This window comes from Toxorhynchites rutilus, chromosome 2 (genome assembly GCF_029784135.1).
Source record: "Toxorhynchites rutilus septentrionalis strain SRP chromosome 2, ASM2978413v1, whole genome shotgun sequence".
NCBI lineage: Eukaryota > Metazoa > Arthropoda > Insecta > Diptera > Culicidae > Toxorhynchites > Toxorhynchites rutilus.
This window is the reverse complement of record NC_073745.1, coordinates 21,115,384-21,342,251: the sequence shown is the minus strand read 5'-3', so window position 1 is coordinate 21,342,251 and position 226,868 is coordinate 21,115,384. Positions and strand designations below refer to the sequence as shown.

Here is a 226,868-nt window from a genome sequence, read left to right as displayed (position 1 = left end):
ATATTTACCCAAGGCCGATAGAATAACAGCGAGCAATTGTATGAGCAAAACGATCGACACTTTCATCTCTGGATCACTTTACAATCCAACAGGAATGCACTAGACAATGAATGAAATGCTGGTACACGCAAACATCACGGGTAATCAATTTCTATCGAGAGATATTGTTACGAGTAAACAACAGTGATGTCGCACATATATAATATTGTTATGACTATTTCACAAAACCAGTAAACTTGCCATCATGGCATAATGCTCTGAATAAAAAGAAAATATGCTACCAGTGCGATCCCGTATTATTTGAGATATGTCACACAATCCAACGATCTACTCTCACAAACAAAATGTATAGTAACGTTCTTGCAATTATTATCCATCCACGTCCATCGCAGTTCCTTCGATGGGATGTACACGAAGTGCAGACAATCTTCTCCTTCGTTTGCATTATTTGGTTCACCGGGGGAAAAATTCACGAAAGTCAACAGCTGTGCGGTGGCCATCCACGAAAAATACACCCTCTTCGGCCAGATCAGTTGCGCCAATCCACAAGAATGTTGCGTGCTCATTGAACTTATCGGTTCCTTCGATGAACTTCGCCAAAGCATCGTTTCCTCCCGAGAACGGATCGTCACCAGCTGCATTCCGATCGAGTTACAAAACTCATACCAGGGGTTCTCAAAGTGGTCATCTTTCGAGACTTTCGAAATACGCATTATGCTCGCACCCTGTTCATTGTCAGTGATTTAGTCGTCTTGTCTTCTACTATTATCACTACAGTAGAAGCTGTGTGCTTAGGTTAACGAAGATTTGTGTCGTTCAATACACATCGTTTACGTATTCCAAGGGAAGATAGCTCATGAGTTTTGGTTTTGATGTCGGACTACGTCTAACCGGAATATATGGCAGGTAAAATGAAAACCTAAACACAGAACATGCAGAAAAAAATTAAAGATTTCGAATACTTATAACTCGAACATTTCTTAACACGCTATCCATTCAGCTCGCACCAAGAGCGTTTGCACAATATCAGTGTCGGTGCCAGCTGCCAAAGATACTCATTGTATAAATATGAACTGACCAGACGTCGTTACGCGGGACAGTCTCACATTTCAACAAAATGTCCCGCGTAAGATTCCGTCTCGCGAAACATCCCGCATTTGGCGAAAGTAACGAAAATGTCCCGCGATATCAATATATTTCAATATCACAATTTGATTATGTTGATTTTCTTAAATGGATGAACCAAAAAAAACTTTTATCTGGCAGACTGTTCAAGAGCGCTTCTAATGCATCCAAAGATTAATACGTTGGGCTGGTTTCATCGCACCGACATTAGGCTTTTGTTTAGAGAGTGTCAACTGGAAGCGACAGCTACAAAATTGGAAAATGATTTTTATAAGAGTCCCCTATTGATCCGCAGGGACTAACGTGAGTCAGACGAAAAGTTCATCTTTGGTCCCCTTGCTCGGTCAGGGCTTAACGTTTTAAATAAGCCGAAAAAACTAGTGTATACTCGACAGGAAGAGGCAGAGTTGTTTGTTGAAATATCGTAAATGAATGGTCTTACGGAAGTTAGCCGGTACCTGAACCATGGCCGATGAAAAGATGTATATCGGCGTGTTATTTTACCTCTTCGTGGCTTTGGTGGTCGTCTGTCTCTCTATTTTGGCCATTCGCCCAAAAACTTCTGTCGGGCGCAACTGGGGAATGTTGGGAAGGTTGGTGGTCTTCGCGACAATGTTTATCTCCAGCCGATCCATCCTCCAGTGAACTTTTGGCATAATGGGTTGATCCCAGGTTCGGCACAAAAACCACATCACCTTCCCAAGTCCGGCAAGCACTTCGTACTATATATTTCCCCGTTCATCATATGACTCGAAAGAAAAGCGACTTGGTCTTTCATTATGAGTACGAAAAGAAGTTTTTCACTTCTTTTGCCGGAAAGAAGTTTTTCACCAGCACCTCAAGCTACTCCTTCCGGGTGATTGCCTGCTGCTCAGATACGGCCGGTCTCGTCTGATGCTTCCGCATAAAAATGTCCATTTTGGCCAGATTCTTCTCCACCGTTTCACCGGTTGCTTCGATCTCCCGGCTTAATGAGCGGCGAAGAGATGATATTGTAAATACCAGATCGGCTATATCTGGCGGACACAAAGTGCCTCAGGTTGTCCAACTCCTTCGCTGTGGGTTGGCGCTTGCAGTATGGAAAAATCATCAAGTTGCTTGACAGTGCTACTGCTGCGAATCAACAGCGAATTAACACTAAAACCGATGAAAAATGAATTGGAATTCTCGAGCATTCCCTTCGGTAATTTGATGAAAATTGTAGAATTTGAGTCGTGCTTGTCAGGCGTAAATGCTCTGATTGTGCGAGTGATTTTCGGGCGTGAACAAAATTTAAACCACCGAAAAATCACAACTGAGTGCCGATACTCAGAAAGAAATAATACTGATCAGTTTAGACTCGCTAAACTATGGTTTACGTTCACATAACGTAAATACGTAACGTTTTGTGTTTTGTGTCCCGCGTTAGACCTCTGACCATCTGGTCACTTTATATAAATAGAAAATATTCAATAAGTCGTCTAGAAAGTAATCGCATTTTGTAACACATCCGTAAACAAAACAATTTTTTTAAATTTTTTTGTTTTGTAACTGACAGTTCCAGTCAGTCAACGCATTCCTACCAAATTGCTCAATATCGGCCGCTAGAAACCGACGCGGGGCTCAACGTGTTAAGGGGGGACCCCTGTGTGGAAGGTCGAACAGTAATGATTTTTTTTTTTCAGATGTTGGGAACAGAGTGAAGTGTTTGTGTATTTTGGTTATTGTTTAAGGCAAGGCGCCTAGAAGTATATCCTAAGGTGAGGCCGTTTCGTCACTAAGTTGGTTAGGGGAGCGATATATGAAAACAGTACGGAAGAAAGCAGAAGGGAAATTATTTTCTTGAAGCGTGAAAAAGACAGACTGATCACGAGCGAGCTTGGACACAAGCGTATTGTGTTTTGTTTACGAACAAAACACAGTAGGCTTCCAAGACGGCTGAGGAATGGTTATAGCAAATTGGCCCACCTTAGGATATACTTCTAGGCGCCATGGTTTAAGGTATATTTGAAGATGTATTCTCCATTTTTTGAGTGTTCGAAGAATGGTTATTACGCTGTTGACAGCTAGATGTGTAGATTCTGTCTCAAAATCGGCACCTTGTTGGTGGTATCGGTTCTGAAGCATCGGGGTGTAGCAGAACAAATTCCAATGAATATTTTGAAACTTTAGGGCAATACCTAAGGCATTACATAGGGGTTTTTTGAAAACTCGAAAAATTGCCAAAATGACGACCATTTTTGTTAAAAATGAGTTATTTTATGAAAATCGCTGTTCAGAAGCCCATAAAAAATCTAAAAAAATGAGATATCGAAAAACGGCTATGTAACTCTTTAGATAAGTGGCCCCCATGGCCTAGTAGTAAGCGTTGCGCTTGCCAAGATGTGGGTTTCGGGTTCGATTCCCGTTCGGGTCAGAAATTCTAGCGTCATAGATCGTTTTTCTGGCTTGCACTGGTAAAGGGGAACTGTCTAGGGTGTGCTGGGATGAGCATTGGGCATTGCCAGTCCCCCAAGAAAAGCCGTAAAAACCCGGAAACAGCTCTGTAGCCGTTTAGTATAAATTAAACACAAGAATATGCACAACACAACACTTCCATGCGTGTAATACGCAACACTTACATGCATTGAATTAAAACTTAAATCTAGAATTAGATAAGTAAAATTTATAACTGTTCTACATACAACGGTACACAAAATTGAGTATCTCTTGTCACTACACTACCACAAATAATAGTCATAACATAGATAACACAAACGAAAAGGAAACACTTAGAAAGGCATGCAGGAACAGACTGAAATGAAACATTGCTACTAATATACACCAATAAAATTGCCGGCCAAGCTAGTAGCCAACCGATCTTGGACAAATATAGAACTGTTGAAACTTTGTACCACAGTCGTAAAATAAATTAAAAGCAATATTTTTTATACGAGAAAGGAAGTTTTTTCGGTAATTTACGGAATCTGGATTTTGTGATTCCGTACGTGAAATTAAGTGCAAAAGTTCTACGTATCAGATTTGGAGTTAGAAAGAAAACGGAGTGTTGTGAACGCGATAATTGGAGCGTGTAATTACTGGATTGTGGATTCCTGCTTTCTCCCAGCCAACGAACCAAGGAGAAGGTCTACAAGCTCCTATATGACGCCGCTATAAGCGTCTTCGCCCAGTCCTGGTGGTACTCGGAACGTAAAGCAGCAGTATCACGATGGTCCTCCTGCGAGATAGTGGGGTTGGTTGCAGATCTTGCAAGCCGCACCACTAAAACACCAAGCAACGAACGATACACAAGAAAAATTGTGAATCAGGCCATGTTGTAAAGACGTTAAGCCAAAATAAATAAAATAAACGCTTCAGATAATTCATTTTTACATGCCAACGAAAAATTTCAGCCATATCGTTCGAGTAGATCCTGAGATATCAATACCACCAGTTGAAAAGAACATGGTTTCGAGAAAAACGCGATTAAAAATACGTACAGCTGAGTGCCTGAAGTTCATCAAATCATGCAAATTCGCGGTTCGAGAAGTATGTACACATGAGAGATGCAATAATTTCAGAAGGAAAGGTAAAATACAATGATCGTTTGACAATTCTTCCGTTCACATTTTTTGATAATCCTAGGCATCATACCAAACGTGAAAGAACGGTCATCAAATTTAAACTAAATACATAGAAGAACATAATCTTTTACAATACATGTATTGATCTTCCATGGCATTTGTTCAAATACTGTACTAACAAAGCAAATATGTTGGATTTAATTGAATTAGAAAATTGTTTCATTCAATCAATAATTTAATCAATACAAACAAATGATTACTAAGTCAACGGTAGTTCCACGTCAACCTTGCGGTTATACCATAGATATATCACACCCATTTTCTTTTAGTTTTTTAGTTGAGTTGCCCAATTGAAATGAATTCACGTTGGTCTTCTTTTACAAAAACTATGGATGGGTTGTACCTATGATATAACCGCAAGTTTGGCGTAGGACTTCCGTTGATTTAGTAATCAATTGTATTTCTTCAATTAGAATTAAACTCACCTCGGATTTTCCTCTTTAAGCACGATATCATCGCTGCGCATAGCTATCTTTTGTGTGTATTGATTAAATTATTGATTAAACCAGTGAATGATTGAAACTATTTACGAATTCAATTGCAAACAAATCCCAATTTAAGTCAATTCAAATGCCATAATCGAGCCAAAGCGTACCCGTTTTTGTAGACCGTGTTAGCAAAACAAATTCCGTAGCGTAAAAATGCATTGGGGTATAAAAAAATTGCCAACTTGAATGTATCTGCAATGCCGATTTTCCCAACTTCTTGGTTCTGAATTGGGAAAACAAATTCCGGTTTGCAAAAATGCAAGCGAGTACAAATGTGCCCGTAGTTTGCATCTATTTTGCAATGCCAATTTCCCCAGACTCCATGTTTCAGAAATCTGTGATAGGGAAACATTCCGATTTGCAGAAACGCAAGCAAGTACAAATGTACCCGCTGCTGTGTTAGGAAAACATTCAAATTTGCAGAAACGCAAACGAGTACAAATGTGCCCACTGCTTGCATCTAATTTGCTATGCCAATTTCCCCTCCATGGTTTTGCAGTCTGTGTTAGGTAAACATTCCGATTTGCAGAAACGCAAGCGAGTACAAAAGTACCCACAGCTTGCATCTATTTTGCAATTTTCCCAGGCTTCAAGATTTTGAAGCCTGTGTTAGGGAAACATTCCAATTTGCAAACGAGTACAAAAGTACCCTCAGCTTGAATCTATTTTGCAATACCGATTTCCGCAGGCTCCATGTTTTAGAAGTCTGCTTTAGGGAAACATCCATCCATTCCAGCGATCGTACTTCAATCGTTGTGCAATCGTAACTGAGTGGATTTCCGAGCGGCACTCACTTATATACCGATTGGTGTGATTTCAATAGCCTGTTTTGAAAGCAGTTTTAGGGCTATTGAAACAAGTTTTTGGATCAAAAAGTAACAAGCATATAACGCGTAGACATTTTATCTTTCGAATGAAGTGTTTATCATACCATTTCGTTCAGTTGTTTAGGAGCTATTAACGCTCAAAACCTCGTTCTCCGGCGTAACGCTTTTGTTATCGAAACTTACACCCCAGTATAGAAATTAAAGACGTAGTCCTACGTCAATATATTGAACGTAAAACTTCACAACAATTAGGCTTCTATGCGATGTATTTATTTCTACATATTTCGTATCATTTTCAAGCTCTACAAAGCAATAACAAGCAAATCAAAGTTGCACACATATCGTTTAAAAAAATGTCACACAATCCAACGATGTATTCTCGCAGACAAAATGTAGAGAATTGTTTTTGCAATTATTATCGTTCCACTTCCATCGCAATTCCATCGAAGGGAGGTACACAAGATGCAGGCAATCTTCTCCTCCGTTCGCATTGCTTGGCTCCCCGGAATAAAAATTAGTGAAGGTCAGTAGCTGTGCGGTGGCCATCCACGAGAATACACCTTCCTCGGCCAGATCACTTCCGCCAATCCAAAGAAAGGAAGCGATGGGATTAAACTTATCGGTTCCTTCGATGAAACTCCCTACAGCATCATTTTCCTCCCGAGAACGGATCGTCACCAGCTGCATCCCGATCGAGTTGCAGAATTCATAAGCTTTAAACCAATTGGCCTGTCAAAATCAAAATCACGCGTTGAAGATGTCGGTTTCAAACGGTTGATTCTCATACTTACACGTATGCTAGGGATGTGGTACTTTTTAGCCGGAATTTGAGGCCCATTTTGAACAAACGGGATAACCAAGATGAGCAAAATCAAATATTGTGTGAAGAATACCTCCGAAATGCGCATTGTGAATGGCGCTGTCCGTTAGTCGACTTATCTCTTGCTATTATCAATACAGTAGGAGCTGTCTGCAGCGGTTAACGAAGATTTGAGTCATGAAACATAATCATTTAGGGGAAGGGTGGTAAAGACGGACACTTTAAGTGAACGTTGATTTTAGCTAGACTAAAATCACCTAGAAAGGGTTGTTATTTTTCTCATGTTTTCATGTCTAAAATAGCTTCCGGCATTGGGAATGACACATTCGGATTACGTTTTAAAAATCGCTCTGCTGAATCGTCCATGATAACTGGTTGCACTTGGAAACGTAGTTAGTGAGCATCCGTTGAAAAAAGAAAGAGGAGATAATCAAACTGTTTACGAAACGAAATGTTTGTCTATTGTCGTTGAAGTTCTGTCTTTCCCGTCCTGATTAATATTTTTTTCATCAATATATCTGGAGTAAAAAAGAGAAAACTTCACCGCTGAATCGATAAACAGGAAGAGAAGTGATGGTGAAACACTCACGCAACGAAAAATACCTTAAAAAATACTCGAGAACAATGAAAACCTTAAACCTTCTGCAGACGAAAATTTACATCAATGTACTCTTTGTAGATTACTTTTTTTGTTTTCAATTACAACTAACTGACCCGACTTGATTTGCTGATTTTTTGATTTGAATACTTTCAAACATCCACGTTTTCTTACAAAATGAACGTTATTGAGTTCAATCACTGAACTCTTCATTGATTAATTACCCTTTGACCCTTTACAATTTCCTTTTACTATAAATTCGTCCTCATAATACAAAATTATCTTTAGACACAATTCTCATTTAAGATTCTTCAAGCACTTGGAAATAACATGTTTCTCCGTTGCATGGAATACATGTTTGATACAGAGATTATTACAAAATAAAGACAGCTCAAATCGGACCATTCCTTCCTCGGGTTTAGGGCACACCAGCACATTTGGCCTTCCTTTTTTGTTTATATAGATAGAAGATATAGGAATGCATTATTCCGTCTGAAAATCCTTTTCCACTTTCGAACAAAAATCAATTTCGTTAGCGCCAACATCAAATGGACTAACAACGCTTAGCTAATTGTAGAACATATGGGAATTCAGTTTTAAGAATTTTCCGATTTTTCTCTCCGCTATATTGATTACGGGAAGAGACGAATACAACGAAATATAGACGAATACTACGAAATATATTTTGAACCATTCCTTCCTTGGGTTGCCCTTACCAACACATTGGCTTTCCATTTTTATTTATATAGGTATAAGATATGGAAATGCGTTATTTCGCCTGAAAATCCATTTCCACCTACGAACAAAGATCAATTTCGATAGCGCAAATATCGGATGAACTGACAACGCTTATTATGATGTAATTTTCCATCCCTTCATCCAATTTACCATCGCTTCTTCGGGTTTTCCGCTTACCAACAGATTTTGCCTGACATTTTTATTAAATATAGATTTTTACAGAACTAGGTGTACACAGTAAGCGTCGAACACTGTATTGCAAGTTTGTACATCATTGAAATTTAGAATAAAAATGTAATTTATCAATCATTCATAGGTGTCCGTTTTTCCCGACTTCCCCCTATATTCCCCCTATATGGAGTCAATGTATTATTGTTTGAGATGACATCATATTTTTTTGGTCAGATTAATAAATTCAAAAAAAACAATTGAACAATTTTATTCTGGGATCTCCCATTACACTATAGGAGGAAATGTGAGAAATGCGGACATGTTGAGAAGAACTTCGATTTTATCTTTGGGAACCAAAAAAAAATATCCTAAAATATAGATGCAGTTCGATAGCATTTGACCGGTTCAGTCGAAAAATAAAAATTATGAATCGGTCTAACAAATCTTTAATAGAAAAAGATTTTTCCGAAGATTATTCCGTGAAATCAAAACAGACAGAAACGTTGAATTATTTTGGGATGTGAGCATATGGACATATGGTCGATGATCAGTCAGACCGGAGTAAATAACATAATTATGATCTCAAGTAAATTGAACCCAAAGTTTGAAGCGGTGTAGTTTTAGTAGCTTCCAATCATTTTCCCTAATTGTTTTTCTACAGCTCTTTATTACTGGTCGAATAATGGTATTATTACAAAAAAAAATCTTTTTTAAGTCACTCAATAAGGTTTTACGAATGGCTATATGTACTTGGTCCTGATTGGTCTGAATGAACAAAAACATATTTTTCAGAAATTTGTTCACCTATGACTGAACATTTTGATGGGAAAATCATATCATTTATTCAGTAAGAATTCCTCCACTAAGCTTACACAATAAAACAAACCGATTTCATGGCTAGAAACAGTATTTTACTCACCAAAAATAATCGATTAGTGTGTATTTTCAAGTACAATTCTTGATTTTCTATTAAGTATGTTTCAACGACAAACGGGATAGCGTGATTATGAAAAATAGTACTTGCAGTCAATGAAAGACCATGGTTGGATCTGAAAAACATCATGAAAAGTATAGTAATTACAATTTTTTAATCTCTGACACTTGGTCCACTCTGTTTGAACAAAACATAATAATATATTCAATCAACTTCTCAATAACTATGAATTGTCCGAAAAGAATATACAGTGTACTATCCCTAACTCGATGTTCTGTAACTCGATATTTTCCCTAACTTGATGGATTTCATGGCACCTTTGGTTTATTTTACAAGCATTCCTCTCTCCATAACTCGAAACCTCCCTAACTCGATGGGTCCCTGGATATCGAGTTAGAGAGAGTTGCCTATACATTGGGCTTCAGTATGAGATACTTTTTCGTGTTCATTGATGGACAAAGAGAAGAATCTTCTGATCTTCGGAGAAATCCAACATTACATTAAAAATTCCAAAACGTTCAAAAACACAAGCGATATTTCTCTTCCTGTTGTTATAGCTATGGCAGATATCGTGGCGGTATTTCCCAGTTAACATTTACCCTGTTACAGGCAATTAGATGTTTGTTCCAACACCACCATTATTTCACATTTCTAATATACAAAACATTAAAATGTGACATACATTTGGCAACGATTAAAAATAACAACAATGTATGCGTGCGATGCCGAAATACACAAGCACTCTTCACCATACAGTATCAAATCATCGAGCTCCACCATGAATTTGAAGTCGTTAATTTGCTATCGGGCGGAGCTCAATCTGCAATATTTCCCCTCTCTCCCCACAGTGTTCATTCGCATGCGGCAGTGTTCGATCTCTGCATTTCAAGCGACTGATTCACAGTTGCTCTTCATTTACGGTGCGGGTAGGTAAACACACAAAGGTATGGTAAAATGACCGGGCCGGGTGACGTGGTGGCTTGGTAGACGGTAGAACAAAACACGTTGCGACAGGACAAAGCTTCGAGGCAGCTATTCTTATGCATACTGGCTGCCAGGAGATACACACAGGGGTTGGGCTTGCGTAGCATTAGAGAAGTCTATTGTGTGCCCACTGGCTGGAGCAAGATTATGATTTAAGCGAGTGAGTGAGTGTTATGATTATAGAGACTTTCAACTTTTGCGGCTCATGCATCTCTAGCTTTGAAAAGAGCAATTCAGAAAAGTTATTCTAAACTCACTGTTTTGAGCCATTGGGCCATTTTGGACACCCTCGAGGCCGCCGCCGTCTGTTATCATGATGGCTGCCGAAATCATGTGTGATTTGAAATTGTGAGCGACTTATTTATATGTAGGGGAGGTGGGGGTAAAACGGACATGTTAAGAAGACCTTCAATTATACAGGGTTTTCCATTTCGGGCTTCCGAGAGTATACAGCACTGCGCTGACAACCGTTTGACATAGATGTCAACCAAAGCGGCATATCGTTAGTTGAATGTCTGCCATTTTACAATATGGCTCGTTTTAGCATCGCACAACGTGTTAATTTTGTTAAATTATACTATAAAAATGATAAAGAACCGGCAAATGTTTTTCGAGCATTGCGGACGGATTTTGGTCGTCATGGACGGCCTACAGAGCACACAATCGCTGATGTAGTGCGTAAATTCGAACAAACTGGATCCGTAGCGGATATTGTGAAACCTGTGCATCATCGTAATGTGCGTTCGGCCGAAAATATTGCTGCTGTTGCTGCCAGTGTGGAGGATGACCCGAATGTTTCGATTCCACGGCGTGCTCAGCAATTGGGCTTGTCAAACACATCATTGTGGCGAATTTTGCATTTGGACTTGCACCTACATCCATATAAAGCCCAACTGGTACAAAAATTAGAGCGTGGTGACCATGGAATGCGTCGGGCATACGTCGATTGGGTGAACGAACAACAGCAGCAAAATGCTGAATTTTCGCATCAAATTTTCTTCAGCGATGAGGCACATTTCGAGCTCCGTGGCTATGTGAACACCCAAAATTTCCGTATATGGGGCTCAGAAAATCCACACGTGATTGTTGAGAGGCCATTGCATCCGCCAAAAGTCACTGTTTGGTGCGCATTATGGTCTGGTGGAGTCATCGGGCCGTATTTCTTTGAATATGAGGACGGCGAGACGGTAACTGTGAATGGTGAGCGCTATGGCCGCATGTTAACCGATTTTTTTTGCCACAAATTGAAGATATGGATACGGATAACATGTGGTTTCAGCAGGACGGCGCCACGTGCCACACAACACGACCGAACTTGGCCATATTGCGAACGAAATTTGAGGAACGCATAATTTCGCGTTTTGGTGATGCCAATTGGCCGTCCAGATCATGCGATTTGAACCCGCTAGACTTTTTTTTGTGGGGTTATGCGAAAGACCGTGTCTATGCCAACTCTCCGCAAACTCTTGAACATTTGAAAGACAACATTCGTGAAGTTATGACCGAGATACCGCCCCATATGTGCCGAAAGTCACCGAAAATTACCTGTTCCGGATCAAGGTGTGCGAGGAAGCCCTAGGTGGACATTTGAATGATGTTGTATTTCACACATAATGGCATAAACCAAACTTTAATTTGAAATAAAAGTTTCATCGAAATTCGAATTCTAAGTGTGTTTTATTTCAATTTACTTTCGGAATTTGAAGTTGGAAAACCCTGTATCTTTAGAGTCTCATGTTTCCCAAAACATTGATGCAGTTTCTTACAATTCAATATACTGTGTTTCTACCTAATTGATCAAATATTTTACAAAAAAGTGTTTTTCAATGTTTTTTACTAAAATTAAAACAGACCGAGTACAATATTTTTTTCGATTCGAATGTCCGTTAAATGATGAAAAAATCGAATTGATCTACCTAGAAGTGATATCATGCTTTTCAGAAGTATAAACGGAGATACCCTCAACTATTTTGCTTTTGGTTCCAGTCAGTTTCTAAACAGTCCCTATGTGGCGATTTAATTTCCATTTATAGACGCAGGGCATTCCTTAGGAGGCTTTTCACAGTCCATCTCACTCCCACTGGCAACTGTCCATTTTACCCACCAGTACAATTATTTCAATAATTTAAATTTTCCACTTAAAATCGAATTTACTTTTCCGTATATACCTAATATCGCTTCTCTGTTAACTCACAAACCGAAATATAACCATTAGCGAATTGAATTTTGATATTAAACCACTCAAAATGCTTAATATCGAAGCAGCTGAAATCACTTCATTTGATTTTCGGTTTTTGTTTCCCTTTTCCACTTTTGATCAGTATTCATTGCCATAAAGTGACTTAAATATCATAGAATAACATGTAGAAGGTGTTCTCATTAACAGAAATCTGAAATTCAAAATGTAACTATACAAACCAATCACCTGCCCATATTACCCCCACTGTTCGTATTACTCACAGTTCCCCTACCCAATAAGTTGAAAGCGCACGTAGCATAACTGCAAGCTTTCCTTTCTCAAGATTGTTGGTAAAACAAACGCTTTATTTACCTTTGATTCGCACTAGCATTTAAATATTGTACCTCGCTGATACATTTGTTGTTTGTTATTGAAAGTTGGTTGGTGAACGAATGAACGAAGCGTTCCATCGGTACTTCTTGTACTTAGCTTTTTGTCCAGTAACTCCTATCCCCACATCACCGCGGTGCCAGGTTGGCCAAGAGTAGGAGTTCAGACCGCTGATTGGTAGTTTCAGGCCTAAGACTTATAGACTTCGCCCGCTCGTAGAATATGGCCATACGTAGCACCTCCTTCAATATCGTTACACCTGAAGATCACCATAGCAAACGGAAACACAAATTGATCACGTTTTGATCGATGGTCGGCAACTATGGGCCGGTTTTATTAGCGAAACAATGTTGTGAGAAAGATACAATCTATAGGATGTCATTGTAAATCAATAAAAAGGTGAGCACAGAAATAAAAATGTATAGTAATCGGAAAAGTTTTCGATTTCCGTTAATCTAAGCCATTAATGGATTAGGGAGTCGTAATGTACAGCATACCAAACAAATCTAAAAAAACATTCCGATTCTATTGGTGTACAAATCATCAATATCCGTTTGTACCAAAAATTGTTACTAACGTTAAAACTATTTCATAAAAACTAAATCTGTTTTCTGATTACTGTAAGACGTAATTCTACATTCTGTTATTTTTTTTTTAAACAATGCATCATATATCATCTAAATCTATATCATCGCCTTCAGTATAGGTAAGATAGGCTTTTGAAGCAATACATTTTTTTCCAAAAAACAATCCAGTAATCGAAACACTTTTTTAAAGCTGTATTATGGAATTTCAGTTCATGCAGCGAATTCGTTTTTATGCCTTCAACGTTGTCAAAATGGGTCCCACGAAGCTGTAATTTGAGATTCAGCAAGAGGAAAAAGTTACATGGGCTATATCTGGAGAGTGCGGTACTTATTCAATTCGTGCCATTTTTGGTCAAAAATTCGTTCTCAGTAATCGATCGATGAACTGGTGCATTATCGTAGTCCAAAATACAAGTGTTATCCTTCCACAAATCTGGCCGTATTGAAAGTTTGACCTTCTGAAAGTAATTCAGAATAGACAATACATTTCAAAAATCGCCGAGCTAACAAAAAGATCACGCTCAAAATTAACATTGAGACCAATGAAAAAAAACATTGAATGGACAATACATTTCAAAAATCGCCGAGCTAACAAAAAGATCACGCTCAAAATTAACATTGAGACCAATGAAAAAAAACATTGAAATTTTTTTAGTTTAAAGACTTAAGAAAAATCATGAAATAATAATGATGCGTACAACCAAATCAAACACGTTTGACATGTTGACAGCTACAGAATAGCGCCTTCCGGTGACGACTACGTCACTGATTTAGGATAACGCATAAGCAAGGACTACAACCTGCTTGTTTAAAGCAAGCCTTGACCGATTTGGTTAGAAAACCACATTGCGGTTCACAAAAACCAAAATTATCAAAAACGCAATCTCTTACAATGAAACACTTGAGTTTCACTTAATAATGGTGTCTGATCACTGTTCTTAATAATGGAGATTGTAAAAGATTTTCCAGTTTCTTCTTATACATCTTCCAACAGAAAATGCGCCTTCAAATCTATATATATATATATATATATATATATATATATATATATATATATATATAATGTTCGTTGACACATTCAATGCGACTGGATATGGGTACTGTGCGTGCGAGATGGAAAATGAAAGGTGGGAATATTTTTGAAATCTGTGACGTCACAGATTTTGTTTATGTATGTTACTTTTCTTATAATAGTCCATTACATATGAAAAGTTTTGTAAATAAAGTAAAAATAAGCAAATGAAATAAACGAACTAGTTTTTTCCCTAAATCAATGCTAGCGTTCAAAATTATAAGGGCCCGACATTTTAACAGAAACTGAAATTACAGTATTTTTGAAGTGTTCTAAACTTAATTTCAATTCAATTTTACTTCTCGTTACGTCGACCAAAAACGTAAACGAACAAAGTCAGAGTCACACAATCTTTTGTTCCTTTTACGGATAAACATTTGACAGTGCATGGGAGAAAAGGTTGCAATTATTTTTCATATAAAATAAACTTGAAAAATAAATTTAATTGACTCCGTGTGACTTAGATTGAAACGAAAAGTTTTTCGCTTGCGTCTTCGTTTCAGACGACTGAAGTTTTCCGCACCCTAACTGTGGAAAAAGTAATTACAATTTCTGACAAAAGTCAAACTTCCATGAAGTTACTCTAGAGTCCAAACACATAAAAATACTAGTCCTGAAATCAAAGAAAATAATAAACATTTTAGTTCGTGATATGTTCTGCTTTTTCCATAATGCGAAAAATATGATTTGGAAATCTGTAATTAGCTTCTGTATATCCTCTTTCAACGTTATTCGTTGACACATTCAATTTTGTACCATTTGAGTAACTGACTGGTATGTCTGGTATGTGAACTTCCTATCTTCCTGGCTACTAATACAATCAAAGTTCAACACAACCAAAACCCGTGAATCTTCCCACCTTCTATTCTTCATCTCGCTGTGCGTGTGTATGTGCATCAAGTATATGCATACAAGGTTATTATTATAGCTTATGGTGCCACACAGTTTTGAATTAACTTTTTAAACGAAGATATGGAATATATCCTCATCCGGGTTATTGCCGGGGCTCGTCTTCTTGGGAACCACTGTAACGCCATTTTAACAGCACCACTGTTTGGTGGAACTTGAGTAGTGGCAGCTTGTCATGTCCGGCCAGAATAAATAATAATAATCCTCATGCTTCTCCTGGAAAGGCAGTAATCTCCGTAGGCAATTTGAAGCTCCATGACTCCAGAAGTAATGGATAGTTTCGCTTTTCAGTCAACTATTGCAGATTGTTTGCCAGACAAGGATCTTTTTGGGAAACTCGATTTTATCAATTTACATTCTTCCGGGGCACTCTTCCGGTCAACTGATGTTTGAATTTCCTGCCCAGGAAATTGTTCGAAATCTGCCAGGCTGTACCTTTCGCCGTCCATAACCACGTAATCATATTCTGTCAACAAGTTTTCGTACAGTTTCCTCGAGAGCTTCTTTGCTGCCAAATTCTGTTTTGCCCGGCATAATCTGGGCCTTAAAACTTCTTAACCCGTATCGTATCAAGAGTTCGAAAAATCGAGCAGCAACTTCGATAATTTTCCATGGCTTTGGAAAGCAACCATATAGTAACGTTTGGGTATCAAATGGTAGCTTAGTTTACTAGTATTGATATTTATTACCATCAATTTGATTTCATTTTGTTATACTTTATTGCGCAATAAATTCGGTTTAAAGCAATTGTGTGCGAAATGTGCATAACCTAACAAATAACAACATCTATAAAAGTACAAAAATATTTCAAAAAATATATATTTAAAAATGCAAGTAATCTAGAAAGATCTCTCGAGTTTCTCTCAGAAAATGGAAAATTGGAAAACAAAAATGCTTGTATACTGGGGTTTCTTCAATTCCAGTGATCAATATTACACCAATGGATTGCATAGAAAAGAAAATATAGCTCGGTCGTTGATGGGTTTATACAGCTCTCTTTTTTGATTTTCAGACGTAGCTGACAACTCCGAGCTTGAAAAGACCCATCAATGTTTTAAATTCCGCTGGCTGACCGGCAAAGCCACTTCTGAGCTTTTGGTCGCTGGTCATACTTTCACTGAACTGTTTTAGAATTTAGAACAAAAATACTGTTCAACCTATTGAAAGTAATTAACCCAATAATGACCGAGCTGTAAAATTTATTTTTTTAACGAAAGCCACTGATGTAATTTTTATTATTTGCGTTACACAAATTTTCAATTTTTTTCCGTTCTTCCGCTTTCCGGAAAATGACAAAAAATCGTCAAACAAAAGCAATGGCCAAAACCTACATTTTGTTTCTGTAGGAGGTTCAATCCAATGGTTTTCCCTACATCACAATGTTTGTCCTCTTATCAAAGTAATACTGTAGAAAAAGTTTACATATTTTTGCATTTTATTAGGTTTTGTTCTTTATTAGTTTATGGTAGGTTATGTATTTTCAGCACGCAGTTGCTTTAAACAGAATTTATTGCTCAATAAAGTTATACGAAATTGAATAAATCTCGATACTAAGTTTTCTTTTGATATGAGAAATTTGGTGATGATTTGTCGAAAAGTATAAATTATAAATGCCAAAAAAGTGATAGCAATTATGACACAGACTGTGATTTTTTGATTCTCTGTTATTTCACTAAAAACTTTGTAAAGGTTCTGTTATTCCATGCTTTCGATGCATGTAAACATTCATCACACAATATATTAGGCTGTCAAAAAAGTCCTGCGGTATTTTTTTTTAATTTTCATTTGTTCATAAAATTAGTTGCAATCATCTGTTTTAAGTCAAATATGCGCCGTTTTGTTCGATGACTTGTTCCCAACGAGATGCCAACTTCATAATACCCCTGTTATAGAAGCTCGCTTCCTTATTGGCAAAAAACTCGGATAGTCAATTTTCACAGGCCTCTTTTGTGGCTAATTTCTGACTACCTAGCTCGTTCGCCATGGACAAAAACAGGTGGTAGTCACTTGGTGCAAGGTCCGGACTATACGGCGGAAGGAAAAGAACCTCCCCTCCGAGCTCCCGGAGCTTCTGGCGCGTCACCAAAGAAGTGTGTGGCCTGGCGTTGTCCTGATGGTAGACAATGCGGCCTCTGTTTATCAAAGATGGCCTCTTCTTTATGAGTGCTACCTTCAAGCGGTCCAGTTGTTTGCAGTACAGGTCCGAATTGAGCGTTTGGCCATAGGGAAGCAGCTCATAATAGATTATTCCTTGACAATCCCACCAAACACACAGCAGAACCTTCCTGGCCGTTAATGAGGGCTTGGCCACCGTCTGAGCCGCTTCAGCGGGCTTCGACCACGACCGTTTGCGCTTCACGTTGTCGTAAAGGCTGATTTAGACGATGTCAGTCAGCGCTCTAGTTGAAGTATCCAGTGAATAGAGAACAGACACTCTGTTCAAGTTAGAGGCCAATTACTTGTTCGATACTGGTACAAGTAACTTGGACAGAGTGTCTGTTCTCTGTTCACTGGATACCTCAACTAGAGCGCTGACTGGCATCGTCTAAATCAACCTTAAGTGACCCACTTTTCATCGCCAGTCACCATCCGCTTCAGAAACGGGTCGATTTTGTTGCGATTCAGCAGCGATTCACATGCGTCGATACGGTCAAAGATGTTTTTTGCGTCAACGTGTGTGGCACCCATACATCGAGCTTCTTTGTGAATCCAAGCTTCTTCAAATGGTTAATAACGGTTTGATGACTTATCCCCAGCTCTTGGCCGATGCTACGGCTGCTACTATGCCGGTCTTTCTCGGCTAATTCAGCGATTTTGTCGCAATTTTCGACGACAGGCCTTCCGGAGCGTGGCGCATCTTCGACGACCTCTACACCAGAACGAAAACGTTGAAACCATCGTTGTACGGTGGAAATGGAAACTGTATCGGGTCCATAAACTGCACAAATTTTATTGGCAGCTTGAGATGCATTTTTGCCTTTGTCATAGTAGTACTGTAAAATATGTCGGATTTTCTCTTTATTTTGCTCCATATTTGCGACACTATAACTCACGAACGACTTAACCAAACAAAACACTGTCAAGGACTATATTATAGCGCGCAAAAATACCTTTCCAACAAGCTACAGTATGACTCGATACAATGAATACAACTAGAACTACGCGCTTACGACACCTCGCGGAAATACCGCAGGACTTTTTTGACAGCCTAATATATGAAATAGTTGTCCTCCATCAATGCTCATGATGCTGATAAAGCGTTTGTGTGGATTTTGATTGACCTAAGCAGAAAACTTTGGCATCATTAAAACAAACATTTCATTCCTGAAAGAAAAATTATCATCCTATCGAAATTAAATACCAGTTTGGGAGGAGAGAAAGTTTTCGTCGGGTAACAGATCCTATTGCTAGAGCTAGCGAACTATTAGTAACCAAATAGGATTATATGCTCGTTAAAAAGTTTAACGTTTTATGTCTGAGAGATCACACAAATAAGGATACCTTTTATGAAGCACTAGGTTACTACTACGAGAAAAATCGCCAAACTGGTCCGGTTTGGTTATGTGATAAAACGTCTATGAGTGGTTCTCACGTGATAACATCAGGTACCCCCGACAGAATTGTACATTTAGAATGTATTGTTATATTTCCGTTTCTAGTGGTCGTGTATGCTGGCTTATCGAATTTCATTTAGAAACCAGTTCTTCTATACAAATTAGCAGGTTGTTTCGTTCATTATTTTGATTTGGGCTCTGTGTCGGTTAATAGCGTGAAATCAAAACGTCATCGTCATTTTTCGGAGAGTTTGTACTATGTTAGTCTGATATTGAACTATGGAGCAAGCGGACCTGGTTCGCAAACTGGTTTACTGGAACATCCCAAGGAGAGTTAGTTAGGTATTTCCCATCTTAGTGGTGGAGTGATGTTCTGTAGCAGTGTCGGTTGCGGTGGCAGATTCAATCATCGTAAAACAGATCGATAACAATGTTGTACTGCAGTTCGGAGAAATCAGCTATAGTACTGTTATTCGTATTGCTGTCTCAAAATGTGCTTCAAGTTTCATTGAAACAATATCAAATACCTAGTTTGAGGGTAAGTTAAACATCGTTGTCATTACGAACGTAGTTAACGTTTGCTATCACTCTCCCAGGGTAACTGGTTCAAAGCCTTTGAGTTTTGCAGATCGATCGGAATGCAACTCGCCACAATTCGATCCAGAGATGAGAACGACGCCATAGCCAGATATATTCAGGATACAGACAAGTACAACGACGTGTCCAGTACCTTCTGGATAGGAGGGAGCGATTTGGCTGAGGAGGGTACTTTCTCGTGGATGCCAACGGGACGGCTGGTAACGTTTTCCAACTGGTCTCCTGGGGAACCGAACAATGCTTTCGGTTCTGAGCATTGCACCCAGCTGGTTTACATTCCTCGCTTTGAGCAAAGGTGGACATGGAACGATAACAACTGCACAGATTTGTACATATATTTTGTTTGTGAGACTGCGTCGCAAGATTGTATAAAGGAGTTCTAGCGTTGTTCGTCCTTGAAACGGCGATCTCTGTCGAATAAAAGTCGTATGCTTGTTGTCGAGCTTCTCAGAAGTGATTATAATACACGAAATGCTCTAAATAATTTGTGTTTGAGCCACTGTGTTTCATCTGTGTCTGTACTAGTTCAACTGTGACCGAAAAAGTGTATCAATTTAAAGTGAAATTAAAGCTTTATAACCAAACTAGCTGTGCTCCCTTGGCCGAGTGGTTAGCGTCATAACTAACATGCCGGGTGTTCGGGTTCGATTCCCGTTCTGGTCGGGGGAATTTTTCGTCAAAGAAATTTCCTCCGACTTGCACTGTGTTCACGCGTATTCTAGAGCTTGCCAATCAGAATGCATTCAAGGCGTGTTATTTGGCATAGAAATCTCAACTAAGTACTAATAAAAATGACGCAAGTAATACTACGTTGAGACGGCAAAGTTCCTCTAGGAACGTTAGTGCCATTGAAGAAGAAGAAGAGAACCAAACTAGCTGACCCGGCAAACTTCGTCCAGCCCAAAATTTGTGTTTTGTTATCAATGCCTTCAAACATCCATGTTTTCTTACTATAAGCAAGTTCATGGGTCCAATCGCAGAACTGTTCATTGATTGATCTTTAATCGACCCTGTTGAATTTACTTTTTACTATAAAATTCCTAGTATTTATAACGAAACTCATCATCATAATATCAGATCATTTTCAGACACAATACTCATTCAAGATTTTTCAAACACTTGCAAATAACATGTTTCTCCGTTACATGGAATATGATAGAATAAAGACAGCCCTAGATCGTTAAATTCCTTCCTCGAGTTCTGCTCTTATCAACACATCCGGCGATCCTTTTTTTTTTGTATAGATAGAAGATATAGGAATGCGTTTCATCACATTTAAATCCATTTCCAGTTTCGAACAAAAATCAATTTCGCTAGCTCAAACATCAAATGGACTAACAGCCGTTGTCACTATGTAATTGTAGAACATATGGGAATTAAATTTTCCGAATTTTGCCTTTTTCCTTCAAAGTTTTCCGAAAATTTTGAATTGTCATGTTTGGTTGAAATATGTATAATATTTTTATGGGACCCTTTATGGGACCATTCCAGAGGAGGGAAGGGTGTTGTTCCTTCCGATTTAAAGTGGACTGTATTTTAATTTTTCGGAAATAGAATTTTTCGGACGAGTAAAAAATAACGCGACCGAATCATACTATTGTTAACTTGTATATGGTTTTATTCGTGTTCGTGTAGAGAAAAATACAAAGCGAGTGTAGAGTTTATTTGTATAGAGATGCGCAGGTTGTTCTCAGATGTGTTGATTATAATAGGGGTGCTCAAGTAGTCGAACATCCTCCCGGAGTTGAAATGTAGATTTCAATTCTCCTGATCCAGCGGCAGCAAGCACACCTCCGTTACTGCCCGCTTGAACTCTGCTCCATTAGCAGAGCGTACTGTAACGACGCGCGTCACGTCGTCATCTCCAGAATGAGTTGTTATGATTCGACCTAATACCCACTGCAGAGGAGGTGTGTTTTCATCTACAAGCAATACTAGGGCCCCCTCGGATATCTTCTTCTTTTTCAGCCATTTAACTCGACTCTGAAGCTCCGGCAAATATTCCGCTGTCCACCGTCTCCAAAAATGTTGTACCATGGTTTGCACTAACTGCCATCTAGACAACATATTCTGCTTCAAATTCAAGTAGGACGGTTCGGCTACAGTTTGTAATTCATGCCCAATCAAAAAGTGCGCTGGTGTTATGGCGGTGTAATCGTTCGGGTCATCCGAACAGGATGCCAAGGGCCTCGAATTGAGCACAGCTTCTATTTGCGTCAGCGTCGTGTATAGTTCCTCGTATGTTAACTTCCGGTTTCCTACAATCCGTGTCAGGTGGTACCTTACTTGTTTTACACCGGCCTCCCAAATGCCTCCAAAGTGAGGGCTTCGTGGTGGTATAAATGACCAATTGATTCCTTTATCGGTGCAGTAGTTTATTATTTTTCCGGTGGCATATTGATTACGGAACATCAGCCACAGTTCGTGTAGTTCGGTTTTGGCCCCGACAAAATTGGTCGCATTGTCGGAGCGCATCGTTTTTGGGTATCCACGTCGACTCGTGAATCGTCTCAGGGCTGCAAGAAACGCATCTGTCGTAAGATCAGAAACTAATTCAAGGTGTATCGCACGTGTCTGCATACACACGAACAAGCTCACATAAGCCTTCGTGATAATCGGTTTACGCGCAGTGGATGACGACTTAACCCAGAATGGTCCGGCATAATCGACTCCGGTATTCGAAAAAGCAGGAGCAGGTCGGATACGATAGGCTGGCAAATCACCCATCATCTGTGTCGTCTTGAAGGGATTCGCTTTGAAACACGTAATACAATTACGAATCACCTTACGAATCGTAGTCTTCACATTTAGCGGCCAGTATCGTTGCCTAACTATAGCAAGCAAACCCTTCTGCCCGATGTGCAAGTTATCCAAATGCAAATGCCGCACAAGTGCTTCGGTGATCGGATGTTTCGCAGGGAGCAGCATTTGATGACGGCTGTCATACGGAATAAAGGCTCGTTTGATACGTCCTCCAACTCGTAAAATGCCGTCCTCAGGATCGAAGAACGCCTTCAATCCGTTGAGTCTATGTTTCGTTTCAACACCGCTCATCAATGCCTCAATTTCTGGTCGAAACGATTCGCGTTGAACCAGTCGTACTACTAAAAGTATCGACTTCGTTTTCTCTTCTGCAGTAAGTGGCCCCTTCACCACTTCCTTCTTCCTGGACTTGATGTACATTACGAAGCGCATCAAGTAGATCATGTAACGTACCACCTTCGTAAAACTGCTCACCTTGTCGAAAATCGGCATTCGTTCAATTGGTGTACATAAAGCCAGTACAACACCGGTCCGCATTTCTGGTAGTTCTTCATTTGGGAATTCGTCTTCCTCTATCGTCTCGACGACAGCATGGTTGAACGTAGGTGGACCGTTCCACCAAATATTCGCATTGATAAGTTTTTTCGGTTGTTCTTCTCGAGATATCAAGTCGGCGGGATTTTCGTGTGAAGGAATGTAGCGCCAGCTGCAATTCGAGGTTAATTTTTGAATTTCACTTACCCGATTCGAAACATAAGTATGCAGTTCTTGAGGCCCTTTTTTGATCCATGCCAACACAATTTTAGAATCACTCCATAGATTAATTGTCACGAATTCCAATTCCGTAGCATCTAGAAACTTCTCTACAAGTCTGGACAACAACGCAGCCGCCAACAGCTCAGCACGGGGTGTGGTAATAGCTTTATCCTTAGCTTTCTTCTTCGGCAATATTCGTGATTTGCTACAAATCAGCGTCATTCGGACGGTACCATCGGATGAAACGCTACGTGAGTATAAGCATGCCCCATATGCTAGGTCAGAGGCATCCGAGAATCCGTGGAGTTCTAGGGTTGAAAACCCGTTCGAGGAAATCCATCTTGGCAGATGTACCGCATTCAGCATCGTCATTTCATTACGAACTCCACTTGGAGCAAATATCGTAGGGGACTGGGTCGTCCCATTCAATCTGTAACATACTAACTTCCCGCAGTATCAGCTTTGCAATCGTAATCACCGGACCGAAAAGGCCCAGCGGGTCGAAAATCCTAGCCAGTTGGCTTAACAGCCTTCTTCGGGTCATGTCATCCGAGACGTCGTCGTTGTCCAAAACAGACACAGAAAACCAATCCTCAATTGAATTCCACATCACGCCCAAAGTCTTCACAGTATTCTTCGTGTTGTCATCCGTAACCTCGAACGAGTTCCCTCGTAACGACTCAGGAACGTCTTGCAGAATCTCGGAGTGGTTTGCGCACCACTTGTGAGCGCCAAAGCATCCTTTCGCTAACAAGCTGGTCACATCTCGTTGCAATTGGCACGTTTTTGCTAAAGAATCAGCTCCCGTCAGGATGTCGTCCATGTACGTTCCTTTCTCGATGACCTTGGCAGCTTCTGGAAATTCGTTCCCGTGATCAATGGCTGTTTGCTTCAGTGCCATGGTAGCTTGGAATGGTGATGACGCAAGGCCATACGTTATCGTTAATAACTCGTAGACAGCCAGTGAATCGTTTCTATTATCACGCCAAAAGATCCGTAGGTACGGCTGGAGACTCACTTGTCGAAACATCTTGGGAATATCCAGCGTGAAGACGTACTGAAATCCTCGGAATCGTAGCAAAATGGAGACTAGATCTTTCTGGATCGTTGGTCCCGTCATCAAAACATCATTTATCGAAACGCCCGTGGATGTTCTAGCGGATCCATCATATACGACCCTTAGTTTAGTTGTCGTACTGGTGGGCCTCAGCACGCAGTGGTGTGGCAAATAATACACCGAATCTGATACTTCGTTGGAATCTTCCTGTATATTTCTCATATGCCCGAGCTGCTCATAATCTCGAATAAATTGAGAGTATTGCTCCTTAAGTTCCGGCTGCTTTTCTAGCTTTCGCTCCAGGTTCAGAAAACGCTTCAGGGCCATCTGTCGTGAACCGCCCAATTCGTGATTGCGTTCGTTGAAAGGAAGTTGTAAAACGTATCTTCCTTCTTCATTTCGTCGATGAGTGCGCTTGAAATGATCAAGGCATCTTTCGTCGTCCGCCACAGAGGACAAACGCGTTTCGTCACAGGCTTCCACCTTGTAGAAGCTCTTCAGCAGTTCGGTGAGTGATTCATCGTCGTCAGCGGTCTGGCAGAGAGTGCGTGCAACGACAGGTGCATCGATCGCGATCACTCCTCCTGCAATCCACCCAAACTTGGTGTTCATCAGCGCTGGGAGATTCGGGCCGAGTTCGATTCGGTCATTCTCCAGCAGATTCCAGAAGTATTCGGCGCCGATAAGCATATCGACACGTCCTCTTTTATAGAATGTCGGATCAGCCAATTCTTGCTTAGTTGAGATAGGCCAGTCCGAAACATCAAACGATTTCACCGGCAAGTCACCAGTGATCCTCGGCGTCACCAACAAGTCCATGTCAACAGTGTAGTTTCCATGACAGGATCTGATGGTAGTGCGCAGCATACGGCGAATTCGTGTATTATTGCCGTTCAAGCCACTAACTGTGTAGTCAGCAGGTTCCAGTTTCAACGAGAGAAAATTCGCGAATCTCTCCGTGACGAAGTTCATCTGTGATGCCGAGTCCAAAAGAACTCGGCAAGGATACGGAATATTGCACAAGCCATAGGCCCATACCACGGCAGTCGAAAGTAGAGTCTGCTTCTTGACATCGCTGACACGCGTCGTTGTTCCCACTTGATTGCTGACGTTCGGTTTTCCATCGGGCTGTACAGTCACTGTCGTTGTATCTTCTCCCGGCTTCGTAGCGGTGGACATTTTTCTCGAAGTATCATCAATGTGTAGCGAAGTGTGATGCCTTTTACCACACTCACGACAGGAATGCGACGAAGAACACGCACTGGTACGATGGCCTTTCATTAGCCAATTGAAGCAGGATCCGCACTTTTTCAGTATATCATATTTCTCACTGACACTTTTGTTTCTAAATGTTTCGCATTTCCAGAGTTCTTGATGCGCCTTGCACACTTGACACTTATGTTCATTTTTCAGTTCACTCGTTGAAACTAGCGTGTGGCTCTTGGCCACCGCCTTTGGTTTAACACTCTCCGTCATTGGTTTCGTGTCGATTTTCTCGTATATTTGACACTGTTCTTGTAAAAACTCCAGCGTAGCAACGTAGGTCGGCAAAACATCTTTCTTTTGTCGAGCCTCCCAGGCGACACGTAGTTTTTTGTCCATTTTCTCCGTGATGAGATTAACCAGCATTTGTTCCCCGAGCCCAGCAATCGGTAGATCAAGATTTCTCAAAGCCTCAACTTTCTTGGTGCACGTATCGATCATTTTCCTCATGTTAGTAGCATTTTCTTGTCCAACCCTTGGTAGATTGAATAGCTTCTCGACATGCTTGTCTATGATGATTCGTTTGTCCTCGAATCTCTGCTTCAATACCATCCACGCAGCTTCGTAATCATTGTTGTTGACTAGATCCTGGTCGATGATACCAGCCGCTTGTCCAACAAGGCAATTTCTCAGATGATACAATTTCAATGCTGGGTCTTCCTGCTGGTACCGGTCCATGACAGTGGTGAACATAGACTTGAATGAATACCACTTTTCATACGACCCGTCGAAGGTCGGCAAAGGCACTTGTAACGGTGGGAGATATGGTTGGGCCGGAACAACAAATTGCTGGATAGGTTTCTGGTATACGTCCGCGGAAGTGGACGCTAGTAAGGGAGCTTCCGTTGTAACCGCAGTTTTTGTCGCTTGCCCCATCAACATGCTCAGTTGTATCACCATGTCGTTGTAGAGCGACTCAAATTCTACGTATTTTTCGATTTGCTCCGCACGACGTTCATCAGAGAGGGGTAGCTCGTAAATTTTATTTTGAAAGTCATTGTACTCGCGGTAACAATGCTCCACCGTCTTTTGATGAAGTTGTAAGAAATGGATGTTCATAATATTTGGATTCGGTTCTTCAAAACTATGCCGCAATGCACTTTTCACTCGGGTTAACTTCCCTTTCACTGCCCCTCTCTGATGAACCAACACTTTCATTTGCTCTTCCATTTTATTCACTTCTATTGACGTAGGACTACGTCTAACCGGAAGATATAGGGGGTGAAATGGAAATCTAGGCACTGAACAAGTAGGAAAAAATGCAAGATTTGGAACGCTTATAACTCGAGCATTTCTCAATAGATCGCGAAGGTTTTTGCATCAATCGATAGGAAATATATCTACGCATCTATCATAACGAATAACATTTCATTTTTCTTGAGATAAATAATTGAATAATTGTTAAATATCAAGCATTGTCCAAATGCCCTATGTGCCCATTTTTGATTGGTCCATTTTGTGCTCCTCAAATCGTACCGACCAAAACGGGCAACCAGAGCAGCAGCGAAATAGAATGAAGCACGATTGGAAAGGAAAAAGAAAAAAAATGAACGAAACATTAGTCGCAGTATCACACATGCGTAATTCTCGAGCCAGCCAGTCAGCTTAAAAATCCCCGCTCCGCTGCAGTAACGATCATTCTTTGTGTGGACACCGACTGGACAACATCGTTGCTGGACGAGCTGGACGGCGAGGGATCGACACATACACGCGCAGAACTCTTTCCGTTAGGATGCCATTCAGCATCGAGAAAGTTCCGGAAAGATCTAATCATTGCTGGAAAATAATCTGCCAGTTCCTTTGGGAATTTTCAAAATATATTCATGTGAAAGAGTTTAATTGAATGTTTTCTATCCATGTAACACTGTGACCAAATACATTTGGTTTTGTGGTTTTTCAATCAATCGCAATCAACAGGATAGCTTCTGAAGATTATTCTTCCCCATCAGTAGGATATTTCCGTATCCAATATTGGATGCATAAAACCTTGTGCCTCCAACGTAACGCTCTCGTTTTCGAAGTTCTCCAAATATTCATTCATTCAGAATGAATTCAGATTCAACTTCATACAAATGATCTCTAAATCAACGATAGTCCTACGTCACCCTTGCGGTTATACCATAGATATAACCCACTTCCTGTTTTTCTGTTCGATTCACCCGGTGTATTATCTTTTTTTTTAGACGGCGGTGTTGTAAACTTATTCCTCACTCACACCACTAAAGCAACCAGCCATTTTCAGAAAAACAAAACGCCGCACCGAGTGACTCTTATAGAAAATTCTAGAATGTTCACTTTCCTTCCAGGAAATAAAATGCAACGGCGCTTTATCGATGGCTACGATATCGTATCGTCGGAATTTTCGAGAATCTTTTTCGTTTTCACAGAGACGGCTTAGCGTCATATCCAGCAACGGATATTCAGTTTTTCTTCGAAGCGACCGCCGTGTGCAAAATGCAGCTAACGCGTCACTACACTCGCCTACAACAGCAGACGAATGCTCAATAATTATTTGCTCTAAAAGCCACTAATTTTCACATCACCGGTTTTTCCTTATCCGGTTCGAAGGACCACAATGTTCCTTCCGATTTAAAGTGGACTGTATTTTAATTTTTCGGAAATAGAATTTTTCGGACGAGTAAAAAATAACGCGACCGAATCATACTATTGTTAACTTGTATATGGTTTTATTCGTGTTCGTGTAGAGAAAAATACAAAGCGAGTGTAGAGTTTATTTGTATAGAGATGCGCAGGTTGTTCTCAGATGTGTTGATTATAATAGGGGTGCTCAAGTAGTCGAACAGGTGTCATACCATTATAGAAACATTTATTGCACCCTAAAACCTCTAGATGCCAAATTTGGTTTAATTAATTCTCGATTAATGCAGAAATTTGTGTTTCATTTGTATGGTAGCCCCCCCTTAGAGAGGGGGGGGAGGGGTTGGAGAGCCTAACCATCACAGAAACATTTATTGCACCCTAAAACCGCCACATGCCAAATTTGGTTTCATTTGCTTGATTAATTCTCGAGTTATGCAGAAATTTGTGTTTCATTTGTATGGTAGCCCCCCCTTAGAGAGGGGGGGGAGGGGTTGGAGAGCCTAACCATCACAGAAACATTTATTGCACCCTAAAACCGCCACATGCCAAATTTGGTTTCATTTGCTTGATTAATTCTCGAGTTATGCAGAAATTTGTGTTTCATTTGTATGGTAGCCCCCCCTTAGAGAGGGGGGGAGGGGTTGGAGAGCCTAACCATCACAGAAACATTTATTGCACCCTAAAACCGCCACATGCCAAATTTGGTTTCATTTGCTTGATTAATTCTCGAGTTATGCAGAAATTTGTGTTTCATTTTTATGGTAGCCTCACTTATGAGAGAAGGGGAGGAGTATCGAACCACCTTAGAACCATTTATTGCACCCTAAAACCTCCACATGCAAAATTTGGTTCCATTTGCTTGATTGATTCTCGAGTAATGTAGAAATTTTAGTTTCATTTGTATGGCAGGCCCCCCTTAGAGAGAGGGTGGAGAGTCTAACCACCGTAAAAACATTTATTGCACCCTAAAACCTCCACATGCCAAATTTGGTTTCATTTGCTTGATTAATTCTCGAGTAATGCAAAAATTTGTGTTTCATCTGTATGGCAGCCCCCCCCCCACAGAGAGATGATGAAACGCATTCCTATATCTTCTATCTATACAAAAAAAAGGATCGCCGGATGTGTTGATAAGAGCAGAACTCGAGGAAGGAATTTAACGATCTAGGGCTGCTCGATTTTTCGAACTCTTGATACGATACGGGTTAAGAAGTTTTAAGGCCCAGATTATGCCGGGCAAAACAGAATTTGGCAGCAAAGAAGCTCTCGAGGAAACTGTACGAAAACTTGTTGACAGAATATGATTACGTGGTTATGGACGGCGAAAGGTACAGCCTGGCAGATTTCGAACAATTTCCTGGGCAGGAAATTCAAACATCAGTTGACCGGAAGAGTGCCCCGGAAGAATGTAAATTGATAAAATCGAGTTTCCCAAAAAGATCCTTGTCTGGCAAACAATCTGCAATAGTTGACTGAAAAGCGAAACTATCCATTACTTCTGGAGTCATGGAGCTTCAAATTGCCTACGGAGATTACTGCCTTTCCAGGAGAAGCATGAGGATTATTATTATTTATTCTGGCCGGACATGACAAGCTGCCACTACTCAAGTTCCATCAAACAGTGGTGCTGTTAAAATGGCGTTACAGTGGTTCCCAAGAAGACGAGCCCCGGCAATAACCCGGATGAGGATATATTCCCTATCTTCGTTTAAAAAGTTAATTCAAAACTGTGTGGCACCATAAGCTATAATAATAACCTTGTATGCATATACTTGATGCACATACACACGCACAGCGAGATGAAGAATAGAAGGTGGGAAGATTCACGGGTTTTGGTTGTGTTGAACTTTGATTGTATTAGTAGCCAGGAAGATAGGAAGTTCACATACCAGACATACCGGTCAGTTACTCAAATGGTACAAAATTGAATGTGTCAACGAATAACGTTGAAAGAGGATATACAGAAGCTAATTACAGATTTCCAAATCATATTTTTCGCATTATGGAAAAAGCAGAACATATCACGAACTAAAATGTTTATTATTTTCTTTGATTTCAGGAATAGTATTCTTATGTGTTTGGACTCTAGAGTAACTTCATGGAAGTTTGACTTTTGTCAGAAATTGTAATTACTTTTTCCACAGTTAGGGTGCTGAAAACTTCAGTCGTCTGAAACGAAGACGCAAGCGAAAAACTTTTCGTTTCAATCTAAGTCACACGGAGTCAATTAAATTTATTTTTCAAGTTTATTTTATATGAAAAATAATTGCAACCTTTTCTCCCATGCACTGTCAAATGTTTATCCGTAAAAGGAACAAAAGATTGTGTGACTCTGACTTTGTTCGTTTACGTTTTTGGTCGACGTAACGAGAAGTAAAATTGAATTGAAATTAAGTTTAGAACACTTCAAAAATACTGTAATTTCAGTTTCTGTTAAAATGTCGGGCCCTTATAATTTTGAACGCTAGCATTGATTTAGGGAAAAAACTAGTTCGTTTATTTAATTTGCTTATTTTTACTTTATTTACAAAACTTTTCATATGTAGTGGACTATTATAAGAAAAGTAACATACATAAACAAAATCTGTGACGTCACAGATTTCAAAAATATTCCCACCTTTCATTTTCCATCTCGCACGCACAGTACCCATATCCAGTCGCGAGATGGAAAATGAAAGGTGGGAAGATTTTTTAAATCTGTGACGTCACAGATTTTGTTTATGTATGTTACTTTTCTTATAATAGTCCACTACATAGGAAAAGTGTCGTTATTAAAAGTAAAAATAAGCAAATGAAATGAACTACTTTTTTTCCTAAATCAATCCTAGCGTTCAAAATCGTAAGGGCCCGACATTTTAACAGAAACTGAAATTTCAGTGTTTTTGAAGCGTTCTAAAAATAATTTCAATTCAATTTTACTTCTCGTTACGTCGACCAAAAACGTAAACGAACAAAGTCAGAGTCACACAATCTTTTGTTCCTTTGACGGATAAACATTTGACAGTGCATGGGAAAAAAGGTTGCAATTTTTTGTATGGAAAATCAACTTGAAAAATAAATTTAATTGACTCCGTATGACTTAGATTGAGACGAAAAATTTTCCGCTTGCGTCTTAGTTTTGGACGACTGAAATTTTCAGCACCCTAATTGTTAAAAAGTAGTTACAATTGCTGACAAAAGTCAAACTTCCATGAAGTTGCTCTAGAATCCAAACATAGTAGACATTAGAATACTATTTCTGAAATCAAAGAAATAATTAAACATTATAGTTCGTGATATGTTCTGTTTTTTTTCATGATGCGAAAAATATGATTTGGAAATCTGTAATTAGCTTCTGTATATCCTCTTTCAACGTTATTCGTTGACACAATCAATTTTGTACCATTTGCGTATCTGACTGGTATGTGAACTTCCTATCTTCCTGGCTACTAACACAATCAAAGTTCAACACAACCAAAACCCGTGAATCTTCCCACCTTCTATTCTTCATCTCGATCCAGTCGTACAGCAACAAGCATCGCCCCTTTGGCATACCAACAGTGACGAAGGAGTGATTCGGTTTCGCAGAGCGCGTTGGGTGATTCCTCGGTAATAGAGGACGCACAAAAACCTGTATTGTTTTGGTCACGAGACATTCAAAAACATGAAGAAGGTTATTTCATTACTATAAAAGCAGTTGAGAAGTTTTAATATAGTATTTATAGTATGATAATGAGTCACAAACGAACCCGGACTCCAATGACGTTATCAATGAATGACATCAATAGTTCATGGATAGTTCAAATCAGCGATTCAATTCCAAAAAAAAGAATTCATTATTGAAATTAAGCATCTAAAACTGATAACACTATAGTTATCAAGAAGTAAACCATTGATCAATTTAGGCCGTACGAACACTTTTTCCAATTTCTAACAACATTTGTAACATTTTATTGCCAAATGTTTATAAGCGCGGTTGGATTTTCAACCCTTTACCCCACCTACATTATATACACCTTGATACATCAGTAATGAAATATTAATGAACTCTCACATTCCTCGCTACTCACCACTCCCCTCGCTAAATTACTGAAGATACGGACTCACCTTAGTAATACTTCTATACATCTTGGGTTCACCGTGACTGGTTCGCCCTGACACAAGGGTGATCACAACAAACGCAAGCTGGCTCCTCTCTCTCAGGTCTTGACGAATCCGGAAAACATCCAAGTGATCGAACCATCGATCACAATCGTCGGCAAATCGTTTATGAAGTTGCCCTTGATCGAACCCGACAGCATAGCGGTGGAGCTAAGACTCGGTGGGTCTCGTCTTGGTGTCTTGAAGTACCCAGACTCCTCATTATTGAAGTAATGTCTTTGCATTCTCCCGCAGCAAACGGGCACGGCTCATTGATTGGCTGTCCAAAATGTTTCAATATTGATTAAAGAACATAAATTGAATTGATTTTCAAGGATGTCTCTTACCTGTACTGAATCTGGGTTGATTCGACCATTTTCTGTGATGAAATCAAGATCGACATTTAGGTTAATAATGTTATGCTCACATTTTCTTCGCTTACCGATACTACATAGTAAAATGTACCAATCGTTGGTAGGGATGTGTTTTGCATCTGACATTCATTTTACACACAATTGGTAATACTTACGGAAAATAATAACCCATTTTCTGGGTGTAACTATTATAAAATTTTGAATATATTTGGCAACACTGTAAAACTGTTGGAAATCCGAAAATTTTGTATATTTATCATTGTTATTTATTTTCCTCATCAACCTATCAGGAGCCGAGTGGCGAGTCGTACGAGTTTGACAGAAAAAAATGGTCCGGAATCGCCCCTCTATTGTCTTGTCTCGTCTCAGGATGCAACAAGTAGAAGCAGGCTGGCTAGGCTGCATAACTCGAGAACTTATCAAGCAAATGGAGCCACATTTTGCATGTGGGCTGGAAGGGGGATGGGGGTCCCATGAAAATATCACACATTTGTCAATCAAGATAATTTTCCAACTAAACATGAGAATTAAAAATTTCCGGAATAACCTGAAAATCTTATAACAATATAAATAGAAACGGATCGTCAAATGTGTTGGTAAGCGCAAAACTCGAGAAAGGAATCGATTTGAGATGTCTTCATTTTATTATATGTTATTCGCAAGTGATTGAAAAATCTTGAACCGGAATTGTGTTTGAAATAATTTGATATTATAATGACAAGTTGTGGTAGAAGTACTAGCAAATTTATAGTAAAAGGAAATTGTAAAGGGTCAATTAGAAGATTAATCAATGAACAGTTCTGCGATTAGTCCCACGAACGTTCGCTTAGTAAGAAAACGTGAATTGAAAGTATTGATAACAAAAAAATCAATTTTGGGCGAAATAAAGTTTACCGGGTCAGCTAGTATCATATAAAGTCAAACATTTCCATGGGTTCCATGCTACTGAGTTTCATAGAATAACAGTTCTGAAACCTATTTTCCATATTTTGAATGAAGGGTTTTAGAAAAAGTTCAATGAATGTAAAAAAAGCGGACAATGATCCTCAGTTGAATAGAAAAAAAACTGTTAAAATAGTAGAGTAAATAAAACTACAAGCAAAAGAAAATATTGGATAACTTTTTCAAGTTTATTGTTGAGGCTTTATCATAGTTTAGTTTATTGATGAAGGGTGACAAATTTCAGCCAAATATTAGAAGTCTACTGATATTTAAAGTTACTAATATTTGAGAAAAAAATGTCGTTCCGAATCGAAAGACCCAAACCGGCAACCGATTGCAAATTTGCAGTGACTTAGCTCAGCTATTTGGTGATAAATTTCAAAACTGTTTGTACCTTTCAAAAGTTATTCCAAATCGTTTTAAGTACTCTTAAAAATAAGGATAAAGTCCTAATAAATGCTTTATTAACTATTGTACCTAATAATCCCAAATTTGGCAAAATATCTTTTGTATAATTCACACTAGTATTTGCTGGCCAGTAAATGGTAAAGATTTCATGTGACGATTTATTCGAATTCCTGTGTTTTTCTGCATACTAGTTTATGATGAACCGAACGGAGAGTATTGAGAGGCATGTTCATAATCTCAGCTTGATCTAGTAAACAAATTAGATAGTTGATCAACTACATGCTCCTTGTTTATTTTTCGATCGCTCAAATAATCCCACTATGTGATTATTAATCGTTACCGCTGGTATTTTCAGGGTCTTTCCAGAGAAAAAACATTAGTTTAAAACTCCTTTATACAATCTTGCGAGGCGGTCTCACAAATGAAGTACATGTATGACGTTGTACAGTTGTTATCGTTCCATGTCCACCTTTGCTCAAAGCGTGGAATGTAGACCAGCTGTATGCAATGTTCCGTCTGGAACGCGTTATTTGGTTCCCCCGGCGACCAGTTGGAGAACGTTACCAGCTGGCCCGTTGGCATCCACGAGAAAGTTCCCTCTTCGGCCAGATCACTTCCTCCTAGCCAGAATGAACTAGATACGTCATTGTACTTATCTGTGCTTTGTATGTACTTAGCCACGGCGTCATTCTCGGCTCGGGATCGAATTGTGACGAGTTGCATCCCGATCGATCTGCAGAACTCGAACGCTTTGAACCAGTTGCCCTGGAGAATGTGAATAACAAACAGCTGAACGGTTGTTCCGATGGCGTGCAGTTTCTACTTACCCTCAAATTAGGAATTTGATATTGTTTCGATGAAGATTGAAGCGAATTTTGGAACAACGATATCGTCGATATAACTAATATCACTGGCATTAAGCGGCAATAAAACATCGTTGCTGATCTGTTGCTGACAAATTAATTCGATCGTAGCAGATACTGAGAGAGAAATACTCAACTAGGATGATAGGAAATACCGATCGCCTCACAATCATTTGTTGCTGTTTTAACAGCTGGGAATATATAATAAATTAATTGCTCTGTGTATAAGTGCATTATTACCGCAGTGAATGAGATGAAGCCAATTACCTGATAACGTGTGAGATGATGCCATGGTCTGCAGATTACTTTTGACGTGGAACTACGGTTAACCGGAATGTATGGGGGGTAAAATGAGAACCTAAACACAGAACATGTAGGAAGAAATGAAAGATTTCGAATGCTTATAACTCGAACATTTCTCGATAGATCGGAAAGATGTTTGCATCAATTGGTGAGAAATATTTCTACGCATCTATCACATTTAATAAAATGTTAGTTTTCCTGAGATAAGCAATTGAATAACTGTGAAACGTCAAGCGCTATCTAAATGCCCTAACTACCATTTTGATTGGCCCAATTTACGGTTTCCCTAACACACACTTCAAAATAAAGTTGCGTGGGGGAAATTGGCATTGCAAATACCAGCAAGTCGGGGGAACTTTTACTCCACCTGACGTGTGTTCCCTAACACAGCCATCAAAACCAAGGTTAACAAGTCGAAGCACTATAGAAAAGCAAATTCCAACGAAAATAAAACACACCAATCCTAATGTCGAGATTTGATGAGGTTCGTAGTAGAAAGGCGAAGTCCGCTGAACAATTTAAGCATATGTACTAACATTTATAACAATTGAGGAATTTAGTACGAAAAAATTGAGGGGAAATTTGTGAATCAGTAATACAAAACCGTGCAACTAACATTTGCGTGTGCTTTCTGGGTACTTTACCCCACACGCCATAATCATAGTTAATATGGGTTATTTGTGACCACAAGAATTTCGAAACCCCTAGATCATATCCGATTGAGCTAAAATTTGCACAGGTCATTTTTTGGACCAATAAACAAAATATACATGGTCGGTACTACAAATTCGATAATTATTTTTTTCCCTACCTTTATTGCCACTCAAACTAAGTCCCAGAAGGACGATTTTAGGCCAAAATTTTTTTTCGATCAGATCTCGACTTTTTAGGAATTTGGAATCGAAAAAAAATCGATTTTCCAAATTCAGCGGTGAAGTTTTCTCATTTTTATTCTAGAATTATTGATGAAAATAAAATACTAATCAAGTCGGGCAAGACGGATACTCCACCGACAAAAGATAAACATTTTGTTTTTAAAACAATTTCATTATCTCTTCCTTCTTTTTTTAACAGATGCCCACTAACTACGTTTGCAAGTGTAACCATATATCATGGACGAATCAGCAGAGCGATTTTTAAAACATAATCTGAATTCGTCGTTACGAATGCCGGAAGCTATTTTAGACATGAAAAAATGGAAAAAATAAAAAAAAAATTCTTGGTGATTTTTGTCTAGCCTTTTTGTTCGATCATTTTTTAGGCCTATTTGAAGACCTCCAAAACTTATCGAGTGAATAAACTGGAATTTTCAGTTGGTGTCCATCTTTCCCACCAAATGTCCGCCTTTCTCGACTCAATGTTATTTTTACAAAAATGCCACATTCACACATTCATTTTGCAAAATTTCTGCCTCAAAGACAAATTTTATCATAAAAAGAGACCTAGACTATCAATTTGTGGTGCTATACATTTCCCATGAAATTATAGGAAACTTATACACCCTGCTATCTTTTTCTGGTGAGATTCGCTTACTTTACACCCACAATAGCTCAAATATTGCGTTGTATTGGCATATTTAGTCTTGGACATCTTATGGTCCTGTGAGGGTTAAAAAACATTAAAATGGAATCATTCAAGCGTTATATTTTAAAAATCTCTTGATTTTGAAAGTATTTCAATTTCAAAACCATATTTACTGTACTTGTTGGAATTCTGAGAAATGTGTTGCATTTTTTGATAACTTTTTTCGGATATATTTATACCGGAAAACAATATTTTCTACTATGAATACAATTGAAAACAAAACATCGCTCTCCTTTGACAGATTACTATTTGGCAGCCTGTTTGCAAATAAATTTGAGTACATTCGAACAAAAATATGAGAAACATTACGAAAATATACAACCTAATGTTTTATCAGATATCAGTTTTATCAGATGCTTTATCAGATACAAAACAAAAATTCAGGATTGAATATGTTTAAAATAGAATCGCAGTAAAAATAAAAATTATAGGAGGTTGTGTCCAAGATGCGACCGCATTGTTGACGTAGAACTACGCTGTTATATTATAAAAGTCGTTTGTTTAAAGCTTCGGATATTATTCTATAATGCTGTGAAATTTTAGAAACAACTGCTTAATAGAACAATCTCTGAAATGTTTTTTTCATTGTAGAATCAGTTGACGATAATTGACTGATGATTCATTCTTGCTTTCACAGAACAATACACTAGCTGATCGTATGTCGCAATTTATTTCATGTCAATGCATTAAAAATTTACCTCGAACGCTTTTCCGGTGGCCTTTTTCGCAATTAATATAGACTCGGTTACAGTCGATTATATCAATATATCTTTGGCACCGCGAGAAAACAACAACAATGACAACACTTGCAAGTATCAAATATCATGCTACATGTTATTTAGTATTGCCTCAGTGAAATTGCACCTCCAGGCGTCGTTCGTACAACGTAAACCAAGCGCCAAACAAGCGTTCGCCATAGCATGCATACAGAGCCATACATTGGTGGCTTGAAACTACTAGGAATATAAACACTTCTCATCATTTTGCGCTATTCTTAAAAGAAACACTTCTGTTTATATTACTGGCCTCGAAAAAAGTTGCATTACTTTCTCATACTCGAGATAAGCGCAGCTGTCACCCTTAGTGGAGGAAGTTTTGCTACTGGAAAGCGAAACCTAATCACATACAAAATTCCAGAACGACATTCACTTTCTTGGTGATTAAACAAGCGAAATAAACTCTTTTTTTAATATCAACAACCTCGAAAACAGTAGCATTGCTTCATTATGATCAAGACTAGTGCAAATGCAATCCTAGTTGTAGGCAGTTTTGCGACTGGCACGCGGACCCAAATAACTTGTAACATTCCAGTACGACATTCAAGATGCTTGGTACAATCTTAACGCCTGCTTCGCCATAACGTCAGCTTAATACATTCATGCAATGTCAAAAACACCATCGAAGCCCTTATGATGACGGAAAACAAACAAAGTTCACTGCTTGGAAAAAGACTGAATTATGCCACACAGCTTGTACTCTGCTGTAACACCCATCGATGCGAATTCGCTGATGAGTTTGCCAAGAGCAACCGCCTTCACCACCAGCGGGGGGAGCTTATTGCTGCCTGTGTAACGGTGTTTACATTTTCGGCCGACGCGCCGAAGTCGCCTACTTCGCTGTTGTTTGATGCGAAGGCTCGGTTCAATGCGAGCGCTTTTCACTGCACCAACATCGCGTGCATCATCTGATGACGCTTGCCTCGAAATGTTATTGCCCCTGGCAATGCGTTCGTTTTTTGCAGGGCTCGAGCCAGCCTTCCTCTTCTTTTTGCTCATCACACACTGTGCGAAGCGTCCAATTTATGACGCGGAAAAAACACACGATACGAATAACGCGAAAAACGAACTGGAAAAACCACACGACGATATCCAAGTTGAATTACCACTGGTGGGGTCCAATCTTAGATCGAAGCGCAGCAAAAGCAAAGTGAACTGGATTGCTTAACAGTCCGATGCCGAATGAAAGTTTGCCTCAGCGAGATCCACTGTTTATACTCTAGGCAAGTATACTTCTTCATTCTTATTCTTTTCCTTTGTTCACGGTGACTTTATATCCTACGATATCCCCTCCGTTGCGTCGATAAGTTGCTCGTTATTGACAGCTCTGTTCGGGAAATCACACAAATGGACAAATCAAATGTATGGGAAAATGGAAACGCTTAAAGTTTTCATGAATTTTAACCATTTACAAACCAAGGGATTCTAATGTATAGCATATTAAACAAATCTTAGATAATTTCCGATTCGTTTAGTATGTAAATCGCCAAAATCCGTTCGCGGCAAAAATAGTTATTAACGTTAACTTTATTTCATAAAAACGTGACCTGTTTTCTGATTTGGCACCCTTAATGAAAGACGTTGTTCTACGTCAAAAAAGGCTATTGTTATAATAACTAATTAGTTTTTGAGAAGAAATCATTATTCTCGCTACCTAAAACTATATTTTACATAACATTTTACAATCAAACTACTACTTATTAACGGTCACTTGAAAAAAACATATTGTATTGGTAGTCCGCCGTCTATTTTGACAAAAAAAGACGCACGTGGTGGTGAGAAGTTTGACCAACTCTGCTAAAGCGGATATAACATCAGATTTTTCATTTATAACGAAGGACTGACTAATACAGTGATAGACATTCGTTTAGCCACACTTGAAAAAAAACTTGAAACACTTACAAAACAACTAGGAATGTTCTTTTTATCGGGATACTTATTTGCTGTAGTGATAGTATATTTAAGTCACCTTTATTGAAAGGACGTGCGTCACATTCACATACACACAAGGCGGCATCGGTGGATATAAACATTCAAACGTCGTTTTTTCCCGAGACATACGTTTAGCCACAGGGCATAAAAGTTGAGTTTTCGCATAATCACCAAGCCTTTATCTGTGTTTTTTGAAAAAAATACTTGGGAATGTTCAATTTACAAGATAAATATTAGATGTGCAACGTAAGAAGTTGGTCAGATTATTGATTTACGTAGAATTTAAAGGAATGGCGGAAGGTATTCTATTGACGGAAGAGGGGCGGAAAATAGTAAAGATATTCAGTGAACAAAAGTTTTCTAATCGCTCGATCGTAACCAAAATTGGTCTATCTGCGAAAGTGGTACGGAATTTCTTGAAATAGTGCCAGAAATATGGGATATAACGACCAACAAATGGGAACACCAAAGTTACTTTGCGTCTTAAAGGTCGAATAAGACACGAAGCAACCAGGAAACGATGCTCATACATTAAGGCAGAATCGGAGGTTCCAGTAACGAAGAAGCATATTGCGCGCATCTTGAATGAGTCACCAAACATCATGTGGAAGAAACCTCGATGGAAGCCGAAACTGACCGCCATCCATAAGCAGAACCATCTCATTTTCGCCAGGTAATACATGGAATGGAAACCATAATGGAGAAATGTTGTATTTTCCGGCGAAAAAAGTTCAATTTGGATGGTCCGGACTGTTACAGTTTCTATTGGTACACTTTAAGTCAACGGCATGTCGTGAGATCGAAGCGAAACTTTTGGGGCGGAAGTTTAACAGTCTGGGGAGCCGTTTCCTATCACAGCAAGTTTCTCAGTTGTTTCATTTCCACCCGAATGAACTCCGAAAAGTATCTTCAATTACTGGAGGACGTTTTGATTGGCCATATTGAGAATAACACTACCGAGGATGTCGTTTTCTCAGCAGGATTATGCAAAGATCCACGTTTCCAAGCAATCGAAGGCATGGTTTGCCGAGAAGGACATTCCGCTTCTTGAATGACCTGCTGGCAGTCGATTGCAATCCCATAGAGAACCCATGGAGAATCTTGGCCGAGATGGTCTATGCAAACGGATGACAATTTGACAACATATCGAGTCTCAAGGCAGTAATTCAGGAATGTTGGGCTATAATCAATATGGCAACACTTTAGACGCTGTCTGACTCGATGCCAAATCAAGTTTTCAAAGTGATCCGAAATGGAGGTGGACACACTAAATATTAGCTACCGATTGGACTCGAAATTTGCGGCACAAATTTTCTTTTATTGAAATTTTAGGATGCGGCTAAACGAATGTCTACCACTGTATCTATGGGCATGGATCAATTGAAGCAGGTTGCGTTAAATTTCTGGCGGAAGTAATCTTCAGATGTTGAACAGAGGAACTTGTATCAGAGGTGCAAGTATTCAAGACGCAGACGAAGGACCTATTCTTTGACCTGAACTCGTCGATGCCTTCAATATTATTCTCGAAGCATTTTATCCTAACAATTAAACGGCGCAACGAATTCTACTGACGCTTCCAGTCACAATGACATCGTGCCAACGCAGTTTCAGCATGTTCGAATTGATTAAAAATTTTCTGCGTTCTAAAATAAGCCAAGGCCGACCCAATGGTTTGGCAATTCATTGGAAAAAATCGCTAAAAAATCGCTAAGACAATTGTGGATCATTTTGTTTCAGCTAAGGTACGCAAGGAAAAATATTTGACAAGAGAATAAGCGAAGCTGGTATTGATAATATTTTAAACCTTCTAAAAACAAATGAACTGCTCAAAGTGAACATTGGTATAAGTGAGTAGTATTGAGTATAAGTTTTTCACAAAATATCACAATCTCAAAACTAGTGAAAAAAAATCGAAAAAGGTGGTACTTTTTGGAGGCGCCATTTTCATAGTTTGCCGGGAGCGCTGTCTACCCTCACTACGCCGCTGCTTGCAGTAATTGATTTCTCGCGTCACTTTTTAAAAGGTCCTATGTAACAAATGTAAACATGCCAAGTTAATGGATGCACACCACTAGTTTTGAATCATTGAATGCCATACAAAAACAATCGTTCAAGAATCAATCCTCTTCGTCTTCTTATCGCTGATACGAAGAATGTCCAATGTACAAATTCGAATTTTGAGCACTTGACTGTTACTTCGGACGCCACTTTCCTTCAACGCTCGAAACGTCCGAAGTACGAAGCAGTCAAAGCGACACAAAGTCGTACATCGGTCGTTTTGAGTTTTTATTTCTTTCAGGTGTTGCTATCGATTTCAGTGCAATTCGACGATTGATAGCAATAATAAACTATCTTTAGAACGAAATGCTGTTATTTGGATTGTTGTTTAGTAGTTAGTTTCAAATTCTTATCGTGCAACGTAATTTGTCCAATGTGCTAACGCGGCCAGTCAAAACGTCCAATGTAACATTTCTCGCTTCTAGGCTTCAACTTCAAGCTAAAATCATGGAGCAACAGTTACAATTGGTTTTTCGTAGTTATTATTGACTGCTAATGGTGATAAATATCGATACCTTTCAAGATAATTCGCGGGATAATGTTCCGGTCTACTGTTTCGTTTTTCTCGAGTTGGCGAAAATGTTACATTGGACCTTTTCAAAAGTTACGCGAGAGCAATTCTCGCGTAACTTTTGAAAAGGTCCTAAGTAACAAATGTAAACAAATCGAGTTAATGGATACACACCATTAGTTCTTAATCATTGTATGCATTGCAAAAACAGTCGTTCAAGTATCAATATACTGATTCGAATATTAAGCACTCGGCTGTTACTTCGGACGCCACTTTCCTCTGACACTCGATACGTCTAAAGTAACAAATCAATCAAAACAACACAAAGTCGCACTTCGGTCAGTTTGAGTTTTTGTTATTTTCGGGTGTTGATATTGTTTTTAGTGCAATTCAACGGGTAATACCGACAATGATATGCCTTTAGCACGAAGTGCAAGCATATGGATCGTTGTTCAGTAGTTATTTTCAAATTCTCATCGTGCAACGTAATTTGTCCAATGTATAAAGCGGTCAGTCAAAACGTCCAATGTAACATTTTTCACTCGGAGACTTCAATTTCAAACTAAAATCACATAACAACAGTCACGATTGGGTTTTCAGAGTTATTATTGACTGCTAGTGGTAAAAGTAGCGATAAAGATCATTTCCTTTTGAAACAATTCGCGATACAATATTCCGATTTTCAACTTCGTTTTTCTCGAGTTGATGTGAATGTTACATAGGACCTTTTCAAAAGTTACGCGATAATTCTTCTTTCGGGACGGAATCCACAAATTATCCGGAAGGTGGAAAAAAGTATAATCGAGTCAAAAAAAAATTTTTTTTATTTGTTTTTTTTTTGCATATATTTTTCGTTTTTTGAAAATAGAAGAGGAATTTCATTTTTGATTCATCCCCTTAAAGTCAGAAAACACCTTTCTCACATGAAAAAAAAACAAATTTATCCAGATTATCTCAGGAAGTGATAGTCGATCATATTTGATGAAAAAAATCCTCCTACGCATATGTTCGAATTTCAACAATGACAGAGTTATAGAACTTTTTTTTTGTTTCAGACTCTGTTGCCTCAAACTGGCTCTACATTAAAAATTACGCTACGGAAGTGAATTCTGATGCTTTCATTTGAAAGATGAGAAAATTTAGTACAGGATATAGTAGTGGAACAACTACATTAGTGGATTTTAATAACATTTTGGAAGTGAAAAACTTAAAAAATTATAATTTTTAATGTGTTATTATTAATTTTATCCTAAAAAAAAATATTAAACTAGATTGTTTTTATCAATCAAATTGAAGGTCTTCAACCGCTCTACAATTTTTTTCTTTGACACCCAATTACTATCTTTCTTAATTTGGCTGCAATATCGGTATAAACAATTCTTCAAAATTCATGCAAGATGTTCTTAAATCACGATTTTTACCCCACTGTACATGTAATAGCCACTTAAACTTCACCTTAACCTTGAAAAGTTACAATTATCATGAAATGAGCCATATTTGAAATATTAAAAAAAAAATCCAAACTGTATATAATCGAGTCCAAAAATGTATATAATCGAATCACATATAATCGAGTCTGTATATAAGGTTCCATAAAAATATTATATTTCAATCAAACATGATAATTGAAAATTTTCAGAGAACTCTGAAGAGAAATGGGAAATTTCGGAAAATTTAATTCTCATATGAAGCAATTTCACGCCAAAACAGGCAACATTTTGTGGTTTTTGTAGAGTACTATAAAAATCCTGTTTTTTGCACTTTTTTGAAATCGATACACAAAATTTAAATAATTTTTTTTCGTCAAAGTAACAAATTATTATTGTGCAGAATTTATTAGAGTTTTCAAAACTGCCTTTCGATTTGCGGTGCGATGGTTGTTCATTGAATAATTCATCATCAAAGACGAAGGGGTAATTTTCCATTCGAACTGAATTATCCATGTGTGAAAAGGTCCTACAGGAGCGTTCTAGAAACCACATGAAAGCTGGATGATATGGTTAATTGGTTTTGCTGTTGAGTTGGGTAGCAAAAAATTGTGTTAGTCCAAAAAATCTTTGAAAAAACAGAGAAAAATCGCTACACACACCAGGAAAATAAGTACGTAAAATATTCTAATACCTAAAAGTTGTAGCTTTATAATGATGTCCCATCCCATTGATATGCATTGATTTTTCACGAAGTTACAGCAAGTCAAAAACCACTTAAAAATTCCGACTTCGCATTCTGTTCCTCTAATTCTTCTGTCGAGTGTATATCGAAAATGGTCAGTCATAGGACAACATACTTTTCAGAATTGCGTATAGAATCGGTTTATTGCGAGAAGGTCGGGTCAGCGGCCGGCTGATTTGGCGTGGAATTGCTCTATGTTCTACAATCACATAGTGACAAGCGTTGTTAGTCCATTTGACGTTTGCACTAACGAAATTGATCTTTGTTCGAAAGTGGAAATGGATTTCAATGTGATAAAACGCACTCCTATATCTTCTTCTATCTATATAAATAAAAATGGATCGCCGAATATGTTGAAAAGAGCAAAACTCGAGAATGTAATTGTCCGATTTAGGGCTGTCTTTTTTCTACCATATTTTCTGTATCAAACATTTATTCCATGTAACGGAGAAACATGTTATTTGCAAGTGGAGGGAATTGTGTTTGAAAATACTCGGATATTATAATGACGAGTTTTAGTAGAAGTACTAGGAATTCTATAGTAGAAGGTAATTTTAAAAGGCAGATTAGAAGATCAATCGATGAGCAGTTCTGCGATTCCACCCATGAACGTTCGCTTAGTAAACGTGAATGTTTGAAGGTATTTTTAGTGGCGAATGAACTGAATAGTTTAAGGTGAAGGTGGAACGAAGCCATTGTAGTATTATAGGATGAACCACGTGTTCATTTGTGGTAATAGTGTTTGTGAGAGAAGAGCTGTTTGTTTTGATTTTTGTACGTAAATAGATCAATTCAGACTGTTTGGCGCTTAACTGACACGAGTCTTATGGCGGGTTTACATCAGGGAGATCTATAGCTATAGATGGATTTATTCACGTGAAAATAGGTGTAAACGGGTGAGAATAAATATGATTCACTTATTCGAGGTATATATAACTTGAATAAATTCAGCATATGTAAACGCTTGTGAATTTCTCACTGGTGAGAAATCACTAAAGTTGGATGCAGTTCTACTTTAGGTGAATAAATTCACCGAAAATATGAATATATTCATTATAGAAGTTCACGCTAGTGTAAACGGTTGATGCGATTTCTATAAATCTCATCATATTTCTTCACATGAATATATCACTAGTCTAAACCCACCCTTAGAATAAATTTGAAAAAAACAGGAAGTGGGTTATATCTATGGTATAACCGCAAGGGTGACGTAGGACTATCGTTGATTTAGAGATCATTTGTTTGAAGTTGAATCTAAATCTATTCTGAATGAATGAATAAATGGATATTTGGGAGACTTCGAAAACGAGAGCGTTACGTTGGAGGCACAAGGTTTTATGCATCCAATATAGGATACGAAAAACCTTGTTCTGAAGAATAATCTTCAGAAGCTAACCTGCTAACTGTACTTGATTGACAAATCACAAACCCAAATGTATTATATGGATATTTTATGGATAGAAAACATTAAAATAAACTCTTTCGCTTGAATGTAATTTTCAATTCCAAGGGGAACTGGCAGATTATTTTCCAGCAACGATTAGATATTTCCACATTTCCCTCGATACTGGAAGCCCACCAGTGGTTAATACTAACTCGATAACCACCTGTTAATAGCACTTGATTGAAACATATTTGGTCACAGTGTTACATGGATAGAAAACATTCAAATAAACTCTTTCACATGAATGTATTTTTAAATTCCCAAAGGAACTGGCAGATTATTTTCAGTAACGATTAGATCTTTCCGGAATATTCTCGATGCTGAATGGCATCCAAACGGAAAGAATTCTGCGCGTGTATGTGTCGCCATCCACCTCCTCCAGCACGACAGGCAACGATGTTGTCTTGTCAATGTCCTCACGAAAAATGAATGTGTCTCACCACCAGAATATCGCTTAAGTATGCTTTTTGTGTGTGATTGAATCGAGAGAAGGTGTGCTTTACGATGGCAATTTGGAAGGCAAACTAAAGGGGAATGAACTCTCTGAGCTCGGACTTTCGGCGACTGAGCAATAATCGATTGCGGGCGCATACAATATTGGATACGGAAATATCCTACTGATGGGGAAGAATAATCTTCAGAAGCTATCCTGTTAATTGCGATCGATTGAAAAATCACAAAACCAAATGTATTTGGTCACAGTGTTACATGAATAGAAAACATTCAAATAAACTCATTCACATGAATGTAAATATAAATTCCCAGAGGAACTGGCAGATTATTTTCAGTAACGATTAGATATTTCCACATTTTCCTCGATACTGGAAGCCCACCAGTGGTTTATGCTAACTCGATAACCATCTGTTAATAGCACTTGATAGAAACATATTTGGTCACAGTGTTACATGGATAGAAAACATTCAAATAAACTCTTTCACATGAATGTATTTTTAAATTCCCAGAGGAACTGGCAGATTATTTTCCGGATCTTTCTCGATGCTGAATGGCATCCAAACGGAAAGAATTCCGCGCGTGTATGTGTGTGTGTGTGTGTGTGTGTGTAGCGGCTGCTTCGAGATCTTCCCGGGGAACCGTTTGTGGCATTACTCTCCTCCTGATGGATTCCCTTCTGGCCTAAGGTGCACAAACAGGCTCTTGGTGGCACCGTTCATCCGCGCTTTCATGATAAACGAAGAGCTTCACCACAATAGCGACAACATGCTCCAATCGCTGTTCAATTATAAATGAGTGGATTTTCGAGCGGCGCTCGCTTATGTACCGATTGGTGATTTCAATAGCCTGTTTTCAAAGCAATTTTTAGACTATTGAAACAAGTTTTTGGATCAAAAAGTAACAAGTATAGAACGCGTAGACATTTTATCTTTCGAATGAAGTGTTTATCATACCATTTCGTTCAGTTGTTTAGGAGCTATTAACGCTCAAAATCTCGGTCTCCGGCGTAACGCTTCCGTTTTCGAAACTTTGATTTTACACCCCGGTATAGAAATGAAAGACGTAGTCCTACGTCAAAAATTTCTAAACAAAATTTTCTGCCGGCGCTCTAAAATCGTGGTTTTGTTACATAAAAATGACTCCCAAATTAATATCGTACATTTTAGCAGCCCAAAAAAATGGAGTATTGCTAAATAGCTTCAGAAGGTTATGGCTAAGTAAAATATTGAAATAATATTCCAAGTGCAACGAAAAGACTATTTTTTGTTGGTGGCAATATAGTTGCCAGTACCCGTTAAAGGGTTTGAACCAGTGTCTTAGAATATCAACAAACATTCACGCGCAACGAATATGATTTTATCTCAGTGACTTTTTTTCAGCTTGAAACACACTGCCCTCATTATATTGATGACAATAACAAATGAGTTCTTTTTGTTCATATCGCTGATGCATGAACAAATTTGCTATAATGAATGAATTGAGTGGGGTTCATAACTTTGCTGTTACTTATACATTGAATATCAAAAGCAACAAATTGATATTCATCACATTCGAAACGATATTCGTTCTGGCATTGATTTTGAGTCAAAATTCAAAAATTTAAAAAAAATAGGCTGGATTATTTAGAGAACAAAAACGCAAGATGAAACGAACTTTGCAAGAAATCGCGCAGGATTTTGTTTGGCGAGCCGGTAACAACGGCATAAATAAAAACCAACCGTACACAGCTGCCTCAGCTGATATTCATTTGGCTAAAATGAAATTCAATTCTGGCATCTTGACTAATCAAGATGAAAACGACACTGGGTGGAAAAATAATCTTCAAAACATATTGAAGAACAAAAGTTTATTTGCTCATATTCACTAATTGTCTGGATTTGTCATTTCGATTTTCGTTTGGAATATATAGGTTTCCGATGCAACCTAGCCCGAAAATCTATGCATTTGAGCTTAGCGAAAATAATTTTTTTCAACACTGGTTTAAACAAAGAATGGAATTGAAGGTATTGATAACAAAAAATCAATTTTGGGCGGGACGAACTTTGCCTAGTTGCATAGATTTAAGCGTTTCTAGAATGTCTTCCGAAGGGAAAAAAAGTCGGAACGCAAACCAAAACAAACTAATTCTCTGTGGAGGCGATCTGGAGTAGGGTAAAAGTGACGAACCAGCCAAATGAGTTGAAAGTCACTATAATACAGATAAAAAAACTAGTTCTCTAAAGGTATGCAACAAGCAAACCAAATAATTCGACAAATTATGAGAATTGCACTAATAGCTTTCTCTCGGTCGATGCTATCGACTTTTCTCGGTATCTATTCGCATTGACGGCGGAATGGTGTCGAAATCTGGATACGATATTAGTTTGTATGAGGCCAACTCTTCTCTATCAGACTAGTCGGCCTAGTAAGGCAGTTTTGAATTACTAAAATTTATATGAAATTTTTTTCTTGGCGTTATTTACTTACTAAAAGTACGTTAGTTCTGATTCTAATTTAAACTATTTTCTATGAATGTATGATATTCTCACCAAAAACTCACCATCATACTATAAAATTATCTTTAGACACAATTTTTGCATGATATTTTTTCACTACTTGCAAGCAAAAGTGATTTTCATTTTCAAAGAGTACTAATTTGATTTGGAAAAAATAATTTTCATTCATAATTTTTATTTTAAAAGTGTGTTCATTTCTTCTGCAAACCCATATTGTCATGCCTACTCCCCCATTTCGTAATACGAAGCTCAATGCCGTCAACGCGGATCGACTTTTCTCGGTATCTATAATAGCAACATAGAGCTCACGAGCAAAATTTTTATCGACACGATTTTTATAATAGGGCCCAATATATTCATTCCAGCATCACAATTTTTTATGGTTTTAGAAACAGTTTTGAAACAATTAACAAAAGGATTGATACAACGTATAATTTAACATTTATTTCATACTGATCTAGAAATAGTCTCCAAATTAGAGTTGTGGTCACTATGAGCTACGACACCAGTAATCGATGTTGCAGGAAATCCTGTTCTCCATATTTGGTTAAGTTTACAAACGAAATAATTACATTAACTCTCTAGCAGATATTGCTTGTACAACCTCTCATCGGCATCCGATTCGAATTTCGGCACGAAATTGACTTTCACAATCTCCTGGAAACCTTCTCCCACTGAAGGTTCCTGATACTTTGATCTAGAACAAATAGGAAATGTTATTAAATGCCATGCGGCAGCTACTCAAATCACCACACTTACTTATACATATTGAAAACCATGTCGCTAATGGAAGAATGTGAACGGTCGGTCATTTCCCGGAAAACATTATTGTGTTTGGCCTGCTTATAGCTAGCACCCATCACGAAGCATCTGCAGGGCACCTTCATTTTCTTCGCAATATCCACAAACCTCTTCCTGCTCTCCACATCGGGGCTCGTATTATCCACCACTGCTCGCTTCCCACTGCGAAGAGTGCTTTCCATCAGTGAGACACATTTTTGCCAAGAGCCCAGCGTGTCCCGATTGATCGATACATAACCCTTAGCTTCGAGATGCACCCGAGCGAAGTGACTTTTCCCAGATCCAGGGAATCCTACCAAGACAATGACTTCCGGCTCGGATGATATTAATTCAGCTCCGACCGGGGTGAGCAGTTCACGCCTCTCCAGCGCTGCTTTTGGATCAAATTCGGGCCGCGTCCACTCTACATCTTTAGCATTCTGAAAATGTACCTCCGGTGTAAGGAACGGAATCCCAACGTTCAATGCCATCAAGCGATCCGCACAAGAGTGGTCCTTTTTTCGCTTGTTTGGCTTCTTTTGTTCCGGCCGACCCGCGGCATCACCAACATAGAAGGATCGGGCTTTGTCTATTTGGACGTTGTCATTTTTCTAAAAATGAACAAATCTTGTTCAGCAAAAATAAAAGATTTGAATTTTCTGAGAGCTTACCAATTGACACAGCGTGTCCCACATTCCAGTCAATGGTTTGCGATATTTTCCTTTTCCTGTCGAAATAAACACTTGCATCGGTATGTTCAACTTCAGTTGGAGGGCCTCAATTTTCTTCTTGAAATCTTCGATTTTCAGCTTTCCTTTAGAAATTCCAGCCTGGTTAGTGAATATCACCATCTTATATCCGCTTTTGTACAGGGACTTTAATTTGCCAGGAACCTCCGCGAAGGCTATCTGCCAATCGTCAATAGATTTGGGGAACACGTTTCCTGATTTGGTCTTTATGAGGGTTCCGTCCATATCGTATGCTGCGATCTTCTCCGAAGATACGACGTTTTTACTCGTGAATATGTACAGCAACTTCGAATCCATGTCCTCCCATTTATTGTCCGGAGATGGAACCGGGATTACTTTCCCATTTTTTCGTCGATCCACGCTGTCCGATCTACTAGAGCTCCCGGAACTTTCGTTCCGTTCGTGATTATTCTTTTTCTTCTTTCGGCTCTCATCTTCATCCTTTTTATCCTCTTTCGATAAACTCCGTTTATTCGATTCTCTTCTGTCCTTTTGCTTCGCCTCTTTGCTCTTCTCTGTAACTTCCTCCTTATTTTTCGAGGCACTCTTTGTTTCCTTTATTTCGTCGAATTCAAGCACGAATGTGTACTGATGATTACCCGGCAGCAGCTCCAGGATATCTCCATCGTGTGCTTCGTAGCCCATATTCTTCTCAAGCTGCTTCCCGTTCAGAACCGATGGATTCGAGCCGAGAGATTTCACCAGCACGAAACCCTCCTTGAAGTTGGCCTTCAGACAGACTGTGGAAATGTGAATCATTTTTGAGATTCCGTATTCAAACTGAAACTGAGCATCCCTACATACCTTGCTGCCGAGAGCAACATGGATCCTGTATTTGCGTCTCCGGACTGCGGCCCACAAACTTCCGCTCATCTGCAATCGGGATCGGTGGATGCCGATCGGTTAGTGGCTTTATGAAGCAAGCTTTCAAAAGTTTGCTCATCGTTCGGCAGCTTGAACTACGAAACAGGACCACGGAACCCCTCACTTTCCCGCACTAACGGCGAAAGGTAAACAAAAACATTCAAGCACCACAAAGTACGTAGAATAGAAGGTATGGGAAATTTCCTGTGTATACACACAGAGAGAGCATGTGTTATCGAGATGGAAAATGAAAGGTGGGAAGATTTTTAAATCAGTGACGTCACAGATTTTGTTTATGTATATTACTTTTCTTATAATAGTCCACTACATAGGAAAAGTGTTGTTATTAAAAGTAAAAATAAGCAGATGAAATGAACAAATTTATTTATTTTTTCTTAAATCAATGCTAGCGTTCAAAATCACAGAGGCCCAACTGAAATTTTAGCAGAAACTGAAATTTCAGTATTGTTGAGGTGTTCTAAACTTTATTTCAATCTTATTTTACTTCTCGTTACATCGACCAAAAACGTAAATGAACAAAGTCAGAGTAACAAAATCGTTTTTCCTTTGGCGGAAAACATTTTACAGCGCATGAGAAAAAAGTAGCAAGTTTTTTTTCCGTGTAAAATGCACTTGAAAAATAAATTGAATAGACTCCATATGACCCAAATTGAGACGAAAAGTTTTCTGCTTCCGTCCTAGTTTTAGACGAATTAAGTGTTCAACACCCTAATTGTGAAAAAAGGAATTACAATTGCTGACAAGAGATAAACTACCATGAAGATGCTCTAAAATCCAAACATAGTAAAAATTAGAATACTAATTCTGATATAAGAAGAAATAACAAAAATGAAACCTTTTGGTTCGTGACATGTTCTGTTTATTTTTCAAATAATGAATGTAACGCGAAAAATATTTTTTGGAAATATGTATATATTTTCTGTATATCCTCCTTCAACGTTATTCGTTGACACATTCAATTTTGTACCATTTGAGTAACTGACTCTTATGCCTGGTATGTGCTTCTTATCTTCCTGGCTACTAATACAATCAAAGTTTAACACAAGCAAAACCCGTGAATCTTCCCACCTTCTATTTTTCATCTCGATACAAATGTAATAGCGTTGTACTTCGAAAATTGTATGTCTGTCACCATGTACAGCGCTAGAACCATGCAAGCATACGTTTGATAGTTTAGACGCTAAATAAAAACCTTTTTCATTGAAATATTTGGTGAAAATTGGAAAAATTCTGATTGTCAGTTTGACATACGGTACAATGTACAACCAAAGTATGTCTGTCACGGTACGATAGTACCTGTACAACGCTGTACTCTTACAACGCAAGTACAGCTGTATGTCTGTCCCTGGTACAAGCAACTCGGTACAATCGTTGTATCTGTACCGACCTGTTTCACCATTGTACATAGCTACAGTTGTACTGTGCTCAGCGCCATAGACGGTTAGTGGTGGATAGCATGAACAAACTGAATGAAAACAATTGGAAAACATTCTTTTCCTTGACTTTCTCTTTAGGCTATAACTTAAATTGTAAACTTGTTTGTTGTGTTTGTTTAGACGCTAAATAAACACCCTTTTCATTGAAATATTTGGTGAAAAATGGTCAAACTTCTGATTGTCAGTTTGACATGCGGAACAATGTACATTCAAAGTATGTGTGTCATGCTATCGTGGTACCTGTACAACGCTGTACACGTACAACGCTAGTACAGCTGTATGTCTGTCCCTGGCATTACATACACAACGAAGTTAGTAATAAAAAATCCTCAATTTGTTCGAAGTTATGAAATTTATTCAATATTTCTTGATTTTAAAAGTTCTAAAAATCACAAAAAGTGACAAAATCGCAAGTCGACGATAAACACAATAGTGTACCGCATTTTCACTGCAAGTAAGGTTTTATGTGATTTTTTATCGATTTCATATTGAACAGTTTTTGTTTACTTCAGCAAAATGTCGAAGTGTCACGTCCCACGATGCAGCAGCAGAATAATTTTTAATGGGATAAACTAATCGGAAATGTTTTCAGCTATCTCATGCATTCGCTCCTTGGAATGAGAACGGGAACGACACTGCTTCGATATAAACTCTCCACATTTGTTCATCGATTTTTGCATTATTTTTATAATGCAGTTGCGATAATTTTACTGTTTTCAATTTTTAAATGATTGAGTAAACTGCTATTTCATCATTTCGAAACATATTTTGAGATAGTTCTTGTGCTACAATTTAAAAAAATTAAAAATGTTGGAATTTATATGGATTTGATGGATGGTTTATTACAATTTTTTGTTTTATTTTTGCCTACCACTAAGACAAGATGAGACAACTGGCTTCTTACTCTTCTTCGTCGTACAAAAAAACGAAGCCATGACATGAAGATGCTAGAGTTGCCAAATATTATAAAATATCGAAATCTTTTAATTTCTGTTTTTATGCATCGAAACATTTGGTTGGTGTGAATTTAATGATTCTTCATATTTTCTCAAAAATGCTATCTCAAAAATATGTTCTTAAAAGGATAAAATAAGTCTTTTAAATACCCATATCTATAATATAATGATATCCATAACAACTCGTCCAAGAAATCTGGAAAATCTTCTATCGTTGATTCGTGCAAAACAACGGCGCACAACTCCAACTCCAACTTGAAAATCGTAACTCTTTCGCAATACATGACCCAAGTACCGAATCCTTCGCATACAGCTGATCTTGTTGGATTGATGGACTTGCTATCAAAACGGCGAGAAGAATGTTTAGCCCAGAAATTAATGGATAGTGAAGCAGCATCGACATCATATCAAATTTCAGCTTCATCTAATTTTAGTGATAATGTGAATGATATGAATATTGAATTCGACTATGAGTACATCGTCGATGAAGCGAAAACTTTCCTCGACAGAACAGAACAAAATTCGTTGTTCCATATAGGTCTTTACATCATCAAAATAAGTCAGCGGGAAAGAACATGTCAGTAGCGTAACAATTGGTTGTCAGCAAAACACAACCTGGATGGTATCCACCATCTCTTTCTTGATATTAGGCTGTCAAAAAAGTCCTGCGGTATTTTTTTTAAATTTTCATTTGTTCATAAAATTAGTTACAATCATCTGTTTTAAGTCAAATATGCGCCGTTTCGTTCGATGACTTGTTCCCAACGAGATGCCAACTTCATAATACCCCTGTTATAGAAGCTCGCTTCCTTATTGGCAAAAAACTCGGATAGCCAAAGAACCTCCCATCCGAGCTCCCGGAGCTTCTGGCGCGTCACCAAAGAAGTGTGTGGCCTGGCGTTGTTCTGATGGAAGACAATGCGGCCTTTGTTTATCAGAGATGGCCTCTTATTCATGAGTGCTACCTTCAAGCGGTCCAGTTGTTGGCAGTACAGGTCCGAATTGAGCGTTTGGCCATAGGGAAGCAACTTATAATAGATTATTCCTTGACAATCCCACCAAACACACAGCAGAACCTTCCTGGCCGTTAATGAGGGCTTGGCCACCGTCTGAGCCGCTTCAGCGGGCTTCGACCACGACAGTTTGCGCTTCGCGTTGTCGGAAGTGATCCACTTTTCATCGCCAGTCACCATCCGCTTCAGAAACGGGTCGATTTTGTTGCGTTTCAGCAGCGATTCACATGCGTCGATACGGTCAAAGATGTTTTTTTGCGTCAACGTGTGTGGCACCCATACATCGAGCTTCTTTGTAAATCCAAGCTTCTTCAAATGGTTAATAACGGTTTGATGACTTATCCCCAGCTCTTGGCCGCTGCTACGGCTGCTACTATGCCGGTCTTTCTCGGCTAATTCAGCGATTTTGTCGCAATTTTCGACGACAGGCCTTCCGGAGCGTGGCGCATCTTCGACAACCTCTACACCAGAACGAAAACGTTGAAACCATCTTTGTGCGGTGGAAATGGAAACTGTATCGGGTCCATAAACTGCACAAATTTTATTGGCAGCTTGAGATGCATTTTTGCCTTTGTCATAGTAGTACTGTAATATGTCGGATTTTCTCTTTATTTTACTCCATATTTGCGACACTATAACTCACGAACGACTTAACCAAACAAAACAATGTCAGGGACTATATTATAGCGCGCAAAATACCTTTCCAACAAGCTATAGTATGACTTGATACAATGAATAGAACTAGAACTACGCGCTTACAACAACACCTCGCGGAAATACCGCAGGACTTTTTTGACAGCCTAATATTTACGAGCTAGAGCTAACAACGAGAATGACGAGACTTTCCATTTCTTCTTAGCAATGGAAATTATATTCCGAAATATGCATTTGGGACCTAACGAAGCCAAATTGAAAAATGAGTGTTTTGCCGTTCACTTTACTCACATACACATACATAAACTTGCATATAATTCCTTCACATTTTCTTTAAACTAAATATCTTAATATTCATTGAATTCACCATTTTTAAATTCAATACAAATCCAACGCTATTTATTTTTATTAGCAACACTGAAAAGATCGACATTGTTTACAAAATTTATCGAAATCAGCCAATCAGAAATCAGAACGACTGACAGAAATTTGGTCCGTATCTGACTGTGTGAGGATACGTATTGAAAACTCGATTTACTAATTCAATTCTTTTATTTCGAATCACTCCTTTAACTGAACTTCTCACTGTTTTAATGCTTCACCATCTATCCGACATATCTCGCCTCCCGTCATCGATGCCCCTTCTTCTGGATCATGGTTGCTCTATCCAAGTTGTCTCATACCTGAAATGAGAGACCCTACATCCCTGCTCTTCCTTAAAATAAAAACAACGAAACAAAATAATAAATTACGTTCTTAATATGTCACGAACTCCCTTAGTCGAGTGGATTCCATTCGAGTTCTTTTCGGCACCGGATCCTCATGATGAAGAATCCTTGATTGTCCTGGTTTAGGATCCACCATTTCAAGTGAGTCTTGTTGACAACTTGGGTCAATCGCATCCTTATTCAACTGGCTTTCCTGAATTGGTGGCGTTGGAAGTTGTTTCAGATGAGCAGCACTTCTTCGGAATTCTTTCCCAGTTAATGATGATCTTATAGTGACATCTGTTCCATGTTTACCGATCACACTAAATTCTTCGGGTGAAAAATTTGACTGTAATTTGTGGTTCTTTCTTATTCGCTTTGCTACAACTTTATCTCCCACTTCTATAGTACTAGGCTCCGCTTTGCGTCTCTTATCAGCGTATACTCTTCCCTTCTCCTTCTCAATTTTGTCCTTCTCCCTCATTTCCTCATCGTCATATATGTTGATAGGGACACTTGGTAACTTCGTTCGCATTTTACGACCAAACATTAATTCTGCAGGCGCTTTTCCAGTGGTTGAATGATTTGAAGAGTGATACACTAACAAATACTGTCGCAGATCTTTCCGCCAATCTTTTCCAAGTTCCTGTGCTATACGCAATCGCTTCAAAATTGACCGGTTCTGCCGTTCAACTTCTCCGTTCATTTGTGGCCAATATGGTATAGTCGTCTCTAGATGTATACCATATTCATCACAAAATGCTTGAAACTCGTCTGAAGAAAACTGAGGACCGTTATCCGCACGTATTGATTCTGGAACTCCATACCGTGAGAAAATTATTAATAGTTCTTTAATAGTTGACGCTGATGTGATAAAATTCATTTCAATAACTTCCATAAATCTGCTGTAGTAGTCGATACACACTAGCAAATTTTCGCCATCCGGCAATGGACCTAAGAAATCTATCGCAATTTGCTCCCACGGCCGAGATGGAAGTGTTTTTCTGATCATTGGCTCGGGTTGATTGGGGGCAGAGACCAAGACACACCCACGGCATGCCTTCACATATCTTTCGACATCCTGGTCCATCTTTGGCCACCACGAGTTAGTACGTAAATGGCTTTTCATAATCCGTATACCCGGATGCCCTTCATGTGCAATCTGTAAAACCCGTTGTCGAAGACTTTGTGGAATAACAATTCGGTCTACTCTCAGTAAAACATCATCTAGCCGGCAAAGCTCTGTGGATATCATTTTGAATGGTAAAGGAATATCTCCCTCTCCCCCGGAGTCTAATGCCTCAATAACTTGTTGTATTTCAGGGTCATCTCTACTAGCGCGTTCAATTTCTTGCCACTTCAAAGCCATTGTTGCTGCAGAAGAAGATACTATTTCTCTCACCATCAGCTCTTCCGATTCATCGAATGGTTGAGGAAGAAGTGTGGAAAGCCGAGACAGGACATCGGCTATGTTAGATTGTCCTGAAATATGAACAATCCGGTACTGAAAACTCTGTAGCCTCAGTACCCATCGCTCAATACGAGCACATGGCCGAGATGTCGGAGCAAATAAGTAAGTCAATGCTTTGCAGTCTGTCAAAAGGTTAAATTTTCGACCGATCAAATATACCTGGAACTTCTCAACGCTCCAGACTAGAGCCAAAGCCTCCTTCTCCGTTTGGCAATATCTTTTCTCCGTGTCTGTCAGAGACTTAGATGAAAAACTTATCACTCTAGACAATCCTTCTTCATTCGTCTGGATAAGAACTGCTCCTAAAGCAAACGGGCTTGCATCTGCCAAGACAGACGTTTCTTCTCCCATTTTGTAGAACCCTAGGCTTCTTGCATTCGCGATACTATCTTTAATAGCTAGAAAAGCAGCCTCCTCTGGTTCATTCCAGTGAAACTGAACTCCTTTCTGTGTTAACTTTCTCAAAGGTGCATCCATTGCAGCTAGGTTAGGAATAAATTTTCCCATATAGTTAGCGAGTCCCAAGAAACTACGCACCTCGCTTTCATTATTTGGACGACGAAAAGATATTACCGCATTTTGTTTTTCATTGGAAGGCTTAATACCATCAGCGTTGATTTTGTAACCGAGAAAATCAAATTCCGTTACGCGTATCCTGCACTTTTCCCAATTAAGAACTACTCCCCGCTCTTTGAACTTCGTTAAAACCTACGATCACAATAAAAATAATTTCGCCAAACAAGGAAAATGATTCGATGGAGAAAAAAAAAAGAAAAAAATATATATAAGAAATTTATTCATTATTTATTCATTATTTGATAAGATACCTTATTCAATCGTTCGTCGTGTTCATCTACTGTCTTGCCTTCAACTCCAACGTCATCTAGGTACCAGTATGCTCCGTCACAATCCATTAGAATCTCATCCATAGTACGTTGAAATATTTCTGGAGCCGATACCAAACCAAACGGGAGACGTTTGAACCTGTATAGTCCTCGATGGGTGATAAAAACTGTAGCATCCCCAGATTCTTCTTTTAATTCCAGTTGAAAGAAAGCATCCTTTATGTCAAGTACACTCCATACGTTTCCTTTTCCAATTTTGGTGAGCACATCGTCGATTACAGGCATTGGATGGCGTTCGCGTATTACCGCTTGATTAACTCGTCTGAGATCTACACACAATCGAATTTGACCATTAGCCTTGTTTGCAACTACAAGCGGAGAAACCCATGACACCGGTCCATGTTTGACTTCAATTATCTCACGTGCTAGCAACTCATCTAATTTTCTGTTCACTGTTGTCTCAAGTGGAATCGGGATACGTCGTAACGGCTGATAAATGGGCGTAATCTTTGGATCTAACTGGATACGCACTTCAACACCCGATATTTTTGGAAACGGTAGCAGTTTCGCATCGCTTTTAACCTGGTTAATCGCAAGACCTATTTTGAGAATTCCCAGTTTCTTCGAAGTACAATCTCCCAGCAGGTTACGTTGCCCTTGCTCAGTCACAATAAATTCAGCATTCGTCGAACGATTCTCAATTTCCACTAATGCATCGAATGTGCCCAAAATACGTAAAGGTTCATTGCATCCGTATGCTTTGAGAATTTTGCTACTGCCTTTCTTACAATTCGACACGATTATTTGCTGTGCTTTCAGCATCTGCCACGTTTTTTCTGTGAGTAAATTTACGTCAGAGCCAGAATCGATAAAAACCTCTGTCGGGATTCCTCCTATCTTACAGTTGAACACATTAGTGTCGTTTCCAGTATGGAACGTGTAGTAAACCTTTTTTTCTACTTCGCTCAATGATGCTGGAGGCTGTACCTCTGGGGCGGAATCTTTATTTTCAACCGAATGTACTTTCCTGGTATACGGAGTGAATCGTGCTTTAGAACCGAATGGCCGTTTGCGACAAACTTTTTCCAAGTGACCAGACATATGACATCTACGGCAAATTTTTCCTCTCGCTGGACAGGATGGAGCCTTTGACATGTGACCATATTCTCCACAAGCAAAGCATATAATTTTGATACCCGATTCATTCTTCTCCGAATATTTTCTGTCAGAGAACCGCCCAACGACTTTATCTTGCTTACGTTCACTTCGCGATTTATATCCTAGTCGGTCATCTTTTTTTTGAATTTTACAGATCTCAGAGAAACCGCTTTCATTACTTCCTTTGAACTCTTTTTCTTGAAAATGAACGCTCTCTAAAGATTCTCCAAGAGATTCGATATTCGATAAAGACTGATCTTTTTCCAAAATTTTCCTTCGCAGTTCTTGAGAATTGCACCCTTCTACAATAACATCAATAAGCATTATTTCCTCGATCACGTTTTTAACTTCTTTTGAATATTTATCAAATCCGCAATCTGCTAACTGTTGACGCAACCGTAGCACAAAATGTGAGAATCTTTCATTGGACCCCTGCTTCATGTTACGCAACTTATGCCTCTCTAGGACATCTTGATTACGAGGTTTAAAATACAAGTCCAAACGTTCAATGGCAGTGTCATAAAATGGCTTCTCTAGCAGTACTAATGGAAAATTATCTATCCCGTCCAAACTTTTGAAGACTTTTTGCAATTGTGGACCACCCAAATGCAGCATCTTGGAACGTTTAATCTTTTGATCCGTTATTTCATAAGAATCAAAATAGCATTCAAGTGTTCCTCTCCACTCTTTCCATTCCTTTGCAAGGTGACCACTTTCAATCTGCTCGCATTTAAACATTGGTATGGGACGACTTTCATCCATCTGAAACCACATTTGAAAAAAAAACTGATTACTACATAATTATTACTTCCTTTTGCTTCGAGAAACAGCTATTATAGACACAGTCATTAATAATTGATAGTATTATTTCAACCCAGGTGGCAAAGAGTCGCCTCAATATTGAGACAAAAAAAAATTGGTTCCACTCAAAAAAAAAATACAAAATATTCACACTATTATACATTTTCAAAAAAAAAACTCAACATATTAGCGAACGCTTGGTTTTTTTCTTTTTTTTTTTCTTTTTTTCCATACCGGGTTCCCCACCTCGGTTCAATCAGACACCCTGTCTGAATTCATCTACCTAGGCCCCCAGGCACTAGTCAATACACATTTGGGCTCCCTGCCTCAATTCAACCAGACAACCTATCTGGATTCATTTAGCTAGGCCCCCTGGCACTAGTCAATACACATTTGGGCTCCCTGCCTCAATTCAACCAGACAACCTATCTGGATTCATTTAGCTAGGCCCCCTGGCACTAGTTAATACACATTTGGGCTATTCAACCAGACACCCTGTCTGGATTCTACAACCTAGCCACCCTAGCACTAGTGTTTACATCGGGCGCTCTGCCGCGATTCCGATATATTGAGCACACTCCATCTGATATCGTCATCCTAGGCCCCCTGGCACCAGGCGGCTATCAATGCAAGACACTTTTCATGATACACCTTGCCTGCATAGATGTACTTAGGCTCTAGCACTAGGATACCTTAGCCATTCTAAAAACATCCAATCATACTATCTATCATATAACAGTTTTCACATTTTTTGTCACTTAAAGAAAAAAAAAATGCTGAATTACGAAAACCGCTCCGATTGCCGCTCAGCAATCCACCTGTTTTCCTGTTCTCTTTTTTTATATTTTTTTATAAAAACGGGTAGCCATCTTGTAAAAGATCTTCGATTTTCATTTGGGGTCCGGGCTCTGCCCTTTACCAATTTTCATCGCTCAAATAATTCCACTTTATAACAAAAAAAAAATCATTTATCATATTAATTCGATATTAATTACCTTGTTCGTCACTCCAATCTCGTCGCCAGATGTGAGGATACGTATTGAAAACTCGATTTACTAATTCAATTCTTTTATTTCGAATCACTCCTTTAACTGAACTTCTCACTGTTTTAATGCTTCACCATCTATCCGACATATCTCGCCTCCCGTCATCGATGCCCCTTCTTCTGGATCATGGTTGCTCTATCCAAGTTGTCTCATACCTGAAATGAGAGACCCTACAGACTGAAATTTGGTCCGTAAAAGACCCCCTATTGTCTGATCTTATCTTAGGCCTACCATTACTTGACTAAAGCAGGGAGGAGACTACCTTCTTATTCTACAAACTTTGCCGGTGGACCGCAGCTTGATAGGTACACACAAAACGAATTGTAGGGTGAAAGTTTGTTTTCATAGATCCAAACCAAGGCGTTATACTATAGGTGGACCGCAATGTCAAAATTGCTGTTCGGCCATTGCTCGTGAAAAAACAAATTTGTTTACAAAGCAAATCATATCTTTTGGTGACAAATGCATTCGTTGGCAAAATAGCTGCTCGCGCTTCACTGTAGGCAGTAATTTTCTGAATTTTGACGTAGGACTACGTCTAACCGGAAGATATAGGGGGTGAAATGGAAATCTAGGCACTGAACAAGTAGGAAAAAATGCAAGATTTGGAACGCTTATAACTCGAGCATTTCTCAATAGATCGCAAAGGTTTTTGCATCAATTGATAGGAAATATATCTACGCATCTATCATAACGAATAACATTTCATTTTTCTTGAGATAAATAATTGAATAATTGTGAAATATCAAGCATTGTTCAAATGCACTATGTGCCCATTTTTGATTGGTCCATTTTGTGCTCCTCAAATCGTACCGACCAAAACGGGCAACCAGAGCAGCAGCGAAATAGAATGAAGCACGATTGAAAAGAAAAAGAAAAAAATTAACGAAACATTGGTCGCAGTCTCACACATGCGTTATTCTCGAGCCAGCCAGTCAGCTTAAAAATCCCCGCTCCGCTGCCGTAACGATCATTCTCATTCAAACCGTACACCACATCGGTTCGCATCACAACACATCAACAAACCAACCCAAGCAGCCATGTCTGGACATGTTAAAGGAGGAAAAGTGAAGGGAAAGGCAAAATCCCGCTCGAACCGTGTTGATCTGGAGCTCCCCGCAAGGGTAGCTAGGCCGAGCGCGTTAGTACCAGTGCACCAGTCCACCTAGCAGGCGACATATAGTTTCGGCCGCCGATGTTATCGAATTAGCTGGCAAAGCTGCTCGCGACAATAAGAAAACCCGCATTCGGAACAGAACACATTCGGTTCGGTGGACATCAAGACAACAGGCAGTTGCAGCGAGTGGCGAGTGGCAAACGCAATCGCAAAACGGCAGCAGGTAGCAGAAGAAAAAAGTTTGTTCTTTACACAATCTGCTTTGGTGGCAAATCCAGAACAAGGCGGCATCGAGGGCGTTCGAAATGGTTTTTTTCAAAACCACGAGTACTAAGTTTTCTAAATTGGAGCCATTCCATAAAACAAGGCGCTTTTCATGGCCATTAAACCTTCCAAAAAAGAGTTTAGGAAATACAGTTCAATGCTTTCTAAAACATTATCCAAAATTCCTGATTATTCAATTTTCATCAATTCTTAAATTGTTTCCAGATTGAAAGTACAGTTATTTACAATTAGTTCGACATTAAGCTAATTGGACGGACATGTAATGCGACTTATTTAGTTGGACATTTTTGTAAACATAGAGATCCAAATTATGACCCCACATTGAAAGTCGACACTGTACCACTGTCATCGCAAATGTTCAATTACAGGTTAAAATCGCCTCCAATGCAACACTGAGTGGCGCTTCGGCACGTCGCATTGAATGTAATTTACTGTACAACATGTCACAAAGCTGGATGGGAAGAACTTTTCCAACTGTGAAAGCTGTGGCAAGTGGCAACAAATCGCTAAACAGGAAGGTTTAGCCGAACAAGATGGGAATATCGAGTGATAACAAAACAATAAACTCTTTAGATTGAAGATAATTTTGTGATCCTGAAAAGGACCCTTTTTAGCCTTCATGTGAATCCAACGAGCGAACAAATCGTAATGAATGTATTTTTTTTGCCATCGCTCCCTTTTAACGCTCATTCGTTCGCCTCGTTGGACTCGCCCCTCTGGCTGAGTCTGCCGATTTGTCTCTATCCTGTGAGTGTGTACCGCTAGAGTATAAAACACGCGGACCCCAAAAAATTATTTTATTTTCTTTCAAACCGTAAACCCGTGTGGTGGTACGGCATCGGCATCGTGGACGTAACAAAGGAGGACAAGTTAAGGGAAAGGCAAAGTCTCACTCGAACCGTGCAGTTCTCCAGTTCCCTGTTGGTCGCATTCACTGATTGCTCCGCAAGGGTAACTAGGCCGAACGGATTGGTGCCGGAGCACCAGTATACCTAACAGCGATTATAGAGTTTCGGCCGTCGGAGTGCTCGAGTTGGCTTGCAAAGCTGCTCACGCACGACAATCAGAAAACCCGCATCAAGAACAGAGCAGCTTCGGTTCGGCGCTCATCAAGTCAACAATTAGTTTCAGTGAGTGGCAAAGTGTTTCTCCGGCACGTCGCATTAAATGTAATTTACTGAACAACATGTCACAAGCTGGATGGGAAGAAGTTTTCCAACTGTGAAAGCTGTGGCGAGTGGTAAACGCAATAGCTAAACAGGAAGGTTTAACCGAACAAGATGGGAATATCGAGTGATAACAAAAACACAACACCAAAGGTTCTTTTCAGAACCATCAACATATTCATAAAGAGTAAACAGTAAACTAATCCATTTTTCAGGTAGATAGGTAGGTATTCACGTAGGAGAAGAAAATAAAACAATATATTTAAAATATATATTTAACAAAAGCTGTCCCCTTTGTATAGTCCTACGTCACTCCGGTTATGTCCCCGACATTACCCACCCGTCTTTTTTTGTATAACAATTTCTCATAATTGCTTCTACTTTTTCAGATATCTACAATCAGCGGTCGAATTAAAAACAGTGCAGAAGGATGTTTTGAGTATATTTTACCTTCTAGCCGCGCAATCAATGCTTTTCTTTCCAAGCAAGCAGCGTTTTTCGTATGTGGTTTTATTGAGCATTTAAAAGAAAGTGTTATTTTTTTTTGTTTTATCACCAGGGCAAAAGCATGAAATAGAATCGTACGTGGTACGAATTTATCGGCACAATCTGATCAAGGACGGAGGCATCATCAAACGGAAACTACGCGAAAAACTTTTCGAAGAGATAAAATTGCGCCGCAACACTCGTGTGAAAATGGACGAGTTGGGCTGGGTGCTGATGAACCACAATTTGATAACACGTAATGAGCCAATCCAACAGCATGCCAATGGTAATCGACCAAATAATTTTAAATTGAACATGGAGCGGTTGCGAAACCTACTGGAGCAGCAAGAACAGAACAATCACGCTGGTAGGTCGGTTTGATATATTTATTCCGCTAAAGAATGATTATATTTGTTGATTTTTCAGAGTTGACTTCCAAAAAGCAAAACAAATCCCTGCGTATGCTGGATGCAATTTTACAAAACGACAAAGTTTTGAAGGAAATTAAAGAGATGGTAGCGGCGAATCGACTTCTATCGGAAATTCGTTATGTGACTACGGTGGAACGTATGCTGAAACACAATTTGGACCCCTCTTTGCGCTGCTGCTTTGTATGCCGAGAGTATTTCCGCACTGCCGATGAGTGTACCAGTCATTTCGAAAAATTGCACGGTGAGAAATTTCTTATTGTTGCGGCGGTGGATCGATTTCAGACTAGTCAAAAGTTCAACGTTCTACATCACTACAATGCCCTTAATCCGGTGACAATATTCATGATTTGCAACGTATACCACACAGCCCTAATAAAAAAAAAAACAAGAAAAGACGGGTCTAATATTTTACAATAAAGTCTACAATCTACCACTTTCCACGAAAATCGTAGAACCACTATATCGGTTAGACATGGAATGGCTGATACATATAAGGCAGAAAAAATGTTTAACTTTGGAATTCAACATCCTATATTTCCTCGTACCATTAAGTTCATGGCGCATTTGATGTCGGTCATCGTAACTGCTTCTATGGAAATGACGTGAGCAGAAAAGTGTGGTAAACAATGTCCGGGTTATTTTTCGTTATGAGAACCTTGTTTCCACATCCTTTTACTGCACAATAATACGGCATCTGAAGTAAATAAAATATTCACAATATAATTTTGGCATGATAGAGAACCGCGAGATGAACGATTATCTGTGGAGGAGTTGGACAACAGATTTCTTAGACTTATAGCACTTTTATCACACTCACAAGCTAATCAATTCCTCACTGTCCCCCAAAAATATTGAATAATATATAATTTTTTTTTCCCAAAATATATATTTTATTAAGGCACGTAGCTTGACGGGGCCGGGAGTCCAATATTTTAACAATTTTTGTCTTACAACTATGTTAGTAATATGTAACCGATTACTCGCGGTTGGCTCGAGGTTAGTATTACAAAGATCTCATAATTGGGATGTTGCAGTCTCCAGAACTATGTATGTGTGGCCGACACGGGATACTTCCTATTGGAGTATAACTGACCATTGATCAGCGACGCCCCCTAGTCTGTACCTCATATCAATCGTGGTGCGTCTCTCTTGACTCGAGGAATCCAGGGTAGAATGGTCACTGGACGGTACAATCTTCAGCTCGTGTAGAGTTGCCATGAGCGGTACAATCTTTGGCTCTTGTTGAATGATCAGTGGCCTTCGACCTGTGTATCTGTAAAGAGTATGTGTATGTTTAATTACATTACATGGAGCGGTTATAATATATAATATAAATACCTTATTGCAGCTATAGTACACTATTTTTCACGAATATATATTTGTTTATTTCTTCCTTCAGTTGTTTTCCTCAGCGAGTTGATATGAAACCATAACCACCCAACCAAACAAAAAGTAAATAATTCAGAAAGCTACGTCTCGCTACTCGTCTCAGGTATTGTCATGAAAGTGTCAAGAACGAAACACCTATAGTTTAGCATCTTGATCCAAACTACACAAACGAGGGGCTCGAATATTTTCAACAAAGTAATCAAATTATTTAAACCTGAAGAATATAACCTAAATTAGAGATGGACAAATCAGCTCATCATGGTGAGCGGCTCAGAGCCGTTCAGCTCATACAAGTGAGCTGCTCATTTAGAACAGCTCTTCAGCTCAGCTGTCCACACAATTGCATATGAAACGTAACTACCATGGGACATTTTATAGTGTGCATTTTCTTAATAGATTGAAAGCAAAAAAAACGAATTATTCATCAGCATTTGGGTGGTTTTCTGAATTGTTTTGATTCAGCACGCGGAAATAAATTTATGTGTTTCCACAGTCATGTTTAAATAACAATATAATATAGTAATTTTATTTACAAGCATATAATAATGTTTATTATTTTGTTTGGCGATGTAAGAAAAATTTAATGAAGTAACAAACGATCTTCAAAACAAAAACCTTTTTCCTATCTGGTATCTCTGCTAAAGCTAAAGAACGAAGAATGACACACGAAAACAAACTGACGTCATATCATAAAGCGCGGGAAACGAAAAATTCTTTGGCGTCTCTCAATTCACACCTTCTACAGCTATTGCGATTCACAGCTATGCAGCTCTCCAACTCAACAGCTCAGCAGCTCATCAGCTCATCAGCTCTCCAGCTCCGTAATGAGCTGATAAGCTGCGTTGTTTTGATTGCGAGCCGATCCGAATCCGCTCACTATGATGAAGCGATTCGAATGAACAGCTCATGAGTGGATGGCACATCTTCTTCTTCTTCAATGGCACTAACGTTCCTAGAGGAACTTCGCCGTCTCAACGTAGTATTACTTGCGTCATTTTGACGTAGGACTACGTCTAACCGGAAGATATAGGGGGTGAAATGAAAATCTAGGCACTGAACAAGTAGGTAAAAATGCAAGATTTGGAACGCTTATAACTCGAGCATTTCTCAATAGATCGCAAAGGTTTTTGCATCAATTGATAGGAAATATATCTACGCATCTATCATAACGAATAACATTTCATTTTTCTTGAGATAAATAATTGAATAATTGTGAAATATCAAGCATTGTCCAAATGCACTATGTGCCCATTTTTGATTGGTCCATTTTGTGCTCCTCATATTGTACCGACCAAAACGGGCAACCAGAGCAGCAGCGAAATACAATGAACGCGATTGGAAAGGAAAAAGAAAAAATATGAACGAAACATTGGTCGCAGTCTCACACATGCGTAATTCTCGAGCCAGCCAGTCAGCTTAAAAATCCCCGCTCCGCTGTCGTAACGATCATTCTCATTCAAACCGTACACCACATCGTTTCGCATCACAACACATCAACAAACCAACCCAAGCAGCCATGTCTGGACATGATAAAGGAGGAAAAGTGAAGGGAAAGGCAAAATCCCTATGCCGAGCGCGTTAGTACCAGTGCTCCAGTCCACCTAGTCGGCGTTATATAGTTTCGGCCGCCGAAGTGATCGAGTTGGCTGGCAAAGCTGTTCGCGACGATAAGAAAATCCGCATTCAGAACAGACCACATTCGGTTCGGTGGACATCTAGACAAGAATAGGCAGTTTCAGCGAGTGACGAGCAGAAGATAAAAGTTTGTTCTTCATACAAACTGCTTTGGTGGCAAATCCAGAACAAGGCATCGATGGCGTTCGAAATGGTTTTGACGTAGGACTACGTCTAACCGGAAGATATAGGGGGTGAAATGGAAATCTAGGCACTGAACAAGTAGGAAAAAATGCAAGATTTGGAACGCTTATAACTCGAGCATTTCTCAATAGATCGCAAAGGTTTTTGCATCAATTGATAGGAAATATATCTACGCAACTATCATAACGAATAACATTTCATTTTTCTTGAGATAAATAATTGAATAATTGTGAAATATCAAGCATTGTCAAAATGCACTATGTGCCCATTTTTGATTGGTCCATTTTGTGCTCCTCAAATCGTACCGACCAAAACGGGCAACCAGAGCAGCAGCGAAATAGAATGAAGCACGATTGGAAAGGAAAAAGAAAAAAATTAACGAAACATTGGTCGCAGTCTCACACATGCGTAATTCTCGAGCCAGCCAGTCAGCTTAAAAATCCCCGCTCCGCTGCCGTAACGATCATTCTCATTCAAACCGTACACCGCATCGGTTCGCATCACAACACATCAACAAACCAACCCAAGCAGCCATGTCTGGACATGGTAAAGGAGGAAAAGTGAAGGGAAAGGCAAAATCCCGCTCGAACCGTGTTGATCTGGAGTTCTCCGCAAGGGTAGCTAGGCCGAGCGCGTTAGTACCAGTGCAGCAGTCCACCTAGCCGGCGTTATATAGTTTCAGCCGCCGAAGTGATCGAGTTAGCTGGTAAAGCTGCTCACGACGATAAGAAAACCTGCATTCAGAACAGAACACATTCAGTTCGGTGGACATCAAGACAACAGGCAGTTGCAGCGAATGGCGAGTGGCAAACGCAATCGCAAAACGGCATCAGGTAGCAGAAGGCAAATCCAGAACAAGGCGGCATCAAGGGCATTCGAAATGGTTTTTTTCAAAACCACGAGTAATAAGTTTTCTAAATTGGAACCATTCCATAAAACAAGGCGCTTTTCAGGGCCATTAAACCTTCCAAAAAGAGTTTAGGAAATACAGTTCAATGCTTTCTAAAACATTATCCAAAATAATAATAAAACACAAATTGATTTTTTCATAATTTGTTTGCCAGGATCTGATGAGTATGTGAATTTGGCAGTTGTTCTGAGCTTATTGATAGTTGGGAACATTCCAGATTATTCAATTTTCACCAATTTTTAAATTGTTTCCAGATTGAAAGTACAGTAATTTACAATTAGTTCGACATTTAGCTAATTGGACGGACATGTAATGCGACTTATTTAGTTGGACATTTTTGTAATAGAGATCCAAATTATGACCCCACATTGAAAGTCGACACTGTACCACTGTCATCGCAAATGTTCAATTACAGGTTTAAATCGCCTCCAATGCGACACTGAGTGGTGCTTCGGCACGTCGCATTAAATGTAGTTTACTGAACAACATGTCACAAGCTGGATGGGAAGAAATTTTCCAACTGTGAAAGCTGTGGCGAGTGGCAAACGCAATAGCTAAACAGGAAGGTTTAACCGAACAAGATGGGAATATCGAGTGATAACAAAAACACAACACCAAAGGTTCTTTTCAGAACCATCAACATATTCATAAAGAGTAAACAGTAAACTAATCCATTTTTCAGGTAGATAGGTAAGTATTCACGTAGGAGAAGAAAATAAAACAATATATTTAAAATATATATTTAACAAAAGCTGTCCCCTTTGTATAGTCCTACGTCACTCCGGTTATGTCCCCGACATTACCCACCCGTCTTTTTTTTTCAAAACCACGAGTACAAAGTTTTCTAAATTGGAACCATTCCATAAAACACGGCGCTTATCAGGGCCATTAAACCTTTCAAAAAAGAGTTTACGAAATACAGTTCAATGCATTCTAAAATATTATCCAAAATAATAATAAAACACAAATTGATTTTTCATAATTTGTTTGCCAGGATATGAAGAGTATGAGAATTTTGCAGTTGTGCTGAGCTTATTGATGGTTGGGGAGTTTCTCGATTATTCAATTTTCACCAATTCTTAAATTGCTTCCAGATTGAAAGTACAGTAATTTTAGTTCGATAATTAGCTAATTGGATTTTTGTAAACTCTATGGGGGTCCAAATTATGACCCAACATGTCCCAAGCTGGATGGGAAGAAATTTTCCAACTGTGAAAGCTGTACCACTGTCATCGCAAATTATCAATTACAGGTTAAAATCACCTCCAATGCGACACTGAGTGGTGCTTCGGCATGTCGCATTAAATGTAATTTACGGTGACCGGAATAAATCGCCACAGTAAACAACTGCAACAGAAACAACCGCTTAGAAAAAGTGTAGTAGGCTAGAAATATTTGGCGCGGGAAAAACATCATGTGCCTCACATTTCTATTATAAATTTATTCTCTTGTTCTCGTTTTTCGAAATTTATTCTGAGGACAATGTAATGGGGACGAAGTCCCCATTTGGCGAGGATAAGGAATCGAGGCGGCCCATGCCGCCAAGATGACGCAATCCGAGTCCACCGCCGACCCGCCGTCGGAAGCGGCGGTGTCTCGCACGCAAACCTGGGATCCACTGATTGCCCGGTTAGTTTGAAACATAGGATACGATCCTTTAGCAATGTCCGACCGAGCTCTAGCGAGCGTCGGACGGTATACGTCTGCCCGGGGCGTTACGTTTGCCTGGGGCGATACGTTTGCCCGGTTAATTCTTGTTTTGAAATACAATACCGCGCCACAATATTTATAGCCTACTACACATTTTATAAGCGGTGGTTTCTGTTGCAGTCGTTTTCTGTGGCGATTTATTCCGGGAACCGTAATTTACAGTACAACATGTCCCAAGCTGGATGAGAAGAAATTTTCCAACTGTGGCGAGTGGCAAACGCACTCGCTAAACAGGAAGGTTTAACCGAACAAGATGGAGATATCGAGTGATAACAAAACAATAAACTCTTTAGATTAAAGATGATTTTGTGGACCTGAAAAGGACACTTTTTAGCGTTTGCTTCCTTCTCCTTTTTCTTGTCGGTTTCCGAGATATTCTTCTGCGCCGTGCCGAACTTTTTGGCGGCTTTTCCACTATTCCACTAGTCTTCGGTGCCTTCGTGTTTGTTAGAAACACCTGCATGTGAATCCAACGAGCGAACAAATCGTAATGAATATATTTTTTTGCCATCGCTGCCTTTTAACGCTCATTCGTTCGTCTCGTTGGACTCGCCCCTTTGGCTGAGTCTGCTGATTTGTCTCTATCCTGTGAGCGTGTACCGCTAAAGTACAAAACGCGCGGATCCGCTGAAAAATATATCATTCTCTTTCAAACCGTAAATCAGTGTAGTTGTATGGCATCGTTTCACATCACATCGCATCAACGGATTGGTGCCGGAGCACCAGCATACCTAATAGCGGTTTTAGAATTTCGGCCGCCGGAGTGCTCGAGTTGGCTTGCAAAGCTGCTCACGACAATAAGAAAACCCGCCTACAGAACAGAGCACATTCGGTTCGGTGGCAACAATCAGTTTCAGCGAGTGGCAAACGCAATCTCAAAACGGCAGCAGGTAGAAGAAGGAAAATGTTTGTTTATACAGACTGCTTTGGTGGCAAAACCAGCCACCGTAAAACACGGCGCCTTTCATGGCTATTAAGCCATTCAAAGAAAAGTTATTAAAAGTTATTCACAATACCAATGCATTCTAAAGTGACATAATATGACATATAATATGAACTGAATTATTTTGTTTATGCTTGTTTTTGAACTTATTGGTGGTTGAGGTCTTTTAAATTGATCATTCAGTTTTCACAAACCCATACATGGTCTCCGAATTAAAAGTGGCTCCAAATTACAACACATTGTATGCAGGATGGCATTAACGAATTTTCTCGGTAGCAAGAACTGCTTTCTTTAGTTGATAACTGATGTTGAAAATTGACTGACGTTACATCTGCATTGTATAGAAACATAACTAAGGAGCAATATGATGAGCTATGCATTTCCTGCTACTCTGTTCTTATTTTAAAGGACTTTAATTCGAAGGTCATCCGTCCCTGTATTCACATTGATTTTTCAGAACGTTTATAGCTCGTCTATTCCTCGACAGATTGTAGAGTTCGTCTCCAAAACCTCAGTTCTTTTTCATTTTTATTTATTTTGTTTGCGGAGACTACAAATATTACAATTCATTCGTCTCCGAAACCACAGTTTAAGGTACGGTAATGTGCTCAATGAACTGACGACCACCTATGCATTCCTTATCACAGCCATCATTTTGATTGTACGATATGTGCATACGCCGAAAAATGCCCGGCGTTGAACATTTAATGAGTACAAAGCCTTCGGAAAAAAAATCAAGAATCAACTATAAGACAGTGAGAAAAAAATGAGAAATTTTTACAAAAAAAAACGCAAGAACACAACACCAAAGGTTCATTTCAGAACTCCCAACATGTTCATAAAGAGTAAACAGTAAACTAATCCATATTTCAGGTAGAGAGGTAGGTATTCACGTAGGAGAGGAAAATAAAACAATATATTTAAAATATATATTTAGAATAAGCTGTCCCCGTTGTATAGTCCTACGTCACTCCGGTTATGTCCCCGACATTACCCACCCGTCTTTTTATTAGTACTTAGTTAAGATTTCTATGCCAAATAACACGCCTTGAATGCATTCTGAGTGGCAAGCTCTAGAATACGCGTGATCACAGTGCAAGTCGGAGGAAATTTCTTTGACGAAAAATTCCCCCGACCAGAACGGGAATCGAACCCGAACACCCGGCATGTTAGTTATGACGCTAACCACTCGGCCACGGGTGCACACTACACATGGCACATCTCTAACCTAAATACAGAGGACGGACAAAATGAATGAGTATAGAGGCGAATGAACTGCAAAGTTTAAAGCCTCTTAAAAACAAAGAAAGAAGAAGAAATGAATGAGACTAGCAAAACTTTGCCAATGTCGCACAGTCCTGTTTCAACCAACATTCAGTCAACGGCTTTTATCAATGGCATTCCCTCATACATTTGTTCGGCGCATTCATTTATATTTAACTATGGATCAAGAATGTGTATAACATGCAATGCAATGATTGCTCTACGGACACTGTGGCGATAACAAATATTGCTATTCAAGCTTTATTATTATTTATTATTGTTAAATTTTATTGGCCCTTATAATAGATGCAAACGATTCTTTGCTTGAACTATAGTCTGCGCTAATAAGCGTAATAGGAGCGATTCATATTTTTTTCTTTTTCAATATTAGGTTGTGCAGTGCACGAGATGCAACTGCAGTAAATTGATGCACGTCCTTTAATTGAGCAATAGATCAAGGGCTCGCTCTCAGAATCCTCCATGTTCTCAATGACTTTTTACACGAATAAAAGCGAATGACATTAAAAAAATTAATATCTTTTATATTGGGTTGCCCGAAAAGATTCTAAAATCATGCTTCTGGTGTAATTTTCTGCTAACGCCATGAATATTCTTCCAACAGTGATCATGTCTTCAGCATAGCGATGAATTGACTGTTGAAAATTGTGCTGGCAATAGAAGCAAGAGAGATCATTACCTTGCTATGGGACACAGATGAATCAGATAAACCACCCGATATTCGCACACAGAATTGTATTCTATCCATAGAGCTTTATTTGATCGGCTTCCCGAGAAACCTTTCTCGTTCACTATTTTTTCTAGCTATTTCGTGTTATAGAATCATATGCGGTTTTAAAGTTGATGAATAGGGTTGTGTCCCATTTACCCAAATACCCGAATGTAACAAATACCCGAATGCAACATATACCCGAATGGACATATACCCGAATGCTACAAATACCCGAATGAACATTTACCCGAATGTAACAAATATTCGAATGCGACATTTACCCGAATACAACATTTACCCGAATGAAGAAGCAAAAATTTCGACAATCAGATTATGAGTTTTGTCGAATTTCCTGTCACGAAGTTACGAAGTGAGATGAGAAATTGTAATGAGGAAATTCGAAAAACATCGAATGTGTCATTTTTAGAAATTAGTGTAGGCACAATGGACATGCCGACTTCTTTCCTTTCAGTATTGTTCTTGCAGGCCAAGAGATCATTCAGAAATGAGCATGGGTTATGGAATATTCCGAAAATTAAGCAGATAACTTTAACATAAAAATTTTAAATGAAAATGTGAAAGGAATAGATAAAATAAAAATGGTACTTACGTATTTACCACCGCAGCGCAGCTTTTATCATGAATTTATTTTTTATACCTTTACCTAGTGCATTACGTTTGCCCGATTAATTATGCATGTCATGCATTTGGATTGCCTGGTTTCAAACGTGATGCACCAGATAAACGTATGCGGTCCGACGTGAGTCGGCGGCCGACTCGGATTGCGTCGCCTCGGCGGCTTGAGGTCGCCTCGGTTCCTTATCCTCATTATCATCTCAATATGATCTTTATATAACACTGATCAGAAATAAATATACAAATACATCCTAATAATAAAATTCGCGTATTATTCGATTATATTATCATTCATTCGGGTAACTGTCGCATTCGGGTAATTGTTACATTCGGGTGAGTGGGATTCGGGTGAATGTTTTTCGGGTAACTGTCTTCCGGGTGAGTAGATTTCTGGTTAATGTGACACAATCGATGAATAGATGGTACCGTAGGGACTCTATACTTACGACATTTCTGGAAGATTTGTCTCAAGGTTAGGATTTGATCAGTAATAGATCGATCTTCTATGAATTCTCCACGAATGTGTTTGTTAGTGTTGATAGTCGACGAAAGATAATTTGAGAACGCGCTTTGTAGGCGAAATTCAGGATGTAGATTGCACGAGAGTTGTCTCTCTTGAAAATAGGACAAATAACCCCATCTTTTCACTCTTCCGGTAGTTGTTCTGTTCAGTCGATTTGTTGTTCTTCAGCTGTTTGGTGGCATTCTTAACTTTATATATTGTTGGAGGTGTCACATCTTCATCATTTACTACACCAATGCACAAAGCTTCAGGGAACGAATTTAGGTAGAAATTAGCATCTAGAGCTCGACAGCAATTTTCTAGACAAAAACTGGCTTCGACAAAGTTGTTACTAGTGATCCCCGATAATCGTTCGATGAATCGATTAATCGAATACTTCCCAAAGAAGTCGATTATTAATCGAACGAATACTGCGCAACCAATAATCGAAGCGAACAAATAATTTACGTCGATTAATCGATCCAAATCTAGAGAAAAAAAACGTACAGCAGCTGAAGTTTTATTCTGGAATTCAATCATTATCTTTGACACTCCCCTAATCTCGTAAACGAAGCTAAATTTGCGTTGACTGGATTGAGCTTCGCTTACGAGTTTAGGGGAGCGAAAATAGATAATAATTGATTTTCAGGCAGAATGAACACTTTTTTCATTCCAGAGGGCTTTTAAGCAAATGAGAAATGAGGGGCTTAGAATGAAAGGGGTGTAAGTGATTTGATCGATTTCTCTACATCGACTCTCTCTTTTGATCATAGTTTAGCCTCAAATACATTCCCAGCTATATTTGACAATGTAAAAGATAGGTCAGAACCTCAACTATCAGATTCTATAGCAAACTTAAATTGGAACGTTTTTGCAATTGAGTTATTAACTAAAGAAAAAGTTGATGAAGAGAAATCGATCAAGTCACTTACACCCCTTGCATTCTAAACCCCTCATATGATAGAGCGCTCGTTTTAATGTTGATAAAGATAGGGTGCCCAAAATCTTAGGTAAAATAAAAAATATAATTTTCTTTTCTTGTCAATATAGATAGAATTATAGATCGACAATGTTATAGCTCCAGTTATTTTAAGCAACTTTTTGGAATATTTTTTTTCGATCTCTCGAAAACAACCGAATTAGCGCTTTTGTTCTAAGTTACATTACAATCAACATGCATTTTTTTTCTAACTTTTATGTTTAAAATTCTACATGCAAATATAAAAGTTAGAGCAAAAACCACAACATAAAAATTAGCACTCCATAATATGTAACAACTTTGTTGCTGACAGTTTTTATCTAGAGAATAACTGTCGAATAACTGCAAATTTCCACTTAAATTCGTTCCCTGGACCATTGTGCAATATAATCGCTTCCTCAGCTTGTAAAACATTATCTTGTTGTTGGCTTTTTTTCCTTAGCAATATGTAGAATTGAGCTCAGCAGGGATGAATTATCAAAAACACAAACACATGCTCAATCTAATTGCAATGTCTCGAAGTGATCTCACAATTTCTGGGTGATAATGCGATTATAAGCAAATGAGCATTTTTATTCAGGCTTTCTGCGATCGAAAATGTATCTCAATTTCGTGAGTTTAGTTATAGCTGTGCTGTGCCTTATATATGTAGTGGAACCCAAGAAATCATACCATATCCCAAGCATAGAGGTAATTTAGAGCGTATTCTTCTCCCCATTAGCAAAATGAAAATAGTCAAAATCTTCCACAGGCAAACTGGTTCAAAGCGAACGAATTCTGTAACTCTCTGGGGATGCGCTTAGCGGTAATCAAATCCAAGGAAGAAAATGATGCCATCGGCGAGTTTGTGCGAACGACGGACAAGTTCTCGGAAATAAACTGTAGTTTTTGGATCGGTGCAACGGATCTGGCCAAGGAAGGGTTATTCATTTGGACGCCAACAGGAGAGCGGTTGACATGGACCAACTGGAGACGGGGTGAACCGAATGATGAGAGCGGCGAAGAGGATTGCTTACAGTTGGCGTACATCCCGTCACTCGAATATAACTGGAATTGGAATGACAATTCGTGCTCGGGACAATCATTTCACTTTATATGTGAGAGTTCGGACACAAACTGTGTGACACAATTCTAAAACATCATGCAGGATAACGTTCGGATCACTTATCGGTCGGTTTGATGTAAATTTTACTCTTTTATTTGTAGTAGATATGGTGTATCGCAGCACCACTGTCTATCTTGAAATATTTTTCTTTATAAATGTACACAAGTTATGTTCACGTAGGCGTTTGCTTTCCTTGGCAGCAAAGAAAACTAATCGCTCCCCACGATTCGAGTACCGTTACCTCCCTAAACACACGCACCTCGCGATCCACTCGGCAATCTGGCTTCTATTTGCATATACTCCTCAGCTAAAATAAACATGATTGGCATACCTAGAAGATGCATGCACACATTGCTTCTTATCTCGGAAAAAAAAACACCTTTTCACCTTCTGTCTATTTGCATATTCAACTGCGCCGATCAATGCTCTCCTATGCTTTAATCGAACGCAGAAATTTTATCTCATTTCACTTCCGCTTTTATTTGTCTTCTTGTCATGTAACCAGGTTTTGCTGTGCTTCCCGCCTCTTATCCGTCGATTCATGTTCTGGTTGAGCAGTGTTATTTGTTATTCTGCTGTATTTGTACTTTGAAATGTTCTCGAACACTTGCCTATTATTTTGGTTTTATTTTCGAGTCTGTCGCTACGATTATTGCTGGTGCTGCTGCTTCTGCCACCACTAAAATATGTTTGCGATCGTTGCTTCCTAAACAGTTCGCCACACTTCCACAGGGAATGAACGAATAATGCGCCTTCCGGAGAAAAAATCGTTTATGATACAATTCAAAAAAAAAATCCTAAGCGTTTCCTCGAAGACTCGATATTTGCGTTTGCATACCAGAAGCGGCCGATGGTTTAGATCTGCTAGTAGTTAAGAGCGCACACCTTGTTTTTTTTATTTTGTTGTTTTGTATGTATGTATAGAAGCTATCCTGCTCTAGTGAATAAATATGTTGTTTGGACTCAGCAGTATACTACAAGAGCTCAGGGGGTGGAATTTCTAAATGTAGTGTTTTATTCTCGAAAGAAGTGGGTTTTTGATTCTCGATATTTTGTTTGAATAATATATAATATATTATGCATGCACACAGAAAAACAAAAAGAAGAGATTCCAGGCTCGCTCGTTTTCCTGTTTTTTTTTCTCTGGCTAAATCATGGCTGATCCCACAATGATACTACTAGTATTATTCATCATCCTCTGGGCTACAATAAATACATTTGGCTGCAGCCGAAAATACAGAAAAACTAAACATAGATGGTAAATTGAAGCTATCTGCCGAAAGATGAAACCGAAATTGAGAACCTCTCGAGATGTGAGCTCGATCGTGTGGATAAAGTACAACTAAGGAGGGGAAAACAAAGCTAATTTTTAAACTATACTGATGATTTTTGTTTCGTATCTGTCTGCTTCTAACCGAGTTCGAAATAAATATTTGTAAAATTTTCTACTCTGTATAACTGAACTAAACTGAAGATACCTAGTGGCTTTACGATACACGATTAAACATTACATAACCAACGATAACAAAGAGGGGCGCTATGTACAACAGAATATTCATAAATGATTTGCTCTTGAACTGACAGAAGTCTTCATTAAGCTTTTGCAGCTGCTGGTTCAACCGGATGTTTTCCTGCGTTAGATGAGTGTACTTTTCTTTGAACGCGATCAGCTCTTCCTCCCTCTGGACATCTGGATGGTTGATGAGTTCCAGTTCATGTTCGATGTTAATGCCAAAAAGTTTACACTGATCGGATACGCTTCCGTTGGGTTCTCCTCCGGGGCCGATGACAACGCTCGTTGCTTTGGTACCGATTGCACTTCTGATGCTATTGCTGGGACTAATCTCACTATCGTTGTGGGTGCTGGCCGCGTCACTCTCACCGAAACTACTGCTACTGCAAATGCCACTACGATCGAGCAGTTGTTCGCCAACAAAAACGCCCGTATTATCGTTCGTTTCCGTTTTCTCGTCGTCGTCTTCTTCTTCGTCGTCGTCATCTAGCTCCCCGACATTGGAGCTGATTGAGATGTCGTTCTCGCTTACATCCACAACAACAGCATGCTCTTCTACGTCTGTTTGTGTTTCAACATCGACCAGAGAGGACTGCTGCTTTGCGTTATCCCTAGAAATCCCCTCCTCCTGGACACGTGCTTCGACGGGGTCTCGTTCCACTTTCCCCACGGCTGCCGCGTCGCTGATTGTTGGCACCACCGGATCCACCACCTCCAGGGCAGGTTGCTGATGGAGGGCCGCCATTGCACTGAGTTTCTCATTCTCGCTGTTTTTCTGCTTCAAAAGTTCCTTCTCCAACCGATCCATCTCGTCCTGGCAGCGATCGTTCACCGCCCGCAGTTCTTCCGCCTCTATTCGCAGCGAGGCCAGACTCTCGGTTAGACTCTCGCAGAGCTGTTGCTTTTTCTCCAACTCGTCGGACTTTGGACGGGATTCCAGCTCCTGTTTGAGCATTTGCAGCTGAAATGAAGCGATAGATTGATGTGATTAAGATTTTTTTCTTCAATTTGATATAATTGTATGAAATGTTCTATTTAATGGTGGGTTTAGACTAGTGATATATTAATGTGAAGAAATATGATGAGAATTATAGAAATCGCATTAACCGTTTACACTAGCGTGAACTTCTATAATGAATATATTCATATTTTCGTTGAACTTATTCACCTGAAGTAGAACTGCATCCAACTTTAGTGATTTCTCACCAGTGAGAAATTCACAAGCGTTTACATATGCTGAATTTATTCAATTTAATTATATATACCTCGAATAAGTGTATCATATATATTCTCGCCCGTTTACACCATTTTCACGTGAATAAATCCATCTATAGCTATAGATCTCCCTAATGTAAACCCGCCATAACGAACACTGTTCTAATAAATCATACTATTTGAAACGATCATGAACAAAATAACTCAAACTGTATCCTTGGTGGACAAATGTATTCATTACATCAGGGGTTTTCAAATGGTGCTCCGCGGGAAATTTGTGCTCCGCAAAGTTATAGAAAATGCTCCCACTTGAAAACCCACCTTGAAATAAAAATTCTTTAATTCAATTTCACAGGGCATATAGTAATTCATCTTGTTTACTCCGGGTCAGATGTTATGTAACTGCGATGCGCAATTGGAATAGAGTTGTTCTCAGTCGGGTTTTTCAATACAAATAGAATTTGTTTATTTGGTTAAAAAATGCAGGTTCTCCGTCAAATGTTTTTGCTATAAAAAGTGCTCTGCCATAAAAAAAATATCTGAAAACCTCTGCATTACATGAATGCACATCAAAATTCCTCAAAACAGGTGTTTTCGTAGATTCTTTGTCTTGTCTTTGTCTTTGTCTTGAAAATGAGCAGAAAAATTATACAAAAACGAAAATTCATTCAAATTCATTAATTTCTCCCTTTTTTCGATGATCACTACCTTACAGACAGATTTAGCGTTATTTTTTAGCGCAGTGTTCCAGAAACGAGCATCCGTTCTAGAATCCTTTTCGTTGAACATATCATCAAACGCTTGCACCACTGAGTTGTTTGGAAAGTTACGCGAGAATTTAGGGAAATGATCTTGGTTTGTCCAGTCGAAAATATGATCATGGTTTGCCCACTTTTTTGAATGCTCTAATTCAGCGCTCCTGTGTCAAATAAGGCCTTCGAATGTTTCGAAACATATAAATGAAATTGCCTTTTACATGATTTATAGTAGTTTGATAGTATATTTTTACGAAATCACATGTTCCTTTAATTATAAAATACACCTTCTTTTTGTGTCAATGCGCCCCTCATTCGAGCTAACTTTTAATCGATCACCAGATGATTATTTGGCACGTATTCAGTCCTTTTCTGGATTACAACACTTATAAATATTGTAAACATCATGCTTGCTCACCATTTGTATCGGATTTACATAGCTAAACCATTAAATTAACGCATTTTGATGAACTCAATTCTGATCATGAGTTGTCTAATTCAATAATGTTGTTTTGTCCACATGATTTCTATGGCAACCACTTGGAGCGCTGCAGTTTGTTTATGTTTGTTTATGGTGTGCTTCGCGCATAGCAGAAGTATGGTTTTTCTGTGTTGATTGTGTTGAGGTGAACACTTCTAAAATGCCCAAGAAAAGGCAATATTCTGAAGAAAGCCTAAATAATGAATGAATCAATACGATGACAGTAAACTCAAGCAATGATAAAGTTTACTGCTTCATTATCCCCCTCTCACCATGATCATTTTTTTGGGCAAACCTTGATCAGAGGTGGTCAAACCATGATCATAATTCTTCTTTAAGGAAAATCGTTAAAAAACATAAAAATTTGAATAATTTCAACACCTTATGGTAGTATTAGCAACTAGAGACTTGGGGTTTTTCAACAAACCCAAACTCGTATCGATTATGTGTGATTTTCATGAAGAAAAATCGATTTGCATTTACTAGTTGCGTAAAAACACTCCAAATTGGACAAACCAAGATCATTTACCCTACTAAGATGCTTCAGATGCTCCATCAAATGTTTTTACTATAAAAAGTGTTCTGCCATCAAAAAACTGAAAACTCCTGATCTAATCCATCCATATTTCGGAGTGGCATACCACTTCGTTCTGCCGGTGAAATTATTGATCCTTTTTTTGGTAATCCCAGTGATGAGTCATAGAATACGTCCAGGTTGCTTTGGTCTTTGGGGCCCTCAAAGTGGCGATGGTTCCTGAAAGTTTGTCGGATACAACTGGTGCGCTTCCAAGGAGTTCCCTTCTAAATTTCTTTGAAGACGCAATAGCTTTTCTTTATCACTATAGGGGCAAATTCTGATCGAGTTCTCTTTGCTATTAGTAATAGAGAGCGGTAATTTTTCAGGATTGTCGGAGAAAGACCGTAATTCTCTGCTCATATCTCTACTCGCTAAAATAATCAATTGACTGAGCGAATAAATGCGAAACAAAATGCGAGGATTCAACGGTTGAGACACACTCATTTGAAAGTCCAATCGAGCTGCACCTCCGTCGCGCACACCAAACCGCACAATAGCTGTCTTCGTTCCTCTAAATCTTTCTTTTATAAAAATTGCTTCTCAACTTCTACTTCTTGACCAATAAATCGTTTGCTTCCTTATCTTTGTTCGCAATACTCAGCGAGTCTACAACAAAACCCAATTCGTTAGTTTGAGGCTGTTGTTGTTTCCGTTACCGCTTCCGCTTCCGTTGTTCGTTTCCGTTTTCTATTTTTCACGACTTCCGTTCCAGTTTCCGTTTCCTATTCCTTTTCCGTTTCCGTTTCTGTTTCCGTTTCGGTTTCCGTTTCCTTTTCCGTTTCTGTTTCCGTGTTCCTATTCCTTTTCCGTTTCCGTTTCTGTTTTTGTTTTCTATTGGAATTTCGGTTCCGTTTCTGTTTTCGTTTTCGTTTCCTTTTCCTATTCCGTTTCCATTTGTGCTCTTTTATTTTTTTACAAGAATGTCGAATGAATTCATATTCAAAAACGTATGAGACGAAATATGTCGAATGTCACAAAAGTGAGTCAATGATCGTGACTTCATACAAGCCTGGTCTGAGGGTGTTCCGAAGTTGACAATCTTTTTTTCCATTAAAATTCTCTGCATTCGTATAACTCCAAGACAGTCGACAGTCAGGCTCAAATATAATTATAGACATCAACTTTTTATAGACAGAAACTCAGGTCAATGCACTCCCACAACTGTGTATCTAAGCATCGTTTTTCGTTATTGCGGTAGCATCGTTGCGTTTGGCAATATATAGGGTTGGGGAAAAAGAAATGTCGTATTTCTGATCGAAACTTGACGCTTTATTTAACATACTTAAAATTATCCAATTTAAGTCAAATAAGCGCCGTTTTGTTCGCAAACTTGTTGCCATTCAGAAGACAACTTCATTATCCCCCTCTCATAAACCCCCCCCCCCTCCTTATTTGCAAAAAAAACTCAGACAGCCAGTTTTCGCAAACCTTTTTTGAGGCCACCTTAGTATCACCAAGAGCGTTTTGCATGGACCGGAAGAGATGATAATCACTTGGAGCTAGGTCCGGACTATACGGTTGGTGCAATAGGACATCCCATCCGAGCTCCCGTAGCTTCTGGTGGGTCATCAAAGATATGTGAGGCCGAGCGTTGTCCTGGTGGAAAACAACACCATTCCTATTGATCATTTCTGGTCGCTTCTGGTCAATCGCCTGCTTCAAACGGTCAAGCTGCTCATAGTAGAGAACCATAGTGGATGATTCCCTTCCAATCCCACCAAACACACAGCAAAACCTTCCTGGCCGTCAATCCAGGCTTGGCGATGGTTTGGGTCGGCTCACCGTGCTTCGACTACGACTTTTTTCGCTTTAGGTTGTCGTACGTGATCCACTTTTCATCACCAGTCAGCATCTTCTTCAAAAATGGGTCGAGTTCGTTCCGTTTCAACAGTGCATCGCAGGCGTTGATTCGGTCTAAAAGATTTTTTTGCGTCAACTCGTGTGGCATCCATACATCCAGCTTTTTTTTGGAATCCAATCTCCTGCAAATGGTTCCAAACGGTTCTATGGTCTATACACATTTCCTGGCCAATCGAGCGAGTGCTCACATGCCGGTCTACTTGGATGATTTCAACGATTTTATCGGTTTCTACGACGACTGGCCTACCAGTACGGGGTGTATCTTCGACAGCCACGAAATCGATCAAACCGACGCTGTGCTGTGCGAATCGTTACAGTATCGGGTCCATAAACTACACGATTTTTTTGGGTCACCTTCGTTTTACGTAAAAACGTAAAATATGGCGAATTTCTTGCTTGGTGGACTCCATCTTTGACATGCTATATATATATATATATATATATATATATATATATATATATATATATATATATATATATATATATATATATATATATATATATATATATATATATATATATATATATATATATATATATATATATATATATATATATATATATATATATATATATATATATATATATATATATATATATATATATATAGTCAGTGAATCACACATATATATATATATATATATATATATATATATATATATTTTTTTTTTTTTTTTTTTTTTTTTTCAAAATTGCCAGAAAATGTATAAAATTTTTTTTGTACTGTGTATTTTTTTAAATTTTATTTTTATTATTAGATATTTGAAAAGAAAACAGTTTGAAGATATTTATCAATCTAGAAAAGCCGTAAGAGCACCTCTAAATATGAATTAGAGTACTGAATTTCTAAATCCCAAATTGTTTTTTCAGAATTTAAATATTTTTTTAATACTAAAATTTTAGATGAAATTTTATATATATATATATTTTTTTTTTTTTTTCAAAATTGCCAGAAAATCTATAAAAATTTTTTTTAAATATTTTTTTAGTACTAAAATTTTAGATGAATTTTTTTTTGATAATTTTTCTTGATACACCGTGGTAAGATGTACATTCAGTATTTTTTTCAAATTTTTATCTCGGATCTATTGAGGATGGCGTGAAATAAACGAAAAAGTACGTTTATCACTATAGATCCTACGTCAAACCACATAGGGGTTCAAATAAACCACCAACATTTCTTATTTAATATCCTTTACAATATTTGCCATACAGCTAGTGATTTGGTTTGGGGGCACTTTTTACTCCCTTACCTAACCACTCTTTGGAAATATAAAAAAAAAATTGTTGATACCGCGTAACACTGAAAAAAAATCTGAAAAGAATCACACATATCTAGAAAAGCCGTAGAAACACATTTAAATATGAATTAGACTAGTACTGAATCTCTAAATCTCAAAAAAAAAATTTCAAAATTTCAATATTTTTTTTGGTACTAAAATTTTTGATGAAATTTTTTTTTGATAATTTTCCTTGATACACCGTAGTAAGATGCACATTCAGTATTTTTTTCAAATTTTTATCTCGGATCTTTTGAGGGTGGCGTGAAATAAACGAAAAAGTACGTTTTTCACTATAGATCCTACGTCAAACCACATAGGGGTTCAAATAAACCGCCAACATTTCTTATTTAATATCTTTTACTATATTTGCCATACAGCTAGTGATTTGGTTTGGGGGCACTTTTTACTCCCTTACCCGGCCAGGCCCTTTCGCTTGGTAATGTAACAAAAACCTGATACATAAAAGCATATAAGAAATACTCTTGTCCACCAGTATAATTTCCAGAATAGGACAACCCAAAACAGAATAACTCTATCATCACAACTCACCTCCGCTTCCAACTCGTCGCACTTGACTTTCGCCACTATGTTGTCCTCGTTTTTCTTGTTATCCTCCTTCGTCTTGCTGACCTGCCGTAACAGAAGCGCGCATTCACTTTTGATATGCTTCAGATTTCTCCGCAGTACATTTTGATTGAGCTCGCAACTCAGATGGGAGGGCAATTTGGTTCCCACGAGAGATCGTTTCTGGTGCTGCTGCTGCACCTGTTGTTTTTGGCCATTGGTTGCTGGGGTCGGTGTATCGGTTGTGGACGGCTGCGATTGCTGCATCATTTCGTTCGGGTTACTACTCACGTTCTGATTGCCGTCACAATCTGCGCTGTTATTCGTCACCGTAAGCGTTAACGCTGGATCGTTATCGTTGACCTTCGCTGCACTACTGTCGGTCGTAATCGTCGTCGTGTCAATCGTTGATGTCGACGTGATGCTCGAATTGTCGTTCGCCTCGATGTTTTCTACGGGGAAAAGAACTTCATTTATCGAATTCTTGATGAAGAACATCAACAAACAAGTCATACCATTTTCGGTTTTGTTGTCGCTTTCCATAAAAAGGGAAATGTTTCGCTCGAGAGTAAGGATCCGTTTCTGTAACTGCATAACACTATCTTCTAGATTGACTTCCTTATCATCAAAATTCGCTTCTGTTTCCTAAAAAGAAATGCCCATATCAGCATTTGGATAGGGTGGAACACGATTATCGCGTACAGCATCATTACAAATTGCCTTAATTATATCATCAGATCCTTCCAGTTTCTTAATATCAGATTTCAGTAGCCAATTGGAGACGGCCGAACTGTTGTATTCCTGCTGTTGGTGTTGGTCGTCCTCATCGGATGCATAAAACTGAGATTGAAAGCAGACAAAGAAATTAAAAAAATCGTACAAATTCAGCAAAACTGACATTACCGCATAGAAGTTGATTTTCTCTTGCAGCAAGTTGATTTCATGGCTCAAATTAGCAACCTCAGATTCCTTCGCCTTGATTTGCTCTTCGCTGGATGTGACCTTCTCGTCATACTGACCCTGCAGCGCATCCAATCTACCAGTTATTTCCTGGAATCGCAAAAAACTTTAAATGGAAAAACACAAGAGATTGATTAAACAATATAACCTGTAACTGCAGCTGGGTTTTGTTCAACTGCTCTCGCAGCAGTGAGCACTCGTCCTCGCTGCTACACAGTGCCTTCTCAATCGCGGCCAGTTTGTGTGTAGCATCTAACCGTTCCTGGTGCACCTTCCAGAGCGTCTCCTTGGCCGAGATTTGGTATTGAGACTTCTCATCCTGCAGTTTGAGTACCTCTTCTCGCAATTTGTCGTCAGTCATGTTTTTTTGGAAGTATTGCAGCTTTTTCTCCAGCATGTCTATCCGACTCAGCAACCGATCCTCGTCGATCATTGCTTGCCAGCCGAGGGCAGAATTTTGTCTGTAATGTAAAATCACCAGTCAAATACAACCCACGTACCACCAATGAAAACGGAACACTTACTTTGTTGCTTCAACCGTCTTCTGGAGGCTGGTAAGCTTCGTTTCCAGAATTTGCTCCCGTTGGTTCGCCTCCTGAATATACTGGTTCAAGCGGTACAGATCGACCGGAGGGATTTTCGTGCTCTGCCCGCCGACTCCGATCGACTGGCTGGCCTTGGTTTCCCGCCCATCCGGGAGAAATAACTTCAAGGTGGCCACTATGCAGCCATGGGTCTCCCGGCGCGTATTCTCCATAACGTCCACCCCGAACTGCACGATATCCCCCGAACTGACCTCATATGGTTCCGACTCGGTGCTCGTCTGGCTGAGTCGGACGTTGTTGATGAAGGTGCCATTGCTGCTGCCGGTATCCTGTGTGGAAGGAAGGGTAGATGTTGAAAATGAAGTATGTTCATCGTGACGTTGACACCCACCTTGATGAAGAACTTCCCGTCGTTGTACCACAGCACAGCGTGGTTTCGCGACAGTACTTTGCAGTCGAATATCGCATTGTTTTCGGACACGCGGTTCCGCGCAACGGATCGGCCTACTTTGACTTCTTGATGTGGCTCAAGAAAGAGTGTTCGATTCTGAAACCAAAAATAGAATGACGATTAAATAATATCTGGAGATTTTTTTCTGACATTTCTCTCATTGTTGGAAAACATTAACAAACGCCGAAGCTACGTGGTATTTAGTGGCACTTTTAAATTGTTTGTAGGTTTCTTTTATACTTGCGTACAGTAGAATGCCAATGGATAAATGGGAAAAAAGTGACCCTCGAATTTTCAAAGCGAACTTGATCAAACATGTTGATTCCCACGAACAACTACCCTATGCAAAATATCAGGTTAATCGGACTTCATTTACTAGTGTCGCACAGCGGTCAAAGTTTGAGTTTTTTGAAAACCGAAAAATCAACTAAGAGGGGGAGTAAAGGAAATCGGGGTTTTCGAAAAAAAATTTTGATGCCAAATGTCTTCAAATTGCATGAGACGTCTAGATCTACTGTCATCTCGATTTTTTTTTAAATCGACGCTCTGGGACTTTGTCGTTTTTTCGGAATACGAAGCAACACGTATGGTTTAGGGTGCCAATGAAAATCGTCATATCGATTTTTCATACGGGACTCCCTGTGAAATGTTGATTTGCACGATAAAATACCCTCTGCAAAATATTAGCTTATTCTAACTTTATTTACTATTGTCGCAGATGTCAAAATTTAAGTTTTTTTGAAAATCGAAAAATCACCCAAGGAAATCGAGATTCAAAAAAAAAAAAAATGATGCTAAATGTCTTAGAATTGCATGAATCGTCGAGATTTACTGTTATCTCGAAAAAAAAAATTCAGACCAAAAAACGACCAAGTGACAGAAAGTAAATCTTTGACAAAAAATTTTTTTTTGTGATAACAGTGAATCTTGACGTTTCATGCAATTCTAAGACATTTGGCATAAAATTTTTTTTGAAAATCCCGAATTCCTTTACTCCCCCCTTTGGGTGATTTTTCGGTTTTCAAAAAACTCGAACTTTGACCGCTGTGCGACACTAGTAAATGAAGTCCGATTGAGCTGATATTTTGCATAGTGTAGTTTTTCGTGGGAATCAACATTTTTAATCTAGTTCGCTTCGAAAATTCGAGATGGCCATTGTCATTGGCACTCTAACGCATAGTCTGTGAGTATACGAGTTACGATTTTCATCCTTAGAGATTCTGGATACATGTAATTTTTGCACCTACAGTGTCGGACAAAACATTAAGACCACTGCTCAAACCCTTCAGAACTGGAGAGTTCACTATTGAAAACAATGGATCGAGATTCCCGGAAAGGTTACAACCTTTGAAGGTGTAAAATGTGAGGCATTTTTTCATGAGCATTCAAGTCAAAAACAACCGGAGCCAGCATAATCATTTGGCGTTAGTCGACAAACCATTTCGTATCGATTGCAAATTTTGAGAATCATCCAAATGTACGAGAACTGGATTCCATACAAGTTTGAAACAGTGGAACACCGAACGCCGTTTCTTTGCATGTGAACAGCTGATTCAAATGCAATGATTTTCCACGTCGGATTGTTTTTGGAAATGAAGAGTTTATTGATTACAGCAATTCAAAGCGAAAAAAAAGTTGATTTGTCATGGTCATCAACCCACACCGACGGCCAAGCCACATATTCATAGCTGATGTGTCCATGATATGTCTTTGGTCTATCTCAACGTTTCAGCTTGAGTTTGAGATTGGGCAGACTATTTGGTCTATCTCGGCATTTCATATCATGAGCAGTTGAGTAGAGCATCCAAGGAAAAATGATCGCAATATAAACGCAATACGTTAAGATGATTTTGTTGTGCGACAGCGCTCAGCCACATGTTGCTCAAGTTGTTAAAACTTATCTGGAAACATTTCAATGCGACGTCCTTCCCCACCCGCCATGCTCTCCAGATATCGCCAGCATCGACTACCATTTGTTTAGATCAGCCATACTCTACCTCAACCTTTCTTTGTTGACCCATCTGTTACTTTATTTTTAACAAAACTGTATGTGTAGCAATAACGAAAACCTCAAAAATTATTTTTGAAGCAGGACTACGTCTTTCACTAATGATGCGATTTTTTAAAATAGAAATATAAATAGAAATGCAGCGTTCGTTCTAAAGACAATGTGTATAGTAAAAATACTGCAATTTAAACTCCGCCCGTTTTCAATTTATTGAATATAAACAAGTTATTCACGAATTCACGATTCAAATAGCTGAGAGTTGATTTTAGTTTTAAAAATTGACTAGACTAGAAGCGAATGGACTGATAAATTTTGAAACCCCTATAATTCAAACCAGCGCACACATATTATCATGCCGAGGGTTCGGGTTTGATTCCCATTCTGACCGGGGAACTTTTCATCGAAGAAACTTCTTCCGACCTACACTGATACACGAGTATTCTAGAGCTTGCCACTTGAAATACATTCAAGGCGTGTCATTTAACAAAAGAAATCTCAACTAAGTATGAAATGACGCTAGTTAATATCTACGTTGACCCGGTTCAAAGTTCCAATGAGCACGTTAACGCCATTCAAAAAGTTGATTTAAACCATGATCATAATTATTCAAGTCAGAGTCTCACTCCAGCCAGCAAACAGCAGTTTACCTTCTTGAACGGACGTGCAGAATCTTTCACCACAGAATTTATGCTCCGTATATTCTGAGAATAGGAGAATAGAATATGCAGAGCTTGAACTGATGGAAAGAAGTAGAACAGAAGATAAATATTAAATAGGACGTGTCGCGTCGGTTTTCATACCATTATGTAAAGATTGTTTCTGTATGACTGAATCACACACACGAATTGTTGATTATATGCGTCCTAAAATACATAACTGTAGTCAGAGATGCCAACCTTCCTGATTTTTCAGGATTTCTCAGACTTTTTAACACGTTTCCTGATATCTTGACAAACACAATTTTCCCTGATTTTCCTGATTTTTCCTGATTTTGCAGACTTATCTCACTTCTTAACTAGGCGAACCTAGCCAGAATTTTCACCTGCCCCCGGGCTTCTGAATGCCAAAGGGGGACTAGGCTCTGCGGAATGCACGTATCTGCATGCTCGTGCTGTTTCAGTCCTGACCGAGAAATTGTCGGACAATCGCGCAGGTGCTAAGGATGACCGACTTTTGGATGCCGGCCAATTCCTTCTCCATATTCAACACCTTTAGCGCTTCCAGAAGTATCTTCGGGACAATTCCAGTTCCAGAGAGAACGACTGGAACAATTCTTGGGACCTCCCTTAGCCCCCACAGTTCCTTGAGCTCCACGGCCAATGGTCGGTACTTGCAGATTTTGCGACCGTGGGTCTCCTCCAGATTCTGGTTCAGTGGAATAGCGACATCGATGATGGTGACTTTGCGGTCGCTCTTGTCGTAAACCATTATATCTGGGCGGTTGTGGTGGATCGAGAGGTCGGTCAGAACAGTGCGATCCCAGTACAGCTTGAAACGGTCATTTTCCAGGACAGGTGCAGGCAGGTACCGGTAGTTTGGTACGTTGTCTTCCAGTAGAGCACATTGGAGCGCCAGTTGTCGATGAACAATACGGGCCACGTTGTTGTGGCGCTCGGTGTAGGCTGCGTTGGCCAAAACGGGACAGCCTCCCATAATGTGCTCTATGTTTTCACCTGGTTGATGGCACATCCGGCAAATGTCATCAACGTCTTGATGCCAGACGTACCGCCTGCAGTTTCTCGTCGGCATTATCCTGTCCTGGATGGCTATCATGTCGGCTTCTACTACTGAAGAGAGTTCACCACGCGTTAGCCACAGATTAGATGCGGCCTAGTCGACGTGTGGCCGATCCAGTTGATGGGGGTGGGCACCATGCACTGCCTTCTGCTTCCAAGCTGCAATCTTCTCCTCCACTGTCTGCAGATTGCAGTTGAGTTGGTACTCCGCTTGCGCCAAGTGCAGAGCGCTGTATCCTCTGTCGGCGGCGCAGACAGCCCGGTATAGCGCGTTTTGGTTGGCGCGTTCTGCGAAGTACTCGCGCAGTTGTCGTACCTGGGCAACACACAGTGCAGATATGTCGACTATTCCAAGTCCCCCTTCTTTGCGTGGCAGTGAAACTCTCTCCAGTGCCGATTGAGGATGGTGCATTCCGGCCTCTTTAAATGCTTTCCTCATCCTCCTCTCAAGGTCCTCTAGGTCAGTTTTGCTCCATTTGACTACACCAAAACTGAAGGTCAGCAGGGGAACCGCGAATGTGTTGATCGCGCGTACCTTGTTCCCCGCGTTGAGGAAAGTCCTCAGGACACAGTTCACTCGACTCAAGAACTTGTCTCGCAGCTCCGTCTTGATGTCGGAGTGGCGAATCCCGGTGAGCTGTCGGAATCCAAGATATTTATAGGATTCGCCACGAACCATGTCTCTTATGAACTCGCCGTCATAGACCTCGTAACCTCCGGATTCGGTAAGCTGCCCTTTCAGCATATGGACACAGCGGCACTTGTCAAGGCCGAACTCCATGCAGATGTCCCTGCTTATGTCTTCGACAACCCGGATAGCTACAACTAGACGCTGACGTGAATCAGCGTAGACCTTGAGATCATCCATGTAGAAGGTATGGGTCACTTCTTCGTGGGCGCCGTCGCCATACCTTATTTTATAGCCATGACCGTTTCTATTGAGCGTCCTACTGAGGGGGTTCAGTGCCAGACAAAACCAAAGCGGGCTGAAAGAGTCGCCTTGGAATATCCCCCTCTTTATCTGCAGCGTTCTAGACTGCAACACATTTTCCCCATCACTGAGGTGCAGAGACGTACTCCACTGCCTCATCGCATGCTGCAGGAACCTAACGACGACGGGATCAATTTTGTAGAGCTCCAATACCCGGACGAGAAACGAGTGAGGTATGGAGTCATAAGCCTTCCTGTAATCGATGTAGGCCATACTTAGGTTCCGCTGGTTATATACCGCCTGGCCGACTATGGCTGCGTCGATGATGGCCTGGTCTTTGCAGCCATGCGTATTTTTCCTGCATCCTTTCTGCTCTTCTGCGATGATGTGATGCTGTTCGCAGTGAGCAGAAACTTTGGCGGTAATTATGCTGCTCAGTATTTTGTACAGACTCGATAGGCACGTTATCGGTCTGTACTTTGATGGGTTCAATGTGTTGCTGTCTTTCGGGAGGAGGAAGGTGACGCCACGGGTGGCGAATTGAGGAAGGTTGTGTGGGTCACGTAGCACCTTGTTGAAGCACTCAGCTATCTTTGGATGTGCGACGGTCAGCTTCTTGTGCCAAAAGTTCTGGACACCATCGGGGCCCGGTGCTGCCCAGTTCCTCAGGTACCGCGAGGCTTCGCGGACATCGTTCTCTCCGACGATGATAGCTGGCATCTCTCCAATTTCACCACAACTCTCCTCCTCCCGTCTTAACCACATTTGCCCGTCGCGATGTTCTACTGGGGTCTCCCAAATACCAGCCCAGAAGTTCGTCACATCGCTAATATCTGGCAAACCTTCGCGGTAGTCGGGCTTCTCGTCGCTAATGTGGTCGTAGAACGCTTTCTCGTTATCTCTGAACATCCGATTTTGTTCCTGGCGCTTTGCAGAGTCAGAGTAACGTTTCAGCCGTTTTGTAAGGACGCTCAATTGCTGTACCAGTGTGTCGAGTTTTTCCGTCAGCTGGTGAGCTCCCAGCTGGCGAAGTTCAGTAGGCCGCACGATCACAGCAACTTGGCGACATAATTTCACCGATCTGCTGCCTCTTTTGTACGCCATCAGTCTTCCAATTGCGGCGCGCTTGTTTAGGATCCGTTGCTCCAATCTCCTTCGCCATGGAGGCTCACGCCTTTCACGGAGATGTTGGAGCAGTCCGCCTCTTGGCCTTATACGGTATCCTAAACTTTTGGCGGTCGCCACAGCAGCACAGTAAACTTTCAGTTGCAGCTCCTCCATGTTCTCAGCATCAACCAAGTGCAGCGGAAGAACGTGCTCGTTCATGAGCTTTACTGCACTTGTCAGCCTGCGGGAATGCTGCAACTTCGGGATTTTGTATTTTTTACTTTTTTTTATTAAATTCGTTTATTTTTACAGGCTCAGTTACATGAGTTTGAAGGAGTCGAATTCTTAAATATATTTTTAAAACTATATATAAACAATTTTTTTATAGCTGTATGGTTAACGCGGGGGACTCGAGTTTAGAAGGTACTTTTTATTTAATTAGAATGAAAATAATCCGTAATAAATGTACGATGTTTTCCTGGTTGGAGATGAGAATTTTCATAATAGCCTACACGCCCAAAGGCAGTTTCAAATCGTTATATTTTGAATGAAAATAATTACTTGTTGTTTTTTTTAATACTTACAACACATAGTCCCAATTCTTACTTTAAAACTTTGTCTATACATTTCCTTATATTCCATGAAAACTCATCATCATTAGCATACTCTTTCGAAATCGATCTCGAAGCTGAACTTATTCATTATTCTCGAAGCTCCATTATGAGCTTCTACTAAACAAACAGCCGATGAATTCCCACAACTACTGCTCGCAACAAACTAAAGGAACTTCCATGATTAGTCAATGTGATAGCCGTCGTGCTCCATCAGAGCAACACCAAACTTCATGTCTCTTCGACAACACGACAATTTCATTTGGAGTCTGGCTGGAATATGATATCCCACCAGTTAAACTAACTCGATATTGCACCTTCAGATTATCACAGGATAGGGTTCCTGTGCAATTATCTCTAGCACACGAACATAATGTCGAAGAACCACAGAAAATATCTTTCATTTAAATATAGAACAGTTTTCGACGAGAATGTCAACATATTCTGGGAGGATAACATTTTCAGGCCGTGTAAAAGATGGCGAAAGGTCGTGGAACAAAACTGTGCTCATAAACTTGAATAAATGTAATCTGCCTATAAGAATGATGCGATTGTGTTTCCAAAAATCGGTTCGAACTTTCCGGACAACACAATATGAGCTATCCTGATTTCTCCTGATTTTTATTTTCATTCTCCCGGATTTTGCAAAACAATAGTTGGCAAGATTCGTGGATAATTTCAGAAAACGAATAGATCCTAAGAAGAGGGTTAAATTGTAAAACGACTGAACATAACCACTTACTAGTTTCACTGTGAAAATAAATTATTAAAAGAAGAAATAAAAAAATTTGATGATTTGAAAGTGAAAACTATAACAAATGAGCTTGTCTTCTACACGTTGTATTAAATTGTTCTCATTCATTATCGGAAGATTTTACAAAAAGAAATCTAATCTCAGATTTTTCCTCCTTTTTCATTCACATAAATGTCACGTTCGGATAAATTTCTTTTTGGTAAACGTTATAAAATCCGTTTGTTGGGAAACATACAAAATGTATAACCTGTATAAAAAGTTAAACTAGCGAATGAGTACGAGTCATTCGAAATGAGTTAACCCATGTGTAAAATAGAACATCCTGTGAATACAAATTGAATGGATGCATTTTCGAGTGATAAAAACCTCCCCCACTGTACCCACAGAGCTAACAAACTTCCTTTGCGTCACTTCAACCCATTCACGATACACACACACGTTCTAAATTGCCCCTATAGTGGAATGTAATGCGCTATAAACCATTCGCAAAATGATGCGCCACCCGGGTGATGATAGAATCAAGCTGAGCGTCTCATTATATTACTCTTTCACAGCATCATTTCGTATGCATATATTTAAAAAAAATCCCCTCCAGCACTTACGTTGAAAGGATGTGAATTTTGTCGGCAGATGAGCACCGCCTTCGCCAGTCCTGGCAGCCCGTTGTTGCTGCTGTTGTTGTTGTTATTAATGTTGTTGTTGATATTCACATCGTTGCCATTGTTGTTGTTATTATTATTATTGTTGCTGGGGCTGAGATTGATGCTGTTGTTGTTCAGCAGGGTGTTGTTGATGTTGATGCTGCTGCTGTTCTGTTGTTGCTCCTGCTGTTGGGCAACCGAATCGCGGGTCAATGTCGTCGTGGAAGAGTTGTTATTGCTCACTACAGGAGTTTGCATTCTCACTCCTGGCGCTTTCAGGAAGGATAAATAATCATCTCTATTATTTATAATCACCATGACCTGCAAGGAAGAGATAACGGAGGAGAAGAAAGTTGTATATTACTTCAAGTGTCTGGTCAACGAATCATAAACGAACAGTGTGTGTTAATTTATGAGAGCATACAGCTCGAAACAAAATAAACAATCAGACGACTATAACACTCGATAGGGTTTGTTTTATTTCTCACTGAGCAGGTAGGTGTGTGTTACCGTGTAACCGAACCGGTAATCGAGCCCTGAAAAAATATGCTCCCTATAGCGCGGAGAGAAAGTGGCTGTGGGTGAGTGGTACATTGATTCTCAATTAATTAATTCACTATACAAAGATTGAAAAAAATTTCATGTTTACCAATTTTCATTGCTGCCGAGGGACGGAGAATACACTTTGCATCGCAGCAAAACAAAATTGTTTGTCTGCATTTGATTCCCAAATGATCGAAATATATCGGGGAGTACCCACCACAATCTCCGGTAATTAAAGCAATTGGAGGAAAAAAAATGCTGTGTAAAATTCATCGTCTGTTCTGAAGATGTAAGGAAAGAGCAACGAACGCCGCGACAAAGTTGCATCATTCTGTGCAAATAATATTTTTATCAACCTCCACAATCTGACTCAGTACAACTTCATCTAGCACGAGCAAAACACCCAGTAATCTCCTGGTTGAAACCGATCAAGCAACGATGAAATAAATCATCCATCCTAATAGCAGCGGATAGATCGAATCCAGTGGATTGTTGTCACCCTGCCCTCAGCAGCAAAAATAGCGATGACGACCAACGAAGCGCAGAACACATTGCGGCCGGACCGCCGACCGGTCGTTGTTTCGCGGCACGGTTTTATGAACATGCCCCATCAAACTGCAATAACTGTCAGAATATCAGCTGCATCCAAACGGGGATGTTAATGGAACTAACATCACATCCCCACACCACCATTCCATCGAAACCATGCTAGACGGCCTGGCGTCCCACACCACTTTCAGTAGCGTTAATAGCTCTTTACGTATGGGTTACGTAGGGGAGCCGCGGGTAAGACGGACAGTGGGGGTATGATGACAGGTGGTTGATTTGTATAGTTGCATTATGAATTTCAAATTTCTGTTGATGGGAAACCCTTCTACATGCTATTCTATAATATTTGGACCATCCTATGACAATGAATACTGATCAAAAGTAGAATAGAGAAACAAAAACCGAAAATCGAACATGGTTCCGCGTGTGGATGTAACTTTTGCGGCTTCGATATTAAGCATTTTGAGTGGTTTAATTGCAAAATTGAATTCGCTGATGGTTATATTTCGGTTTGTGAGTTGACACAGAAGCGATATTAGGTATGCACGGAAAAGTAAATTCATTCGTAAGTGGTAAATTTGAATTATTGAAATAATTGCCATGGGGGGGGGGACTGGCGGTGAAATGGACAGTCATATCCATAATCACATCCAATGCATGATGGAAAGTGAAGGGAAGAAGGGATTGAACTCTTTTTTAGATTGCTTTCTCTTTTTGTTCTATTTTAATTACTGGACGCACAAACACTGAGAGAGAGTGAAATTATTCCTCTCGCGAGCGATAAACCTCTACGCTACGTTTTAATTTCAATAAAAAAAAACATGGAAAAACACATTTTTACAAAACATTTGGCCAATTATTTCGAAAACCAGTATATTGAACTGTAAGAAACTGCTTTCAAATTTTTGAAAGCATGAGTTTCTAAAGATACAATTAAAGTTTTCCTTAGCATGTCCGTCTTACCCCCATCTCCCCTACCGCGGCCAACGATGCTCTTATGATAAGGAAGGTGGCGACGACAAGCTAATCGTAGAATCTGGTTGGGCTATTTTGAGATTAAAGCAGAAAAGCACTGAACACTGCTTTTTTTTCGCTTAAATTCTTGGACAGGAGAAAAGTGATCCCACTACTGATGTTCTCTGCCGATGGTATCAATGTGCAGCACCATAATAAAATCACGTTCAAATTCGTAACCAACAATTCGTAACTTTCGCCGCTCACTCTAGTTACGGTGCTGATGTCGTTGGAGAAATGACGATCGCGATGAAAGTTTTTTTTTTGATTATGTGTACAGCTGTTTTCGCGGTTCGATTACGGCGCCTTAAATGCGCTCAAACGAAAGTGTGGACAATTTGAATTGAAAATCTGGGTAAAATTTGGAAATACGAATGAAAGAGGTTTTCCAAGTCCGCTGGAATGGAATAAATTCGAATTAAACTGAATTACACGGAGACTTTTATCGGTAATTGTGGACGCTCTTTTCAAATGACGAAACGTAGGAATGAGAAACACTAAATGTGATGTTCTGCTTGGTTAAAATTCTATTTGATTTGTATTATATTGAATTTTAATAATGAACGAAAAGAATAAATACATATTCGATAGTCTAAAGGGCCCACACTCTTATACAATGATTTTATATTCTTTTTCTTCGCGAGCCCTTAAAATCAACCAGGTAAAGCTGCGAAAAAGAATCGAAAATTACACATAGAAGATTGTTATTCAATGGCACAGTCCAAATGATAAAATAAATGATAATCATCCAAGTCTAGAGGGTTTCGATGATTATCCTGGTTGTACTATTCCCTCAAATTTCGGTACATTTACATACATACAATTGTATAACATTATTTCATCAAAACGTGCCCTGAAAAAAACTGAAAGTCTTGCGTCAAAAGTAGTTTTTCAGCAATTCCAAAAAATTTCGTTTGAGCAAAATTGAAGCAATTTTTTTCTTACGTCTTTTCTAATCCGAAAAAATTACACGTTTTCATGAAATTGTTTTGACGTCAATAACTAATTTTGCTGCAAACAGGTTTTGACGATTTTCATACCAATCCACAATTTTAAAACATTTGGCATCAATTTTTTTTTCGAAACCCCCGATTTCCCCCTTGGGTGATTTTTCGATTTTCAAAAAAAAAAACACAAACTTTGACCGCTTTGCGCCACTCTCCCTTAAGTCCGATTGAGCTGATATTTTGCATAGGGTGTTTTTTCGAGGTGGTGAACCATTTTCATTGGCATCCTAGTGAACACCCATCAGAAAACAAGTTTGATGTAGAAATTTAACCGGTTTTTTCATGGTTATCCTAATGCAACTTAGTTAAAAAACAACTTTGTGGGAGATATTTATTCTCTAGACAAAAACTGTCTTCGATAAAGTTGTTACATATGGTAGAGCGCTCATTTTTAAGTTCAAAAATAGGGTGACCAAAATTGTCGATGAAATAAAAAATCTAACTTGCTTATCTTTACAGATAGAGATAGACATAGTTCGACAATATTGTAGCCCCAATTATTTTAATCAATTTTGTAGAACAAAGCTAATAATCGATTTAGCGCTTTTTTTTAAGTTGCACCAGGGTGACCATGAAGAAGCGTTTTTTTTTGCTCCAACTTTTATATTTCGAATTTTACATCAAAGCTGTCTTCGTACGACTTTAATAGCTTATCAAGACCAACATTTTGTGGCGCAGAACTTGAAAATATCCTAATTCCACTCAAAGTTATTGATGGGTTTTCACCCAAAAACTCATGATTTCAATTTTAATTTACTCAAAAACGAAAAATAACATAGCTTTGAAAATCACACATTATGTAGAGTGAACTCTGTTCTTCCAAATGCCGCCAATAAACTGTTTGCCCCAGAAAGAACGGCAAACAATTGAAGAAAGCGTATTTTTTGGGAAGAAATATCAATAACTTTGAGTGAAGTTGAGATATTGACAAGTTCTGCATCGCAAAATGTTTGTATCAGTATGTTCTAAAAGTCTTTCGAAGACAGTTTGTATGTAGAAATGGAAATATAAAAGTTACAGCTAAAAAACAGTTTTTTTATGGTGACCCTAACGCAACTTAGAATAAAGGCGCTATATCAGTTATTTCTAGAGATAGAAAAATATTGTAAGGGGTTGTATCTGATGCCTAGGATTATCAAAATATGTGAACGGAAAAATTGTCAAACGATCATTGTATTTTACATTCCCTTCTTGCACATCTCATGTTTACGTAGTTCTCGAACCGCGGAAGTTCATCCACCTCTAGTATCTGAAACGACGGTTTTCCCAGGCTTCTTTAGTTTAAAAGTACGTTTTAGGGAAACATATTCCCGTCTGCACAACGACAAGCGAGTACAAAAGTACTCAACACCAAAACAATACCCCCGACTTGCATGTTTTGACGAAACGGTTTTCCCCAGGCACATTAATTTTGATGTCCGCGTTAGGGAAACACAGCTCAATGGGAAAAAAATACCCCCGACTTGCATGTTTATTTGCAAAGCGGATTTCCACAGGTACATCGATTTTGAAGTCTTTGTTGGGGAAACCGTAAATCGGACCAGACAAAACTTGACAGTTAGGACTTAACGCTTGACATATGACAGTTATTCAATTGTTCATCTCATGAGAAATGACATTTTATTAATTTTGATAGACGCGTAGTAATATTTCCTATCAAATGATGCAAACATCTTTCCGATCTGTTAAGAAATGTTCGAGTTATAAGCATTCGAAATACAGGTAGGTTAGGACACAAATCGGCAGAACAAATGTATGGGAAAAAGGAAGTTCTTCCAGTTTTCATGAATTTAAACCGTTTAGAGATTAGTGAATTTTACTGTATAGTGTATCAAACAAATCTTAGAGAATTTCCGATTCGATTGATATGCAGATCATGACAATTCATTCACAGTGAAAATAGTTATTAACGTTACCTTTATTTCATAAAAACGTGACCTATTTTCTGATTTGGCACCCTTCCTGAAAGACGTAGTTCTACGTCAAAAAAACTTTGTTCTACAAAGATGTCTCAAATAACTGGGACAACAACATTGTCGAACTATGTTTACCTCTATCTATAGAGGTAAGATAGTTAGATTTTTTATTTCAATGAAAATGTTGGTCACCCTATTTTTAGCAACATGAAAATGAGCTCTCTATCATATGTAACAACTTTATCGAAGACAGTTTTTGTCTAGAGAATAACTATCGAGCTTTAAATACTAATTTTCACTTAAATGCATCTCCTGGACCATTGTGCAATCGTTCCTGTGCGAAAATCGCTCGCGCAAAATGCAAATACAGTGTTTGCTCTGCGGACACCGAGAAGATAGGGAATATTGCAACTTAGGCTCTGATCGTTTGCAATATATTGCGACAGGCAAGAGTATAATCGATACCGTGCGTGATGTAACATGTTACGGCCGATAGTTGATTTTAGAATATATTAATGTGTTGGAATAAACAAATAAAAGCACCTTTATCAAGAGTTTCAAAATGTTTGTAAGTATGGGAGCAGATCTCTTTTTCTCTCAGACTGAACGTCAGTTTTGGATTGTACCTAAGCAAAAGTCCAAACGATGCCTAGCAGGGATCAAACCAAGGCCGGCTGGAATGCAAAGCTGTTTTAGTCGACTACGCTTTTCACATAACCACTGGTGCTGTTGCCCAAATACGTGAGGATATTACACTTACTAAACTTACGCTCCTCGGACGTTTTTTCGAGCTCCGTAAAAATAAAACAAATAATATTTTTACCATCGATTATATCATTATTTGTTCATCTATCTTCTAACAATAAAACCAAAATTTAGCGAAGAAGTGAGTGGGTTCAAAAAAAAGTTTTGCCATGTCGTACACGATTCCAGCCCTTCTGGTATTCTGAAACAAAAAAATCGAACAGATTCTGAATCAGTATAGATGCCGCTATCGCATGAACCTCGGACAAATCAAAAACATTTTTTTGACAAAATGCTGACCTTTGAAAACAAAATGCGGTTTGAAACGTTTTTTCTTACGTTTCCCGATTTTTTCAAACTAGTAAAATTTTAAAAATATTATTGTTTATAGGTTCATGCGATAGAGAGACGCATGCAGGATGTATTCATATAAATTCGACATAAATCGGTTCAGTAGAACTTGAGATATCGTGTGCGCCAGTTTGAAGAAACTTGTTTCGAGGGAAACGCGTTTGCAGTTCATTGTTATGGCCGTACCAGCTTGGATACCGCATGAATACTAACTAAACTACAGAAACATGAAAGAAAAAAAATGCTTTTTTTAAATTTCTAGACTTCAATACTGCCTTAAGGCGGACTACAAATGAAGCATATTTCAAATAAATATAATTTTCTATATCAGGAAGTCATATTCACACTTTATTAAAAATAAGTAATTTTAGTTGGCTTTCGAACAATAATTCACATTATTCTGGGATCATCCTAAATTGATTTTTGGAGAAGGCCAAACATATAAATTCTTAATAAGCTAATATACACATCAGCCATCCCGAACTCCGTTGTCTGATCTCTCTAGAAGAAACCATACACAAAGACACAGATCATACGGGGACATAGTTAACAACGTGAACGGATGCGCATCAACGTTTTTCCTTTTTTGTTTTCTCGGTTCAGAATCACGATCATAGCCAAAAGACTGGAAATTCCATGACACAACAGAAACATTGCAAATACACATCTGTAACACGAGACTTCCGGTCGACGGTTAATGCACGGCTTAATTCGAGCCGGCTTGTGCGAGGAACTTCGCCAAATTTCTCAGTGAACCCATACAAGCGATTCGATTGTATTCAAATGTATGCTCATCCACGTAACACCAGAAGCTGGCGGCGGCAACGTTGAGCGGGTGTAATCTGCCCTAGTAAATCCCCGCACCTCAGCACCACCCGACAGCTAGTGTGGCACAGAAAACAAAAACAATATCACAAATCGACACGCAGCAATTTAACGCTGCAGCGGCGAATGCAACGTGATAGCATTCCTGCAACTGAAACGCAGCGGTTCTTCGATGTTTCGCCGATTCAATAGCTAGTTGTAGGATTTAGCGCGAGAGAAACGTGCGCAGACTAAGGTCGATCGGTTTGTAAATCTACCTAATACAAACACACACGGAAACACTTGGTGAATGCGAATGTTCCTGAATGTTGTTTTTTTTATGCGGAATACAATCCCTCGGGAAAACCTAGAAGTATCGAGTTGTGCGCTTCATCGCACTTTGACTAGTTCCAGGTAAATTAACGGTGAAGACAAACAAACTGATTATATCGCGGTCAGATGGGTGTGTATCGTATGCTGAAGTTTAAATACACGGGTTTTCTCATTTCAGGGTTCTGCTCCATGAAACCGATCGTATGGTTGGTATCAATTCCGGACTATCTTGCGTCATAAATAAGCAACACTAGGAAGTACGCAGTTTGAATATGCTGCTTAACTCAGCTTATATTGGAATGAGTTCCATAAATTCTCAAATTTTCCAATTCATTGATTCGGATAAACATCTGCTCCTTAAGCAAACATATTTGGAGCGCCAAAGGTGAACGCTCCCAACTCAACAAGATAAACTTTACAACATCTCTACGATATGCGGGATAGCGTTTCACTCCCATCTGGCGCGATTCCAAGACTACGTGAACAAACATAAGTTAATACTGTCGCATTGACCAGTTTTTATAATTTGTATCCTTGGTTTTGGTCTGCAGTCGAAACACATTAGTCCACTTTATGCCGGCTCGGCATACTAAAACAGGGGTATTATGATGGAAACGAAAATAATAATTTGTTTATGCAGCGAGCACGAGCCAGAGTGAGAAACACAGCGAAAAGTGTAAACAAAATGTGCTTGCCATACGACAAGAAAATCAATAACGATAATCCATTCCGAGTCCACTGCCCTAGAAACTAACTAGTGGATTTGTGAACATCAACCGACAAAGCGTTTTTATTTATTTTGGGATAACACAAAGGATGAGCTGACTCACCCCCAAAAGTGTAATTTATCCAACAGGCGGAAGTTTTCTTCGAAGAAACGAGCGCGATACGAAATTCAGGTGTGACGATTCGCATAGTCTCAGTTGTTTCGCAGAAACATTTTTATGTATATTTCTGCCCCTTTTCTAACCGCGTGGGCATAAACGAGGATCCAATAATAGCTTCATCCGCTGCTACTTGAAGCCGGCGGGCAATTTGTTGTGACAGCACACAAACATAGAACCAGAGCGCCCCCTTTTCGCCCCCTGTTGGCCTCCCTAGTCAGTGGCACAGTGAAAATGAGAGGATTTTTGATTGATAATTCCGCAACGAGTCCGCGCGCGCTGCAGTCGACTATTTCTACCCTTGTCACATATAGCGTGTGTTTATTCGTTTGCACCGGCCTCTCCAAGGTGGATCCATGTTATGTTTATATTAGTGGTATGAGCGAACGCAGTTGGGAAATGGACTTGTTTGCATGAATGTAAGCCCCGAACCGGGGGCGTGTTGGCATGTGATAAATTGCACTGCTCCTAGTGGTCGACCTGGGAGATGGCATTCGCAGAATCTGAGTAAAGGCCATTAACAAATGGTAGTATAAATTTAGCAGCTAGTGTAGAAGAAATTAGCCAAATGTGCAATAAACGGCTGATGTTTTAGGAGAGAAAACGAGGAACTACATCGACAGAATTCGATCCATAGGAGTGAAAATCACCAACAGGAATTCAAAAGGTCGGGAGGGAAGGAGGTTGGTAAAGGTAGGTTATTCTTGTCACCGTCAGTTTGCCAATTTTTATCTTTGTGTTTTTCTTGTTTTAAAGCTTTGTAATTTTTTTGATTTATTTTTTTCTTTTTATTTTAATTTAAATAAACAATTGTTAAAGATAAAAAAAAAACATTTCTTTACGTTTTGTTTTGTTTTTAAATTTCTTTGTTTTTTTATATTTTGAATAATAAATTTCAAATTTTCATCAATTTGCTATGATCTATTTTTATTTTTCTTCAAATTTTTATTTGTGTTAGTTTTGTAACTTTTTTTTTTCTAATTTTAGAAAATGATACTAAACTTTCAAATTTAAAATATATCTTTTTTTATTAAATCTCAAATAACTCTCCTATAATATTCAAAATTTTTAAGTTTTAGTTTTTAAAATAAATTGATATTTAATTTTCAAATATTTCGTCCGTTTTCATATATTTTACAATTTTACCAGTTTAAAAAAAGTATTTTTTTTTCATTTTCAATGAAATTGATTATTTGAAAATTGAAAAAATGGCCAATTTGACAATTATTAAATTTATCAAATCGTCTTTTCTTTTACTTTCTTATGCTTTCTAATTTTTTACTTTTATTAGAAATAGAAAATTTAAAGGAATCACAAATTAGATGTTTAATTTTTCTAACTATATAAATTGTTACTAATTTTAGGAAAAATTAAAAAAAAATCTATTTCTATTAATGTTTCAATCGTTTGAATGTTGTTCAAATTTCCTGAAATTTAATTTGATATTCCATTTCATTGATTTTTTTTTCAATTTCTTAACTTTTATCTCTTTTCAAAACATTCTTTTTTTTCATTTGGATTTTTGATTTGATTTATCTTTTTTGACGTAGGACTACATCTTACATTAAGGGTGCCAAATCAGAAAACAGGTCACGTTTTTATGAAATAAAGTTAACGTTAATAACTATTTTTGCTGCGAACGGATTTTAACGATTTGCATACCAATCAAATCGGACATATTCTAAGATTTGTTTTATATGCTATATATTACAATCCCATAGTCTGTATATGGTTTAAATTGATGAAAATTGGAAGCATTCCCGTTTCCCCATACATTTGTTCTGTCCATTTGTGTGCTTTCCCGAACAAAGCTGTCAATAACGGACAACTTATGCAGCTGTGAACACTAGCGAATATTTCAAATGGAGTGCATATGGCATTGCAAGCCATTAAACCTTTTCAGGGTCCCCGGAACTTTTTACTAAAGAGTTATTTATGAAATTATAACAAATAATATCCGAAATGATAAACCAACATATTTAAAAAAAAAAGATTGCGTATTCCTACGTCCTACGTGTCTCGGATACAACCCCTTGATTTTTTTCAATTTGAGGATTTGTCAGTTCTAAAGGTTATTTTTTCAACTTTCTCTATTCTTCAGTTGTTTCAATTAAAAAAAAATATAAACATTATTCGATTCACTTTATTCATTTTTTACAAATATTAAATTTTTCAAATTACAATTCATTTTATTTCCAGTTTGACACAATGTGTTCTTCAATTTCGAATTAATTGCAACATTTCAAACTATGATTTTTTTGATTTTCAAAATTTTCCAATCTTATACGTTTACATTTCATTTTTAAATAATTTACTAAAATATCATTTGTTTTGTTTCGTTTCTTTTTTCAATTTTTGATTTTTGATGCCAAATGTCTTAGAATTACATAAAACGTAAAGATTTACTGTCATCTCGAAAAATTTTTTTTGTCAAAAACTGACTATTCGGCTGTTGGTTGTTTTTGTCTGAAAAGTCGATTTTTGACGAAAATTTTTTTTCGAGATAGCAGTAAATCTCGACGTTTCATGCGATTTTAAGAATTTCGCATCAAAAATATTTTTTTGAGGTCCCAGAGTGTCGATTTTTTACAAAAAAAAATTCGGGATGACAGTAGATCTCGACGTTTTATGCAATTTGAAGTCATTTGGCATCAAAAAAAAAAAATCGAGAACCCCGATTTCCTTTACTCCCCCCTTGGGTGATTTTTCGGTGTTCAAAAAAAATTAAACTTTGACCGCAGTGCGACATGTGCCAAAATCGAACGAGGTCTGTATTTATTTTTCAAATAACATTTCATTCAAATTTATTTTTTTAACTCCACCTGCGAATGACGGATCTCTAAAGTAGCATGTCCGAAAAAGAAACTGTTGAGATCCAGAGCAGAGGGTCGAAAGCTCCTAAGGAGAATGGTTGTAATAGCTGTTATTCATGATTATTATGCCAAAAAAGGAATGGATAAACTCCTAATCACATCATTCGACACAGTTACTCCTGATTCTTACCACCTCCCACTAACAACTATTCCTTCCTTGATAATCGCTAGAGAACCACGGTATAGAGACGACTCTTCTGGTCTTCGGGCGACGAATATCATACTAACATTCCTTCCCTTCCTCTGGAGACTGTAAGGATGTGGCCGGCGTTCTTATTGACTATTTAAAGCTCGATTCACCGATACGTGCACAGTGAGAATGATTTGCTACTCCCAAGCGTCATTCGATGTGTTCTTTGTGCAATTTCGCTGGTTCAGGTCAATCACGGAGAGCAATTACAAAGTGTGCAGTCTACCCAAGCTCAAGACTATTAAAATAATTTTTTTGTTTAAATTTGTAGTTTTTGAAGCGCATAATGAATCTTTAAAATGGCAGAAACATGTAAATTTAATCAAAACCGAAATATTTTAAATATGCTTGAAAAATATAAGTTTAGATGAAAACAATGGATTTGTTTTCCCCCAACCTAATATTATTCGATCAAGAATCACATCAAAGGCAAGAAGTGCTTGTTTAATTATAAGACGTTGCATGTCTGAAATGTTGTTTGAGTGCCATAAAAAGTATCAAAGTGTCATCGTATCATGGAAAAAGTTACTTGTGGCGAAAAATTAAAATATTTCAATCCGAGACGTGAGAAACCTTATTAAAAGTACGATCAATCACAACAACATCAATTCAAATGCGCCAATGTTCTGTATTTGGTGGGGATTGAAGGGTTTCATCTTCTACGAGTCGTTGAAACTGCTTTGGAAGGCATATTCCTTAATTTGTTTCTATCTACAAAATGCATTTATTCAAACTAAACAGGGACTGATTTTTAAGTTAATTTCAACACAGAACATCTCACAGAGCAAGTGTTTCCAGAATTGAAGGAAAAAGAAAAGTGTCTCAGGTTGTTAATAATCTTTCTCTACCAAAATTTTGACTGTAAGCACATGACCGGCGTCTTTTGGGACTGGTATGAAGCTCAAAACAACGAACACATGACCAATCGAATCTACTCTGGTTTATATGAATCAACTATTCAATGTACAGTCGATATAATATCTTAATATCGATTAGTCATGAACAAGTGAGTGAGAAATGTCATTGTTAGGATTGTTTTAGGTCGCAATGTCAATGGAAAAAGGAAAGACTGAAACTATATATTTAATCCATCTAATCGACACTATCACCTTCCATCGCTAGACCTGCAAATAGTGCTTTCACATCACGCATCATTATTAGGCAGCACACAAACACACGAGTGAAAAGCCACAGCCACCGAAGACACTTTAAATAATGAACAATCAACAAGTTGCCCCGCGGCGGGTTCAGTCAGGGAATAGCCATGCACGAATCTATTAATAGCTTTTATTCGCCAGTCAACACGCGAATCTTTGCCGGATGCGGCGGCGAACCTGCAAAACGGACACGCACACCTTGCATAATCGTGAGAATTCCCGTCAATGCTAATCACGATCGACATCCATTATCCAGAACTTGCTCTACTTTCACGTCGCTCAACGCAACACCATTTCTCCACCATCGCCCGTCATTTGAAATGAGCGTAGAGATAAAACATTTCCACACCAAAAAAAAGCGCCAGAGCTATCCGCAGCATCGATCCCACTTTATTCTCCTACTAAATTCTCCGCTTAATGTGTCTATTAAAAGCAATCGCCGGCGGCACGGCTCTCTCCACGCGGTGCAAAAGAAAACATGCCACTTTCCCCCCGGGGCCACACACAAACACTCGGAATCGGTTGAGAGCGTTTGGCCTAAACGCGAGAATCATCGCCGTCGACCGTCGGACGAAGTGAATGACTTCGACTAAATCAGTTGCTGTTTTTGTTTTTCTTTTTTTTTCTATTTTATGACCTATTTATAAATCCCGCGTTCACTTCCCAGTCCTCGAATCGGTCCGTCGTCGGTGTGTGAGTAATATTTTCCTGTTTTCCGCACAAATCGCGAATCGTAACGAATCGTAGTAACGTGATACTGCCTGCGAGATGTAATCTGTTTCAATAAATTCTGTTAGACGAATTCAATGTAATTTTTTATATCTTGAATTCCAGAACATGATTGCTAATTGATAACTTCTTCTATAGTTAACAAAAAGCAGCGGAAGCCCCAGCGTCATACTAATCGTAGTGGAATTTTTAAATCTAGTTTCAGTGTGAGGATTTTTCATTCAAAAATCTGTCAAAATGAGTTCATTCAATAAACTTGGAAATAAAATAATATGAGCTGCACAATATATTCGAGTTTGATCTTAGGTAAACTGTACACTTCGTAGTTGGTCTCTGTGATTACTTGAGCTTGCCAAATTGCATATCTAAACACGCGGCGCGAAAAATATTACGTATGACCGGAGAACACAGCGAGAGAACTCCTCTAAATAAATCTAACCGACGATATATTACGAAACTCGTCGTACGTAGAATGCTTTCCGATATATTGCATGGTCAAAACCGTGGTGGTGGAGATGCACCTTGGACAATTAGGGGGAAGTTCATCGTTCACGTTTGAAACACATCAATTGAATTTGACAGATAGTAAAGAAAGAGAAAGTAAAAGGTGAACGATTTGTAGCAAGTACGATGTTACCCGCACAAATTCTCTCAATACGGTGAATCCTCAAGAAAACATTCAATTCCTAAAAGCAACAAATCGGACAGGCAAGGTTGTATGTTAAATGTGCATATTCAAATGTGAATATCTCAGTGAACCTAGCTTTCAGCATGATGCAATCTTCAACAATATTGTCTGTTATACCTCAAGCAACATTTTTAATAACATTAGAAGGTTGATGCTATCTGTCTCATTTGGGCGATGACGTGATAAACTTCATCATAATAATCAAATTCTCACAGCTCGCGGTACATGTGCGAAATGCTTCAGCATTTACATGCGCGTCTCAAAACCGAGTGTACCGAGACTCCAACGAGCGATCTTCTCTCCAGAAACCACAAAACATGGTGGTACACCATAAATTGACCATGCGGGGATGGAGTTTATATGTGGGTAACCTATGAAAGCGACTGAGACCTCCACTCAAATTAGCCGATCCAACGATATTTCAGAGAATCTATGTGATTGTGTCTTTAGGTGTTGTTCGAGACTCATGCTTCGTAGCATATATTAATCTTCAAGGCTTGAAAATTGTAACCTCCACCGGGCGGCGAATGTTATATTTTGTAATTTCCCAATTTGCAATTTTGTGCACCGTAGAACAGTAGAGCATTGATTATCCGCTTCGAGCGGATGATCCGCAAAGAGTGTTGAGTTATAAAGGTTTGAAACTTCTGCCTCTTGTCTTGAAAAAGACCATTTTAGAAAACTTAATCTGAATTCTTGGTCGTTTTGGACGCCCTAGCCACCGACTGGTAAGATGGCTATCGAATCGTAATTGATGTTCTGACGTATTCATAAACATTTTATTCTTTGACCAAAACTTTTTGACGTAGAACTACGTCTTTCAGGAAGGGTGCCAAATCAGAAAATAGGTCACGTTTTTATGAAATAAAGTTAACGTTAATAACTATTTTCACTGTGAACGAATTCTCGTGATTCGCATACCAATCGAATCGGAAATTCTCTAAGATTTGTTTGATATGCTATACATTACAATTCGCTAATCTCAAAACGGTTTAAATTGATGAAAACTGGAAGAACTTCCTTTTTTCTCTTACATTTGTTCTGCCGATTTGTGTGCTAACCCTACCCGTATTTCGAATGCTTATAACTCGAACATTTCTCAACAGATCGGAAAGATGTTTGCATCAATTGATAGGAAGTATTTCTACGCGTCTATCACAATTAATAAAATGTAATGATTTCATGTGCACCCGTGGCCGAGTGGTTAGCGTCTCACATTATCATGCCGGGTGTGCGGGTTCGATTCCCGTTCTGGCCGGAGGATTTTTCGTCAAAGAAATTTCCTCAGACTTGCACTGTGGTCACGCGTATTCTAGAGCTTGCCCCTCGGAATACATTCAAGGCGTGTTATTTGGCTTAAGAAATCTCAACTAAGTAAAGGGTGTGTCACATCAAATTGCATCACGGAAAAAACGCTGTAGAAATTCGCCCAGTAGACCGATCCTTTTGAAAATTTTAGACAATAAAATAAAAACTATTAAACAACTTTTGGCATTTTCTTTTTATTCATACTTCGAGCCCAAGCCCGTATGCTCGCACCTTCCTCTTTACCCCGTCCATAAGGTTCTGTACAACGTCAGGTTGTAGTTTTTTTTGAATAGAAATCCATTTTCTCTTGAAGTCCGCTTCCGATTTGACAACTTTTGGGTTCTTCCGGAGGGCCTGCTTCATAATCGCCCAATATTTCTCTATTGGGCGAAGCTCCGGCGCGTTGGGCGGGTTCATTCCCTTTGGCACGAAGGTGACCCCGTTGGCTTCGTACCACTCCAACAAGTCCTTTGAATAGTGGCACGAAGCGATATCCGGCCAGAAGATGGTCGGGCCCTCGTGCTGCTTCAATAGTGGTAGTAAACGCTTCTGTAGGCACTCCTTAAGGTAAACCTGCCCGTTACCTGCTCTCCGCAAGAGCAGATCGCTTGCCACACCATGTACTTTTTGGCAAACTTGGATAGTTTCTGCTTGCGAATCTCCTCCGGAACGCTGAATTTGTCCTCTGCAGAGAAGAACAACAGGCCCGGCAGCTGACGAAAGTCCGCTTTGACGTAAGTTTCGTCGTCCATTACCAGGCAATGCGGCTTCGTCAGCATTTCGGTGTACAGCTTCCGGGCTCGCGTCTTCCCCACCATGTTTTGCCTTTCGTCGCGGTTAGGAGCCTTCTGAACCTTGTATGTACGCAGGCCCTCCCGCTGCTTGGTCCGCTGGACGAATGAACTTGACAAATTCAGCTTATTGGCGACATCCCGGACCGAACTTCTCGGATCACGTCTAAACTGCGCTTGTGATCTTTTTCACTGACGGAGCATCCATTTTTGCCGTTCTTCACCTTCCGGTCGATGGTTAGGTTCTCGAAGTAACGTTTTAGTACTCTGCTGACCGTGGATTGGACGATTCCCAGCATCTTACCGATGTCCCGATGTGACAACTCCGGATTCTCGAAATGAGTGCACAGGATTATTTCACGACGCTCTTTTTCGTTCGACGACATTTTTCCAAATTTACGAAAAATTGACAGTGAAGCATGGCCAACGTGATCTATACACTCTTATCTGATTATAAGCGAAAGCTGAAGATATAATTCCTAAAACTTAAATTTCTACAGCGTTTTTTCCGTGATGCGATTTGATGTGACACACCCTTTATTAATGAATGACGCTAGTTAATGCATATGTTGAGACGGCAAAAGTTCCACAGGGAACGTTAACGCCATACAAGAAGAATTTTTCATGAGACGAACAATTGAATAACTGTAAAATGTCAAGCGTTATCTAAATGGCCTAACTGCCAAAATTTGATTGGCCTGATTGACGATTTCCCGATTGACGGTTTGTGCCTGGGGGAATCCGCTTCGTCAAAACATACAAGTCGGGGGTACTTGTTGGTTTTGAGTACTTTTGTACTGTCGTTGTGCAGACCGGAATATGTTTCCCTAAAACGTACTTTTAAATTGAGAAGCCTGGGAAAATTGTCATTTCAGATACTAGAGGTGAATGAACTTTCGCGGTTCGAGAACTACGTAAACATGAGACGTGTTATAATTTCAGAGGGAAATGTAAAATACAATGATCGTTTGAAATTTCTCGTTCAATTATTTTGGTAGTCCTAGGCATCATATCAAACGAAAAAGGACGTTTATCAAATTTATTTGTAACGAAGAACATAATCTATTACAAAAATTTCGATGCATTCTAAAATAATATTCGAAGTGGTAAACAAGTGGATTGCATGATATAATTGCGTAGTTCTACGTCGAAAATATGCGGTCGTGTCCTAGATACAACCCCTACAACCATTTTTTTTTTTTGAGTTGTTCCTAGCTTTTTGCAAAACAAAACTATTATTCATAACCCTTTAAGGGTTCATAGAAAAAAAAACTATGAATTTGATATTTTTTCACTCAAAAATGCCAAACAAATTTAAAAGAATATACTGAAAACAAAATTATTTTGAAAATTAAAATGCATTTTTTTCGTTTCGTTTTCTTTTTAATTTGAGAAAAAAATCTAAACAGCCCTTATAAAACCAACAAGTCATCCATACATCAGAAGGGTACTGCTGCGGGAAAACAATTTTTTTAACAACATTTTTTGAGTTTTCTTTGAAACATTATTATTAATGTTTTACTAGTAACATTTTTGTGTGTACATTTCTGTGATAGACATGTTCTGCAATCAACATTTTTCTACTCAGAAACATGCAAAAACATGTCAATCGCGAGTACTTACACACAAAAATGATACGATTGAAACATTAGTTTTTCGGGAATCTACATGCAAAAATGCCTTACAGTGACTCAAACTTGTAATCGTACCCCACCATGCAGAACTTTTTCCACTACTTTCGAGAGTCGAAAATAAGCATTCGAAACATTCTATTAAGATAATGATATATACATCAATTTAAAGCTTAAACCTTAAAGCTTTTGAAATATTTTACGAACACATTGTCATCTTGGTGTGTGTAGAGGTAGTGGACAAAAATGTAGAGAAGCTATAGAAAATCGAATTTCTTCTGTTTTTACAGAAATTTTGTGAATTAACACGAATTTTTGTCAACCAAGTCAATAGCAAATTCAACTAACCTTATTAACCAGTTTTCATTTGATCCTATAGCTTTCAACACAGCAATATTTTTAGTTGAATGAAAAGTTTCTTCGTCGTTTTTGATGATGAATAGTTTTAATCAACTTTCGTTTTCATGAGTTTTTGGGTGAAGAGTGCATGTATATATGTAAGAATGCGTATAGATAGGTGTGAGTATAATCACTCCTTGCAATACTAGAACCTACAAACGCATGAAAACAAAAGAGTACGCATAGCATTATGAACTTCTGATACAATATGCGTTGAAGTGCTCCTTTAATTTACTCCAAACTTTGATCGATCTGGTAAAAAAAACCACTGAAGGTGTCAATATGAAACATTCACTGCTAACATTACAACTTACTGCAATATTTGCAAAAATACAGATGATTTTCTAAAATCCTGTTTTTGGTACTTTTTTAAAATTGGTGCAATAAAATAACATAAATTCGTTTTCGTCAAAGCAACAAATTCCCGACTCATGTCCAATCACTGTTCGTTAGATGCGTTACTCTTTTGTATCAATATTGCCGACAACAATCTTTGTGTTTGTGGCCAAGGTTACCACGACATCGAGCACGTTGTCTGGTCGTGCGAGCTGTATCTTGTTGCCAGATCGAATTTAGAAGACACCCTTCGGGCCCAAGGAAGGTAGCCCATGGTGCCGGTGAGAGACGTGTTGGCTCGGTTAGACCTTGATTACATGTCCCAAATATATGTTTTCCTTAAAGCTATCGATCTTCGTGTGTGATTGTCCTTATATCCTTATTTTCTCCTTTTCCTTTTCCTTTGTGAGAGGATCGGATCCCTTCTTAATAATAAGATGAAATGTAAATACATATTAGATATAAGATATGTTTAAGAATTGAGTGTGATGAGTGTGATTGAGAGTGTGAGCATTGTCAACATATCCTCATATCCCCTCCTTTTCCTGAAGAAAATATATCACCCCTCCTAAACTCGAGTCGCCCGCGAGTAATCGGTTTTCTACGTTATTAACATTAGAATTAAGGGAGAATGTATATATTCTAGTAACAATACAGTAAGGAGTTCGGCTCCTTTAAACCTATGTAACTGACCCTGTAAAAATAAACGATTTAAATAAAAAAGCAACAAATTAAACTTGTACAGAATTTATTGAATTTTCAGAACTACCTTTCGGTTTGCGGTGCGATCATTGTTTATTGAATTATTCATCATCAAAGACGAAGGGGTAATTTTTCATTCAAACAAAATTATCTCTGTATGGAAAGGTCCTACATGAACGTTATAGGTACCAAATGAAGCTGGTTGATAAGGTTAATTGAATTTGCTATTAAGTTGGTTAGCAAAAAGTCGTACTAATTCATAAAATTTCTGTAAAAACAGAAAGAAATCAATTTTTTATTTCTTCTCTATATTTTTGTCCACTACATATACACACCAAGCCTCTATAATAGAAAATAAAATCAATCAAAACTCTGCCTACAAATGACGGATCTCTATAGTAGCATATCCCAAAAAGAACCTGAAATTGCTAAGAACCAGAGCAGACGGTTCACAGCCCCTCAGGAAGATGGCTCTGATAGCTATTATCTATGGATATTATTCAAAGAAAGAAATAACTCTTTAATGAGACAAAAAAAAACTCCTAATCACATCACTCATCACAGTGAATCCTGATGTTGACCTCCCCCACTAACAACTATCTCTTCCTTGATAATCGCTACGGAATCACGCTACAGATGCGTGAATCAAACATTCTTTCCCTTCCGCTGGTGTCTGTAAGGACGTGGGCGGTGTCGTTATTGACTATTTAAAATTCGAATCGGAACATGCACAATGAGAATGATTTGCTACTCTCAAGCGCCATCCGGTGTGTTCTTTGTGCAATTTCGCTGGTTCAAGTCAATCACGGAGAGAAACTTCAGAGTGTACAGTCTACCTAAGCTCAAGCTCTATAAAAAAAATCAATCAATTGAAAATTGTATTTGATAACTATTTAATATTCTAATGATGAAATTTTATCGAAAATACTAGAAAACGTTGCGTCATTTATTGTTAAATTTAAAAACAACCTTACGAACACAACGCTCGATTATTCAAGGCGACATTGGAAGATATACCTTCAGTTCTTTGAACTTCTACGCATACCATTTGTTGAAATTCGCGGTCCGAGATGCATTTTTAGAGATGTAAAAAGTTCAGGACAAAATGTACGGCTTTATTCCCGTTTCCACCTCACGGTGAAAATGAAATGAACGACATGCCATTCAACTACGTTTTACGAGATAGTGAAGCGTCAAGGATAATCCTTTCATTGAATGAAAAAATTTTATGAATGAAAATTAACTTCTCCGTATCAAATTCAATGTTCAATGTGAATGGGAAACTTTGTTTTCTTCGTGTGGTATAATAATCTCTCATAAAAATTGTATCTGAAGATAATTTTATATTATAATGATAAGTTTTGATGGAAAATTAATGTCGTATCCAGATGTCGACTCCGTATCGTAGTCATCGTGGATATACTTCATATGGGTTTCAGTGTGAAGTGGAAACGGAAATAATGCTGGTAAAATACAATGACAATTCTTCCGTTCATGTATGATATACGTAAAATAATAACGGACGGCCAGACTTATTGATTACATGCAACGAAGAAAATAATCTACCGCAATGCATTGAATTTACTTAACTTGAAATTCGTTCAAACTTTTTACTTCAAATAGAGGAATTCGTTCAAACTTTTTACTTTAAATTGAGGTGTTCAATTGAAGGAGGGAACTTAATTCGAAAAGCATTTCATTCAATCACTTATTTGATCAAGTTTGGACCAGACGAAATTAGCTACCAGTAAGTTACAATTCCATACTTATACTCATCCATTCACACATGTGATTACTAAGTAAACAGTAGTTATACGTTATCCTTGCAGCTATATAACAGATATAACCTACCCTTACGGTGGGCTTAGACTAGTGATGTGTTCATGTGAAGAAATATGATGAGATTTAAAGAAATCGCATCAACCGTTTACACTAGCGCGAATTTTTATAATGAATACTAGCTGACCCGGCAAACTTCGTCCCGCCCAAAATTTATTTTTCGTTATCACATTCACGTTTTTTTACTAAACACTCCAATCGCAGAACTGTTCATTGATTGATCTTCTAATCTACTCTTCAAATTTACCTATTACTATAAAATTCCTAGTACTTCTACCAAAACTCGTCATTATAATATTATTGTTAGGGGATTATTTTCAGACACAATTCTCGTTCAAGATTCTCCAACCACTTGCAAATAACATGTTTCTCCGTTACATGGAATAAATGTTTGATACAGAAAAAATTATAGAATGAAGACAGCCTAAATCGGACAATTCCTTCCTCGAGTTTTGCTCTCATCAACACATTTGGAAATCCATTTTTATTTGAAATCGTAGAACATATGAGAATTGAATTTTCGCAAATTTTCTTCAGAGTTTTCCGAAAATTTTCAATTGTCATGTTTGGTTGGAATATGTTTGATTGAAATATGTGTTTTAATATTTTGGAACCCCCACTCTATTTCAGAGGAGGGAGGGGTGTCATACCATCATAGAAACATTTCTCGTACCCGAAAACCCCCGCATCCCAAATTTGGTTCCGTTTGCGTGATTGATTCTGGATTAATGCAACCCTTTATCGCACACCAAAACATCTACATGCCAAATTTGGTTTCGTTTGCTTGATTAATTCTCGAATAATTCAGAAAGTTGTGTTTCATTTGTATGGCAGCCTCCCCTTAAAGAGGGGGGAGGGGTCTCGCACTATCATAAGAACCCTCCCCGACCCCAAAAACCCCTACATACCAATTTTCATATCGATCGGTTTAGTAGTTTTCGAGTCCATAAGAATCAGACAGACAGACAACATTCCATTTATATATATATATAGATATTCATGAGTTCCTTCATGCAATTTGAAGTTATTATAAATTTACGACCGTTTACATATGCATATATTTATTTCGAACTGTGCATCATTCTGCTACTCGAATAAACAGCAGTGAAGGGCCATTTTGGATCAGTTAATTGATTTCGACTCAAATAAATTGTTTCTACTTACTCTTATCGGTCATGGCAATAAATTGACAGTAGCAAATTAATAAAAAAAATTATTTTAAAAATGAACGTTGTTTACATTTGCTGACAGCAAACTCATTATGAGTACGAGTAAAAGAAAGAGAGAATGAGTAGTCTCACTCTATTTCTGTGAATTTATTCACCTTAACTAGAACTGCGGTCAACTTTGGTGATTTCTTACCAGTGAGAAATTCACCAGTTCACTCTTTCTAGATAATTTTAAACAGATCCATAAACATGTAGTCTGACGTTCACATGGTGTAAAATTATCTTGTCGTTTCTATTATTCCATTCCTGTACATTACGCACGCATTATTATTCTCATGGTCTCCGAATTAGTAAAAAGAATATCCTATATCAGACCAAATCATACATGAACATAGGCGTTAATATTGCTTACTAACCGTGATCACTATATTCTACTACATGGCTTGGTGCAACGTTTGACTGAGTCACTCTGCAATGAAATAACTTACTCAATCATCAAAGAGCGTGACTTTGTTTCAACTATGCAAGAATGCTGCAAGCACTGGAAGGAATAAACTTGCTTATCCATGGACGAGCACGTGCAACGTACAACGAACAGTAAACATAGTCATGCGTGGGATGGTTCGGATCCACAAAAACAGACGTCACGAGTTCGAATTTTGAACATCAACAGAAAGTATAACTATGATTACTACAGACACGGCGAGGCTCGTCGCATGTACATTTTATTCAGGAACATTTAATTAACGCGAACATCTACACTACTTGAGCTAAATTTATGTAAATTGCCCGGTTAGTAGAAACGCGAGATGCGAGCAGAGCGCAAGTGTAGTGAATGCAATCTCTTTGTGCTCAGCTGGAACCAGTAATAGATGACTTGAATCACCGAGCACTCGCTCGAGTTGCCTTGATGTGGCCAGCTGCCGGTGTGGCAGGTTAATGTAATATATTGCCCGGGGGCGATTTACCGATGCTAGAGTCTAGGAAATACATATGGATTTGTTGTGTTCGTTCGGCTGATTTATGCGCCGCTGCCTGATGGAATTAAATTTCTTGTTGCAGAGAGGTTCTATAATGAGTCAGCGCGCACACTGGAAATATATACCTACCAACATCGTGTGTTCTTCCTTTTCCAGCAGATATTTATTCGCATAAATTGTACCAGAGAACGACTTTCACCATAGTACCTAACAAGGTTACTGTGTCGAAAATAGCAACCACACGAAACGGGGCTTTGAATTCAGGTACCAACGAAATTGGCCAGCCATCGGAGCTAATAATGTTTCGGCTATAATTTTGTCGTCCTCCACAATTCGTCTGATGTGTGTCTGTTCGTTCTACAACCACACCAACGACAAAGCGGACACGGTCACAGCGCAGTGCCGCATCAAAGACACATCCAACAGTCAACAGCGAAAACAGTGTTCCAAAATCCCAAAGTGGGTTACCAGTTCGCCTTCGTCGGTTTGAGAGGCAGCGCAAAGCACGTGTCCAACTGTTTGAAAGCGTTGCAAACACTTCGCGTTCTTCTCTTGTCGGAAATCTCTTAGGTATATGTAGAAGTCCCACCGTTCCGTTCCTGCATTCTTACATAACCAAGCAGCTGAGTTCGTTGTAGTAGAACACAACCCCCTCATCAAGATATGCAAGAGTGCTTTAAATGAACAAGAGGAGCACTGTCATGTCACGAACAGGGCAAGATACGGGGCCAAAAGAAGTGAGAAGGAAAACAAACACATGAAACTAGAGAATCATTACACTGACTGGTTGGTGCGCTTACTCTCGAGACGCACAGCGTGTTTCATACATCAAGATTGGTTGAAATTAGCAGCTCCCCCACCACGGCGAATGAGAGCAACAACAATTTAGCACGCCAAACAAACGCATCAGCTGTGTTCAACTCACCGTCGTACCCCCGCGGAATACTAATGCGTGCGATTATGTGGGTTGATTCTCTATGAGTTTTGATTTTGGCGAGAGGAAATAGTGCAACAGCGCTGTTTGATGTGGATAAATGTATAGCATCGTTTGAAGTGGTCGATTCCCCAGGAAAAGCGAATATGGCGGGATGCGGCGGTTTTGGTATGAAGACAATACGTTGTCCATACATTGTCTGAACCGACAGTTGTCTGTTTGGGGGAGTTCCAAATTTGTAGAGAACAAGACCCGTTCTTTTAATAAATTATACCATGGTATCATTTTTATCATTTTTGATACCTGTGGTGTGACTTCAAATAGATACAACATTATACAAATTAATTGTACGAAGTTTTTGAACTGCAATACTAAGATTGGAGGCGAATGAACTGCAAAGTTTAAAGCCTCTTAAAAACAAAGAAACATACTAAGTTAAACATAATTTTCAGGGAACGGTCCCCTGGAAACTACATAATTATTTTGTTCAATTCGCATGTTAATCATTCCGAATATTATTTCAGATCGCATTGTTATTATAGAGTTAATTAGTTAGTACGAAATTGGATAGCTCTGAAAAGAATCGATGGTTTACGTGGTTTGAAGAATGAGCCGAAGGTAGTTTATTAATGATTCATTATCGCCCTCGAGAGAACAATATACAAGCTAGAAATATTTTCTTCTTCTTTTCATTAAGTTTTTGGTATTGATATTGATATTGATATCAATACCATTCTTCTTTTGTCGTAGAACTAAAAACAAGTAAAGTAAAATAAGAACGTTACATTTGGGGTACAATGTTATGAGCGTTAATATCCTTTTTCCGGCAGAACGAAGTGGTATGATAATCATTTATTCGAAAAATCAAAAATCTACAAGTGATGTTTGTTACTTAAACTACTTAAACTTGTTTCAATAGCTCAAAACTGCTTTGAAAGCCAACTATTAAAATCTCAATAATCTATATACAGGGTTTTCCAACTTTGAATTCCGAAATTAAATTGAAATAAAACACACATAGAATTCGAATTTCGATGAAACTTTTATTTCAAATTAAAGTTTGGTTTATGCCATTATGTGTGAAATACAACATCATTCAAATGTCCACCTAGGGCTTCCTCGCTCACCTTGATCCGGAACAGGTAATTTTCGATGACTTTTCGGCACATATGGGGCGGTATCTCGGTCATAACTTCACGAATGTTGTCTTTCAAATGTTCAAGAGTTTGCGGAGAGTTGGCATAGACACGGTCTTTCGCATAACCCCACAAAAAAGTCTAGCGGGTTCAAATCGCATGATCTGGACGGCCAATTGGCATCACCAAAACGCGAAATTATGCGTCCCTCAAATTTCGTTCGCAATCGTATGTCCATGTTCGGTCGTGTTGTGTGGCACGTGGCGCCGTCATGCTGAAACCACATGTCATCCGTATCCATATCTTCAATTTGTGGCAAAAAAAAATCGGTTAGCATGCGGCCATAGCGCTCACCATTCACAGTTACCGTATCGCCGTCCTCATTTTCAAAGAAATACGGCCCGATGACTCCACCAGACCATAATGCGCACCAAACAGTGACTTTTGGCGGATGCAATGGCCTCTCAACAATCACGTGTGGATTTTCTGAGCCCCATATACGGAAATTTTGGGTGTTCACATAGCCACCGAGCTCGAAATGTGCCTCATCGCTGAAGAAAATTTGATGCGAAAATTCAGCATTTTGCTGCTTTTGTTCGTTCACCCAATCGACGTATGCCCGGCGCATTCCATGGTCACCACGCTCTAATTTTTGTACCAGTTGGACTTTATATGAATGTAGGTGCAAGTCCAAATGAAAAATTCGCCACAATGATGTGTTTGACAAGCCCAATTGCTGAGCACGCCGTGGAATCGAAACATTCGGGTCATCCTCCACACTGGCAGCAACAGCAGCAATATTTTCGGCCGAACGCACATTACGATGATGCACAGGTTTCACAATATCCGCTACGGATCCAGTTTGTTCGAATTTACGCACTACATTAGCGATTGTGTGCTCTGTAGGCCGTCCATGACGACCAAAATCCGTCCGTAATGCTCGAAAAACATTTGCCGGTTTTTCATCATTTTTATAGTATATTTTAACAAAATTAACACGTTGTGCGATGCTAAAACGATCCATATTGTAAAATGGCAGACATTCAACTAACGATATGACGCTTTGGTTGACAGCTATGTCAAACGGTTGTCAGCGCTGTATACTTTCGGAAGCCCGAAATGGAAAACCCTGCACCTAGTTGGTATTTCTTCTAAGTAGTGATTATCCAGATACATATCGTCGACTCGCAAAGAAAAGTTTATCTTCGCTTTGTGAACAACGTTGTCGCACAACTTGTAGGCAGTGCAGGCAAAAAATTTAGAAAAATGAACGACAAAGCAAGAGATTGCGCTAAAATGGCGCAACATTCACTTCCCGCTCACACATGCCAAACACATTGCTTGTCACTAACTCTAAAACCCTTCCCCCTTTGTGTGATATAATTCATGTGCCATCCTCAATATACAGATATATTTTTGCCTGAAACACAAACAGTACAGATAGCAACACAAGTAAACCATTTTTCGAATAAAACATCTATGACGAATTTCATGCCAACTCGACTGGTCGTTGGCAGCACCATCTCAGATAGCAGTGAAATGTTGTGGGTGTAAAGACACGGGTCATTTAAGCAACTTTGCTTACTTGAAATATTCGAAAAATAATTAGAGTACTTTTTGGAAAAAGCTAAAATTGGTTTTTTTCAAAAACGTATTTTTTTAAATTCACAAAAAAAAATTAAATATATATATATATATATATATATATATATATATATATATATAAGTTAACACCCACATCCCCATGTACTACACGAACAGATCAACTAACCACCGAACAACAGCGGTGACCCACTTCCAATAGAGCTAACGCATCAGTTCTCCGGGCGACACATGAACAAACAGCGCATCATCATTGACGGCGCATCGACCTGAATATTTGCACCGTCAACATCATCGATACCAACGACCCATCGAAACATCGACCTATCGTTCGATACACAATCCTAAGGCTCAGCGCTTTGGCCAGGTCGAAGTCCACCACGATCGAGCTCACCGGAACCAAACTGGAGAATCAGCATAACCGTACGCCGCGTTAGGGAACTCAGCTCAGGCTAATTAGTAAGGAATAAAGTCAGTCATAATTCGATGTTCAAGTGAGGTAGTTCGTTTATAATTTTTTAAAAACCTTCCCAAAGGCCTAACTTCTTTAACTTATATATATATATATATATATATATATATATATATATATATATATATATATATATATATATATATATATATATCAATAGCCCTCACAATATCCAACAAGTCGTCCATACATCGGAAGATGGACACTTTTACAAGGAAATAGTTTTTTTAACAACTTTTTTATATTTTCTTTGAAAAAATAGAACTAATCCTAATTTTGTTTAAAGTCAGGATAGCGATATAGTGTATTCGACAAAGTTTTAGATCTTATTAAAATATGAACTTTTGTCGAAGACGTGAACTTTCTATCTGTTATAGTTTTTGAAATATAAGTCCTTTTTGTATGACGACTCCTGAAAAAAATAATGTTCTGCTCGTAACATTTTTGTGTGTAAATTCTCACGTTTGACATGTTTCTAAATAAGAAAAGTTAGCAGACCATGTAAATTGCGATAATTTATACATAAAAATGTAACGAATTAAACATGAATGATATTTATTCAAAAAAAAAAAAATAAATGAAAAAGTTGTTGTTCGAAAAATTACACGGTTCACACGGTATATTTTCAGTTAATCAACTGTTAGAATATGGGTTGCATTTAAAACTAATAATTCACTGTTTGTTAGATTTTTACACGGATTTTGAAATTTATCCGTTTTTTTTTTACGCCGAATTGACGCGGATTTTGTAAATTACGCGGTTTTTGTTTACGCGGGTTTTGAAATTTACGCCCCCACGTAAAAAGCTACTCCAGTGTAGATCAAGACTCACTCACTCATTGACGAATTAACGAATTCAATTTTCCGAATTCTCCAATTTTGATTTAAAGTTTGGTCTATGAGCAAAGAAGAACACAATGAAATTAAGACAGCTCAAATCGGACGATCCGTTCCAGAGCATAGCGCTTAGCAACACATGATTCATTATGTTTATATAGAAGAAAAGTACAATTTTCCTAATCAAAATTGTCGGTTCGTCGATTTGTTTAACAACTTTTGTGTGGCGCTTATAAATACTAGTTCAAAAGGCGTATGTTCATAATTTCATTGAATCAATGTTTGGAGGGAGTATGTTTTTACCTGGAACATTCACGTCTATAATAGAAAATGAACGATCTGTATTTACAATAATTTTTAAACTTTTTGTTCATCCTGAGTACTTTATGTTAACCCAATGTCCTGGAAAAAAGGTAATGAAGATGGTAGAGTTTCGAGCGACATAGCATAACTTTTTCTCAAATAGTGACGTCAGTCGTTGTGTTTATCTTTGATTGCCCACCGCATCCATGTGAAAATGCTATTTAACAACTTTTGTGTGGCGCTTATAAATACTAGTTCAAAAGGCGTATGTTCATAATTTCATTGAATCAATGTTTGGAGGGAGTATGTTTTTACCTGGAACATTCACGTCTATAATAGAAAATGAACGATCTGTATTTACAATAATTTTTAAACTTTTTGTTCATCCTGAGTACTTTATGTTAACCCAATGTCCTGGAAAAAAGGTAATGAAGATGGTAGAGTTTCGAGCGACATAGCATAACTTTTTCTCAAATAGTGACGTCAGTCGTTGTGTTTATCTTTGATTGCCCACCGCATCCATGTGAAAATGCTATTTTCAGAAAGTAATTCATCAATTAAAAACGTACATTTTTTTTAAAGTTGCCGCTAAATATGAGGCTAACGTGATAAAGTGTAGTGAATATTTGTGAAATCACGTCGAAAAAGACGGATAAAAGGATATTTCCATGTGCCATTTTCACTCCACCATGTTCAAACGGGAGGACAGACAAACGAAGTTTCATTATTTTACATTATGAAGTTGATGTTTCGAAGGATCTCAGTGTCGGTGTGTATGTTGTGAGAGAATAATCACCAATTAATCTAAATTTCACCGAAAATGTTACTGCTTTCGAGAATTAGGCATACGACTGCTCTCTGGATCTTTTTACCACATAAATAATCGAAACAAGCCACGATGCAATTGCCATCTGTTAAAAAACAAACAGTTGAATGATTTCATGAGAATTCAGGTCTCAAATTACCATGCAGCCGTGAGTACTTTCAACATTGTTTTGATTCTTCCATATGTATTTCATATTGAATGCAAATAATTACGGCACGAAATTTTGCTTGCCAATACAGATATACTTCGCCTACTGCTCCACCTCGATATGTACCTCATTGATGTTTACCAATAATAAGGTTGAGCTGTCCGGCTAAACATTCATATTAAACATTATTTCCGAGTATACGGAACGGTGAAACACGGTGAAAACGAAATGAACGGCACGTCATTGAACTTCGTTTTATGGCTTAATGAAGCGTCAAAGATAATAATAGGTTTTCAGGAAGAATTGACACTTTTCAAATAGAAATTATGAATGAAAATTTACTTCTCCGTATCAAATTAATGTTCAATGTGAATGGAAAAAATTGATTCCTTTATGTGGTAAAATAATCTCTTACAAAAATTGTATCTGAAGTTAATTTTATATTATAAAGATAAGTTTTAGTGGGAATGTCGGGAATTACTCCAAGTAAATAAATAACGCCAAGTAAAAAATGTTCATTCAAATTTAAAACTGCCTTTGGACCGGATTGGCGATCTATCGTAAGAATCTACAATTAGGAGGCGCTTAGGCGAGAGTGATGATTTTTTGAATTTTGTGAGGTTATAGAAGTCTTGTAGTTCTTTCCATAAATTACAATTTCATGTATAACATGTTATTTGATTTCCTCTTTCAGCTGTGAAAACTGTACAAATAATGACAATGACTGAATCGAAAAAGCAAATTCCAAAACACAATCAAGAACAAGTTGAAAAATGCATGATTCCTGCATGTGAGAACTGCTTTGGAATGCTCGGAAGTAAAATATACGTGACTTATTTTTGAGCTTTTTCTTACATTGGCATCATTTTCTTAGTTCAAAAACGAAATCCAGATGTCTCACCGATCGTTTACGTCTTGCGTTAGCTCGCCAACAGAGAGTAGTAAGGTAAATGATTTTGGTTTGTCCAGTCGAAAATATGATCATGGTATGCCCACTTTTTTGAATGCTCTAGTTCAGCGCACCTGTGTCAAATGAGGTATTCGAATGTTTCAAAACATATAAATAAATTTGTCTTTTTCATGATTTACAGTAGTTTTATAGTATATTTTTACGGAATCACATGTTTTAAAGGATTATAAAATACACCTTCTATTGGTGTCAATGCGCCCCGCATTCGAGTTAACTTTTAATTGATCACCAGATGATTATTTGGCACGTATTCAGACCTTTTCTGGATTATAACACTTACAAATATTGTAAACATCATGCTTGCACACCATTTGTATCGTTAAAAACATAAAAATTTGAATAATTTCAACACCTTATGGTAGTATTAGCAACTAGAGACTTGGGGCTTTTCAACAAACCTAAACTTGTATCGATAGTGTGTTCTTTGGGCAACTTCGATGATTCAGGTCAATCACGGAGAGCAACTATGAAGTGTACAATTCACCCAAGCTCAGGCTCAAGCTCCAGCTCAGCTTAGATACAACATATTGCTGTAGTTTTTATGATCAGAATCATACATATGTGAATCCTAACCAATTTGCTTGTCTTGAATTACAAATAGATACTTTACTCCAATCGAGATTAATTGACTTTCCTAGAGTAGGGAGTTACAACTCCATACTAGCAATCTAACTATCACATACCTATGACCACTTTTTCCGTCTCACTGTTATGGTGCCATGGCGAAAATTAGCTATTGACACCAGAGGCGACGCGTGACCAAGTTCAATCAACAATGATGTGTGCGTTTTTTATCGTATCCATCGGCGTCGTTCAGCAGAAAACTTTGAACCTCGAATACCATTTCTGCGTTTGCCCTGTCGCACTTAATGATGCAGAAAAGTGTTTGAATGGTGGCGGGTTCAGATGAGAGGTTTGATGCCGGTAGTCATTACTGTTTTTCTCGTAGTATTGTGTTGCGTGCGGGTTGGGTGGTGTAGTCAAATTGTGCCATCAGATTAAATTCGTCATGGTGGAGAAGTTTCACCCAAACAGAAAATAAAAGAAGGATAATCGTGATAATATGGAAAACCTTACCTTTGCCTTCGATGACAAATGTGAAATAACAAAAAACATTTTTTTTTTGATTGTCTAACTGTTCTATGAACAGTTTGAACAGGCGAACGAGACATCACTGATTGACTCCAATACTTGGTTGGTGTTAAGTCAGACCGGACTATGTGACATTTTTTATGATTTCGAGAAAAATTAACTTGAAGTACGTACACTGAAGTCGCTTTTTACGCGGTTTATTTTTACGCGGACTTCAGGAATTACGCAGTTTTTTTACGCGGATTCCGAAATTTACGCGATTTTTTTTACGCAGCACGTATCAACTGCCAACAAATTCAATGTGCTTATTGGTGTGATTTCTCGCGAAATAACTTGGTATTGTATCACAGATTAGTAGCGGAGGAATAAAAGAAGATACAGATATCATGATAACAGCATACAAAAAAAAGTTAATCAATTGTTAGAACATGGGTTGCATTTTTAATTAATAATTCACTGTTTGTTAGATTTTTATGTTGATTTTGAAATTAACCCGGTTTATTTTCATGCGGATTTTGGAATTTACGCGGGTTTTTTACGCAGATTTCGGAATTTAGGCGGTTTTTTTTACGTGGTTTTCTTTTACGCGGTTTTCGTTTACGCGGCACGTATCCCCCGCGTAAAAAGCGACTCCAGTGTACTATATTTTTATACTATATTTCAATTTTGAGACTTGGTCCCCTCTGACTTAAGGGGGTATTCTAGTCTAGAAATCTGAAAAAATCGAATTTTTTTTTACCATATTTCTGTAGTTTAGGCATTCAAGAATATACTCTAGAAAGGACTTATCGAAAATCCTATTATTTACCTAGTTAGAGCCATCTTAGTGATGTGGTATCTAACCTGTTACGGCCATCACAATGAACTTCAAACGCGTTTCTCTCGGAACTAGTTTTTTTTCTAACTGGCGTACACGATATCTCAAGTTCTACTGAACCGATTTATGTCAAATTTATATGAAAATAATCTGCATACATCTCTCTATCGCATGAACCAATAAAAAATTATAACTTTTTAATTTTACTATTTTTAAAAAATCGATAAACGCAAGAAAAAACGTTTCAAACAGCATTTTTGTTTTCAAACGGCCGCCATTTTGTTAAAACCCATGTTTTTGACTTGTCCGAGGTTCATGCCATAGCGACATCTTTACTGATTCAGAATCTGTTCGATTTTTTTGTTTCAGATAACCAGAAGGACTGGAATCGTGTACGCCATGGCACAACTTTTTTTTGAACACCCTCACTTCACCAGCATGTAACTATTCTAATTATGAATATTTTTTTTCCGTCCTATTTTTGTTTTATTGTTGAAAGATAGATAAACGAATAATGACATAATGGATAGTAAAAATATTCTTTGTTTTATTTTTACGGAGTTCGAAAAAACGTCCGAAATTCGTGTCTCTACACTAGAATACCCCCTTAACACCGACCATTTGATCTTCACCACAGATATCGCATAAGCAAATACATTCAATTGTGACAATTATGTCCCCACCACGCACTCATTAATTTAGCCAATCACGCCTCTGAACATCCGCATTTTAAACTAACGTCAAATGTAACTGTTCATGGATTCTAATTATGGCCCGATAGAAGACTGCCTACGACGCAAAACAAATCATGCTGATTAAATATTCGCAATCAACCGTGCGCGCGTGCGGCTAAAAGACCCCACGAGTCAGTTCGGCTGTTTTGTTGCTCGAAATATGTTTCTTTTCGTTGCGGTGCGAACAACCTATGGAAATCTGACCACATTACATCAGCGCGATATAAATTACAAAAACAAACATCATACAAGCAGCAGTTCCTTTTTATCGAAAATCCAGACGATTTGAAAGCAAATCACGTTATAAACGGACTAGATGTCTACAACAAGAGTGCAACCTGTATCTAGCATACGGCCGACCAGCAGAAGAAAAACGGAAACTAAGTCCCTGCCTTTGGCACGCAAAGGCTTTCCATCTGTTCTCGACCCCGAAGGACGCGGAGTGCGTTGTTTAGTCTTATGCACAGAAACGCCGCCCCACCTTCAAGTCACTGCTGCAACGGGGAGCTGGAAAAATATTCAACTTGAGTTTTGAAATGTCATTACGAAAACAAACAATCGTGAGCGCTGGAATGTATAATCGGAGCAAACTGCGTTCCGCGTCGACATTAGGTATGCTTCAATAGTCAGAGGGTTATAAATAATAATGTCGATTGGTAAACATTTTGTGAACTGATTCCTTAGTAGCGACCATCACTCGAGCTGTTTCGAGCTGAAGTGCTACATCTACAAGAACATGGTTATTTCCTGGGCAACACTGATGTTTATATAGGAAAACAGTTGAAAATTTTGAGTGGTGCATATAGAACTCGTTCATCCGAGAAAGAAAAACTCACCGAACCACAGCGAAGTGTGAAAACAAGCGTCAAATTCCGCGGCAAATGGGACGTGTGTGCGAAGGAGCTTGCGGTTCCGCGATCAACAACAGCTACAATAAAGCTATCGTCGTTAATTGTAAATTGACATAAATCATTGCCACCACCCAACTCATGATGCCTCGGATGGAGAAGGCGGAGTGGGGAGGGGGGGAGGTGTTGAGAAGGCGTCTCGCCCTCAGTGTCTGCGGCTTTTAATCGTGATTCCAGAGTTTAAAGGCCACTTTCTCATCCGCAATACAACACGCACACAATATTTAAAGTGGTAATCAGCAGTTGAGGGAAATGTCTTATTTTTTTGTGTCGTTACGCTGAAGTATAATGCTCCTAAGCGCCAACAATTGTTCTCTGTGTATCGCTTGGAAGTGATCCAAATTTTGCATTCCTCTGTTAGTGGGCGGTTGACTCATCCCTTCTCGTGCTTTATGCATCGGGAATAGAAATAGAAAAAGCTTTAAACTATTAGTTTAGGGAAAAAGTTATCCACCATGTTCTCGTTTGCTGACTGTTTAAGCCTGAGCCCAAAATTTTATAGTAACTTAGGAAATAAATTTCTGATATTCGCAAGGCATGAACCCACCGTGCAATTACTACAATCGTTAGCAGCTAGGATACGAAAGATCAGCCCATAAAATATCGATCGCTTTCACGATCGTCGATAGGGTCGAGGATAAGCAATAAAGGGCGAACACGACATTATTGCGACACCGAAAATGTCATGCCAATTTTCTTATAATGTTTAGAATCAAACCAAAATTTTAGGGTAGTTTTATACATATATTTACTTAAAAATCAAAAGAAAAGTTAATCGATGGAGCCTTCAGTGTAAAATTGAACGCATTTTCGCTTGATGCCCTCCATCAAAGTATTTACAGTGTCATCCGGTACCAGTTTCTCAGTTTTTTTTCTTTCTGTTCCTTGTATGTATGTAGTCCAGCTCTCTTCTTTGCATTCTGGAAGTAGCTCTGCGACATGCCGATCTTTTTAGCCAAATCACGGCTTGAGACGTTGGGATTGGCTTTAATCATCTGCTTCATCTTTCCCTCCGTCTTTTTGTTCTCCGGTCCCGGTTTTCTTCTTCGGTTTAAAAATAGTCCAACCTCAACCGCTCCTGGAACCGCTTCAACACTCTGGAGACGGTTGAATGGTGAATGTTCAACATTTTTCCCAACTGCCGATGCGACAGGTCAGGAAATTCCAGGTGTTTGGAAAGAATTTGTTCTCTCGACTCGCGTTGGTTCACCTCCATTTTCGTTGAATCGAAAAACACGACTTCGAGTTTGACAGCATGTAGACAATACACATCAATGAGAAAGTGTGCAAAAATTTGGTTGATTTATACCCAATGGTAAAAAAGTTATGCCCTGTTGAATGTGTCGCAATAATTTCTTGTTCGCCGTTTAGAGAACAGGAGATTAATTATTTATTGCGATAGATAGACTTAAGTCAGATGAAAATAAAATCTCGAACGAATTCACAAGTCGCGTTTTCTGATTGAAACCGAAAAATAGAAGTGCATGTTCAAACATTCTTTAGTGATCAATATCTTGCGTAATATCGATCATACAACTTCAAGCTTAGGCTCGTTGTAAAGGTTGCATTTCGCACTTATAAAAATCTTTTACTGTTTTTTGTTCCTTTCAGTTGTGAGTTACAGGGTATTAACAATGGAGGTCAACAAAGAGAAAATTCGGTACATTTTACACTTTTTACATTTTATTTTCAATTTTTTTTTTAATTTTTCTTTCATTGCAAAACACTAAATTATGATCTCCACTGTCAACAAATGGACCGTTTGAAGCTAGCGATTGACTGGAAATGTTCTGAATTAGCTGACAGAAGAGGTGTTGTGTTACATCAAGAAAACGCGAGGCCACACCATTCCGAGAGCTCGATTGGGGTGATTTAATGCATCCACCAAATAGTTCGGACCTGACACCAAACGATTATCACCTTTTTCTTGGTAAATTTCCAGAGTGACAAGAAGTTGGGATTAGGAGAAGATTGTAAAAATATATTGCTACGGTCTTTCGCTGATAAGGACCAACAAAACAATGATAAGGTCCAACAAAAGGGTGTATATTTGACCCAAATCGGACAATCCGAAGCATATTAAAAATAGTTTTGAATTTCACCTAAAAATAATGGATAACTTTTTCCCCAACCTAATATTAACTATAGAGCAGTTCCACGCCAGATCGATCGGCCACCGCCACGGCACTCTCCGATTTTTTAAATCTTTGTACATAAGATTGTATCTACCTGAAACTGCAATTTTTATTATCATATGATCGTTTTTTATTGTAAAATCATTGCAAAATCCAGTGGCGTCTCGTGAGTAAATTGACTAGTTGTGCACCTACACGGTGAACGAGAGAAACCCAAAATTTGCTAAATTTCTGTTCAACATTGCAAAAGAAAGGGGTTAGTTAGTGCTCGAATATTGCGGATTGACTGAACTATCTCGTGTTTCCTCATATTTCAAACATTTCTGAGTCTAATTCTTATTTTGAGCTATTTTTCATAATCGTGCGTAGTAGATTGTATATAAATTCAATATTACATTGCATAAGTTTAGATGTGTAATGGAGTGCGTTAGAATATTTCTTAAACATAATATTAGAGAGATTAGAGTGTTTGCAGAGTCAAATTATGTTTTTTATCAAATTTCTTCTGGTGATACGGTAATGAAATTTAAATCGCAAATCGGTCGCAACGAGCTTTTCCAAAAAATTGCTCTGATGTTGAAGGTCAAGAAGGGATTTGTTCTCAATAGCCATAATCACAATCTCCCATCGTTGATCCTAAGTAGGTTTTCAGTCTACGAAGAATCGAAAAACTTTGTTCAATCGATGCTGTGGTTAGAGGAAGCGTTAGTATAAGCTTTGCGAATAAAACAATTTCCGGAAAATTATCGTCAAGCTTGCTACCGATCAGTGTTTTTATAATCTCCGGTATTTTCTTTTACGAAAATTCTGGTTTCGGATAGAACACTCGCTGTTCATTTCCTAATTTCACTTTGTCAAAATTAGAGTTCTCCTTTTTGTAGCGTATGGTACCAAATATCGGTAAATGAGAAATTTGAAACGATTTAAGAAAATTGTATCAAAATCCAGCATGTATACTTGCAGCTCTGGTGGAAATAAAATATTATTACCATCCCACTTTGTGTCGCCTCGATACAATCCTTCCAGACAAGTAGAAATTTCTTTATTATATGTTTCAACTATGTTGATCATCCTAGAGCTGTACTGCCGTTCTACGTCGTTCTAGTTGTCCCATGTTACCTTTTGACGATTTTCATTTTTGTTTTTATGCATAATCTTACGGAAAACACAAAAAAAACATATAGTTTATTCCCAACTTTTAAAAAAACATCAAGTTCAATTGTCCCATGTTGATATTCTATTCATAACTGTCTCACCATGTATTTTTGTATTTTTCAAGTACAAGAATTTCATGTCACACTTTCAGCAGGCCTAATGCACTCATTTCTGGTTTGGAAGAACGAACTAAATCTCAAACAAATAAGAAAAAGTTTAACAGAACACGTGTACACCTTGTTTTTTTTTATCCCATTTATTTATTTATTAGGCTCATTAGCATTTTAGCTGTAACAGAGCCGGGTTTTAATCGTGTACATGTACATATGTTTATGTTTCTATAAACTGTAAATTACACAGTAGTTAGTAGTAGCCATTTAGGAGTTAAGTTTTCTGTTCCATTACATTATGGTAAGTTACACAGTAGTAGCCATTTCGGCGTAAGGGTATTCTTTCTGTTCTTCCATTGTTCAGCAGACCGGACAGCGGAGACAGACAGTTGATATTGATCATTGTTGGGTTATTAATAGAACAGCAGCCCGATGTTTCTTGCAGAGCAGAGCAGTTGTATGGATGAATCGATCTAATTTCGACCGTGGATCGATCTCCATCGCTGATGATGTTTGCGTGGACGTAGTTATTCTATAACAACACAAAGATGGTCAATTGAGGGCCCTGAGTTTGAACTCACGACCGATCGCTTAGTAAGCGAACGCGTAACCAAGTGGCTACGAAGACCCCCTGTGTACACCTTGTTAGCGAATGCCTAATAACAATGAGATTTATATTCTGCGAAGGTGTAGCAGATCACTCACTTCATCATAAAACGATGTTTCTATGCATAATCTTTCGGAAAAACACAAAAAAAAAATTGTTTGTTCCCAGTATATCAAAAAACAACATCAAGTTCAATTGTCCCATGTTAATATTCTAGGCATAACAGTCCCACCATGAATTTTTAAACCCGTAATCAAATTTGATTGATTCAGAGAGGGGATCTCGTCACATTTCAATAAACAATAGTATAGTGTTTATAAAAAACCCGGTGTATTGCTGAATTGAAATGCTTAAAGCTTTTGGTAGATAAATATGAGCGAAAACGTTGATTGCGTTTTTCTCAGTTGCTGATTTTGGAACATGGGACAACTATGCGTAGAACGGCAGTGTAGGCCCACTTGACTTTGCACAAGGTCGGGATCTTCTGCTGCATAAATTTCTTCAACTCGTAATCGCACTTTGGGCTTCGGATGAACTAAGAACTTTAATGCGATGGCGTCAGTTTGATGCAATGAGACATCAGCGAGTAAGTAATTTGGTCGCGTCCACATCAATCCGAAACGAAGACATGTGATGACGCACAACAAGGAAGAACGAGCGATATTTATACTCTAGACAAATATTCCTCTTCGTTGCTCTTCGATAAGTTGCTCGATATTGACGGCACGGATGGGGAAGCTCATAAATCAGCAGTACAAATGTATGGGGAAATGGAAACGCTTATAGTTTTTATGAATTTTAACCATTTACACACCTGGGGATTGTTATGTGTAGCATATCAAAGAAATCTTAGAGGATTTCCGATTCGTTTGGTATGTAAATTGCCAAAATCCGTAGTTATTAACGTTAACTTTATTTCATAAAAATGTGACCTGTGTTTTCTGATTTGGCACCCTTAATGAAAGACGTAGTTCTACGTCAATAACTGTTACAAAATATTACTCAAAAATTGAATTATTGAATCAATGTTTCTATATGTTCCAAAATACATTGTCAGCCTACCAAGCTACGCTATAGGAATGAGGTTTTGCTATCCATCACACCAGAAGGGAAGAAAATTCCACCACATGTACGCTCCTAACAATCTCAATTGGTCGTCGTATGAATCATCAATCATGGGGGTAGCGACGAAACAGCGACATGACTCAATTTCTCTTCCAGTGGCTTGCATTAGAAAAAATGAGCGAAAATAAAAAAGAGCAACAATGTGAAAGCGAACAGAGCACAGCGAATGCATGCGGAAACTTTCCACGTTCAAATTCAAAGTTCCAAATCATGAGATTAAGCTTGCGAAAAGGCAAACTAACAAACCAAAGTGGAATAAAACATCCGACTAAATCTCCACCCTCGATTCTGCCATCCGTAATCATTTTTTTTGCCGCTATCCAAACGAAATGGCTTTCGAGGGATATCAATTTGATGTTGGACTCACGACTCCACAGCAGCAGAGAAAATTGCAGCATTTTCAGCCTTCGACGCGTGAAATGTCGGTTGGATTTTAATACCGATATTTTTAGCAGTTGCATTTTCTGTCGAATAAAAAAAAAGTATTGGCGTGAAGCGTCGAAATTCGCAAAGTGCACATCATTTTCGCGTTGCACGATTTGGCAGGCGCTGTAAACTCGCAACGTGGATGGGTTTGTTCCATCCAGAGCAGGGATGCCGGATACGAAAACATGGTCTTGTTTTGAAAATATTGGACTTACTGTGAAGAAATTAAACTCATTAACGACCAAGCTGTAAAAAAATTTACAAAATAAAAATTCAATTTGCAATATCCAAAATACATATTTTTAAATTTTTTTTTAAATTTTTTCATACAAAATAGAAGTCATGTTGAAAATTAAAAAAATGGGCCCAAGATGATAAAACTATTTTTGACGAACTTTGTGGAACATCGAATTTTTAGGAATTTTCTAAACTTCGAATTTTTGTACGTTAACAGTTATTTTTAGCCACAAATTATGAATCCTGATGTGATTTAAAACAAAACAGGTTATTATCAATCTCCTTCTAAATGTAGCCATTCTCGAAACATTTAAAAAATATTTCTAACTTATTGTCTTTTTTATAGTAAATAATCCCTTTTAATATGTTTGTCGTGTTATACCGTCATGTTCATGAATTTTTCTTATAATTTCCAACAACTTTGCCAAATACATCATCATGGTTCATTTTTTGACTCAAGCGTAACTTTTGAAAAGGGCGTATCGATTTGAGTAAGAGAAATCTTTGATAATTTATATCTCAAAAAATATGAGTCGTACCGAAATAGTGTGTTGGAAAGAGTTATAGAGTATTGTTGGCTTAATTTGAAAAAATATACACTGAGAAGAAAAATTAGTACTCTATTTTTTTATTTACAAAATAAAAATTCAATTTGCAATATTCAAAATACATATTTTTTAATTTTTTTTTTAGATTTTTTCATACAAAACAGAAGTCATGCAGAAAACTTAAAAATGGGCCTAAGATGGTAAAACTATTTTTGACAAACTTTGTGGAACATTGAATTTTTAGGAATTTTCGAAACTTCGAATTTTTGTATGTTAACAATCATTTTAGCCACAAATTATGAATCCTGATGTGATTTAAAACAAAAAAGATTATTATCAATCTCTATAATCTCTATAATAAATAATCCCTTTTAATAAGTTTGTCGTGTTATACCGTCATGTTCATGAAATTTTATGAATTTGCTTATAATTTCCAACAACTTTTCCAAAAACATTTCGGTACGACTCATAGTTTTTGAGATATAAATTATCAAAGATTTCTCTTACTAAAATCGATACGCCCTTTTCAAAAGTTACGCTTGAGTCAAAAAATTCCCAATTGCTGTGAAAAACTCATATTTCCTCTAACCCAAACGGGATAAACACTTTCATTGGAATCAAAAATACAAATTTTTAAAATCTGCATTTTTAGGACGATTTCATTTGGAATTGCTGTAATGCAACATGTAAACTTCTTATTCATTCGAACAACGGTTTATCACGACATTTTACATAACTGTCTATCAATTAAATTTCGGGACTCAAACTATATCTCAACCAGCAGGGGTGCCAATAATGTAATGATAAAATATTATAATATTATAGAGAATTTAATCAGACGTTTCATCTGTCAATTTTTGTTTTGTTTTGATTGTCAGATAACAAATACATATACAGTAGGGCGCCGATGTATGGGAAAAAATCGACCAAAAAACTTCAAAAAGTTACCCCATACAAAATGTTCACCACCTCGAAAAAACACCCTATGCAAAATTTCAGCCAATCGGATTTAAGGAAGAGGGGGCGCAAAGCGATCAAAATATGAGTTTTTTTTTTTTGAAAAACAAAAAAAAATCAACATTTCGCATTTCCTGTATGAAAAATCGATATGACGATTTTGATTAGCACCCTAAACCATACGTTTCGCCCCGTACTCCGAAAAAGCTGATCTTGCATGAGTCATTTCCCCCAGTGGCATTCGTTGAATGTATCTACGAATCATGACACAAACGAAGACGAGAGAGCTCTGCTTCGGTTAGCACTTCTTGATACACAAATATGCGAACTAGAACGTCATGATCGCTTTCGGTGGGAAATCAATTGTATCTCGCCGGTGCCGAAAATGAAATAGGGCCTGATCACGAACATCACTTCACGGTGAAAACGAAGTGAATCGTATACAACCTTATTACGGTTGCCACCGTGTATGTAGAATCCGGAAGAGTTCATCCGTCGTGACAACTTTGATGAACTCGGTGTTATTATGAATACCACGTTACTGTCATGTCACGGAGAAAAACAGGTATATTTGTCACTTGTGTTTTAAATGGTGAAAACTAGTCACGCGGAATTGAGTAAGCTTAATTTCATATTTATTTAGCTTTTTTGTAAACATTTTGTAACTAGTCTCGTGTTGTTTAGGAAAGAAAAGATAAACGAACAGTAATTTACCCTCTTGGTGGCATTTTAGACGGAATCAATTTGTTCATTTGGACTCGGACGATTATTATTGTTGGTTATGTATAATATTGATTTGTTAATATTGTGAGTATTGAATAATAAATTTGAAGTTTTTCCAATATTGTAGAGCAGTTTTTTGTAATTCAAACTATCGTATGATAGTTATAACGGACGATAGTTGTGAAGAATAAGGCCATTATTTTTTTCATTTTTACGTAATAAATATTTTCAAAGATATTGTTTTGAAGACATGCTTTGAATAAAAGAATATTAAAAAAGTGATAATAGATTTAAGAGCCAAATGAACTGCAAAGTTTAATAAATGTTTCTTAAAAACAAAGGACTGAACTGAACTGATAATAAGTTTCAAACAAGGATAAAATGAGTCTATCATTGCAAAGCGTTCACAAGATATTGTTTTGAAATTCTTTCTTCATAATTTTGATATCCGTCTAAAAAAAATCTGTATAACTTTCTGCTTTTAGAAAATTACTTGAAATCCATCAGATGTTTTATATGAAGATTATGTTTCTGACAGATGCTGTTAATCCGTTTCTGTTTGAATAATTAAATCAAACCTCGTGTCCCGTATGTCAAATTACACGAGAATAGGAAGAATACAGGGCTGGAATTCAGAATCCCATATGGAAGTAGCTCAGATTATACTGATCGTGAGGTGGATAAATTCGGGGTTTCTATGAGTTAAAGAAGGTATTATCATTCAACAAAATTGTAGAAATGGTTCTTACAAAATTATTCTAACCTTGACCTTTACTAAATGCTTCTCACTCTACAAACGAGTAAGACAGAGTTAACAAAAAGAGTATGCGAGATGCTCATTATTATACGTAATAGTCATGTTTTATCTTTAGAGTAATTTATAAAAAGAGAAAATAAAATAACATTCCCATATATTCAACAACTACATTGTTCACGATCAACCAAGTATTCATCCTCATCTTTGAACTAGCATTTGATTCAGCAGTCTAAAGCCAGCGCTACACGATGCTACGAACACCCTCGAATGCTGGACGCTCGATGATTCGACGCATCGTGTAGTCGACTGACGAGCTACGAACCTCCAATGTCGAGTGTCGAATATTCGCGTTGGAAGGTAATCCGTTCGTTGTGGATTACCTTCCAACGCGAGTGGCACGAGTCAAAAGATTTTTGTCATTCGTTGATTCGACACTCGATGACATTCGATACACCGCTAAACGATTCGTCCGAATCCATCTTTGACAGATTGGTTTGTTTACAAATTTTAGATGAAGGAACTATGAAGTTGATTCATAAAATTCAAAATATTCGGCAAAATACTGCAGTTTAATAATGTTGATTTCAACCATTTTTAATTTACAGCCCGATATCATTACAATTGCTACGCCAGTTTCCTAACGTTTTTGATGGTAAACAAAAACAATAAACATTCAATCCAAATACTCGCCGATTGTTCGGACCGATTGCATTGAATCGAACATTCACTTCACCGTGTAGCAGCACATTCGTCACAACATTTCACAAACATTCATCGAGTCAAATGTTTGAGTCCAACATTCGAGTGAAACGTGCAGCGCCCGCATAAGGTACGCATGAATCGTTTTTTTATTGTTTCATTAGGGTGCCCATTTCCATTTTAGGGTAACCCGAAAAATAATTATATAGTTATTTTTACCAAAACAGACTTTTTTTTCAAAAATTCATAACTTTGGAACTACATACTTGACCGATTCAGATTATCGACATATCAAATTAAAACCAATGAACTTTGAGTTTCCTTTGAAAAAATATTACACTTTTGAAAAAATAGAATTTTGTTTTCGTATCATTGATTGTATTTTTTTTATAGTTCACATGGCCTCAGGACCAAGGACGCTGTTTTTTTTATTTTTCTAGCAAGCTGAGGAACATATCCAAAAATCAGGAATGTGTCATTCTTCGTTTTTGAGTTATGATTTTTCAAAGTTAACATGTTTTTAGTCTTCGTTCAATATCCATATGCGACTAGACTAGTTATATATAGGGGGTCTTCGTAGCCACTTGGTTACGCGTTCGCTTACCAAGCAATCGACCGTGAGTTCAAACTCAGGGCCCCCAATTGACCATCTTTGTGTTGTTATAGAATAACTCGTCCACGCAACCATCATCAGCGATGGAAATCGATCCACGGTGGAACAAAGATCGATTCATCCATACAACTGCTCTGTTCTGCAAGAAACATCGGGCCGCTGTTCTATTAATAACCCAACAATGATCAATATCAACTGTCTCCGCTGTCCGGTCTGCTGAACGATGGAAGAACAGAAAAAATACCTTTACGCCTAAATGGCTACCACGGTGTAATTTATTATAATGTAATGGAACAGAAAACTTAACGCCTAAATGGCTACTACTAACTACTGTGTAATTTACAATTTATAGAAACATTAACATATGTACATGTACACGATCAAAACCCGGCTCTGTTATAGCTAAAATGCTATGAGCCTAATAAATGAATAAATGGGATAAAAAAATAGACTAGATATAGATCTAGTCCAGATTTTTGGATATGTTATGTAAAAAATCCTCAGCTTTCAAGAAAAATATAAAAAAACATTGCGCCCTTGATCCCGAGACCATGTAAACTATAAAAAAACAAATACAATCAATAATCAAGAAAACAAAATATTATATGAAATCGGGGTTTTAAAAAAAAGTTTGATGTCAAATGTCTTCAAATTGCATGGAACGTCGAGATTTACTGTGATCTCAAAAAAAAAAAAAATTGTCAAAATCGACACTGTGACTTTTTTGTTTTCTTCGGAATACAAGGTGAAACGTATGGTTTAAGGTGCCATTAGAAATGACCATCTCGATTTGTGTTGTAGACGTCGAAATTTGAGTTTTTTATCACCCAATCGAGGAATACATGAAATCGGGATTAAAAAAAAAATTATGCCAAATGTCATGAATAACGTCAAGATTTACTGCCATCTCAAAAAAATCGTTTGTCAAAAATTAACTTTTCATACGGATCAACGCAGAGCCGGAAAGTCAATTTGTGACAAAAAAAAATTTCGGCATATCAATAAATCTCGACGTTTCATGCAATTTAAAGACATTTGGAATCATTTTTTAACCCCGATTTCATGTACATCAAATCTCATGATCAGCTGAATGAACAGATAAAATGTCATGAAAGACGAAAGTCCAAACGGCCTGTCCTTGTGCTGATGGCCAATCAAATAAACTAGGAAAAAACTAACTAAATTAACTGAACATAAAAATTCTTATAAATTCGTAGGAATTGTATTTAATTGCATACAAGTCAAATAAATCCGTAGATCTGCTTATCTACCAAATTTCTGGCATCTCTGACTGCAGGTTTTGGCAGATTTAGGCATTGTAAATCCACACAACTTCTGAGGGGTGCTTGTTTATTATGAGCAAAATGCTTATCAAGAAAGATTTAAAATTGCTTATCAACTACTGCCAAAGCGAACATGGATGGGACGATGTTCCAATACAAGCGAGTTTGTTTATTATTCGTGAACTCCGATAGCAAGTAGCATCTGCAGTCCAACCCTCAGCAACACTCAGTGCGTACGACGGAAGCGCAAACCAGACCATTTTGCTCGGAGAGAGACCGTGAACGTTTCCTCCGTTTAAGAATCCACTATCGGAGATGATCTGGCCAGCTCGATGGCTTGCATGAAGACACGGCCAATTGACCAATTAACCTCGAGCACAAATTGAATCAACCGAAGAACATGTTATTTAGCAAACGAACGAAGACAAAACTTCGAATCGCATAACGCACTCCGGGTGAGAGATAAAGTTGGTTGGGGTCCTTCCAGGAAAAAGACCCACACTCGAACGTAGGTAGAGAACCTGTTTTGATGCAAGTTCGCCCTGGGCATATATATGAATTTGTCGTAGTAGATTTCACCGCAGCAGCAGCGATCCAGCTTTGGAATTTTAGAGCCACTTAAAAATCACCTAATTTTCACCCACAGATTTCACGCAGTGCGACAGCGTTGCCATGGTGTGTTGACCAGCTAGTTTACCAGCACCTCCATGATAAGAGTATGCCATGGGATGGGGAAATAGAAAAGATTTGGCATCACCATCAAATCTCGAGACATATAACGTCTCGTTCCGCTCACAATCAAAAAGATGAATCCGATTTTGGTGATTACATTGTATGTGTTCAGTGGAAACGTCATTCGAAACAGAAAACTCTTGCTTATTTCTCTAACAATTTGATTGGCAAAAATGCATAACAAGTGTACATACCTGAACTGATCAAAAGTTTGATCGGTGGGGAGTTTTTCTCTGTCGTTTGTAGTTTTATTTTGCGCTCAGGAAACTGTAATACGCCGCCTTTCCTGATGATAGCGCTATCCTTTCTTTCTCCACATCCAAATCTTCCCTCAGGCTCTCCACTGCTGTTGTAATAAGCTGGTTATCCAAACAAAGCAGGCACTGAGAACGAACTGCTTTTTTCAGGGTTGATTAAAAAGAATACTAGTTTCCACTGAAATAATTTACAATTGATCCACAATGTTCACCACTTGACCAACATGTAACCTTTCCTCCGTTCTACTTTGACGAAATGGACACTTGCAATCTATCTTCTCTTTCGGACAGCTTTTTGCAGCTCTTCCTTGTATTCACTCCGGGAACTTCTGTCGAACAGATTGAATTTTCCTTTTTTCACTCAAACCGTGGCCTGCTGTGAATCAATTTCCAGATAAACTATCAAGTTGTTCACTCTCGAATAACACCCTCCAAGCAGTCGGTGAATAATCTTAGCAATCGAAAATTTGCTTCACTCCCCGATTCGTCTTGGGGCGTATATTCTACCTCTCGAAAACCTGTGCAGTCGCTTCTGCTGTTAGACACACAACCTTTTGCCCCTCTATTGGCAGCGCTCGGCACTGGCGACTGGTTTCACAATCGAATGGGCGACAGCGGAACAGAATATCAAAATATATATATTCTCCGAACGGAATGAGAACCCTAGACGGCCTATCGGAGCCCGATCGATTTCTGTGCGCGGGTGCAAATGCTAAACTATACACTTCTGCCGAAAAATCGAAAATACCTTCCGTCGAGAGTGCCTTGATGACGGGGAGGCTGCTGGAAAGTATTTCTATTCCGTATCTTTCCTTTTTTTTTTTTCTTCACTCGATCGTACCCACAAAATCAACTCTCACTTCTTTTCACTAGATGACTCGAATTGACAACAAAAAAGAATATAAGTAACGCACACAAGAGGAACGGAGCACTAGACTGTGGGGACACGACTCTTGGACTTGTAAAAGCTGCAACGACGATTCGTTCACTTGCTCCACTGTTGCACCACTACTAACGCAGCATCCTAGAGAAAATTCATGTGTGCGTTTAAAGTTCTGCAAATACAAAGAGTTTTGACAGTCAGATGACATTGGTGCCGTGTGGTGTTGGTATGGAATCAATACCCAAAGCTGATTTACCAAACCTTTTATTGAGCCACTATTTGCAATGCTAAAGGTACTCATACGCTATTTGACCGAAGCAGAATGTTTGACACTTTTTGACAGTTAAAATCTGATTAACGTGTGTTGATGGTTTTCAAAATTGCTGTTCAGCCATTACATAGTTCAATTTCACAGCGGTAAATTTGATTTACTATCAAACGGCTAATATTTTCCGAAGAAGAGAACAACAAAAAATTCATCAACTTTTGAATGGTGTTCGCTCGTAAAATCACTGCTCGAATAGCTGAAATTAGGATTATTAGAAGATTTGTTAGAATATATTTGTTGACTCATCTCAAGGTGAAGATCGTTTTTCGATTTATTATGCTCATCGCTGTTCTTATAGATACTACTATTATTGGATTTGCAGGAGGACGACCTCAATTCACTTAGAGGAGCTGTTTCCAGGCTTTCGTGGCTTTTCTTGGTGACTGAAAATGCCCAATGTTCATCCCACTACATCCTGGACAGTTCCCCTGAACTAGTGCAAAGCAGAAAAACGATCCATGACAATAGAATTCCTGACCCGAACAGGAATCGAACCCGAAGCTCCCATCTTGGCAAGCGCAACGCTTACCACTAAGCCATGGGGACCACTACATAGATAGAGTATTGTTATCACAGGCAAAATAAATCAAAATTAATAAAAATGGATGAACTACCATTTTGCATCAATAAACGGACGTTATAAAAACATTTTTCTTTCATTAAAACAAAAATACGAATTACACGGATTGCAACATTTATTCCATTCGAGTTAATACAAAAAAAAAATTAGTGGGTTATATCTATGATATAACCGCAAGGTTCACGTGGAACTACCTTAGCTGAGCAATCATTCGTTTGTATTGATTAAATTCTTGATTGAATGAAACAGTTTCCAAATTCAATTGAGTTCAATATATTTGCTCTGTGAGTGAAAAAAATGAACAAATGCCGTGTAAAGTCAATTCATTTATTGTGATTGATTGTTCTTCGTTACAAGTAAATTTAATGACGGACCTTTTACGTTTGGTATGATGACTAGAACAAAATATATGTACGGAAGAATTATCAAACGTTTGATGAACCAGCCTAAGGCTGAAAATCTTTCCAATAAAGACAAAAAAAAATTATCAAACGATTATTTTATTTTACATTTCCCTCTGAAGTTTACATCCCAAAAGTGTACATTTTTCTCGAATCTCGAATTTGCTTGAAACTGGGAAGTTCATTCGCTTCTAGTGGCTGCACGATTTTCCCAGGTTCCTAAGTTTAGAAGATCATGGTAGGACAGACATATTCCACTCTGCACAAAGGCAAGCGAGGACAAAAGTACTCGCAGTTTGCATTTATTTGCAGAGCCGATTTCCCCAGAAACCTCGGTTTTGAAGTCTGTGTTAGGGAAACACATTTCAATCGGAACAAAAATACCCCCGATTTGTATGAATTCGCAATGCCGATTTCCCCACGCTTCATGGATTTGTAGTCTGTGTTAGGGAAACACATTCCAGTCGGAACAAAAATACCCCCGACTTGCATGAATTTGAAATACCGATTTCTCCAGGCACCTTGGTTTAGAAATCTCTATTAGGGAACACATTTCGGTGGGAACAAAAGCTCCCCCTACTTTCGTGTGTTCTTTTTCTTCTTTTTGGCTTTAAGAGGGTTTAAACTTTTCAGTTCACTTGCCTCTAGGCTCTTTCGTGTGCTTGCAATGCCGATTTCGCTGCTTGGTTTTAAAGTCTGTGTTAGGGAACATTTTTCGATGAGAACAAAAGTCCCCCTACTTTCATGTATTTGCAATGCCGATTTCCCCAAGGCTGCTTGGTTTTGATGGCTGTGTTAGGGAAACCGTAAATCGGGCCAATCAAAACGATGCAGTTAGGGCGTTTAGATAACGCCTAATATTCTACAGTTATTCAATTGTTTATCTAATGAAAAACAACATTTTGTTAGTTGCGATAGATGCGTAGAAATATTCCCTATCAAGTGATGCAAACATCTCTCCTATCCAGTACGACATGTTCGAGCTATAAGAATTCGAAATCTTTCATTTTTTCCTGCATGTTCTGTGTTTAGGTTTTCATTTTACCCTCCATATATTCCGGTTAGACGTAGTCCCACGTCAAAAAAATCAGGATCAATGAATAATACGAACATACTTTGGCTATCGTGCCACATGGTCTTCATTGAACTCTTTACTACTTACTCAGTGCTTCCACTACTAAGCTCTCTGTCGCCACATTTCGTGCAATCTGTAATAAGAGTATTCTGAATGTACCAAACATGATTGAATCACACAAATAGAAAAAGTACCTTTGTTATTTGGTACAACATTTTGGTGTTTTAACTTTTCCCCGGAGCGATGGATAGAGTTCCGCGAAGCTTCAAAAAATTTAGAATTTCACACTCAGATTCCGCAATGTTGTCGTCACTCCATGGATTAGGCTCTTCCCGGATGAAATCCGCGTAGTTTTGAATATAACTTCAAAACAATCTGCGCTACGTGTTGGTGACGGACGTAGTCCTCTTGCCCGACAATAGGCCTAATTGTTGGAGAGCGTTTCAAAGTTTGTATATATAGAACAACGTATGTCTATTCAAATGGTCCTTAAAAGTAAATGCAAAATTTTAAAACACTACCTACTACCTGTACGCGTCAAAAACTCGAAAAGTACGGAACCGATTCAGCTCAAAGCTGGACACAATATACATTGCACTCCAAGGAATGTTGTTACGGCATAAAAAATTTAAAATTTTGGAGAAAAATATTTTTTTATATGGCCATAGTGCGTTTCTGAAATTAAGCTTCTAACGAAAATCGACCATTCTGTATTAAATATGAGTTCTATGTGGTGGAATTATCTTTTTTTGAAGTGTTGTTTCGTTACGACATGAAAAATTGAAAAAAAAAATCAACTCATCCATATTACCACTATGTGCCACAGCAAAGCGTGGCAGGGTACAGCTAGTTAGTTTATAATAATTCAACATTGCACTTGCTCCATAGACTGAACAACGCATTTTTTATCACACTGACCACTTTCTCGAGTTAAATTCTGCTTCGGGCACAAACTTAAATAAACTAAGGCCGAGTCACGAAAACGTGTGATTCTTTGATCGGAAAAACATTTGACAGATAGTGTGAGGGGAAAAAAGTTCCAAGATAATCTTTTTTAACATAGGACTATGTCTTTGATTTCTATATAGGGGGGTCACTCTATGAAAAATGTAACGATTCATTAAGAGTTTCCAAACGAATATTATTAAAAATCGTTATTGTGACCTATGTTGTGTTATATACCATTAGACAAGAAATTTATCCGATTTGATATACGAACAGGAAATATAGTAAAAAATTTGAACAATTTGACGATTAAAATGGGTATGTTTATTCAATTGCACTAACCACTCGCTTTTCTGCCCGACGCAACTAGCAATCTTTTGCCTGAATTTCGGCGTTAGCTCACAATTTGGAACGATACGTATCAGGAATTATTCTCCATTTTTCGAACAAAAAGGCATATATCAGTTGGCAGAATCAATGGAGAGATTATATTAGAAGATGGTTTTACTCTATTATCCCTAAAGTTCAATCAATTTGTACTCAATTCACGTCTTAACGTGTAGGTCTTGCTACTAACAATTTATGTAATTGTGGTCCAGAATGTCATAATATCGAGCCTGTTGTTTGGTTATGTAAAATGCAATTAAATAAAATTGAACTGGCTGCTAATTTAGAAGTTCGGAAGGGTATACTTACACATATCAGATTATGATAGCTTGAGTAGTCGCGATCTTAATATTATGTTCCCCATTTATGTCTTCCTTAGAAGCCCGCTTCACTTACTCGAATGCACTTGCCCTTTCTTCTTTCCTTTTCCTATACATATACAGAAGTTAAGATCCAATTAGATCAGTTCACTACAGCGTCTACACGAATTTCCCAAGAGAGCAGTCATGGTCATAGGACACATACTCAGTATACATCACCTGGCTATAAAATTATTAAACCCTCTACAAACAATTTTCTGGACAACGCGGCAACGAATGAGAAAATGCAATATAATATATTTCCATAGTCATAGATTCATTTGACTTAGGCATATATTTATGTAGATCTTAATAATTTAGATTTGTGTTTAAAAATGATAAATTATGATTGCTAGTTTTCTTCTGTATAATTGAATAAACAGGAGAAAAGGGTAGTAACGGCTTTAATGGTATTTTTGTGGTTCCAGATTCTACCACGTTATCTCATCTAACCCGTTTAAGGGATACAAGTTCATTCAGGAAACGGTTTTTTTTTCAGGGCTTTCATTCGATGTATTAAAAGAGAAAAACATACAGATTTTGATCAATGAAAAATATCAAACCAAATGCAATTACTACACACAATCACAGTCCTTTGTCAAGATCCCGTCCGTGTCCATAGGCCCAGACCCATCAATTTTTTTTCAAGCAAAATGCACTTGAAAAAAATACTTCATTGACCAGATGAAGGAATGGTCCGATTTGTCCGTAGATCAATGGTGTCGTGAGGAAAATTTTTCAAATTAAAAAAAAAACTTTGAGGAAGAGTTCGAATAAAATTAATTCTCAAAATGGTGCCTGAAAATGAATTTGTATTATAATGACGAGTTTTGGTAGAAGTACTAGGATTTTGTAAAGGGTCAACATCAGTGAAGAGTTCTGCAATTGAAACTACGAACGTTCGCTTGGTAAAAAAACGTGAAATATCAAAAAGATTCATATTAAAAAACTAGAAGTGGGTTATATCTGTATATCTGGGTTTTAGAGACTGATGCTCAAGGATACGATAGCCTCACTGAAACTGAATGCGCCAATCTTCCTTCCCTCGAGCGCAATACAAGCAAACATCCCTTCATGACCATTTCACGCGAAAGCAACACATAAACTGATGCTCTTGGATATGATTGCATCACGAGAACCGCATGGGCAAATCTTCCTTTGCTCTAGCACATTCACAAGTGAACATTTACTCATGATCATTCCATGCGAAATCAGAACAAAAACTAGAGATGGGCAAACCGTTCACGAACGGTACGAAAGAACTAGTTCGCCAAAAAGAGTGAACGGTCGTTCTTTTTCATTGAACAGTAGTTCTCCCCACGAAAGAACGGTTTGCGAGTGAACTGTTTGAGATAGAGGTGTGCAAATCAGCTCATCATGATGAACAGCTCTGATCATATCAGCTCATCTAAATGAGCTGTTCTTTATGAACAGCTCTTCAGCTCAGTTGTCAGTGCCGACTTTCAATTTGGGTCCCAAACTCGATAGCCACGAAGCCAGTTTGAAAATGTTAAAATTCAAATGAAATTTTTCACACCATATTATTAATTACTTGAAACACGTATTCCAGACTATTATTTACAACAGACTCGGCGAGTACAACATTTCCGACATTTTTACTGAGGCTTTACATTACAATAGAAAGTTTTCTTAAAAAAAAAAAATCTTATGAGATTTTTGCACCGCCTGCAAACAAAGTATTTTTCATTGAAATGAAATAGAATACTCATTTGATACACAGAAGTTAATTTTCATTAATAATTTGAATTTTAAAAACGTGTTCATTCTGCCTGAGAGCCAATTATTATTTTTGGCGCCCCCTAAACTGGTAAACAAAGCTCAATGCCGTCAACGCGAATATAACAGTTGAAAAGACGAGGGACAAATGAAACTAAACTGATGTCTTAACACGAAGAGCGAGAGACGGTCAGTTCATTTGAATCTTACAGCTCACACACTCTCTTCAATTCTACAGCTCTTTTCTCTCCTTCATCATCATCAAAGTGAGCTGAAGAGCTGTTTGATTTTTTTTGCGAGCTGTTCCGCGTCAACTCACTTCAAAGAGTCGATTCTTCGGAACAGCTCATGAGCGGATGGCACATCTCTAGTTTGAGAGCGAATTGATTGAGAGTGAACTGTTTGTGAACGAACTGATTCAGAACGAACTGTATGGGAAAGAACTGATTGAGAGTGAACTGTTTGGGAACGAACTGTTTGAGAACGAAGTGTTTGCGGGCGAACTGTTTGCGAACGAACGAGTGCAGCTGAACTGATTGGTGCTGGACGGAATGGATAAATATAACAAGAACACTTGTAAGAAAAATAAAACGATATTGTCATTTATGAGCAAAGTGCATGTAACGCAGGGTTTATTTTGTTGATGTATACTCAATTTTGGGTTGAAAATTTAATTAGATTTTCGTAGTTTTAAAGGCAAAGCTATATATTTTCAATTTCATGTATTCTTTCAATTTCGCGTAATATTCATATACTTCCTGATTATCAGAAAAAAATCGGTGAGAAGCTGGGGCGATTCATGAATTAGGCAAACATAAAATCTTATAGTGAGGGTGAGTTTTTTCGTTGCTTTCTGTTGTATTCGTATTTCCCGGATGGAATCGCATTTAACCAATGAAACGCGCATTCAATTGCAAACTCTAGTAACTTCTATATTCTTCCGTTCTATTTTTTCCTCCCCTGTTCCTAGATATTTTATTCAGATACAAAACTTTCAATCCATTGTTTGGCCTATTTCGTGTACGTGTCATCGTGATTGATTGTATGATTGATTGTTAGTGAAAATCGTTGCTGAAATATGAAATATGATCTTGTATGGAACCTGTGTGTTGTCCAAAATGAGAATATGAAAAATTGCACATATTTTGTGCATATCAAATTATTACATATGCTTTTGTCGACCGATAAACATATTTTCACATACATCTTGCGCTTTTTAAAGAAGAAGGACCTTATCTTTCCCCTACTTAATTTCAAAAATATAAATCCCATACGTACACTATCCAATCCAACGATATCAATGATTAGCTGTCTATTGATGTAGGGTTTCAGCTAACAGTATATGTTCTCAATACCGCTGAACGAAAGAGCGAAAGAACGGTTCAAAAGAACTGATTCACTTAGGTTAGTGACTGAACCGGTTAGTGACTGAACCGTTAATCAAAGTGAACTGTTTTGCCCATCTCTAACAGAAACTGATGCTCTTGGACACGATCGCATCACGAGAACCGAATGCGCAAATCTTCCTTTGTTTGAGCGAGTTAAATATTTTCTAGGGTTTTCTTTTTAAAAATAAAAGTTCGACTGCACTTGTCGGTGATGAAGTTAAGACTCTTTTATTTCATCTCTCCAGGCTATATGTAAACTAACTGATGACAGTCCCGCGGTGGTTGTCCACTCAGCAGAAATGATGTTTGTTTATCTGCGGCGGCTCATATCGCTTCTCATGCGATACGCGATTATGCTGACGATGGGCTGGTTGTGTCTAGGGTTCAATCGTTAACTTCTCCCCCTTTAAGTGTGAGGTTCCATACGAAGAATTTCACTTAATGGTAATATTTGGAATCTCTTTGCTTCATCTGGGGCCTGCTTTTGGTGATTCATCTGGATTTTGACTTCTGATCTTCTATGGCGGGAAATGAACAAAAAGAAAATAATGCTTATGACAATGGGAGTAAATGATAGTCCTCCAAAAATTGTCCAATGTGGCCATTGTATACTAGTGGCGTTTAAACGGATTTCTTCCATCTCTTTTCTTGTCTCTAGGTGCAGATTATGCAAATGATGTAAGCTCAGATTAACAACAATACGTTGTTTTTCTATAGGTATGCCATACATCGGCAAATGAATAGGTTCTCCAGTTATGTTCCGGTTATAGTTTGAAAACGTTTGGTTGTTAACTGTTACCTCACAGTTGTTGAATGAAATCAGGTAAGTACCCGACAGGTTCCTCTCGGATAAGCCACAGTTGGTGTGCAGGGTGAAATTGTCTAACACATTCGTGATGAGATGTTGACTGTCAATTGAAATGATTTCTTCCGCTGGGTTGGCTAGATAATCGCATTTTGCTGGTTTTCCGTTAAGCAGGTATGGTACGCATACTGTTGAGTCAGGTGTAATGTCTTTGGCATCGAAAATTCTTGGCTGCAGGCTGCTCACAATATAGTACTGGTCTTCATGATTAAGATAATTATGGTTGGAGATGTGGATTTGTTGACGATTGAACCATGTTGGTAGAATGAAGATTTTTCTGAAGATTCTCGGGTCTAGCTTTGGTAGTTTGAGTAAAAGTGCTATTTCATGTTCGTTGGTTACAATAGATGTAGTGACATAAGTTAATGCTTCAGCGGTGTTCCAAACAGTTACATTTTCTTTACTTAGATCTTCAATAATTAACTCTATTTCATTCTGGCTCAGTACTTGTTCATTAAGCATCCCTACTTTTGCTAGCGTTATTGTTTGTATAATTTGATTTAATTTGTCATTCAGGAATTTTAAGTTCAAGAGTATGTTTACAGAATACAATTCAGATGACTCAAGATTAAGCAGTTGAATAGATTCTTTTGTTTTAAACACGGCTTCTTTCATTTGTAGTGAAATTTCTCTGTTGATTCTAACCTGCTCATTGTTATTGTTGATAAGGCCGTTGATAGAACTATTGATAATCTTGAGATCGTTAGCATCGGGGCTTCCTGCTAGGTATTTCCATGCTGTTCCTAATTGATTCCATCGTTTTCTTCTCTTTATTGGCAAAAGATTTTGACGTAGGACTACGTCTTTCATTTCTATACCGGGGTGTAAAATCAAAGTTTCGAAAACGAAAGCGTTACGCCGGACACCGAGATTTTGGGCGTTAATAGCTCTTAAACAACTGAACGAAATGGTATGATACACACTTCATTCGAAAGATAAAATGTCTACGCGTTATATACTTGTTACTTTTTCATCCAAAAACTTGTTTCAATAGCCTTAAAATTGCTTTCAAAACAGACTATTGAAATCACCAATCGGTATATAAGCGAGCGCCGCTCGTGAACCCACTCAGTTATAATTGAACAGCGATTGGAGCATGTTATCGCTGTTGTGGTGAAGCTCTTCGTTTATCATGAAAGCGCGGATGAACGGTGTCACCAAGAGCCTGTTTGTGCACCTTAGGCCAGAAGAGAATCCATCAGGAGGAGAGTGATGCCACAAACGGTTCCCCGGGAAGAGATCGGAGCAGCCGCCACACACACACACATACACGCGCGGAACTCTTCGTTTGGGTGCTATTCAGCATCGAGAAAATTCCGGAAAGATTCAATCGTTGCTGAAAAATAATCTGCCAGTTCCCCTGGGAACTGAAAAATACATTCATGTGAAAGAGTTTATTTTAATGTTTTCTAGTCATATAACACAGCGACCAAATACATTTGGTTTTGTGATTTTTCAATCAAGTGCTATTAACAGGTGGTTATCGAGTTAGCATTAACCACTGGTGGGCTTCGAGTATCGAGGAAAATCTGGAAAGACTAATCGTTGCTGAAAAATAATTGCCAGTTCCCCTGGGAATTGAAAAATACATTCATGCAAGAGAGTTTTTTTTTTAATGTTTTCTAACATATAACGCAGCGACCAAATACATTTGGTTTTGTGATTTTTCAATCAAATGCAATCAGCAGAAAAGCTTCTGAACATTATTCTTCCCCACCAGTAGGATATGTTCGTTTCCAATATTGGATGCGCGCGCAACGGAAAATGTTTCACATCGCGAAAAACATAATTCTCAATCGATTATTGATCAGTCGCCGAAAGTTTCAAACTCAGAGAGTTCATTCGCCTCTGGTTTGCCTTCCAAATTGCCATCGTAAACCACACCTTCTTTCGATTCAGTCACGGACAAAAAGCATACTTAAGCGATATTCTGGTGGTGAAACGCACCATTCTTTGTGTGGACACCGACTGGACAACATTGTTGCTGGACGAGCTGTGGACGGCGAGGGATCGAGTGCCTTTCTCAAGGCAATGAGGGTGGAGGTGTAATGCAGGAGTTAGAGTAGAGTTCCAAGGGCTTTTCTCAAGGCTAGAGACGAATGAACTGAAAAGTTTAAGGTCTCTATAATACAAAACCATTATATCCATGAAACGCATTCATTTTTCGTGAGGACATCGACAAGACAACATCGTTACTGAACGAGTTGAACGAGCTGGACGAGCTGGATGGTGAGGGATCAAGGGATTCATTACCTGGCCTGACCTAACCTGAAACGCATTTAGTTTCTTTGGGACTGTGACGGAGCGCAGAAAAGCCGATCCATCAGAAGAAGAGAAGACGACCGAGAGAATACCAGCATCGAAAATTGGTTCCGCTTGAGACATCGGAGCAACCGCCACACACACACACACACACGCGCGCGCAACTCTTTACGTTTGCTGATTATCGAGAAGAATCCGGAAAGAAGTGATCGTTGCTGCAAAATAATCTGCCAGTTCCCCTTGGAATTGAAAATTACATTCAAGCGAAAGAGTTTATTTTTTCTGTCGTTTTCTGTCCATATAATACTGCGACCAAATACATTTGGTTTTGTGATTTTTCAATCGAGTGCAATTAACAGGGGGTTATCGAGTTAGCATTACCCACTGGTGGTGGACTTCGGGAAGAATCCGGTAAGATACCGCTGCTGCAAAATAATTTGCCAGTTTCCCTTGGCATTGAAAATAACATGCAAGCGAAAGAGTTTATTTTAATGTTTTCTAACCATATAACAATGCGACCAAATACATTTGGTTCTGTGATTTTTCAATCAAGTGTAGTTAGCAGGGAAGCTTCTGAAGTTTATTCTTCCCCATCAGTAGGATATTTTCGTATCCAATATTGGATGCATAAAACCTTGTACCTCCAACGTAACGCTCTCGTTTTCGAAGTCCCCCAAATATTCATGTATTCATTCATTCAGAATGGATTCAGATTCAACAACACTAAATCAACGATAGTCCTACGTCACCATTGCGGTTATACCATAGATATAACCCACTCCCTGTTTTTTATGTTTGTATCTAACTCATTGAATTTATCTAGTATAAGATTAGTAAACTGATTTGCTTCTATTTCAATGAATTTCGACTTTAGATCTTTTACGTGAACTTTGAACGGCTCTAATTTAAAATGATGGATGTAGTAATGATAGTTGATTTGTATTCGGCCGTATCCTTTGTCGTATATGAAAAGAGGTAGGTTGTCTGCCTTATGTACCGAAATCGTTTGTGGCATGACAGGTCCAGAGATTTGCGTCAGTAACAGTCTGTAAAGAAATTAATTGTGTCGAATCTTTAAGTCATTTTTATGCACACGTCTGTTATCTGAAGTAGTTATTGTACTATTATGGACATTTTTGATTTTAATTTTTTTGTAGCGGGGTACAGCTTTTACTCGTCGTCGTGTCTTTATTTGGGTCTATAGTCCGTAGAGTCAGTTTTGACGTAGGACTACGTCTTTCATTTCTATACCGGGGTGTAAAATCAAAGTTTCGAAAACGAAAGCGTTACGCCGGAGACCGAGATTTTGAGCGTTAATAGCTCCTAAACAACTGAACGAAATGGTATGATAAACACTTCATTCGAAAGATAAAATGTCTACGCGTTCTATACTTGTTACTTTCTGATCCAAAAACTTGTTTCAATAGTCTTAAATTTGCTTTCAAAATAGGCTATTGAAATCACCAATCGGTATATAAGCGATCGCCGCTCGGAAATCCACTCAGTTCTAATTGAACAGCGATTGGAGCATGTTGTCGCTGTTGTGGTGAAACTCTACATTTATCATGAAAGCGCGGATGAACGGTGTCACCAAGAGCCTGTTTGTGCACCTTAGGCCAGAAGGGAATCCATCAGGAGGAAAGTGATGCCACAAACGGTTCCCCGGGAAGATCTCGAAGCAGCCGCTACACACACACATACACGCACGGAATTCTTTCCGTTTGGATCGAGAAAGATCCGGAAAATAATCTGCCAGTTCCTCTAGGAACTTAGAAATACATTCATGTGAAAGAGTTTATTTGAATGTTTTCTATCCATGTAACACTGTGACCAAATATGTTTCAATCAAGTGCTATTAACAGATGGTTATCGAGTTAGCATTAACCACTGGTGGGCTTCCAGTATCGAGGAAAATGTGGAAATATCTAATCGTTACTGAAAATAATCTGCCAGTTCCTCTGGGAATTTAAAATTACATTCATATGAAAGAGTTTATTTTAATGTTTTCTATCCATGTAACACTGTGACCAAATACATTAGGTTTTGTGATTTTTCAATCAATCGCAATCAACAGGATAGCTTCTGAAGATTATTCTTCCCCATCAGTAGGATATTTCCGTATCCAATATTGGATGCATAAAACCTTGTGCCTCCAACGTAACGCTCTCGTTTTCGAAGTTCTCCAAATATTCATTCATTCAGAATGAATTCAGATTCAACTTCATACAAATGATCTCTAAATCAACGATAGTCCTACGTCACCCTTGCGGTTATACCATAGATATAACCCACTTCCTGTTTTTTATTGTGGTGTTTTAAGTCCTGGTCTTGTTTTTTCTGTAGCTTTTTATGAACTGCTTCAATAATATTTGAGCTTTGGGAACTTGGGATAATTACTTCATAAGGAGTATATTTTGTGCAGGAATGAACAGTGAAGTTGTATTTTATTACTGACATCTCAACAAGTGTTTCTGGTTTCTTATTTGGATTTTCAGCTTTAGTAATCCGAAAAATTTCCTGTAAGGTGGAGTGAAATCTTTCAACCACTCCATTCATCTCGCTTCGACCTGTAGCTACTATATAAGGAGTAATTTTATTTTCGTTGAAGAAATTTACCAGGTCACCTGTAGTGAAAGATTTCTCGTTATCCATCACGACAATCTCCGGTAGTTTGTATTTAGTCAAAACTTCTTTTATAGCAGGTACAAGATCTATAGCTGCTCTTGATTGTACTAAACGGACTTGAGCAAATTTAGAAAATTTTTCAACGTATGTAAGAAATATTAATTTCTCTAGAAACATGATGTCAATGTGGACAATTTGAAATGGTGCGTTAGGAATGGGTGTTTTTTGGAGAGGATAGTGAATAGGATTTCTATCGTACTTGTTTTCGTGACACAGTTGGCAGTTTTTCGTGAACTCACGAAGTTTGCTATTCAGCTGTGGGAAATAAAATTTCCTAAGGATTTGGGCTTTGTTTTCCTCTAAGCCACGATGTGCCCTATAGTGCTCTTTTTTGATGATTTCCCATTGATCGTGTTCCTCTGGTATGTCGATGAGCATTTTCTGAGTGAAACGGATTTTTAACATGTTTTGTCTAGCGAAATGTTTTTTATACACTTCTTGAATTTTACCCATGATACTTTCTGTAGTTAATAATCCGTTTAGCTTAGATGCATCTACATGTTCTCTCAGTATCTGAAAAATAGAATTTTTGTTAATATCATTCAAATATATAGTGATTCTAATATAATTAGGAAAAGGGTTGGTAGTCTCTACTTTGTCAGGTCCCTTTTTTATTATTAACTGATGCCTGAATGCATTTAAAGGTGCTTCTGTGGATATAATGAACATGTCATCGCTGTCATTGGCTGAATGTTGGGTTGCTGTCATCGAACATGCGATGCGACTAAGGGCATCAGCAACAACATTTGATTTTCCTGTTTTATAGATAATTTCGTAGTCGTGTTCTTCGAGGTAGGCTTTCATATTTTTGAGTTTAGCGTTTGTATTTTTTGGCGATAAGGCAAATGTGAGTGGTTGGTGGTCTGTAAATATTTTGAATTTGGATCCATATAGATAGTTTCGAAACGTTTTTAGAGCCCAATATATTGCCAACATTTCTTTCTCGGGCACAGAATGCTTTTCTTCTGCTCTTGTTAATGACCGTGATGCAAAATGAATTGGTCTGTCCTTTCCTATTTCACCTTGCGATAGCACAGCACCAATCGCGAAATCTGAAGCGTCCGTTGTCAGTATGTAGGGTTTTGTGTGATCTGGATATGCTAACACGTCTGTTGACGATAGTGACGATTTCATTTTTTCAAAGCAATTTATTTCGGTTTCGTTGAGGTTAATTTTCTTAGATGAACTTATGTTCTTCTCCCCCCTAAGAAGGTTCGTGAGGGGTTTAGCAATTTTCGCGAAATCTTTCACGAATCTTCTATAATAACTCATCATTCCGAGGAAAGATCTCAATTCTTTTATTGTTTTTGGAGGTGGATATTTCTTAATTGCTACAATTTTTTGTGGATTCGGTTTTATTCCTTCAGATTCGATCACGTATCCTAAAAATTCAATTTCATGATGCAAAAATTCAGATTTGTCTAACTGAATCTTGAGATTCGCATCGTTCAATGCCTTGATTATGGTCTCCAGATTTTCTAAAGCTTCTTCAAATGTTTTGTCAAATACGATTACATCATCTATGTAAACGTAGCAAATTTTTCCAATATATTGACGGAGCACATCATCGATAGCTCGTTGAAAAATTGCCGGAGCGTTTTTCAAACCAAATGGCATTCTTGTAAATTCATATTTGCCATTGTTAATAGAAAACGCTGTTTTCTCAATGTCAGTTTCCTTCATTCTAATCTGATGGAAACCAGATGCCAAATCAAGAGTGGTGAAAAATTTTTGACCTTTCAATTGATCCAATACATAGTTAATTTCCGGCATAGGATATCGGTCTGAAATAGTTTTTTCATTGATTTTCCGATAATCAATGACCATGCGGAATTTTTTTTCTCCTGACGCATCTGTTTTTTTCGGGACAATCCAAACAGGTGACGTCCAGGCTGACCGAGAGGGTCGTATAATTCCATCATTCAAAAGTTTGTTAATTTGTTTGTTCACTTCGTCAACATAAGCTGCAGGGTAAGGATACACCTTCTGATGAACTGGAATATCATCAGTGGTATGGATACTACACTCTACAACTGTGCTACATGTTAACTTAGCATCAGGCTTATGAAAAGCTGAGTCGTGGTTTTGAAGTATATTCAATAATTTTTTGTTTTGATCGTCTGAAAGATGATTTGTTCTAAATAAAGATGGATCTGAAACGTTTTTGCTTTCAATTTCATGATCGGAACATTCTGATTCGATTAGGTCATTGTTAGTGGTGTCAGGTGTCGTCACAGTTAAGCTGTTCGAAGCTGTACGTTGAGGAATGTAGGACTGAAGGGGTATAGCCAGTTTCTGTTCGTCTAATTGTAGTGTCAAGTTTTTGTTCCTTAAATCAACAATTGCACCTAGTGCATTTAATATGTTGGTTCCGATGATCCCTTCGAAAAAGTTATGAAATTTGTGCAATATAAACTGTGCGGTGTAATCAATTTTCGGTGAAAAGAAATTAATGTCTATTGCTGAAGAAGCGTTGAAGCTACCATTCGCACTAGAGATATTTTCTGCTTTTAAATGATATGGATTCGAGTGTTTAAAACTATAAGCCAGTTTCGGACTAATAATATTAATATTAGCGCCTGTGTCAACTAAAAAGGGAAAATTTCCAATGGAGGTTTTGAGCATTATGTACGGTATACTTACCACTCGGGGGTCCATTCTAAAAAATTGGAAGATGCAATGGTTTCATTATTTTGTGGTGGACTGTTTCCGTCGTTTGGTCGGTCGTTAGTGTCAGGTCTATCTTGATTTTCTGTTTCTGGTTGTGTTTCGTAATTGTAGTAAGGGTCATAGTCAGTATCAAAGTTAGGTTGAGATTCAAAGTCGTAGTGATTGTAATAGTCATAGTCTTCTTCATAGGATTGATATGTATTCTCAAGTGGATATGCTTGCCGTTTTATATTCGGATGTTGTTGGGAAGGAGGGTGTGGGCGTTTTATGTTGATTGGTGGTCGATTACCATAGTTCACATTTCGTGTTCGCAAACTCGGGTCGACATCCATCGGTTCCGGTGGAGGAAATGTTCTCTGCGGTGAATTAAATGGTCTAAAATTGTTTGGCCGTGATATATTCGGATTGAATGGATTTGGTCTGAATGGGAATGTATTTTGGAATCTTGGCGGAAGCGGAGGTGGAACTGGGCGGAAATTAGGATTTTGCATTCTAGGAATCATTTTTGGTGGTTCTTTGGGTTTGGGTATTAGCTGATTACCAAACTCATTCCTATACGGGGCACTTCGAAGATCCATATTATAGTAGTCCATGCAAAATTGGTAGGCCTGACCTAGAGATCCAGGATTAGTACTCTTCAAAAGTATGTTCAAAGGTTTTTCGAGTCCTCTGATAAAGGCATCAAGAGCTTTTTCGCGAAAATAGCTGATGTGTACAGCTGCATTAATTTTCAATTTATCATCTGTGTGTTTGGGCAATTACGTGTGATAAAATTTCGTTGACCCTGCTGTAATATGTACTGATACTTTCAGTCGCTAACTTTTTAATTGTTGTTACTCAAAGTTTAAAGTTTTGACGTCGCGCTTGTCTCTATAGTAGAGAACAAGTGTGTTTTTAATTAGCTCCCAATTGCTAGTAATGTTGTTTGAATTTAAAATATCCGCTGCTTCTCCACAGATTTTTCGACGTATAACTCTTTCAAGTATATTAATTTGGTCGCATGTTTTTCACGATATGTCCGGAATATCGAGTCTACGTCAGCTATCCAGTCCACTAATTCAGTCGGTTTTCCGCTAAACTGTTTTACGTCTCGCACAAAATCTGGGATTTTCCCAATCCCTACAAAATCTTCTGCCGTCATTGGCTGCGGATTTTCGTTGAGAGCCATGATATTTCTAAAATAAATACCAACTCGAGGCTTTTTTGAATAAATTGTGTAAGATTATTTATGAAATTTAATTTGAGGAAATTATGAAGAAATTATCTTCGAAATTATTTCTTGATCACAATTCAAACACTTTAAAATTATCAAATCATTCACTAAATTTAAATTGAGGAAAAATAAAATACATTTTAAACACTTTAAAAACAATCAAATCTTTCACTGAATCATTTACAAAATAAATTGAAAAACACTATATTAGTTCTTTTTATTCGGTTATTTTCACGGTTATTTATTAATAAAAATAAAAATAAAAACGACTTACATAAATGCCAACATGTCGAAACAAGAGTTGGACTTTTTGTGTTGATTCCTCGCTAACCTCGCTTGGTGGGGGGAAAACCAGGCAGCTATGTCGGGGTAAATCCTTTTGCCGTCCTTGATGGGCTGCTACTCGGGGTCCTAATAGCGATTGAGTTTAACAAACTCGGTGTCCTGGTTCCGCTTCGGTTTCGTGATGAAGGCTCGTTGAACCTAATTGTTGAATTTGATTTCTTCACTTTTTTACGAATTCACAACACAAAACTTTATACTCTTCCCACACTGGCGAGGTCCCTATTCGGGCGCCAGTTAAATATTTTCTAGGGTTTTCTTTTTAAAAATAAAAGTTCGACTGCACTTGTCGGTGATGAAGTTAAGACTCTTTTATTTCATCTCTCCAGGCTATATGTAAACTAACTGATGACAGTCCCGCGGTGGTTGTCCACTCAGCAGAAATGATGTTTGTTTATCTGCGGCGGCTCATATCGCTTCTCATGCGATACGCGATTATGCTGACGATGGGCTGGTTGTGTCTAGGGTTCAATCGTTAACTGGCGCATTTATAAGCGAGTGAAGGAAATCACAGTCTGCATGTAACCACGATGACGGTTTCTCCTAGGTGCCTCAATTTTGCGTCCGTGTTCGAAAACACATTTCGATGACCACAAAAGCAATCATCATCAATGAGCTAGATTGTTATGACTTCAATAGCCTGTTTTCAATGCAATTTTTAAGCTATTGAATCGATTTTATAAGTGGCAATCATATAACTCTATTCAGCCGGTAAAGAGATGTTAACGTTTGAAACCTTGCTCTCCAGCGTCACTTCCTCGTTTTCGGAACTTTGAATGTACACCCCGGTATAGAAATGAAAGACGTAGTTATACGTCAAAATCAATGTTGGGAGGAACGAAGATCGCCGGGTCAGCTAGTTCTAATTAGTGATGTCTAAATTTTTCATTTATTCGATTATCGATTAATCGTTGGATCATTTTTCAATATTCGATTCATTCGAATACAGTCGAATTTCACTCGTTGCACTAAGCTCTTAGCCCAATTTGTGAAAGACTTTCACTCGTTGGTCTGAACTGTCAAAGTCGAAAATCGATCGAGGGTCACACCGATTGTTTGTTGTTATGGGAAACGCAGAAAAGTTTTCACACCACTGACGTTTATTTCATTCGTGGTTGAGTTTCGTTCTAGGTTGGATTAATTGGTAAGTTCTTAATGAATTTTGATATTAAAATTAGCGTAGATTTAATATACGTTCATTTCGATCGCCAGGCTCAAAATGGATGGTTTGCAAGGATCCAGTACGAACGTTAACCGGAAACGGAGGAGCAATTTCCTGACGCTGGTGGAGAAGGTTCGCATAATTGAAGATTTTGAAGCAGGAGGTGGTACGCATGACTTTCTTGGGAAGAAGTACGGCGTAGGATCTTCTACGGTCACGAGAATAATCCAAAAGAAAGAAGCAATTCATGAGGCGGTGGACAAGTTCAAGGAATATGGTGTAAATAATCGAAAAACATTGAAAGAGCAGACGTTCCCTTTGCTGGAAGAAGCTCTTTACATCTGGATTTTACAGCAGCGGCAGTCCAACATTTTGTTGACAGTGGATATTCTTAAAGCAAAGGCGGAGCTGCTGTTTAAGATGTTCCAGGACCGGGGGCTCTATGCGGTGCACGGTTTTGAAGCGTACCTAAATTTCAAGAAGGTTCTACAGAAGAAGATTCCGGAAATGCAGCTATCACTATCCCAAGTCTTTAATGCAGATGAATCTGCCTTGTTCATCAAGCTCCTAGCCACACGCTCTGTCGTTACCTGTGATGAGACCGTGGCAAGCGGACGGAAGCAAAACAAGACAAGGTATACGTTTATGCCTTGCTCCAACATAGATGGTTCCCTAAAGCTTCCGTTGTATTTCATTTGCACTGCTGCAAAACCACGAGCAATCAACATCGAAGAACTTCCCGTTTCATATAATCATTCCAAAAAGGCTTGGATGACCAGACTGTTGTTCCGTTAATGGTTCCACGAAGAGTTTGTCCCCGCTGTTTGAAAATTTTCGGCCGAGAGAGGATTGGAGCCAAAGGCATTGCTGGTTCTTGATAATTGCACCAGTCATTATGACGTTGACGAATCTCTACAGAGTGACGATGGACTGATTCAAGTGATCTACCTCCCACCAAATGTAACTGCTGAATGCCAGCCGATGGACCAAGCGGTCATCAATGCAATCAAGCGAAAGTATAAAAGAAAACTGATGCTCGCATTAATTCTGGAAAACGAACACTTAAGGTAAATTTCCAAATATTAAACATTAAATTTTTGTAATTAATTCCAAATATAAACACAAAACTATGCGTACGATAGTTTTTCGTCTGTGCTTTTTCAAAATTTAAATTCAAATTCTAATTGAGGTTTTATTTATGTACTTTCCTCTTTAGTTTCGAAGAACGATTGAAGAAGATTAATCTTCAACAGTGTATTTCGTGGTTGGCAACCTCTTGGGAGGAGATATCTGACAAAACTACGTAATTCGTGGAAGAAATTGATCGATGGTTTGCCGGAGGATGCTGTTAATGTAGACTCGAAAGCGGCCGATGATGACTTCAAAGCGCTTGTGTCCAGGATTGACAGTTTGGCAGGAACAAAAACATCTGAGCAAGATATTGATCTGTGGATCAAAGATCAGGTGTATGATGCTGATCATAATCCAGATTGGGTAACCAGTGAAGTGTTCTCTGATGACGAGATTTTGTCATCAGTTCTCAAGAAAGATCAACCTGAAATGCAAGAAGAATGGTTGGTAGACACAGAAGATGGAAGTAATTCGTTTGATACTTCCATTACTAGTACCGGAGATCCTGATTTTGGCGATGCAATCAAGTCAATTGATTGCCTAGTTCGCTATATGAAGCATGATGTTGCAGCAGTATGCCGTTTGAACGCGCTACGTTCGAAAATCACTGAAGTTGAATGGCTAAAACGAGCATGTTGAAGAACTCTACCATTTTGTTGAAAATGAATTTACGTGGTTTGTTTAATTTTGTTTGAAACGTTTAAAATAAATATTGTTTTTGTTGAATAATATTCGATTTTATTTATTTCAATGATTCATTTAAAATTTATTTAAAACCTAAAAACACCATCCACGAGCCCCTCGAAAAAAAATTTACGTTGTCAGAATTGAGGTTTGTCTTCGATTTAGTTGGGCTATAGCCCAACGAACGGGAGCCCAACTAAAGATAGCCCAACGAGTGAAATTCAACTGTAATTGTTTTTTAATATTCGATTAATCGAGCGAATATTTAGTTTTTGTAATAATCACATATCACGTTGTCATTCTGGTCGCGTGATCTATCGGGTTGTCGATGTTAGATGGTTAGATAAAAAAGACGGGTGGGTAATGTCGGGGATATAACCGGAGTGACGTAGGACTATACAAAGGGGACAGCTTTTGTTAAATATATATTCTAAATATATTGTTTTATTTTCTTCTCCTACGTGAATACCTACCTATCTACCTGAAAAATGGATTAGTTTACTGTTTACACTTCATGAATATGTTGATGGTTCTGGAAAGAACCTTTGGTGTTGTGTTTTTGTTATCACTCGATATTCCCATCTTGTTCGGTTAAACCTTCCTGTTTAGCTATTGCGTTTGCCACTCGCCACAGCTTTCACAGTTGGAAAATTTCTTCCCTTCCAGCTTGTGACATATTGTTCAGTAAATTACATTTAATGCGACGTGCCGGAGAAACACTTTGCCACTCACTGAAACTAATTGTTGCCTTGATGAGCGCCGAACCGAAGCTGCTCTGTTCTTGATGCGGGTTTTCTGATTGTCGTGAGCAGCTTTGCAAGCCAACTCGAGCACTCCGACGGCCGAAACTCTATAATCCCTGTTAGGTATACTGGTGCTCCGGTACCAATCCGTTCGGCCTAGTTACCCTTGCGGAGCAATCAGTGAATGCGACCAACAGGGAACTGGAGACCTGCACGGTTCGAGTGAGACTTTGCCTTTTCCTTAACTTGTCCTTCTTTGTTACGTCCACTATGCCGATGCCGTACAACCACACGGGTTTACGGTTTGAAAGAAAATAAGATATTTTTTTGGGGTCCGCGTGTTTTATACTCTAGCGGTACACACTCACATGATAGAGACAAATCGGCAGACTCAGCCACAGGGGCGAGTCCAACGAGACGAACGAATGAGCGTTAAAAGGGAGCGATGGCAAAAAAATACATTCATTACGATTTGTTCGCTCGTTGGATTCACACGCAGGCTAAAAAGGGTCCTTTTCAGGATCAGAAAATTATCTTCAATCTAAAGAGTTTATTGTTTTGTTATCACTCGATATCCCCATCTTGTGTAGGGTCTTACACTCAACTGATCTCAAAAATAGCATACCTGAATATGAAGGTATGGACACATTGAACAGAAGTAGGAGGAGTGGTATAGAGAGGAGAAGAAAAGGAGAGTAGAGTGAGGATCGGACTACAATAATCAGCGCTGGTAAAAAAGGTGATAAAAAAGTGTAGTCACAAGAACATAAAAAGATGACTGATTGCAGTGGTGATCTTTGGGACGTTACACTTGTTCGGCTAAACCTTTCTGTTTAGCGATTGCATTTGCCACTCGCCACAGCTTTCACAGTTGGAAAATTTCTTCCCATCCAGCTTGTGACATATTTTACAGTAAATTACATTCAATGGCACGTCGCATTACCACCACTCAGTATCGGATTGGTGGTAATTTTAACCTGTAATTGAACATTTGCGATGACAGTGGTACAGTGTCGACTTTCAATGTGGGGTCATAATTTGGACCCCGAACCCTATGTTTACAAAAATGTCCAACTAAATATGTCGCATTACAGGTCCGTCCAATTAGCTAAATGTCGAGATAAGTGTAAATTACTGTACTTGCAATCTAGAAGCAATTTAAGAATTGGTGAAAATCAATAAGCTCAGAACAACTGCCAAATTCACATACTCATCATATCCTGGCAAACAAATTATGAAAAAATCAATTTGTTTTTTTTTTTTTTTTTTTTATCTGTATTATAGTGACTTTCAACTCATTTGGCTGGTTCGTCACTTCTACTTCCATTTTTGGAAGAATGTCGGGAGTGAGAATTGAACTCGTGACCTTTAGCGTGAGAGGCATGGATGTTACCACTACGCCAGATCGCCTCCACCTAAAATCAATTTGTGTTTTATTATTATTTTGGATATTGTTTTAGAAAGCATTGAACTGTATTTCCTAAACTCTTTTTTGGAAGGTTTAATGGCCCTGAAAAGCGCCTTGTTTTATGGAATGGTTCCAATTTAGAAAACTTAGTACTCGTGGTTTTGAAAAAAACCATTTCGAACGCCCTCGATGCCGCCTTGTTCTGGATTTGCCACCAAAGCAGTTTGTATAAAGAACAAACTTTGTTCTTCTGCTACCTGCTGCCGTTTTGCGATTGCGTTTGCCATTCGCCACTCGCTGCAACTGCCTGTTGTTGTCTTGATGTCCACCGAACTGAATGTGTTCTGTTCTGAATGCGGTTTTTCTAGGTGGACTGGTGCACTGGTACTAACGCTCGGCCTAGCTACCCTTGCGGGGAACTCCAGATCAACACGGTTTGAGCGGGATTTTGCCTTTCCCTTCACTTTTCCTCCTTTACCATGTCCAGACATGGCTGCTTGGGTTGGTTTGTTGATGTGTTGTGATGCGAACCGATGTGGTGTACGGTTTGAATGAGAATGATCGTTACGGCAGCGGAGCGGGGATTTTTAAGCTGACTGGCTGGCTCGAGAATTACGCATGTGTGAGACTGCGACCAATGTTTCGTTATTTTTTTTCTTTTTTCCTTTCCAATTGTGCTTCATTCTATTTCGCTGCTGCTCTGGTTGCCCGTTTTGGTCAGTACGATTTGAGGAGCACAAAATGGACCAATCAAAAATGGGCACATAGTGCATTTTGACAATGCTTGATATTTCACAATTATTCAATTATTTATCTCAAGAAAAATGAAATGTTATTCATTATGATATATGCGTAGATATATTTCCTATCAATTGATGCAAAAACCTTTGCGATCTATTGACAAATGCTCGAGTTATAAGCGTTTCAAATCTTGCATTTTTTCCTACTTGTTCCTACTTGTGCCTTGATTTCCATTTCACCCCCTATATCTTCCGGTTAGACGTAGTCCTACGTCAATAATGTTGGATGAACAAATTATATAGCCAAAAAAAAGATTCCTTCTTTCATTAATCGCGATTACAGTGGCAACTATTCGATGTATTCATATTTTGATTTTAAATTATTCGATACAAAATTACTCGATTATAATTTCAGATATTCGATTATTTAAATTAATCGAACGATTAACCGACGTCTCTAGTTCTAATTAAAAGAAACCGGTGGGCTCATAACTGATGAGACAGTTAAACGATAATAGAATTATCGTTTAGCATATTTGTCGCTCTGACGAAACTTGAACTTGAAAAACGCTTGAATCGATTCGTTCATTTTATTTTTGCTCTTGTTCGAGACGGTTGTGTTTCGTAAACTGTAGTAAACTCTATTTAAAATATTGAAATGATCAACGATTGAACTTGAAATGTGATTCATAAGTGTGATCACCATTCCGTAGAAAGCTGGTGAGTTCAGTTCGCCCTCAGCATGTGCATAACTCGCATTCATGATGATTATGAAAACCTAATATTTCGTATGAAATCCTTTGATAACAACATTCATGCACCATTCTGAGCTCTCAATGGTTAAACGCTGTCAAATAGCGTAAACTCGCGTTTTAACTAATAAAGTGCGTTCTCTTTTTTTTCATAGGTTCGGAAAGCAGCATGCGAATGCTGCGAACATAACCTTGTTCTTCGTTCCATGCGGTGAGTATCGAATGTTTGCTCCACTCCCGGGGCTTAGATGATGAGAGAACTCTGTGCCACTATCTGAACGGAACGGATAGCGCTGTAAGCGCTAGATTTTTGTTCGAAGTGTTGCCATTTTCTCAGTAAGCATGTTTTGGCTTTATTTGCAGACGATTGCATCCCGGAAGTGGTTTAATTTGGGTGCATCCAATGCCGAAGGTGAGTTGAAGTTTTGTTTAATAATATGGTAAATTTTCAATGATGATAAAAATCCTTGATACACACATGAACACAATGATTCAACAACGATGCACCACTATCTGAATGTTTTTTTCAACTTTGTGGTGTTTTCCTATTCCAAGGGTTTACAATTAGTAACAATCATATTTTTCCATTGTAGACTGAGGACCGAGTCACAAAGGGTCGTTGGATGTTGAATTAACATCGACCAATCTCGTGCTGAAGGACTCCGAAAGGTAAATTATTTTGATGGTTTTTCAACGAGTTACAAACGTTTTCTCTGATGATAATTATCCTAACAAATGCATGAAATCAGTGATGATTAAATAATTTTATGCACCACTATCTGAAAACTTGTTGATTGCCAGATAGTGCGAATAAAATATTCTTTATCTAATGTTTTTCTCTATTCCTTAGTTGGCACTAACGTTCCCGGAGGAGATTCGCCGATTCGTCAGTGAATGAAATCCATAATTCATATGATGTGTGTCGCTAACCAGTCGGCTACGGGAACCACGCTCCTCTATTACAGTGAAATGGGAGCGCCATCCGTGTGAATAAATCATTTTGAATAATGAAAACTGTTTTATTATTTTTAAGATAATAACAATCGGAGCCATTGGTCATCTTTGCTCATTCTGAAAAGTAATTTTCGTCCTCCAGTCCTTCCGGCATATACTGCAGTCCGGATTGATCCTTGTGTAACAAGTTGTAACCCGTGCCATAGTTGAGATTTTTCATCAGCTTCGTAGTTGCATTCCTCAAGTGCAACGGAACGCTCGGCATTGGTCCTTTGAAATGCTCGATCGCGGCTTTACACCTTTTGAACGCGTTGTATACCTCTCGACTTTTCGGTGCTCTCGCCAAATAAACAGCGCAATGCGCGATAATACAATCTGCTTCTGGCATTCCCACAGCCTGAACAGCTGCCAGCGTAGAAGTGGCCACCGTCAGGGCATTGGTGTCGGCTACTCCAATGTCTTCGCTTGCCATGCGAATCATCCTTCGCACGAGATAACGTGGATCCTCCCCGGAGGACAACATCCGAGTGCACCAGTACAGAGCCGCGTTGTCGTCCGAAGCGCGAACCGATTTATGAAGGGCGGATATCAGCTCGTAGTGCTGGTCCCCCTTGCTGTCGTATAACAGGTGAGATTTCTAGAATTTCAAATCAATTAAAGAAATGAATAAAAAAAATAGCTTCACAAAATTTACTTTGATGCCTTCTTCGATGTCATCGAGTGCAATCAGTTTCACTGCGCTTCCTTCCCCTTCCCGCCTTGCTGAAACTGTATTCAGCGCTAGCTGAAGACTGTTGAGCCCAATGCGAGCATCTCCATCGCAAATTCCAGCCAACCACCGGATTGTCTCGGAACTAATCATCATCCTACAAAAAATTTAAGCCGTTCATTACAAACATTTAACTGTACACTGAGCTTCAATTTACTTGGGAATGAATGACAGACCAGCTATGTTTGGTGTTTCATTGTTATTTTCCAGCATAACCGTTTTGTACTGTGGCAACGCTCGCTCCAGAATCTTCATCATCGCCTCGACAGCTATCCTCTCGAGAACGATAACCCGACAGCGGCTTAACAGCGCTGAATTGAGGCTGAACGAAGGATTCTCCGTTGTCGCTCCGATAAGCGTTATTGTTCCACTCTCCACGTGGGGCAGGAATATGTCCTGCTGTAGTTTATTGAAGCGATGTATTTCGTCCATGAAAAGAATCGTTCGGCGCTTGAATTTCGTTTCGTTCTTGGCGACTTTGACGGCCTCTTTAACCTCGTTTACGCCACTCATCGTGGCGGACAGTTTCACGAATCGCATGTTCTCATGTTTCTTACAGTGGGCAGCAATAATATGAGCCAGCGTAGTCTTGCCGCATCCCGGCGGACCCCACAGAATCATACTGGGAATAGTATTTTTCTCGAACAGTGTGCGCAAAACCGTGTTCTTTCCAATTATGTGCTCCTGACCGATGTAATCACTGAGCTCGCTTGGTCGCATCTTTTCCGCAAGTGGAATGTTCGAATCATCATCACTCCTCAAACCCGTCTTTTTATCCGGAGGAGCATCACCCTCTCCCTCATCAGACAAATCGATCACCTGTTTTTCCATCTGCTCAACCGTCAGCGAAACACTGTCGGCCTTCCCGTTCGTCTTGACCCGTTTCGACCCAACACTGGGTGATTTCTCGAAAATGCTGAAACTCCGTTTCGTCTCGCGCTGTTCGCGAGTGCTCCTGCTGTTTGTCATCCCCTTCGGGGACCCCGTGGCGGTGCCAGCAGCTTCGGCTGAGTTCAGAAACAAACAACGATCAACGTGCGTTTCGATTTCGTCCAGCGGGAACAGTTTGTCACACACCGGACAGACGGATTTCGAACAGGAGGATGATGCCTCCGGTTCACCGGACATGCTGGAAAGTGCGTATCCGCTGATTGAACTCACTCAGAATTTTCTTGAAAAAACATAAACGTTTGAAATCAACACCACACTTGAGAGAGAGGAAGGGTTGAGATTCCTTTCAGTACAATTGCGCGTTCGCTTGTGTACAAATAAATATGATAGCGAAACCCTGTCGGAAAGCATGCGAATGTCGAGAGGGAAAAGAAATGTTATTTGCTCCTGTTCTCAACAGATGGCGGAGGAGGGCGATAAATAGTGAGCTATTTACTACTAGCTGACCCGGCGAACTTTTCCCGCCCATAGTTGATTTTTTGACTACGTTTCATTTCTGTACCGAGGTGTATTTTGAAAGTTTCGAAGTCGAGAGCGTTACATTTGGAGTGGAAGGTCTTGAACGTTAATACTGTAGAGATCTCCTGGGGTAGGAATTTACCAGGATCCGAACACGCCAACACAAACTCCCAGTTTATTTGCGACCGCTCATAACGATAGTTAGAGACGTCGGTTAATCGTTCGATTAATTCAAATAGTCGTACATCTGCAATTTTAATCGAGTAATTTTGTACCGAATAATTAAAAATCAAAATATGAATACATCGAACATTCATCACAGTAATCGCGATAAATGAAAAGGGTAACCATTTTTTTTAAATGCAGTGCAAAATTTGTCTAACGGTCATGGTGTTTTGTCGAAATTCATCGAATATACTAAACCATTTACGGATGAAGCATAAAAATAATTCCCTGGTGGCGCAGGAGACTGGGAAGAAGAATTCAGCGTCTGCAGGAGTAAAAGGCGGTATTGAAGGAGTTGGTCTGAGATCCCGTACAAAAGTGGTAGTATTCAAATTCAGAGTGTCAAGGAAAACATACCTTACTAGTGGGCAATGATTATATAAATATATTTGTTCTGAACTAGGGACGCAGAAATTTTCAAACAAATCTGCTATTTCAACAATATTCGATGAACAGGTAATTTTGAACAGAAAAAAAATGTATGTTGGTGCAATAAAATATTGTGTTTCATTTTCATGATGTCCTCTTTTTCAAACGTCCGCAAAAAATCATGAAATGGTAAATTTATCGATGTATTGAAATATCATTTCAATAAAAACCCACACTCTCTCTCTCCCTCTCTCTCTCTCTCTCTCTCTCTCTCTCCCCCCCATGTATCATGTATGCATGCATTGAAGTTTGAGTTCAACGTGGTTTGACATACGCTACAGGCGAGATAGATTTTTTTTGTATTGTACACGAAAATTACTCGCACGTATAAAATAGCGTGCAGTGTGCAGTGCACGCTAGCATGCTGGCATGCACGGAAAAAAAAAGTTGATGGGTCTAAGCCTAGGGGCACGGACGGGATCTTGACATAGGACTGTGATTGTGTGTAGTAATTGCATTTAAATTGAGTTTTTCATTGTTCAAAATCAGTATTTTTTTCTTTTTTTATACCTCAAATGGTTGCCCTGTGAAAACCGTTTCCTGTATGTACTTGTATCCTTTAAACGGGTTAGATGACATAACGTGGTAGAATTCAATACCGCATTCTGTCCAAATATGTACACAAAATACCATTAAAGCCATTATTACCCTTTTCTTCTGTTTATTCAATCATGCAGAAGAAAACAAAAAGTCACCATGTATCATGTTTAAGCACCAGTCTAAATAGTTAAGACCTACATAAATATAAGAGTCAAATCAATCTATGACTACAAAAATATATTATAGATAAAAATAGCGTTATCTCCTTCGTTACCACGTTGTCCGTAACATTGTTTGTTATAACTTTATAGCCCTGTAAGATCGCGACTACTCAAGCTATCATAATCTGATTTACGTGGGTATACCCTTTCGATCTTCTAAATCAGCAGTCATTTAAATTCATTTATTGCATTTTCATATAACCAAACAACATACTCGATATTATGACATCCTGACCACAATTACAAAAATCGTTAGTAGTGAGACCTACACGATAAAAACAGGAAGTGGGTTATATCTATGGTATAACCGCAAGGGTGACGTAGGACTATCGTTGATTTAGAGATCATTTGTTCGAAGTTGAATCTAAATCCATTCTGAATGAATGAATAAATGAATATTTGGGGGACTTCGAAAACGAGAGCGTTACGTTGGAGGCACAAGGTTTTATGCATCCAATATAGGATGCGAAGAACCTTGTTCTGAAGAATAATCTTCAGAAGCTAACCTGCTAACTGTACTTGATTGACAAATCATAAACCCAAATGTATTATATGGATATTTTATGGATAGAAAACATTAAAATAAACTCTTTCGCTTGAATGTAATTTTCAATTCCAAGGGGAACTGGCAGATTATTTTCCACCAAGGATTAGATATTTCCACATTTTCCTCGATACTGGAAGCCCACCAGTGGTTAATACTAACTCGATAACCACCTGTTAATAGTACTTGATTGAAAAATATTTGGTCACAGTGTTACACGGATAGAAAACATTCAAATAAACTCTTTTACATGAATGTATTTTTGAATTCCTAGAGGAACTGGCAGATTATTTTCCAGCAATGATTAGATCTTTCCGGAACTTTCTCGATGGTGAATGGCATCCAAACGGAAAGAATTCTGCGCGTGTATGTGTCGATCCTTCGCCGTCCACCTCCTCCAGCACGTTAGGCAACGATGTTGTCTTGTCGATGTCCTCACGAAAAATGAATGTGTCTCACCACCAGAATATCGCTTAAGTATGCTTTTTGTGTGTGATTGAATCGAGAGAAGGTGTGGTTTACGATGGCAATTTGGAAGGCAAACTAGAGGGGAATGAACTCTCTGAGCTCGGAACTTTCGGCGACTGAGCAATAATCGATTGCGGGCGCATACAATATTGGATACGGAAATATCCTACTGATGGGGAAGAATAATCTTCTGAAGCTATCCTGTTAATTGCGATTGATTGAAAAACCACAAAACCAAATGTATTTGGTCACAGTGTTACATGGATAGAAAACATTCAATTAAACTCTTTCACATGAATATATTTTGAAAATTCCCAGAGGAACTGGCAGATTATTTTCAGTAACGATTAGATATTTCCACATTTTCCTCGATACTGGAAGCCCACCAGTGGTTAATGCCAACTCGATAACCACCTGTTAATAGCCGCGCGTGTATGTGTGTGTAGCGATGTCTTCCCAGGGAACCGTTTGTGGCATCACTCTCCTCCTGATAGATTCCCTTCTGGCCTAGGGTGCACAAACAGGTTCTTGGTGACACCGTTCATCCGCGCTTTCATGATAAATAAAGAGCTTCACGGCAACAGCGACAACATGCTCCAATCGCTGTTCAATTAGAACTGAGTGGATTTCCGAGCGCCGCTCGCTTATATACCGATTGGTGATTTCAATAGCCTGTTTTGAAAGCAATTTGAAATTGAAACAAGTTTTTGGATCAAAAAGTAACAAGTATATAACGCGTAGACATTTTATCTTTCGAATGAAGTGTTTATCATACCATTTCGTTCAGTTGTTTAGGAGCTATTAACGCTCAAAATCTCGGTCTCCGGCGTAACGCTTTTGTTTTCGAAACTTTGATTTTACACCCCGGTATAGAAATGAAAGACGTAGTCCTACGTCAAAACATAAATTGAGCACTAATTGATTGAACAACATACAATATAATATAAAATTAATGCCTATTATCGGTAAATGGAGGATAATTCATTTTACGCATCAACTCACATTATGAGCTAACGCTCGAATTTAGGTAAAAAGATTGCTCGTTGCGTCGGAGAGGAAGCAGTTGGATAGTGCAATCGAAAGAAAACATACCCAATTAAATCGTCAAATTGTTAACTTTTTTTACTATATTCACTGTTCATGTTTCAAGCAAAAAAAACTGGATAAATTTCCTGTCTAGTGATATAACACAACATATGTCGCAATAACCATTTTGAATAATATGCGTTTGAAAACTCTTAATAAATCGTTACATTTTTCGTAGAGTGACCCCCCTATATAGAAATCAAAGACATAGTCCTGTGTCAAAAGTAATTCATATCGTACAGGTGCAAAAGAGAGAACGAATCGGATGAGTATGCAAAGAAAAGAGAAAGCAAATTTTAATGTGTTTCATGATTGGGGTTGAATTCTTCGTCATTCAGTATACCATCTTTGGAGCAATATGACGTGAAAATATCGGCGTGCGAAAAGTCTACAAGAAGTACGTATACCCAAAATTGATTTTTAGCTCATGTTTTGTCATCCCGATTTATGACATTAAATGACACATAACATAACAGGAAATGTCATGACTCACAAATACTAGTAAGCATTTGTATAATATACACGGTACAGCAATATAGGAGTAATTCGAGCGAGCGAAACAGAAGACAAATAAGCTTTCCGCATGCTTTGCCACATACACGACCCAGACCGAGATATATATTGTTCTCCTTCATGCGCTCCTTTTTTACTCTTAGAAAACACTTCCCAACTTCATTTTACAATCAGGTGCAATGTTAACATGTATTTGCTGAACAACTGCTGTAGCAGCATTAGCCATGTGGATAGCGTGGTCGTGTAAAATAGTTTCGCATCCCAGCCGGCCTTGGTTCAATCCCCATTGACGTCGTATGGACTTTTTTTTTGATACAATCTTAAATGAAATGAGAAAAGAAAATAGAAAGAGATGTCTGCTCGCATACATACAAACAATTTTTAAGCTCATTATTTGCGCATTTGACTCTCCAGCACTCGAAATGACATCATTTCTGCCAAAGATGAAATGTTTTCTGCCAACGCTAGTTTGGGTGTAGATATCTCACCCTAAGCCTCATGAGGCAGTCCAAACTATCGTTAAGATTTGAGACTTTCACAACTTTGAATATATCTTTTATAAGCAATCCTTAAAAACAAGAAAACAAATATCCTGCTCGTATCAAAACCCATTCTGCCAAATGCAATGAATCCTCTGCTAAACAATCAGGTCACAATCAGCTATGTAATTCCCTGTTTTTCTCGTCAATTGTGATGGTGATGAAAACTCTGAAAATAACGAGTAAAATGAAAGTGGGTTACGCAGTCTGTACCAAAGTGCGTATCCCACTTTCGTTGTTCGCTTTCGACAGACAAAACGGATGCTATTGATACGAATCTCTCAAACCATCAGCCTATGGTAATATAAAATGCATATAAATCGAAAGCTGAACATTCCGGAAATAGGAAAAAATCACGTTGGAACTGCCTAGATGAGCTGAAGTCAATAAATCAGTGGATGCTGAGCACACGTGAGAAACTCATTAAATCTGAAATTGTTATGGGAAGTTTTATTTGTCTGGAATTATTGAAACTAATTGAGTTATATTGAAACTGTCTGATACACAGTACACAGATCAGAAAATGGAGGGAATAATTTATACTGTTTTGTCGTCAAACTTCTCCCAAGCGATCTCGAACAAATGTTATCACTTTTGACATCGCCATGAATAAATAAATGGTATCCGGTTTGTTTTAATTTTCATCGCATTATACCACCTCTTCCAGTGCGCAAGGGGGAGGGAGGGGAATGTGGAAGATCCGCAAAAAGTCTTGCACAAAATAACTCACACGAACAATAAGCCGGAACGCCAAGATAGAAGCGAATTCCCCCAAAAAAGCGCCTGGTGCCATTCGATAGCCCATACGAAAAAAAGAGGCGTTCTCGCTTACGACCAAGGGTAGAACAAGCATAATTAATTTATGTTGGTAATTTTGCTGATGGGGTTGAAATATATACAATTTAATTCAACCCCGGTTTTTGCCGGTTCATCCTAACCCCAAACCGAGTGGGTCTCCCTGCCTGGGGGTCTTCCCCGAGTGTACCCTGTCCGTTTTTTCCACGACGGTTTTTAACCTTTCTCGAGTCGCACTCATTGTTGCTGTTTTTATATTTTATTCGGTGCTAGTTGGCACGAGAAGAAGACAAATCTCTGTCCATTTGGGAAATGATACCTCATCACCCACGCGCGCAGTCCACCGCCTGTGGCATTTGTGTTTGGAACTGGGGATGAATGGAGTGGATTTTTTCCCTCACTGTGTGTGAGCCGCTTTCAGCATTTTCACACGTTGTTGCCTTGGTTTTTTCTGTTGACAATTTGGTCCGCTTGTTTCCGTCCTTGTCCTCACGCTGACAACCAGCCAACAATTATCGTTTCGTGTCCGGTCTTGGTTTTTGGCCCACAGAAATGTTTGACACGCTGGATGGGTGGAAAGTTTTCCGGCAAAGGAGGAAAAAAAGGATAATCAGCGTAAAAGGTCGTTTATATTTTAATAAAAAACAAGATGCTCTCTTTTCTTTTGATTATGTGGCGTGTCACTTCGCGGCAGATTTCTCCAAGGAAGATCAAAGCGTGAACAGCGCGCCCTTTTAATTGTTGTGCTGAGGGTTACGGAACCAGCTCGGTACCTCGATGGGTGGGACGAATCTAATGTTTGCGCTAAGAGTTTCAGGCAATTAGCATCGGTGGGTTTTTTGAAGTCGGTTTTGTTATTTTCTTTAGAGCGCAGAGTGGTCTTATTTGTTTGTTAACTGTTTAGAGTTTGACACCTCCTTCAAATGTGCAACTCATACTTTGTGTTGAATAAATTCTAGTGCCCTGATGCTAGCTGGAAGCACAGAATGTCCTGCAATTTGTGTTACGTAGGGTAGGTAGGGGCAATATGACCAGGCAGGGCGAAATGGGCCACCCTACGTTTGAGCTTGTTATTGAACCAATAGCACTAATTTTTAAGCAATTGTGTTAGAAATATTCTTATTAAGTATCTCCGTGAAAACCGTATTCGAATTCAATTGTTTTTTAAAGTTATTGGAACGAATCTCACACTGACTGATTTTGACGAAAACCATATATGAAAAAGAATCAACAAAATAAGCTCTGTACGCTTCATACTGAAATTTATGACTCTGTTCTTTATATCAATTCGTAGGGGGAAATTTGGACCACAAATCGCCTAATATTTCCAAACCAATACGGTCTAAATCAAAAATACTGAAACTGTCTGATGCATATGAAACCTCGTATCGAACGTGCTGAGAATAGACCGAAGCAAGTACCTCCTGGTTTAAGCGGTTCTTCTACGCACCAGGGGTCCTCAGCACTTCCCGGAGCAGAGCCCAACACGTCTGTTCCTTTTTCGCGGTCGAGGCAACAGCCACAATCTGGCTTGCTTGCGCTTTCTGACCTGGTGGACAATATTTTAAATGCTTTTAATATAAATGACCCTTTTAAAAGCATAGTATTATGTTTGCTTCCGATTGTGAGAACATTTTTGAAAGAAAAATGTGGTTTTTTAGCAGCGTTCATTTCCCTCAATGCCTGATTCAGTGCAATAGGTCAAGGATTTGATCGCTGTAATACAGTGGAATTGCAGAAGCATCATCCCTAAACTAGATCAATTTAAATTTTTAATTCATAGTTCTAACTGTGATGTATTTTCCCTCTGTGAAACATGGCTTTCTTCAGCCGATGAGCTGAATTTCCACGATTTCAACATTATTCGCCTCGATCGAAATGACTCGTTTGGTGGCGTACTATTGGGGATTAAAAAATGTCACTCCTTCTATAGAGTCACTCTCCCATCGATGACAGGCATTGAAGTTGTCGCTTGCCAGACACAAATCAATGGCAAAGACCTCTGCATTGCCTCGATATATATTCCTCCAAGAACTATGGTTGGCCGCCATCAGTTTTTTGATATCATCGAGGCACTGCCGGCGGCTAATCTTAGGTGACCTCAACTCCCATGGAACAGCATGGGGTTCACTCTACGATGACAACCGTGCCACTTTGATTTATGATCTGTGCGACAACTTCAAATTGACAGTTTTGAATACTGGGGAAGCAACTAAAATAGCCAACCCTCCTGCACGGGCAAGTATGCTAGACATATCACTTTGCTCTTCTTCGTTATCCCTGGATTGCACGTGGAAGGTAATCCAAGATCCCCACGGTAGTGATCACCTGCCAATAATTTTATCGATCGCCAATGAATCAGGTTCTCGTGAGTCAGACGATATTGCTTATGACCTCACGAAAAATATATTTTTTTTTATTTCGTTTATTTTTACAGGCTCAGTTACTTAAGTTTAAAGGAGCCGAATTCTTAAATATAATTTTAAAACTATATATATATAAACAATTTTCTTACATCTATGGTTAGTAAGGTGGAAAACCGATTACTCGCGGTGTACTCGAGTTTAGGAGGGTGACATATTTTTAAGAGAAGGATGGGATATAAGGAAATTGTAACAATGTTGATGAACACTCATTTCATAAATCTATTCGTATATCTATAGTGTATTTACATTTCAACTTATTCTACTATTTATAGCAAGGGGACGAATTACCCGCAAAGGAAGGAAAGGAGGGTATAAGGATGTAGGGACAATCACACACGAAGATCTATAGCTTTAAGGAAAACATATATATGGGACATGTAATCTAGGTCTAACCGAGCCAACACATCTCTCACCGGCCTGGGTTGTCTTCCTCGGGCCCGAAGGGAGTTTTCTAAATTCGATCTGGCGACCAGATACACCTCGCACGACCAAACAATGTGCTCGATGTCGTGATAACCTTGGCCACAAACGCAGAGATTGCTGCTGGCAAGATTGAAACGGAAGAGTAGTGCATCTAACGAACAGTGATTGGACATGAGTCGGGAGAAGGTGCGAATAAAGTCCCGACTCAAGTCTAGACTTTTGAACCACGGTTTGAGGCTAACCTTAGGGATAATCGAGTGAAACCACCGGCCCAATTCATCTTCATTCCACTTGCGTTGCCAGTTAGCGATGGTATTTTTGCGGACTAAAGAATAAAATTCATTGAAGGCGATTTGACGCTGATAAATATCGCCTTCAATTGCACCTACCTTTGCTAATGAGTCAGCCCTCTCATTACCCGGAATATGAAGGGACCCAGATAAAGGTAATGACATAACAGCGTCTGGATAAAGCACTCAAAATTTCTCGTATTCTCTCAAGGAAGTACGGCGAGTGCTTTTCCGGCCTCACTGAACGGATAGCTTCGACAGAGCTAAGACTATCCGTTACAATGTAATAGTGTTCAACAGGTCGTGAGGCGACGCTGTCCAGCGCCCAATGAATTGCTGCCAATTCAGCAATATACACTGAGCAAGGATTCTGAAGACTGTGGGAGGTGCTAAAAAATACGTTGAACACTCCAAATCCTGTGGACTCATTCATAGAGGACCCATCAGTAAAGTACATATTATCACAATTGATACGCCCATACTTTGCATTGAAGATCGTAGGAACGATCCCCGATCGATGATAATCTGGAATTCCATGGATTTTCTCCTTCATGAACAGATCAAAATGTACAGAGGAATTGATGTAGTCAGGAAAACAAACACGGTTGGGAATATACGAAGAAGGATCAACCTGCATGGAGATGAATTCATGATATGAAGTCATGAATCCAGAATGAAAATTTAGCCCGATCAGCTGCTCAAAATTTCCGATCACCAATGAGTTCAGAACCGAAGAGATAATAAATTGAAGCGATCTTTTAGTGGGAGTACGCCTGCCAAAACCTCGAGACTCATGGTATGCGTTGAGGGCATACATCCCAACGCAATACGGAGACAAAGATACTGAATTCGCTCGAGTTTAATTAAGTGTGTTTTGGCAGCTGATTGAAAACAGAAACTGCCATACTCCATCACTGAGAGAATAGTTGTTCGATACAACATTATAAGATCTTCGGGATGGGCTCCCCACCAGGTGCCGATAATTGTACGGAGAAAGTTTATTCTTTGTTGACATTTTTTACTCAGATACCTAATATGGGCCCCCCAAGTACATTTAGAGTCGAACCAGACCCCAAGATACTTGAATGACATAGCATGAGTGATCGGCTTACCCAAAAGTTGAAGCTTTGGTTTTGCTGGTTTATGCTTCCTAGAAAAAACCACCATCTCTGTTTTCTCCGTGGAGAATTCGATCCCTAGCCCAATGGCCCAGGTTGAAAAATTGTTCAAAGTATCTTGTAAGGGTCCTTGCAGGTCGGATTCGTTTGATCCTACGACAGACACCACTCCATCATCTGCAAGTTGTCTTAGGCTGCAATTTTGTGTAAGGCAATTGTCGATGTCGCTTACATAGAAGTTGTACAAAAGGGGGCTTAAACATGACCCCTGGGGGAGGCCCATGTAAGAGACCCGACTTACTGCCGAATCTCCGTGAGAAAAGTTCAAATGTTTCTCACAAAGCAAGTTATATAACATATTATTCAATAGAGGTGGTAGACCCCGAGAGTGTAATTTGTCTGACAAAACCTCTATTGAAACAGAATCAAAGGCCCCCTTTATGTCCAAGAATATTGAAGCCATTTGTTTTTTTTTCGGCGTAAGCCATTTGAATTTCTGAAGAAAGCAACGCAAGACAATCATTCGTCCCCTTGCCCCTGCGGAACCCATATTGTGTATCTGAGAGTAGGCCATTCGTTTCAACCCAACGATCAAGGCGAAACAAGATCATTTTCTCCAACAATTTCCGTATACAAGACAGCATTGCTATTGGGCGGTACGAATTGAAGTCGGACGCGGGTTTTCCGGGTTTTTGAATAGCTATAACTCGTACTTGTCTCCAATCATCTGGAACAATATTATTCTCCAGAAACCGATTGAATAAATTCAACAAGCGATGTTTCGCCACATCAGGGAGGTTTTTCAACAAGTTGAATTTAATTCTATCCGATCCCGGAGCAGAATTGTTACATGAAAGGAGAGCAAGAGAGAATTCTACCATCGAAAACTCGGAATCAAGATCGCACCTACCTTGTGGTATATCTCGAACAATTTTTTGCACAGGAGCGGAATCAGGAAAAACCTTCCGTGCAAAATTAAAAATCCATCGATGTGAATATTCTTCGCTTTCATTCGTTGAAGAGCGATTTCTCATGTTTCGAGCCACTTTCCATAATTTTTTAATTGACGTTTCTCGTGACAAACCTCCCACGAAATTTCGCCAATAAGCACGTTTTTTTTCTTTGATCAAGTTTTTAAATTGATCTTCAAGGGCTAAATACGTTTGAAAATTGTCAGGGGTTCCACGTTTCCGAAAAGCTTTAAATGCATTAGATTTTTCTACATAAAGCTTGGAACATTGGCTATCCCACCATAGATTGGGAGGCCTTCGGGAAATGGTGGAACCTGGGATGGGTTTCGTTTGAGCGCGAACCGCGCTGTCATAGATCAAACGAGAAAGGAAGTTATACTCCTCCAATGGAGGTAAACCATCTTTGGAATTGATGGCTAGAGCAATAGCGTCCGCATATTTTTTCCAGTCAATGTGTCTTGTGAGGTCATATGCCATGTTTATAGATTCAGAGGAATTCGACCCAATGGTGATGGAAATTTTGATTGGCAAGTGATCACTACCGTTGGGGTCCTGGATTACATTCCACTTGCAATCTAACGATAGTGAATTCGAGCAAAGCGAGAGGTCAAGAGCACTTGGGTTAGCAGGAGGTTTAGGTACACGTGTTGTTCCCCCAGTATTCAAAACGGTCATATTGAAGCTGTTACAAAGGTCATAGATCAACGATGAACGATTGTCGTCGTACTGTTCCCCCCAGGCAGTTCCGTGAGAGTTGAAGTCTCCCAAGATCAATCGTGGCTCAGGAAGGAGTGAGCACATGTCATCAAGTTGTTTGCGGCTAACCGCAGCTCTCGGAGGTCAATACAAGCTGACAATACAGAGGTCTTTGCCTCTGATGTTTGCATGACAAGCAACAGCTTCGATCCCTCCAATAGGTGGAAGGTCAATTCGAAAAAATGAGTGGCACTTATTGATCCCCAATAGTACCCCTCCGTATCTGTCATCGCGGTCCAAGCGTATAATATTAAAATCGTGGAAAGAGATATCATCTCGCGAAGAAAGCCAAGTTTCGGACAGAGCAAAAACATCACAATTGAAGTTATGAATTAAAAATTTGAATGTATCCAATTTAGGGATAAGACTACAATTCCACTGTAAAACAGTGATATCTCCGACCTCTCTATTTAAATTAGACATCAAGAGAGATAATCATTGCAAGAAGGGGCCATGTTTGCATCAATTGTTGCAAAATTGTCTTTAATACTGGAAGCATTGAGATGACAATGGTTCTGATGGAGTCGGAAACATTAAAACACTTGAAGATTTGATCCAAAAGGTCAGACAACTTTATAAATCCCGATTGGGAAGTTGAACTGGACGGAAAAATAGGGACAGTTGGGGTTTTTGATGTCCCCTCGAGTGCTGGGTCGTTCGAAGATGAAATATTCCCACGGAAGCCAGGAGGAACCTGGTTTTGCTTGTCCGCTGCACTCGATTTTTTAGGCAAGCTAACAGAGGATATAACCGTGGGGACTTGTTCTTGAACTTTGGGAGTGGTCACATTTTTGCGCCGGGGATTCCCTTTGAAAATAAACGGTTTGCCCCCGCTAGCTGTGTCCGCTTCCATTTCATCAACTGGCAACGTGGAAAAGGTATTGTGTGTTGAGATTGGTTGTTCTTGTTGTTGGGTCAGTGGCGAAGCGCCCTTTAAAATTTCCGCAAATGTGCGCTTCGAGCGTTCCTTTAAAGAGCGCTTCTGTTTCTCCCAGCGACTCTTGTAAGTTTCACAAACTGAGAGCTCGTGTGGGGATCCCCCGCAATATGGACATTTATGCTCAGTCGCACTGCAGGATTTCCCCTCATGTTGCTCTCCGCATGTGGCACAGCGCTCCTTGTTGGCACAATAATCTGAAGTGTGACCAACTGACTTGCATTTGTTGCAAGTCATGGGCTTTGGCACGAAGAGTCGCACAGGTCGTCTCAATTTGTCCACCATAACGTAGTCAGGGAGGGCGGTACCAGCAAAGGTGACTCAAAACGAGTCTGACGGCGTAAATTTAGTTTGGTCCCCATCATGGGAGAGTTTCCCGAGTTGGCGACAGTCCAAGATCTTTACTTCCATTGAGGGAAGCTTCTTGAACTTGCCTTTTCCTTCTTTTTTTTATTTGTTCGCTCGTCAGACCCGTTTCAGTTATCACCCCCTCAATTTCTACGTTATGGGAGGGTATAAATGTTCGATATTCGAGAGTGAAATGTTGATCAGCAACAATCTCGTTTGCGTGTTTCCGGTCATTCACGACAACTCGCAATTTGTTCGGTCTAACCCTGCGAATTTCAGATACAGAAGTGTATCTGGCCAGATCTTTCATGATCTGAATCACGTTAAGGTTTTTTCCTTTCGGTTTTGGCCGGAGGAAAACAACCCACGGGCCAGTTCCAGGTGCATCTTCTGGATAAACTCTGACACGTGGAGCGGAGACAACAGAGGGGGAAGACGAGGACGAGGACGAGGACGAGGATTGGGTTGGATCGGAAGCATCAGAAGGGGGAAGCGAAATCGATGATGGGAGAGGGGGAGTGGAAGTAACAGTGGGTTGAGAAGGGAGGCTTGCAATTTTCTTAGAGGGGGGCTTGGTAGGATGAGCGGATTCGTCCCCAGAAGAATTATCTTCCTTATGAGGGACTCGTTTATGTTTTTTCCCAGATCTTGTATGAGATTCATTATCGGAGATCTCCATCTCTGGAGATCCTCCACTTTACTCCATTTTACAAAGATTTCTGTCTTATTTTTAATTTATTATTGATTTTAACAATAATCTCAAAAAAAAAATAGCAAAAAAAAATGATAATAATTGATAATAATATTAAACAATGAACAAATGAATTGAATAATAATATTAATAATAAATATGTGTACCTTAATATAAAAGTTGTTCCAATAATGCGCTCTACTGCCCTAATCAGGGAGAGACAGAGGCTACGCGCTACGGAGACAACACAATAGCGCAAGAATAGCTTACGGAGCCACATGGTGATGAATCCCGTTTGCGACAGTCACGCGATGTCGATCCCGTTATGCCGAATCAGTTCAACAGCCGCAATCCGGCTCGCTGCAAGAGCGCTGGTTCCTTTGTTCCTTCGTTCCACTTAACAAAAGGTCAGGTCGAAAGCCTTCACTCGTACACGATTCACTCGTACCGATAGTACAATAGCAAAAGTGGCAACGTACAATACCGACACTGAACTTCACTCGTCAAGAGTTGGATAGCGAATGAACCGACGAAAAATATTGATTGGAGAAAATTTGCAGAAATAATATCTGAAGCACTTGTTTCAATGCATGAACTTCCTCCACTCGAAGAGTATAACTTTATATCGAGTTTGATTTACGAAAGTGCACTTCAAGCTCAAAAGAAACGTGTTCCTGCTACCACTTTCCGACGTCGTCCTCCATCACTTTGGTGGGACAAAGAATGTTGTTGAAAAATCATCCGCTTTCAAAAAATTCAGGAAAACTGGATCAGTGGAATAGTTTCGAAAGTACCAAGCTCTAGAAGCCAAACTAAAAGGTCTGATTAAAGCAAAAAAGCGTGGATATTGGCGAAAGTTCGTCAATAGTTTGTCAAGGGAGACCGCTATGAGCACTCTTTGGAATACGGCTAGGAGAATGCGTGGCTGGAACCATACAAATGAAAGTGAGGAATACTCTGACCGTTGGATTTTCAAATTTGCAAGAAAGGTTTGTCCCGATTCCGTTCCTGCACAAAGCGTCGTACGCGATATTCCGCTCCAATGCGACTATGAGAATTTTTCGATGGTAGAATTCTCAATTGCCTTCCTCTCATGTAACAATTCAGCTCCTGGGTCGGACAAGAATAAATTCAACTTGTTGAAAAATCTTCCCGACTTGGCGAAACAGCGTTTGCTGAACTTGTTCAATAAGTTTCTGGAGCTGAATATTGTCCCACATGACTGGAGGCAAGTGAGAGTGATAGCCATACGAAAACACAACAAGCCGGCTTGCGATCACAATTCGTATAGGCCGATTGCAATGTTATCCTGTATTCGCAAATTGTTAGAGAAAATGATTCTACTTCGTTTGGACAAGTGGGTTGAAGCGAACAATTTGCTGTCAAATACGCAGTTTGGCTTCCGCCGAGGTAAAGGGACGAACGATTGTCTGGCGCTGCTATCTTCTGAAATCCAAATCGCATTTGGTCGCAAAGAACAAATGGCTTCCGTTTTCCTCGATATCAAAGGGGCATTTGATTCAGTTTCCATGGAAATTCTCTCAGAGAAACTTCATAATCGTGGACTTTCACCAATTCTGAATAATTTCCTGTACAATTTACTGTCAGAAAAGCACATGTTTTTCAATCATGGCAGCTTGAAATCTTCTCGATACAGTTTTATGGGCCTACCACAAGGCTCCTGCCTAAGCCCCCTCTTGTACAGTTTTTACGTCAATGATATGGATGATTGTCTAACTAGAGACTGCACGCTGAGACAACTTGCAGACGATGGAGTTATTTCCATCATGGGTACTAATCCCGTCGTTCTGCAAAAGTCGTTGCAAGATACCCTGAACAATCTTTTCACGTGGGCCCTCAAGCTGGGTATCGAATTCTCTACGGAGAAAACTGAAATGGTCGTTTTTTCTAGGAAGCACGAACCCGCCCAATTCCAGCTTCACCTATCCGGCAAAACGATCCAACACTCTATGTTTTTCAAATACCTTGGAGTATATTTTGACTCTAAATGTACCTGGGGAATACACATTGCGTATTTGAAACAGAAATGCCAGCAAAGAATCAATTTTCTCCAAATAATAACCGGAACATGGTGGGGTGCCCATCCAGGAGACTTCATCCAGTTATACAAAACAACGATATTATCAGTGTTAGAAATGGCAGTTTTTGCTTCCGATCAGCTGCCAGGATTCATATTCTCAAGCTGGAGAGCATACAATATCGTTGCCTGCGTATAGCCATGGGGTGTTTGCATTCGACACATACGATGAGTATCGAAGTTTTGGCAGGAGTACCCCCGCTTACTCTTCGGTTCACAGAATTATCCTACAGATTTCTCATCCGTTGCAAGATCATGAATCCATTGGTGATTGATAACTTCGAAAATCTACTCCAACTGATTCCTCAGTCAAGTTTTATGTCTTTATACCATGAGTACCTTACCCACGACGTGCACCCTTCACCAGGCATCTCCAACCAAGTTTGCTTCCCATACCTTTGCAATTCCTCTGTCATTTTTGATCTGTCCATGCGACAAAAAATCCATGGAATCCCAGATCATCTACGCTCCGATTATATTCCGCCGATATTTTCGGCAGAATATGGGGGCATAGTTAGATCTGATAAAATGTTCTTTACTGACGGTTCATTCATAAACGGGTCCACTGGCTTTGGCATTTTCAATGAAAATTCCAGTGCCTCTTTCAAACTCAAAGATCCTTGTTCCGTGTATGTCGCTGAACTGGGTGCGATATATTACGCATTAGGGATCATTGAAACATTGCCCATCGACCACTATTTTATTTTTTCAGACAGTTTCAGCTCAATAGAGGCAATCCGCTCAATGAAGGTTGATAAACGCTCATCTTATTTCCTAACAAGAATAAGACAACTATTGAGTGTTTTGGTCGAAAAATTATTCAAGATTACCTTAGCATGGGTTCCCTCTCATTGCTTGATTCCGGGGAATGAGAAAGCGGACTCGCTAGCTAAGGTGGGCGCTTTAGAAGGCACTCTTTTTGAAAGGCAAATTGCTTATAATGAATTTTTCCACATTCCTCGTCAGTACACGCTCGTAAGTTGGCAGCGCATGTGGAGTGGAGATGAGTTCGGTCGTTGGTTACACACGATTATCCCTAAGGTCTCGACGAGTGCATGGTTCAAGGGATTGAATGTAGGTCGTGATTTCATTCGCGTGATATCTCGGCTTATGTCCAATCACTACAACCTAAACGCGCATCTCTATCGCATTGGGCTCGCAGCAAACAATCTTTGTGATTGTGGCGATGGCTACCACGACATCGAGCATGTTGTTCGTGTATCCGGTTCCATACTGCTCGCTCTCAGTTCTCTAGAGCAATGAGAGCACAAGGCAGACAATCGGAGATCCCCGTCCGGGATATCTTAGGTAGCCGTGATCCTGATCTTCTGCTTCATCTATACCTGTTCCTCAGAAACGCCGATGTCAACGTTTAATGATGTTTCCTTCGTTGTGTCCCCGTTTTATATCCCTCCTATTCGATCGATAAACTTTTACTTAGTCGCGGCAATACATACACACACTCTTTACAGATACACGGACCAAAGGTTGTGCAGTCCATTCAATTCATTCAACAAGAGCCAAAGGTTGTACCGCTCATGACAACTCTACATGAACTGATGATTGAGCCGGTTAGTGACCATTCTATACTGGATTCCTCGAGTCGAGAAAGACGCACCACGCTAGATATGAGGTACAGACTAGGGGGGCGTTGCTGATTAAGGGTCAGCTGCATCCCAATAGGAAGTATCCCGTGTCGGGCACACGTACAGAGCATTGGAGACAGCAACATCCGAATTACGAAAACACTTGTAATACTAGAGCCAACCGCGAGTAATTGGTTACATATTACTAACATAGAAAATAAGAAAAATTGTCAAAGTATTGAACTCCCGGCCCCGTGAGGCTAACGCCATATGAGCCTTGATAAAAATATATATTTTGGAAAAAAAAAATCAAAAATGTCACATTGTATACTGAGGTACACTTGTTTTCTCTAAATCAATAATGTTTAATCATTATATCAAGCTTCAAACTAACAAATATATAATAAAATAAAAGAGATGATTATTGTACATTAGAATTTTATGTGGGGTGATTTGGTTCAGTGTGTGTTTCATCGAAAAAAAACATACTTATGTTTATGTAAAGTATTTTGGGATAATGTTACAATCAGTAACAGTGTTTTGGGATGGATACCAGATGTCTTGGCCAGATTCTAGATCAGAAAAAATGGATTGACACTATCACGAATTCTGCATGAATCTTTTCACTGTTGTTCGAGTATTTTCAAACACTTTTGTTGTTGGTCAAAGAAAATCCGTTTTTGATGGCCTGAGTTGCTCTTTTAAGCTCCTTCTTCTTCCAACGTTGTCTGCCTATCCTCTTTTTGTAATTCCGTGACATCTGGAATCAATTCGATCAAAGAAAAGCTTCAAACATGTAGGACCAATTCACCCCACAGAAAGGTGTCCATGTCACCCCACACAACATGCAAAAATTAAAATGCAATTAATTTCATTCATTGTTATCAAACTTACAGTTTCGCTACATCAAATTGTTCCTCTTCTGTAGGCGAACAGAACTTTATTGCACATTACACGAAAAGTTTGTTCAATCAGCGGGAAAAATCTTAAACCACGATCGGAAAACTCACATTTTTAGACAATCAAAGTGCTTGTTGTGTTCATGCTACCGTTTCCTTCCACCCTTCGAATTTTACCAAAGTTTTTTTACGTTAGTTACATACGGTTCAATAATAAAAGAAAATTACATTACAAAAAATCCAAGTTTAGCCGTACTTCTTGAGATAAAGGGGTGGTCCAACCTACCCCGTGTTACCCTACTGGTATTATTTCTGAACATTTCCACTGATTTATTGTACTGCTTTGCCGTTTCATGTATAAGATCAGTTCATTTTTATTGAGCGTAAATGTACGGGGCGCAATGGCCATACCTGCTTGGGGCAGTATGACCATGTAATTTTTCAACATAACCTGTAAATACAGCTGTCAACATTAGTTGACATAACATAGTAAACATAGTTGAAAATAGCTAGATGTGGAATCATGGTGGAAATTATACAGAACATCCGACCGTAAAAAGTGGTCACAGAACGGCATGAACGCAGCAATCGAAGCGGTGAAGAGTGTTACGTCAGTGCGACATGCATTCTTCGGGCATTGTGTCCCGCGGAAAACACTTGAACGTTATTTACATTGTGCAGATCCTTTGCAGCACCAGCTGCTCGGATCAATTGGTAATGTTTTTACGACGGAGCCATATTCTCGCTATGGACAAGGATTCTACGGTGTTACGACAAGAGAAATCCGGAAGCTGGCGTATGATTTGACCGCGAGAAATGATATTCCTCACACTTCCAATAGCCAAAAGCAATTAACCGGAATAGATTGGTTGGCTGGCTTTCGAAAACACTACCCACAACTCTCTTTTCGGACATCAGAAGCAACTTCCGCCGCCAGGGCACAAGAATTCAATCGCATTTGCAGTCGGGAAATTATACGATTTACTGGAGGACGTACAACAGAAATACAACATTCCACCATTAAGGCAATTCAACGTCGATGAGAATTCAGTGATTCCAATAACTATCTCTTATCAATAGGAGAAGCAAGTAAACTAAAAATTATTATCTTCATTCAACAGGTTCAGACCAGAAATTCCAAAATTCTAACAATGCGGGGAAAAAGGCAGAAAGGCGCTATAACTTCAGCTGAACGCTGAGTGCTGAACACGGAATAACGATTATAGAATCATCCACAGGACGTTAGATTGCAAAATTTCTGGTTCTTGTGGAAGCCACCTCACCTCACTTTTCAACTCTTATTTGACTCTTTTCTCGAGTCGATAACATATGAGAACACGACTTCAAATCACTTCATTCGCCGTGCGGAATAAAGGGAATTGGCTGTTCCTCCTAGCACACTTTTATGTAAACATTTGACGTGTTTGCTAGAGATGGTATGAATGACCACGTCATATTCCTCCTCATCCATCTGTCTCTGGTTTTTACTAGTTTTCTTGAAGGTGCGTTGACGTCTTTCGACATTTAGGTTCATTTTGTAACTCTTCATTATTTTGGATATTGGATGGTATATTGGTTGATTTCGTCACTTAGCCTAATTTTAATCAGAGCTTGTCGGGAACTTAAAGGTGTTTCTTAACCGATTGAGTTCGGAGAAGCGTGCTAGTGGTCTAGAAAATAGAAAAGGAGATTCCGATCAGTAAACAGTGAACAGCCTCTTTTCAAGGCTTTTTTACTATTTACAACTTCTCATCGACCTTTTCCTAGATTAGGGGCGAATGAACTTTGAAGTTTCAATCCTCTATAACACATGGAAGAAAAAAGAGGAAGCATATTTTGACCTAGGGTTACGTCTTTGATTGCTATATAGAGGGGTCACTCTACGAAAATTTTTGAGTGAGTTTTCGAATGCATATTACGCAGAATCGTTCTTACTATATATGTTATAATATACCTAGGTAACCAGTAAGCACTGAAAAATGGTCTTCAATCAGCACTGTATCCATATATAGAATAGTTCATAAATGCTTATTACACTATAGAACCCAATATGGATATAATGTTAAAAAGGCGAAATTTGTTTAAATCATTATTGAAATAGCAGGTACATGTATGAGACCGTGGCCGAGTGGTTAGCGTCTCACATTATCATGCCGGGTGTGCGGGTTCGATTCCCGTTCTGGCCGGAGGATTTTTCGTCAAAGAAATTTCCTCAGACTTGCACTGTGGTCACGCGTATTCTAGAGCTTGCCCCTCGGAATACATTCAAGGCGTGTTATTTGGCTTAAGAAATCTCAACTAAGTATTAATGAATGACGCTAGTTAATGCATATGTTGAGACGGCAAAAGTTCCACAGGGAACGTTAACGCCATACAAGAAGAAGAAGATGTATGAGATGAGCTAGGCCTATTCACCTAGAATCGTAATTGAAATTTTCTCATACGTACAAAAACGTAGTAGGAAACAACTAACGTTTTTCAAAATGAGCCTTGGTTTCGGTTAGGGTGGCATATTTTTCCTTGGTCAAAACCACAAAAGGGACCCCTTTAGAAGCAGAAGGTGATAAGGTATATCAGAACATTGTCATTAGTAATCCTCCACTGACCACTTTGCCCCCCAAAGAACGAAATGTGAACTAATCGCTGAAATTGAACAAAATATCTGTTCACCTCCCCTAGAATATGTGAACAGCCGTCCAAATTGTTGATTTGTCGCAAATATCAGGTCAAATAAACTAAATTTCACTAGAAATTCCTTAAATTCGCACAAAACTACGGCCGAATGGCTACTGAGAGAGCGTTTTTTGTTTGTATTTATTTCTTGACATGCGACAGCTCCACTGTAGTACAGGGTGACTCAAAAGTCATGAAATTCTTCAAACATAAGATGACTAACATAAGATGACTATCAATACGGTGTCAATAGTCAATAGTTATACTACCAAACAAGCAGGTGACCACTTTTACCCCCACTACCCCTATCATTTATTTAGATTTACGGTGCACTGTTTGGAATGAGAAATAATTGTTATATGAAAATTACGTTACGAGATTCGAACCGAGGTACTTCTGCAACATGTATGTTTCTTTGTTGTTTCTTTGCTATCTGGACCATTGTTGATACATATAAATGAATGGAAAATAGTCCTATTTCAATAACCGCGCTCAGATACTTGCTCGAAAAGATCATGTATGTGTGGGTCCGGAAAAAAATGGTAGCATTAAATGCGCATATAGGCATTCCATTAATGCCTATTTTCATATATATTTATCCTAATGTTTGTAAGTATTATATGGCAGCGCTAAATGCGCATATAGGGCTTTCATTAATGCCTATTTTCATTAATGTTTGTATGCATTAATAATGTTGATATAAGGCCTATAAGCATAAAAAAGAAGATATACTGCCATTTGGTATTAGAGATGCTGAATTAGTGCTAGAATAGAGCTATACGTTAATGCTTATGGTTACTTGGGTATACCATTAGACGGCAAATTCATCCAGCAATTTTTTCACCTGAGGCATCAACAGTGGAAATAATAGAACAAGTGAACAATTTAATGAATAAGAGAGGTATGTTTTGCGAGCGGATGCAAACGGAAATAATGTATTATGCATTCTTTCTTTCAAATTCGTCTCCATGAATGTGGTATGCAATACAAAATTGTGTGCAATTACTTCATGCAAGATTTCATCAAAGCAACGTGGAAAGTGTCACGCATACAGTGATCGTTCGTTAATTGGGCGGGAAAATCAATACAATTATCGAATTTTGCTCACTAACTATTACAGTCCAGTCAACAGACAGCAAAAACAATATTACAAATTGAAGATGACATATATTATTGATACATAACTGCTATGCAGCCCAGTTAACGTACGCCCTGTTATAGTACAGTCCAGTTAGCGAATAACTTCTGTATATGACGGGGTGACGAACATCTTAAGCGAGCGTCTTCCGGGTTGCGGATGGCAGCGATTATCATGCGATGATTGAGATCGGCATTACATCGCATCACAAAAATAACATGAAATGAAATATTAATAATCTTCATGGCTCATATTCATAATTCTCAGCGACTCAATTCCTTCTAAGATAGATTGAGTAGTAGAACCAATAAGACTTGATTGTGATAGCCTGCAAACGAAAATTATTTCACCGAAAAATTTACAGCTCCCGATGCCTTAGGATAAGACTAACAATAACAATAAGACAATGGAAAGAAATCACAATACCATAGCTATCTATTAAACAAAGAGCAACTTCACGACTTCATGTGTATTTTACCTCAAAATATCACGAAATCGTAAGTATTTTCGACTAATTTTTTGTTTCTTCTCCATAAACTTCATATGCAATGTAATCAATGGCGAAATAATTTTTCTTGTTTACCGATCCACGTATACTTAATCTACCATTCCACCATGTTATGTGTCACACTGATATTCATTAATCATTTTCAGTTAGGCAGTTGAACTTCCTGCCAGAAGCTCATTTCTTTTTGTTCGTTACAAACCGTTTGATGGTTATGAGTACATAAAATAAACGGCCTTTTTCAGGGCTATTATTTAGTTTTTAAAACAGTTAAACTAACAGATTTCTGAACAATGAAAAGAATTACATTTGAAAAATAAACTGTTCTGAAGCCTGACGTCAAACTTCTGTCCTTGCCGCTAGGCTCAAACCCTTCTACTTTCGTAACGGCGAAGACGAAAGTGGTTTCTATCAAGCGGTTTACGATATCACGTCTTGAATTACAGCCATCGAATCGAGTTCTTTGGTAAATGCTATTTGTAGTGAAAAGCTACAACTTGGAAATGGTCAAGATCGGATCATCGCCAGTATAAACGATATGTAGCCTGCAGAATACGAGATATCCTGATCGCATCTAAAAATCCAGCGGATCTGGCAAGCAAAATGGGGGAAAGGCCTTGGTCTAGATTCTGAAAACGTTTGGTACCAGGGGTCTGATTCCTTGAGGCAATACCAGATGAGCTGGTCCTTGTTTAAAATCGATCCAGTAGTTACAGCGGAAGTACTACGTCCTTTTTCAACTAGCAATAATCGCACCTCGGATGTACCTCATTGGTTACGATATTGCCACTGCGCAAAGCTTACTACGTCCTTGTCAATATAGTAATAGATTGCAATCGATTATCGATTTTCACTATCGTTTGTGTTTGATAGAAGGAATGCGATATCCTATATAACGAACAAAAATATAAGGTTTAAAAGTATGACTTTAATGATTTATGAAAAGTGGTGAATGTTACGCTTGACTATTTGTTGGAGGTAACACATGTATTTGAAAGACGTGTCAATCAGCAAGGATGCCAAATGGAAAACAGATCGCGTGTTTATAAGATACAGTCATACTTCGATATAAGACAACCACGATATAACGTAACTTTTTAAGATGTAAAAATAAACAATACTTATTGGATATTGGAAAAAATCCATGATTTCTCATTAACACAACATAAATAACGAACTGCGCCAGTGTTTGTGTGGTTAGCGTAACAGCCTCACAATCCGATCGGCCTGGGTTCCCAGCTGGCGTCGTTGGGATTTTCTGATGCGAAAGATCTCTGGTTACGTCTACCTTCGGAAGGGAAGTAAAATAAGTTGGCCCGGCTCATGAGTTGTTGAGTCTGAGAGGTACACCCAAAATTGATTTTTAGCTCATTTTTTGTCATCCCGATTTATAACATTAAATGAGACATAACATAACAGAAAATGTCATGACTCACAAATACTGGTAAGGATTTGTATAATATACATGGTACAGCAATATAAGATTAATACGAGCGAGCGAAACAAAAGACAAATAAGCTTTCCGCATACTTTGCCACATATACGGTTCAGACCGAGATAGATATTGTTCTCCTTCATGCGCTCCTTTTTTACTCTTAGATAACGCTTCCCAACTTCATTTTATAATCAGGTGCAATATTATCACGTATTTGCTGAACAACTGCTGAAGTATCATTAGCCATGTGGATAGCGTGGTCGTGTAAAATAGTTTCGCATCCCAGCCGGCCTTGGTTCAATCCCCATTGACGTCGTATGAACTTTTTTTTTTTTTGCATAATCCGAAATGAAATGAGAAAAGAAAACAGAAAGAGATGTCTGCATACAAACCATTTTTAAGCTTTTAAAACAGCTCATTATTTGCGCATTTGATTCTTCAGCACACTAAATGGCATCATTTCTGCCAAAGATGATATGTTTTCTGTCAATGCTAGTTTGGGTGTAGGAACAGCAAAACCATTTATCCATGATTAAAAATAAGGATTGATTACTGTTCAGTCCGTCAAACGCACTGAAGAGAGAAAGAGAGAAGGGAAAACTTAAATCGTAAGTCCCCACCCCTTTTTCTATTCGGGTTCAACACTACACACAAAAATAGCTTCCCGACCGAGGAGAGTCGTTATTCAACCGTCGAGCCACAAGGGATCCCACCCGTCGAATAAAGCGCGAGAAACACGAGGGTTTCTTCCACGCACCCGTTGTCTCCATGAGTGGAACAACATAACAAAAATACAGTCCACCCCACAGTTCCCAGCAGACGGAACAATTACTGAAATGCCAGATTTTTTTAAATTAAATCAATATTTACTCATAACATTAATTTATTAACTGTACTCAGAATTACCCAGTGGTTATTATTATGAAGAATATTTAAATAATAAATTTTTCGGAAGTTGATGTTGACAACCGATTACGCTTTGCTTCGTAAACCTAGCTAACTTCAGAGAACAGTCTTACTACTGTAATACAACTGCAAGGAGCTGAAAGATAAACTCTAGCAATCCTTGCCCTCAAGTGACTGCTTAGATTTTAATGACCACCAAATGTAAGGATCATGATTGCGATCGATTCTAAAGGTTTTTCTATTTCATCGATTTCGTTGGCAACGGGATTTTTTTTTCTGAACGCGACGCTAACAAATATGTTTCCTTTGTCACTTCGTTGAAACAGTCCCAAAGGGTGTGTCGTGAGTTTCGGGTATGAGGTTTGATTCAGTTTCGTCTCTTTTATTTCATTTACAGGTCTTGAAGACGACGATGAGCTATTACTCTCAGAAGATTCGTAGCAAGATACTTTATGTACTCCAACAACACTGCCAGCAAGACTGTTTACGATTCAAGAACTCCTAAATAGTATGACTAGATCGTCGGGTCTAAAAAGGTTGCAATTGAGTAATTCTGATCTTCTCCTAAGTAGTTGAATCCTTATCAGACAAAAACCCTGTTAAAGATTAGTCCCAGAAAACTTGAATCTCTATTAAAGGATATCGACGGAAACGGGAAATTTATTCATAGTTCATTATTTTTATGTAAAAATTTGTTTATTTCTTTCAAAATGTAATCTTTCATTTGCTTCATGCACAAAAACAGTGTCATCCAGTTTCGTATTCGCAAATAAAAAGCCAAATATCTTCTTCTTCTTCTTCTTCTTCTTCTTCTTCAATGGCACTAACGTTCCTAGAGGAACTTCGCCGTCTCAACGTAGTATTACTTGCGTCATTTTTATTAGTACTTAGTTGAGATTTATATGCCAAATAACACGCCTTGAATGCATTCTGAGTGGCAAGTTCTAGAATACGCGTGATCACAGTGCAAGTCGGAGGAAATTTCTTTGACGAAAAATTCCCCCGACCAGAACGGGAATCGAACCCGAACACCCGGCATGTTAGTTATGACGCTAACCACTCGGCCAAGGGAGCACATAAAAAAAAATCCAAATATCCGATTGCCGGATATCCGACTATCAGGCCTTGAAGCTATCCGGTATCCAGCCAACCTACTATCCGTTTCATCACTAATTGATACCAATTTCACTTCAATTTTTTTAGACCTTTTCCTCTACTTAAAACTGATCATGTTTGTCTACGAAAATTATCTTAAAGCGGCATAAGAAAGGTGTATAAATACTACTGGGTGATAGAAAAATAGTTTTTGTGCATTTTTGACTAATCATAAACAGTTTCGCATCAATCAAAAAAAAAAAATTTTTTTGCTTCGATATAATGTAACGAGAAAAAAAATGAAGTTGCCTTATATCGAGGTATAACTGTAATGTTAACGTTAACCACTATTTTTTTCGTGAATGGATTTTGTTGATTTGCGTACCAATCGATGATTTTTTGATTTTTTATATGCCACACGTGAATGGTTGCAATTGATGAAAATTATCTATTCGTGTGCTTTCCCACCAGTAACGTCAATAACGAGAGATTATATTTTTATATTATTTTGGGATCCGGTAACCAAGTTGATGCTATTTACACTGATCTGAAATCAGCTTTTGATAGGATTGACCACGACATTGCCTTGAAGAAGTTTGCTAAACTCGGATTTTCTAGTAGCCTCTGCCGCTGGTTGGAATCGTACCTCAAGGATAGAATACTGCAAGTCAAAGTAGGTTCTTCGTTGTCGAATGTTTTCGTGAATGAAACTGGAGTTCCCCAGGGCAGCAATCTCGGTCCCTTGCTATTTGTACTATTTTTTAACGATGTCACTGTACCGCTTGATGGAAGGTGCAAACTGGTATATGCCGATGACCTGAAAATATACATCGTTGTGGAAAGTTTGGACGACGTTACTACGTTCTACAATCACTGCTGGTCAAATTCTACGACTGGTGTAAAAAGAACAGAATGACTATTAGCATTGAGAAATGTATCGTTATTTCATTCCATCGAAAACTAAGCCGTGAGATCTTCTATTTTGACTATCGTATCAATGATCAAAAGCTTGAGCGTGTGGAGTGCGTCAAGGATTTAGGCGTCCTGATTGATTCCAGATTGACATTTCGAAACCACCAGTCTGCCGTAATCGACAAAGCGAATAGACAACTTGGATTTATGTTTAAGATTGCGAGAGAGTTTGATAATCCGCATTGCCTTCGCTCTTTATATTGCGCGCACGTTCGTTCTCATTTGGAAAATGCTTCAATCGTGTGGTCACCGTACCACAGCAACTGGACGAATCGAATAGAAGCCATTCAACGTAAATTCATTCGGTACGCCCTTAGAGAGTTACCTTGGAATAATCCGCAGAATCTACCGCCTTACGAAGCTCGCTGTCAGTTACTTGGACTGGCTACTCTCGAGAAAAGGAGAAAACTGGCAAAAGCTGTTTTGGCAGCTAAAATTCTTATATCTGAAGTGGACAGCCCAATATTACTGGAATCGTTGCAAGCAAACGTGTTACCCCGTAATCTTCGCCAGCGCAGCGGATTTCTGCGTATTCCGCGGAACCGTTAGGATTTCACAAAAAATTCACCGTTTCAATCCATGTGTTCAGCATTTAATGAGTTTTACCATTTATTTGATTTCAATGAGTCCTCATCTGTCTTCAAACTGAAAGTGCTCCAGCTGCTTAGCTCAACTAGATAATTTAAGCGGCTTAAAAATGATGAATCTCTTAATTGTTTATGTTTTAACGTAGTGTTTGTTGCCCACATGTATATTTGTAGTTTTTCTTTCATGTAGACCATGTTAAGTCCGATGAATGTATATATAAATAAAAAGAAAAAAAAACAACCTAGAAATATTCCATATTCCCTAGACATCATTCCCTCAGAATACTATTTGTTCCGGTTCATGGCGTTGGCTTTTCCGAAGAGCGCTTCGATCTAATGGAGAAATCAAAAATTTCCTTGTTAACCGGCCAGACTTCTATCAGCCGGACATGCATGTATTTTGGTCTAAACTAGATTTTATGTCTCAAACGGATGTCTTTTTCTATAAAAAAAATCTGTAAAGTAATACTGGCACACGTAATATATTATGGAAATTCGAAAAATCGTCATTGTCCGGAAACCGTCTTGGTCTCTTTGGTACCACACTATAGAACTGTATATTTTTTTCAGTTGAATGGTGAGTGAGACCACTTCAAAAACCAGAAAGATTTCAAATAGATGTTCTCAATAAAAACATTTGACGACCGTCAGATTTTTGACCGTATTTATTTCATCTTTTGTTGCCTAAACAATAAATTCACTAACTAATCATAAATAAATCAATTTAAATAAGAAACGTTAAGAGTAAATTCAGTGATGGTAAACTTCATATCCATGGGCATTGGCGTCATTTTTCCCATCCTTCTTTTTGTATCCCTCCTTGTGTTCATATTCCTCCGATTTCCCGTGATCTTTCTTGTGTTCCTTATGCTCGCTATCATACTTTCCGTCCTCCGAGTGACCCTTCTCGGAGTGTCCTTTGTCCGCATGGGCCTCCTCCTTGTGTCCTCCATTCGCCTGTTGCGCTTCGTCTTTCGAAAATTCCTTGTGGGCGTATCCGTACTTGTTGTAATGACCGCTGTGATCAGCCGTGTCGTAGAAGATATGTTCCTTCTTAAATTCGTCCTTGTGATAAACATTATGGTACCCGGTCGTTTTGGAACCCTTTTTGTGGTGCTTCTTCTCTCCATGCTTGCCTCCACTCGTGTGATGTGCCTCATCGTGATGATCATGGTGGGCGGAACCTTCATCGTGGTGGGCCTTCTTCCGACCACCTTCCTCGTCGTACGATTGTTCATGGTCTTCCTTATCGTAGCTACCCTTTTGACCCTTATCGACCTCGTGATGTGTATCGTAACCTTTTTCACCCTCTTCGCCACTCGAAGCATGATGCTGTTCTTCGTAGGATTCACCAGATTCTTTGTGGTGCTTTTCTTCATCTTTGGAGACCGCTTTTGGTTCTTCCTCTTCGCTATCCTCTGCTCTGTCGGCCTCCTCCGAACTCTCGATGTCCTGCTCAAGTTTGCTCTCTGCCTGGATCGTCTCACGTTTGTAAATGGCTGGAAACTCCAGCCTCGCCCGTTCCATGGAAGGACTCATGAGCATAACCTGACCCGGGAGCGTGTCGAAACTCCGGTAAATATACGAAATGGACCGTGGTGCTGCACCGGTCGCAACGGTAACCAAAGCACAACCGACCACCAGCAGCTGTTTCCAATTCATGTTTTTCATGATTATGTGTTGACACTGTTACGCGATGCACTTTCTCGAACAACTGACAAAGATCGCTCTCCGGTGGATAGTTTTATATCGACAGCGATTATGTTTACGAGGTTCCACCTGACTGAGCACCGCACCGTCCGTTACGGTCGAGTAATCGGGCGTTCGTTTTGGAGCCGCGGGGTAAAATTTAACACTTTTGCATTCATTTGTCTTCCAAGAACCATTGCGAACCCGAATGCAAACGAATTATCTAACAAAAATGCTGCCGCTGCTGCTGCTGCTGCTGCACAGATAGCCTTCTGTATGTGCCATGCAAAATTGAGTCCGCTCAAGGTGCAGCGAAAATCATGCTGATCTTGAATCGGTACGATGACTTTACCTACGGCATTTAAAGAGACAACTTATCACCCGTAGCTAATGTCTAAGGTTAAGGTGGCTGCAAATCCCTTCAGGTCGATTCCAGAAAGTAACAGCCACAACAAATTTGCGATTCTCCGGCATGGTCTCCCGAGTAATTGGGCTGAAAAACGAAAACGGCTCATTGCTAATTCAGAACTCAGAACACTTTCGCACAATATTTTCTCGGAAACATTTGAAGTGTAAATTAAACATTTAGTACGCACGCTTTTTTCGCTTCCATCCAGCTCTCTCTAAACTGGCTCCTGACTTGCATATGTTAGCTGCTATTGTTCCCGTCCTCATACAGGAGCAACAACACCCACCGGAGTGTAAAAAATAAAACCGGGGGTGGAAATTAAAAGAAACAAAAACGAAAGACAAATTTTCCGACTCCCCGCACGGCCGGGCCGAAACGTGAGAGCGCCTGGAAAAGATTCCGGAAAAACCGCATATTTTCCTTTCACTACTTTCATTTCCGCCGCTTTCTGTTGAACTCTTTCCGTCGTCGCTTAGAATTGTAACAACATCATCAGTACAGTGATCACTACAGAAGAGATAAACCGTGTCTTTGTGTCAACTTTCGTGCAGTTCTGCTACCTTGCCATCCCTCCCCTCCCCCTACTCGGTTGGTACGTGAGCTAAATGCTGAAAAGTGCAAACTTTTTGAAGTGGCTGTAAATTTGTGGTGAGAAAGTTCCATCTTCTATCCGGGCTCCCGCCAACGGTGATGGGACACGTGGGGAAGGGAAGGATTAACACATTGTCAACCCACGGTGTAATGGCGGGTTTTGCGCTACAAATTATCCGGTAGACAATGGTAATCAGCTCGCCACGTACGGGCTGTAAGTGATTGGACGTTTTCGAGTTGTTTTTGGGATAGTCAAATGGGTCATTGGGCAGCTCGTGAGAAGTGGTCGTGAAAAGGGCAGCATCGTTGGGTGTGTTGTGTGCTAATTCGAAATCTTGGCACGGTTACCACTTCGGCCCGATGAAACCTATCAGCTCCCATGTAGTGCCTGAGGAATAGCGAAACAGTTGCCTGAAATGGTGTACGTTTCCGAATGTAGAATTATAGTACTATTTGGGTCCTTGAAACCAATCAATATTCCTTCGTGTTTATCAAACGGAAGAAAACAAATCGAAATGTATTTAAGCTTCATAATGAGCTGTAAATGTAATCGCGGAAACAGCTTGGAACGGTCATTTTTCAGGACGGGTGCCTTAATATCGATGTTTCGGTACGCTATCCGTTATTAGATCACATTGAAGCTCCAGTTTTCTAGGAGCAATTGTTCGGTGTTATGTCAGGGGGGGGGGGGGGGCGTCTCGAGGTTTTGGCAGGCCTACTCCCACTAAAAGATCGCTTCAATTTATTATCTCTTCGGTTCTTCATCCGGTGTAAGGTCATGAACCTATTGGTGATCGGAAATTTTGAGCGGCTAATCGAGCTAAATTTTCACTCCGGATTCATGAGTTCATATCATGAATTCATCTCCATGCAGGTTGATTCTTCTTCGTATATTCCCAACCGTGTTGTTTCCCTGACTACATCAATTCCTCTGTGCATTTTGATCTGTCCATGAAGCAAGATATCCATGGATATTCAGATTACCAACGATCGAGGATCGCTCTAACGATCTTCGATGAAAAATATAGGGGTATCAATTGTGATAATATGTACTTTACTGATGGGTCCACTATAAATGAGTCCACAGGATTTGGAGTGTTCAACGAATTTTTTAGCACCTCACACAGTCTTCAGAATCCTTGCTCAGTGTATATTGCTGAATTGGCAGCAATTCATTGGGCGCTGGACAGCGTCGCCTCACGACCTGTTGAACACTATTACATTGTAACGGATAGTCTTAGCTCTGTCGAAGCTATCCGTTCAGTGAGGCCGGAAAAGCACTCGCCGTACTTCCTTGAGAGAATACGAAAAATTTTGAGTGCTTTATCCAGACGCTGTTATGTCATTACCTTTGTGTGGGTCCCTTCTCATTGCTCAATTCCGGGTAATGAGAGGGCTGACTCATTAGCAAAGGTAGGTGCGATTGAAGGCGATATTCATCAGCGTCAAATCGCCTTCAATGAATTTTACTCTTTAGTCCGTAAAAATACCATCGCTAACTGGCAACGCAAATGGAACGAAGATAAATTGGGCCGGTGGCTTCACTCGATTATCCCTAAGGTTAGCCTCAAACCATGGTTCAAAAGTCTGGACTTGAGTCGGGACTTTATTCGCACCTTCTCCCGACTCATGTCCAATCACTGTTCGTTAGACGCGCTACTCTTTCGTTTCAATCTGGCCGGCAGCAATATCTGCGTTTGTGGCCGAGGTTACCACGACATCGAACACGTTGTTTGGTCGTGTGAGGTGTATCTTGTTGCCAGATCGAATTTAGAGAACTCCCTTCGGGCTAGAGGAAGGCAGCCCAATGTGCCGGTGAGAGATGTGTTGGCTCGGTTAGACCTTGATTACATGTCCCAAATATATGTTTTCCTTAAATCTATCGATGTTCGTGTGTGATTATCCTTATATCCTAATACCCTCCATTTCTTCCTTTGTGAGTAATTGGTCCGCTTGCTATAAACAGAAGAATGAAATGTAAATTCACAACTGATGTACGAATAGATTTAAGAATTGAGTGTGTGTGATTATCAACATTGTAATAATTTCCTTATACCCCATCCTTTTCCTGAGAAAATGTCACCCTTTTAATCTCGAGTCCACAACGAGTAATCGGTTTCCCACATTACTAACCATAGATTTAAGAAAATTGTTCATATATATAGTTTTAAAAATATATTTAAGATTTCGGCTCCTTTAAACTTATGTAACTGAGCCTGTAAAAATAAACGAATTTATAAAAAAAAAAGTCAGGGGGAACCAAGTCACAAAATTGAAAATTTCGAGTTATTGATTACATTTGGTTAAGCATTATGTAAGCTACATACCACATTGATCAGATTTAAAAATCACGCATACAGCAGGAATAATTGATCGAAATTGTTATGATTGATCAACGAAAACCCCTCATAGTATGCAGTCAGAGCGGACCATGTACCATTTACCGGTGACCGGAATAAATCGCCACAGTAAACAACTGCAACAGAAACAACCGCTTAGAAAAAGTGTAGTAGGCTAGAAATATTTGGCGCGGGAAAAACATCATGTGCCTCACATTTCTATTATAAATTTATTCTCTTGTTCTCGTTTTTCGAAATTTATTCTGAGGACAATGTAATGGGGACGAAGTCCCCATTTGGCGAGGATAAGGAATCGAGGCGGCCCATGCCGCCAAGATGACGCAATCCGAGTCCACCGCCGACCCGCCGTCGGAAGCGGCGGTGTCTCGCACGCAAACCTGGGATCCACTGATTGCCCGGTTAGTTTGAAACATAGGATACGATCCTTTAGCAATGTCCGACCGAGCTCTAGCGAGCGTCGGACGGTATACGTCTGCCCGGGGCGTTACGTTTGCCTGGGGCGATACGTTTGCCCGGTTAATTCTTGTTTTGAAATACAATACCGCGCCACAATATTTATAGCCTACTACACATTTTATAAGCGGTGGTTTCTGTTGCAGTCGTTTTCTGTGGCGATTTATTCCGGGAACCCCATTTACCATGGCGAAATGGCTCTATATCATGTGCACATTCTGACTATATTAAAAAATAAACTTGGTCCACTCTGACTGGACGGATCAGTGAAAAATGCTAGCCTTCAGTGTGAATGATCGCAAAATGTACTATTTCAGAGTGCGATTTAGGCTGCAGCGATGACAATGAATTCAAATTTGACGATTCTATTGACGAATACTGTCTAAGATGATTGAAAATGGGAAATTTATGCTTTAACATGTTTGCCGTGCAATCAAATTCATGCCTGTAATTTATGGCAGAGACTATTTTGCTGAACGCTGTCAAATGTTCACGCCGTTCCAAACTCACAACCTTTCTCGCTCTAATTTTCATAGCAGAATGGCACACTTTGACTCACAACTATTAATTGATTGAGAATTATTTCGAAATTGTTCGGTCAAAGTGAACCAAGTCTTAAAAAATGCTTCATTTGGTTCAGTCAGGGTGAACCATGTACATATAGGCAGCCAAATAACTGCCTTTTTTGACATGATACTTGATGTTTTTTTCATTTGTCATACGTCAAAGTGTTGCCAGAGAGTAGCTAACATTTCTGAGAACAATATTGGACGAAAAAATTGTAAGGGGTTGTATCTAGTACACGACCGCATATTTTCGACGTAGAACTACGCAATTATATTATGCAATCCACTTGTTTACCACTTCGAATATTATTTTAGATTGCATCGACATTTTTGTAATAGATTATGTTCTTCGTTACAAATAAATTTGATGAACGTCTTTTTGTTTGATACGATGCCTAGGACTACCAAAATATTTAAATGGAAGAATTGTCAAACGATCATTGTATTTTACATTTCCCTCTGAAATTATTGCACATCTCATGTTTACGTAGTTCTCGAACCGCAAAAGTTCATCCACCTCTAGTATCTGAATTCCGGTCTGCACAACGACAAGCGAGTACAAAAGTACTCAACACCAAAAAGTCACAGTAGGGTTGTGTCCTAGACACGACCGCATAGTTGACGTAGGATTCCGTTGGGCTAACTATTCATTTTGGATATGTTTGAAGAATTACCTCGTTAAACTCTTTGATAATGATTTGGTGGTCCTGAAAAGGGCCGTTTTGTTTGGTTGTTGGGTATTGTTTGTTCACTCCACCAGTTTTTACCGAGTGATGATGACAGAAGGATGGTAAACAGTCGTTGGATGGTGCGTATCAGATAAAAGATACCGAAGTGGAACGAAATATGACGAAAACCACCCTCTGTGATCCTAGACGAGATGCTTCCTGTGTTATGTATAGATGAACTAAAGAAAAAAAAAATCACCAGTGTAAGATAATTACCAATACCGAACACAATTATCAATTTTTTCTCATCAGTAGAAACATATTACTTTAATATAGAGAAAACACATTTGTAATGGAAAAGGTAATTTTATTTTATAAGTTTTACTTTCTGAGTGTGCTTATGCTAAATTTTTCACAGTACACGATTGGTCATTGATATGAAATTTCACGAAGCACCTTCCAAATTTAAATTTTATTTGCTAGAACTAATCATATCACTAACCTTACTTGCAATATAAAAATGCCCCCGACTTGCATATATTTGCAATGCTCGGGCACCTTGGCTTTGATATCTCTGTTAGGGAACACATTTCGGTAGGAACAAAAGTTCCCCCTACTTTCATGTATTTGCAATGCCGATTTCCCCCAGGCAGATTGGTTTTGATGTCTCTGTTAGGGAATCGCCGCATGTGTCGTCAATTTCGACCAATTAGAAGTGGGTATTTCCGTTAGGGTAGGGGTTGAGATTTTTCAATTGTTCGATAGTTAGTTTCATGACATATATTATTTTTTCCAATATAAAAAATTGTTATGGAGCACTGAAAACGATTGAAGCAAAAATTTCATCAATCCATCATGAACTGACTGAGCAATAAGCGTTTGAAATTGGACAATTTTCACGATGTGCTCGATTTGCGATTTTCAATTTGTACCCCAATATGTTCCCGAAAGACATAATCCTACGTCAAAAATACCCCCGACTTGCATGTATTTGCAAAGCGGATTCCCCCAGGCACATTAATTTAGAAGTCCGTGTTAGGGAAACACAGGACAGTGGGAACAAAAACACCCCGACTTGCAAAGCGGATTTCCACAGGTACATCGATTTTGAAGTCTGTGTTGGGGAAACCGTAAATCGGGCCAATCAAAACTTGGCAGTTAAAGCTTTTAGATAACGCTTGATATTTTACAGTTATTCGATTGTTCATCTTATGAAAAATAACATTTCATTAATTGTGATAGACGCGTAGAAATATTTCCTATCAATTGATGCATCTGATGCATTTAACATCTTTTAGATCTGTTAAGTAATATTCGAGTTATAAGCATTCGAAATACGGGTAGGGTTAGCGCACAAATCGGCAGAACAAATGTATGGTAAAAAAGGAAGTTCTTCCAGTTTTCATGAATTCAAACCGTTTAGAGATTAGCGAATTGTAATGTATAGCATATGAAACAAATCTTAGAGAATTTTCGATTCGATTGGTATACAAATCATGAGAATTCGTTCACAATGAAAATTGTTATTAACGTCAACCTTATGCCATGAAAACGTGACCTTTTTTCTGATTTGGCACCCTTCTTGAAAGACGTAGTTCTACGTCAATAATTTAATGCTTTGAAAATTGCTGAGCACTAAACTTTATATTCGTTTTTCTCGAAATCATAAAAATGTCATATGGTCCGGTCGGACTTAACACCGACCGATTTTGGTTACGTTGTCGAGGCGCTTGGTGTTGACTGCATCCACTGAAACGGGACAGTCTGCCATATGTTTTCTCCGGCTGATTGTACATCCAGAATATTTCATCCTTGTCTTGATACCAGGAAAACCCGTTGCTCTATCGCTCTATCGCGCATGCTACAGATTATATGTGGCATTGTCCACGTTGGTTTTTTAAAGGGTGGTTCAGAGTAACTAACTGTCGCTCATTAAAATGTTTATATAAATATCAATAACGTCCATAAAGTACACAATAGTACAATTTTACTATGAAATCGGGGCTTGAATCACAGAAATAGTAGAATCGAACAAAAACAGTTACAGCAATGAGAAAGTCGCACAAAAGGGAATCGCATAGAAACAGGTTTGCCTGCAATTTGAACCATCCAGTACCGCTTTCTGTTTCTAAACAGCGATCTATACCAATCTGCTTCCTGGATGCCTTTCTCTTCTTTCTCCTCTTGAGATCTTGAACTCGAACCATGTCCCTTGTAGTCCATAGACCTTTCAGCAAACAGATAAAGCGGCTCTTCTAGGCCGACCTTCATGCATCTGTTTGCGACAACCCGGATAGATACACCTGATGCTGGCTAGCTGTCCCTACATTGCATACAAATCTACTCCTGTTAGTAAACAACCGATTCAAATATGAACATATGACGACAACATTATCGAACTGCATCTATTCGAACAAAGCAGAAATCACTTTGTCTTACAGAATAAAACGGTTATATTCGTAGAGTGAAGCATAATACATTGAGTTAAACCGTTTACTATGTTCCTACTCTAATCGCTTATACATGTACACTAGGGTGCCAATGAATGTATGGGAAAGAATCGGCCATAAAGTTTCAAAAAGTTACCCTATACAAAATGTTCACCACCTCGAAAAAACACCATATGCTGAATTTAGGCTCAATCGGACTTGAGGGAGTGTGGCGCAAAGCGGTCAAAGTTTGAGTTTTTTGAAAATCGAAAAATCACCCAAGGTGGGAGTAAAGGGGGAGGAGGTCGAGGTTTTCCAAATTTTTTTTTATGCCAAATGTCTTAAAATTGCTTGAAACGTCCAGATCTAGTGTCATCTCAAAAAAAAAAACAGGAAGTAGGTTATATCTGTGGTATAACCGCAAGGGTGACGTAGGACTATCGTTGATTCAGTGATCATTTGTTTTGCATCTGAATCAATTCTGAATGAATGAATAAATGAATATTTGGGGGACTTCGAAAACGAGAGCGTTACGTTGAAGGCACAATATTTAGCAAAAAAAGCAATCACACGAAAGTTGTATAATGCATAATACATTGCTTGTATTGTGATATGATTTGTATTACATTTCCAATAGACAAAATATCTGTTGCATCAAATTAGTCTACATTATTTTTGCGTTCGCTCATCCATTCTCAGAACACCCATTTCTCTTTTGAGAAATTGTTGGGTAAACATCCCGAAAGACGTGGTCTTACGTTGATCGCAATTGATTGAAAAATCATAAACCAAATGTATTTGGTCGCAGTGTTATATGGATAGAAAACATCAAAATAAACTCTTTCGCTTGAATGTTTTTTTTTCAATTCCCAGGGGAACTGGCAGATTATTTTTCAACAACGATAACGTCCTTCCAGATTCTCTTCGATACTCGAAGCCCACCAGTGGTTAATGCTAACTCGATAACCACCAGTTCATTGCACTTGATTTAAAAATCACAAAAGCAAATGTATTTGGTCGCAGTGTTATATGGTTAGAAAACATAGGGTCAGGTCAGGTCAGGTCAGGTCAGGTCAGGTCAGGTAATAAGCGCACCAGCGCTTTCATGATGAACGAAGTCAGCTTCACCAGAACAGCGACAACATGCTCCAATCGCTGTTCAATTATAACTGAGTGGATTTCCGAGCGGCGCTCGCTTATATACCGATTGGTGATTTCAATAGCCTGTTTTGAAAGCAATTTTAAGGCAATTGAAACAAGTTTTTGGATGAAAAAGTAACAAGTATATACCGCGTAGACATTTTATCTTTCGAATGAAGTGTTTATCATACCATTTCGGTCAGTTGTTTAAGAGCTATTGACGCTCAAAATCTCGGTCTCCGGCGTAACGCTTTCGTTTTCGAAACTTTGATTTTACACCCCGGTATAGAAATGAAAGACGTAGTCCTACGTCAAAAATTATCAAAAATCGGCACCGTGGGACTTTGTTTTTTTTTCGGAAAACGAAACGAAAAGTATGATTTAGGGTGCCAATAAAAATGAAGAATGATGAACAACTCGAGAACTTATCAAACAAATGGAATTAATCTTAGCATAGAGAGGTTGTTACGGCCCAGACAGGAATCAATAAAAAAACACATTGTTTTTCTTAACACTTTATTAAATAAAAACAAAACACGTTACACAAGAAATTATACACACTGAGAAAACTCCTCGGAAAAGAACCTGAATTCGAATCTGTAAACAGAAGCAAATAGAGCGGATATACACAAAATATTATTCACTTACCTTTTCATCCAGCAACAATTACCTGCAAAAGGAATAAATATTATATCAACTACAATACACAACACACAGCACTTACCACTCACAATTCAGCACAACAAACAATATGTAAACAATCACAACATGTAAACAATAACATCCCAATTGTGACGGAATAGGGAACGCATGGAAACGAACTGGCTATACAAAGCCTATCGTTTATAGCGAACATTCGAGAAGGAACCCGAGCAAAAAATCAATCGCAAGTATAGGCTACCCAGTTCCAAACATAATCGAGCAGTCATTGGCCCGATGTCGACCGAAACGAAGTAACATGCTACAAAAGTGCTGGAATCTACCACCGCCTTACCCCCCGCAGGCAGCACTGTCTATATTTGAACTATAATTGTATGCAATTTTTTGGTACTGAGCGAAACGGCATCACTGTAGAGATTACTTTTTCTCTTTCTCTCTAAATTGTCATTCAAAACATAACAGAGAATGACTCGAGAACTAAATTTTGTAAGTAAGGATAATTTTGATATTTAATTATAAAATATAAATGATGTTTCCTTGATTAATTTCAGTAACAAATTCAACAACACGGAGACAAAATACAGGCGAATTTGTGATGAACGCAGCTAGTCTTTGTTGATATATCGCGTCAAAGGAAGGAAAGCAGCAGCAACAGCAGAAATGTATAAATGAAAATGAATGAATAGCGGTGATCTGAATGGAATGAAAACGGAGTTTGCAGCTTCGGTAAAGTATTGTTTTTGGGATCAGACCAAAGCGCTCATCTCACCATAATCACCAACAACAACTTCAACACGAACGTAACCAATTTGAATACCCGTAAGTATGACTGGTTTAAATTTTTACTTATGATATGAATTTTGATCTCTTAATTTCATTTCAGAATAAAAAACTCATCCATCTCAACAGTCATGATTTCCCACGAAGTTAGGTGTGTCTGCTAGAGAGAACGAAAGGGACAAAAATAATTGAGCCGACTGCGATTCCGATGAAGAAATTTGTAGCTGTCGGGAGTTTACTGATGACGGTATAATCGCTGCGAATAGTATACATCAACAGTGCACAATTGTATGAATTTATTATAAATAAATATTTGTAAACAACGCAAATTTTTATTTTTTTTTGCTTAACATTAAACTTTTTGAAAACACAGCCATAAAAACGGTTGAGCAGTACTGCAATCGGTCGACGCGGTGCCAGATTGGCACAGGTTTGGCTCGAAATTGGTTGTCGAATACGAAAGGTAGGTCGACAAAATCGTTGCAAAATGGCACGATATCGGTATCGTTGTCGACACCGTTTGTTGGGACCAATTCGACACAACAATGTAGAGTGGGTATTCAGAGGACTATGGGACCAATCATATAAGTAGGGCACGAAATGAAAGAACAGAGTTTAGAGGCGAATGAACTCTATGAGTTTAAAGCCTATATTATCCAATAACGAACGAACGAAGAACAGAGTCAGTCTCAATAAAACCGTCGACCGGTATATATCAATCGTCTTGTCTATATTTCGATCAATTTCTTCATGGTAAAACGGGTAGCCAGTCCACTCTCATCTCTACTCTGCCACTAGAACTCTGCTCAGAAACCTCTCTGGGCGGAGACAGAGGTTTTAGGAATCGGTAAACGTTTCTATGGTAGTTCGACACTCCTCCCCCTCTCTAAAGCGGGGCTCCCATACAAATGAAACACAAGTTTCTGCATAACTCGAGAACTGATTAAGCAAACGGAGTCTAATTTGGGATGTGAGGGTTTTTGGGTACGAGAAATGTTTCTATGATGGTATGACACCCCTTCCATATTCCAACCAAACTTGACAATTGAAATTTTTTGGAGAACTCCGAGGGAAAATGGGAAAATTTTAAAAAATCAATTCGCATGTGTTCTACAATTACATATTAACAAGCGTTGTTAGTCCAGTTGATATTGGCGGTAGCAAAATTGATCTTCATTCGAAAGTGGAAATGGATTTTAATGTGGTAAAACGCACTCCTATATCGTCTTCTATCTATATAAATAAAAATGGATCGCCAAATGTGTTGATAAGAGCAAAACTCGAGAAAGGAATTGTCCGATTTAGGGCTGTTTTTATTTTATCATATTTTCTGTATCAAACATTTGTTCCATGTAATGGAGAAACATGTTATTTGCAAGTGGATGAAAACTCTTGCACGAGAATTGTGTCTGAAAATAATCTGATATTATAATGTCGAGTTTTGGTAGAAGTACTGAAATTTTATAGTAAAAAACAGGAAGTGGGTTATATCTATGGTATAACCGCAAGGGTGACGTAGGACTATCGTTGATTTAGAGATCATTTGTTTGAAGTTGAATCTAAATCCATTCTGAATGAATGAATAAATGAATATTTGGGAGACTTCGAAAACGAGAGCGTTACGTTGGAGGCACAAGGTTTTATGCATCCAATATAGGATACGAAAAACCTTGTTCTGAAGAATAATCTTCAGAAGCTAACCTGCTAACTGTACTTGATTGACAAATCACAAACCCAAATGTATTATATGGATATTTTATGGATAGAAAACATTAAAATAAACTCTTTCACATGAATGTATTTTTAAATTCCCAGAGGAACTGGCAGATTATTTTCAGTAACGATTAGATATCTCCACATTTTCCTCGATACTGGAAGCCCACCAGTGGTTAATACTAACTCGATAACCACCTGTTAATAGTACTTGATTGAAAAATATTTGGTCACAGTGTTACATGAATAGAAAACATTCAAATAAACTCTTTCACATGAATGTATTTTTGAATTCCCAGAGGAACTGGCAGATTATTTCCCAGCAATGATTAGATCTTTCCGGAACTTTCTCGATGCTGAATGGCATCCAAACGAAAAGAATTCTGCGCGTGTATGTGTCGCCGTCCACCTCCTCCAGCACGATAGGCAACGATGTTGTCTTGTCGATGTCCTCACGAAAAATGAATGTGTCTCACCACCAGAATATCGCTTAAGTATGCTTTTTGTGTGTGATTGAATCGAGAGAAGGTGTGGTTTACGATGGCAATTTGGAAGGCAAACTAGAGGGGAATGAACTCTCTGAGCTCGGAACTTTCGGCGACAGAGCAAGAATCGATTGTGGGCGCATACAATATTGGATACGGAAATATCCTACTGATGGGGAAAAATAATCTTCAGAAGCTATCCTGTTAATTGCGATTGATTGAAAAATCACAAAACCAAATGTATTTGGTCACAGTGTTACATGGATAGAAAACATTAAAATAAACTCTTTCACATGAATGTATTTTTAAATTCCCAGAGGAACTGGCAGATTATTTTCAGTAACGATTAGATATTTCCACATTTTCCTCGATACTGGAGGCCCACCAGTGGTTAATACTAATTCGATAACCACCTGTTAATAGCACTTGATTGAAACATATTTGGTCACAGTGTTACATGAATAGAAAACATTAAAATAAACTCTTTCACATGAATGTAATTTTAAATTCCCAGAGGAACTGGCAGATTATTTTCAGTGACGATTAGATATTTCCACATTTTCCTCGATACTGGAAGCCCACCAGTGGTTTATGCTAACTCGATAACCATCTGTTAATAGTACTTGATTGAAACATATTTGATCACAGTGTTACATGGATAGAAAACATTCAAATAAACTCTTTCACATGAATGTATTTTTAAATTCCCAGAAGAACTGGCAGATTATTTTCCGGATCTTTCTCGATGCTGAATGGCATCCAAACGGAAAGAATTCCGCGCGTGTATGTGTGTGTGTGTAGCGGCTGCTTCGAGATCTTCCCGGGGAACCGTTTGTGGCATCACTCTCCTCCTGATGGATTGATGTCTAGCCTAAGGTGCACAAACAGGCTCTTGGTGACACCGTTCATCAGCGCTTTCATGATAAACGAAGAGCTTCACCACAACAGCGACAACATGCTCCAATCGCTGTTCAATTAGAACTGAGTGGATTTCCGAGCGACGCTCGCTTATATACCGATTGGTGATTTCAATAGCCTGTTTTGAAAGCAATTTTAAGACTATTAAAACAAGTTTTTGGATCAAAAAGTAACAAGTATAGAACGCGTAGACATTTTATCTTTCGAATGAAGTGTTTATCATACCATTTCGTTCAGTTGTTTAGGAGCTATTAACGCTCAAAATCTCGGTCTCCGGCGTAACGCTTTCGTTTTCAAAACTTTGATTTTACACCCCGGTATAGAAATGAAAGACGTAGTCCTACGTCAAAATAATTTTAAAGGGTAGATTAGAAGATCAATCAATGAACAGTTCTGCAATTGTACCCACGAACGCGCGCTTAGTATGAAAACGAGGATGTGATAACGAAAAATAAGTTTTAGGCGGGACGAAGTTTGCCGGGTCAGCTAGTACGTTATAAAATAAATCGGTCGTTCAAAAAAAAAAGCAATTTTAGTAATCCACCTTAAATATGACTTATTCGTCTTTGAATTTCTGTTGAAAGATCATGTGGTTGCGGTGGTATTTGAAAGCTGAGATTCGAGCTCTCCCGTGATCCGTAACCGATTCAATTTTTTTTGAGGATGTCATCAATCATGTCACCGATTAATACTCACTGCCACACTCGTATTGTGAGTCTCAATTGATGAGTCTATGGAGTTGTTAATTGTACGCATTTATTAACAAATCATAAAACTGCAATCAAATTCGTTTGTTACATTATCAGTACACGTATTGTGCTCTCACGATTCTGTATCATTCTGTTTTGCGTAACTTTCATTCACTAGAGATGTGTTTGATCTATTATTAATAGTTATTCATTGCAGTTTTCCTACAAACTTTGTAGCCATTGAATGTATTGAATGTACATTTGTACAGTTCAACTGAATTTACAGCCATTAATTTTTCAATAAAAATCCTACAATAGGAACGAGTACAAAAATTATACGAAATTGAATAAATATATTATACAAAAAAAAAAACATATTCACTCTGTATTATTTGTGCCAAGCGTTCCTTTTTCAAATGATAATATGATTTATATGCCTTTATGCATGCTGTGCGGTTTCTCGCCTGCAATAACGTGTCGCAAAACGCAACAATTTTATGTTTTTTTTTCTGTGTTCATGCTAGCCTCAGGTGTGCTTTGTTTTGCTGGCTGTAATTTATTTGCCCACGTCGTGTCACACCTCCCCCAATGATATGATTATAAAATTTAGGGATGCGTCCGATTGTATATTTTGCATGCTTTGGGGGTATCATTGTTTTTATTCCGCCCACTAATTCCCAGGTTGCGAACCGTTCCAAACGTGATGATGTATTCCTCTGCGCTACACTTTAATTAATTGTCTAAACTAATTATACTATGATTCGGTGCTCACTTTAATCCCTCGCTGTCTGCGGCTCTTCCTCTCCGGTATTCGGGTGCTGTGCGCGTCGCATTTTCACTGCGGTCATTCGCCCATTCAATCATAAAGTTATTAATTATTTACATTTGCACCAATCACGAAAAAAAGGAGAAAAATCGGTTCGTTCATAGTGTACGTTTATTTGTTCATTATAATTATAGAGAGCTTTCAACATTTCGCCATTATTTACAGAACTAATTAAATGAAACATGTTTTTCCGCTTGTCTCACGCGTAAACGCCTAGTGTTGTCCCTCGATTCTTCTTCCCCCCCACCGTATAACGCCTTCACGCCCTGTCACAGTACCTTGGTGGATGTTTTAAAAATAATTGAACATAGTTTAACCTTTCAACGCACGCTCCCCATACTTCAACGGTATTATCATTTGTACAGTTGATACATGCGTTGAACAAAAAGCTAATTGTGCTAAGCACAAATATTTGTTTCGCTGCCTTTTTTCTACTCCCACTCCACTCGGTAATGTGTTCATGCTTACTATGCTACATCGCATAAAACGTAAGGGGGCTGGCAGTGGCTGTAAACTGACTCGTGGATGACCCTTTTGAAGCTGATATAGAGGGAGAAATGTATCATATGCCCCCAGGAAGAAGTATACATAGTGTGTCAATTAAGTTCCGGAACTCAAACTATATCTCAACTGCCAAGGGGCATTGATTTCCGATTGTCTCCTTGATCTTGAACATTTCCGGTTTTCGAATTAATAACGAATAAGCTATTTTTGAAAAATCATGAAGTTTTATACTCCAAATGAGGGGTTTTGTGTTGTTTTAGGTTCTGGAATCTATGGCCCTTAAACATGTTCCCGCCAAATGAAACATGTTGCATTCAATTCGGTTCCGCCGTTTCCGAGAAAGCTGAGCCGCAAAATAGGTTGACTAGTCAAGCAAAAAAGTTTTATTTCATAGTGCTTCTATTGTAAAATTGACTTTTCTCACTTGTTTTAATAGTAATTTTAACTATCTGATTACTATTTCAATTCTTAAAGAATCGACTGAGAGTTAATTTTTGTTTTGTTTTGCGTCTATGAATATCGTTATGATTTGTTGAAAATATGTTTGTTTGCAATGCTTGAAAATGGAAACGAAAATGCTGTTAAGAAAAAACATAAATTATTGTGCAAAAAAGAACCTATAGATGATTATTGATTGTGTGCTATAAAAAGTTTTAAATTTAATTGAATAACACCTTCAAACATTTCAATTTTTTTCATTAGTACGTTTGAACAATTTCACCCCGGTGATCAATTTGCCCCCCGGATGGTACAGTTACGTGTTTTACCAATGCGTTGCGATTTACGAAATCGGTCAAGAATTGCGCCTAAAACAGTGCTTTTTCCGAAGTCATCTCAGCGTGATTTCCCAAATTCTTTTCAGAAACCTTCAGAAACCTTCGGAAAAATGGTGAGCGGGAAGAGCGGGTGGATAGCAATGACTACATTGCGATGTTTAGTTTTGAGCCAAACACAATAAAAAATCATTTAAAGAAGTCAGGGGAAAAAATGAAGCACCGTGTATTTTTTTCGAATTTGAAATCGGATTCAAACTTTACTCATTGTATTCGTAGAAATTTTACACAGCTGTCATCGACCGTCTACTTTACAAACATTTTTACATTTTCACAATTGAAGAGTTGAACAGTAAACAGTATGCTAAATTGTTTGAGCATGGTAACACATGATTAAAGAAATCATGAAATTTTTTATCGACAGGAGTCATTTAGACGGATTGCGCCCTTATTTACTTCCACAGGAGAAATGTCCTGCGTGATTAATTTGAAACTCCAAGCGCTAAACTACTACCTAATCTACCAAAGTTCAGTTAGTGGCCTTCCAAGCATTTATTGCCTTGTTGAAAAAAAATATAAAAAAATATGCATTTGCCACTGAATTTACTGTTATTTCTGATGATTTCACTAGTGTTTCCAATAGTCTAGTTGATTCAAACTAAATACAAGAGGCTAAAACAATCTTCAGTCAACTTATATAAATTGGAAACCTGAAATCTCGCGTGGTTCAGTATCCCCGATGTTCTCATTTGGTCTAATAAAAATCAAAAAGAAGAGTAAGAACCCTGTTGTCAGATCTCGTCTCATTGTATTATTAGGTGTGTCATCTTCAATATTTTTTCGTTTTGATTGTCAGATAACAAATCGGAGCATGTTTTGGAAAAAGCATATTTATTTGATATTTGAATTTCAGCACGAACTAAGATCAGATATTAAATCTCATTTAGAAGGTAAATAGGTGCTTGAGGATAACGAATCCCAACGGAGGTTAATTTCAAGTCGAACACTTGAAATTATCGAAAACCAAAAATCGTTACATGTCAATCATTCAAGAGATATAATTTCTTCTTAAATCTGTCATTATGGGTGAAGGAACATGGTACTTCAACACGTTCCAAAAACCAGCCAGAGTTTTACACTGTGTTTTGCGCCGTGTTTCGCACCATATTTCTATACCTGTTTTACACTGCGCTTGAATATGGTTTGCTTCCTCTGTTAAGTGTTATTTTTCTTAAACTCGAGGGTAGCGCAGCATATGTTTTCTGAAGACTACCAAAAACTAAGCGTCAAAGTGCAGGATGGAAGTCAAACAGGGTAGATGATCTTGGTTTGTCCGTTTTAGGGTGTCTTCACGCAACTAGTTAATGCAGATTGATTTTTCTTCATGAAAATCACATATAATCAAAACGAGTTTGGGTTTGTTGAAATTTCTTTTCAACAAAGAATTGCCGTTCTGGCTGGGGGATTTCGAAAAATCCCCCGGCCAAAACGGCAATCGAACCCGAACACCCGACATGATAATGTGAGACGCTAACCACTCGGCCACGGGTGTACATAGGAGAAATACTACAGGTTGTATTAAAGCCCTTTCCTGAATGAACAGAGATTTAAAGAAGAATTCGTAAAAAGCACTTTCAATTGAGATAGATAAAACATATTTTATGATTAGTGGACAATGATCAGAGGAATTATGATAATTAACAAAAAATCTGTGTTAGTTCCAAATCGTTTGGTTTAAATATTTGAGAAATGGAAAATAAATTTCTAGAGTGTAAGAAACTCGTGAAGCTTACTAATTGAATCGTTTGTTTGAGAAACCCCCTAAACGTCGTTTTTATCAAAATTGACTTTTTGGCAGATTTCGAGTTCTTGAGGGTTCCTACATCGACTATCTAAATTTCAGAAAAAGTATTGGTTCTGTTGTACAAAGAACAGTGGTAGGCAAAGTCTCGTAGTACTTATCGTATATTAGGTAACGCAAAAGTGTTTTAAAATATACTCTATCATCCTCCACAACGTATTTTTCTATTCCTTATGCATTAAGAGTAAAACAAACAATACTTATACAACCGGTGTCGGGTGTCGGGTTTACCCTGATGTACCCTATTACATCAGCCGAAGGCAATGGTACGAAACACATATGCCCCAAGTCTCTTTTATATATTTTTATATATAAAAGATATATCTTTATATATATTTTATATTTTTAACGATTTCTTCAAAGAGAAATTATGATCGTGGTTTGTCCACCTCTGATCATGGTTTGTTCGAAAAATAATCATGACTTATCCGGTTTTGGAAATCAACATTTTTAAATAGAGAAATTCTAATTTCAAGTAGATGTTGCATTTCTCATTGTTTGATTTTCCTGTCATTATAATGATCCATCCATAATTTAACCTTTTGCCCTCGAGACCGATTTCTTGGGTACTTTAAAGGTGAACAGCACTCAACATAGAGAAACTTTATTTCTGCTACGCGCGAAGGATACCATAAAGGCATAAACAAACTGCAACGCACCAAACGGCTGACATAGTAACCATGTGGCCAATTTTGAACAAACCAACATCAGTGCATCTGACAAACCAAGATATTGTTGCATAATCTTGTAGGAAGAGAATGTCCATTCGGTTTTTATAAATATTTAGAACGAAAGAATTCACGCTCATTCACTAATGTAGAATATTAAACAAATAAAAAACCATGCATTGTATGAGAACGAAAAAAACTTCTAAGTCTATATGCTGATTTTTATCAGTCGCTTTTTGAATTCACCAGGGATTCGGACAGGCACGTTAGGATAGTCATAGTCAGCCATAGTCATCGTTCAGGTATGATCGAATCGTAATCAAATAAAATGACATTTTTGAAAAGTATGATTTTATTAAAGCGTTTGGATTTTGACGCTTAGTAATTGATTTTTAAGGGGATATTCTAGTGTAGAGGCACGAATTTCGGACATATTTTTGAGTTCCGAAAAAATAAAATAGAGAATGTTTTTACTATCCATTATATCATTAGTTTTTTTTTCTATCTTTTAAGAATAAAACAAAAACAAAAAAAATCATAATTAGAATAGTTACAAGCTGATGAAGTGAGGAGGTTCAAAATAAAGCTGTGCCATTGCGTACACGATTTCAGCCATTCTGGTTATCTGAAACAGAAAAAAATCGAACAGATTCTGGATAATAATGAGATTTCTGAAAAGTCTTTTCTAGGATATACTTGTGAATGCCTAAACTTCAGAAAAATGAAGAAAAATTTTATTTAATAATAATTTTTTCAAATTTCTAGACTCTACTGCCTTAAAAGAACTGTGTCCACCGTCGCATCGTATCCCGCCGTATTATCATCGGTGTTTGCCAGCAATAGTTCAGGTTCACCGTAATACATGGAGCTGGGGCCGATTGAGGAGTACTGGTGGATAGTGAAGGGCAACTTATATCTGTCTGTCTATCTGATTGTTATGGACTCGGAAATTACTGAACCGATCGACAATAAAATTGATGTGTAAGGGTTTTTGGAGCCGGGGATGGTTCTTATGATAGTTCGAGGCTCCTCCCCCCTCCCTAAGGGGGGGGCTACCATACAAATAAAACTAAATTTTCTGCATTACTTATGATGATGATGATGATGGTCCCGCCACCTTCCCCTACAGAGGTTTGAGCATGACGAGTTATCTAGAAGATATTAACTTTTTTTTAAGCTTTGAAATCAGTTTAACAAAAAAAAAAACGAACTGATTTTACCTACAGATATAAATTCAAAAAATTTTATTATATTATACTATCAAAAGAGAAGCCAATACTCAATCTTATCCTCCACTGAGCCGATACGGTACCGACGAGGTCCTTGCAGCTAATTGGTCTACCAGAGTGCCATACAAATGAAGTATAAATTTCTGCAACTCGAAAATTAATCAATCGAATGGAGCCAAATTTGGCATGTGAAGGTTTTAGGGGGTACGGAACGTTTCGATGGTGAATAGACAATCCTCCCTCCTCTCTAAGGGGAGGCTTAGGGTGGCAGCGAAAATGGTTATGTCAAATTTCAAAAACCAACCATGTACAGTTTGTTTATTGGCCCAAAAAATGATCTATGCAAAGTTTCAGCTCAATCGGACATGATTTAGGGGTGCCTCAAAACGCTCATAGTTTTGATTTTTTGATCCTCGAAAATCTTCCAAGGGGGGAGTTAAGTTGCCAAATGACTCAAAAATGCATAAAACGCCTAGATCTGGTGTTGTCTTGAAAAAAATTTTTTGGCCGAAACTCGATATTTTGGGACTTAGCCGGAGTGGCTAAAAAATCTAAAATTTGAGAGCTTTGAGGCACCCCTCAATCATGTCCGATTGAGCTGAAATTTTGCACAGGTCATATTTCAGGACCGATAAACAAAATGTACATGGTCGGTTCTTTAAATTTGATAATTTTTTTTTGTCCATACCTTCATTGCCTCTCAGGCCCAAAAGGTCGATTTTCGGCCAAAATTTTTCATGCATTTTTAAGTCATTTGACATCGAAAAAAGATTTTCGAGGATCAAAAAATCAAAACTATGGGCGGTTTGAGGCACCCCTAAATCATGTCCGATTGAGCTGAAACTTTGCACAGATCATTTTTTGGGCCAATAAACAAACTGTACATGGTCGGTTTTTGGAATTCGATGATGAAATTTTTCCCATTTTAGCCACCCTAGGGAGTCTGCCATACAAATGAAGCATAAATTTGTGAAAAACTCAAGAACTAATCAAGCAAATGGCAAATTTGGCATGTGGAGGTTTTTGGGTGCAATAAATGTTTTTATGGTGGTTTGATACTCCTCCTCACTAAAGAGGCTGAATAATAACAGAACTAATCAAGCAAATGGAATCAACCTTGGCATATAGCATGTAGAGGTTTTAGGGATCGATAAACGTTTCTATGGTGGTTCGACAGTCCTCTCACCTCTCTAAGAGGAGGCTACCATACAAATGAAACACAAATTTCTGCATAACTCGAAAAGTAATCAATGAAATGGAGCCAAATTGGGCATGTGAAGGTTTTTGAATACGAGAAATGTTTCTATGATAGTATGACACCCCTGCTTCCTCTAAAATGGAGAGAGGTTCCGTAAAAATAATACACATATTTCAACCAAACATGACAATTGAAAGTTTTCCGAAAACTCTGAAGGAAAATGGGAAAATTCGAAAAACTCAATTCGCATATGTTCTACAATTACATAGTGACAAGCGTTGTTGGTTCATTTGATGTTTGCGCTAACGAAATTGATATTCGTTCGAGAGTGGAAATGGATTTTAATATGGTAAAACGCACTCCTACATCTTCTTCTATCTATACAGCCATTCCATGCCAAACCGATATAGTGGTTCTCAGATTTTCCTCATAATTGGTGGCTTTATTTTTTAACGCAAATTATGAGACCCGTATTTTTTTATTTTTTTTGTTAGGGTGACCATTTCCAGGGTGGTCCAAAAAATCCATTTTTTCGCATTTTTGCCAAAAATGCCTTTTTTCAAAAATTCATGACTTTCGAACCACTGGACCAATTCAGATGTTCGACATATTAAATTAAAGCCAATTAGTTGGTCTTTTTTGGAAAAACACTACAGTTGCAGAAATTTTAAATTATGTTTTCATTATTATTGATTTTTTTTTATAGTTTCCATGGTCTCGGGACCAAAGGCGCTATATTTTTTCATATTTTTTTCTGGAAAGCTGAATATTTTTCACATAACATATATCGAAACCAGGGAGGCGTATTTTCGTTTCTGAGTTATGATTTTTCAAAGATGGTCCGAAAAATATTTTTTTTCTCATTTTTTCCACTACAAAAAATCATAACTTTTGATCTACTGGACCGATTCAGATGACCGACATATCAAATTAAAGCCAATGAGTTAGTATTGTTTGAAAAAATATTACACTATGAATAAAAATGGTTTTTTATAGCTAACATCGTTTCGGGACCAAGGGCGCCATTCTTTTTTATATTTTTCTGAAAGCTTAGGTTTTTTCACATAATCTATCTGAATACCAGAGAGGTGTTATTTTTCGTTTTTAAATTATGATTTTTCAAAGTAAACATATTTTCAATCTTCGATCAATATTTCTATGTGACTAGACTGAATGTATGTGACTATAATCCAATTAATTGGCAAATGTGTTATTTTTTCAAAAAAGGCTAGGTAGTAGGCTTTAATTTGATATATCAATCATCTGAATCGGTCCAATAGTTCAAAAGTAATAAATAAAAAAAAAGCATTTTTGGGAAAAGAGAGAAATGATTTTTGGACCATCGGTTAACATTGAAAAATCATAACTCAAAAAAGAAAAAAAAGCATCCCTGGTTTCGAGATATGTTATGTGAAAAAACCTCAGCTTTGCGTAAAAAATATTCGGTTCAGTAGTTCAAAAGTTATGAATTTTCGAAAAATGTAATTTTTGGAAAAAAAAGGGGAAAAAGTCGATATTTCCGATCACTCTAAAATGAAAATGGACACCCTAACAAACAAAAAAAAAAAATATACGGGTCTAATAGTTTGCGATAAAGAACGGAACTACCACTTATAACGAAAATCTGAGAACTACTATATCGGTTTGACATGGAATAGTTGTAAGGTACACCGGGGCAAGTTGAAATTCGGGGTAAGTTAAAACGGAAATCATAACTTTTACTAGGAATGATGAGTTGACGTAATAAAAATATATATAGTAAACATTATCTTTCAACCCACCTTATGACAGCCATTACCAGAATATTTGAATGCTAAGAGCAATCCGCGCCTTTGTTTACTTTTCCTTGTTCCGGGAAATCAAAACAAACATTTTTGCGCGCTGACTCAATCGGTCCGAAAATATTGATTTTTTCAAAAATATCGCCAGAATCGCACGTCAGGTAATCAAATAGGGGTGATCAAGTGTAGTGGTTTTGAGAACTAAACTGAAATTTTTGTTTCCGTATTGCTCTGAAATCTTAAACTCACTCCATGTTTTTTTCAACCCTGGGGTAAGTTGAAACCTGTGAAAATCGTCTATTTTTCAAACATTGCTGGAGATGCCTGACGTTATTTGTCGGTGATTCCTGCATGAATGAATGATGATAAATTAAAAAATAACAATCATTCATATTTCGTTCATACATAATTTATGAATACACAGACATTACACAAGTAAAATTTGATAATTTTGCAACTAGGGGTCTTTCAAATATTACGCAACGCATTTTTTTTTTACTATTTTAGACTCTCTCATCTCTACATAACATGTAACGAATGGTAATTTTTGTTTAGTTTTGTTTCAGACAGTCATAAGACTGATAAGGAGGTTCTTCCTCAACGTTCAAATGTGCTAAAGGGAGTTTAAGCGTTTTTAATGGTGAGAGAAGTTTCCATGCGACTTATTGATCTATTCAATTATTTTCCACATTTTATTTAAAGTACTTTTGAATGTGTAAATAGAAGAAACATTTTTAAAGCTAATTGGCAGATTATTAAAGTTCATAATTGCGGGATATATACAACCAAATCGAATACAGTTGGTTCAAGGAATAATTCTTCTTAAATTACTTTGATTTCGAGTTTCATAACGATGTAATTCATAGAGTGACTTCAAGTCTATGTTATGCTTTATCAAATTATTTTTTACTTTGTACATAAAAAGGGCCGATTCATAAAATTTAATTCACTTGAAGTTCATCACATTATTTTTCTTGTAATTGTTCTCATAAACTTATTGAGAGTAATTGCGATTTCACTTGTTATTACTCTCAATAAGTTTATGAGAACAATTTTCTTCATAAAAATGTTAAGATTTAGTGGGATTTATTTCCTAACAAGTTTCAACAAGCCATCCCCTCCTCCCTTTTTGAGTGCGTTACGTAATATTTGAATATTTGAATGATCCCATAAACCTCATTAGTGGCCGTTTCAAGTGGCTCTCGGACATGAAAGTGTCCAAATAGTATTTTTGATGTTATTGTTTCGTATAATAATTCCTAGTATGTGGTGTCCATTTTGTGTGTATTAGACTACTCCCCCAAATCTCACGTGTACCAATTTTTTTTCCAAATTTTTATATGTAATTCCTTCAATTCAGTGTTTCATAAATCTGTTGTAGTTCGAGAGTTGTTCGAGAAGCAAAACCGCGCATTAAACTCATGATAGTTCGGTGTTTCAACTTACCCCGCTCTACGGACAAGTTGAAACAATTGATATGAAAACCAAACATTTTCAAAATTGATGTTTTTCGAAACATCCAGTGTGAATCTCTATTTTTCATCGAAAGTTGTTTTTTTGAGTGATGTGGAGTTAACCTCAAATCGCACCAAATCTGATGAGCTGGACCTTACGCTTACGCCTTGTGCGGCCTGTGAACAGACGTCAACGGAGAATGAGTCAATGATTGGATGTGACTCGTGTAACTGATGGTTTCATTACAGATGCGTGGGAGTGACAGACGCTATCAAGAAGGAGAAACGATGGTTCTGTCAGGAAGCTGTCTGCCAAGAGACAGCAAGAAAATACCTGAGGCGAGTGGAGAATAAAAAACAAACTCTCAAGGAGCAAATTTATGCTACGACGTCGGATTCGGTTTCTACTCAGGAGCTGAAATTAAAAGCTATGGAAGAGGAACATAAGAAAAAGATGAAGGAGCTGGAAATGGAAAAGATTTTGAAAAACAAGGAAATGAAGTTCAAGTTAGAGCTGATGGAGAAACAATTACAAATGGAAAAGGAGTTTAGGGAAGCGGAAATGAAACAAGAAAAAATATTGCTGGAACGTGCTCTGGAGCAGAAAATGGAACATATCGAGAACATGAAAGCTATGCGGCAGGCATTCCAAAGGGACATTGACCATGTAGATCAGGAGCTTGACGATCTACGTTTGCAGGATGCGTCAACGAACAATTTATCAAAATCAAAACTGGATCAAGCACGAATTCCGCAGAACACGCTGACTATGGACACCGCAACTGGAAGTCGATATGGAGAAAAAGCTGTTGCACAGGATGACGAAGAAGATGCAAATTGTGATTCCGACGACGATCAAGAACAATGTGAAAATTGCGATAAAATTCTTCCTACAGCGTTACCAAATGTGGTTGAGAACACTGTTCCGAACGGGCTGGAGCAACAATGTGCTGGCCCCAGTAAAAGGCAGCTCGCAGCGCGCAGCGGAGTAACGAAGAAGTTGCCACTGTTCACTGGGAAGCCGGAAGACTGGCCGCTCTTTTATGGGACGTATCAAGCGTCGAATGAGGCATGCGGTTTCACCGATGTCGAAAATTTAGTTAGGCTCCAGGAAAGCCTGAAAGGACCTGCTCTGGAAAGCGTGAGAGGTCAACTGATTCTACCGAGATCCGTTCCAAAAGCCGTTGAAAAACTCCGTCAACTCTACGGTCGACCGGAACTAATACTTCAAAGTCACCTCAACCGGATTAAAAAGCTTGAATCACCGAAATCAGATAAACTTATGTCTTTCATTCCTTTCGGAAATGCCATTGAACAGCTATGTGAGCACCTGGAGGCCGCAGGTCTGCAGCAACATCTTATTTACCCGATATTAATCCAAGATTTGGTTGATAAACTTCCAGCCGGTGATAAGCGTGAATGGATTCGATATAAAAGGGGTAAGCAAGAGGTGACGTTGAGAACGTTTACAGATTTTATCGCACAAATCGTGGATGAAGCGTGCGAAGCAAATGTAAGCTTATGTATATACAGAAATATGAACCGAAAGCTACAGGCACTTATCGTAGCCACCACGGGCGCACCGGCGACGGCAATAAAAGTGGATTTAAAGAGAAAGCAGTTCTGTTGAACCACGGTGTCGTGACTAATAAGTATAGCAACACTAATGAGAAATCTAAGCAAAGGCCATGTAAAGCATGTCAGCGAACAGATCACCGTTTGAGATTCTGTGAGGACTTTCGCGGGTTAACTTATGCAAATCGTATGGTCATCGTAACGAAATGGAAACTCTGCAAAATTTGCCTAAATGACCACGGAAATGCATCCTGTAAATTTAAAATTCGTTGTAATATTGGAGATTGTAGAGAACAGCACAATCCATTGCTCCACCCGGTGGAAAGTGCGATCGGAACAACTGCACACATTCAAACTGCAGACGTCATACTTTTCCGAATGATTCCATTGCAGCTGCACTACGGGTCGAAGACTATAACAACGTTGGCCTTTTTGGATGAAGGCGCCTCGATCACGCTGATAGAGAAGTCGCTGGTGGATAGATTGGGTATCGTTGGAGTTCCAGAAAAGTTAACTATGACTTGGACTGCGAATATAACCTGTGAAGAAAAAGGATCTGAGCGGATAAACGTATTGACGTCAGGCATAGCGGGCGAAGAAAAGATACTGTTAAATTCTGTTCATACTGTAGAAAATCTGCGTCTTCCAAAGCAATCACTGAACGCAGGAACGATTGTTAAACAATATGCGCATCTGCAGAACCTTCCCATTACGTCGTATGCAGAAGCTCGCCCTGGTTTATTAATCGGGATCAACAATATAGATTCTATCGCGCCACTGGAAGTAAAAATGGGTGAACCCGGAGAGCCTATCGCTGTTCGCTGCAAATTGGGTTGGACCGTGTACGGCCCGAAGCAACCATCCACGTCAAATGCAATTGGTCTTCTAGGATTCCATGACATCGTTACAAATGAAATTTTGCATGATCTTATAAAAACTCAATATGCTCTGGAAGAATCGGTAGTGGCGGTGAAGAGAGACTAGAAAGAGGATGAACGAGCCCTTAACATTTTGGAACGTACAACAAAAAGAATTGGCAATCGTTTCGAAACTGGGCTTATTTGGAGTGTAGACGATGTAACTTTCCCCGACAGCTTCCCTATGGCGGTGAGACGCATGAAACAATTAGAACGGAAATTAGACAAAGATCCAATACTCAATGAGAATGTTCAGAGGCAAATTTTGGACTATCAACGAAACGGGTACGCCCACCTGGCTACTCCTCAAGAAATTCAGGAGACTGATCCAGGTAAAATTTGGTATTTGCCTTTAAATGTCGTGTTGCATCCTCGAAAACCAGAAAAGGTTCGTCTGGTGTGGGATGCCGCCGCAGTCGTAGAAGGGGTGTCTTTAAACTCGCTACTATTGTCCGGGTCGGATCTGTTGGTTCCCTTGATAAATGTTCTCACGGGATTTCGGGAGCACAGAGTCGCGTTTGGTGGTGATACACGCGAAATGTACCACCAAATAAATATCATCGCAGCTGATAAGCAAGCACAACGTTTTGTGTTCCGGATGAACAAATCAGCTCCTCCAAGCATCTACGTAATGGACGTAGCAACATTTGGGTCGAAGTGTTCTCCATGCTCGGCCCAATTTGTGAAAAATAAGAATGCGATGGAATTTTCAACCGAATATCCGGAAGCTGCGGGTGCAATCATCAAACGTCATTATGTTGATGACTATTTTGATAGCGTTGACACTGTGGGAGAAGCGATCCGTCGAGCCAAAGAAGGGGCCTTCATCCAATCACGTGGAGGGTTCGAGATCCGCAATTGGGTGTCGAACTCACCTGAGTTTCGTCGAAGTTTGGGAGAGAAAGATGCGGCTCCAGACATTCATTTCGGGCGTATCAAGTCGACCGGAATCGAAAGGGTGTTAGGTATCATATGGAGTCCAGATCAAGACACATTCTCGTTTTCTACAGAGCATCGCGAACATATTCAAGAATACCTGAAAGGTATCCAGCGGCCGACAAAGAGGACTGTACTTAACTGCGTCATGGGATTCTTCGATCCTTTAGGACTCTTAGCTCCTTTCACAGTTCATGGAAAAATATTAGTCCAAAGCCTTTGGCGGGCTGGCTGTTCGTGGGATGAAGCAATAGATGACGACTGTTGGGTGATGTGGAAGCGATGGATTGGTCTGCTACCACAGGTGGAAGCGATCAGGATACCACGATGTTCGTTGGTCGGATGTCGAATCGGTGGAGCTGCACATTTTCACGGACGCTAGTGAATACGCCTATGGGTGTGTCGGTTACCTACGAGCAATCGTGGATGGCAGTATCATATGCTCATTAATCATGTCACGTTGCAAAGTCGCACCGCTTAAGCGGCAATCGGTTCCACGTTTAGAACTGATGGCAGCAGTTTTAGGAGCAAGGATGCTTCACTCGATCCTCACCACCCACTCCATCAAATTTGATCGTTACGTCTTATGGACCGACTCACAGACTGTACTAAGTTGGATTTGTTCAGACCAACACAAGTTTAAGCAATTTGTCGCGTTCAGAATCGGCGAAATAGTGGAGCTGACAAGACCGACCGAGTGGCGCTGGGTTCCGTCAAAGTTGAACGCTGCCGACGTTTTGACTAAATGGGGGCAAGGCCCTCCTCTTCAAAGCTGCGGTCCCTGGTTCACCGGGCCCAACTTTCTGTATGAATCCGACAAAAACTGGCCCGCTCAGACTTTACCAATAGATCAGACGTCAGAAGAAGCCCGTTTGTTTGTGTTACATCATGGTGTGACATTAGTTCAAGGGGTTATCAACGGAGAAAGGTTCTCTCGTTGGACAAAGTTATTGAGAAGCACGGCGATGGTGTTGCGATTCCTCGCCAACTGCAGACGCAAGAAGAACGGCCAGCCTCTGTTAACGTCCAGAGCTACAGAAAACCAGAGGAGCATGATTCGAGCAAATCTGTTGACAGACTGTAAACCACTTCAGCAATACGAACTGTTCGCAGCAGAAACTGTTCTATGGAAACAGGTGCAAAGCGAGAATTTCCCAGATGAAACAACAACATTGTTAAGAAATCAAGAAAAGAAGCTCAGTCGACCTCTTATTCAGATCGAAAAATCCAGTATTCTCTACAAATTGACTCCTGTGCTGGACCAAAATGGTGTCATCAGAGTGGGAGGCAGAATGGAAGCTGCGGAAACCCTTCCCTTTGACACAAAATATCCAATAATTCTGTGCAGAAATCATGACATAACTAGAAAGCTGATTCATTTTTATCACGAAAAATTTGGTCATGCAAATCGTATTTAACGAGCTCCGGCAGAAATTCCATATCCCGAAATTGCGCGCAGTAATTGGTCAGGTCGCTCGAAGCTGGATGAAATGTAAAGTTTTACGATGTCGTCCGCGTTTCCCCATGATGGCACCACTACCAATCCAACGTGTTTCACCGCAATTACGTCCGTTCAGCGCAGTCGGTGTGGACTACTTGGGACCGGTCGAGGTAAGCATCGGTAGAAGAACCGAGAAAAGATGGATAGCACTGTTTACGTGCTTAACCATCAGAGCTGTCCATCTCGAGATTGCTTATTCTCTTTCGTCGCAATCGTGCTTGATGGCAATCAAGAGATTCATATGTAGACGAGGTTGTCCAGAAGAGTTCTTTTCCGATAATGGGACTAATTTTAAAGCAGCGAGCAAGGAGATATCGGAAATCTTGAAACAGGTGGCAAACGACTGTGCAGAAATTGTGACGAGTGCTACAACCAAATGGAACTTCAATCCACCAGGTGCGCCGCACATGGGTGGCATCTGGGAAAGGATGGTATGGTCCGTCAAGGGCGATGACCGTTCTCTGCGATGGAAGGAAACTTACGGACGAAATTCTTCAGACGACGTTAATTGAAGCGG

At 38.8% G+C, this 226,868-nt stretch overlaps 13 protein-coding genes, 2 long non-coding RNA genes and 1 pseudogene across 17 annotated transcripts; 6 read left to right on the top strand and 10 right to left on the bottom strand.

The window, feature by feature from the left end:
- Positions 1 to 6,234: 6,234 nt before the first annotated feature.
- Positions 6,235 to 7,431, bottom strand: LOC129765641 (C-type lectin 37Da-like). The gene is made up of 2 exons (XM_055766051.1): positions 6,834 to 7,431; positions 6,235 to 6,771 (listed from the first exon to the last, which is right to left on the bottom strand). The coding sequence occupies exons 1-2, from the start codon at positions 6,948 to 6,950 to the stop codon at positions 6,388 to 6,390; spliced, it is 501 nt and encodes a 166-aa protein (XP_055622026.1). The 5' UTR covers positions 6,951 to 7,431; the 3' UTR covers positions 6,235 to 6,387.
- Positions 7,432 to 18,617: 11,186 nt separating this feature from the next.
- Positions 18,618 to 20,160, top strand: LOC129765642 (C-type lectin 37Da-like). The gene is made up of 2 exons (XM_055766052.1): positions 18,618 to 19,516; positions 19,575 to 20,160. Exons 1-2 carry the CDS (start codon positions 19,409 to 19,411, stop codon positions 19,956 to 19,958), a joined length of 492 nt encoding a protein of 163 aa, XP_055622027.1. The 5' UTR covers positions 18,618 to 19,408; the 3' UTR covers positions 19,959 to 20,160.
- Positions 20,161 to 33,617: 13,457 nt separating this feature from the next.
- On the bottom strand, positions 33,618 to 34,893 carry LOC129767918 (C-type lectin 37Da-like). Its single transcript, XM_055769197.1, has 2 exons — positions 34,686 to 34,893; positions 33,618 to 34,623 (listed from the first exon to the last, which is right to left on the bottom strand). Exons 1-2 carry the CDS (start codon positions 34,791 to 34,793, stop codon positions 34,240 to 34,242), a joined length of 492 nt encoding a protein of 163 aa, XP_055625172.1. The 5' UTR covers positions 34,794 to 34,893; the 3' UTR covers positions 33,618 to 34,239.
- Positions 34,894 to 48,867: 13,974 nt separating this feature from the next.
- On the bottom strand, positions 48,868 to 50,995 carry LOC129768109 (uncharacterized protein F21D5.5). Its single transcript, XM_055769531.1, has 4 exons — positions 50,783 to 50,995; positions 49,901 to 50,718; positions 49,209 to 49,840; positions 48,868 to 49,146 (listed from the first exon to the last, which is right to left on the bottom strand). Exons 1-4 carry the CDS (start codon positions 50,919 to 50,921, stop codon positions 49,023 to 49,025), a joined length of 1,713 nt encoding a protein of 570 aa, XP_055625506.1. The 5' UTR covers positions 50,922 to 50,995; the 3' UTR covers positions 48,868 to 49,022.
- Positions 50,996 to 55,543: 4,548 nt separating this feature from the next.
- On the bottom strand, positions 55,544 to 57,327 carry LOC129767212 (uncharacterized protein K02A2.6-like). The gene is made up of 2 exons (XM_055767865.1): positions 55,675 to 57,327; positions 55,544 to 55,605 (listed from the first exon to the last, which is right to left on the bottom strand). Exon 1 carries the CDS (start codon positions 57,032 to 57,034, stop codon positions 55,679 to 55,681), a length of 1,356 nt encoding a protein of 451 aa, XP_055623840.1. The 5' UTR covers positions 57,035 to 57,327; the 3' UTR covers positions 55,544 to 55,605; positions 55,675 to 55,678.
- A 573-nt stretch (positions 57,328 to 57,900) lies between these two features.
- LOC129765593 (uncharacterized protein K02A2.6-like) lies at positions 57,901 to 59,046 on the bottom strand. Its single transcript, XM_055766007.1, has one exon. The coding sequence runs from the start codon at positions 59,044 to 59,046 to the stop codon at positions 57,901 to 57,903; it is 1,146 nt and encodes a 381-aa protein (XP_055621982.1).
- Positions 59,047 to 63,881: 4,835 nt separating this feature from the next.
- LOC129767213 (uncharacterized) lies at positions 63,882 to 65,319 on the top strand. Its single transcript, XM_055767866.1, has 3 exons — positions 63,882 to 64,018; positions 64,078 to 64,371; positions 64,431 to 65,319. Exons 2-3 carry the CDS (start codon positions 64,215 to 64,217, stop codon positions 64,850 to 64,852), a joined length of 579 nt encoding a protein of 192 aa, XP_055623841.1. The 5' UTR covers positions 63,882 to 64,018; positions 64,078 to 64,214; the 3' UTR covers positions 64,853 to 65,319.
- A 10,398-nt stretch (positions 65,320 to 75,717) lies between these two features.
- LOC129767214 (perlucin-like) lies at positions 75,718 to 76,757 on the top strand. Its single transcript, XM_055767867.1, has 2 exons — positions 75,718 to 76,005; positions 76,067 to 76,757. The coding sequence occupies exons 1-2, from the start codon at positions 75,913 to 75,915 to the stop codon at positions 76,448 to 76,450; spliced, it is 477 nt and encodes a 158-aa protein (XP_055623842.1). The 5' UTR covers positions 75,718 to 75,912; the 3' UTR covers positions 76,451 to 76,757.
- A 169-nt stretch (positions 76,758 to 76,926) lies between these two features.
- Positions 76,927 to 141,459, bottom strand: LOC129767210 (sarcolemmal membrane-associated protein). 3 transcript variants are annotated; one of them, XM_055767863.1, is made up of 11 exons: positions 141,240 to 141,459; positions 140,429 to 140,867; positions 94,374 to 94,733; positions 86,565 to 86,720; positions 86,153 to 86,502; positions 85,777 to 86,089; positions 85,572 to 85,718; positions 85,371 to 85,508; positions 85,184 to 85,313; positions 84,654 to 85,120; positions 76,927 to 78,894 (listed from the first exon to the last, which is right to left on the bottom strand). In XM_055767863.1, the coding sequence occupies exons 3-11, from the start codon at positions 94,728 to 94,730 to the stop codon at positions 77,908 to 77,910; spliced, it is 3,045 nt and encodes a 1,014-aa protein (XP_055623838.1). In that variant the 5' UTR covers positions 94,731 to 94,733; positions 140,429 to 140,867; positions 141,240 to 141,459; the 3' UTR covers positions 76,927 to 77,907. The 3 variants fall into 3 exon arrangements, with proteins under 3 accessions (XP_055623838.1, XP_055623839.1, XP_055623837.1); XM_055767864.1 differs by lacking the exons at positions 140,429 to 140,867; positions 141,240 to 141,459 and adding exons at positions 94,923 to 94,948; positions 95,410 to 95,508; XM_055767862.1 differs by having other exon boundaries at positions 140,429 to 141,459.
- Positions 141,460 to 148,811: 7,352 nt separating this feature from the next.
- Positions 148,812 to 159,083, bottom strand: LOC129770936 (uncharacterized). The gene is made up of 2 exons (XM_055774140.1): positions 158,544 to 159,083; positions 148,812 to 152,747 (listed from the first exon to the last, which is right to left on the bottom strand). Exon 2 carries the CDS (start codon positions 150,247 to 150,249, stop codon positions 148,981 to 148,983), a length of 1,269 nt encoding a protein of 422 aa, XP_055630115.1. The 5' UTR covers positions 150,250 to 152,747; positions 158,544 to 159,083; the 3' UTR covers positions 148,812 to 148,980.
- A 747-nt stretch (positions 159,084 to 159,830) lies between these two features.
- On the top strand, positions 159,831 to 160,568 carry LOC129765592 (jerky protein homolog-like). Its single transcript, XM_055766006.1, has one exon. It carries the CDS (start codon positions 159,831 to 159,833, stop codon positions 160,566 to 160,568), a length of 738 nt encoding a protein of 245 aa, XP_055621981.1.
- A 4,458-nt stretch (positions 160,569 to 165,026) lies between these two features.
- On the top strand, positions 165,027 to 166,245 carry LOC129767849 (uncharacterized). Its single transcript, XR_008741583.1, has 5 exons — positions 165,027 to 165,199; positions 165,387 to 165,442; positions 165,595 to 165,643; positions 165,825 to 165,900; positions 166,082 to 166,245. It is a non-coding gene; the product is annotated as an uncharacterized LOC129767849 (long non-coding RNA).
- A 9-nt stretch (positions 166,246 to 166,254) lies between these two features.
- On the bottom strand, positions 166,255 to 168,208 carry LOC129767848 (ATPase WRNIP1-like). The gene is made up of 3 exons (XM_055769087.1): positions 167,112 to 168,208; positions 166,880 to 167,051; positions 166,255 to 166,822 (listed from the first exon to the last, which is right to left on the bottom strand). The coding sequence occupies exons 1-3, from the start codon at positions 168,080 to 168,082 to the stop codon at positions 166,298 to 166,300; spliced, it is 1,668 nt and encodes a 555-aa protein (XP_055625062.1). The 5' UTR covers positions 168,083 to 168,208; the 3' UTR covers positions 166,255 to 166,297.
- Positions 168,209 to 191,315: 23,107 nt separating this feature from the next.
- Positions 191,316 to 191,384, bottom strand: LOC129772082 (U4 spliceosomal RNA; annotated as a pseudogene).
- Positions 191,385 to 196,268: 4,884 nt separating this feature from the next.
- LOC129771307 (histidine-rich glycoprotein-like) lies at positions 196,269 to 197,249 on the bottom strand. Its single transcript, XM_055774827.1, has one exon. The coding sequence runs from the start codon at positions 197,247 to 197,249 to the stop codon at positions 196,329 to 196,331; it is 921 nt and encodes a 306-aa protein (XP_055630802.1). The 3' UTR covers positions 196,269 to 196,328.
- A 9,665-nt stretch (positions 197,250 to 206,914) lies between these two features.
- Positions 206,915 to 207,646, top strand: LOC129770715 (uncharacterized). The gene is made up of 3 exons (XR_008742184.1): positions 206,915 to 207,029; positions 207,095 to 207,362; positions 207,427 to 207,646. It is a non-coding gene; the product is annotated as an uncharacterized LOC129770715 (long non-coding RNA).
- The last annotated feature ends 19,222 nt before the right edge of the window (positions 207,647 to 226,868 follow it).

Coding starts and splice junctions, on each gene's coding strand:
- LOC129765641 (XM_055766051.1), bottom strand. CDS start 6,950: ATGCGCATTTCGGAGGTATTCTTCACACAATATTTGATTTTGCTCATC. Junction 6,772..6,833: donor ACCACATCCCTAGCATACGT/GTAAGTATGAGA, acceptor TGATTTTGACAG/GCCAATTGGTTTAAAGCTTA.
- LOC129765642 (XM_055766052.1), top strand. CDS start 19,409: ATGTTGTACTGCAGTTCGGAGAAATCAGCTATAGTACTGTTATTCGTA. Junction 19,517..19,574: donor ATCAAATACCTAGTTTGAGG/GTAAGTTAAACA, acceptor TCACTCTCCCAG/GGTAACTGGTTCAAAGCCTT.
- LOC129767918 (XM_055769197.1), bottom strand. CDS start 34,793: ATGTTTTATTGCCGCTTAATGCCAGTGATATTAGTTATATCGACGATA. Junction 34,624..34,685: donor ATCAAATTCCTAATTTGAGG/GTAAGTAGAAAC, acceptor CACATTCTCCAG/GGCAACTGGTTCAAAGCGTT.
- LOC129768109 (XM_055769531.1), bottom strand. CDS start 50,921: ATGAGCAAACTTTTGAAAGCTTGCTTCATAAAGCCACTAACCGATCGG. Junction 50,719..50,782: donor ATGTTGCTCTCGGCAGCAAG/GTATGTAGGGAT, acceptor ACATTTCCACAG/TCTGTCTGAAGGCCAACTTC. Junction 49,841..49,900: donor GGGACACGCTGTGTCAATTG/GTAAGCTCTCAG, acceptor GTTCATTTTTAG/AAAAATGACAACGTCCAAAT.
- LOC129767212 (XM_055767865.1), bottom strand. CDS start 57,034: ATGGTGAGAGAAATAGTATCTTCTTCTGCAGCAACAATGGCTTTGAAG.
- LOC129765593 (XM_055766007.1), bottom strand. CDS start 59,046: ATGTCTGGTCACTTGGAAAAAGTTTGTCGCAAACGGCCATTCGGTTCT.
- LOC129767213 (XM_055767866.1), top strand. CDS start 64,215: ATGGACGAGTTGGGCTGGGTGCTGATGAACCACAATTTGATAACACGT. Junction 64,372..64,430: donor AGAACAGAACAATCACGCTG/GTAGGTCGGTTT, acceptor TTGATTTTTCAG/AGTTGACTTCCAAAAAGCAA.
- LOC129767214 (XM_055767867.1), top strand. CDS start 75,913: ATGTATCTCAATTTCGTGAGTTTAGTTATAGCTGTGCTGTGCCTTATA. Junction 76,006..76,066: donor ACCATATCCCAAGCATAGAG/GTAATTTAGAGC, acceptor AATCTTCCACAG/GCAAACTGGTTCAAAGCGAA.
- LOC129767210 (XM_055767862.1), bottom strand. CDS start 94,730: ATGGTGATTATAAATAATAGAGATGATTATTTATCCTTCCTGAAAGCG. Junction 85,121..85,183: donor CGACAACAAAACCGAAAATG/GTATGACTTGTT, acceptor TTTTCCCCGTAG/AAAACATCGAGGCGAACGAC. Junction 78,895..84,653: donor GCGACGAGTTGGAAGCGGAG/GTGAGTTGTGAT, acceptor GCTTCATTTCAG/CTGCAAATGCTCAAACAGGA.
- LOC129770936 (XM_055774140.1), bottom strand. CDS start 150,249: ATGAAAGACGTAGTCCTACGTCAAAATCTTTTGCCAATAAAGAGAAGA.
- LOC129765592 (XM_055766006.1), top strand. CDS start 159,831: ATGGATGGTTTGCAAGGATCCAGTACGAACGTTAACCGGAAACGGAGG.
- LOC129767848 (XM_055769087.1), bottom strand. CDS start 168,082: ATGTCCGGTGAACCGGAGGCATCATCCTCCTGTTCGAAATCCGTCTGT. Junction 167,052..167,111: donor GGTCTGTCATTCATTCCCAA/GTAAATTGAAGC, acceptor AATTTTTTGTAG/GATGATGATTAGTTCCGAGA. Junction 166,823..166,879: donor ACATCGAAGAAGGCATCAAA/GTAAATTTTGTG, acceptor TTGAAATTCTAG/AAATCTCACCTGTTATACGA.
- LOC129771307 (XM_055774827.1), bottom strand. CDS start 197,249: ATGAAAAACATGAATTGGAAACAGCTGCTGGTGGTCGGTTGTGCTTTG.